Source organism: Delphinus delphis, chromosome 1 (assembly GCF_949987515.2).
Source record: "Delphinus delphis chromosome 1, mDelDel1.2, whole genome shotgun sequence".
In the NCBI taxonomy this organism is placed as follows: domain Eukaryota; kingdom Metazoa; phylum Chordata; class Mammalia; order Artiodactyla; family Delphinidae; genus Delphinus; species Delphinus delphis.
Genome location: NC_082683.1, coordinates 22,599,023 through 22,886,489, shown reverse-complemented (window position 1 = coordinate 22,886,489; position 287,467 = coordinate 22,599,023). Strand labels below are relative to the sequence as shown.

The 287,467-nt window shown below is 49.3% G+C and overlaps 3 protein-coding genes, 1 long non-coding RNA gene and 1 other non-coding gene across 9 annotated transcripts; 4 read left to right on the top strand and 1 right to left on the bottom strand.

Annotated features, from left to right (window-relative positions):
* The first annotated feature begins 61,698 nt into the window (after positions 1 to 61,698).
* Positions 61,699 to 71,969, top strand: LOC132419348 (uncharacterized). Its single transcript, XR_009518178.1, has 3 exons — positions 61,699 to 61,757; positions 63,644 to 63,758; positions 71,622 to 71,969. It is a non-coding gene; the product is annotated as an uncharacterized lncRNA (long non-coding RNA).
* A 62,396-nt stretch (positions 71,970 to 134,365) lies between these two features.
* Positions 134,366 to 218,441, bottom strand: PTPRU (protein tyrosine phosphatase receptor type U). 5 transcript variants are annotated; one of them, XM_060017698.1, is made up of 31 exons: positions 218,254 to 218,441; positions 200,374 to 200,505; positions 197,141 to 197,412; positions 196,558 to 196,639; positions 196,338 to 196,453; positions 195,755 to 195,929; positions 194,861 to 195,154; positions 183,349 to 183,657; positions 178,481 to 178,590; positions 177,932 to 178,133; positions 177,539 to 177,641; positions 174,775 to 175,048; positions 173,967 to 174,003; positions 173,037 to 173,175; positions 168,862 to 168,891; positions 165,838 to 165,995; positions 155,249 to 155,439; positions 154,471 to 154,546; positions 153,903 to 153,979; positions 148,155 to 148,191; positions 147,461 to 147,558; positions 147,263 to 147,379; positions 146,305 to 146,459; positions 144,742 to 144,877; positions 144,077 to 144,226; positions 142,326 to 142,499; positions 139,578 to 139,718; positions 137,326 to 137,451; positions 137,035 to 137,192; positions 135,821 to 135,956; positions 134,366 to 135,567 (listed from the first exon to the last, which is right to left on the bottom strand). In XM_060017698.1, exons 1-31 carry the CDS (start codon positions 218,324 to 218,326, stop codon positions 135,505 to 135,507), a joined length of 4,341 nt encoding a protein of 1,446 aa, XP_059873681.1. In that variant the 5' UTR covers positions 218,327 to 218,441; the 3' UTR covers positions 134,366 to 135,504. The 5 variants fall into 5 exon arrangements, with proteins under 5 accessions (XP_059873681.1, XP_059873663.1, XP_059873690.1 ...); XM_060017680.1 differs by having other exon boundaries at positions 147,263 to 147,558; XM_060017707.1 differs by lacking the exon at positions 168,862 to 168,891.
* Positions 218,442 to 224,232: 5,791 nt separating this feature from the next.
* Positions 224,233 to 260,705, top strand: MECR (mitochondrial trans-2-enoyl-CoA reductase). Its single transcript, XM_060017668.1, has 10 exons — positions 224,233 to 224,441; positions 238,264 to 238,361; positions 238,824 to 238,955; positions 245,502 to 245,645; positions 248,297 to 248,399; positions 249,464 to 249,566; positions 250,545 to 250,618; positions 252,713 to 252,773; positions 252,936 to 253,008; positions 254,448 to 260,705. The coding sequence occupies exons 1-10, from the start codon at positions 224,233 to 224,235 to the stop codon at positions 254,603 to 254,605; spliced, it is 1,155 nt and encodes a 384-aa protein (XP_059873651.1). The 3' UTR covers positions 254,606 to 260,705.
* LOC132416095 (U6 spliceosomal RNA) lies at positions 226,207 to 226,310 on the top strand. The gene has a single exon (XR_009517465.1). It is a non-coding gene; the product is annotated as a U6 spliceosomal RNA (small nuclear RNA).
* Positions 260,706 to 261,503: 798 nt separating the features above from the next.
* SRSF4 (serine and arginine rich splicing factor 4) lies at positions 261,504 to 287,260 on the top strand. Its single transcript, XM_060017656.1, has 6 exons — positions 261,504 to 261,854; positions 277,358 to 277,500; positions 278,394 to 278,506; positions 281,457 to 281,671; positions 285,438 to 285,527; positions 285,788 to 287,260. The coding sequence occupies exons 1-6, from the start codon at positions 261,748 to 261,750 to the stop codon at positions 286,599 to 286,601; spliced, it is 1,482 nt and encodes a 493-aa protein (XP_059873639.1). The 5' UTR covers positions 261,504 to 261,747; the 3' UTR covers positions 286,602 to 287,260.
* Positions 287,261 to 287,467: the final 207 nt, after the last annotated feature.

Here is a 287,467-nt window from a genome sequence, read left to right as displayed (position 1 = left end):
CCAGCCGCCGGTCTCTCCAGACTGCTGGCCCACACTGCAGGGTTTTGACTCACCTGCTCCTATAATTGCATGAGCCAATTCTTTGTCATAAATCACTCTCTGTATACAGATACACCTCTTACCGGTTCTGTTTCTCTGGAAAAGCCTGACAACACACTTGCCCAGACCAAGAGCCCACAGTCCCCAGGGCTGTTCCGATATTGAGCAGGTAACCTCCCAAAGCCAGCTTTCTTGGGTCTGGGGACCACATCTTTGCTTAGCTCCTTACCTTGTCCTAGCCTGCTCACCCCCTCTCCCTGTGAACCACTTTCTCAAGAATCCTCATTTCAGGCTCTGCAGCTAGGGAACCCAACCTCGGCTAATTGGTAGTAGGGATGGTCCTCGGAAGCAGGCTCTGAGATGAATGTGTGGAGATGGCAGTGAGGACCCCATCACTGGTAGTAAGAGAACTGGAGACAGTCCTGACACGTGGTGGTAACGCCATGGTTAAGGCATTCACCCTCAGGGAACAGGGAAGGGATCCAGGTGGAGGGGCTGCACTGGCTGGTGCAAGGCCCTGAGTAATACGGGAGGGAAAGCAATTCTAAGGAAATGGGAATCGGGAGCTCTTGTCAAATGGCTCTGATACGCTGAAGACTGAAAATTATAGACTCAGATGAATAATCTAGCGAGTCGAAGCAAGTGTTCATGCAAGAACTTCCCTGGCGGCACACGGAGAGACACCCATCTCTTGCAGCCAGAGACCGGACACAAGTCGTCACTGTAAGAGTGCAGCACTTCAAAGAAGGATGAACTCTCTGTCTAGGAAAGTTTTCTGTGCCCAAGTCAGGGCCCCGATGGGACAGGAACAAGTGCCTGAGACTCAGGGTGAGGATATCTGGATGGTTGGGACTTGAGAACCCAGATTCTTCAGAAACTTCAGGCCTGCAAAGTGACCCACTCCCCTTGCTGGAGCAGAAAAGCTCCCTTGCCAGAGGATGGTACAGGGACCTCAAATGAGGAGGTCCTTCCACGAGAACACTTGCCCTCTTCAGGATCTGCCCCTACATCCCACTTTGGCCACCAGAGCCACAACCAGGCTTAAATCTAAGCATAAACCAACTGCCAAAGCACTGGGTCAGCGAGGGGAGGAGTGAGATTGATTATACATTCAAGGAGCTGCAGGACCTGGCTGCAAGGGCCCAGGAAAACAGGGCTGGGAATGGATCCCAGAGGTGCCGGACCAAGGAGGGCAGGATACAAAGCTGGATAAAGCCACGTGTTGATATAAGGGGACTGTCTTGTGACACAGGATTTGACACTCTGGGAAGGGCTTGTTCCAAAGCAGCTACGGGGATGAAAGGATCCCGCCGTGGCAGATGGCATAATTATCGTAATGAGCAGTAAGTTTGAAATGGCAGCCTCATTAAATCTAAAACACGTTGAGCTTCAAAAGACACTGGTAAGAGATTGAAAGAGATTGAAAGACAAGCAACAGGCTAAGAGAAAAGATCTGAAAATCATATATCTGATAAAGGACTTGTTTCCAGAATATATAAGGAATTCTCAAAACTCAATAAATAGAAAATAACTGGATTTTTTTTTAATGGAAGTATAGTTGATTTACAAAGTTGTGTTAGTTTCAGGTATACAGCAAAGTGATTCAGTGATAAGTAGATAGATATAGATGATAGATAGATAGATAGATAGATAGATGATAGATAGATGATAGATTCTTTTTCAGATTCTTTTCCATTATAAGTTATTACAAGATATTGAGTATAGTTTCCTGTGCTATACAGTAGGTCCTTGTTGATATTTTATATATAGCAGTGTGTAAATGTTAATACCAAACTCCCAATTTATTCCCCTTCCCCTTCCCCTTTGGTAACCACAAGTTCGTTTTCTGCATCTGTGAGTCTCTTTCTGTTTTGTAAATAAGTTCGAAAATAACCCGATTTTTTAAATGGGCAAAAGACTTGAACAGATATGGATGACAAATAAGTACATGACAAGATGCTCGACTTCTTTAGTTACCAGGAAAATGTAAATTAAACCACAGTGAGATACCACTGCAAACCTATCAGAATGGTGAAACTTAGAGCCTGATGACGCCGAATGTTGAAGCGGATGAGGAACCGCACGGATCCCACACACTGAGCAGGGAAAGCGCTGTGAAGAGTAGTCTGGCAGTTTCTTAAAAAGTTAAGCATGCAACCTGCCATGTGACTCGGCCATTCTACCGCTAGGTATTTACCCAAGAGAAATGGAAACACAAGTTCACTCAAAGACTCATACGCAGGGAGATTGGGATTGACATATATACACTAATAAGTATAAAATGGATAACTAATAAGAACCTGCTGTATAAAAATAAATTAAATAAAATTCTAAAAATAAAAAGCAATTAGAACATAAAAAAAAGACTCATACACAAATGTTTATGGCAGCTTTATTTGTAATGTCAAAAACCTGGAAACAACCCAGATGTCCATCACCAGGTGAATGGATTAACAAATTGTGGTATATCCAGGTAATGGGTTACTACTCAGCAATAAAAAGGAACAAACTGTTTATACACACCACATGGATGAAACTAAAAATAGTTTCTGAGTGAAAGAAACCAGACAAAAATTGCATGTTCTATAATTCTAGTTAGATATAATTCTAGAAAATGTAAACTAATCTATAGTGAGAGAAAGCAGATCACTGATTGCCTAGAAAAACAGGAGGCAGAGAAGAGGCAAAAAAAAAAAAAAAAGGGAAAAGGTAGTACTGGCCACAGAGGCAGATGGCTGTCAACTTGTAGTCCACTACGACCGGGAGCTGTCTCTTGTGCTGAGCAGAGCTCCAGTTTGCCTCAAAGTCTTTCCAGACTGTCCTCTCCTGGAGTGAGTGTCAGAGGGACCAGGCAGGATTTGCTGATGGCAGGGAAGAGAGAACCCTTCTCCACCCAGGTCTCTGGGAAAGTTATTCCAGCTGCCATCCTGGGCTGTGCAGGGTAATGGATGGCCTTTCTTTCATGCTCTCTGGGAGATGGGCTCCTCCTTAATCTGCTGCAGTGTCATTAACTCAGAAAACATTTGCTCCTTGAGGCTCCTGATGGCCTTTAGAAAGTGCAAATTAAACACCAACCAGGAAGGGCTGCTCAAGGCTTAACCCTCCCCTTCCCAGCACAGACCCAGGCCTTGGCCAGATGGATCTACAGATCACTGGCCTTGACTCCCAGGGAGGCCCTGGGTCCCGTCTCCAGCTCTTCTCAGCCCAGTGAGCAAGTGGGTGTGAGGGCAGAGGGAGAGCAAAGGAAGAAGAGGAACCCTTGGCCCCTGAGTTACTCAGTTCAGGGGTTTGTAGACAGAGGGCCCTCTCCCAGGCTAGTTAGAGAGCAGAGCACTGAAGAGCCTTCTTTGGGGGCTGGGTGACTTTGAGTCACTTCCTTAACCTCTCTGTGTTGGCTTCCCACAGGACAGAGGGGCTGGAGGGGTCTCCAAGCTCCGAGGTTCTAGGGTCTGTGTTTCACAGCAAGTAGAGCCTGGTTCCCCCAGGCTCTACGTGTCTACTCTCCCACCCAGGTCCCTGCTCCCTGCTGGGACCACAGGTCACATGTGACCAGGTGGGGAGCCACCTCTGGGGACAGAGAGGAGTAGGTGACCTGGATGAGCTGACAGGGGTGGGAGCCCGTGTTACTGAGACTCCCTGGGGAGCCCAGCACTGTGCCAGGATTCCCCATCCACACACACACACACACACACACACACACACACATACAATACCCTATATGAGCCTCAAAACACGAGAGGTCTCACCTTGACCTCTCCCCTTCCAACCTCCCTGCTTTTGCACGTGCAGTCCCCCCCTCCTAGCACACCTTCCCTCCTCTATGCAAGTCCCACCCAGCCCAAGGTCGGCCTCTTCCAGGAAGTCCTCCCTGATGACTGTCAAGCCCTCAATGGTTCCACTCAGCTGGCTCTTGGGTTGTTCAATTTCCCAACACAAGTTTAGATTTTGGTGCCATGAGGCACGTGGCCCAGACACAGACATTAGCTCATTTCATTATCTCATCAGGTTAATTGATATTTACTGGACACTGACCTGGAGCCAGTTACTGCGGTGTCACAGAGGGGACGGGAACAAACATCCACTGAGCTCCTGCAGATCCCCCCACCCTCGTGGCTGGTGGAGCCCGAGTGGGGTCCCTGCAGGCCCCTCACCCTGTTGGAAAATGAGGAACCTGAGGCCCAGAGACGGAAGAGGGGGGAAGCTGCTCAGGTCTGGCGGTGAGTCAGCGGCTGGGATTCAAAACCAGGCCAGATTCCAAATCCACCCCACCCGCATTACCTGCCCCTGGAACTCTTTAAACCCCCTCAGCTGAGGCAGAATTGGTCCTGGAGCCTGGAGCCTTCTGGTCACCCAAGCAGGGCTCAGGCAGACACAACTGTGCAGAGAGGGGGTGGGACAGGGGGCAGCAAGGCAGGAACCCTAGTCAGGACTAGGTGAGGTGAGTGACACCCTCACCCTTCTGGTGGCTCCCCAGTCTGTGGTCCACCTGGGACTCCTGGCCCCCTGGCTATACACTTGCCCATCCCCTTTCTCCAAACTGTCCCCAGGGCCTGTTTGTAGCCACAGCACATGATGAACCTGCCTTTAGGATTCTGGCTCCAGATCTTCTGTTCTCTTGCCTTCCCAAGCTGGTCTCCCTTGTCAGTGAGATTCTCCGAGAAATATTAAAGGACCAGATGGTGGTCACTGATCCCAGGTGGTGGGAGGACAAGGCCTGGCCCCGGGACTGGTGCTGGATGACGAATCCCATCACTTGGAGCTGGTAACGACTTCTCCTGCAGATGTGTCTCAGCATGAAAGCAGGGTGTGTGTGCATCTCTGTGTGTGTAGTGGGATGGGCTATACATCCCCTCTGCTCCCCCGGGCCCTGGACTCCATCTCTGGCTCCAAACTGAGGCTGCTGGGGTGAGTTCCCAGTTTGTTGATGGAGGCTAAAAATGAATGTCAGCTTGTGACCCCACTTTGGGCTGCCCCCAGATCAACTTCAAGTTGAGAGAGAGAAGAAAGAGAAAATTGAATCCCGAGATGCTACAGTCAGAATGGTCCCCAACAATCTAACTCTTGTTACAGATGGGCAAACTGAGGGTCTGAGAAGGTACCAGAAGTTTACACATCTGGGCAGTGCCGGGACAGGCACGCAGGACTCCTGAGTGTCAGTGCATCCGCGTGAAATGACGTGTGTGTGTGTATGCGTGCCTGTGTGTGCATGGTGTGCACACACGTGCCTGCCTTATGCGTGTGTATACAGGCTTTGTTAGGATGTGTGTGTGTGATTATCTCAGGGCACGCGTGTGAAGGTCGCAAGGACAGGCATGTGCATTAATCTCAGGGTGTGGGCGTGTATGACTGAAAGTGTGAGAGGGGTGTCGAGGTGCCCTGAGGGTGACGATGGTGGTCTCGAGATAGTGCAGCTCTTGAAGAGCATGTGGGTGCCTGTCTCAGCAGGGCCACCCGGGGTGAGGATTCAGTGACTCTTTGCAGAATGCAGGGGGGATCAGTGACCGTGTGTGCAAGGTGCCAGGGTTGAAAATGAAGCTCAGAGGCCAGGACTTGATGCTGAGCCCCAGGGGGGGAAACTGATGCCACCCTCTCCTGCTACAGGTCAAGGCCAATCTAGGACTTGGGCACTGAGCCTGCAAGTGGGCCAGATGACCTCATCCGTGGTCTAGGAGGAGGCCAGCCTGCCCAGGCTCTGCAGGCAGTGGCTGGCATGGCTCGGATGGTGACCTACATCCCTAGATGTAGATCACATGTGCCTGGGATGTCAGGGGAGAGCGGCCAGGTGCCTCCCAAGGTCTCTATCAGTTCCTTGGCTGACAACCTCACAACACCCCTCCAAAGGTCCTGGCATTTTGCCAGCTCTGGTTTCCTAGAGTCACTCCCCTATCCTTGCTTATGGTGAAAGGGACTCCATGATTTAGAACATAGATGGGTTCTGCAGTTAGAGAAGAACACAAGAGATTTTTCCAGGAGGCCAGCTCACTGTCCAGTGGGAGGAGCCACATCCTAACCCCAGCTTCTGAGGCCTCTCTGGGTCCCGTGGCCCTGGGGAAGGTGCAGCCCACTGACCCCATACCAGGTTGAGAGGGGAGGAGAGGTGGCCAAGGTGAGACCAATAGTGTGATGGTTAAGGGTTTGTTTTGGAATCAGACAGATCTGAGTTCAACTTGCTCATGGTGTGACCTTGGGCAAGTCCCTCCACCATTCAGAGGACAGAGGTCTTATCTGGGAAGGTCCCACATTGAGCTCTGGGAAATCAGTGCTGTATCAGAGACCATTCATATTCCCAGAGAAAAGACATTATCTCCATCTAATTAATCTAATTAATGGTAATCAAGTTGTGGAATCTGTGCAGCAGGGTGAGTGATTAGGAAAAATTACCTCCCCCGCAAAGAGTTTAGATTTAACATTTTTGGCTCCACAATCTGAACACTAAAAAAAAGAAGAGTGGGCTCTCTGTCCCCACCCCCACTGGCCAAGAATTCCCTTAAGTGTGGGCACCAGCCCAGAGAGAGGGTCAGTCTACAACCAGAAGGGCAGGGGGGCACAGCAGACCTGCTGAGATGGTCACCCATAGCTCTGGAATATCTGTGCTGTCTCAAGACTGCCACCTGCTCCTTTGGGGACCCGACGGTCCCACCATCAGTGGGAGTCTCTCACACACCCAGTCACATCCATACATACCCGTATCCTGAGACAAATGGCCCTTCTGTCTTTGAGTGTCAAAGTGTTCTTATATTTTATTCCAATAGACCCTCCCTCAAGAGAACCCAGAATTCTTGGGAGCCAGAGGTGGTTATGTCACGTGTGTGTGTGTGTGTGTGTGTGTGTGTGTGTCCTGGAGGAGGAGTTGCACTAACTTCACTGCTTCCTGTCTCTGTTGGGTTTGGCTCAGGTGGAATGGAATAGGTAAGTGTATCTATCAGTAGCCTTCATCAGGAGAAGCTTAGGAAAGCAGCCTGAGGGATGACACCAGGGTAGGGCAATGTTTAACCCAAAGGGATGAATGCCCTGATGGTGTGTATTGCCTATAAGGGTCCTTTATATCACACTCCCTACCTCTCCTCCTTCACTAAAGAGTCGCTCCCTACCTCTCCTCCTTCACTAAAGAGTAAGTCCTAAAAAAAAAAAAAAAAGAGTAAGTCCTTGCATTATTGCAGGACATGGGACCTGCTTATTTAGAGCAGTGCCCTCTGCAGGCCGTCCGTCACTTAGGGATGGGCAGAGTCTGGAGACCGTTATTTTCAGCCCTGCTGAGTCCGGTAGATTGGCCCTTCCAACCACACCCTTTCTCAGCTTGTCCCCCAGTCTGCATGGGGCACCTCATTATAGGCAGAAGAACTGGGAGAAGGAGGACTACAGAAGAAGGTGGGAAGGGATGGAGGGAGGGGCTTCCCTTTAATGGTTGCCTGTTGGTGGGGAGAAGGAGACAACATTCCTCAGAGCAGTTGGGTGTCGGGATCTCCTTCTCTTCCCCAGCATTTGCTTTGGGGTTTCAAGAGGAATAAACTAGACACAGTACTCAGAACCACAAAGTCCAGTACCCACAATTTAGAATTATGCAACTGAGGATCAAGACTGTAGAATCCTAGCCCCCAGAGCTATAGATGATAAAACTTTGAACCACCAAACCTAGAAGTAAAGACCCCAGAATCACAGAATTCTAAACTCAGAAATTCAGAACCCAGAGTCACAGAATCCAGACCCATGGAATCTAGAACAGAGAATAAAAGACCCTGAACCCAGGGATTCCCTGGTGGCGCAGTGGTTGAGAGTCTGCCTGCCGATGCAGGGGACACGGGTTCGTGCCCCGGTCTGGGAAGATCCCACATGCTGCGGAGCGGCTGGGCCCGTGAGCCATGGCTGCTGAGCCTGTGCGCCTGGAGCCTGTGCTCCGCAACGGGAGAGGCCACAACAGTGAGAGGCCTGCGTACCGCAAAAAAAAAAAAAAAAAAAAAAAAAAGACCCTGAACCCAGAATTACAGAACCCAGAACCCTGTAACACTAGAGCCTAGGACTTTTGCTCTCACTGAAATGCACTCTGCCTCCTACTCCATCTTAAATCCTTCAGCGCCCCACTCAAATACTTTTTCCCACGGGAACTTTGGCAGGCCCTTCTTCCTCTGAGCTGTCCAGGCTTCTCCTAGATCCTGGAATGCTATCCACACCTGTCCTCTCCGACTATTCACATTGGATTCCCATCTGCCTCCACACCCCATCTCTGCACTGCGTCTGACCCATTTCCATGCTCATGGTAGACATACAAGGCATGTTTGTGGAAAGAGTGAATTCTTGAATCATTTAGCGTGAAGTCCCTCAAGTTCCCTGGGTGGGGGGACCTGAAACCCAGAAAGAGAGTACATTTTTCCCATGGTCACACAGTGTTTTGAGAAATCTCCGAGAAGACCCTAGTTCTCCTTATTCTAAGCCTAGAGCTCCTTCTCTGCCCCAGATTGTCTCTGAAAAACTAGGATGTTGGCATGGAATGCCACTATATCTCATTGCTTCATAATGTCCCCCGTTGTTGTTAGTTTCACCCTCAAAAACCTCAAAAGTTTAGGAGAAACTACTCAGCCTGGCAGTGGTGGTGATTGTGGTAGGAATGAAAATAGGCTTCCTGGAGGAGGTGGCACCTGAACTCAGTGGGCATGTGGGAGCCTATGCCAGTTAGAGAGCAGTGAAAAGGCCCAGAGGTAGGAGATGCATCCTGTGTTCAGTGACTGCAGGTGGAGGGTAATCACAGAGACAAAAGGTCACATTACAGGAGACGTTACAGGGCTTTGTATGCCATCCTGAGATGTTTAGTCCTTACCTACTGTATATGTTGTATATATTATATCCCTAGATTGCCTATAGCTCCTTGAGGGCAGGAGCTAAACACAGATTTGATCAAGAAAAAAAGCAACGAGGGTTGTGGCCTAGGAACACTGCTGATCCAAGGCTCAACAAACACAGCTCATAAGAAAGGAGTGAACGTCAAGTTAGAGCAGATGGGTGTTTATCAAGAGTAGCCTGAATATGCTGAGAGATAGGGGATGAGTGGAAGAGAGGTAGGAGAAGGTGAGTGGAGGTCAGGAGAGTGGAGAGAAAGTGAAGGATCCGATGTTGTTTAGAGTTTCCTTAGCGTCAGAACCATGGACAGCACCCAGGGCATTTAGATGGTTTTTCTCTTCAGATTCCTGGGATCACTCATTCCCTTCGTCTTCTAGATGGAATTATCTGGTTGGTTGGTTGTTTTTTTTTTTTTCTCTTGCAAATTGTGCATTGTGACCAGGAATGAGGGAAGGGCTCTGAAGCCAGACTGCCTAAATTCAAATCCTGACTCTGCCCCTTACTAGCTACATAATCTTGGGCCAATTTCTTAAACTATCTGTACCATGGCTGCCTTATCTGTCAAATAAGGATAATAATGGCAACCTACCTCATAGGGTTGTGGTGAAGAATAAGTAAAAATAATGCAAGAAAAGAGATAGCGACTGGCACATAGGTGGTGCTAAAAGAATATGTGATACACCTGAAACTAACACAAATATTGTAAATCAACTGTACTTCAATAAGAAAAGAAAAAGAACATGTGAGCTGTTATGGTTGTTGATGTTGTTATCTCAAGATCTTTCTATGCAAGATGGGGATTCTTGAACCCAACTCCTATTCTTTAAAATGAGGCCCTTTTTTTCATCCATATTATTAGACTGTTTTTTACCATGACAATGTATTTTCACATTATTTGGTCAATTATTTAAATAAAACAAAATAAGGATATTGGACTAAGAAGTATTTATGTTCCATAACTCTTCAGCCATAACTGTCCCAATGTCTTTGATTCAGGACTTCTCATGAGTAGAAAAAGAGTTGAGCATGAGGCATAATGAAAAATGAAGACTTTAGAACAGATCATGGGGTACACCAATTATAAAGAATTAGAAGTTCTTATCAACGTTTTTAGCCTCTATATTGTTCCCCTCCACTTTTCCCAATGTATACTCAGGTATTTTGGCACCCTGAGCCCCTATATCCAGACCCTTACCACCCTCCCTTCATATAACTCTATGTACATTGTCTCCCCGCTTCTTGACATGTGGATCATCTTTCAGATCTCAGATTGAGATGCACCTCTTCAGAAAAGACTGTCTTCACTCCTGAGCTTAAACAATGGCCCTCTTTTTTTTTTTTTTTTTTTTTTTTTTTTTGTGGCTGTGCCCTGCAGCATGTGGGATCTTAGTTCCCCAACCAGGGATCAAACCCGGGCCCCCTGCATTGGGATTGTGGAGTCTTAACCACTGGACCGCCAGGGAAGTCCAACTTTTTAGCTCTTTTATATTCAAATTTGGAGTTTATTAAGTACTGTCAAAAAGAAAACACTCCCATTTACCATTGCAACAAAAGAATAAAATATCTAGGAATAAACCTACCTAAGGAGACAAAAGACCTGTATGCAGAAAATTATGAGACACTGATGAAAAAAATTAAAGATGATACAAATAGATGGAGAGATATACCATGTTCTTGGATTGGAAGAATCAACATTGTGAAAATGACTCTACTACCCAAAGCAATCTACAGATTCAATGCAATCCCTATCAAACTACCACTGGCATTTTTCACAGAACTAGAACAAAAAATTTCACAATTTGTATGGAAACACAAAAGACTCTGAATAGCAAAAGCAATCTTGAGAATGAAAAACGGAGCTGGAGGAATCAGGCTCCTTGACTTCAGACTATACTACAAAGCTACAGTAATCAAGACAGTATGGTACTGGCACAAAAACAGAAAGATACATCAGTGGAACAGGATAGAAAGCCCAGAGATAAACCCACGCACTTATGGTCACCTTATCTTTGATAAAGGAGGCAGGAATGTACAGTGGAGAAAGGACAGCCTCTTTAATAAGTGGTGCTGGGAAAACTGGACAGGTACATGTAAAAGTATGAGATTAGATCACTCCCTGACACCATACACAAAAATAAGCTCAAAATGGATTAAAGACCTAAATGTAAGGCCAGAAACTATCAAACTGTTAGAGGAAAACATAGGCAGAACACTCTATGACATAAATGACAGCAAGATCCTTTTTGACCCACCTCCTAGAGAAATGGAAATAAAAACAAAAATAAACAAATGGGACCTAATGAAACTTAAAAGCTTTTCACAGCAAAGGAAACCATAAACAAGACGAAAAGACAACCCTCAGAATGGGAGAAAATATTTGCAAATGAAGCAGCTGACAAAGGATTAATCTCCAAAATTTATAAGCAGCTCATGCAGCTCAATAACAAAAAAACAAACAACCCAATCCAAAAATGGGCAGAAGACCTAAATAGACATTTCTCCAAAGAAGATATACAGACTGCCAACAAACACATGAAAGAATGCTCAAGATCATTAATCATTAGAAAAATGCAAATCAAAACCACAATGAGATATCATCTCACACCAGTCAGAATGGCCATCATCAAAAAATCTAGAAACAATAAATGCTGGAGAGGGTGTGGAGAAAAGGGAACACTCTTGCACTGCTGCTGGGAGTGTGAATTGGTACAGCCACTATGGAGAACAGTATGGAGGTTCCTTAAAAAACTACAAATAGAACTACCATATGACCCAGCAATCCCACTACTGGGCATATACCCTGAGAAAACCATAATTCAAAAAGAGTCATGTACCAAAATGTTCATTGCAGCTCTATTTACAGTAGCCCGGAGATGGAAACAACCTAAGTGCCCATCATCGGATGAATGGATAAAGAAGATGTGGCATATATATACAATGGAATATTACTCAGCCATAAAAAGAAATGAAATTGAGCTATTTGTAATGAGGTAGATAGACCTAGAGTCTGTCATACAGAGGGAAGTAAGTCAGAAAGAGAAAGACAAATACCATATGCTAACACATATATATGGAATTTAAGAAAAGAAAAATGTCATGAAGAACCTAGGGGTAAGAGAGGAATAAAGACACAGACGTACTAGAGAATGGACTTGAGGATATGGGGAGGAGGAAGTGTAAGCTGTGACAAAGTGAGAGAGTGGCATGGACATATATACACTACCAAACGTAAAATAGATAGTTAGTGGGAAGCAGCCGCATAGCACAGGGAGATCAGCTAGGTGCTTTGTGACCACCTAGAAGGGTGGGATAGGGAGGGTGGGAGGGAGGGAGACACAAGAGGGAAGAGATATGGGAACCTATGTATATGTATAATTGATTCACTTTGTTATAAAGCAGAAACTAACACACCATTGTAAAGCAATTATACTCCAATAAAGATGTAAAAAAAAAAAAAAAAAAAAAAGAACCAGACACTAGTTAAAGCAGTAAAGGCAAATTTTACCCAGAAACTATTGCAATAGGGAAAAAAAGACTTCAGTATTAAAAAACTGAGCACAATTCCAAATAAAACAAGGACAAGTGAGTACTTATAGCCGAGGAGCAGAGTGAGGGGGTCGGTGGAGACACCAACAGTAATGGATGCTTGCTAAATTGACCTAGCAGTATTCTTACTGAAGGCAGGTCAGGGCGATCAGATATCAAGAGTGAGAGATTTTCTCTAAGCAGACTTAGCAGGATTCTTGCTAAAATTGGACTTAGCAAGGACAGATATGCTAGCCCAAAATCAAGGTCTAGTCAAGAAGAGGGGCTTAGAGAAACTTGCCTAAAATTCAGTCAAGGAGAGCCTGTGTCATTACTTACTAGGCACCAAACACTATTCTAAGTGATTTACACATATTTAGATTAATCCTCTCAAGTTCCCTATGAGATATGCACTTTTATCTTCACTTTAGAAATGAGGAAACCGCAGCCCAGAGAGGTTAAGTAACTTGCTCAAGTTGCCACAGTCAAAATGTAGCAGGGCTGGAATTCAAATTCAAATCCAGGCAGTCATTCTTCAGAGCCCACTCTCTTAACCACTCTACTCCTCTCCTAAACATAATCATGCAAATAACCACAAACCTACCTTTACTTATGTGTATTCTTTTTTTTTTTTTTTTGCGGTACACGGGCCTCTCACTGACGTGGCCCCTCCCGTTGCGGAGCACAGGCTCCGGACGCTCAGGCCCAGCGGCCATGGTTCACGGGCCCAGCCGCTCCGCGGCATGTGGGATCCTCCCGGACCGGGGCACGAACCCGTGTCCCCTGCATCGGCAGGCGGACTCTCAACCACTGCGCCACCAGGGAAGCCCTACTTATGTGTATTCTTGATGTGATTATTTACAAAATGCCTGGCTTCCCCACCAGTCTCTGAAACCCAAGAAGACAGAGATCTTATCTGTCGTGTCCCTTGTTGGATCCAGTCTGTCTCATCCAGCACCCAACAGTGTGTAGCACGTAGGACTTGAGGTCCTTCCTTTTCCAATGGAAATAACGAGTCGACCCAGCATTGCAAGGGGCATTTAGAGAGTCAAATCCAAACCTGAGTCCTATCTCACCGCTTCCCCCCCTGGCTCACCCCTTTCCTTCCTTCACCCTCTTTCCTCCTTCCCACCCTTCCTCATCCTCTCTGCCCCTCTAGGAACCCCTCTCTCCCTCACCCTCCTGCTCTTCCCTTTCTCTATCTCAGTCACAGACTATCTCCTCCCTCCCCCACCCCTGATAATTAAATGGCACTGTGGAATGCATTTAGTTTGCATTTGGCTCAGGGGCCAAAGAGGGTCAGCAGCCCTGTGTTCATTAAACCGCTCTGTGCAGAAAGATGTAATGAACGTGTTTTATTACAATCTTGGCTCATCCTATGAGACAATTATGTATTCATTGGGGGAAAAAAAGAACCACAAGGCTTAGCCCAAGTCTTGAGACTTGGGGGTGGGTGAGGGGAAGAGCTTGGCTCTGAATCCAGGAAGGGCCTGGGCTGCTAAGTACTCTGCTGGAAGCGGGGAGCGGGGGAGGAGAAGGTAACTCCTGGACCCTTTACTGCAACGCTGTCATCACTGTGCTGTCAGAAATCCCTCTTGGCTTTGACTAGAACAAGGTCAGAGTCAGAGTGTGGTTATTAAACTCCTGGGGGTGATTATTGCAAAGGAGTCCTTAAATCCATCTCTTGTACACCCAGCACCTAATAGCACCAAGCACTTTGTGTACATGGAATTATTGGCTTAGCGCACAAGAGGCCACTATTTTATTATATGTGTGTGCTATAGCAATTATAATGACAGAGAAATTCATTGAAAGCATTTCTGAATTCCTAGCAGCTTTTGCCCATTATGTACAGTAAGTCCCCTACATATGAACCTTCAGATTGCAAACTTTCAAAGATTCGAACGTGCGTTGCATCAACGTCAGGCGTGAGTGAAATTGCAGCTTTCCCTCCATCTCCTATTGCTGATGATCCTTCAGCTCTGCCATCTCCCACCTCCTCTCCCTCCTCCAGTCAGTAACTCTTCTTGCCTGTTCACTCGAAGCCAGTCCCTGTATGCCAGCTGTTGGACTGTACAATGATTCCCCAGTATTTTTCAAGGTACTGTACTATAAGATTTAAAATGTTGGGCTTCCCTGGTGGCGCAGTGGTTGAGAGTCCGCCTGCTGATGCAGGGGACGTGGGTTCGAGCCCCAGTCCGGGAGGATCCCATATGCCGCGGAGCAACTAAGCCCATGTGCCACAACTACTGAGCCTGTGCTCTGGAGTCCCCAAGCCACAACTACTGAAGCCCGTGCGCCTAGAGCCCGTGCTCCGCAACGGGAGAGGCCACCGCAATGAGAAACCCGTGCACCGCACGGAAGAGTAGCCCCCACTGGCTGCAACTAGAGAAAGCCCACGTGCAGCAACAAAGACATGACGTGGCCAAAAATAAATTAATTAATTAAAAAAAAAAGAACAGAACTCGTTCGTATGTAGGGGACTTACTGTACTTCCTCAGTTATTGGTGTTGAATAGTAGTGGTTGTCGTAGTGATGTAATGATAGCAGCCACCATCTAGTGAGCACTTAGTGATTTAGTAGACAACAACTCGGGGTGGGGGAAGGGTAGTTATAGTTATTATTCGTCTTTTGTGGCTAAGGATACTGAGGCTCAGGACTAAAGGGCCAAGACCAAGACACTGAACAATAGACAGTAGAGGTCAGTGATCCCTCAGAGGGAGACAGAAAGGTGAGACCAGTGATTCCCCAGCTTCCATCTTGAGAGAATTCCCAGGCCAGGATGCTGGGAGGAGGAGTCAGCTGGAGCTGAGTTAAAGGGATGGAGCTGAGAAACCAGGAAGAACGAGACAGAGTCCATAGGACCGAGTACCAAGAGCAGAGAGGAAGAAAAAACGGCAGAGGGTCCTTCCCAGGCATTCAGCTGAGTGTGATGAGTGCCCCCATTGGAGGAAACTTGAAACTGTGGACAGAAGCACCCAAAAGGATGAGATTAACAGTGCCAGCACTCACTATTTCCAGGGCTGGGAATAGTGTCTATTCCCATTAGGCAGACTGGAAAACCTCGTGGTTCACAGGGAATTGAGTAAAGTACACAGAAGGGTCTTGTCTCGATAGTGGGAAGTAAATCAGCCTAGGTTAAGCACTACTTCAGTTCCTCTAACCATTCTTAAAAGCAAGACCTGAAAGGATCAAACTATTAACAAGTAACTTAACTACACCCTAGAATATAGCTTAAGAAATTTTATAGAAATACAAAAGTATCCAGCATCCAACAAGGTAGAATTCTTGATGCCTAGGATTCAAATAAAAATTAACAGGCATTCAAAGAAGCAGGAAAATGCAAGCCGTAATGAGGACATTAAATAATCAAAGCGAACTCAGAATTGACACAGATGATAGAATTCACAGACAGGACTTTAATGGCTATTATAACTGTGTTCCTTATGTTCACAAAGTGAAGTAGAGACACGGAAGATATTAAAAAGATCAAATGGAACAAAGAGAGGTGAAAACTACAATGCATGAGATGAAATATACACTGGATGGAATTGACAGCAGATTAGAAATTGCAGAAGAAAAGCTCAATAAACTTGATACCATAGTGACAGAAACTATTCAAACTAAAACAGAGAGAGAAAAAATAATTTTTTTTTAAATGAACAGAGCAGTAGTGAGTTGTGGGACAAATCCAAGCCCTCTGGTGTACATGTGTAATTAGTCCTCAAAGGAGGGAGGGGCAAAATACTTGAAATAATACTAGCAAAAATTCACCAAATTTAATAAAAACTGTCATCCTACAGATCAAAAAAATGCAAAAAACTTAAGGAAAAGAATTATGAAAAAACTATAGGCTTCTTCATAGAAATTGATAAAGTTGATTCTAAAATTTATAAGGAAGCACAAAGGTTCTACAATAGCCAAACCTTGAAAAAGAAGAACAAAGTTAGAGGACTAACATTTCCTGATTTCAAGACTTATTATAAAACTACAGTAATTAAAACAGCATGGTGGGACTTCCCTGGTGGTCCAGTGGTAAAGAATCACCTTCCAATGCAGGGGACGTGGGTTTGACCCCTGGTTGGGGAACTAAGATCCCACATGCAGTGGGGCCCCTAAGCCCACGTGCCACAACTACTGGGTTCGCGCACCTCAGCAAGAGAACCCTTGTGCTGCCAACTACAGAGCCCAAGCACTCTGGATCCCGAGCACCACAACTACAGAGCCCACGTGCCACAACTAGAGAGAAGCCCGCACGCCACAATGAAGAGCTCATGTGCCACAACTAAGACCCAACACAGCCAATAAAAATAAAGAAAATAAAGAAAAAAATAAAATAAATATTTTAAAAAACAGTATGGGGTCAGCATAAAGAGAAATAAATCAATCAGTGGAACAGAATAAAGTCCAGAAATAGACCCACAAACATATAAAGACAATTGATTTTTGGCAAAGGTGCAATGGCAGTCCAGTGGAGAATGGATAGTCTTTTCATCAATATGGTGCTGGAACAACTCAATATCCACATACAAAAAAAAGATAAAAAGAACAGCAATCCGTATATAAAAATTAACTTTCAGTGTATCATAGACCTAAATATAAAACCTAAAACTATAAAACCTCCATGAGAAAACATAGGAGAACACTTTTGTGATCTGCGGTTAGGCAAATATTTCTCACATGTAACATCAAAAGCAGGATTTATGAAAGAACTAATTGATTAAATTGAACTTCATCAAAATTTAAAATTTCTGCTCTTCTACATAGAAAACAAACTCATGATTACCAAAGGTGAGGGTGGGGGGGAGATAAATTAGGGGTACGGGATTAAAAGACACAAACTACTATACATAAAATAGTTAAGCAACAGGATTCACTCTGTAACACGGGGAACTATATTCAATATCTTATAATAACCTATAATGGAAAATAATCTGAATATATATATATATATCTGAATTACTTTGCTGTATACCTGAAACTAACACAATATCGTAAATCAACTATACTTCGATAAAAATAAAAAGCTAAAAAAAAAAAACACTTCTGCTCTTCAACAGACACTAGTAAGAGAATAAAAAGCCACAGATGGAAGTAAATATTTGTGAATCATATCTGAATAAAGGACTTGCAAGCAGAGTATATAAAGAACTCTTACAACTCAATAATAAAAATACAAATAACCCAATTTACAAATGGGCAAAATATATGAATAGATATTTCTCCAGTGATATACAAATGGCCAGTAAATGGGAAATGCAAATCACACCACAATGATATATCAGTACATACCTATTAGAATGCCTAAAACAAAACAAAACAAAACTGACAGTAACAAGTGTTGACAAGAGTGTGGAGAAACTAGAGCTCTCATACACCACTGATGCAAGTGTGAACTTGTTTAAGCACTTGGAAAATGTTTGGCAGTGTCTTAAAATGTTAAACATATGATCCAGCCATTCCACTCCTAGGTGAGAAAACTGAGGCTCAGGAGACAGAGGGGCTGCTAAGAGCCCCTGGTCCCTGGTGGCCCAGCTGGTTTCTGGCTGGTCTGATTCCAGGGCCCCTCTCCTTACAACACTGTACCCTGCTGGCTGCAGTAGCAACTTTGAGAATGGAAGGGGTTGTTTTGGGGTCTCACACTGAGGGGCCCAGAGATCCCTTCAGAGGGAGTGGAGCTGCCTCCCACCCACTCCATCCAGGGGTCTGACCCCAGCCCAGGCAGACCCTGGGTCATCTGCCTGATGAAGCCAGTGCCCACCACTCTCTTCTTCCTTATTAGAACCCAGACAGGTTAAAGAGTTCTGCTGACCCCTTGGATCACAGCACAACTTTGGGCCCCAGAGGCCCCTTACTCTGCCAAGGGCCGTTTATAGACAAGATGTGTTAACTCATCAGCAGGGAAGCAGCTGCACTGCTAACAATCCCTGGGCGTGTGAACCATCTGTGCCCGGCGTCCTGGCACACAGCTGGGCCTGCCCTGCCAGTGGGACCTCGTCCTTCTCTTTCCTGAGCCACAGGGACCTGGAACCTGAGAGACTGACAGGGTCTGCTCTCCCCGAGGACAGAGACGGGTGCAGGAAGGCACTTAGAGGAAAGCTAGTGGGGGAGACCTGGAGGAGGTGATCTGGCAGGGAAAGGGAGACCTCAGATGGGCTAGAGGGGAGAATTCAACTTTCCTGAGCACCTGTGTGCCAGGCATTTATACACAACCCCTCATCTAAGCCTCATCTTCTTGGAGGGCGGATGTTGTCACCAACCCCACTGTGTGATTATACCCATTTTGAAGATGAGGAAATCGAGGCCCCAAGAGATTAAGTGACGCTGCTAAGTTCACACAGCTTGGTCATGGTGGGGCAGGGATTCAAACCCAGGTCACTGGTGACCCCTAAATCCATCTTTTTTTCAACCACACTGTCTCGGTTTGCACTTCACTTCATGGGGGTCCCCATAGCTCCTACACCTCTGTTGCCCCCCCTACCCCAAAGCCACCAGGCAGGAAGTCTCAATAAATCTTAGCCTTCAACCAGGAGGGGCCAAGATGATCCCTCTGGAGGAGCAAGCATTTCCCAGCAGAGTAAATCACCAGGCCTCTTAGTCACTGCAGGCGCAGACACCAATCTCCTTCCTCAGGAAGTCTGTAAATCAAAGCTTCAACCTGGATTTGAGAATCTGCCCAGAGGTAAGTGAGGCAGGAAGCAGGGGGAGGGATGCTGGGAGAAGAACAGTGCCCCAAGTCAGGATCTGGGGGCCTTCATGGAGGAGAGGGTCACAGCGTGGTGCTGAGGGACCACTGCTCCCACGTGAGCCCCCAGGGGTAGACGAGATGCTCCTGGGGCCCCTGCCAGCCCTGACATTCTGTGGGTACCTGATCTGCTATCTGGGTGTCTGGGGGCAGCTGGAGCAAAGGGTCTGGGGCTCAGGGATGGAGGCTGGAGAGGGAGGTTGGGGGTGGGCAGCAGCTCTGAGCTGAGCTCTGGGTGGGGGTATTTGCTGGGAAGAGGGCTCTGATGGTCACAGAGACAGGCCCAGGGTAAGGGTGGCCAGCAGGGCCCTGGGCCACAGCAGCCGGAAGGAGCCCAGAGGTGCAGGACTCAGCACCCTGGGCTGGGAGTCAAGGCCTGGGTCAGTTCTGGTGCTGCTGACTGGCTGTGTGACCTTGGGCAAGTCTCTTGACCTCTCTGGGCCTCAGTTGCCTCATTTGCAAAATGAAGGTGATTGTTCCTGCCCTGGATGCTGGGCTGTTGGGAGAACTCAAGGAGGTCAAGGAGCAAAAAAACAGTCAGGAGGGTCCATCCAGAACACAGGGTGTGGAGCCTGACCACTGACCTGGGTGGGGCCTGGCTCTGTTCCACCTGCCTCTGCTCCCAGCCTCCTGGTGATTGGCCAGGTCCTGGTGTCCCCGCCCCTGAGAGCCCAGCTGATTGGACGAGGTGGGGCTTTTAGGCAAATAAGGCTGCTCCCTCACTCCCTCCCTTCCTCCCTCCTCCCCCTTCTCCCTCAAGGTCACCATCACTGGGGCCTCACACAGGCTGGCTTGAGTTTCCCCAGGAATGTCTGGAGGCTTGTAAAACATGTGATTTGCTGTCTAAATGCAGGACCGCTCTGGCCGTCTCTCCCCAAGATCCATGCTGCTCTCCCAGCCCTACCACTGACCCTCCCCTTCCTAATCCCTGCCCCCTCCCCCAGCTGTGTGATTTGGGGCAAGCATTTAACCTCTCTGAGCCTCAGGCGCCTCCCCTGGTAAATGCGGATGCGAATGCCTACCTCATGGTTGTGTCCTGATTATTTACACGCTCTCGTCGTCCTTAGACAAACATTTCTTGGGAGCTTCCTGTGTGCCAGGCCCTGGTCTGGACACTGAGGACACGGAGATGGACAGTGGAGAGGCCTCTGCTCTCTCGGTGCTTCCATCGCGGTGGGCTGCTGGGCGGCTGCAGCAAGGAGCTGGCGGGGAAGGTGTTTGCAGGTGGCCAAGAGCCGCGGCAATCAGAGTGCGTGGGTGACACACCCAAAGTCACGGCTGGGTCATCAGCAGAGCCCAGGCCAGGCTGGCCGCAGAGCAGGCACGTGACACACCCCTGTAAGGGGACCCACCACGTGGATTTCCAGACCCACATGTGAAGTTACCCCCTAGTGCAAGGATGTCAGGTCCCAGGGCAAGCCTCAGCTCATGGGGGAGGCTGAGACCTGGGTCCCCTTATCTCCTCGAGCCCACCCAAGGGCTCAAGGGCCATGCAGGTGAGGGTCACCTGGTCACAGAAGAGTAGCTCTCCGCTTCCCCTTCCTGAGCTCTGTCACCGTCCATTAGCTCCAGAATGCCCAGCACACTTACCCTGGGATTGGAGGTTTAGAGCTGGAACCTTGTTACCAGAACATCTGCTTCGCTCATCGACCCCCAGCCGGCTGTGCGGGCAGCACTTTCCTTCCCACAGACGATAACCGAATTTTTAATGATTATAATTATCACTTGAAATATTGCTTTACAGCCACTGATAAATAAAATGAGATCTGGCTCCTCTCTACCTACCTCTCCCTTCGGCTTTAAATCTGATGGCAAGTTTTGTGACAGGCCCAGAAACAAGAGTGGGTAAGAGGAAGCCCCTGAGGGGACTTCATGCAGGAAGGAGTTTATAGTAGTGAGTGTGAACGTGGATGTGGAGACACATCTCGGGGTGAGGGCCCCTCGTGCAAGCCTGAGTGTGCGCGAGTGTGTGTGTACATGTGCAATGATGGGGGTGGGCAGGGGGCAGGCAGCGCCTTGTCAGGGGCAGGGCATGGCAGGGGAGTCAGGTGAAGGCACCTGGGGGTGGGTGATGGGGTGCAGGTGCAAGTCTGTCCCCAGGGCTAACAGCCGGGGCCCTGGAGGCAGGTGAGCCCCTGTGCCCGCGTCCTGGTTGTTTATTTCCCCTCTCCAAGCCTCTTTTTCCTCATCTCCAACTGAGCACAGTGGCTGTTCCTCCTCCATAGGACCGTTAGTCGTGAGAATTAAGTGAGATGGGCTGTGACGCATGGGAGCGCTCAGGGAGGGTTAGTTATTAGTATTGGGGGCAGGGTGGACGGACAGGGGGATAACAGGTGACAGGGCATGACTGTGGGTGATGAGTCAGGTCTGAGGGTTCAGGCAGCAGGGCCCAGGCTTTATGCCTGCCTTGGCTGGGGGCGCAGAGGCCCTGCCTAGAGAGACCTGTCCATCCTCCCAAGAGGTAGTTTGGGAGCTGTGGCCAAGCCAGCCTCTTCTCCTGCCCCCGGCACCCCCCAGTGGGAGCTTAGGACCCCACAGAGGGCACCATCAGGCCCCCGTGCTAGAGCCCAGCCTGCAGGAGTCCCAGTCCCAAGGGGGATGAGAAGGCCCAGCCATTCCTGAGCACCTACTATGCTCTAAACACCTGTGCCTGCCTCCGCTCCCAGCCTCCCAACAAGCCGCCACTGCAGCTGAGTGACTAGCCCAGGGCCACAAGCCCGAGTGGCATGAGCCTGGGTCTGTCGGGGAACAGGACCCACTTCTCTCCCACAGTCCCTCCACTGACCACTCACTCGGGGGATCCTGGGGTGAGCCCGCGAGCCCCCCTCTCTCTAAATGTCAGGGTGGTGGAGAGAACACGAGGAGGGCAGGCACCCCTCCCCATCAGGGTGCAGATTCCACCGCAGGACTTTCCAGTGTGACCTTGGAGGGGTCCCTCCCCTCCTCTTAGCCTCGGTCTCCTCACCTGTCAAACAAGGACAAGGACCCCCACCCTGGGGGACAGTGGGGTCCACATGAAGATGGTGCAGCACAGTGATTACACACAGAGTGCTGAGCCCAACAGCCTGGGTTCAGATCCCGTCCTCAGCACCAATGAGCTGCGTGATCTGAAGTAACTTGCTTAACTACACAATTTTCTTATCCATAAACGGGGAGGACCATACTTAAATAATAGGTGTCTTGTAGAGGTGTCATGAAGATTAGGGAAGTCAGGAGCCTTGGAGAAGTTACAGCAGGGCCTGGTGCAAGGTAAACGCTCAATAAATGGGAGCTTGGTTTAATGTGATGATGGGTAGTTATGAAGATTAAGCATAACAGTAATAGCTGACGCTTATATAGCAATTTGAAAAACGGATATGATGTTGGTGAGCATTTTATTCAAGACAAACTCAGTGAATGTCACTGTCCCCATTACTCCCTGCCCACCCTATGCCGACCTCTCCCTGGGTCTTAATGCAACCCACCCACCAACCTCCTTTCACAGGCCCCACCCACACCCGCAGCGCTCAGAGCTCTGCCCACCTCCTCCCAGGACCCGCACTCCGAATCATGGAAATAGCAGTTTCTATCTAATCGTCGATCCAGCCCTACTGCTGATCAGAGCTCACCTCCCTGAGGTTTAATTACCCAGACCTGCAGGGTCCCAGCAGCCTCTGTCTGCACCATCTCTGAGCCCAGCGGCCCAGCAGCTGCAAGGCTGTGCTTCTTCACCTGGGCTGAATTCTCTCCCACTGCAGGAGAGGGAGAGTGGGTAGGAGGTGGAGTGCGGCAGGCACTCCAAGTGGGAATGGGGTAGCAGCTTGGTTCCAAAAGGCAGAATGTTTGTTTGTTTTTTATTTTATTCATTGATTGATCGATTTCTGGCTCCGTTGGGTCCTCGTTGCTGTGCGTGGACTTTCTGTAGTTGCGGCAAGGGCTATTCATCCTTGCGGTGCGCAGGCCTCTCACTGCTGTGGCCTCTCCTGTTGCAGAGCACGGGCTCCAGGCGTGCAGGCCTCAGCAGCTGCAGCACGCGAGCCCAGTAGTTGCGGCTCACGAGCTCCAGAGCGCAGGCTCAGTACCTGTGGCACACAGGCTCAGTTGCTCCGCTCAGTAGCTCTGTGCCATGTGGGATCCTCCCAGACCAGGGATCGAACCTGTGTGCCCTGCATTGGCAGGCGGACTCCCAACCACTGCGCCACCAGGGAAGTCCTTGTTTGTTTTACAAAGGACTTTTTTTTTTTCTTTTGGCCACACCACGCAGCATGCGGGATCTTAGTTCCCTGACCAGGGATCAAACCCATGCCCTCTGCAGTTGAAGCACGGAGCCTAACCACTGGACCTCCAGGGAATTCCCAGAATGTTTGTTTTAGAATGAAGCATTTAGATGATGGAATTCTGCCTCTGCCCTCCCCTCTACTTTTCAGATGGGGAAACTGAGATCTAGAGAGATCAAAAAACTTCCCCAGGGTAACACTATATGTCAGTTAAAAGCAGGGATTAGAACTCAGGTCACCTCTCAAGCCAGGTCTCTTCAGACCACTCTGACTGGGGGATTAAAAGACATTTACAGGAGAACAAATGGATCCGTCTGCTGCTGTGTGTGAGAGGACTAGAAAGGGAGGCCCCTAATGCCAGGATGAGGAGGTTGGACCTTGTTATGTAGGCAATTGGGAGCCAGGGATGGTTCTTCAGCAGGATAGTGACATGGTCAAAGCTGGCTCTAGGGAGCTGTCTATGGAAGCAATATGGAGGCATGATTGGAGATGAGGAGACTGGAGGCAGGGAGACTGGTGAAGAGACTAGAGTGGTGATCCAGGAGGCTAGTGATGAGAGGGACCGTAAAATAGTGATGTAACACTAGTGACCATATTTTGACTACTTATGGATTCCAGGAATTTCACGTGCTTCATTTTCTTCAATCTTCAAAACTATCCCATTAATAGTCCCATTTTTCAGGACACCGAGGCTCAGAGAAGTTAAGTTACTCCCTGAGCATCACATATGAATTAAGTGGCAGACCCTAGGCTTGAACCCAGCACTGCCTGCTCCACACAGGGCTGACATGCCTGGGACTGCTGCAGTAAGGGTGGGGAGGAGGGACATTGCCACAGAGATCTGATCTGAGAGGACAAACTGAAAGGGGAGGGAGGTGGCAGAGTTGGATGAGACTTGGAGAATCAGCCTGGGAGTTTAAGCTTCTGAGGGCATGTTGGGATGGAGCCTGGGTTAGGCAAGGGAGATAGCCCATTGGGCAGATGTGTAATAAGAGGCAGGGAAGGTAAGGGGCATTTATCTCCCTACTCTCATTCCCAGCACCTTGTAATACGAAAAAAAAAAAAAAAGGTTTTAAATCAATCCCTAATGACTCCCAAAATTACAGGAGCACTTTAAGTTCCAGACTCTGAGCTTTGTATCAGTCAGTTTATGCTAGGCTATGCTGTGGTAACAAACATGCCCCAAATCTCAGTGGCTTAAAACTAAAAGGACTTCTTCCTCATTCTTCCTGTCCTTCCTGTCCTTCTTGGTTGGCTGGGCCTTCTGATCCATGTTATCCAATCTCTAAGACCCAGGCTAATGGGCCTGAATGGAGCTCTTCTGGTCATTCCAGCAGAGAGAAAAAGGAGCAAGGGGAATTGTTCACACATTCTTAAACTCCCACCTGCACATGTTACTTTCACTCACATTCCATTGAGGAAAGCAAGTCAATGGCCTCATCCAAGTTCATGTGGGCAGCAGAGTGCAATCCCACGTGTCTGGGAGGAGAACAGGAAAATCTGGTGCACAGTACAAGTGCCCACGGTGTGTTTGATTTCCCCATTTGTGCATCCAGGGGGCAGCTGGAGCCCAGCATATCCAAAAGAGAACTTCCTCTTCCTCAAACTTACCTACCCTAAGCCTTCCACGTGCCTGCAGACAGCACCTCCATCCATCAGTTCATCAATCTGAGAACCTGAGAGTCTCCCCCTTCCCACCACCCACATCAAATTCATCACCCAGTTCTGTTGATTTGACCTCCACAATGTGTCTGAGGCCCATCTTCTTCTCTCCCAAGGAGTCCCCAGTCTTGTGGAGGCATCAGGGCTTGTTCTAAGGAGACGTTAGCTCTCTGGAGGAGATAGCCCTGCCTTTAGAAGCCCGCCGGCAGCTGGGGGAGCCTATCCTCCCTGGTCAGGAGCCCTCTGGGAGAAACCGGGAACTGCTGAGGACACCTGGTCCCTGCAAATTCACTGAGACATGAGCTCACACTGTCCCGACAGAGAGCATCGGTGAGGTGGCCCTTCTCATAGGTGGGTTCCCCCCTCCCTGAGGCAGAGGGGCAGCTCGGGGGAGGTGGAAGCTAGCCTCCTCAGATAAGTGGACCCTGGGTCAGAGCTGCCAAGGGCATCCCTCTCCTGAGAGGCCAGACCCCATCAGTATCCTCCTCTGGTCTGGTGGTGCAAGGAGGGAGCCTGGACCCCAGCCTCACTGTGCCCCCAGCAGCCTGCGTCATCACGGATGTGCCCCTGCCCCTCTCTGGGCTGGGCTGAGTGACACTAGTACTGCATCCGCCTCCAGGCTGGACTCTCCCCTCTCTCGCCTCCCCGTCCCCTTGCCCCCAACCCTCTCCCCCCATCACTCCTGGTTCTTGATCCTGCAATTATGGAAACAGAAACTTGGCTAATTTCTTGGGCCCATAAATCACCCAATGGGGAGGCCAAGTGGGCGGCCCCCGCTTCACTCCATCACCCACCCTAATGCATCGTCTGACACTTTCAATTCATTTTTCAATTCCTTTACCATCAGAAATGATGATTAAATTTCCAGTGTAAATACCACTTTACCAAACTGAATTAATCTCAGGAGAGGAGGGGCAGACAGGCCCCAGCAGCACCATCAGAGCATCTCAGGCTTTAACCCTTCTGCCCAACTGAGGCCCTACTGGGAGGGCAGGGTCTCCTGGTGGGGCGGTGGCGGGGGGGCCTCACTGGGGTCACATGACCCAGACCCCTTTGCCCTCTTGCAGCCATTCTCCTGTCAGGGGTCTGGGAGGAAAGTCTTGCCCAAGGTCGTCTTGCCCAAGTTCACCTTCCCCATCAGGGCAGAGTCAGGGACACCAGCCCCTCATCCCCCGACCTGGCTCCTTCCTGAGCTGCCTCCAGTCCCTCAGGGGGACTCAGTTGGGGAAGGGGCGTTTCATGGCTGAGAGAGGATGAGATGTGGGGAGTACCGGGGTTTGCCATTTTTCAAGTCACTAAGGGGCCAGGGATCCTGCAGGCATGAGGATGGGAGTTCCCTGTGATCCCAGAACCTGGGGCAACAGGAGTCCTGGAGGGATGGGAGTGCGCACGACTTACAGTCCCCTCACGCACAACCAACACCATCGCCCCCGCGCCCGCCATGGCCTCTCATATCAATCCAACCAACAGCTGCATTTGACGTGTCTCCTGCCCCCAACCTCAGCCCAGACCTCCTGCCTGTGTGACCCACCCCCCGGCCTCCCCCCTGGTCTCCCCACTTCCATGCCTGCCCCCATCCATTCCCCATCCATCTGCAGAGTCATGGGCTCAAAATACTGCCCCATCATTTCCTGGCTGGAAACCCTTCAGTGCTTCCCTCTGCTCTCAGATCAGGTCCCTGCCCTTCACTGCCACGAGGACTGAGGGAACCAGCTCCTTCCCCAACAAATCGTTCCTCCACCTGGAGGGCCCTCTCCCTTCCTAACATCAAATTAGAAGTCATCTCCTCAGAGAACCTTCTCTGACCACCATCCTCCATCTAAGTGAGTTTTTACCCCTTACGATTCTATTTCATTTCCTTCAGAGCACATAACACGAATGATAATCTTGTATTTATTTGTGGGCTTATTTGTTTAATAGAACTTCAGTGAAGGGACTTTGGTCTGACTCACTCAGTGCCTCAGCGCAAGCCCCTGGAAGCGGCCCTGGAATACTGCAGGTTCTCAGTGCAGACTTTTAGCCCACAATGACAGATGATCCCCCTGTCTCTGAGCCCCGCCCTGGTTGGGGGGACACACCCAGGTACAAATGGGGAAGCATCAGGCAACGAAGTGCCCTAAGGGAGGGGCAGAGTAGGAGCTTCTGGGGCAAGTTCAGGAGGCTTCTCAAAGGAGGCCTCTCACCCTTCCAACCCTCTTTTTCTGTCCCTCACCGGCCCCCTGCCCTGAGGGGAGGGCCCCCCACTGCGCCCTCCTGAAGGTGGGGGCACATCATCCCCCCACCTTCTTTTCCTCCTCCCCCATCACTCACAGATCTTGGTCTGTTTGTTCCTCATGTGACCCCAAGCTCCTGGACAGTGTCTGGCACATAGTAGGTACTCAAATCAATGAATGCATCCTTTTTTTATTGAAGTAGAGTTGATTTACAATGTTGTGTTAATTTCTGACGTACAGCAAAGTGATTTAGTTATACATATATATACATATTCTTTTTTATACTCTTTTCCACTATGGCTTGTCACAGGATATTGAATATAGTTCCCTGTGCTATACAGTAGAACCTGTTGTTTTTCCATTCTATATACACTAATTTGCACCTGCTAATCCCCAACTCCCAATCCATCCCTCCCTCCCCCTCCATCCCCCTTGGCAACCAAAAGTCTGTTCTCTACATCTGTGAGTCTGTTTCTGTTTTGTAAATAGGTTCATTTGTGTCATACTTTCGATTCCACTCATGATATCATATGGTATTTGTCTTTCTCTTTCTGCCTTACTTTGCTTAATATGATAATCTCTAGGTCCATCCATGTTGCTGTAAACAGCATTATTTCATTCTTTGTTACGGCTGAGTACTATTCCATTGTATCCACATCTTCTTTATCCATTCATCTGCCTACCAACATTTAGGTGGTTTCCATGTCTTGGCTATTGTGAATAGCGCTGCCATGAACATTGGGGTGCATGTATCTTTTTGAATTAGAGTTTTGTCCTGATATAGAGTGCATCTTCTTTTTTTTTTAAACATCTTTACTGTTGTATAATTGCTTTACAAGACTTTGTTAGTTTCTGCTGTGTAACAAAGTGAATCAGTTATACATATACATATACATATATCCCCATATCCCCTCCCTCTTTTATCTCCCTCCCACCCTCCTTATCCCACCCCTCTAGGTGGTCACAAAGCACAGAGCTGATCTCCCTATGCTATGTGGCTGCTTCCCACTAGCTATCTATTTTACATTTAGTAGTGTATATATGTCAATGCCACTCTCTCACTTCATCCCAGCTTACCCTTCCCCCTTCCCATGTCCTCAAGTCCATTCTCTACAACTGTATCTTTATTCCTGTCCTGCCCCTAGGTTCCTCAGAACCTTTTTTTTTCTTTTTCTTTTTTTAGATCCCATATATATGTGTTAGCATACGGTATTTGTTTTTCTCTTTCTGACTTACTTCACTCTGTATGACAAACTCTAGGTCCATCCACCTCACTATAAATAACTCAGTTTCGTTTCTTTTTATAGCTGAGTAATATTCCATTGTATGTATGTGCCACACCTTCTTTATCCATTCATCTGTCGATGGACACTTAGGTTGCTTCCATGTCCTATTGTAAATAGAGCTGCAATGAACATTGTGGTACATGACTCTTTTTGAATTATGGTTTTCTCAGGGTATATACCCAGTAGTGGGATTGCTGGGTCATATGGTAGTTCTATTTTTAGTTTTTTAAGGAACCTCCATACTGTTTCCATAGTGGCCGTATCAACTTACATTCCCACCAACAGTGCAAGAGGGTTCCTTTTCTCCACACCCTCTCCAACATTTATTGTTTGTTGATGGCCATTCTGACCGGTGTGAAGTGACACCTCATTGTAGTTTTGATTTGCATTTCTCTAATGATTAGTGATGTTGAGCATCCTTTCATATGTTTGTTGGCAATCTATATATCTGGTTGGCACCGATCATCTGTGCGGGAATCTCTCCACTTTGCCCTCCGCATCCCTGTTGCTGCGCTCTCCTCAATGGCTCCGAAACATCCCCCCCGCCCCCGCCGTCACCCCCTGTCTCTGCCTGCACAAAGGGGAGTGTGTGGAAACTTTTCCCCCTTCACAGCTCCCTCCCAGAGGTGCAGGTCCCGTCCCTATTCTTTTGTCTCTGTTTTTCCTTTTTCTTTTGCCCTACCCAGGTACGTGGGGAGTTTCTTGCCTTTTGGGAAGTCTGAAGTCTTCTGCCAGCTTTCAGTAGGTGTTCTGTAGCAGGTGTTCCACATGTGGATCTATTTTTGATGTATTTGTGGGGAGGAAGGTGATCTCCACGTCTCACTCCTCCGCCACCTTGAAGGTCCTCTCTAGAGTACACCTTTAATGACAGCAGCACACATACACTGAGTGCTTACTGGGTGCCTGGCCCCCACAAGCTCTCATTTAATGCCCACCACAGGCCTACGTGTGATAACAGGTGACAATCATGGCTGGCGTCTATTAGTCAGAGCTACAGGCCAGCACAGTTCTAAGCACTTCAAATGGATTAACCCCTAATCCCCACAAAGCCCCAGGAGACTCTCGCTATTATTAACTTTCACTTCCGGGTGACTTTCGTCCCTTGACCGAGGCTGCTTGCCTGCTGAGCGGCAGAGCTGAACCTGGAGTGTCCTCTGGAGGCTGACTCTGACCCTGTGCTGTGTTGTTTCCCCATTTTACAGATGGAATCCCAGGCTCCCCCAGGGGTTCTGGTTCTCTGTCGCTGTGAAACAGACCACTCTAAACTCAGTGGCTTAAAATTTTGCTCACAATTTTCAGGGCCAGGAATTCGGCACATGGAGGACAGCTTGTGTGGTTTCAGTGACAGGCCACAGCCGGGTGGTCGGCAGGGCTGTCGATGGCTGCTGGGCTCGATGGGACCATGTATCTGGGCCTCGGTTCTGGTTGTCAGCGGCTTCAGTTCTTCCCCTGACACGCCCGCTGGGGCTGTGATGGCCCAGATGCCTTCTTCCCTCACATGTATGTCACCTGGGATGGGCTCAGCTGCCACAGCTGGGGTCAGCAGGCATCCCTCTCCCCAAGCCATCCCTCCCCTGGTTTCTTGGGCTTCCTCACAGCCCTAACAATGGCCTCCCCCAGAGAAGCAGGGGGTGCTGCCTGGGCCCAGAAACCAGCCCAGCATCACTTCTGCCATATCCTACTGGTCAAAGCAACCAAAGACCACTCCCATCTAGCCTCAAGGGGACAAATCACACAGAACCACAGCTGGTCTGTGAGTTGCGTGTGACAAACATCACCCAGAGGCAGTCCCCACCTGCCCCCAGTCTTGAACACCTATCCTATCCCACCTGCCTTTCCCATAAAGCCTCTTGTCCCACTCCATGAGCTCTGCACCCCCTCTGCACCTTCCCGCGTCACCTGCCGGACCCCTGGCCCACTCAGTCTCCTCCAGTTCCTGCCCAAGCCCCGAGAAGACACCTCAGGGTCCCCAAAGTGTGGTCGGTAGCCTCCCGAATGGAGGAGGGGCTTGCGAACATGCAGATTCCCCGGACCCTCCCCAGACCCAGGCACCAGGACCTCTGGGATGGGGTGGGGTCAGGGAGTCTGTATTTAAACACCTCCGGGGGTGAGTCTGCGCGCTCCAACCTCTGGGAACGGCTGTCCCAGTTAGCGCACCCCTTTCCCACCACCCCCAGGCCCTCCCGGTGGTGCCAGCCCCCCGCTGACCTCTGCGCACGTGACCCAGGCCGCCCCCCAGCAGCCCTGCGGCCCGAACCACCACCGCCCTTCTCCGGGGTGTCAGGCAAGGCTCAGGGGGGAATGACTCATCCAGTCTCTGCCCTCGGCTCCACCCCCGCCCCGCTCCTCCCCCTGGACCCCATCCCTGGGCCGAGGACCCTGATAGGGGCAGCTTCCTGGGTGGGGAGGGCCCTGCTGACTCGCTCACACCGGCCCCCCAGGAGGGACTGAGGGGCCCCGGCCTCAGCTTCAGAGTCCTGTGGCCCCAGGAAAAAATCGGGAAGCGCTCGGACGTTTGTGACTCAGCCGACCCAGCAGTGCTCCACTGCGGCGGCCGCAGCCCCCGCTGGCCAGGCCGGGCCTCGATCCGGCCACGGGAGCCCCGCCGACCCGCGGGAGCCCCGGTCAGTCAGGGCGGAGCCGCATCTCTCCTTTCTCCCGGTGCAGTTCCCGGACCTCACCTCAGGGTCCAGGTTCGCGGTTCAGTGAGAGAGAGACAAAATTACTATCGGCTTCCTCCTAACTTTCCGTCACCAGGCGATTGGGGTCTCATGGAAAGTTCTGGAAGCCAGGCACACGGACCTCATCTGCATCGCCTCACTGAACCCTGGCCACAGCCGCACGGGGTGTGCTTCTGTCCCCTGTCCTGGCTGGGACGTGAGGCCCGAAGCGGTGTGCCTCCCGGCCACAAGGCACGCGGCCACTCAGGGGACAGAGCAGGCGGTGGACCCCGAGCCCCCGCCCGCGGCGCTGCCCCCCGTCCAGCACCTCCGGCTCCGCCCGCGGCCCCCAGCAGCCCCTGCGCGGTGACGGTGCCCCGGGCTCAGCCCGCGCGGGAGAGAGGAATCACAGCCCCGCCCGATGCGGCTGTGTCCGCCGCCGGGGCCGCCGCTGCGGGAGGAGCCGGCAGAGACCGGGTGCGGGGGGAGCCGCCCGTCAGCCCCGCGAGCTCCGTCCTCCGAAGACCGTGTTGCGCTGGCTCCTCGTTCTGTAAATTCTGCAGTGGCCTTTGGCCAAAAGCAAGAAAATCCTGACCTAGAAAAGGTAAAAGGCCTTTGAAATTATGAGCCCGGAGCGCTGGCCTGATGTGTGGCTGGGGACAAGGTGGCTGAGGCGGCAGAAGGAAGAGGAAGAAAGGCGCGGCCGCAGTTCCCTCCCCGCGGCTCCTCCAGGTTTGCGCTGATGGCCGCGGTCCCAGAGCCCCGACCTGACCTGCCGGTGGAGAGGAAACGAGGGGGTGGTGTTGGGGGGCGCCCAGTGTGGGGAGGGGCACGCGCAGGGTCACCTCGCCCTGAGGACCCCCAGGCCCTCCAGCCGGGACGGCCGTGCAGCCATGAGCTCCGCAGTGAAGGGGCGGCTGCCCACCTGCCGAGGCCAGGATGGTTCTCAATATTTGGGGTTCATAGCGCCCTGGAATTGAGGGCAGCCCACTTAAAGGTGTCCCAACAATCCAACCATGATGACAAGGCCACGTTTTGTCATGTCCACAAGTTTCTCTTGCCCTCTGCTCTGGGTCCTTCTGTGCAGGTTGTGCTCTCCCACACCCTATGCCTTTTCTAGATATTTCTAGCTTAGGCTCAAAGCTTAGATGGGTCCTCCTACATTGCTCCTTCGTGAGTTGAGATTGGTTTACATTTGTCTGACCACAAGAGGGAAGGACGTTCAAGAAGGGAAGGGGGGCATAGGGCCAAGCTTGCAGTCTCTGACCTAACTTACTCAGTAGTTTTTTGGACAAAGTGGGAAAGGTGAGGTGAGTCCTGCCTACATCTGCCCACCACATGGCAGTGGCAGAAAGTGGAAGAGAAAGGCTATATGGGCTCCGACCTTGTAGCACAGTAACCCTGTCCCCCAGTAACTGTGGCTCTGATGAATCAACTCCTCCGCCTCTGCAGTGGTGGGGGGGTCAGGAAGGCAGAGGTGGGTGAGATTAGAAAGGAGGGAGAAGACTCCCTCCCCCTCTGTCAATCATACACTCCTCAGATGCTGCCCAGGTCCCAGGCACATCCCCTCGACAATCCCCATCCCAGACCCTACCACTACTAGAATGTTCCATCAGGCACCTGTAAGTCTCCATCTGAGGCTTCCTCTCAGCCTGCGTGCCAGGCAGCCAGCCTTCCACCAGCAATGGGTGAGAACCTGGAGGACCCGTGTGGGATAGCTGGCAGGCATATTCTAGAATGTCTCCTAGCATTCTTCACTGGGACCGAGCCTCAGTTACCCCCAGTGGTAACTGTTCTGAAATGTGCTTGGGCTGCTGACTTTGAACCCTTCCTAGCTGTGCCTTAGGTAGGTCACCTCCCATTCTGACTTCAGTTTCCTCCTCTGTGAGTATGCCCACCTGGCAGCTCGCTAGGGAGGTTTGTGGTCCTGGATGCCAAGTGCTTAGACCGGCATCCGTGGCAGGAGGTACTCCACTGCCGTTGATGTGTACTCCAACAGGCATCAGTTCTTTGCTGCCCCAGTACTCATCTCCTCTCAACAACAGTCCTTGATCTGGGGAGGGATCAAAGGTACCCCCCTCCTTCTACTCTCAGTCGGCGGGTCTGGGTGGCTCCAGCTAGTCAGGGATTTACATTAACTTGGCCACAGTTATTGGCTCAAGGATGGTCACAAGGCTTGATAAGAGCCAACAAAGTGCAATGAAATGCTGGCTGGGAATGCTGGGAGTGAAACACTTGCTCTTTGCCTCTGAAATTGAACCTGAGGGGACAGAAAGGCTGCTGCAGCATCTTGCCAACACAGGGTCTGAGGATGGAGCCAGTGGGGCAGAACCAGAGCAGGGAGAGAGGAAGAGACTCAGACCTTGTTTGAGCTCTTGAGGAAGCCATTCCTGAAACCCTCCTCTTTGACTTTTCAGTTACCTATGCCAATACTTCCCCTTTGTGCTGAAGCCAGTTTGATATGAATTTTCTTCTCATCATCTGTAACTGAAAGCAATGACCCAGATATTTTTTGTTATTACTATTATTATTTACCCTCAGGCCTCAGTTTCACCATCCGCACAGTGAAAGGGTTGAGTCTGATTGAATCTCACAGTCCAGCCCTGAATTGCTGGGATTCTAAGGAACCTGAGGGCCTGACAAGGCTTGGAGCTTCCAGAGGCAGGGATGGGTTTTCCTTGCTCAGGCCACAAGGAGGATGGCAAGCTGTGGGAGGAATATTGATAAGGACAAGTCAATCATGGCTTTCACTTGCTGGCCTGCTGGGGGATTTGGTTTGGAAAAACGGAGCCAGGGAAGGGAAGAAGAGCTTCTTGCTGAGCCCCGGGACACTCAGTGGTGACAGTGATACCCAGGCTCACAATAATCCTTCTCACCTCTCAGGTGTGTAAAATGTATCCTAATCCGCTTGAACCTCCCCATTGCACCACACAAGAAGCAGAGCCCAGGAGGAAAGGGCAGCCCAGAAAGGTTAAGTGGTTTGCCCGAGGTCACACAGCCATTACAGGACTAAGCCTCCACCAACCGGGAAGTGGCTCCAGACAAGTGGCTTCCCCTCCCCAGGCCTCAGTTTCTACATCTGACAAGTGAGCATGACCATCCCTGCCTGACAAACCTCACAGGGTTTGGGTGAACAAATGAATGGGTGGTTGGGTAGGAACCGCTCTGAGATGCCAGGACAAGGCATTGGAATGTGGAAAAGGAAATGGGGAGCCTGGGAAGGCAGCTTTCTGGCACATTCAACCCACACTGCATTCCTGTCTCCCTCTAGGGCAGGGAAGCCCCTGCCGAGGTCAGGGGTTGCACAAATGCCAAAGATTGTCATCAAACCAGCCATCTTGCACCTCTGTGTCTATGCAAACCAGCCATCTTGCACCTCTGTGTCTATGCAAACTAGCCATCTTGCACCTCTGTGTCTATGCAAACATGACATGGCTGTTGAGGAGGTGATCCTGGGGGTCGGGAGGGCTGGGTGGGAATTAGGCTTGTGTTTCTCTAGGGTTCCCCATCTCTGCCTCACTGCACAGCAGCTCCGATTTCCAATTTCTAAAGCCTGGGGTGGAGGAAGGACCAGGACCCGGGGCTGCCTGCCCTGGGCCAGCCAGAAAGCAGAGCGGAAGGCAGGAGGGCGTTAGAAACTGCACGACCGACCGTGGCACCTCATCCCACCTGGTTCCTCTCCCACTTCCTGCCTCCCGCCTCCTCCATGCAGCCTGGGTAACATTCTAAAAAGTAAATCCAATCACATGCCTCCCAGCTTAAAACCTTCCAGTGGCCTCCCACTGAACTTGGAATAAAATCCAGCCTTCTCACCATGGCTTCCATGGCTTCCTGTCTGTCCACAGCCTGGAATGCTCTGCCCCAGCTCTCCATCCCACAAGCTTCCCTCATCTTTGAAGTCTCAGTTGAAATGGAGTCAGCCCCACATGTGCCACCCACTTATTCTCCATCCATGCCCCTATGATCTGTCTCCCTGGCTGACCAGCACCCAGCCAGCACAGGGCCTAGTGGGTGTTTGAAAGAATGGATCAGCTAATTAATGCACTAGAGCAAATCTCTTTGACTTACTGGAGGTCACAAGACTCAAATCCTTAACTCGTCACTCCCAGGCCAGGCTCTTACTACCAACCCATCTTAACTTCACTATGAAAGTTGGGAGTGGGGAAAAGAGGAGAGAAGGGGCCAAAGGACAGATGCCAAATCCATTTCTCTTCCTAAATGAAGGCCCCTCAATCCAGGCTTCTCCAGTGTGAGAGAAGAATTGGGAGCTGTTGAAGAGTTGGGAGCTGTTGAATAGATGGTGGGGGGAGACATGACATGCTCGGGACCTTGACCTTTGCTACTAAGCCCACAGACTCTGGAGCCAGACTGACCAGGTTCAAATCCCTCATCTTCCAGTGACTAACTGTGTGACCTTGGGCAAGTGATCCAACCTCTCTGTTAGGCTGAGCACAAGAGGAACCCAGGGAAGGGTTTCAGCAGGTGGGGACTGAGTGGTACAACTGGGTTTGCAGAGAAATGGGTTGGAAGGAGCCAGTTTGGGTGTGAAGAGTTGTCATCTGTAATTATACTCCAGACCCAAACAGGCTCCTACAAGAGAGGGCTTGTAGTAAATGTCAGCTAAGCTGAAGTCTGTGGGTCCCATCCCTTGTCCCACACTTGGATGACAAATATGGAGGTGTACGCCTCCTTAGTCATGGTGTTCAGGCAGCACTGTGCCCACCGTCCCCAACGTCCCCTCAACACTGACCATCTGCTACTCACCCAGGAGGCCCCCTCTCAGCTCTTCCTCCCTGTGGCCCTCTGATATCATCCTATAGTTTTGGCAAAGATATCCCCTAACACCCCACTTTTGTCAGAACACCAGCTTTGATTTCATTGAGCAAGACACAAGCTGAGATCCGACTGATGCCACCAAAATAATTTTAAAATAGTGAATTTTGATTTTGTAAAAATGGCAAATGTATAGTGTAAAACATTTAAGCAACGCTGATGATTACAAAAAATAAATAAATTCAGCATTTGGATCTCATGCTAGGCACCTCTCTGTGCACATATGTAGCATAGAAGGAAAGATAGGTGAGGAAAAATGAGATTATACACTGTTTAATAAAAAGGTGTTAAATATAATTTTACTTAAATTTAACAGAAGAATTTAAAATCGAGGTTAAACTGAAATAAGTATTAACTTCAGATAAATGTTGCCTCACAAGAGATATCCTGTTCCTAAAAATATTTTTACAGTTGAGAAGAAAGCTTGAAAAAACATAAATTAAGATGTTGTGGTCATGCTTTAAAAGAAAAAGAAAAGCTTTATGTTTTTATTTTAGACTGAATGTACTGCCTCCCTAGTAATAAGAAAAGTTAGGAAATTAGTGCATTTATACTGTCCCTTAAAACGTTATTATTACCTTGTCAGGGTTTATAACATTTTGTGCTGTTATGGAAGCACAATTCTCATGGCAATTTAGAGTGAGCTTTGCATTTAAATAGAATCACTTCTCAGCCCCAACCCTTTCTTCCTTCCTTCCTTCTTTCTTATTTTAACTTTTGACTATACCTTTGCATTTCCTTTTATCTTTTTTACTTTCAATTTTTTGTTAATAAAATATTTTTTTCCAGAAAGACTCATGAATGTTGTTTCCTGAGCTCCAGACAGATGAAAATGTCCCTGTCACCTTTTTACTTGAAACACAACTTGGCTGGGTATAATATTCGGGAGTTGTATTTTCTTTCCCTCAGATTTTGTAGACATTGTTCCAATGTCTTCTAGCATTACTGCGGAGACCTTTGTGCCAATCTGACTTCTGCCTACATTGTGATTTGATTTTTCTACCTAGATGAACAGATGAATCTTTTATTTCTGAAGCTCAGTTATTTCATTCAGATTTGTCTTAGAGCTGATATTTCTTCAGCAGTTATTCCTGGAAGATTGTGTGTACTTTGGACCTGAAGATTCATGACTTTATTTTCAGACTTTTATTTTAGTATAACTTTGAGTATCTTTATACCGTTGTCCCATACAAGGTTTATCTGTTAGCTAACCTTTTTCTGTCTTTTATGCCTCTCATCACTCTAATCTTTTTTTTTAATCTTATTAATTTTATTTTTTGGCTGCGTTGGGTCTTCATTGCTGAGCGTGGGCTTTCTCTAATTGTGGTGAGCGGGGCTACTCTTCGTTGCGGTGTGCAGGCTTCTCATTGTGGTGGCTTCTCTTTTGTAGAGCATTGGCTCTAGGTTCACGGGCTTCAATAGTTGCAGCACACGGGCTCAGTAGTTGCAACACACAGGCCCTAGAGTGCGCAGGTTTCAGTAGGTGTGGCCCATGGGCTCAGTAGTTGTGGCGCACGGGCTCTAGGACACATGGGCGTCAGTAGGTGTGGCATGCAGGCTCAGTAGTTGTGGCACACAGGCTTAGTTACTCCATGGCATGTCATCACTCTAATCTTTGACCCCCCCAAAAAAGTTCTTCTTTTCTGTTTAATGTTGCATGACTTTCCATAGCTTAACCACAATATTTCTTACTGTGGTTTAGTCATGTTCATTTTATTTGCTGGTGTTTCTAATGTGGCTTAATATCTTTTGTTCTTCTTTTCTATTTCATTCCTAAGAACAGCCAGCTTGATTTTCACTATTTTATAATCACTTCTTTCCATCCTTATATTTCTTATTTGAGTCTTTTTTTTTTTTTTTTTTTTTTTTGCGGTACGCGGGCCTCTCACTGTGTGGCCTCTCCCATTGCGGAGCACAGGCTCTGGACGCGCAGGCTCAGTGGCCATGGCTCACGGGCCCAGCCGCTCCGCGGCATGTGAGATCCTCCCGGACCGGGGCACAAACCCGTGTCCCCTGCATCGGCAGGCGGACTCTCAACCGCTGCGCCACCAGGGAAGCCCTTATTTGAGTCTTTTATAGAGACATTGTGTCATTTGAAAATGATGAAGGCTATAAAGAACAACTGTTTTTCCCTGCTTCTTTGGGCAATTCTTCTTGCAGAGTATTTTCTTCATCTGCTTTCGTTTATGTTCCTTTTCTCCCCTTTCACAGCACCTCTGCACAGTTCCTGTGCTGGTTTCTTCTTAACTCATTTTCCAAGGGGCCAGCTCTTTGTGGGAGGGTAGTGTGGGAAAGGCTGGGAGAGATGATCTCAGGGAGACCACAGCTTCCATTTGGGTTTGTCGTCTTAAACTATTTTACCACATCAGTTTTTTCCTTTGCTGTGGGAACACAGCTCAGTGTTTGACACCCAGCGGTCAGTGTGGCCCCTGCAAAGCCTCGAGGGAGGCTGTGACTGGGTCCCAGGGCTCTAAGCCCAAGATTTTTGGATAAAGCTTTCAGGTTTGGGATGTATCCTGCAAAGCCTCAACTTTCCTATCCACAAAACATACTAGAGATGTTTGCATAGATTCTCTCTTTCCTCTGGGCAATGGTCTAGATTTCACAGTATTTGGGCAAAAGGACTTCAGTGTTTGTGGTTTGGGGCTGTGGCAATTTGTGATTTCAATAAAAATTCAGGGGAAAAAATTCCCCTATATTCCAGTTTTGGTTGTTGCTGTCTTTAGCTGATTTTGAGAGAGGAAGGTGATTCAAGTGTCCTTTAGCCATCATTTTTACCTGGAAATTAAATGGTTTTTCATCCATTATCTCTTTTAACTCTAACATCAACCTTAAGAGGTGAACTATGCTATATCACCCTAGGCAGGTTAGTGGTGGCAACAGGGCTAATAACTAGAAGACATAGGGCCTGAGCATAACACAAGAGTGCATGCTCATCTTAGGTAAGAGCACCCTGCTCTGCCTCAGGGACAAGTCCTGATATGTCAGCCAAAATTCTCTCATACTTTGGGTTTGGATATACACAAGACTTAATGGCTAATGCATAGCACTCACACTGCTGCTTTTGTGTTCACCATCCATGGCAGACATCACTAATCAACCACAGTAATCTTTTTCCCCCTCCATGTTTTCGACATTACATTACAGGCAGACATTACCAACTAACTAACACTGGCAAGTGAAATGAAGCCTATTTGCCACCCAAGTATTAGAGACTCTTCAGCTACATCAAAAAATGACAGAGGAGTCAGAAAAACCTGGGTTGAATTTTAGCTCTGGGATTACTAGCAGGATGACTTCAAACAAGCCTTTACTTCTCTGAACCTCAACTTTCCCATCTGTAAAATGGGGATCATTTGTTATTACAAAAAATTATTGAGGGAACCACATTAGATAGTGCATGTTAGTCATGGTTGCATTAAAAAAATAACTCCAAAACATATCTTAAAACAGTAAGCACTTATTTATTTCATGAGTCTGAAACATAGCTGGGGAATTCTTTTGGTCTGGATAAAGTTGGCTGATCTCACCTGGACTTACACATCTGTCTGTGGTCAGCTGGCAGGTCAGCTGGAGCTGGCTAGTCTTAGGTGACATTACTCGAATGAATGACAGTTATCTGGCTGTCATCTGGGGTAATGGGGGTGATTAGGCCCAGGGGGGTCTCTCATCTTCTACTAGGCTAGCCCAGGCTTGTCCCATGGCAGCAGTAGGATTCCAAGAGATTGGGTAGAAGAGCACTGCGTCTCTTGGGGTGACGCTCTGAACTGTCACACTGTCATTTCCATCCCATTCTATTGGGCAAAGGAAGTCACAAGCCAGTCCAAGTACAAGGTGGGGAGAAATAAACTCCCCCACTTGATGAAAGGAGCTGCAAAGTCCTATAGCAAAGGGCTTGATTACAGGGACGGGTGGAGAATTGTGGCCATTCTTGCAGCGAGTCGAGCATAGCCCTTCGCTCACTAACAGCCACAGTTGAAGCTCAATAGTGGGTTTGAGAGAAAAAAATTAAAACTCAGAAATTACCTACTTTTTTTTTTTTTTTTTTGCAATACGCGGGCCTCTCACTGTTGTGGCCTCTCCCGTTGCGGAGCACAGACTCCGAACGCGCAGGCTCAGTGGCCATGGCTCACAGGCCCAGCCGCTCCGCGGCATGTGGGATCTTCCCAGACCAGGGCACGAACCCGTGTCCCCTGTATCGGCAGGCAGACTCTCAACCACTGCGCCACCAGGGAAGCCCAAATTACCTACTTTTTCTTTTGGTTGATGGAGCTCATAAAGACCGGGTATGGGGAGTAGCTCTTACCTCACGAGTTAACTCCCGTATTGGATAAGATTGTGCGATCCACGCTTAGTAGGAACAGTGCTGAAATCCATCAACACCGTCTGCCATCAGTATGCGATGGGAGTTGGTGGTAAGTGTGCCACCGTGTGCTGGGCAGTGAGACTAGAGCTCAGAGGAGCAGGTCCTGCTTCATTAGGCCCTCCCCACGTAGATCACAGGTGCATGAAGAGTCTTCTTACGACAACGTGACATTTTTTGCTAACCTGCTGACAGTGTGTTAGCCCAAAGCTGATAGGGACCAGGGTTAGTGGGTGCAACGGGAAGGTCACTGGCGTAGCATCAGATAGCCTGTGTTCTGGTCCCAATTCCCCTGGACCAGCTGTGTGATGTCGGAATGAGTCTTTTCCTTCCTGGGGATGGAGGTTGGTTGGAAAGGGATGGAGGAGGAATGTTGTCTGACAGGGAAAGTGGGGTGAGCCCAGATGAGCTCTGAGATGTGTAATGAGTCAGTCTATTAAAGACAGCCTGCCACCAATCACCGCATTCCACCCCAACCCCAACTGCGTCCCCCACCCTGCTTCTCCATCTCCTAAACAAACGCTTGAAGGTCACGGTTGGTCCCCATGGAGTTAATGGGCACTAACCTGCCTCCTGGTTTAATGCAAATCTCAGCCCACCTTATTGTGCGGGAGTTTCAGTTCATTTGTACTTTCTTGGTGACACAACTCATCTCTGTCTCCGGTGGAGTCTGTAATCCCTGCAATTTCCATGGTGCTAGTAATTATGGGGGAAAAAAGTCAGAAGCACAGAAATTCTGCACCCTGTCTATGAGATTACACACTTTGTGGAGTTTATTAAATTTATTTCGCAAGTACTGAGGAGATTAAACTCACTGTGTGGCTCCAGAGAGCAAAACGAGGACCAGCTGGCAGAATCTTCCAGTAGGCGGGTAAGAATGCAAAGGAAGAAGCACTTTCTGATAATCAGAGCCAATTGGTACTGAGTGAGCTGTCCCAGGAGGCCAGGGGCGAGGCCAGCAGGGTCCAGAGCCCAGTGTGGTCACTGTGGGGGGCGGAGAAGAGCAAGGGCTGAGGGCCATTCCTGGGTCCACTTCCCAACCCGCACTTCTCAGGAGTTTGGAAGAGTGAGTCAACTCTCCTAAGCCTGTTTTCATAAGAGGATGGCCTCCCTGCTTAGTACAGAGCTATGCCCAGCAAGTGGTCACACTATTATTTCATCATTTAGAGTTGGGGAGAGGCTTCGTCTCCCCTCCAGTTTCCCCACTAACAGTGTGGAAACTGAGGCAGAGAGAGGTTCGGTAAATTACCAAAAGTCACACAGCCGTTAAGTGGAGGAAGAGGGATTTGAACCAGGGCACTCAGGTTCTAGAACCCATGTTCTTAGCCACTACACTGTTCTTCAGCAACAGAGGGGTGGGTCAGTTTTGACTTCAGGAACAGTCCTCTAGCGGCCAGTCTAGGTGGTCGATTCAGGAACACAGAACTTGAGCCTGGTGATAGGTTTAGAAGCACATGACCACTGTCCAGTGAACAGTGGCACTGGTCACATCTACTGGATGGGGGCCAGCTGTGGAGCGCTTGCATGGACCCAGACATCAATGTGTCAGATTCCCATGTTGGTCTTAGACCAGACTATTGGGGAAGCCTGCATGGGAAGCCCCCAAGACAGTGTCAGATATGTCACAGGGGACAATTACACTCCTCCAGACTGCTGTTGACAAAGACTCAGATTTAGAGCAAGAGCTAGAAGGGAAGCGTCACAGGGAAGCGACACCCGGAGACAGATCTGTGTGAGCAGGAACGGCCGGGATTTTCAGACGTGAGGACCCGTAGAACCCAAGGCAGGCAAGAAGGGAGGGAGGAACAGAGACCTTTGTTGGAGCCACACCTGGGTAAAGGGCTTTCACTAGTTGCCTAGTAAAAAGACGTTGGAAACTCAAAAAGAGATTTCGTTCAGTCATTCATTCTTGGAGACTTATTTAGCAGCTTCTACATGCTTGTTATGTACTGGTGTCCACCACAGGGGTGGACGAGACAGACCAGACCCTGCCCACATGGAGTTTGTATTCTCCAGGGCCCCCATCGGTTGGGATACTGAATGCTGGTCGACACCATAGGCACACCCCCAAATCTCAATGGTTTAATAAAAAGGTCTTTCTCATTCACATCAGTCTGATGTGGGTCTGTTGGCTCTTATAGCTTTGCTGTCTGAAACAGGTGGCCCCTAGGTCACTCTGAATGGGAAGAGAGGGAAGGAGGAGTCACATTAGCTGTTTGCCATCTCAGTCTGGAAGTGACAAGTTACTTCTGCTCATGGCCCATTGGTCAGAACGAGTCACGTGGGGAGGACTAAGCTGCAAAGGAGGCTGGGAAATGCGGGCAGCACCGGCACTTCAGCAGATCCAGAGCTAGAAAGACATGGTCGTAATCGGAAGCATTGCTAGGTACTGGAAAAGGGCCATCTGACAGTGAAGATCAGGATTCACATCCTGGTACCCTGTCCACCACGAGCAACACCCCGCACAACCTCTGGAATGTTGCCAGCATTTCGCCATTCTGGCCGAATGGTATTGGTAACATCCGCAACTCGACAACGTCTTGGCCACAGGCTCCATCGAGTACCATTCAAAGTTGCATTTAGTTTTACACATACGGTGAATTGTCAAGTCCTCTTCTTAGAGGCTGACCTGTCTTTCTCAAGGAATCATCCAATCAATGTCCTAAAGCTCTTAAGTCTGGGAGCTCCTGTGGGTCAATGGAGGAACCGGTACCACAGGACCACAGTCAAGTTCTGGAGCCCAGAAAGGGCCACACCAGAAAGACAGCCCCTAGAGAAAGTCACCTCAGCAAGGCTTCCCTTTTCCTCTGGCTGACAGACAACTTGAACACCACTTTTCTCCTGGATATGACAGGAAGAGCAAAGAGAACAAAGATGGGGGTGAGGACTGAGTCTCTGAGAAGCGCCTCATTAGCGGGAAGGACCCAGGTGCTAGCTCTGGAATGTTCCATGACAGTGACTGAGTGGCCAGGCTTGGAGCCTGCATTAAGCGTGACAGCAGGAGAATCAGGAGACACGGCCAATGCATCGCATCTCCTCACCTGAGCGGTGCTAACGTTTCTGAGTGACCAGGGCCCCCTTCTCAGGAGGCTGCAGGAAGCAGGAAATCAAAGAGCACAGAGTCATGGGCCTGGCAGGGACCCCAGAACAGTCGCCAGTCCAGGCTCCTCATCTTATCAGTGGCCCACGATTGTGCTATGCTCTCACATTCATTACCTCAAGAACCTGTGTGTGCGTTGGAGGGTGGAAGGAGGAAGTTCTTGCTATCCCCACATGTCAGAAGAGAAAATTGAGCCACAGAGAGGGTAGTGCCTTGTCTAAGGTCACACAGCTGGTGTGTGGAGGAGTTGGGTGTGGAAACCAGGTCTCTGCTGGCTTCCACGCTGCTATTCCTCTCCAGGAACCAGAGAAGTGACAAGGCCTGAATTCATCCAGCAACAGCAAGCCCTCCTTTATCCTAAAGAGATATTGTTCTGACGTGTGATTGAGGGATAACCTTCCCAGCCCCTGTAACTTTATCAGTCAGGACAAGGAAGGCTCTGCTGCAGTAATAAATAGCCCCCAAATCAACAAAGATCAAAAATCTATCACTCAGGCTTTGTGTCCTTTGAGGCCCAGCTGAGGCTCTGCCCCTTATGGTCTTCACTCAGGGACTTAGGCCAACAGAGTGGCCACCATTTGCTACATTGCCAGTCGCTGTAGCGAACCAACAGAGAACTCTGGGGGGTCTCCCATCAACATCAAATGCTCCAGCTCAGAGTTGGCACACACCACTGTCTCAGTCGGCTCAAGCTGCCATAACAAAATACTAGAATAGTATTGCGTGGCTTAAACAACAGGAATTTATTTCTCACAGTTCTGGAGACTAGAAGTCCAAGATCAAAGTGCTGGCAGGGTTGGCGTCTGGTGAGGGCTCTTTCTCTGTTGCAGACGGCCACCTTCTTGCCATGTCCTCACATGGCCTTTGCTCCATGCATGAGTATGGAGAGAGGGAGAGGAAGCAAGCTCTGGTATCTCTTCTTATAAGGACACTAATCCCGTCACAGGGGTCCCAACCTCAGGACTTCATCTAAACCTAATCACCTCCCAAGTGCCCCATCTCCAAACACCATCATATTGAGGGTTCAGGCTTCAGTATATGAATTCTGCGGGGGCGGGGAGGACACAATTCAGTCCAAAGCAAGAACTTTTGCTCACAATTGGCCAGAATGAGTTGCTCAACTACTCCCCCCACAACCACAGGGGGCCGGGAAGTCAACCCTTCCTTGTGGAGAGCAGGAATACTGGGCAAGAGGTGTTGGTGACCCCCACACCCAGCTTTTCAACAAGGGTGACTGGGTGGCTGCTGCTGCCGTTTAGAAAAGTCACAGGACCCTGGGGCAGGAGCACAACTGAGGGAAAGATCATGATAATGACTTTCATTGAGAAATTGCCCCGAGTCAGGCCAATGAGGCGTTCTATATATACACGATGTAATGTAATCATCGTGACACATGTATAGCAGAGGTGTTGACACCCCCTTTAATAGGTTGATTTGCACACAAATAGTTATTGTCTTTTGTGTGCCAAGCTATGCTCTAGACAGCAGGAAAAATCGGTGAACAAAACCAGCCTAATCTTTGAACTTGCATTTTACTGTAGAACATGGACAATGACAAGAAAAACAAATGTGCATATGATCCCACGATGTCAGAGAGGACACGTGATAGAGAAGAATAAAGCAGAGGGGTGGAGGGAGCCATGGAGAGGCTGCGGTGACGGGCTGTGCAGAGAAGGCCATCTGGGGGCGGTGGGGGGACATCTGAGCAGAGACCTGAGTCAGGTGGGCCGTGTGCATCCAGGTGGATAAGCATCTGGGGCAGAGGGAGGGGCACATGCCCAGACCCTGGTGTGGGACTGTACTGGGTGTGGTCACGGGACGGCCAGGAGACCAGTGAGGCTGGAGCAGAGTGAGGAAGGAATGGAGGGAGAGGAGGTCACATAGGATGGGGACCAGATCAGGCCAAGGCCTCGGAGGCCTTGGACTTCGTCCTGGGTATGGGCTGACCTGGGGGTGATCCAGATGTTTGGGCACGTGGGCAGTGTAATTTTGGCACCAGGAAATTCTGCCTCTGAATCCTGGCTCTGCCACTCCCCAGCTGGGTGAACTTGAGCGAATACGTCTCAGGTTCCTCATGCTCCGGGATGCCACCGCATCTACTTCAGGTGACGTCTAATTGGGGAAGAGCATATAAATGACTCTGCACAGGGCCAGCTGCTGCGGCCGCCTCTCATGACTCCATTTTGTCATCTTAACTGTTCCTGACAATATTTCTCCCCCCTTCCGCCTCCAGAATGCCCACCTGGCCTTGTCACCGTTGGGCGACATTCTCCCCCTGAGGGGCTCCTGGGCAGCCTTCCCAGTTACCCTCCCCCTCTCCGCTCCCCCCTCCCCCACAGTCAGTGGGACCCACAGGCTTTTGTGTATCACCCTGCTCCCAGCACAGCTCCCTTGACCAGGGCTGGGCCTGGCAGGAGTAATGGTAGACCCAGGAGTTATTCTTTCCTTGGCCAGACCTAACGTGTAAACTGTAAACTGCATAAACTCAAGGGGTCTGTTGCGGGGTTCTGTCATGGGCCTGGTCAAGGAGGATGCTGATGGGGGGAAGGGGGGAACCACGATGTGTAAAAGGAGCAGAAACCCAGGACCGTGAGGGAGAACCCCAGCTCTGCCCACTCCCCGCTCTCCGTTCTGGGGTCTGACCACACTCCTGACCTTGGATCTGGGGACCACCCTAGGTCCTGGATCCCCCTCTGGGTGTAAGTTAGCTTGAGTGAGTTTCTGATTCCTGCCACCAAGAGAATTTCATTGCCCATGACTGCACCTTCTTTCAAGGCCCCATTCGTCTGCGGCCCCCTCTGTGGAGCCCATCCTGACCTTCCCCGTGGTGGGCATCTCTCGCCACCTCTGAGCCCAACACCTTGAACCTCCCTGTGATCCTCCCGTTCAACAGTGATGTTTGTCCATGTATCGCGTCATTCCCGCTGGACTGTCTCTTCCCAGGGGGGTGCGAATCCTGTTTCCTGATTCAAACCCCCAAACCCCAGGCCCCGGCGCAGGCCATACATACAGCAGGTGCTCAGTTTACTGAGCCAAGAGCTAATCAGAGTAGAGGTGACTTCACTGGGTGCTGCCCCCGTGCCAGGCGTTTGCACTTCCTGCCTCCATCATCCTGTTTAATCCTCATGAGGAGCCAGACGCCCTAGGTTCAAGTCTCAGCCCTGCCGCTAGCTAGCTGTGTGACCTGAGCAAGTTGTTGAACCTCCGTGTGCTTCGGTTTCTCATCTGTAAAATGGGGGTAATCATGGTTCCTCCCTCATGAGGTTGCTGTGAGGATTCAATGAGTTAACACAGGGACGGTGCCTCGACTTGTACCTGGCACCAACAGGTGCTGCGCAAACATCGGCTATCTTGAGGCTGACGCAGATGAGGCGGCCTGAGGTCTAAGGTTACTGAATACACAACAGCACACACCCTGCTTGGGAGAACGTGGAGACGCTGGGCCCACCGCTCACTGCCACTGGCACCGCGGCGAGGTCCACCTACGAGGCCGGTGGCCTGTGGGGCAGGCTGTTCTGAACAGTGGCCCACGCGTGCTAATGAAGGTCTACGGAGGAACTGTGCACAGATAAGCCTAAGGGTGCTTCTAAAGCCGCGAGCAGAGGTTGACCTGAGAGAACAAGGCGGGGGGTCCGGGCGAAGCTGCGGTCAGCAGGGCATGTTCACCAAGAGGCACTGGGGCAGCCAGAGCAGTTGGTAAAAATGCAGAAATGTGCCTTTATTGGCTGGTATCAGTTGCCACCCTGAGCCCCGTGTGCCCCAGCCCCTCTCCAGGTACCCTCACACCTCCTCACCCTCCAGTAACTAAATAGTTATCATGCAGCCCAGCCGGGGGCCTCTGGGGCCCTGCCCAGCTCTGGCAGCCTCCAACCCTATTGGTCAGTGCCTTGGGTCTAGTGGTTGGTAAGTATTTGCAACCTCTCCCCGATCAAGAGACTATTTTTGCCAGCTGGAAACCTACTCCCTCTTTCTCTAGAGTACCGCCTCCTCCATTTTTCTTTGGGGACCCACTGCCACCACTTCCTAGGTCCTTGGTGGTTTGGGTTACAGGAGATGAGCACATAATGTCAGCCTGGCCAATTAGTAATTAGAGATACTGCACATAACCTCTGGCCATGCAATTAGTTTAGGGATGGTCATATACCTCAGGACTGACCAATGAAATTCTATCCTGAGACTTTTTTGGAATTACTGAGCTAGTGAAGCTCTCCCTTCTGCTGGAACCTCTGGGGGCCTCCAGGAAGAGAGGGGTTGTGTGGTAGGGAAGCAAAAAAGGAGAAAAATAAGAGTCAACTTACAGGGAGAGATGGATTCCCGAAGACCTCATCTGATCACCTGGATCCAGCCATACCTGAAATTCCCCTGGACGTTTCATTTAATACGCTTATAGTTCCTCTTCTGCTTTTCTTTCCCTTATAATCAAAAGGGTCCTGACTGATGCAGTTATTATCCCCATGAAATATTGTCCCTGGGAAGTGACTTATCTACCCTCATGCGCCTGGTCACATACAGAGATTCAAATCCAAAGCCAGCTGTCTCTAGTGGTGATGGTCTTTGAAGAAAGCTTTAATAGTTGGGCTGAGGGAAGCAGAGTAACAGGCCCTGCTCAAGATGCAATTTGCCAAGTCTGAAATCACTCAGCAAGGCAATCTAATTTGAGGAGGCCTATTTTGCCGGCAATCTCCACAATTTCCTGGAATCCTCACCACTCACCTCGCAGGGTCAGACTGTCCACGGGCCATGACAGTTCTGTTATCAGGCTTGGCAGGACACAAGCTGTTGCCATGGCTGCCAGTCCAAATAGGTGGTGAGGTACAGTGGAAGGTAATTTTCCTCTCTCTCACTTCCTGGGGAGCAGCTGCCCTGCTGCCATCAGGACGGCCTGATGCAGGGGGTGGGGAGAACCTCCAGGAAGCCACGGGCTCAAATGAACCTTGACAGGTAATCATTCCCCAGAGCAGCGGGTGAGTAGTGATTAGTGCTCCCAGGGAGAGAGAGGTGGCCATGCCTCCGCCAGTTCCCTAGGACTCCAGCCTGGAAGTTGCTGGAAGCAGTGCAGGTGAGGGGAGGCTCCAGGTGCTATGGGATCATCTTCCTGTGACAGCCCAGGATGTACCACCAAAAGGCCCTTCTAGACTGGTCTCTGTTCGGGGATTCAGGGTTCAAGTCAAGGTGCAGCCGAGACCACGATCCCCGAACAGTCCCACATCTGTGTCTCCTTCTATATGGTGACGCCCTTGAAGGTGGGGAGGCTCTCATCCCACTGTTGGCTCCTGACGGCCCAGCACAGTGCTAGCTCCTAGGAAAGCTTGGTTACGTATTTGTTGACTGATTGAATAAATGGAAAAATAAATGAACTAAGAGGCCCTCATCCCACAGGTGGGGAAACTGAGACCTACAGAGAACTCACAGCTCATCTGAAGCTACCACCAGCTATAACACAAATGCATAGGGGACCTTATGCCCCGCTTGGCCCAGGACAGCCCAGTATATGCCTACTGCCCTGGTGTAATAATTAATAGTGCTTCCTCTCTCGCTCTCAATAGTTTTCTCATTTGGATAATTTTTCAGGGTCACTGACAGGGTGGGGTCGCTAGAGAAGGAAGGGAACCGGCATCACCAAAAACTACCTGAGGCTCAGCTTCCTTCTTTTAATCCTCACAACCACCCCCCCATTCGATGGCTTTCCCACACCTTGAGCTTTCAGATGTTCATAGATGCTCCATGATGGAGGTGTTCCATGGCCAAGTAAGTTTTGGAAAGGCTGAACTAAACAACCGTAAACTGACTTTCTCACCGTAGTGTTTCTCAGCGCCCCTCCTATGCTAATACAAGCATCAGGAAGAAAGAAAAGACACTCCTCCAACACCATAACTCCAGAAAGGAGTTGGTGTGGGACAAATCTTTATGCTAGTTCCCTTTAGTTTATGTCTTCATCCAGACAGGCAGTTTGCTGTGCCTTAGAATGTTATTGAGTTAACAGGAAGGGAAAAAAAAAAAAGGAAAGGCATTTTATGGGGCTAAAGAGAAGCTCAGAATAAATGATTTTTGCTCTGTCAAGCAAAGCAAGGGTTTTTGATTATGCAAACTTGAGCCCTCAGCTGGGGTGCAGGTGGAGGTGGAAAAAGGAGAATAGACATGGGAGGGACATGGATAAAACTGAGAAGAGAAAGGAAACAACGAGAAGCAGTGATGAGGAGACCCTAAGCCCGGGGGAATCTGTAGACCTCTTTGGGAATGCCCTGGACTTTGCAGAAAGCCTGAGCTGTGGTTCAAGCCAGTTTACAAGACATTAAAGGAAAGGTGGCACCAGTAATCTGGAGGACTGTGGGCAACCCAGATGAGCCATCTGAGGCCAGGGTGTCCTGTGATTCTGAGTCTCAGTGTTACAATGGTAGGTTGGACTTCTGTTTCCCATCTTTTACTCCCTGCCTCTGCCATGTGGATTTGTAGAGCCCTAGAACAGGCAAGCTCACGGTCTTGGCTTGGCCGTATGACTTGCTTTGGTCAATGGAATGTGGGTGCAAGTGACCATGGCATTTCCAAACTGAAGCCTTACAAAGTAAGGGGGCCCTTGGGAGTCAGAAAGTGTGGGAGAAAAGCACAGGGAAGTGGGGAGCTTGAGAAAGGCATCCAATAATGCTGTGTATGAAGTCCTGGACACAGGCTGGGCATGTATGTAACTGATCCAAAACAATACACGAAAGGCTTGAAGAACTAAATTACAATGTAGTGTGCCCTTGGGGGAGGGGAAGCACACACTTGGGGAAAAATCAGATAGTATTGCAGTCTTTGAAAACTCAACTGAGATTGAAACTGCCGGCCAAAGAAGATGGGTGAGGATTTGCAGCCTGCACCCTCGTAATCTAACTGCCTTCTTTTAAAGAAAAATCAAAGTTCTCCACAAAATTTTTTTAAAAACACCAAAGTTTCAAAATGTCCAGGATATACTCCAAAATTACTCAATATACAAAGAATCAGAAAATCTCAACAACTTCTAGAGGAAAAGACTATCAATAGGAGCCCATTCTGAAATGACACTCATGTTGAAATTACCAGACAAAGATTTTTAAAGCAGCCATGATAACAATGTTCCATGAAATCAGGGAAAATACTCTTAAAACAAATGGAAAGGTAGAAATTCTCAGCAAAGAAATAGAAACTTAAAAAAGAACCAAATGATACTATTCAGCCTTAAGAAGAGAAGAAAACTCTGACATATACTACAATGCAGAGAAACCTTGAGGACATTATGCTAAGTGAAATAAACCAGCCACAAAAGACAAATTCTGGATGATTCCACTAACACAAGGTGCTTGGCATAGTCGCTAGCATAGAGACAGAAAGTAGAATGGTGGTTGCTGGGCCTGGGGGTCAGAATGAGGAGTTTCTACGTAATGAATACAGAGTTTTACAAGATGAAAAGAGTTATGAAGATGGATGGTAGTGATGGCTGCACAACATTATGAATGTATTTAATACCACTGAACTATACATTTAAAATTGTTACGGTGGTAAATTTTATGTCACGTGTACTTTAACCACAATTTTAAAAGTGGAAAAAAAATAACCAAATGGAATTTTAGATCTGAAAAAAGCAATAACTGAAATTTAAAATTTCATTGGATGTGTTCCATAAAGCAATGGATATAACAGAGGAATGAGTCAGTTAGCCTGAGGACAGATCGATAAAAGTTATCCAATATAAACAATAGATGGGGGGGATAGAAGAATGAGAAAATAATGAACAGAGCCTCAGGAAACTGTGAGGCAATATCAAAAGGTCTAACATTTGTGTCTTTGAGGTCTTTCCAGAAGGAGAGAAGAAAGAGATCAGTGCAGAAAAAGTATTTGAAGAAATAATGGATATAAACGTCTCAAATTTGTAGAAAGACGTTATTTTATGAATTCAAGACGTTCAGCAAACCCAAAATGGATATACTCAAAGAAAATCATGCCTTGTTATATCATAATCAAGTTACTGAAGACCAAAGACAAAGAAAAAAATCTTGAAAGCAACCATAGAAAAACAACATTTTACATACAGGAGAAAAATACATACAAATGACTATGGATTTCTAACTAGAATTCATAGAGCCAGAAGACAGTGGAACATTCTTTTGGTTTTTTTTGAATTTTATTTTATTTATTTTTTTATACAGCAGGTTCTTATTAGTTATCCATTTTATACATATTTGGAACATTCTTAAAGTAGTAAAAGAAAACTACTGTCAACCCAGTATTCTATAGCTACTAAAAAATATCCTTCAGGAATGAAGGCAAAATAAAGACATTCTCAGATGAAAGAAAATTAAGAGAATTTGTCACCAGCAGACCTTCTCTGAAATAAATGCTAAAGGGAGTTCAGATAGAAAGGAAATGGTACCAGCGAAAAACTCGGAACTTCAGAAATGAAGCTAGACTAACAGAATTATCTGGGTAACAATAATAGACTATTTTTCTCCCTTTAGTACTTTAAAATACGTATGATAGTTGAAAACAAAAATTACAACATGGGCTTCCCTGGTGGCGCAGTGGTTGAGAGTCTGCCTGCCGATGCAGGGGACACGGGTTCGTACCCTGGTCCAGGAAGATCCCACATGCCGTGGAGCGGCTGGGCCCGTGAGCCATGGCCTCAGCGCTGAGCCTGCGCATCCAGAGCCTGTGCTCTGCAACGGGAGGGGCCACAACAGTGAGAGGCCCGCGTACCGCAAAAAAAAATTATAACGTTATCTGGTAGTATATACATGTAAAACTTATGACAATTGTAATACAAAGGTTGGAGAGTAAAAGAAATAATGGATTGTAACGTTTCTAAATTTCACTTGAAGTGGTAAAATATTAATTTTAAGTAGCCTGTTCAGTATGTATATTGTATGTTAAGTGTGTATATTGTTATCCCTAGAGAACCACCAAAAAAATCTGTACAAAGAGATGTAATAAAAAGACCAAGATATTAATTTAAACGGAACAATAAAAATATTCAAATAACCCAAAAGAAGTCAGGAAAGGGGAAATCAAGGAAAAAAAGTACAAGGAACAAATAAAATCTCAGTCTTAAATCCAAACATATCAGTAATTACATTAAATGCAAATCATCTAAACACCTCAATTAAAAGAGAGCGATTGCTAGATTGGATTTCTTTTAAAGACCCAACTACACGTTGTCTACAAGAAAACCACTTTTTATGTAAAGATACAGATAGGTCAAAAGAAAAAGCTGGTAAAAAAATGTACTATGCAAATATTAATCAAAAGAAACTTGGCATGGCTATTAATATCAGAAAAATGTAGATTTCAGAAACAGGACAGTTATCAGAGATAAAGCAAGATATTACATAATGACAAAAGAGTCGATTTACCATGAAGACATAGCAATCCTAAATATATATGGAGTTAACAAAAGAGCTTCAAAATACAGCGTAAGGAGAAACTGACAAGTCCACGGTTATATTTGGAGACTTCAACATTCCTCTCTGTAATTGATAGAAAAAGTATACAGAAAATCAGTAAAAGTAGACCTCAACAATATGACCAACTTAGCCTAATTGTCATTTAAAAAATACCACACCCAGGGCTTCCCTGGTGGCGCAGTGGTTGGGGGTCCGCCTACCAATGCGGGGGACGCAGGTTCGTGCCTCGGTCTGGGAGGATCCCACGTGCCGCGGAGCGGCTGGGCCCGTGAGCCATGGCCGCTGAGCCTGCGCGTCCGGAGCCTGTGCTCCGCAACGGGAGAGGCCACAACAGTGAGAGGCCCGTGTACCGCAAAAAAAAAAATAATAATAATAATACCACACCCAACAACAGCAGAAAACATTCTTTTTAAGTGCACATGGAATATTCATGAAGATAGACCATATCTTGGGTCATAAAACAAAGTAACAAATTTAAAAGAATTGAAATCCTATAAAGTATGTTCTCTGGCCAAAACGGGAATAAACTATAAATCAATAACAGAAAGATATCTGGAGATTCCCAAACACTTGGAAGTTTAGCAGCACACTTATGAATAACCTATAGGTCAAAAAAAGTCTAAAGGTAAATCAAAAAATATTTTGAGCTTAATGAAAATTTGTGGGATGTAGCTAAAGCTGTGTTGGTAGGAAATTTTATGTTAAATGCTTATATTAAGGGAAAAAAGAAATATCTCAAGGCCAATAATCTAAGCTTCCATGTTAAGAAAGTAGAAAAAGAAGAGCAAGATAAAAATGCAACCAGGAGGAAGGAAGTAATAAAGACAGAAGCAGAAACCAATGAAATTAAAAACAAAAACAGTAGAGAAAGACAAAATCAAAATTTGGTTAATTTTAAAAAATCAATAAAATTGATAAACCTTGGTCAGACTGATCAAGAAAAAAAGGGAGAAGACACAAATTACCAATACCGTAAATGAAAGCAGGGGCTTCACTACTGGCCTCACAGACATTAATATGAGAACAAGCAAATACTTTGACCAACTCTGCACCTATAAATTTGACAATTTAGATGAAATGGACCAATTCCTTGAAAAATAAAAACTACAAAAGCTCACTCAAGAAGAATCTGATGATCTGAGTAGCCCTCTGTCTATTAAGAAATTAAATTTATAGTTAGAAAACCTTCCAAAAAAGAAAATTCAAAGCACAGATGGTCTCACTGTCAAATTCTATCAACATCTAAGGGACATAATAATACCAACTCTACACAATCTCTTCCAGAACGTAGAAAAGGAGGGAACACTTCCCAACACACTTTATGAGGTCAGTATTACCATGATAACAAAACCAGACAAAGACCATATAGGAAAAGAAAACTAAAGATTAATATTCCTTTGTGAATATAGATGCAAAAATCCTCGATAAAATATTAGCATGTCAAATCTAAGAATATATAATAAGAATAATACATCATGGCCAATTTTGTTTATTCCAGGAATGAAGATGATTGAAATTTAAGAATCGATCCATGTTATCCACCATGTCAACAGACTACAGAAGAAAAAATATACATACACGTACATATATATACACATATACATATATATATGATCATATTAACAGATGCAGAAGACATTTTGACATTTGACAAAATTCAATATACGCTCATGATTTTTTAAAAATCTCTCAACAAACAAGGAATAAAAATGAATTTCCCTAACCTGGTAAAGGGCATCTACAGAAAATTTACAGCTAACATCATACTTCTTTTTTAATTTTTTTTAATTGAGGTACAGTTGATTTACAATGTCACGTTAGTTTCAGGTGTACAGCACAGTGATTCCGATATGTGTGTATATATATATATATATATATATATATATTCTTTTTCAGATTCTTTTCCCTTATACGTTATTACAAAATATTGCATATAGTTCCCTGTGTTGTGCAATAGGTCCTTGCTGGTTATCTATTTTATATATAGTAGTACGTATATGTTAATCCCAACCTCCTAATTTATCCCTGCCCCCTCCTTTCCCCTTTGGTAACCAGAAGTTTGTTTTCTATATCTGTGGGTTAAATGTTTTGATGTCATTAAAATTATTAAAGTAAGAAAACTGGAAAAATATTTATGCATCTCTATTTACATTTGGGGGGAAATGTAAATATTTAGGGGGAAAACACGGAAGAGTAGACTAGAGCAATGGCTGGCAAAGGATGTCCTGAAGGCTAAATCAGGCCTGCCATGTGTCTTTATATGAGCCACAAGCTGTGAATGGTTTTTATATTTTTAAATAGTAAGGGTAAATCAAAAGAAGGATAATATTTCATAATATATAAAATTATATGAAATTCAAATTTCAGTGTCGATAAATAAAGTTTTATTGGAACCCAGCTATGCCCATTTATTATGTATTGTCCACGTCGGCTTTCGCACTATAATGGCAAGGTAGAGCAGTTGACATCATACTTGATAGTGAAACATGGAAGGCATTTCTGCTAAAATAGGGAACAAGACAAGAATGTCAGCTCTCACTATTCTTATTCATCTTTGTACTAAAAGCCCTAGGCAGTTGAATGAGGGGAAAAAGACACACAGATTGAATGATTTCACAACATATGTACACATATATCAAAACTTCAAGTAGCACACTTTAAAATACACACATTTTGTCAGTTATACCTCAATAAAGCTGAAAAAAATAAGTAAATCTGTCCCTATTCACAGGTGACATGACTGTCCATGTAGAAAATCCCAAGGAATCTATTGAAAAAGACTTCCTAGAACTAAGAAGTTCTAGCAAGGCCGTAGTATACAAAGTTAACATATGAAAATCTCTATGTACTACAATGAACAGCTAGAAATCAAAAATTTTAAAACAATACCATTTACAATCGCTCCAAAAAAAAAAAAACTGATGAAAGAAGCCAAAGACCTAAATAAATGGAGAGACATATCACATTCATGGATTGGAAGACTCACTACTGTTAATATGTCAATGCTCCCCAAATTATTCTATAGATTTTACATAACCACAATCAGAAATTTAACAAAATATTTTGTCAGATATAGACAAGCTAATTCCAAAATTTATATGAAAATACAAAGGAACTGAGTCCAAACAATTTTGTAAAATAAGAACAAAATTCTTAAGACTCAACTGTCCCAACTTTAAGACTTACTGTAAAGTTATAGTAATTAAGACAGTGTGATATTAGTGAGAGGATAAACGTATAGATGAGCGGAATGGAACAGAGACCCCAAAAATGACCCACAAGAATATGGCCAATTGATGTTTGGCAAAGGTGCAGAGGCAATTCAATAGATAAGGGATCATCTTTTTTTTTTTTTTTCAGAGGGATCATCTTTTCAACAAGTGATGGTGGAATCTGTGTGCAAAAAAACTGAACCTCAAAACATACTTCACACTTTACACAAAAATTAATTCAAAATGGATCACAGACTTAAATATAAAGTGTAAACCTATAAACTGTAGAAGAAAACATAGGAGAAAATCCTTGTGAACTTGAGTTAGGCAGAGCTCTCAGATGTGACATCAAAAATATGATCCATCGGGCTTCCCTGGTGGTGCAGTTGTTGAGAGTCTGCCTGCTAATGAAGGGGACACGGGTTCGAGCCCTGGACTGGGAAGATCCCACACACCACGGAGCAACTAGGCCCGTGAGCCACAACTATTGAGCCTGCGCGTCTGGAGCCTGTGCTCTGCAACAAGAGAGGCGGCAATTGTGAGAGGCCCGCGCACCGCCATGAAGAGTGGCCCCCACTTGCCACAACTAGAGGAAGCCCTCACACAGAAACGAAGACCCAACACAGCCAAAAATAAATAAATAAATCAATCACATCCTCCCTCCATATTAAAATATATATATATATGATCCATCAAAGAAAAAATGGATAAATTGGACTTCATCAAAATTAAAAACTTACTCTGTGAAAGACACTGGTAATAGAAAGAAAAGACAAGCGACGGATTAGAGGAAAATACTACAAATCACATATCCAGCAAAGAACTTGTGTTCAGAATCTATAAAGAACTCTCAAAACACAATATAAAAATGAACAACCCATTGAAAAAATAGACAAGAGATTTGAAGACAAAAGATTTTTCACCAAAGAAGGCATTTGAATGGAAAATAAGCACATGAAAAGACATTCAACATCACTAGCCATTCGGGAAACATGAAATAAAACCATAATAAGATACCACCACACATCTACTAGAATGACTATTAATTTATTTCAAATTGGCAATACTTAGTGCTGACAAGGATGTCAGCACTTCTCAATGCAGTGCTGGTCAGCATGCAAAATGGTACAGTCCTTTTGGGAAACAGTTTTGCAGTTTCTTATGGTGTTGAGCGTGCACTTACCATATGACCCAGCCATACTGTTACTATGTATTTGCACGAGAGAAATAAAAACTTACCTTCACACAAAAGCCTGTATATGAATGTTTAGAGCAGCGTTATTTACCATTGCCCCAAACTGAGAACAACCCAAATGTTCTTCAACAGGTCAATGAATAAAAACCCCGGTAGAGTTAGCCCTCCAGATCCCCGGGCTCCACATCCATGGAGTCAACACAGATCAAAAATATTAGGGGGCTTCCTTGATGGCACAGTGGTTGAGAGTCCGCCTGCCGATGCAGGGGACACGGGTTTGTGCCCCGGTCCGGGAAGATCCCACATGCCGCGGAGCGGCTGGGCCCGTGAGCCATGGCCGCTGAGCCTGCGCGTCCAGAGCCTGTGCTCCGCAACGGGAGAGGCCATAACAGTGAGAAACCCACGTACCGCAAAAAAAAAAAAAAAAAAATTATATATATATATATATATATATATATAAAATATAAAGAAAAAATTTTTCTAGAACGTTCCAATAAGCAAAACTTGAATTTGCTGCACACCAGCAAGTTTTTACATAGCATTTACGCTGTATTAGGTATTATAAGTAATCTAGAGATGAAAAAGTATATGGGAGGATGTACATAGGTTCTAGGAAAATACTATACCATTTTATGTAAGGGACTTGAGCATCCTCAGATTTTGGTATCCACAGGGATCCTGGACCAATCCTCCTCAGATACCAAGGGAAGCCTTTACATCCATTCAGTGGAACACTACTCGGCAGTAAAGAGGGCCGAACAACTGACACACACAACATGGATAGATGTCAAAATAATTATGCCAAGTGGAAGAAGCCAGATTCAAAAGGCTACATGCTGTGTGTTTCCATTTGTATGACATTCTGGAAAAGGCATAACTATAGGCATGAGGAACAGACCAGGGGTTACCAGGCTTAGAGGTGGGGACATAGTGTGACCACAAGGGAATTTGGAGGTGATGGACTGTCCTGTGTCCTGATAGTGGTGGTTGTGACACTAATCCACGCATGTGTTAAAACTCAGAGACCTGTACACCACCAAAGGGTGGATTTTACTGTTTGTAAATTTTTTTTAATGTTTAAGACAGAATATTTGAAAAAGAGTCGAATGTTCCTGCTCACCCCTTCTTTGCTCTCTTCGTTCGTCACTGAAGAGCCTGCCCAGGGGAGCTGCTGGCTCAAGAAGGACCTGAGGACAGACCGGAGCCCACCTGCGCCCTGAAGAAGAGCCTTCTCACCTACCGTGAGCAAGAAAATACGTTTGCTATTGTAACCCATTGAGATTTCCAGATGACTAATTACGTAGCAAAAAACTGGCTAATACAGTTATACAAACTGATCTGATCCTAGAAAACACCTGCTGGCATCTCTCAGCACTCTGTGTCCCTCCGAACCTGCTGCTCTGGGAAAGGTAGACTATTCTTGTAATCAGAATGTCTCAGGGCAAGAAATAAAGGGGCCACCTTAACATCAGACAACTGCCCTGCACCTACCCGAGGACCATAGAACCTCACTTCCCTCTTGGATCTCCCGTTAGCTCTGAGCATCCACGCTGGGCGGGGACACATGCTTAGGGCTCCGATCACACTCATCGTCCCCTCTGCCCTCCTCCTGGACTGCTGACCCCTGCAAGCCGTCAGCGGGGCCTCCCACCTCTGCCACCAGTGCCGGTGTCTCTGGGAGCCTGCGCCTCTGCTGAGGGCTGAGGTCTCTCCCTGGTCCAACAAGCAGTGACCCCAGAAGGCCCAGGAGGTGCTGGGCGGGTGGCCTGCTCTGGGGAGAATGCCCCATCTCTTCTCTCTGGATGTTACCTGGTCCCTGAGCTGCACTGCTCAGAAGCTGAGGCTCACACAACGTGTCATGAATACAGCCAAGCTCTGGCCTTTACCTGTCTCCCCATGGAATTGGAGAACTGTCCCTGTGGCCAGAAAGAGAAAGAGCACGATGCAGGCAGCTGTTTCTCCCCTCCCCACCCCCACCAACCATCGCTTCCCTCTTTACCCACAGGCACCTGCCTCCAGAAATAAATTCTTCTCTTCTCCTTTAATCTAATGTATTTGAATAATGAATAAAATATATTTATGGAAGGGATGATGCCTAAGTCTACCTGCCAGGAGAACATGGGCCCCAGTTCCGATTCATCCAAAGCATCTCTGCCCATTTAACAGATGAAGAAACTGAGGCCCAGGGAGGCAACACAAGTTGCCCAAGGTTGCACAGCTGCTCAGGGGTAACGATGGGGATAAGCCCACAGCCCTGTGCTTCCAAAGATCTTTTCCATGTAGAAGGTTCAGGGGGTGAGGTTGGGGGTTGGGGGGTCAGAGGCGAATGAGTCAGGGGCGAGTGGAAAGTCCTTTGAACTCATGTTTATCTGTAAAATTCATGTGACTCCAGATAGATGTATCTATCTTGGTTTTAATAAAAAGTGTTTCATGTTTGCCCTGGAGGGTAGTATAGGGTTTTATCTCTTTATTAAGGTCCCTCTGTCAGGGAGCAGATCCCCAGGGCTGAGCCTGCCCTGGGTTGAGAATTCCAGAAGTACACACCCAGCTGTCTCTGGGGATGGGGGGAGAATGTGCCAGGGGTGGGGGTGAGCCTGATGGACCTGCTATTAGAGGCTCAGGAGAATTAGGCTAAGGGGGAAGGGGGAGTGTCTGGGTGTCATCTGCCAGCACCAGGGCCAGAAACCAGGGACTTCAACCTGGAAAACTGATGAACAGTCCTGGACACTGATGTCTCCATTTTAGAGATGGGGAAATTGAGGCCCAGCAAGGGAAGGCGACCTGCACAAAATCACCCAGAGAAGTGGGAGCTGAATCCGGGCCAGAATCGGGTCTCCTCAAGCCCACTCCGTGGAGTCCAGAGTGTGGGGGCCGCCTTCCCGCGTGCCCCAGGCCCTGCAGTGGTCCCTGGTGGCCTCACTGGTGTTGGTGCTGACCGGAGGTGGGAGGTTATGGGCTCTGTCCTCCAGGAGGTCACAGGTCAGGGGTGGGAGGGAGGGGAGTAGGCCACCTCCCCAGGTCCTGCGCAGGCACCTCCCAGCTGTGTGACCTTGGGCAGTGACAGCCTCTCTGAGCCTGGGTCCCCTCAGCTCTGAGACAGGGAAGTGATGGCTGTGTACCGAGTGACGTGAGATAAGGGGCGCTGACGAGGGCCCGGCAGAGTGACCGCTCTGCACAGATCACCTGTTATTTTCCTTATGATTTTGACAGTTGTCATCACGGTCACTCCTACAGGCAGATTCAGGCTGAGGGAGGGTCTGGACAGCGCTTCAGAGCCAGACCAGGCTTTGTCTGGTTGGGGTCCGGGAGGGTTTTAAGGAGACTGCCTTTGAGCCAGGCAGGGAGCACATTGGGTAGGGAATGACGTCTCAGTGCCGAGGGCAGAAGAGCCCAGCAGGCAGGGAAAGCCCTGCTTTGAGCTTGGAAGCGGTGGGAGGGGACACATCCGGGGAACAGATGAAGATACCAGCATGACCTGATGTGGGTTCAGGGCTTGTCACATGCAAACCACGATCTCCACTGCTCAGAGCAGCCGCATGGGGCAAATGTCACGTCGGGGCTCAGGGCAGGCCACCCCCAAATATGCTGAAGTGGCATATTCATTAGTGTGAATTAAAGCTCCTTGAGGAACAGGCAGTGCAAGAAGAACACTCTGAACCTCCTCTTTGTCTCCTGAAGGCAGAAAATAAATCTCCCGTGTGAAGGGTGCCCTCCCAGTACCAGGAGGTAGAGAGGCATCCTATCGCCAGAGATCGGGAATTTGGGGCTGAGAAGGCTGTGTAAACAAACTGTGCTTAGATAATTCACTAATTAGTACCCAAGCCCAAGTTTCTTTGTCTTGTCCGTTCTTCACAAATATATTGTTTCTGTGTCTAAAAGGTATAAAGCTGCCTGCTTTGGTCATTGCTATGCGTCTCACATTTCTATAAACTCCCGTACGCACAAAATTAAAATTTGATTTTCTCCTGTGAATCTGTCTCATGTCAATCTAACGACTAGACCAGCCAGAAGAACCTAGAAGGGTAGAGGAACATTTTTTCCTCCCCAACATTTGGTGTAGTCAGCAGGATAAATTTTCCTGGCTAGATGCTGAGAGATCCTGGGACCTCTGACAAGTATGGGCAGAAGGTTAGAACTCTTACCACGTCAGCCTCCTGGATCTCTCTGCCTACAGGGTCTGTTGCAAGCAGGAGTGGTGAGAGTCCTTTTCTTTTTCTAAATTTTGATTATCAGGAGAAAATATTTGTGGAACTAGTTCCTTGTGACATAGCGACTTGGTAACAAGGACTCTTGATTTTTCTTGATCCTTTTCTTCCCAGAGATGGTTACTGTTTTTCTTTGTCTTTGTTGTGTCATTTGTCATCAGGAGGAAAAACCACAGAGCAGAACACAGGCATAGACCCTACAAGCTACTCACAGACTGGTAAGCTCCCAATTCTCATCAGACCAGAGTTTGTTTAGACAAACTTTTCTGTGTTTCTAAAGCATCCCCGATGTAAAAACTGGATGAGGTTTTTCCTTTCTTCTTGTTTCATTTCCTGAGAACTTGCTCTGTGGCCAATGAGAATATTTTCTCTGGTCTCTGCCATCCAAATAGACTGAGATTTCAAGACAGGAAGTCACAAGCAGCCCTCCATTTGTCCAGCTGTTCCAGCTGGCAGGGGAGTTTGTCATGAGGGGTCCCAGTCCCCCCAGGAGACTTTGTCATCTCAATTTTCATTACTTTGTTAGTGCTGGAAAAATCGCATTCCAGTAGCACTTGCCTGGTGTCACAGATTAGCAAGTTTGTAACTGGAGGTGTCTCATGTGCCCATGAGAGACAAGAGACACCATTTTCACTACACCATCTTCACACCTGTGCAATGAGGACCTTTGATTTCTTAGACTATCTTTGAGAGTGAACTTTCTGGATCTTCTGAGGGCTGCACTCTCTTATGGGACACCCTTTGCATCCTTCCTTAACCTAAAAAGGCTTGTTGGTTTGAGTCGCTAACAAGATTCTATTGGTCAATGGCCAGACGATGGATCCTTTAAATTGAAATTTTAAATTGAAAAAAAAAAAAAATTTAGACAATTGTCTTATCTGTATCTATGGAAAGACAAAATTAAAAAGTATAATGACCAAAATATATACATAGTGCCTAGCCTTAAGGACTCCCTAACAAGATGAAAGAAGAGGAATTAAATTAAAACAAAATTAAAGTCCACATCCAACATAAATTCCCCTTCTCAAACTCCAGCCCCATTTCCTTAGCCCTTAACTCCCAAAACTCCACCTTCCCCAGAAAATCCCTTCAACACCCAGCTGTTTGTTTTAACTTCCCTTTCCCTACAAGATTTACAAAGAGCACTCCAGCCAACTCTCTAGGCCTAGAGTATACAGGTTACCCATGTAAATGCTAAAATCCAAGAAAAAAATTTAACAGAAGCATCTAGAACAGACCAAAATGTTTGTTTTGTTGGCCTCTGTAATCAGGCTTTGCCAGCTTCAGACTTTCCTATGCAATGTTCTTTGCAGGTATAATCCTAGAATCCCACCCAAAAAATTCATGTCCCCTGGGCCACAGAATTTAGAAATCCTTTTATTTCCATCTTAGTTGGAAATTTTCTCCCCGATATAAAAAGGAAAATTCAAATAGTGTGGTGGAATGGGCAAACCAACTTCTAAGCATTATAATGGAAATGGATACCCAATTCTTTGAAGATAACCTAAATGAATGCAAATGAAAATAGAGTTAAAATCAACAACTTTTAATTTACAACTTGACTCTAGAAAAACAAAAGTATAACTCTGAAAACAACTCAAAATCCACTCAGACCTTTTCCTGTTTGCCTTCAGACATTTGCAGATATGGTGAAAATCAGGAGATTGAAAGTACAATTGTCCTGCACCTAAGAAAAAAAAAGGAAATTTTTAATAATAATTACCTTAGGCTAATAATAATAGGCAAATATACTCCAAAACTCCTAGGGAAAAAAACTTGCATTCTTTCTCTGTCCCTTTAAGTTATACATCTTATCCTGTCTTTGAAATGTGAACACAGCCCACAATTGCCTGAGACTAAAGGGAAGAAAAATAAAAAAGAAAGAAATCTTTTTAAAATACAAACTGCTAAAAAGCTCTCTTGCCAAACTCTAGACCACAGCCTCCTTAAGATTACTTCCAGAGACAAATACAATTCTTAAAAGTCTTCTCCACAAATAGTAAAAGCCTTTAGCCATCTGAGCAAGTAAACTTAATTTATTCCAACTTGTTGACTGAAAAGAAATGCGCAACCTAAAAACTGAGAGTTATGTTTTATTCGGCAGACAAAACTGAGGACTTAAGCCTGGGACACAACATCTCAGATAACTCTGAGAGGCTGCTCTGAAGAGGCAAGGCGGGAGAGCCAGGATATACAGGAGATTTTGCAACAAAGACCAGGTAGTGGGAACATCAAAAGATTACGGTTAATTAAAGAAAACCAGATGTCTCAAGTTAAGGAATTTAGCATTTTTCTATGTATGGGAAGATGCAAAGTCTGGGCTCATTGAAATCATTCCTTTGATCTGCACCTCAGCTGTCTGGGGCTGGTATCTGGTGCTTTCCCATCCTGAGTACCCTCAGAGTGCACCACTGTGGGTGGCTGCAGTGGCTGACTGCTAGATGGGGTGCAAATCCCGCCTCCACCCTGAGATCCTTCAGGGCTCACCATTGGGCAGCCGTAATGTGATGGCCTGATGGCTGCAACTCCTTTGTTTACTGATATGGCAGGTGGCATTTTTAGTTTACAAACTGTTATTTATAAACTAGTGAGTTTTATATTGTTTTAGAACAGAAGCTATAAGATCTCTGTTCGTATGTATGTATATACATCATAAATATGGTGTTTTTCTACCTTTAGATGGAATTGCCAACATTAATTTGTAAAATAAGCTCTCATATAAATTCAGTATTTGTAAACTGTCAGAAATATAGAAACTAACCCACATGCTTTCAAGTTCACGTAATCTGAGAAAAACCTTTGGTAAATAAAAACTTGTTTAACTGTGTTGGTTTAATTAATACAGGCATGTTTTTAGAGTTATCAACATTAAATACTCTTATTCTACCTAGATTTACTAAAAGTCAAATAAGCTTATGTTATCTGTTACAAAATTTGTCATCAGGAAAAATAGTTCAGAATAATGGTTGACTTTGTCTAATGTCTCATGACGTTTTCATGAGTAGTCTAAACATAAATTCTAGGAGCAAATAATATATAGAATGATGTATATAATTATATACATATATATATGTAATGTAGATGGGATAAGAGTTTATAGTTGAACTTTTTAATGATAATTTTGTGTTATGGTATGTATATATCTTCCAAAATCTTTTTAAAACTTTAAAGCTTTGCTAAATTAAATGACAGGATTTCACTGAGTGTCTAGATCATTTCCAAATAAGATAAAATACTGAAACATTAATTGCTAAACAAGTTTAAGTTTACCTACTTTTGACACCTTATTACAGAGACTATAGACGTTTGGGGTCTATTAATAAACATGTTTTGTGCCACATTGAAAAAATGTGCTATGAGGAAATATATCTTTCTAGAAATTATTAAATGAATTCATGAATTTGCCAATCTAAAAAATGTTGATGTAACAGTTCACAATTGATTACTTCTTAGTCTTCAATAGAAACTAAAATCTCTAAGGGTTAGGAATTCTAGTTAATATATGTAATTAAAGCTACTAAAGTAATAAGGATAAAAGGAAATGACTGTATATGAAAAGTAGGATGTATATTTTCAGTAAAAGAAGGTACGCAGAAAGGAAATACATTTTTACTGAGGAAAATGAATGTAATTTTGTCCTAAAGTAAAATGATTGTTCCACAACAGAAAAAAAGAAAAAGGTAAGGGCTTCCCTGGTGGCGCAGTGGTTGAGAGTCCGCTTGCCGATGCAGGGGACACGGGTTCGTGCCCCAGTCCGGGAGGATCCCACGTGCCACGGAGCGGCTGGGCCCGTCAGCCATGGTCGCTGAGCCTGCGCGTCCAGAGCCTGTGCTCTGCAAGGGAGAGGCCACAGCAGTGAGAGGCCCGCATACTGCAAAAAAAAAAAAAAAAAAGAACACCTGGATAATCTCCATCATCCCCCACAAGCCTCCTTAAATAAAAGCATTGCCTAGGGTGAATGCAGCTTTAAGGCAAGCGCTCTGCCCACCCCCCAGAGCCCCGCTCCATGTCAGAATCCTGGAGCAGGGGTACCATCTCAGGGGTGCCCTGCTCCAAAACCCAGGTGCTCCCTCCTCTCCAGAAGGTTTTCAGATTCAACCTTCACAGGCAGAGCCCCAGAACCTGGCCATCCAGGGCTCACTCCTGCTTAGGTGAGGCTGGGGAGAGCGGAGGGGACAGCTGGCTGGTCGGTAAGCCTACAGTGTGTCTCCAGCCATGGCCTCTCTGAGTTGTTCCCTCTTTGTGCTTCCAAAGATGCTCTTGGGGGAAAGAAGGCAGCACACCTCAGTCATCTCTCTTGTTTCCATCCTGGAGAGCAGAGCTGGGGTCCTGGCACTTGCAGTGAACTCTATCTCCACCCCCTCTCCACGGCCTGTGATCAGGGAACATGGGAGCACAGACCACCAGACTCCCAGTCTTCAGGGCTGGGGTCAGGCCGAGGGGAGGTGTGGAGCAGAAGGGATGGGTTTCCGCCTTCACTTCACCATGGGACACAGGTTGAAAATGAGACCGAGTGCAGCTCACTCAGGTGCTGGGCCACCATGATCAAATCAGAGGTGCTGTTTCTGTTCAGCTGTGGTTTCTGCCCTGCCTGCACCTGGACGGGTCTTCAGCTCCCCACCCTGCTCTGACCTGGGAGAAAGGAGAGACAAGATCCCATCCTGACTCAATCGAAGCCTCTGCAAAAACTCTTGAGTGAGAGTTGCCTGGGAGTCTTGGCTGTCCCTGGAGATTTTAGAAACTAGGGCAGATAAAATGCATAATAGGGCTTCCCTGGTGGCGCAGTTGTTGGGAGTCCACCTGCCGATGCAGGGGGCACGGGTTCGTGCCCCGGTCCGGGAGGATCCCGCATGCAGCGGAGCGGCTGGGCCCATAAGCCATGGCCGCTGAGCCAGCACGTCCGGAACCTGTGCTCCGCAACGAGAGAGGCCACGACAGTGAGAGGCCCACATAATGCAAAAAAAAAAAAAAAAATGCATAATAATTTCTATGTATGGAGGGACGGGGGATTTATCTTACCTGCACTCTTGTACCTGCTGTCTCATTAAACCTCATCATAACTAGGGTGGAGAAGGGATTATTATCTCACTATCTCCCCTTTAAGGATGAGGAACGGAGGCTCAGAAGGGACAGAACCGTGTCAGGTCACATCAACAGCAGCAGAGCCGGCATTAGACCAGGGTCAGAGTGACTCCAGTGCCTGCCTTGTTACCAAAGGCCATCTGCAGTCACTGTCACCTTCATGCTCTCACGTGTTGCGAGAGGTGGGCAGTGTGGGAACCAGGATACCCATTATACAGAAAGGAAAACTGAGATAAGACCACATGGGTGACCTGTCCAAGGTCCTGCAGTTTGTTTGCTGCTGGGCTTATTCCAGGGCCCAGAACTGCAGCTCTTCAGATGAAGATGCTTGCAATGAAGATGGAATCGACAGTATTCACTCATCGTCCCTGGCTCTCAGTCTTTAGATTGCTGAAGAACCACCCAGGGGTGGGTGTGTCTGTTAAAATGCACGATCCCAGGCCTGCCCCAAAGACTCTGACTTAGTCGAGATGGGGATGGAGCCAGGGAATCTGTATTTTATACACAGCATACCCCCTCACCCAGGTGCTTCTAGCAGGTCAAGTCCATGCAGACCACCCTTGGAGAAACACTGGTTTAGGGTGTTCCAGACCCCATGCTTAGTTCTATATGGACATTTTATAGCCTAGTGTTTAAGATCTAAGATTCTAGGTTCATCCAGTTTGGACTCAAGGACCAGCTCTTCCACTCACCAGCTTGAACCCAGGGAAAGTCTTCTAACTGCTCTATGTCCAGTGTCCCCACCTGAAAGTGGGGATAGTAATAGTACCTCCCTCATAAGGTCCTTGCAAGGAAGGCTGAGCACTTAGAACAGTGCCTGCACAGAGCGAAGCTGGGTGATGGTAATCCTCAAACGGCCCTGCAGTGTAGATATCCTAGGCCCACTCTACAGACGAGGAGCTATGGGCACAGAGATGAAGTAAGTTGTATAAGGACACACAGCCAGTGAGTGACAGAGCTGGGACTCAAGGAACACAGTGCTCCTAACTGCTATGTGACCCTGCCCTGATAGCACAAACTCCCTGGCCCTGCCCTTTGCACCCGCACCCACAGGGCACTGACACACAAGAGGGAGTCAGGAGAGGCCCCCCCAGTGCTAGGCAGGGATTCGCTACAAAGGGCTAGGGATCTGCGCTGTGATTCTCCAATTGGTGCTGGCCAGAGGCTCCAAATTGCATCCCTTTTTGCCACAGATACTTTAACTATTACTGGATCTGTTGTATCTTAAGGCCAAAGGGATAGGACAACATGCACTGTAGCCTAGAATTCCTGCAGAGACTGCTCTTCCCAGGTTCCCACTCAAAAGTGGCAGCTTTATAGGTGATCTTGCTGTTAGATGGAAGCGAATCCGTGTGGTGCTTTGTGGAATGTCAAGACAGCCAACACTACGTTATGAGCCACAGTAGACTGGCCATACCCCTTAGGCAATATTCTGACAGTATACTGTTGGCCCAGCCAGGTCAAAGAAAACTGCTTCCGGTGGACCTTACAAAACTGGTATAGAGAAAAAGCCATCAGCAAAGCCAATAGTTGTATTCTAATTGCCAGGGGCCATGTCGATTTGCTCTAGCAAAAATAATACATCTGGGAAAACAGCTGCAGTTGGAAAAACTACCTGACTACGTTTACAATAATCCACAGTCATTTTCCGAGATCCATCTAACTTCTGAACAAGTTGATCAGATTAGTTAACACGCCTATTTAAAAGCACCCCTGTTTCTTTCAAGTTTTTTTAAGTTCTTATGAGAAGCGTTTTGGGGGTTTGTTTGTTTGCTTGTTTATTTTTTATACAATTTTGAAAAGTTACTTTCCGTTTAGTTATTACAAAATATGGGCTATATTTCCCGTGTTGCACGATACAGCCTTGAGCCTATCTTGCACCCGATAGTTTGTACCTCCCACTCCCCCACCCCTATATTGCCCCTCCCCCCACTGGTAACCACTAGTTTGTTCTCTTTATCTGTGAGCCTGCTTCCTTCTTTGTTATGTTCACTAGTTTGTTGTATTTTTTGATTCCACATATAAGTGATATCATACAGTATTTGTCTTTCTCTGTCGGACTTATTTCACTTAGCATCATGCCCTCCAAGTCCATCCATGTTGCTGTAGATGGCAAAACTTCATTCTCTTTTGAGGCTGACTAGTATTCCATTGTATATATAGTATATACTGCACCTTCTTTACCCATTCATCTGTTGATGGGTACTCAGGCTGTTTACCTATCTTGGCAATTGTAAATAATGCTTCTATGAATGTTGGGGTTCATGTGTCTTTTTGAATTAGTGTTTTGTTTTTGATGGTGGCATTAATCTGCAATCTGCACCACCACCGCCTCCTACAGGGAACATTATCACTTTGGGTTTACTACCTTTCTAGGGAGGGAAAGTTCCAGAACTTCTTCTTAACGCTTCCTGGGCCAGAGAACCAAAGTGGGAATTCTACCAGTTGTTATGTATGTCTATTCCAATTATACTTTTGGAAACTAGGGAAATAACAAACTTGGCCCACTGTGAGATGAACTTGAAATAAGACCCCATCTATCACCTGGAGGTTGTAAATCCCCACTTTGACTAGTGGAGCACAGTGACATGTTGGGTTCCCAGGATTTAGCATCAATTCATAGCCAGTATCTGAAATTCCTAAAAAGGCCTGAGTCTTTCCTTTTCTCCAGTGGACAGTCACTCTAGTACAGGGATTGGCAAGCCATGTCCTGTGTGTCAAGTCTGGCCCATGGCCTATCTTTGTATGGCCCATGAGCTAAAAATAGTTTTACATTTGTAAAGGGTTGTTTAAAACAATAGCATCTTTGCCGGTCCATATCCTGAGACCTGTTCCAGTACCGATTCTATATCAATCAGGACCTAGACAGAAAATAGGATCACAGAATTTTATCAGGAAAATTTAATGTAAAGAATGAATGGCTAGTAATGGAATGAACTGCTAAGAAGTGAAGAGAACTCTAACAGAAATAGCTGATCTATGGAGTTGAGGCAGGGTACTCAAGGAGTAAACTAATTTGAAAGAACCACTCCTCCTGCACCCCCCAGTGCTGTGGTTCAGACTTCATTGGAGAGGGTGTGGCTGGAGCCACTGAAGTTTGGTGAAGAGTTTGCTGAGGCCCCACAGGCTGAGGCTGGCAGAAAACAGCCCACAGCAGGACCAAACCAAGTCTCCAGGCATCTGCTCCCTGCGGCACCAGTGAACCTCGCTGGGAAACCCACACCCTCTGCAAGATGGTGACAATGATGGTGCCAGACACCGTTGTTGTGAGGATTCAGCAATTCAAAACATGTGAAAGGCTTAGAACGAATGGTGTTCCTCTAAGTGTGGGTAAGCCCTCCGTAAATGTTTGCTATCACTATTTTTGTCATCACCCTTATTACCACTCTCCCGAGGGGGAGGAAACTCAGCCTGCTGAAGGCCACGGCAGGACACTGGACTCCAAGCCCCAGCCCATCTGGTGTCAAAGACCATGTTCTTTTCACATGCACCAAGTAAGAAGCTCCTGGTCCAGTCTCAGTATTATATAGATAAATGGGGAATCTGAGGTCCAGAGAGTGGAAGGCACATGCCTGGAGTCACAGAGCGAGAGGGGCCCGATCCGGCCCAGGCCCCCCTCTCAGCCGTCTCTGGGCAGAATCCTGGAGACAACAGCAATCCCAGTCACCTGTGTGAATGTGACCCCACTCTGCTAACTTTCCCCTCCCCCTCCTCGTCTAATATTGATTTAACCTGTGGTTTTATGGTTAATCAGCTCGTAGTAAATCTCTGCTTTAATCTCCCACCGGGCCAGCCAGGCTGTCTTTTTATTAGGAAATAAATAGTGCAGGTACTTTGTGCCACACCGCGGCCAATACAGGGAGCTTGCTGGTGGGAGGAGAGGCCGTGGAGCCTGGAGGAGCCTTGAGGCCCTGTAGACAAAAATAGGTGTGAGAATGATTCCAAGACGATGGGTGTGTGGGCATGGTTTATGCAAGACGCAAAAGCTGAGATAAAATTGGCAAAATGGCTTCTGCTCCAAAGCTCTAGGTAAGATTTTCAATGAAAGGATCAGCTGAGGGATAAGTCCCCACACTGCTGCTTCCATGCTGTGCCTTCTGAGTCCAGCCTGGCCCTCTCTGGGCCCCCGGGAACCCGAGGAGGGGGTTTGGGAACTGTCACTCAGGGGTAATCCACCCACTCGGCGTGGTGAGAGTGAGCCGACGAGGGCCAGCTCAGAAGGGAGCTCCCCCCACAGACCTCTGAGGAGCCCTGGGGTCAGCCCTGCCCCACCCAGCTTCCTGTCTCTCTGACGCTCTGAACAGAAAGAGCACTGGATAGGAAGTCGGAAGCCCGAGGCCTGGCAACCAAAAAAAAGCAGGAGGCTGCAAGTAAGAAAAGAGCTTAGGCATTCCCTGGTGGTGCAGTGGTTAAGAATCTGTCTGCCAAGGCAGGCGAGCCACAACTACTGAAGCCCGTGCGCCACAACTACTGAAGCCCACGTGCCTAGAGCCCGTGCTCCGCAACGAAGGGTAGCCCCTGCTCGCTGCAACTAGAGAAAGTCCACGCACAGCAACGAAGACCCAACGCAGCCAATAATTAATTAATATATATATATATTAACCATCAAAAAAAAAAAAGAAAAGAAAAGAGTTTATTTAGAGTCTTAAGAACTGCAAATTTAGAGACAGAGATTGAGTTAAAACCGAAAGAATGTTCTGGGGAAGAGAGAGTCAAGGGCTTATTAAGGAAAATGCCACAAGGCTGTACTCTGACACAAGAAAAGAAATATTTGTCCTTAAGTGAGGGCTGTCACGAGTTGTTTTAGGGTAAGGGTCCCCTAATTTTCTTGAGTTTCTGGCAGATGTTCTGGATGCCTTCGTTAGGAGGATAAGTGGTCAAAAGGTCAGACTCCCTCCAGACTGAGCCGTGCATAGGTCACACTTCCCCAATGGTCTCCTGGCTTCATTTTAGAGAATTCTCTTAGCAATACTAACTCCATTTTTATTTTTCTTTCGCAGGTCTCAGCCCAGCCTGTATGACGATTTGCTGCGAAACCTCGGACAAGGGTCTTCCTCTTTGGAGCCTGAGATACTGTGATTTATAAGAAATATATATTTAGCCTTCATGCACTGTTTCTGGCACAGAGCTCCTAAAACTCTTGGAATTTCCTAAGCTTTGAGAGCAATAAAGGTGCCTTTTGTTGTATGAAGGAGGTGACTTCTGGAAAGCACCTAGGTTAACCTCAGAATGAGGACTGGTTGCCAGGGGAACCAACCAAGCGACTGGAGGGTTAGAATTTTCAGTCCCTCCCCTCCCCCAGCCCCCACCAACCTCTAGGGAGGGGAAAGGGGCTAGACTTTCAGTTCAATCACCAATGGCCAATGATGTAATCCACCGTTCCTATGTAATGAAGTCTCTTCCCACGCACCTTGCCCTGTGTATCTCTTCTATCTGCCCATTCCTGAGTTATATGTTTACAATAATCGGGTAATCTAGTGAATAAAATGTTTCTCTGGGTCCTGTGAGCTGCTCTAACAAATGAATTAAATCTGAGGGGGTCTTGGCTCCCATCTATAGGCGGTTGGTCAGAAGCACAGGTGACAACCTGGACTTGCAATTGGCATCTGAAGTGAGGTGGGCAGGGAGTCGTAAGCACGAACCCTTCACCTGTGGGATCTGATGCTATTTCCAAGGAGATAGTGTCGGAACTGAGTTAATTGCTTGGTGGTATGGAAAAAAGCACTCACATCGGATATCTTGTCTTTAAAACGAGGGACATGCTGGACCCCAGTGTTCTTTCCAGTGACCCAGCCGCTGGAAAGCCGCTGGGAGCCGCTGCAGGCTGGTCCACTCGATGGGAGGAAGGTGTGCGGACTGGACGGGGCCCCTCTGCCCGGCTACCTGCCGCCTCTTCTCTGTGCCCCTCTGCCTCCCTCCCTCATCCCTGGGGGCCCCATCTGGCACCATCCTCATCCCTGCTCCCCAGATGCGATGGGAACATTTCAGCAAGGCTCAGTAGGATGCAGAGAACTGAGTCTGTCCCTCCAGATGGTGATGTCCTCTCCTGCTCCAAGCCCTAAACTTAGACGTGTTAGAGATGAAAACCAGAAGCTCTAGCTGCTGCTTCCTGTAGCTGTCATCCCACAACCTGTGCTTCAGAAAGCGGTGCCACAGAAGAATTGGAAGCAGGATCTGGAAGAGCTCTCTGCACTCCCACGGCAGCTTTACACACAACAGCCCAAACGCAGCCACTGGCCGGCGAATGGATGAGCAAAACGTGGTCTATCCCTATGGTGGAATATCATTCAGCCTTAAAAAGGAAGGAAAACCTGACACATGCTACAACACGGATGAACCTTGAGGACATTATGCTGAGAAAGATAAGCCAGTCGCAGAAAGACAAACGCTGTATGATTCCACTTAGATGAGATACTTCAAGTAGTCAAATCATAGAGACAGAAAGTAGAACGGGGTCACCAGCGGCTGCGGGGAGGGAGGAATGGGGAGATGTCGTTTAATGGGGATGGAGTTTCAGTTTTACAAGACAGAGTTGTGGGGATGGATGGTGGTAAGGGGTGTACAACATGAAGAATGCATTTAATACCACTGAACTATACACTTAAAATGATTAATATGGTAAATTCTACATTCTGTGTATTTTGCAACAATAAAAAAATTCAAAGATAAAAAAACAGTGCCAAATAATAATAACAACAACTGTTGATTAGTGGGCATTTACCACCTAAGTACTGGGCACTCTTTAAGTAATTCACAAGCAGGAATTTATATACTGCTCCCAACAAGCCTGTGGAAAAGAAACCATTACCCCCATTTTACAGATGAGGAAACTGAGGCAGAAAGGAGCTAGGTAACTTGTCCAAGGTCATAGGGCTAGTAATGGCCAAGCCAGACCTGGACCAGACACTCTGGCTCTTGACTCCTCATGGCGACACATGTGATAGCCCTTATTAGCCCTGATCTGGGTTTTCTGTGCATTTGCCCGGTGAGACCCTAGAAGGAGGCTCAGGGCAAGCTGGGGGGAATCAGCTGTGGATTCCACAGGAGGACGAGGACTGTCCCCCATCAGCCACTTCCCCACAGACCCCAGAGCCACCCAGAGCATCCCTATGGAGAGTGAACCACACTCAGCCCGGCCTCTGGAGCCCCCAGTCCTGCGGCACGTGGAGCAGCAAGCACCTGGCACTGGGGAGTCTGATGACTGCTGGCTCATGCATGGGTGGGGAAGCAGGTTCTGCATCAGGCGGTGCTGTACCAGGAGCAGCTTGAAGACTCCATGAGCCCTGAGAAGGAAAGTCACTGAGGGAGTCAGAGATTTCCTGCCTTTAGTAAAGGGAGTGACCAGGGCTTTCTGGGTGAGAGAAAGTTCCAGAGTTTGGTCACCTTCCAGGAGGCTGGAGGCAGCTCTGGCTGAGCCCAGGGAAGTCAGATGTCAATGCTTCATCTTCTTGTCCTCAGGAAGGTTATCAGCCCCGGAGCTGGTCACCACTGCCTTCAGGAAGTAACCACAGCAGAGACCGGCTTCCTTCCATGTGCTGGCCAGTACCTCCCTGCTTCCCACCCAGACCTTCCCAACGCGCTTTGCAGATTATCACCGTCTTAAAAAATCAAAAAGACAGAGTTTATTTCAGAGCTGTCACGGGACAGAAGGGAAAGAGGAAGGCCTGGGGTCAGGCAAGTCTAGGTCATTCTAGTGGAATGAACCTGTGACCTCAAACAATTCACATCCCACCTCTGAGCCTTCTTTTCTTTGGCTGCAAATGGGAACAAGGACCCGACCTCACTGGCCACGTGAGGATGAAACGCGATCACTGCCGGTGGGGGTTGATACACTCTTCCATCACCTCTTTGCTCTTGACGGAATGTCTTTTCGTGACCCGGGAAGGGAGGAGGTACCAGCCAGTGAAAAGGAAGAAGAAAACATTTAAAATTAAAACCTTCAGCATGCCTGATCTTTGAAAACCAAACCTTTCCGCCAGGTTCAGGCGGGGACCCTCCTGCTGGGTCCTGGCTCTCTGCCCCCTTCTCCCCACACTCAGGGGTTCCAGCTTTGCTTCTGTGCCTGGACCGGAGCCAGATACCGGAGCGCTACCAGCCACTGAGCCGCTGCCCAGAGAAGGGCCAGGCGCCCAGGCAGCGGGAAGGAGCCGGGAGAGAGGCCAGAAGCCAGCGGGGAAGAGTGTGTGTGTGGCAGTGTGTGTGTGCCCGTGTGTGTGCGTGAGACAGAGATAGAAAGATGAAAGAGAGAGTGAGAGAGAAGACAGCACACAGAGACAGAGACAGAATGAGAAAGAGACAAAGAAGGAAAATTAACTGTGAATCCCTGTCTTTGCCTGGCACCCTCCCTCCTCCCCGACCCATTTTCTGCCCCATCGTCACTCCACCACCACCCTGACCGCCCCCCAGCTCTGGTAACTCAGCCCCCCTTCTGTAAGTAGGGGCGATCACAGCACCGCCCCTGCGGTCCCGTGAACCATCGCACGATGGGTGTTCAGTAAATGTGGCTCTTACATTGCCCCTCGTTCAGGGAAAGGTTTATCGGGTGGAATCTGGGCTGTGCTTCCGAGGGAAGCATCCAGAGGAAGCAGGACCCTTCGGATGCAGCCATCGCCTCACCCAGAAAGCCAGGGCTGCTTTCAGTTGTTTATTCCTGTAAACGTGTTGATGTTTCATTCATGAAATATGGTTTTCCCGAGGCCTCTTGAAATACAGAGGCTGGAGTGAAGAATTTAATGAGAACTCTGGGCTGTGCTCCCTAAACAGCACTAAGGACACCACTCCCAGGGAGCTGTGTCTGCTCTCAGAGCACGAGTCCTCATCCTAATTCTGCAGATTAAGTGGGGGGAAGGCTGGGGGACAACCTTCAGCTACAGGATGGAGCAGGGGTCATGGACCCATTGCACAGGGAGGCAGAGTGGAGTCACCTCAGCATACATAAACACACACAGTAGCTGGAATGGGGATGATAGTTCAGACTTTTCAAAGCACCTAGGAGGTGCACAACGAAGATTGACAGAATGAATGAAGGACATCCCATTCGCAGGTTTGACTCGGGTCCCAGAATGCCCCTGCAGATGGGGGAGGGCAACTGTCATTATCTCATCTTTCTTGACAAAGAAGCAAAGGGTCAGAAAGGTCAAGCTACCTGCCCAGGGGCACACAGCAGCAGCTGGTCCTCTTGGCTCCTGGGGAGGACTGAATCCACCTCTCCTTTGACAGACAGGGGAGCTCAGGCTGAAAGAGTGACAGTGGTGAGTGCAAGGGCAGCAGCAAGGGGAGTGCCAGGACTGGTCAGGACTCATACCCAGAATTTCTCTGACCCAGCTCCCACCCAGAGGCTGTGATGGCCCTCGGCCCCGCCCCTCCCCGACCTCAGCCTTGGGAGCCAAATGTCTGGCGCTCACCAGGCCACTGGAGCTATGCACCCCATTCAGCTCTCTACAGCCTCCAGGGGGATGTTCCCCTGTGTCCTCCCTACCAGAAGGTCAGGGGAAAGGGGACCTCCCCATAGATGTTCTGCATCATCCCAGGAAGTGGGCTGTGGTTGCCAAGTCCAGTACTGAAATACCTCTCAGGGCACTGCCACCCGGCCTCATGACCGGGCCTTGCTTACACACCTCCTGTGATGGGACACTCACTCTCTAAGTCACCCACCGCAGGGAGGCAGCCCTGACTGTTAGAAAGCCTTTCCCTAGACTAACCTGAAAGCTGTCCCTGTAGGCTTACTCTTCCATCCCAGGCACAACTGCTGGGCCACCCAGCCTGAATCCCCTTTTCCCATGGCAACGCTCTAAATATTTGAAGGAATGATCATGGTGGTTCCTTCATTCATGAAATATTTACTGGAAGATGGCCATGGTGGCTTTTATCATCCATCCATTCATTCATTCATCCTACCCTGGGCTGGCTTCCAAGGATGCAGCTGTGACACAGCCACGGTCTCTGCCCCCAGCATAGTGGGCGAGGCAGGTGAATGGACCAGCAGTGACACAAAATGTCTAAGTGCTATGATGGGGGTGGTGAGGCAAATGGCTGTGGAGCCCAGAGAAGGCACCTTTGGGAAGGGAAGTGGAGGTGAAGGGAGCAAGTTTCAAGCGGAGGGAGCAGGAAGTTCCGAAGTGGAGAGAGACTGCACAGCACGCTGGGGACTGAAAAGGAGAAGGGAGAAGGCCGGGGGGCAAGGGAGGGGCGGGGTGATCAGCACAGCACCGAAGCCATGCTGCCCACAGCACCCTGCACCCCTGCTCCCTACCTCAGTTACCCCCATGTCCTGGATGGTCCAAGAGGCCAGAGTCCACCTCACCTTGGTGTTCAGGTAAACATGAAACTCAAGGACACAGGAGCCAGGAGCAAAGTAGAGAAAAGGCCACGAGGGTCTCCCTAGTCTGGGCCCAGGGTAGGGACCCAGGCCAGGCAAGAGGACAGAGTGACCCACTTTGCTACCCCGGAGTAAGAGCCAGGCCCTGGCCAGGCTCCCCACGTGCAGCGTGGGATCTGGACCTCACTACAGTCCAGCAGAGCGGAATCACTAACCCACCTGCCGAGGAATTCGGTGAGGCACGTTCATTCACATCCCACAATCCCATGGGGAGGGGCTTACTGGCCCTGCATGGGGGCTCCGTGACTCGTCCAGGCTCACACAGGTCTCTGGCCCCAGTGCTCAGCCTGTGCCCAGCCCCCTCTGGGGCGGTAAACAGGAGGCCAAGATGGGGACGACAGGACAGCACTGTCCAGGTAAAGGTCCCTGTGGTCAGACAGGAGGCAGCCTTGGCTCTGCCCTGGTCTCAGGCTCAGGCCCAGGCCCTGGTCAGGCCTGCCCAAGGCTTGATCTCTGGGGGCTGGGGTCACTGGGGTTAAGGTCTCTGCCCAGGGTCAGACAGACCCAGGTTAGAGTCCTGCCCCAGGGACTCAATGGCTGATCCTCTACTGCCTATGGTCTCCAGGGTGCTGGGAGTTTGGGGGGGGGGGGGGGGGCGGGGGGTGGTGCTTGCTGTGGGATGGTTGATCCCTGGAGGCCTAGAGGGGTAGACGGGCTCTGGAGTCAGATGCACCATTTCACAACTTGGCTCTGACCCTGAGCAGCCATGTCCTGGGCAAGCCACGTAACCTCTTGAGCCTCAATGTCCTCATCTGTAAAATGAGGAGATAACGGTACCCCTCATAGGCTGGTTGTGAGGGGTCAGTTACCCACGGGACGGGCATTCAGCAGAGTCAGAGCCCCATCGATGTCAGATGTGATTCCCTGGCAGCCCTGAGGATGTCATCAACAGAGAAAGCCCTGGGGTGACAAATCTGGGAGTGAAGCTCTGACATTCACTCCCTTCCACACTATGTGATCCTCCCCATGGCTTTGACCCTTTATATGTAAAAGGAAGATTGTGACGCCCATTTCATAGGACTGTGGTGGGGATGAAATGGCAGTGTGAGAGCCCCTCCCCCACCCCGATGCCTGGCACCAGGGAGGGCCCAGGGAATGAGGTTGCCCCCCCTGCCCATGGAGCTTGCCCCAGGCATTGCTGCTTGAGGGGCCTGGAGCTAGGCCAGTTTGGAAGGTATCTGGTGGGTTGGCTGGTTGATAATCCTATAAGCTGACACCCAGCTCACTACCTGTACCAGGTAGAGAGCAAAGTGCTTCGCACAGCTATTATCCCCCTGAACCCTCCTAATACAACTGCTGATGCCCCCATTTTACAGATGAGCAGGTCAGAGGTGAGCAGTGACTTGCCCAAGGCCCCACGTGGCAAATTGTGGAGCCCAATTAGAACCCAGCCAGCCTCCCCGAAGAGCCTGTTCTCTCAGCCACCCACCCTCCCCGCCAGCAGTAGCAGAGATGAACAACCAGAAGGTGACAGTCCTGTCTGTGATGATGGTGCCTGAGGGAACAGAACCCTCTACTTTCCCTGCAGGAGACCCCATGACTCAGCAGGAGGGGGCTCGCCATCTGGCCCCGCACACGGATTCACTGTCTAGGGCAGATCTGCCCGGGACACCGTCTCCCACTGTTTTATTTTATCTATTGAGCTGAGCAGGCCTGCAGAACAGAAGGTGGGCACAGCATTGCTAGCATCCCTACGAGACGGGATGGAGGAGGGACGGAGGAGGGATGCGCTCCGCAGTCAGCGCTGGATGTTGAGGACGCCCACCTGGTATCAACTGAAGAAAACATACAACGTGAGAGCTGTTAGTTTCAGTTTTATTCAGGGATCTTCCTGGGGACTACAGCCTGGGAGACGGCCTCTCAGAGAGCTCTGAGGAACCGCCCCAAAGAGGCAGGGGGAGAGGCCAGTATATATGTGATTTTAGCTAAGGAGTAAGTGCAATCCAGCATACATCTCGGTAGAAGGTCACTGCTAGTCACGAGGAACAGATATCTCAGCTAAGGATTTTAGTGCTTTTCTCAGTATGGGAAGATGCAAGAATCTGGGTTCATAAAAAATTCTTCCTGAAATGTATCTATCTAAGGGCCTGTCTTGACTATTTTTCCAAAGCACAGAGCACCTCATCCTGTTCTTTGTCTTGAATTCCGTTCAGGGTGTCCTGTAGGTCGGCGACGGCAGTGGCTAGTGAGTTGAGCCTTGTAGAACTGGGGGGCGGGTAATTTTGTTTTACACCAGGCCCCCTCCTTTGGTGACTTCCCCCGCCCCTTGGCAGCTCAGTGACCTTGTTCCTTCTCCCACTCATACTCTGCACCCAGGAACAAATCCACTCTCAGTGTGAATGTGGACAGAGGGGAGATGACCATTATTAGGGCTCACAGAGAGTTCTCCCACTTCATGGGAAGGGGCTTGTGGTGACAAAGAGACAAGCTTTGGGGTATATTGGTCTCAAGTCACTCAACCATTTGGGATCAGTGTTCTTGTCTACAAAATGGGACGATATGTATTGATAATTCTTGAAGCTAATTGAGGGATTCATGGGGATTTATTCCACTACTCCTTCCACTTTGTGTATGTTTGAAATTTTCCATAATAAAAAAGTATTTTAAAAATAGGATGATAAATCCCACCTTTGGAAGAGGAAGTAGGATAATACCACATGCAGAGAGCTCAGGGCTGGGCAAGCCTATAGCAAATGCTCAGTGAGTACCAGCTGTTACTGTTATCATTAAAATAAAAACCATCCAGTCCAAGCCCCTGTAACTGTATGGGGAGAGAAACTGAGGCCCAGAGAAAACAAGAGATGGGTTCCAGGTTCCAAAGTTGTGAACGGGGGCGGCCAGAAGGAAGACCCAGGTCCTCAAGGCCTGCATCCCTCACCCTGATATGTCTCAGCCCTGCTGGGGATTTCTGGGTGTCCTCAGAGAAGCCAGCAAACCTCCGGCTTCAAAGGGTAATTTTCAAAGAGAGGAAACACTCCCTGTCTCTGATATTAAACATAGAACCAGGTCAGTGCCCTAAAGGGGCCCCTGGATTGGGAAGAGGCTTTGGGGGAGGGAGCTCAGACACCCATTGAGCACCTACTGCATGCCAGGCATGGTGCCAGGCACTTAAGTCAGACAAGGCTGTGCTCAGATCCCAGCCCTGCTGCTGATTTGCTATGGCCTTGAGCAATTCCTTTACCACTCTGAGCCTCAGTTTTCTCATCTGTGATATGGGAAAATAAGAGCCACTCTCTGGGAGGGTGAGAGGAATAAATGTAATAATTTACATGGGGCACCTGGCACACAGTGGGAGCTCACACACTCTAGCTCTCTTCCCCTCAGCACTGACTAGACTGGTGACCTGGTTGACCCCTGCCCCCCTGGCTCCACCCCCTCCTCTGCTGGAAACAGCCTCAGAGCTTTACACTCTTCCCCTGCACAGCAGCCCAGGGTCCAGAACACCACGTTTTCTCTGTCTGCTCCTTACAGACCAACAAAGGCTCATCCTGAGGGCCAGGCTGGGGGCACAGTGGGTGCGGAGGCAGGAAGGGGGAGGGGGGGTTGCTCTTTGAGAAACAGTCAGAGGAGGGGCCAGTAAGCATGACGGGGAACAAAGAAAATCTACCCTTCACTGATTCAAGACCGGATGATGGTGGTGAGGATGATGATGGTGATGGTGGTGAGGATGATGGTGAGGATGGTGAGGATGATGATGGCGGTGGTGAGGATGGTGATGGTGATGGTAGTGGTGATGGTGGTTGTGGTGAGGGTGATGGTGATGATGATGGTAGTGGCGCTGGTGAGGTGCTGATGGTGATGGTGGTGGTGATGGTGGTTGTGGTGAGGGTGATGGTGATGATGGTAGTGGTGGTGGTGGTGGTGAGGTGATGATGGTGATGGTGGTGAGGATGATGGCAGTGGTGAGGTGCTGATGATGATGGTAGTGGTGATGGTGGTTGTGGTGAGGGTGATGGTGATGGTGGTGGTGGTGGTGGTGCGGAGGTGATGATGGTGATTCTTACGGTGCAGATAATAGTGAGGATGTGACTGTATCAGACAGTTATATGGCACCACTATGTGCCAGGCAGTGTTTTAAGTATTTTACATATATTAATGCATTTACTCTTTCCAACAACTCTAAAAAGTTGATATCAATATTATCCCCATTTTGTAGGTGAGAAAACTGAGACATAGAGAGGTTAAGTAACTTGCCCAAGGTCATGTAGTTGGTAAGTGACAGTATTGGGATTCAAACCAATCTGGCTCCAGAGTCTACATTTTTAACCACAGTGCTATGATAATAATGACAGTAAAACTATGGACACAAATAAAAAGAGCAGCCAAGCATTATTAAATGTTGAGGACGTGCCAGGAGCTGTTCCAAGCACTTTATATTATCTCATTTAATTTTCACTATATTCCTTTGAAGAAGGTAATAATTCCCCTCATTTTACTGATGGGAAACTGAGACTCAGAGTAATTGGTCCAATGGCTCTGTGATGAAGCTAGGATTTGAACTTGGCTCTGTCAGACTCCAGAGCCTGTTCTCTTCACAGCTTTAGATGGTACAGGATGCAGTCTGGAGTCTGGAGACTCAGGGTCAGGCTTGGCTCAGTTCCTCACTCACTGTGTGACCTTCGGCAAGCTGCTCACCCTCTCTGGTCCCTTCTAGTCCTCAGAGTGCATTCCACCCCATCCAGTGTGGCAGCTGCTGCCCTCCCCCGACAGCACCTGCCACCTGTGCCCCGCAGCCTGTCTCGGCACTGCCTCCAGGAAGCCTCCACGGCTCCTTCATAACCACCAGCGGCTCCTCCATCCAGCGTACACCTGTGGGCCTTAGGCCACTCCCGGGCAGCCTTTGAGTCCTGACTCCTCCTCTATTTGTTGTGCCCCTCAGGCACATTTTACTAATAAGGGAACCGAGGATCAGAGAGGCTGAGCGACTTGCCCAAGGTCACACAGGAAGTGGAAGAGGCAGGACTTGAGCTCTGATTCTCTGGCCCTGAGTCCAGTGCGTTTTCCACCGCATCTGGACAAGCTGACTCAGGAGCCCCCTGGGATTTGCAACATGTTCCTTCCCCAAGGATCAGCCGAGAGCTGCCTGCTGCCGAAAACTGATTTCTGCTGCCTCAGAACTTGAGGCCTTCAGGTCCCCGTGTTAATATTAGCAGCAAATATGAGGTGGAAGGAGCGAGCAAGTCAGACAGAGAGAGAGAAATTAAATGGCTCATTGAGAAACAGAGACAGAAATATCGAGCAGCCTTTATGAAACACAGACACCAGGTTCACAAACACATAAACACACACACATAAACACACACACATTCACATGGAAGGAAGGAGAGAAACACACACACAAGGTGAGAGATGGGATGTGTGGAAATGAGATAATAAAGAGACAGAGGAGGGAGAGAAAGAGGAAAAAGCAGACTCAGACAAGGAAGGAAAAACAAAGAATAAGAAGTAGCCCCAAGAAGATCAAGATAGAAACATACAGAAACGGGTTGAAAGGTACAAAAGCCCACAACATATTTACAAAGACACAGTTACAGACACCCTCACATGAAGAGAGAATGTGAAACTCAGAAAGAAACAGAGGCTGGGCGCGAGAGAGACTTAGAGATGCACCGCCAGGCAGAGATGGACAGTCAGACAGACAGCCATATGGAGAGACAGAGGCGAGTTACAATAGACACAGGCAGAGGGAAAGAGGACCGGGTCAGGGAGATAGAAAAGGCCATAGTGAGTGAGAAAGAAGAGAGAATGAGAAGAGGATAATAGAGAGAGAGAGTGATGGGGAGGTCATGAGAGAAGCTGGAGGGGAGGGAGCTGGAAGGAGGCAGGAGCCAGCAGCGCCCAGAGCATCAGATGCTCAGAGCTCACGCCTCTCCTCCACTGCCTGCAGCCCTCTTTCTTCCACCACCTCCTGACTCAGCTCACAGGAGCCTGAACTGTCAGCGGAGTGGAGACAGTCACCCTCCCAGATCCAGCCCTCCCAGACACGCTTGGCCTCCATCCAGGTGTTCTGGGCGCATCTGCATTGAGCAAGGCTTTCTCCTCCAGTCTTCACCCTTTTTTTTTTTTTTTTTTTTTTGACTGCACCACACGGCATGTGAAATCCTAATTCCCTGACCAGGGATCAAACCAGTGCCCCTGCAATGGAAGCTCAGAGTCTTAACCACTGCACCGCCAAGGAAGTCCCTCCTGTCTTCACCTTGAACCAGACTCCCTGATAGAAGGACAGAGACCTGCCCAGCATTTGCACCCCAAGCCCTGGCCTCAGAGCTGCTTGGTTCTACTGCTGGTTTCTGAGTCACAAGGACTAGGGGTGGGTACAACCCGCATCCCCTCAGCAAACCTTTGCAGGCACCCACCATGGGCAAGACACAGTCCCTGCCCCAGGGACCCCCAAGTGGGAGGCAGGCAGCCCCCCTCACTGCTGCATGACGATGGTGTCACCTGGCCTCTCAAAGCCTCAACCTCCACCTCTGTGAAATGGGGATAATGGGGCTTCCCTCTCAGGTTGATGAGAAAATCAGAAGTGGACGCTGATGAAGCGCCTGACACAAAATCTGGCACAGAGCAGGTGCTCACTAAGCACTAACTTTCTCTCATTAAGAAAGTCTGAAAAATACAGCAATAAAGGCAGAAAGTGAAACATGGCCAATAAGAGTGAGGGGGTCCTGGGAAGGGAGAGGTAGGTCATTCTAACTGGGTCAGGAGAGGCGCTGATGACATTTGAACCAGACCTTGGAGTATTTAAAAGTGAGAGACAGGGGCTTCCCTGGTGGCGCAGTGGTTGAGAGTCCGCCTGCCGATGCAGGGGACGCGGGTTCATGCCCCGGTCCGGGAGGATCCCACATGCCGCGGAGCGGCTGGGCCCGTGAGCCATAGCCGCTGGGCCTGCGCATCTGGAGCCTGTGCTCTGCAACAGGAGAGGCCACAAGAGTGAGAGGCCCGCGTACCACAAAAAAATAAAAAAGTGAGAGACAGAGATGGGGGGATGGTGAGCGTTCACCTTCTCAGGAGGGTAGATGCTGATAAAATTCACTCTCCTGGCCACTTGGATAAGTTTGAACCTACATAGGTCGGGTAGGAGCAGAGAGCTGGATGGCTCTGTGTGAGTAAGAGAGAAGAGCTTGGAGTTCCCAAAGGCCATCAATTAAGCAGGGTGGGAAAAGGAGCAGTGAAAGGAGGGGAATGCCACCATTGTCACAAGTCAGGTCACAGAGTATGAAATTGTCAGGGACTTGAGCCAATTATTCCTAGAGCTGAAGGAGACAAAGGGACCCCAAGAAGCTAGCTTAGACGTTATGACTATATACAAATGCATATTTTCCTAGAGAAAAGATCCATAGTTTCTATCAGGTTCTCAAAGGGGTCTGTGTTAGTCAGGACAGGCCAGAATTATGCTTAGTAACAAACAGCCCCAAAGCTCCCTGACTAGGAGTTTATCTCTTTGTCTGTCATGAACTACACTGTAGGGCAGGTGACTCTCCAGGGTCCCACATGGGTTGACTCAGCAATCCAGGCTGCTCTGAGCTTATACCTCAACTGTCTCAACATGCTGCCTCCATGATCTCCAACAAAGAAGAACGAGCTGGCCCACCTCCCAGGGGCCTCTTCCTGCTGCAGCCCACATGACACACATCACTTCCCCTCACTATTCCTTAGTCACAACTAGTCACATGGTGCACCTCACTGCAAGGGAAGCTGGGAAGACTTCCATGTGCCCAGGAAGGGGAGGAGAGCTGGGTATTGATGAGCACCAGTTATGTCAGGGACCCACCCCCCAAAAGTTAGGAGCATTAGCGCTAGAGGAGTGAGTCCCAAACTCTGATTTATAGACCACCTGACTCAGACAGTATCCTGAAAGCTTTGGGGAAATGCAGATCCCAGGCTATGATCTTAGAGAGTTCTGTGCTAAGGTCCAGGAATCTGTATTTTTAACAAGTTCACAGGCGAATGTACAGAAACAGTTTGGCAACCCCTGGAGTGGAAGGTCCTTTGATCACAGCTAGGGGTCGCCTCAGAGGTCATCCCAGGTTAGCATCTTAAACTGCCCCCAACTGGCTTGCTCTCCACTCTCTGTATCTTCATGCTGCTGGGGTGAAATTACAAAGCCCTCTGTCAAGGTTGATGCCTGCCATCACCCAGAATTCCAGAACCCAGGCCTGTGCTTCTCGTGCCAACGCTAAGATCGGGCCCATTTTGCTGATGTGATACCCCTTCCCCAGTAGATATTGTTCTCTGGTATTTTCCAGGGCAAGTGGGCCTTTAAGACACAGGGTGCTCAAGAGTGCTCAAACACCTGCATCATGGTCAGTTCTCTCTTGGCCTCTGTTGTTTGATTCCTCCCAGAGAACAAGATCGGAAAGACAGTGCTAATCTAATTTGTCAGAATGAATAAAGATAAGATAGTAACCGAGGGTGATAAAGTGCTGGGAGCACATAATTCACATCCACAAAAGCTGGGCTCCTCCCATCCCGACAGCCTTCCCCACACCGGAGCTGATTAAGCTGGAATGATGACAGTTAATTATCTGCCGCTGCTGCTGAGGAAGGCCGGCTTCCCCCAGCCAGGCCGTGGGCGTGAGAGGGTTTACAAACGGGCAGATGAGATCAAGGGGAGGAAGGAAGGAGCAGAGGCTTGTGGACCCCTCTGGGGTCAGCATTATTGTGGGCGAGGAGGGCGCTTGGAGAAGGTGTTCATTAGTTAGCGGTTCACCAATCAGCCCCCCGGGCTTGGAGTCCGGTGCTCCTGGAAGCTGTTTCCGGGGCTACCTGAAAGCAGGTTCATCACTGAGCCTAACGACCTGCTGGATCCAGAACATGGGCAGCGACACCCGTTGTGTTCACAGAGGGCATCACTAGTGCTCACGGGACATTCACCTCCCTGTGCACAAGGAGGCTTTTCATCGGTGCACGCAGGGATGTTGCCCATCAGCGGAGGAACAAGTATTTTCCTGGTACACGTTGAGGTGTGCATTGGTGTCAGGGCATGTGGGGATTCCAGGGGGCTGGTTCAGCACTGCCCACATGGTGTGATGTAGAAGCGCCCATATTCAGACAGCCCTGGGGATAATTCCCTGCCCAACTGCTAACTAGTTGCGTGACCTTGGCAAAGATTTTTCTCTAAGCCTCAGTGTCTTCATCTGAGGGATGGGGACAGTCGTAGCACCCACTTTATAGAGTTCCAGGGAGGACCAAGAGATGGTGCCTGGAAAAAACCTGGCTCGGCCCCCAGCCCACAGGAAGGACTCCATGATCACGAGTTACCATCAGTGTCATTACCGTGAGGATCACATGGCTCCTTTCCGGGTGAACATGGGGCACATGTTTATCTGTGAACATGGGGGGAGGGGGCCTGATGCGCTGATTCATGGACCTCGTGGGCAGAGACATTTATGGCCACAGGGAGAGACCTTTCTTTCATCTCCAAGGTGCCATGCCACCCTTCCTCTGTGGCTCAGACAGTGAGGACTCGGTGCCCAGCCGGAAGGGAGGGAAAGCAGGTGGAAAGCCATCCCTGCAAAGTGCGAGACCTACTTTGCTGGAACTGGAAACGATTTGCGGCAACACAAAAGGGGGCATTAGAGAGAGAGGCAGGAGCTGCGAAGAAAGGGAAGAACTGATTGTGGGAGAGCAATTGAACTGCAACCACAGCCTGGAATGAAGGGGTCCGCATGCAGGTGCCCTGCCCTGATGGGGGGAGGGGAGGAGCAAACCCCACACTATTGCAGAGATTCCGTGGCCAAGCTTTAATCTCCTTTTGTGTGGAGCCTAAAATGAAGACAGCTGATCTTGGGGCCTGGGATGGGGAGACCCTTGGACCTGGGTCAGATAAGGCTGGAATTATGGGGGCGGTGAGGGAAAGGGCAGAGTCACAGTCAAAGATGAAAGGGATTTGGAGCTGAGAAGGCTGTACCAGGCACGGGTTCAAAGAGTGACCCTGGCTGTGAGGGGGCGTTCAGGGAGCAGGACCAGGTGGGACTGAGCGGAGCCGGGAGGCTCAGAGGGAAAGGCTCAGATAAGACTGTGAACAGGGGGACGGCAGGAGGCGGTGCCAGGTGTGTGGGGAGCCCAAGGGCTGAGCGAAACAGCAGCCTGGCTCTTAGACCCGCACCCGAGCCCCAGCTCACGACGACGGGGCTCTGCGACCCCTTGGGAGATTGGGCGGCCTGGACTGAGGAAATGTAACAAACCCCACTCTTGTGGGGTGTCAACCAAGAAGACGCAGAAGGCTACAAATAAGAAAAAGCTTATCTGTGGGTCTTAGGAGCCGCAGTTCGGGAGACACACATTCAGGTAAAACCTGAAATGTTCCCGGGGAAGAGAAAGAGTCAGGGGCTTACAGAGGCAATGCCACGAGGTTAAGTTGTCTGGAAAGAATTATGATCGACCCTGACACAAGAAAGGAAATACTTGTCCTCAAGGGATCAGCTGTCATGAGTTATTTTAGGGTAAGTGTCCGATAAGTACCCCGAGTTTCTGGAACCTTGGGCGGATGTTCTGGGTGCCTTCGATAAGACAATAAGTGGTCAAAAGGTCAGATTCCATCCGAACTGGGACGTCCATAAGTCTCACTCCCTCCATGGCCTCCTGGCTCTATTTAGAGAGCTCTCTTAGCAATGCCAGTTCCATTTTGATTTTCCTTTCACAGAGAGTTGGGGATAGAAAAACTTGTGGACATAACCCAACTCCATAACTAGACAGAAGGGATTCCCAGGTCTAGGGGTGGGAAGTGATTGTTCAAAGTGTCTGCAGCCGTTTGGATCTTTTCAGCAAATATTCACGGCCTTCTGCCCTACTGGTGCAGAGCTTGGCCCTGTGACCTGTTTGGGCCGAGAGAGTGTCAGTGGATGTGACAGGTAGCAATTCTGAGCCAAGTCCTTAAGGAGCATCCCGTGTTTCTACTCAGCCTCTTGTGTCTGTGCCATTTTCCATGAGCAGAGCACGCCGTCAGGAGCCACTGATCCACAGGGGTTCGTCCCAGGGCCCAGCAGGAAGGGCACGTGACCATCACAGGACTGGAGATACACGACACAGTAGCCAATATTCTATTCATGAATCACTCGGTTTACTGCACACAATTAGCACGCAACATGGGTGAATCAAAGTAGGGATAAAAGGGGTAACAAACCACTTCCAGGAGAAGTCCTGGATGAAGGTATTTCAGCACGAGCAGCGATCTCAGTCCAGCAATGGGTCTCGCAACAAGTGGGAGTGGGAAGCCTCCTTCTGCTCCGACAGGGCCTCTGGCAGCATCTCTCAGCAGCGTGGAGTCAGGTCCTCCCGCGAAGAGCCTTCCAGTCACTCAGCTTAGCGGTCTCTTTTTAAGGAGGGATGGTCACCCCAGGAGAGGTCTTGATTCTATCAGCTTCTCCTTCTGTTTGAGTGATGTACGTGATCCATCAAACGTCTTGTCTAAAGCAGTACTCTTAGCTCATCACTCGAAGACACTCGCAGTCCCACAGGGAGCATTTAAGACGTCCAATATGGCGTTCACGTTGGCCACTGTGACTCCATTTTGAACTACTTATCGTACCTTAAGTCCTATAAGTTTCACACAAGATGAGTAGGAGTCAAAACAACAGAGGACGAGAGGCTCATGGAGCAAGCCAAAACCCAGCCCAAGGTCTGCAGCCAAGTGCATCCAACTCAGAACCCAGGACAGGCTGCCCAGCCAGGCCACAGACCCATGAGCAAGAAGAGCAAGCGCCCAGTGCTGGAATCTACGCCCTTCAGGGGGTGTTTCACACAGCATTATGATGACAATCTGTGTGATACTGTGATTTATAATGATAAATACCTATTTGGTCTTCATCCCCATTCCTGGCACAGAGCTCCTAAAACCTTTGGAATTTTGTAAGCGATGAGAGTGATAAGGGTGTCTTTATTATGCTAATGAGGCAACTTTTGGACCCCACCTAAAGATGGGGGCTGGTTGCCAGGAGAACCAGCCATGTAATTAGAGGGTTAGAGTCCCATCCAGCCTCCCTGGAGGGGAGAAGGGCTGGAAACTGAGTCAATCATCAGTGGTCAATGATTTAATCAATCATGCCTACATAATGAGGCCTCCATAAAACCCGAAAGGACAGGGTTCAGAGAGTTTCCAGGTTGGTGAACGCGTGGAGGTGCAGGAAGGGTGGTGCGCCTGGAGAGGGCATGGAAGCTCTGCGCCCCTTCCTACCTACCTTGTCCTATGCACCTCATCTATCTGGCTGTTCCTGAGTTATATCCTTTTACAATAAACGAGTAATCTAGTGAGTAAACTGGTTTCTGAGTTCTGTGAACCGCTTTAGCAAATTAATCAAACCCAAGGAGGATGCTGTGGAAACCTCTGATTTATAGCCAGTAGGTCAGAAGCACAGGAGACAGCCTAGACTTTCCACTGAAGTCTGAAGTGTGTGCGGGGTGGCCGGCAAAGGGGACCCAGCCTCGTGGGACTGAGCCTTTACTCTGTAGGATCTGAGACTATCTCTAGGTAGATAGTATCAGAACCGAGTTGAATTGTAGGACACTGAGCTAGTGCTGGGAAATTGCTTGATGTGGGAAAAACTACACCCACGTAGGAATCGGGAGCAGAAGTACAGGCTGACAGAGCGCCACACAGAAAGTCAGGGGCTGAGCTGGACCAAATCCCACAGAGAATAAAGGATTCTTTCTCTACCACCTCTGTACCCACTAGGTCATCACGCCTCTGACATGCTAGCTAAGGTCTCACTCTTAAGAGGCTGTGTTTGGACGCTCCCCCGGGTATGCCGTTTCCCGGGACACCCCTGTGAAAGGCTCAGGCTGCCTGGAAGGGATGTGCCAGTCCCCTTCCCTCTCCCCACAGCAGGGTCCCTCTCAGACCAGGCAGCGACACTGCGGTGACGTGGCGGGGTCAGCAGGCGGCTGTGAGGCAGAGCAAGCCCGGGAGGAGGGCTGGGCAGCAGCATAGGAGGTGGTACCCAGGGCTGGGGGGGGTCACAGGAGGGAGGATGTGCAGGGCGCCGGGTGGGCGCTGCACCTGGGGGACCACTCTCCCTCCAGGATGAGCTCTTGGGTGCAGAGCAGACTGAAGACAGGAACGGGCCCTGCTCCACACACGCTTCTCTGTGACCCTGGGCCACTGGCCTCGCTGCTCTGAGCAGGGCAATGGGGATAATAACAGCCCCCAGGACTGCGGCTCAGAGTAATAGACCCTGAAATATGCAACAGGCCCAGCCCAGAGCCTGACAGGTGGATGGTCCCTGCCAGAGTGGGCTCCCTCCCCACCCAAACCTGTCCAGGACGCCCCAGCTGGGGTCATGGCTGCTGGGACTTGTGTCCTGCTCCCCTGCCTCTTGGCTGTGAGACCCTGGGCAAGCCCCGCCCCTTCCCTGAGTCTCAGTTTCCTCATCTGCAAAATGGAGATAATGATAGCATCTCCCTGCAAGTTGAGCTGAGGACTCAGTGAGACAATCCTCGTAAAGTGCTGGCACAGGGTCTGCACAGAAGGCACCCTCCATCAAAGGCAGCCGGCATCACCCCGAACTGCGGGCTCCGCAGGGGCCTCTTATGAAGCCCTGGACCCACAGGAGGGTTGTTCCCAAAGTTATCATTCACTCCTGGTGTCCCTTCCAGAATCCCACATGAGAGGTTTGTGGCTGTCCCTCTCCTGCCCCTGACACCTCCTCTCTCTGTCCCCATCCAGCTTTGACAAAGTGGGTCTGGCTCTATGTGGAGAAGGATTCCCGGTTCACGTGAAAATTTCACGGAAAACAACAATATCTTCTACCTGACCGATGACAAGAGCAAAAACATACCAGCATCCTTGCATTTTGCCTTTATGAACAAACAAGCTTTCCCCACGTGTGAGGGACTCGTAAAAACTATTCAGGGACTCATGGTTCCTCCTTTCAAGCCACAGTATGTTAAAAGCAGTTTCCTCTCCACTACATGTTACCTTTTCTCCTTTTTCTTTTCTTTTATATGCAGGTAACCCTTGTTCATTACTATGGACTTAATTAACTCCTGCCCAAAATTCGTGTGTTGATGCCCTGACCCCCAGTGTGCTGGTATTAGGAGATGGGGCCTTTGGGAGGTGATTAGGGTCAGATGAGGTCATGAAGGCAGGGCGCCCAGGATGGGATTAGTGTCCCTTTAAGAAGAGACCTCAGATTGCTTGGTCACACTCTCTCTTTCCCCACATCCTGTGAGGACACAGCAAGAAGGCAGGTTTCTACAAGTGCCCTTACCCTGCTGGCACCCCCATCTCAGACCTCCAGCCTCCAGAACTGTGAGAAATAAATTACTGTTGTTTAAGCCCCCTTTTGTTATAGCAGGGGAGCTAAGACGTTCATTCTTTTTTTTTTTTTTGCGGTACACGGGCCTCTCACTATTGTGGACTCTCCCGTTGCAGAGCACAGGCTCCGGATGCACAGGCTCAGCGGCCATGGCTCATGGGCCCAGCCGCTCCACGGCATGTGGGATCTTCCCGGACCGGGGCACGAACCCGTGTCCCCTGCATCGGCAGGCGGACTCTCAACCACTGCGCCACCAGGGAAGCCCCAAGACGTTCATTCTTATGGATGATCTGTTAAGGGAGATGAATCTAGGAAATTCATATACTGTTGGAAAGATATAGCTCTTTAAAAAAGCATTCATTTATGGTGTAAAATACAGCCGAGTGAGAGTGTGTAAACCCAGGCAAGGTCGATGGGCCATTACGGTGCAGGTTGAATAGCTTTGCTGTAGAGCTGTCTGTAATTACCTGCTCCTAACTGGTGCTCAGGGCTTCTGTTCCTGTTCATGACCTGCAGGGAAATGGTAGAGGTCTGGCGGGGTCTGTCACCACCTTAAGGCCCCAGCTACACCCTCAAACCTGTACAGCTCCATAGAGCCCAGGTCCTTTCTCTGGTTGACTCCATCCTTGGGGCTCCAGGCCCAAATGGTCCTGTCTCTGGACCTCTGTCCGTGGCCTTGGCATGGAGTCTGTGAGTTTCCCTCTCCCTAATGACTTGGTCCAGCCTCTTGGTTCCTTCCCACTGTAGAACAAGGCAGACAGTCTGGCAGGTGGAGCAGGGCTTGATTTCATACCATCCTCAGACCGGGGGCAAGACAGGCCCCTACCCTGAACCCCAGACATTAAAGGACCCTGCTCTGTCCCTCCTCTAGCCATGCCTCTTCTCACAGGATGACGCACATGTGTAGCCAAAAGGATGTGCTCATTGGAGGCTAGTCCCTGATTTAGACAACAGTTTGGATACCTACGATCCCAGAAATCCCCATCCAAGTGGCCTGAAGCCCAGTTCCTGACCCAGGTGGGCCTCTTCCCTGGGCCTGTGCTGCTGAAGGTGGACACGCTAGGCTGGGGGTTGAGCACTCCAGGCCTGAAGGGCGCCAAGGGGCAGCTGTTTGTGGGGGTCGTGAAAGGAGTTTGAACACGTGCGCTGGGGCATCCACACCCTGGTGCTGTGGGGCGGACCTGGGGAGAGGAAGAGAAGAGGATGGGCCCGGGGGGGCCAAGGCAGGTTCTCCCTGCACCTCCACATCTGGGCTGGGACCCCAAGAACTTCAAATCAAACCTGGTCTCCCAGGTTGTTATAGAGTTGTCTTTGTCAAGGTAGCAAATAGAATATATACTATTTCCACTTCACTGATTTGATTTATCATTTTAAATATTTAGGAACGAGGGCCTCCATGAGGTGTGGTCTCCGTCCCTCAAATATCAGGGGCAACCTGGAGCACCTACAGCGCACAAACAATATGCTAGGCCCTGGGGTCAGCGGGGAAGAAGCCCACCTCCCGCAGGTAATGCCGACCACCTCGCCCTTAAGTGTAGGAGTCTGATCTGACTGAGGGGCAGACGGAGTCCTCACCGGGTCGCACGCTCCCGCTGTGGGCCCTGCGTGTGGCTCCGCCATCCATGGGGATGGTTTTATCGCGCTGTGTGAGGGGAGCCTTCAGTGCTGTTCCAGAGAATAGCAGGGCCCTGTAACAGGAGGAGAGGCTGAACAAGGTGGCAGCGGCCCCGTAGCTGGGCTTATGGCCCCATCCTCTTCCCGCTCTGTCTAATTATTCCTCACAACCAGCCCGCAAGGGGGTACGATCACCTTCCCATCTGCAGGTGAAGTCACCTGTCCCCAGTGGCGTGCTCAGCGTAAGCACCCCCATCCTCTGACTGTCAGACCAGGGCCCCTTCAGGGGTCAGCTGAGTGTCAAGAGCAAGCGCCCAGAGCAGGGTCAGGGGCTGGAGTGGGCAGAAGCTGGGAGCAGCTGAGAGAGGCCCCAGCCACTCCTGTTTCACCCCCAGGGCCTTTAGTGCCCAGCCCAGTTGTGGCACAGAGACAGCATGCCCTGAGACACGTGGCTGGTGAAGGGACGACAGCTGTGGGACCCGGGCGGGAAGGCTCCCCCAGACGCCCTCAGCCAGGTCTCTCCTGTTTCCCCAGCCTCCTTCTATGTCTGGCTTCCCCACTCTGTTCCCTCTGCCCTCCAGCATTTAGGGCCTCCGCTCAGTCTCCCAGAATACACCAGCTCCCGCCCACCACAGGGCCTTTACAGGTGCCCTTCTCTCTGCCTAGATCACCCTCCTGGTCCCGGTGGCTCTTCCTCCCCTTCCCTGAGCAGGGCAGGTCAAGTCCATATTATCACATCTCTTTCAGAGCAACAGAGCCCTCTGCTCAGGGCTTCCCTGGTGGCGCAGTGGTTGAGAGTCCGCCTGCTGATGCAGGGGACACGGGTTCGTGCCCCGGTCTGGGAGGATCCCACGTGCCGCAGAGCGGCTGGACCCGTGAGCCGTGGCCGCTGAGCCTGCGCATCTGGAGCCTGTGCTCCGCAGCGGGAGAGGCCACAGCAGTGAGAGGCCCACGCACCCACACACACACAAAAAAAGCCCTCTGCTGTCTGGCAGTTGCCCCATGTGTGATGAATTAAAGATGTGGGCAGTGATCCATCCAGTGCAACTCTCCTCCGCTGGCTGCAAACTCCTCGAGAGCAGCCACTGCGTCCTGGTCACCTGTCTCTCCAGCATCATAGTTCATGCACAAGAAATACAGAATGGATGATTGAGGGAATGAGATCTGAGCTGAGCCTGTGACTGCAGCCTGGAACCTCCCCCAGCCCCACCCATCAGACTCAACCTGAGGTCCCATCCCCAGACTCAACCTGAGGTCCTCCTCTGGGTTCCCGTCCCAAGTTCATGCCTCTGGAGTCCTTATCATTCTAGGTGGTCTGTGTAGATGGTCTGTGTCTCCGCCTGCCTCCCCATCCAGACCGGAGACTGTGAAGGTGGGATTCCCTCTAGGTCCCCAGTGTCCACCCCAGGGCAGGACCAGGGGTGGACAGTAAGCGTGTGTTGAATGAATAAAAGAGGGGCTTTTGAGAGAAGGGAGGCATCTGACTCTACTCAGAGGCAATGTCTCTGGCCCTTTGCTCTGCAGGCTGAGCTGTGGTGCCTATTCTCCCCAACACACACACACACACACACACACACACACACACACACACACACGTCTATGGCACAGATTTGGCTACAGCCTTCAGAGGTCCTGGGGGAAGATACAGGAAACAAGGTGGCACCTGGGAGCTGAGGAGCTGGGAGTAGGGCTGTCAGGGTAAGAGCATCAGTGAACTGGGTCCTCCTCTCTCCTCTGAGAAGAAGCAGGCAGTGGCATACCTGAGACTGCCGTCTGGTGGTCTGGCTTCTATCGTGGCTGTGGAGTTGGTAGTATCTTAGAGGCACTGGTGGAGTGATGGCTTCTAACTCATCCCCACCTCCTTGAGGTCTGACATCTTAAAATTCATGGAACCACAGCACCTCGGGGAGGCAGGGACTCTCCTAGGCACTTACTGATAACCTGCTGTGGCAGGAACAGGGTTTATTATTGTGTGCATACGTATTTGCAACCATTTACACACACACACACACACACACACACACACACACACACACGAGAATTTTATCTTTACCCACCCAGCTTCCCCCCTTCTCTGCCCTCTAAAAGAGAATGTTATCCTTGCAAGATGGTTTCTGATGCGTGTGAGCCGCTTACAAAGCAGAGCCAGGAGAACTGACAATAGGGAGAGAACCAAAGGTGAAACCGAGACTGAGGGGATGGTTCTACACGATGCAAGCGGGGAAGCGGGGGAAAGGAGACAGAACAGCTCTGCAAGCTGCGGGCTGGAGAGATCTGCAAGCTTCAGCTTGTGAGAGGCTCTGCCATTCCCCGAAAGCGAGGCATGGGGCCTTGAGAAATTGTGGGAGCACAAACCACCTCCCCGGAGTCTTCTTCAGGAAATGGGAGTAAAGTAGGAATTCCTTTTTAAATGACTGTTGGTCACCAGACTGTTTCTTTGGGTACAACACCGAATTGAGACTGGGCCCCATGGAACTCCAGTTACGATCAGGTCACGGCGTCATGAAGGATGCAGATGTTTCTCAAGGGCAGAGGTGGGGCTCTGGGTGTCATCCCCGGGGCCCAGGACCTGGCCTGTGCGGGGCAGACACTTCATAAATAAGTGCTGAACCAAAGAAGAGTCTTTACTTGTAGGAGTTCATTTTATCGTCAGAGAGTTTACAGAACAAAAGTAATGAACAAAGACTATCTTATTTTTTTTAAGGTTTTCACATTTTTTTAAAATTTTTATTGGAGTATAGTTGCTTTACAATGTTGTGTGAGTTTCTACTGTACAGCAAAATGAATCAGCTATACGTATACATATATCCCCTTTTTTGGATTTCCTTCCCATATAGGTCACCACAGAGCACTGAGTAGAGTTCCCTGTTCTATACAGTAGGTTCTCAGCATTTATCTATTTTATACATAGTATCAGTAGTGTATATATGTCAGTCCCAATCTCCCAATTCATCCCACTCTGCCCTTACCCCCTTGGTATCCATACATTTGTTCTCTACGTCTGTGTCTCTATTTCTGCTTTGTAAGTAAGCATCTGTACCAATTTTTTCAGATTCCACACATATGGATTGATATACAATATTTGTTTTTCTCTTCCTGACTTACTTCACTCTGTATGACAGTCTCTAGGTCCATCCACGTCTCTACAAATGACCCAATTTCATTCCTTTTTGTGGCTGAGTAATATTCCATTGTATGTATACACCACATCTTCTTTATCCATTCCTCTGTTGCTGGACATTTAGGTTGTTTCCATGTCCTGGCTATTGTAAATAGTGCTGCAATGAACACTGGGGTTCATGGAGAGATATACCATGTTCTTGGATTGGAAGAATTAATATTGTGAAAATGACTATACTACCCAAAGCAATCTACAGATTCAATGCAATCCCTATCAAATTACCAATGGGGTTTTTCACAGAACTAGAACAAAAAAATTTACAATTTGTATGGAAACACAAAAGACTTAGAATAGCAAAAGAAATCTTGAGGGGGGAAAAAAAAACGGAGCTGGAGGAATCAGCCTCCCTGACTTCAGACTATACTACAAAGCTACAGTAATCAAGACAGTATGGCACTGGCACAAAAACAGAAATATAGATCAATGGAACAGGATAGAAAGCCCAGAGATAAACCCACCCACCTATGGTCACCTAGTCTATGACAAAGGAAACCAGAATATACAATGGAGCAAAGACAGCCTCTTCAATAAGTGGTGCTGAGGAAACTGGACAGCTACATGTAAAAGAATGAAATTAGAATGCTCCCCAACACCATACACAAAAATAAGCTCAAAATGGATTAAAGACCTAAATGTAAGGCCAGACACTATAAAACTCTTAGAGGAAAACATAGGCAGAACACTCTTTGACATAAATTGCAGGAAGATCTTTTTTGACCCACCTCCTAGAGTAATGAGAATAAAAACAAAAATAAACAAATGGGAACTAATGAAACTTAAACTTTCCTTGCACAACAAAGGAAACCATAAACAAGACGAAAAGACAACCCTTAGAATGGGAGAAAATATTTGCAAATGAAGCAACTGACAAAGGATTAATCTCCAGAATATACAAACAGCTCATGCAGCTCAATATCAAAAAAACAAACAACCCAATCAAAAAATGGGCAGAAGACCTAAATAGACATTTCTCCAAAGAAGACATACAGGTGGACAACAAAAACATGAAAAAATGCTCAACATCACTAATTATTGGAGAAATACAAATCAAAACTACAATGAGATATCACCTCACACCGGTCAGATTGGCCATCATCAAAAAATCTACAAACAACAAATGCTGGAGAGCATGTGGAGAAAAGGGAACCCTCTTGCACTGTTGGTGGGAATGTAAATTGATACAGCCACTATGGAGAACAGTATGGAACTAAAAATAGAATCACCATATGACCCAGCAATTCCACTCCTGGACATTTATCCAGAGAAAACCATAATTGAAAAAGACTATCTTAAGGAGATTGATCAAGTTAGCATTTATTGGGGGCCTCACCGAGAGTCAGGCAACAGTCTGGTCAGTGAGCGTCACCTCCCCCATCCCACAGAGGAGGAAATAGACTCAGAGAGGGGAAGAGACTCACCCAAGGTCACACATCTGGGCTGTGAGGAGCTGGGTGCAAACCCCACCTGCCTGGCTCCCCCTGCATGCTCTTTCCACTCACCCCCCTGAGCAGAGGAGAGGGAGGCAATGTATGGGGGACCTGGGCAAGAGTCGGGGCGGGGCAGGGGGAGGTCACGTGTGAGCTGGAGTTTGAAGGAGGCTAAGCATTCCAACGGACAGAGGGGATAGGACACTGGTGTGGGCGAGGGAGTGATGTTCCAGGTGAAAGAAGCAGCATTAGGAACAACCAGGAAGTGGGGACGCCCAGAGCATCTTTGGAGCATAGAGAAAATTGGGGTTTGGTAGGATCAGTAAGGGGAGATAGAACAGGAAGGGCAGGGTGGTCCTTGGCCAGAAAGTGCCTCCGAGGTCACAGCTTTGCACAAACCTTCCAGCCCCCTGGAGTCAACTGCGTGAACTCAGTCTGGACGTGAATGCTTAGGCCTGTTTTCTTCAGCCCTTCTGACGGGTTATTTCCCTGCCCTATCACTAGCCATCTGCCAGCCCTCCCTTGGAGCCCTGACCTCTCCCATAGGCCCAGCTCTGCGCATCCAGGTTCAGCAGGCCCCGCAGACTCCATCTGCCCGCGCTGAGCCCGTCACCCAGCCTCCTCAGGCTGCGCCCCATGGACGGCTCTGAGCCGAGCCACGGCTGGGGTCAGCGACGAGAGGGGCTATTTGAAGTACCCACCCCTCCTGCCTATTGTCCAGATTAAAGCCACATCTCCCTAAAGCATCAGCAGAACAAGTCACTCCCCTGCTACAGCCCACCAATGGCTTGCCATCCCAACGTCCATGGTCTTTAAAGCCACACATGCTCCCCCGCCTCCCAACATTGCCACTTCAACCCTGTTATTCTCACCGTGGGAGGAAATCATTTTCGGGCTGTGCAGCTGTTGGTTTAGCGCTCACTCCTAAGCCACCCACCAGCCATCGGGCACGGGCCAAGGCTGAAACACTGCTTCCACCTGACCGCACCCCTAGGCTCGCCAACATCTACTGTCCCCCAGACACATCCCCAGTGTCCCTGTGTTTGTCTGTGGCCTGGGCTCTCTCCTAGGAGTCAGGCCTTGTGCTTTCCTTTAGAGCATCTGCCGGGCATAGCTGTCTCTCTCTCTCTGGGAACCCAGCCCAGGGCCCTCCGTCTCTGTCTGCCAACTGGGGAGAGTGTCACCATCAGCTCAGGGGCCACACTCAGCATCTCTGTGAGGGGGAGGGTTTCTGGCTGGCTGGTAGCCACCACCTGCCAGACGCCTGGGTCTCTACCATGAGCGTGGGGAGCCATGGGGGAAGCATTGCTGCTGCCAGAGAAGCCCTTCTGAAATGCAGATTCCCCGTGAAAGGAAGCACATAACACACTCAGCGTTCCCCGGCCTCCCTCCCAATCACCTGGATGCTGAGTCCTGGAGTCAGGACTTGTCACTGGGGTCAGGTGCTCATGTCACCGACAGCACAGGCTCTGGATTCAGCCGGGCCTGAGCTCGAGTCCTGTCTCTACCTCTTGCGCCCTGGGTGACCTGGAACATGTCCCTTGATCGCTCTGGACCTCAGCCTCCCATCTGTTCTTGGGGCAAAAGATGCGAAGGAAAAGGTGGGGTGAAAAATGGCCACCTTGGAGGGTGGAGGAGAGGATTGGATGAGATGAGTCTTTAAGTGCTTGGCCCCGTGCCTGTGTATAGGAGATCTCAGCACGTAGCTGTCACTGTCATAGAAGCAGCAGGGCAGGGTGGTGACAGGCTCGGTGCCAGGAGTCAGCCTGGCTGGGTGTGAATCTGGGCTCTGCCCCTCCCCGGTGTGTGACTGGGAAAGCTTCTTAACTGTGCTGGGCCTCAGTTTCTGCATCTGTAAGATGGGGAGGCTGGTGGTGCCTTCCTCGCAGGGTTGCTGTGAGGATTCAGTGAGTTCCTGTGGGTAAAGCACTTGCTCACAGTGCCTCCATGTGAGCCCTTCCCACCGTGTTCACAGTGGCTGCTTCTGGGTCTGTCAGCTTCACCCCACCCAAGCTCACCAAAGGCAGGGCCAGTGTCTCCATTCGGGTGACCGGCTCATCCCGTTTTACCTGGGACTGTCCCAGTTTCAGCACTGAAAGTTCTGCATCTCAGGAAGCCCTCAGGACCCAGCAAACCAGGACAGTTGGTCACCGTAGTCTCCACCTGTGCATCCCCTGACCCCCAGCTTTGTCCATCGATTTCAGCTCACCTTCACCTCCTCAGAGAGGCTGGGCCTGACCCAAGACATATGTCCCCCACCTGGTCCCTCTGTCACTTGTCACATTAATGTCTCCATTTTTTTCCCAACCTCCCCCCGAGCCTCCGGAGGGGAAGTTCTCTGGAACCAGGGGTCCTGTTCTCCCTCCTCCACAGGATCCCCAGCACCCGGTTAAGGTCTGGCACGTAACTGGTACTCAATACGTAAGTAAATGTCATTCATTTATTAAGCACCTGCTGTATGCTAGGCCCTGTCCTAGGCACTGGGGACACTCCTCTGAGCAGGACAGATTCAACGCCCTGGGAAGGGGGCATGGGCAGTGGGCAGAGCAGGGCAGACAGTCCAGTGTGGGTGCATCAGGGGCCCTCCCAGAGGAAGTGGTGTCTCCGCTGGGGTCAGGAGGACGAGCAGGGGTACGCGGGCCACAGGAGGGGAAGAGGCTCCTGACAGAGCCACCGGCGGAGCAAAGGCTGGGGGGACAGAGGAGGTAAAAGGATCCAGCAGTCAGTGTCCCTGAAAATTCCAGAAACAGAGCCGCCCAAAGGCCGTGCACGGCCAGAGCCATTTCACCCAGGAGGGAGCCAGGCCTGGAGAGGTTAACGGGCCTGCCGGGGTCACCCGGGGGTCAGTGATAACATCGCTGGTCTGGGAGCCCACTGCCCCGGACCCCCGGCCGGCCTCCTCGGCCTTAGGTCTTTCTCTGCATCCCGGTCCACCCAGCCGCTGTCACACTGATCTTTTTTCCTCTTCTCCAGCAATTCCTCTTTCACCTTCCACCTTGGTGACTGAGACAATTTCTCAATATCCAGCCAAAGGGATAATACTTATTGGATTTGATTTCAGTAATAAAACACTTGCTGGCCCAGCCATTCGGGTGGGAGAGCTGGGAAGAGCGGGGCCGGCTGCAGACACACGCATCAGTCTTGCTGCTGTCCCAGCATGAGACCCCAGAGGTGCTGACTGGGGGCTTGGGGCCAGCGGCCCTGCGGGTGGACCCTCTACTTCCAAGCTGCCTAGGGACGTCTCTTCACCCCTGGGAGCTCAGCTTGTTTCCATGTAAAGTGGGGCACCACCAGGTACCCCGCAGGGGTTGTCATGAGGACTGGAGATGCTGAGAAGCCTGAGAATGGTGTGTGAATTGTCATCTTCCCAGAGCCCCTGGGGTTCCGAGGCCTGACAGGCAGGGGCGCTGTGGCCGCAGCTGTCTTGGTCCTGCCCCCTTCACAGACAGGGCCCTCACCACCTCCCGAGCCAAACAGCACACCTCAGGGTGGTTCTGTGTGGAAAGAAACAGATCAACACACCCGTCCAAGTTCTCCAGGCCCCAGGACAGGCCCTGCCCATCCTCTGGGCCCCTGCCCTGCATGTCGGGCACTGGGCGGAGACCGAGCTTCGAAGTCCTGGCCCTGCATCCCCGTCCCACCCCCCAGAGCTGCTTCCCCCTCAGGTCTCACCCTCCTCATTGTACAGTGAGGTCATTGCCCCTGCATCTCGGGCTTGTTGGGGGACTCAGACATAAAGGATGCCCGCTGTGCTGCCCCATATTCTGCGATTGCCGTCATCCTTGTTAGCTTTTTCCCCACCTTCTCCTCTGCAGGTTCTCTCGGAGCCGGGAGCTCATCCTTAGGGAGCAGGTCCCTGTTCTTATTTTCCTCCCGTCTGGACTCTGAGTCCCCCTCAACAGGGTTTAATCCCCTTTTCCAGCCTGAGGTTCATTCTTGTTTGTTATTCAATCTAGAGCACTACCGTAGAGATCATCTGGTCCCATTCCATCATTGGCAGGTGGGGAAACAGAGTCCTAGCAGGTCACTCAGAGACTCCGAGCTGAGATTAGAGCCAGGGAAACCCAGTTGAGCCCAGGGCTGTCCACCTCTCCAGGCGACCCCCTTTGGATGCGCCCTCCTCTGAGACCCACCACTGGGGACTCCACACGCAGCCTCTCCCAGTTCAGGAGAGGGCAGGTCCACTCTGCAGCCTCCGGGTTTCTCCATCTGTGAATCCGTCACAATAATCCCTGCCTCTCAGAGGTGCTGGGAGGCGAGCCTTGCTTGGAATTGTCCCAGTCAAGGAACACTGCCTGGCTAGATACGGAAAATTCAGGAATGGGTTGAGGGGTCAGGCGTGGTGTCTTCGAGGGAGCTAATGAATAAATCACAAGTCATTCAGAGGTGTCTGAAGCTCATCCACCTTCACTGGACTGACTTTCCTCTCTCATGCTCTCCATCCCTCCAGCAGAGTGCAGGTGAGGAATAAATAACAGCAGCTTCCCCACCCCACCACCCAACACACACATCAGCTTCCGTGCAGACCTCACTCACCGGGCTGGCAGGGCCAGAAGCGGGAACCCCAGCCAGCCTCCCCTCTGGGACCGACCACAATCCTAATACCAACAGCTACTGTTTACTGAGCACCTACTATGTTCCGTGCATCATCTTGTTTCTGTCTCACAAGAAGAAGTGAGTTAAGCACTGTAATTAGCCTCAATTTACAGAATTGTAAGAGGGCCAGACCGTGGCACAGAGGAGCAAAGACAGACTCTGAGTCAAACTGGCATGAGTTTGAATTCCAGCTCTAGCCCTTGACCATTGTGAGGCCTTGAGCAAGTTATTTTAGCCTCAGTTTTCCCATCTCTAAGACGGGGAGTAACAATCTCACTGGGCTCTTTTGAGGATCCCATGAACAAGTGGGTCAGGGTCTGGCGTGTAGTAATTATTCAGCACATGATGGCCTTGTTTATTCATATTATCGTTGTTGCATTACTCCTGTGTTCTTTCTTTCCCCTGTGCCACCCTGGCTGCCTGTGCTGGGAGAACTGGGAAGCTGAAACCAACCAGAAAAAGAGCATGAACTTCAAGTGGCTACAGAGAGTTAAGACTTCCCTGCTGGGGGTCAACATACACACGCGCGCGCGCGCGCGCACGCGCACATGCACACCTGCGCTTTTCCTCCGGCAAGAAAAGGTAGGGTGAGGACTCCTTCCTGGTGGCAGCTCCTGGGCACTCTGCAGTTCCCGATGGTTGCAGGCTCCTGGTGTGTTGCCCTGTCTGGGCGGGGTCCCTATTTGCTGGCACTAAGCAGAAGGTAGATGAAGCCTGGGCAGGCAGGACGCTTGAGCGAGGCTCTTCCTCTTGAGATCCTGATTCCACTCCTGCTTTAAGAATCTATTCTCGACCTGCAGAATTGTCTCAGCACCCAGCACAGAGCCTGGCACAATGGGGACATTCAGAAAATATTTATTAAATAAGTGAACAAATTCTAAGATTCTATAGCCCTAGGTACCTGAGACCCTGCTTCTAACACTCTGTTGTTCTGTGGTTCAAGAATCTTAAACTGCCAGTACTTTTCACCAAGGATCCCAGGCTCAAACGCCAAGAAGAGGCAGGCAGAGAATGTGTGTGAGTGAAACGGGCCAGATATGAGTGCCAACACACACACTGTGTGAGGGGCAGCCTGGGAGCGTCTGGGGAGCCCAGTCCCATCATAGCTATGACCAGTAGGAGCCCAGTGTGGCCAGATCTTCCGATTTTTCAGGGCAAGGCAGACAGCTGGATTTTTTTTGCCTTTTCTCTTTCTACCTTTTTGTTGCTGTTGTTGTTGAATAGTCTCATTTTTTTTAACTGCCATGTTGTTAAAGATAATAATAGGAGAAACTGTGTGTGGGGTTTATGGGAACTCTCTGGACCATCTTTGCAACTTTTCTGCAAATTTAAATCTGTTCTAAAAGAAAAAATGTTATTAAAGAGAACGAAAACACCACGAGGGCCAAAAGAAATAGAACCGTGAGCTGAATCAGCCCCCCGGGCAACGGTTTGCAAACTCTGTGCTCGATAGCAGTGAAACTAGGCACTAAGCTTGACGTCAAGGCCCAGGGTCTAAACAGCTTGCACACTTCCACCTCCTGGCCAGGCCAGGGAGGCAAGGCCCACACCTAGAGACGGAGGCTGGAGAAGTGGGGGGAGAGGCAGAGAGGAGCAGGTGAGGGGCAGCGTGGGGCTGCAGCGGGGGATTCTGGGTAGATACATTAAGTTGAGAGGCCTGGAGGATGTGGAGAAAAGGGGACCCTTGTGTGCTGTTACTGGGAATGTCAACTAGTACAGCCATTATAGAAAACGGTACGGAGCTTCCTCAGAAAGTTGAAAATAGCGCTACCGTAGGATCCAGCAATCGTACTTCTGGGCATGGATCCCGGTCCAAATCTGGACTCTGCTCCCTACTCGCTGAGTGGCCTCAGGAGAGTCACTTCCCCTCTTCAGGCCTCAATTTCCTGATCTGTAATGTGGAGATAATGATTGCTTGGCCTCAGCTCATGACCCCAGAAGCTACCTGGTCCACCACGTCAGGGCAGAAGGCACAGTTCCTCAGGCCCAGTGCAGCAGGGCTCCCACAGGCAGGCCTGGCCGGCGCCGCAGCCTGGCACGGCCGAGCCTCTGCGTCCAGCCCTGCTGACAGCTGGCCACTCTCACTGGTGACACGGCCCATCGTTCCTGGCATCTCAGCTCTGAGGCTTCTCTCCTTCTCTGTTCTGGGCCTTGCTTCCCTTTCAGAGTCGGGTTCTGCTCCCTGATTGCAGCTTGTTTTAGGCAGAAACTTTTGTTGCAAGGGGCAGAGCACGAAGAGTTAAAGCAACAGGTATAGGACTTGTTGGCCCACAGAACTGGAACATACAGTGCGTGGAACTGTTTCACAGGGTCGGCTGGGGCAAAAGCTTTACCTGCTTCCTCCCTTCTCTTCGCTCTGCTTCCCTCTGTGTCGACGTCCTTCTCAGACAGGCCTTCTCCCCACTGAGGGGAAAATGACCACCAGCGATTCCAGGCTTAGATGGTCCTTACAGCTTGTGACCCCAGAGGAAGAGGGCCCATCTCGCTCCCAGAGTCCATATCAGAGGATCCTGTTAATAAGAGAGAAGGGAAGGGTCTGGACAAACCCCTCAGAGCTCCTCGCAATGAGCTGATCACCCTTCACTTCACAGGACCCGGGTAGAATGAGGGTCTGTCTCCCTGATAGGACTGTAGCCCCCACTCCCCAGCCCAAGAAGGTGAACTGTGAGGTCCATGGGGTCAGCAGAGGCAGGGGTGGGCTAGATCAAAGGGCTCAGAAGACAGCAGAAATTTAGAAAGGTAGAATCTGCTCCCAGGCTCTCTGATCAAAAACTGGAAGCAGGACTTCCCTGGTGGCGCAGTGGTTGAAAGTCCACCTGCCGATGCAGGGGACACGGGTTCGTGCCCTGGTCTGGGAAGATCCCACATGCCGCGGAGCGGCTGGGCCCATGAGCCGTGGCCGCTGAGCCTGCGCGTCCGGAGCCTGTGCTCCGCAACGGGAGAGGCCACAGCAGTGAGAGGCCCGCATACCGCAAAAAAAAAAAAAAAAAAAAAAAAAACTGGAAGCAAGGGCGTGACTGGAGGGACTGGAGGACTCGACCTCCCATCACAGTCCTCAGGGCCCCTGGAAGAGGTAATGTCCCTGGCCTTCTCCTGGGCTCTGGGCCTGGCCAAGCTGCCTCCTGCATCTGGGGGTGAATGAGTAAACAACAGGAAGGCGGATGCCTTAGAATAACCCAGGATTTGGGGAAGAAAACATCAGCAAGCAAATCACAAGAGGAGCCAATCAGCAGGGACCTCCAGTCAGCTGGACCAATGAATTCACCCAGTCAGATGAATTCATTTGTTCGGGCAATCACGTGTTGAGTGCTGCCATGAGCTACTATTAAGACACAGTGGGGTTGGCATTGGTGCTGCTTCCAGATTCCCAATGACCCTGGGCCTCTAGGAGTCTCCCCACGTCCCCCACCAGGGGGCACGTCCTTCCCAATACGCAAAGGACAAAATGGCCTTGCATTGGATGGGAGTCTTTCAAGGCGTGCAGGGAGCAGGGGACCACGCCTGACATGTCAGTGGTGCATTGAGACACTCGTGTCTCCAGGCCCCTGATGATGTCAAAATGTTATGACTTCCCTGGAAGAAAGGATGAGTGGGACTGAGTGGAATTAAATATCGACCTGACTGGAGAGGCTGCTGCTGAGTGTGTAGCCATGGTGACAGCATCCCTGCTGATTCCTCACTCACCAAAGGGGACAGGGGCAGCCAGGAGAGAAGGAGCCTGTTGGACCCTCCTGGGGACACCCCTGAATTTCTGTCTCATTGAGTTTACTGAAGACCCAACTTTGTTCACTCGTTCCCTCACTCATTCCATATATTTCCCTACCATCTATTTTGTTCTGAACACTACGACGTGTTCCCTGTCCTCAGAGACCCTATCGTCTAGCTGAGGAAGGAGCCGTAAATAGATAAACAAATGCATATAGTCAGAAACTGGGATGCTTATTGTGAAGTGAGAGGATAAAACAACATGACAGAGAAGAAAATGGCGGCTTAATCTAGGGGGTCCAGGGAGGGCCTCCCTGAGGGAATATTTGAACTGAGACCAGAAGGGTCAGGAGTCAGACAAAAAGGGAAGAGGAAGAGCTTTCCTGGTGGCAGGAACTGCCAAGTGAAGGCCCTGAGGCAGGAAGGAGCGTGGGGCTTCCCAGGAACAGGTGCTGCTAGTGTGGTTAGAATGAGGCTGGAAACGGACAAGGACAGGCCAGGAGGGCCTACGTGTTCTAGCAGCGGCTTATCCCAGGGCAGTGGGGGCCGTGGGAGAGCTTTAAGCTGGTGACGCCACCAGGCCGGTGTTCTTACAGCTCTTTTGTCTGCTCTGTGGAGCGTGGACTAGGGGAGGAGAGGGAAGGGAGAAGAGCGTTCCACGAAGAGGGAGCAGCGCGCAGGCAGGTCAGGCCTGAAGCAGCAGGACGTGTTCCAGGAACTGCCGGAGCCAGTGGGAGCATGGAGGGAGGGGAGGTGCTTGAGATGAGGGTGGGGTTGGGTGGGGCCCTGCCACAGAGGGCTTCACAGGTGTCTGTTCAGAGTATGGCTTTTAAATGGGGGGAAGTGACATGATTCAATTTTTTTAAGTTCCCCTTAAACTCAGCCTTACTATGTCCAACAGCCACTGCTGACCAAGGTTTTAGGAGGCTGAGCTCCTATTGGATGGGAAGGGGGCATGGCGGGAATCCTCAGAAAGAGGGGGATGATGGGGCTCTGGCTGTGTCCTTCTCAGCTGTGTGAACTTGGGTGAGCTCGTGAACCTCTCTGAGCCTCATCTCCCTCCTCAGGAAACAGGGTTGAGACCCCTCACTCCACAGGGCTTCCCTGAGGGCCTGACGAGCTCCTGTGTGTGGCTCAGTCCTCAGCGCTGTCACCCGTGGCATCATGAAGCCATCTCCTCCCTGAGGAAAGGGCATCACAATATCGCTGGGAGGCAGAAGGGCCAGGGGTGTCTCTTCCATTTTATAGATGAGAAAAACGAGGTCCAGGGATAGGAAATGACTTGCCCAAGGATGGCGAGTGGCAGGCAGCGCCCAGGATACAGAGGCTGAGGATGGTGGGCGGTTAGCGTTGGCGCCCTCTGGAGCCCCATGGGCGTGGGTTCAAATTCCGTCTCCTAGTCACCAGCTCAGTGCCTTGATCAGGTAGCCCAACCCCTCTGGGTCTCAGTCACGTCATCCCCAGCCTGTCAGAGGCTCAGAGTGACTAAGGTCACCCCATGTGTGGAGCCCGGCACAGGGAAGAAGCTGCTTAAACTGACAAAAAGGAAGATCATCAGGGCGAGACGGAGACACTGCCTGGGAGAATCACTCTCCCCTCCTAGGGAGCAGGTGCCCCAAATCCCCCCACTTCTCTTCACCCACTTGGCTCCTGGCAGGATCCACTGTCATTTCTACACAGAGGTAACAGTAACAATAATTATACTGATCCCAATTTGCAGACCCTTCCTCCCAGCGGTGCTTTGCCAGCACCGGTTGCACTCCACCCACCTCCCCAGTAAGAGGGGCACTAAAGGCAGTCTTAGGGCAGGACATCCAACACCAACATGCTATGTGACCCTGAGCAGGGCCTTTCTCATCCTGGGCCTCAGTTTCCCCATCTGCACAAAGCAGGTATGGAAATAGATACCTTATAGAGGTAAGAAGTGTCAGTCACACTGGGCCACTAACCTCTGAGGCTGTTCAGAGGATGTGTGTGTGTGTTGGCCCCTCTGACCTTATCCCTCTCCCCTCTCCCCAGATCACAAAGCGACAGCCTCCATGACCTCCTGCCATTCCTCAAAGAGGCTTTGCCTTTTCCAGCCTCAGGGCCTTTGCACTTGCTGTTTCTTCTGCTTCTGCTTCCCTCAGGTGTCACCAGATTTGTCCCTTCATTTCATTCAGGTCTCAACTCAGACATCCCTTAGAGTATCACCCACCCCAGCCTATCACTCCTTGACCCCCTGAACTTGTCCCCCACAAACTTCATGTGTTCAAATCCTAAGCCCCAGTACCATAGAATGTGACTGTACTTAGAGATAGCACCTCTAAAGAGGTGATTCAGTTAAAATGAAGCCCTTAGGAGGGGCCCTAATCCAATCCAAGAAGAGATTAGGACACACAGAGAGACACCAGGGATGTGTGTACACAGAGGAAGACACAGCAAGAAGGTGGCTGTCTGCAAGCCAAGGAGAGAGGCCTCAAAGAAACTAGATCTGCCAACACCCTGATTTTAGACTTCTAGCCTCTATAACTGTGAGAAAACAGATTTCTGTTGCTTAAGCCACCCAGTCTGTGGTATTTTGCAAACTAATACAGCCCTCAACCCAATTTTATTTTTCTGTGTAGCACTTATCAGGTCTGACATTATTTATATATACATATTTCTTTATTGTTTGTCCCCTCCTCACCCCATACAATAGGAACTCCACGAGGTCAGACACTTGGCTGGTTCTGTTTCCAGGAGTCGTAGGCACATAGTAGGTCCTCAGTAAATGAAGAAGTTGGAGCCGGACACCCCTGAGTTCAAGCTCTAGCCCCGTCACTCCCTTACACTGTAACCTTGGACTGGATCCTTGACCTCTCTGGATCCTTGACCTCTACTCCTTTACAGAGGAGCCCAAGGTGTCTCCTCTGTAAAATGGACCTAATAATCGTGCCAGACTCAGAAGGGGGTGTGACACTATGGAGGATTGATGCAGGCAAGTTGCCTAGTACAGCGCCTGGTGCGTAATATATGCTCCAGAAATAAGAGATAAGTTGTTGCTGTTCTCTTAACAGTAGTAAGTCCATTCACTCATTCATTCATTCATTCCATAAACACATACTGACACTTCTTCTGCTGCCAGATGCTGGGGACATGGAAAATCAGGCTTGGCTTCTGACTTAGAGGTGCTCCCAGGTTAGTGGGGGAGACAGACCGGGGGATCGGTAATGAGGGTCCATGAGCAGAGACAGAAATAGGCTCCTCAGGGAAGGTTCACAGAGAAGAGGGTGTTGGGATTGGGTCTTGAGGAGTGAGTAAGAGCTCGCCAGGCCAGTAGGGAGGAGAAGGGCATCCAGGCAGAGGAAAGGGCAGGTGCAAGAGCAGGGGCAGGTCCTTGCCTGGTGTGTACCTGTGCCTCTGCGTGGCTGGTGCAGGGCCAAGGAGTTTGGAACGTGATCCAAGGACACCATGGAGCCTGGGAAGGATTGATAGCAGGAGGGAACCAGTCAATTTTGTGCTGTGGAGGACCATTGCAGGGCAGAGTAGAGGGCAGGCTGGAGTGGAGGTACTGGAAGGCAGAGAGGGTGTCAGTGCATAGAGCTGGAGCATGGCGGTGGGGGGTGGGGGCAGTCAGCCAGAAGACCAGAGAGGAGCCCAGTGGTGAAGATGGGCCCCAGGTCAGCTCTGGAGAAGCATCCAGGCCAAGGGGCTTGATGTGGAAGTGCCTGAGCTGCAGGATGGGTCTCCCGGCTAAGCAGAGCTGGACTGACAGGTAGGGCTCCATGGCTTTGGGGTCAGAGAGCTGAGGTGGGTCAATCAGGATGTCACCTTCATAGTTCACAGGGAGTCAGGAAGGAACATTCTGTCAACCAGAACAGGAAACTTGACAGGACTAGAGAAGTTTCTTTCCACAAGAAAGCCAAAGGGAAATTTGTTTCCACGACACATGTTTTCAGGAGCCCATGTGACTGTTTTTGCACTGGAAAGCCATGAATGGAAAATTCCACCTGCTGAGACAGACACTTCCTCCTCCAGGCACTAAACAATGGAGGAAGCTTCTGTCCTGAGTTTACTGGTGCCTGAAACCCTACCATTTGAACTTCATTCCTAAGGCTCGAGGCTTTGTCCTTTGTTAAAACGCAAACAACTTCACAGAAGTCGTGTCTTCCACACAGACTTATTTTCATTAATTCAACAAATATTTATTGACTTCTTGCTCTTAACCAGGCAGTACCTAGAGGCTGGGAACAAAGAGATTAGTTAAGACTTGTCCAGGTCCATACCTTTGTTTTTAAATGATTTAAGAAGACAATGTAGGTGATACAAGCAAACTTGAACACTTCATGAAGCAGGAAGTCTTTGTTCCCAAGGGTCCAGAGAACTGCAAAATTGGGCAGAAGGCAGGAGGCATTTATAAGATAAAGAATAAGGAACAAGGAAGAGAAAACCAGAAAATGAATATAGAACAAGGACGAGAAAAGGAGAAAATAAATAAGGAACAAGGAAAAAGCATAAAGTCCGAAGCTGGCTTGGCCTCTGAGGATTGGCGTAGTAGGTATACTGCATTTCTGGGGACACAAAAGTTATCTGGGTTTCGTTATGCTGATGTGGCACCTTGGGCAGGAGCGGCTCCATCTTGGGCCTAGAGATTTATTTCAACACCTTCAAGGAACTGGAAAGCTCTGTGTGTAAGGAGTGGGAAGGGGACAATAGAAAACTTGATCATAATGGTGCAGCAAATGGTGGTGGGAGCACCCAGCAGAGGTGACTCATTTCGTAGTTGCAAAAGGTGAAGCTTGAGCTGCAATCTAAAGGGTGAAGGGGGGTGGAGTGGGGATGGAGAATCCCAGCTCGGGGCACAGCCAGGGAGATGGATGGAGTCATGAGCCACGATGGTGGGGACTCCATGCCTCTCAGCAGCCTTGGACATGAGGCAGGACATTGGAGATGGGGCTGGAGCAGCAAAGAAGACTTCTCATTGATTGGATGTTATTACCCATCTCAGGTGGTGGCATCTGTCACAACCTTTGCTGGCCCCCACCCCCCAACTTCCATTTCACCTCTGTCCAACGAGCCCACCACACTCTCCCTGAGGGAGCTGCCTCTTCCCACCCTCCGTCATGTGGTATGAATGACTCGCTCTCAGCTCCCGAGGTGGGGTCTGATTGGCTTAAGCCATCAGCCTACCTCATCCTGCTGGTACATGATTGGTTCAGGGCAGGGCACATGACCCAGCTCAGGCCAATGAGAGGCGAGATGTTTGCTGGAGTTTCTGGGGAAAGGATCGCTCGCTCTCCTCTGGGGGAACTCCCAGAAGGGACCCGCGCTTTTCTTCTGGCTCCAGGGAGTGAGGGGCACGAGGGGCCAGGGGTGAAGGCAACACTGGAGGAGAGAATGTCAGAGAGGTGGAGCCTGGCTGGATCTACCTTTGCTGGTTCACTGAGCCAGCAAATTCCCACATTTGTTTAACCCGTTTATTGTTACCTTCAAGTGAAAAGTTCCTAACTGGGGCAGGGCATTTCTGGAGGACAGAATTGGATAGAGCTGGAAAAGAAGCAGACAGGGGTGCTCCGACCAGGGGTGGGGTGGGGGTGGTCTAATCCCCTTTCTTTTTTATTCCATCTCCATGTACAGTACTTATGAGTCAAGATCTTTCCCCAGAAAATATTCCCTGACCCCATCACTGCCCTAGCTCCTCGTTGGAAAGCCAAGGTGTCAGGAATCCTAGGTTCTATCCTAACCCAGCCAGTTGCCTGACTGTAGGGCTCAGGGTGAATCATACCCCCTCTCTGGTCCTCCATTTGTGATTCGCCCACCAGCCCCCAGACTGAGCTCTAGGGCAATGTCCAAGAAGCCCCAGAGCCCAGGGCAGGCCTGGCACAGAGCAGATGTCAGTTGGGTTGTTGACCAATTAATGTGCGAGCTGTACCTTCCTGCTCTAACCTCCTATGTCAGGGACCAGCTGCTGCTCCTCTGTTCACCCAGAATGCCTCCTGGAGACCAGCCCCATGTTAGAGCAGCAGGAAGAGATTTAGCATGCAACCTGCATGGTTCAGCTCACACAGAACCTCTAGTGCTGTTGAAGGCTCACTGAACCACAATTGGAGGAAGAAAAAATTCACCAAAACCTCAACCCTTTAGTTTCCATTTGCAGCTGATCTGGGCAGTCAAGCTCTAAGACTCTCTCCTCAGTCTGCTCACTGCAGGCAATGATGAAGAGCCCATGCCTGGAGACAAGATTCAAAGACTGAAATAAATCAATGGGGGTCAGCCTAGGTTTATTCCTTTAAAACAGCAGAGCCACAGCTCTGCTCTGCTGGGTGGCATGGATTGCATCTCAGAGTGCAGGACATGTGTCTGTATTCACAGGCAGGATCAGAGAAGAAAGGAGTGGAGGGACCCACCTTCTTCCATGAGAAAGGATACAACCCCAAGGGCACTGAAGGGTGAGTCAGGGGTTCAATGGGATCCTATGTATGTGTGACATGTGTGTGTGTGGTATGTAGCTCTTGTGTGAGATGTGAGGGTGCGGCATCAGTGAAAGTGGTAGAGGAAAAGGAGGAAGTAGCGGATGATGATGTGAATTCCAAGGTAAGTATCTTGAACTTCATCCTGTGAGCACTGTACCCCACCACACACACACACACACACACACACACACACACACACACACATGCCAGAGGAATTTTTAAGGTGTGCCCGGCAGTACAAAAAGACATTGCTTAGGCATAGGACATACTCCTTCTGTTCCAGTTTTACTCTAATACACGGAAATATCCATTGCTTTGTATTTTATATTAAAACAATCATGGGTATAATATAGAAAGCAAAATGTGCATATTTTTGAAATATTAAATTGGAGAGTTCAAAGAACGTGTGAGCTTGTGGTTAGGGGTCTAGATGAAGCACTGTCTACATTCAGACCTTTTGGTAATCTGGGTGTTCCCATCTCATGACGCCATTAGCAAGAAACCCCCAGTTTCTCCTCCGGGGTCGGGGGGTGGGGGGGGAGAGGGGACGCGGCGGGTGGGGCTCTGTCCGCGGTGCTGAAGCAGGATTAAATCATTCCAACGGGTGAGTTCAGACCTTAAAGCTTCTGGTCTATTTCTATCTCTTGGAAGGGGATGAAGGGGCAAGGCTCAGAGAAGACTCTCAAGAAGTTGAGCAACCCTGAAGGCTAGGGAGTGAATATTCCTTACTACTTACCCTTCAGTTCAGGGGACAGAATCCTCAGAGCAAGGTAGAGATGGAGGTTAATGAAGAAAGCTGGAGGAACAAGATTAGAGCAATCGTGTGTGGCATTCACAGACTTCACGGAAAATATTTTCTTGAGTTTGGAGATTTTTTTTCACTTCTTAAGAACGATCCAGTGTTCTTGAAGAAGGAAAGATCCCCAATGACCTTCTCTTTGTGTGCGTGTGTGTGTGCGTGTGTGTGTACACATGGGTATGTATCTGACTGCATGTAATAGATTCTCTGTGTGATGATACATCTCTCATATTACACAATCGGCATCTCACAATTCAGTTACTCAGGAAGGAGAATCTAGGACAAATCTTTAGCTTGCATTTTATATCAGTTCAAAAATGTGTGCATTCGGGCTTCCCTGGTGGCGCAGTGGTTGAGAGTCCGCCTGCCGATGCAGGGGACACGGGTTCGTGCCCCGGTCCGGGAAGATCCCACATGCCGCGGAGCGGCTGGGCCCGTGAGCCATGGCCGCTGAGCCTGCGCGTCCGGAGCCTGTGTTCCGCAACGGGAGAGAGTCCACAACAGTGAGAGGCCCGCGGACCGCCAAAAAAAAAAAAAAATGTGTGCATTCCATGATCATTTTGAAATATATAGAAATATCGAATTACTATGCTTATAACAGGAACTAATATAGTGATATAGTGTTGTAGGTCAATTATACTTCAAAAACAAACAAACAAACTCATAGCAAAAGAGATCAGGTTTGTGTTACCAGAGGCAGCGGGTGGGGTGAGGGGAAATTGGATGAAGTCAGTCAAAAGGTAGAAACTTCCAGTTATAAGATGAATAAGTACTAGGGATGTAATGTACAACATGATAAATATAATTAACACGGCTGTATGTTATATACAAAAGTTATTAAGAGACTAAATCCTAAGTTCTTATCACAAGGAAACTTTTTTTTTCTATTTCTTTAATTCTGTATCATATGAGATGATCAATGTTCACTAAACTTATTGTGATAATCATTTCATGATGTATATAAGTCAAGTCATTATGCTGTACACCTTAAACTTATACACTGCTGTATGTTAATTATATCTCAATAAAATTGGAAGAAAAAAATTTAATAAAAAATAAAAATTAATCAATTTTTAAATGTGTGCCTCCTAGGTTTTTTCAACTCCACCCATAGTTTTGTGGTCATAGCAACCACGTAGATCTGCTAAGAAGAGCAAGCTCTGGCATCCCTGAGGGAAGAGTTCCCCTCTTGGTGGGTGCTGAAGGGAAAGCCTAAAAGGATTTCATAATCCCAGGGAGCTGGAAAGCCCACAGCTCAGTTCATCCATCCTTCTGGCAGACAGGGTCCCTGGTTATACTTCATGACCAGCCCATCAAGACTGTAGGGAAGGTCCCCTCACCCCAGCCCCTCAGTCCTCAACTGCTCTGTCCCCCAATCTTGCTGGGCCTGCGAGGCCTGGGAAACTCCAGCCTGAAGATGATGTGGCGCTGGCCAACTCTGATGGGTGGTCAGAGCCTCGGCTTCAGGCATCTGAGTTGGAATCTGGGCTCCACTCACCCACGGTGGGATTTGGGGAGTGTTGTTTCATTTGATGTCGTTGCTGATCCCGGTGAGTGCCCCATCACCCCCTCTCCCATCTCTCTAACATCATACCTATTGTTTATACATGTGACAGTCATTTGATCATGGCTGGCATTGGCATTTCTTCCTGATGGATGGAATGACTTTAAATTTGCCTTCTTGTTATTTTAATCCGTTTAGCTACCATTAGCACAGGTATTGTTGTACTCACTAATAGAATTGCTGTTAGCCAAATAAGAATAATTCCTGCTATAGTCAACACAATAAAAATGTGTTATCTATATTTCTTTGCATGTGTTATCTGGGTTTCTGTCAACTTGGACAAACCCACCTGCTCCTCTACTTGAACAAGCTCTCTTGTCTTCCTGTAGCCAGTCACTGGGATGGATCCTACATCCCCTCCTGAAGAACACACTGATTGGTAGATTTACAGCTACTTACTGTGTTTATGTGGCCACTCTAGGTACTGTGTATTGAGAACTTACTCTGGGCCAGGCATGGCGCTAAGCACTTTGCCAAGATTATCCCTGAGACAGAGGCACCATTCTTATCCCCATTTTACTGATGTGGAAACAGGTTTACAATGGTTGAATGATTAGCCCAAAGGCCCCCATAGGATGACTAGATAAGCTGGCCTTTGATCTTGGGTCTTTCTGATTCTAGAGCCCACACTTCCTGCTTGCATTTTACACCATTGAACAACGATAGTCATCCCCCTCCAGATGTCCCTTCTCTCTTTGCCCTCCTCTTCCCCTCACCCCCTATTCTTCCTCTCCACCCCTTTATAAATCACCACTTTCTCCCTTTCCCTTCCTTCAGCTCTTGCCCACAGCCCAACACTGCCAAGATCCCTTTGGGCAGGCACCCTGAGATTTGACGTTCCATGTCACTTGCTGGGACAGCAAGAGGGAAATGGCTTCAGAGACAACCTCACCTTATGGAGAGAAAATCCAGATTTAAACCCACCCTGAAACCCCTTTGCTGCTCCAGGGCCTCTTGTCTAGGAGATGATACATTGGTTGCCCTTCACTCCTTCTAGCAGCTCAGATGTGGAACTAGCTCTACCCTCAGCATCACCTTGCTGCAGATGTGTGCGTGATGATGACACTGTCCCTGAGGTTACTTTCACACAATTGTGTCAAGGAACTTCTTATGGACATCACGTGATTCTCACATCACCCTAGGAAGTAGAGCATTATACCCCTTAAGTGGGGAAACTGAGGCTCGAAGTGATTTTTTTTTTTTTTTTGGAAGCTGAAGAATTCTAGAGGTCATTAGTCTTCTAGTTCACAGATAAAGAAACTGAAACCCAGAGAGGGGTCTCCAGCAAGAGAGGAAGAACAAGCATCTGATCCCAGGGTCTCTCATTTTCAGGCCAGTGTCTGTAGCAAAATGGCAGGTACAACCTGTGAGTCAGTCCAGGGTGTTGGTTGTTTTTTTGTTTGGGTTTGGTTTTAGTTTCAGCATGACTCCCATTTTGCCTGGTCTTCTGAGAAGTTGGGGACTGTTGGGGGCAGACCTGTTTGGATTTAGACTTGAGTCCCAGGTTTGCCACTGACTCACTGTGCATGACCTTGGGCAGCCTTTCCTTTGCCTCTACACACCTCGGTTTTCTTATGTGTACAGCGATCTTTCACAGGACCAGGTCGCTGAGTTTGAGTTCCCCATCATTCTGGATGTACTCAGAGTGTCCCATTCCCCCAAGTGTTTCAAAACTGGACATGGTCTCCATGACCTCTTGGCTTGGGAACATCTGCTTCACTTCCCCAGCAATGATTTTATATTCTCCTGCTGGAAACTCTGCTCCATGTACTTGGGCTGAATAAGTTGATTTCTAGAAATTACCGTTTCATGGGGCTGCTCACATCAGAAGCAGGTAGTTGTTCTGAGTGCTTCTGCACGAGCCCCAGAGTCCATCTGGACAAATCCAGCCCTCCAAAGCAACATCTGCTGGCTGGTGGCATTGAATTATGTCACACTATAATAGCATCTCCCTGGGCTCCTGTAACCTTTATTTAACTGAAGTTGGAATCTCCCACCAAGAGACCCACTTCCCTGTCTGGGGACTTTTCCTGGCAGGAGGCATCCTGGGAGCCAACTGCGATGGTGTTATAGAGGGCAGAACAGGTATCGATGGCAGAGGGAGGTGCCTCAGGACCTGGCAGGGGGGTCAGGAATAGGTCCCCCAATAGGAGAGGAGGAGGCAGGGGTTCAGAGGGCCACACCGATGGGATAATTCAGTTCACAGGGTCTGTCACCCAGCGTAGGTGCCCTGGAGATTCATGTCATCATTTACCCATTTACTTTCTCACTCCCTCACTCAGCAAACACTTCTTGGCCGGTGATGGGCCGGGTAATGTGCCAGGTGAAGGGGACACAGGGGTGATGAAGAGCTTGCCTTTACCCTCAAAGGGCTCACAGTCTGGAACAGGAGACAGAGGGTCTGCCTCAAGAAGTGCAAGAAGAGACACCAGGAGCAGGTGGAGGGAGCGCGGAACTGCCTCAGGGGCAGGTGGGGCGGGCATGGGCCTTAGGGTGGGGCCCCCAAAGCGGACCCTGAGACAAGGGCTCTGGTGCCGGTAGTTCATCTGGGGGCTGAGCCCAGGGAGCACGAGTGAGGACATGGAGAGACTGAGCAGGGCAGGGAGGAGAGCCAGCGAAGCCTGGGCTCATGAGTGGGTTACAGTGGTGGGCACTGGGGCTCAGTCCTGCTGGGGACGCTCTGAGGAAAGAATAAAATAAATTCAGGCACTTGAGGTGGGAAGATGTCAGCACGCCCAGAACTTTCTGTAGCTGCGGGAGAACTCAGAAAGTCGAGGGGGGATGAGGTGGGGGATCAACAGCACCTGCTATGGCGTCTTAGAGAAGCTGACATTTGAGCTGGGTTTGAAGCGTGACTCGGAGTTTTGCAGCTGGAGCAGGCGTGGGGAGCAGCTCATCCAGGCAGCGTGAAGAGTATATGGATGGGAGGGGAAGAAATAAAAGTGGCTCAGAGGAGTTCAAGAAAATAACTTTTTTTTTTTTTGCGGTACGCAGGCCTCTCACTGCTGTGGCCTCTCCCGTTGCGGAGCACAGGCTCCGGATGCACAGGCTCAGCAGCCATGGCTCACGGGCCCAGCCGCTCCGCGGCATGTGGGATCCTCCCGGACCGGGGCACGAACCTGTGTCCCCTGCATCGGCAGGCAGACTCTCAGCCACTGCGCCACCAGGGAAGCCCTAAGAAAATAACTTATTTTAAAATTAATCATGGGGGAGATTTGAGCAGTCTTTTTGCAGGGAAGCCTTAGGTAGTGGAGTTGGGGGAGTTGACAAATGAGAGAGAGAGACAGAGACAGACAGAGACAGGGAGAGAATACTCAGTAGGGACAGACCTTGGCAAAGTTAGAAAGGAATAGATCCAGAGGACAGAAGAGTTGTCTTCCACCAGAAGAGAAATTTTCTCTTCCTGAGCTGGCTGAGAACAGGCTTAGCCGTAGGAGAGAAGGGAGCTTTCGGGAAAGGCAGTTACCTGTTGGGAGTGAAGGAGTTGATGAGTGGGATGGGGGAGGGCTTGTGAAGGTGGAGGACTTGAATAGCCCTTGAAGGCAGGTAGGGGAGTGGAGCAAATTACAGGAAGGCCGGAAGGATGGGCGATGCTGGCGCCAGCTTACGTTGGCACTGGCTCCCTGGCGGTGTACTCATTGAGGACAGTTTTCCTGATGGCTTCCTGGCAGCTCAGAACAGGAGTTGAGAAAGCAGATGGTTGCATTGGAAAATGGCTGGGGTTTGGCACGGCAGGGTGGCAAGAGGAGAATGCCAGCCCCCTGCAGGCACAGGATTCATGAGGGTAGGCCTTACTGGCTTCCCATCTCCTCTATCCTTGCCCCAGGAAGAAGAATGGGTGATACTGAGGCCCTGGACTGTCATTCAAGTTCTGCTGCCCACTTTCTGTGTGACCCTAGGCAAGTCATTTCCCCTCTCTGGACCTCCATTTCTATATGTTAACTCAGGACTTCTCAACCTCAGCACCGTCGGCATTTGGGGCCAGATAATTCCTTATTGTGGAGAGCTGTCCTGTGCATTATAGGATGTTTAGCAGCATCCCAGGCCTCTGTCCACTAGCTGCCAGTAGCACAAACACACACCCTTTTTACAACCAAATGTCTTCTAAGAAGCAAAACTGCTGCAATTGAGAACCACTGTACTAATTGGAATAAGAAGAGGAAGACCTGTCCAGCCAAACCATGTGAAAATGGTTCTTATGAGGAACACGTAAAATAATGGGAACTGAGACTGGGAGAAAGTCTTTGACAACTGATTAGAGAAGTGTGAGTAGTTATTTATCACAACTTCTGCTCCATTTCCCACCTGTAAAATACATGGTTCAGAGGCTGACTGGGTCTAAAATCCAGGCACCCTGTTTCCAAGGTCCAGGCTTTTTCCATGCTACCAGTTTTGTGAAATTCCACCTTTTCCCAAGGCACCCTTGGAGGATGCCACATCCTTGTCTTTGCACCGTGACAAGAGGGACCTGAAATAGGCAGAGGTGAGGAGAAAGGCAAAGATGTTAAGAACAAAAGAGAGCCCAAGTCTTCCAAGGGTTGACATGGAGAGAGCAAAGGAAACCAGGGTGGAGAGTATTTGAGTCAGGGTCCGTTCAGGAGGCAGAGAAGCACATCAGTAATCCGAACATGGAAAATTTACTGTAAACAAGTGTTAATTAGGAAAAGGGGGTTAAGGACTAAAAGGAGTAAAAAGGATACTAAAGAAGAGATGAATGGCAAATGTAGGGAAATTTTACTACCTCTAGGAATGACTGAGGGCGTGGCTGGAGCTGGTCCCTCCAGGGCCCCCTATTGACAGATATTAGCATTGCACCAGCTGGCCGAGAAGAAATGTTCGCGGAGTCCAGCTCCAGTATCACAAAGCAGGGCAAAGAAGGGTAGACTTGGAGCTGAGAGAAAATAAAGTGACAACAGCCACAATCCTTACCTTGGGCTAATCAGCTTCCACATCACCCTCCATGCACTTTGGAACTTCATTCACAACACAGCAACTCCGTTTCCACCTAACAGGGCACAGTTATCTTTTGTACAAATAAAGAAGTTCTCACACTTGCCTCAAAATAAGGAGATACGTAGTTGAACGTCATTTTACCCATTGCTGGCTGTATGAATGACTCCTCAAATTCAGTACGGCCACCCTGAATATTCTGTTCCCTAAAGACTAAATTCTAAAGTTAACTTCCAAGAACTTATAGAGAGATAATAATGGGAAGAAGGAGAGAGGAGAAGAAAATGGTTAGCATACAGATATAAGTTTATAAACATAGCAAGCAAAGCTACTACAGTCCTCATTTCTGTAATTGGTCAAAGCCATAATTTACATTTATTGCTTCCTTCTTCCAATACCTGTTTCACATTTCCCCCACCCTCAACCAGAACCTCAGCTGGTTGGAATTTTTTACCAGGAAGCGTGAACCACAACTTCATTCCTGAATGGCATGAATCCTCAATTATTCTGCTTTCTGGGGTTGCTGAAGTTTTTCAGTAACATTTACAATTGGACACGGAAGTATTAAGGGGTGCCCCAGAGAATACCCTGAGTTCCATACACAGTCCTCTGTACTCTCATTGTGTCGCAGCAACCCAATTTCCCCTTATTAATCAGGATCAATCCTTCTATGCAGTTAGAGTAAGGCTTTTTTTGGCTTCAGTGTTTGTTCAGTGACATAAGGATCTCAAATGGCTACACAGCAGTCTCACCCTTCTGCTCACTGGAACCACTGTTGCATCCTCTGGTACGCCCCCTCAGGAACAGAGATCTCCAAGCCAGTAGAGCTCAAATTTGCTACGACAAGAAGGAACAATTCTTCAAGTGGGTGATTAAGAATGATAGTGAGAAGTACTAGTTGTCATTTATTGCTTCTTGGCTCCAAATCCACCCTTCAAGACCTGCCTGTGGAACTAGAACATTTTTCCTTACAAGGATGATGTTAATCTTTGTCCATAGGTGGCACCAGCAGGGCACAGGACACGCTACCTGAGGCCAATCACCTCTGCTTCTTGCTCCTGCAGCACCTGGTCGTGTGCAGGACACTCAGCGGAGCACGCCCCTCATGGCATCAGTGGTAAGCCCACAGCTGGCTTCTGAAAGGCAAGGTTGACGGGAGTCCCAGCTCACTTCCAAGAATATCTCCAGTCTTCCCTATGCCCTAACCCTGACCCTAACCCCAACTCTGTGAGGAACTTCTTAGCAGCCAGTTCCCTAGCTGGCTTCTCAGCATGTTCAACAGCAATTCCCATAGCCAATTTCTGAATGGCATCGGCCCCTCAGCAGGCCATTCTCTGCCCACTAAACTTGGCCCACCATTAGACTACCTCTGGCCTGGACAACCCAGTGACATTTTCTGCCATCCAGTGGGCTGTATCCATGCTCTGTCCAATGGCCTGAATTCCACCCATGGGGAGGCTCCTCCCTCCCTCCCAAGTTTTATTCCTTGCATACTCTCCTTCCATCTTAGTGGAATTCTTTAGAGTTCTTTTTGTTCCCCTTTAGTTAATTTAATGTAGTTTCTGTCTCCTGCTTGGACCTTGGCTGACACAGAACACTCCCATTTCCACACCTTGATTAATGGACCCATGTATTCTAATGATGAGGGAGGCAGCCTCATACAATTGTGTCTGATTCAAAGCATGTACTGCATTCTTTCAGGATTTGTCTGCCAACTAGTGCCATACCTGAGCCTTCAGGATGCCATTCCACCTTTCAGTTAGGCCATCCACTTCCGGGGGATGCGTTATATTGTAAAACTAATGAATTCCATGGGGATGAGCCTACTGCTGCACTCCTTTGTTATGAAATGAATTCCTTGAGAAGAGACATTCTGGGTAGAATACCATGATGGTGGCATTCTGTATGTATGCACATGGTGGTGTGGATAAAGGCATTACAGGCAGAGACAGCAAATTTATATCCAGAAAAAGTTCTATTCTAGTAAGGAAGTATCTCTGCCCCATACGTGACGGAAGAGATACAATGAAATCAACCTGCCACCAGGTAAGCGGCTGGTCTCTCCAGGGAATGGTGCCATATCATGGGCACACGTTGGTCTTTTCTGTCGAAAGATTGAGCACCCAGAAGTGGCAGTGTCCTTAGTAAGGGGAAATTCATGTTGTTGAGCCCATGCATATCGTCCATCCCTGCCACTATGGACACTTTATTCACAGTACTATTGGACAAGAACAGGGGCCACTGGATAAACAAGGTAACAAATACCACAAAGCATGACATGTTGTTCATCTGATAATTGAAAGCCCCCAGGGCAGCAGATTCCCATTAGTGAGCATTCACATGGGACACAGATCTTCACAGTCTATGCCCATCCTGAAGAGTCCATCCTCATACCTCTTCCCCAGAATTCCTTGTCGCCAATCTTCCAATCCCATTCTTTCCAAGTCCCTTACCATCCAGCCAAACCATACCATTAACAACCGCTCATGGGGACTTCCACTGGTGGTCCAGTGGTTAAGAATCCGTCTTGCAATGCAGGGGATGCCGGTTCGATCCCTGCTCAGGGAATTAGGACCCCACATGCCATGGGGCAACTAAGCCCGCGTGCCACAGCTAGAGAGAAGCCCACGCACTGCAACTAAGAGCCTGGGCAACACAACGAAATATCCCACATGCCGCAACTAAGACCCAACACAACCAAAAAATAAATTAATTAATTTTAAAAAAACTGCTCATAAATCAGTGTAGATTCATACTTCATATCCAATTCCAAAACGGACGACCAAATACACTGCTTAAAGTTCTACCCACTGAAAAGATTTTCCTTCACCGCTGTCCTTCAGGGTCACCCCCTGATGATGTTATAATGCTGCAGTCTTCTACTCTGGGGTGGTACTCACATATCATGTAGCAGCAGCATCTGTAAACCAGGCTTGAGTTTGTATTCCTCAGCTAACTGGCCATAAGGAACTGCCCACAAAGCCATCGGCATGATATGAGGAAGAAGAGGCAATGAAGCGGGAGTCTGAATCATTGAATCATACAACTTACTCATATCTTCCAGACTTGCCCAAGCGTGGTCTCTCTTTTTTTTTTTTTTTGCAGTACGCGGGCCTCTCACTGTTGTGGCCTCTCCCGTTGTGGACCACAGGCTCCGGACGCGCAGGCTCAGCAGCCATGGCTCACGGGCCCAGCCACTCCGCGGCATGCGGGGTCCTCCCGGACCGGGGCACGAACCCGTGTCCCCTGCATCGGCAGGCGGACCCTCAACCACTGCACCACCAGGGAAGCCCAAGCGTTGTCTCTTTTATACCACTTCCATCTGACTGTAGATTGCTGCTACACAAAGTTACATTTATGGCTAGCTGTGTTAGAGGAATCCTAAATGGGGGTCAGGCTGCATGGTCACCTGCTGTAGTCTCTTACCACAGACCAGTAGAAAGCTAGAAGCTGTTTCTCAGAAGAAGAAGTGTTATCTGCATAAGTGGGAAAGATTTACTCTAAAATCCTGGAAGTCGCCACTGTGATCTGAGACCATACAGCATTCCTATTTACTATAAAATCTTTGACAATCATCAGATCTAATGGATTATAAGAGCCAAGTGGTAGAAGGACGTGTACTAAAGCCTTAACTTGCTCTTTTCCTTTGGTGCACACTCAAAACTGGCAGTCTCGCAGGGATTTTGCCAATGGGTCAAAGAAACACACACAGCTGTGTTTCTCCAAAATCCAAAAAGCCTACCAAGTGCCGTGCCTCCTCTTTTGAGGTAAGTCGTATGAAGTGCAGCAGCTTGACTTTCACCTCAAAGAGGATACCTCAATGTGTTCCATACTATTGAGCCCGCAGAAACCTTACTGAGACAGCGACCTTTGAAATGTTGTGGTATTTATTTCCCACCCTTTCATTCACATATGCTGTTCTTGCTACCTCCTGTTCACCAAAAGCGATAAGCTTATCATCAGTGTGGTGTACCCGTGTGATGCTTTGTGGAATGTCAAGATGATCACGTTATCTGTGGACCATATAATGGCAGAAAAGCAAGAGAGCTGACGTAGGTCTGAAGCAAGACTGTGAAGGTGTATTTTTGGCCTTTCCAGGTAAAGAAAAACTGGCTTGGCGGTCCTCACAAGCTGGTCTGGAGAAAAAGGCAGTATCCAGGTCAATGGCTACATACTAAGTACTATACTGGGTTGCTCCCGTAAACATACTATATCTGGGACAGCAGCTGCAGTTGGAGTCACCACCCGATGAAATAGATGAATAATCTAGTCATTCTCCAAAACTCATCAAATGTCTGCACAGGCCAAACAGGAAAGTTAAATAGGAATGGGATGGGAATCACCACCTCTGTGTATTTCAGCCCTCACCAGTCTTTGAACTTTCCCCAGGAATAGAGAATTGCTTCCAGTTCACTATCGCGGTAAAAAGGAACTTCCGGTGAGCCCTTCCGTCCACAAGTGCCCTCACTTCATGAGTCAGAGACCCAAAGTGGGGATTCTTCCAGTTGCCAAGCATGTCTACTTCAATTATACAATTCAGGAAATGGGGAAGTGACCCACCGGACACACCTGAGCTGAGTATCTATCACCCGACTACCTAAGTTTTCACTTTGACCGGTAGCCTCAGTGGCATTTTGCATTCCCAGGAATTATCATAAATTCAGAGCAGTGTCTAGTAATCTCCAAAGATCTGAGTACCTTCCTTTCCCAAGTGTAGTCATCTAGTAAATGGCCAAAGCTCCCTCTGGTGAAGGCTGGGAGGAAGATTTATGGTACATACTCATAGCACTGCTGCAGGAATCTTCTTCAAGGGGCCTGGCCTCCTCTTCAATAAAGGGGCTCTAACCTGTCTCAAAACGAAGAGAGGCCACCACTCACCAATGTGGTGAGTCAGCGCAGGTTTTGGCTGGTTCGTTGGTTGATTTTTTTTCTGTTATGTAAATCAAACAATACTCTAGTAGGCTGTCCACCTAGTTCCTTCCTCGGGATGCACTGATCCATTAGTCACTACCAAAGATCTCTGTTGGCCAAGGCATTCTGATTACTGGTACATCCCTGCTGCCATTTATGGTAAATGCACTCACCTTGTCTTTGGCTATTAAGTACTGCCACTTAGCCTCTACCACTCCAGGATCCTACCATCCCCATGAAATCAGGGAGCCTGTCTGAACGACAGCATTATAATATCTGGTCTGCAAAGGTGAACATCCACAGAGTATCTTAAGGATGTAGGTTCTCAGCTCACTAATATGTTTTTCAAAGCCTTGTTTGTGAAGGTGTCTTCTTGGAATTTTATGGAACATAGTTTAGGGGTGGCTGTGCAGGTCACACATGATAAATCCAGTCCAAAATCCTCTATCCTTAAGCCTTTGGATCAGAGGAAAACATAGGCAGAGCACCCTTTGACATAAATCGCAGCAATATCTTTTTCAATCAGTCTCCTGGAATAATGGAAATAAAAACAAAAATAAACAAATGGGACCTAATTAAACTCAAAAGCTTTTGCACAGCAAAGGAAACCAAAAACAAAACGAAAAGACAACCCACAGAATGGCAGAAAATATTCACAAACGATGCAACCAACAAGGGATTAGTCTCCAAAATTTACAAACAGCTCATATGGCTCAATATTCAAAAACTAAACAACCCAATCCAAAAATGGGCAGAAGACCTAAATAGACATGTCTTCAAAGAAGACATACAGATGGCCAAGAGGCACATGAAAGGATGCTCAACATCACTAATTATTAGAGAAATGCAAATCAAAATTACAATGAGATATCACCTCACACCAGTCAGAATGGCCATCATCAAAAAATCCACAAACAATAAATACTGGAGAGGGTGTGGAGAAAAGGGAACCCTCCTGCACTGTTGGTGGGAATGTAAATTGGTACAGCCACTGTGGAGAACAGTATGGAGCTTCCTTAAAAGACTAAAAATAGAATTACCATATGATCTAGCAATCCCAGTCCTGGGCATATATCCAGAGAAAAACATGGTTCAAAAGGATACATGCACCCCAACGTTCATCGCAGCACTGTTTACAATAGCCAAGACACAGAAGCAACCTAAATGGCCATCGCCTGATGAATGGATAAAGAAGATGTGGTACATATATACAATGGAATATTACTCAGCCATAAAAAAGAACAAAATAATGCCATTTGCAGTGACATGGATGGACCTAGAGATTGCCGTACTGACTGAAGTAAGTCAGACAGAGAAAGACCAATATCATATGATATCACTTATATGCAGAATCTTTTTTTAAAAATGATACAAATGAACTTATTTACAAAACAAAAACAGACTCACAGACTTAGAGAATAAACTTATGGTTACCAGGGGGAAGGGCAGGGCGTGGATAGATTGGGAGTTTGAGATTGACATATACACACTGCTATATTTAAAACAGATAACCAACAAGGACCTACTGTAAAAATAAAAAATAAAAATAAAATAGATTATCCTTCCAAAAAAGAAGACTTTGGAATCCTTCTTCCACATTATTCCATGGAAACTCTAGCATCTCCACTCATTGAATGTAAGTCATTTTCAAGTCCAAGTTTCAGTCAACCAACTAAAATGTTAGAGCCACCTTCAGCTGTACAAGCTGACACTTTAAATCCTGACTCTACATCTATGAATTCAGAATGATTTAGTATTCTCTTCCACCCTTAGAATCAAGTCCATATATATTCCCCAGGATTATGTCAAAGCTTGCCATTCTTCTACTGTATAAACTATCTCCTCCTGGGTCCCAGTATGTACCTGACCCCTTGGAGCATGTTGAGATTTGACCTTCATTACGGATCTAATGGCAACAAAGGATGCTTGTGCTATGTCTTGAGGAGAATGGCCATCCCTTTTCAGGGTATATGCCCCGTATCACAGGGTTTTCAAACAAAGGAAAACTAGTCTCTTTAGATACAAGAGGGAGAGTTCTTTCTTTCTTATTTATTTATTTTTGGCTGCGTTGGGTCTTCGTTGCTGCACGTGGGCTTCCTCTAGTTGCGGAGAGCGGGAGCTACTCTTCGTTGCAGTGCACGGGCTTCTCATTGCGGTGGCTTCTCTTGTTGCGGAGGACGGGCTCTAGGCATGCGGGCTTCAGTAGTTGTGGCTCGCGGGCTCTAGGGCGCAGGCTCAGTGGTTGTGGTGCACGGGCTTAGTTGCTCCGCGGCATGTGTGATCTTCCCAGACCAGGACTCGAACCCATGTCCCCTGCATTGGCAGGCGGATTCTTAACCACTGGGCCACCAGGGAAGCCAGGGAGAGTTCTTTCCATTGGTAAAGTGAGCCTCAGAGTGGCTTTCCATTTCATCTGAGTCCAACCAGATGTCTCTACCAGACGTTTCAGGATCCCTTTCTTTCCTAACTTATTCCCAAACTCTCATGTGAGAAACTTGGCAATGATGTAAAGTTAACTGACGTTTAAATTCTGTGACCCACACCATTAAATTTTATATTTTCTTTTCAGCAATATCAGCCCTGTAGCTACATGAAATAAGTTTCTTTTAAAGATGCCATGGAAGCTCTGCGGCTCTCAAATCATGGTTTGAGCTGAGAATTAAATGACCTGAACTTATGATTTTCTTTCGAGTGAGTGCTCCAGTACATTCAGGAATCCATGTCACTGGAAGCAACCTAAGTTTTCACCGACAGATGAATGGATAAAGAAGATGTGGCACATACATACAATGGAATGTTACTCAGCCATAAAAGGAAACGAAACTGAGTTATTTGTAGTGAGGTGGATGGACCTAGAGTCTGTCATACAGAGTGAAGTAAGTCAGAAAGAGAAAAACAAATACCGTATGCTAACACATATATATGGAATCTAAAAAAACAAAAGAAAAAAATGGTTCTGAAGAACCTAGGGGCAGGATGGGAATAAAGATGCAGACGTGGGGAATGGACTTGAGGACACGGAGAGGGGGAAGTGTAAGCTGGGACTAAGTGAGAGAATGGCATGGACATATATACACTACCAAATGTAAAATAGATAGCTAGTGGGAAGCAGCCGCATAGCACAGGGAGATCAGCTCGGTGCTTTGTGTCCACCTAGAGGGATGGGGTAGGGAGGGTGGGAGGGTGACGCAAGAGGGAGGGGATATGGGGATATATGTATATGTATAACTGATTCACTTTGTTATGCAGCAGAAACTAACACACCATTGTAAAGCAATTATACTCCAATAAAGATGTTAAAAAAAAAATCCATGTCACACAACAGTCTTTGCAGTCGTAATTACTGACACGATGGTCAAGTGCACTAATCACTTGGGCTCCCCAGACACTTGCTTCAATTAGCACTGCATCAAAATCCATCACAGGTGGCAGCATAATTACGATGCCACTATGCTGTTGATTAGCAGCATCCCATCGGCAAGGAGCACAGCACTGCGCTCAAGCCCAAGGGCACAACGAAACCAATCAAAATCCCACCTTTGAAGGTCTGTTCCAGGGTCCACCCCTGCTCCCCATTCTATATCGATTAGAGTCCAGTCAAGAGACAGAGTTCAGAACCCATAAACTGAGTATGGAAATTTTTAATATAAAGAATTGTTAACTAGCAAAGGTGGTGAATTACTAACAGGGGTTGAAAGAGGATTCTAAGGAACATGGAAGCAGCAAGAAAGAAACACCCAGAAGAAAAAGTGGTCTGCAAAAAAAAAGCAGCTAATAGGGCTTCCCTGGTGGCGCAGTCGTTGAGAGTCCACCTGCCGATGCAGGGGACACGGGTTCGTGCCCCGGTCCGGGAGGATCCCACATGCCGCGGAGCGGCTGGGCCCGTGAGCCATGGCCGCTGAGCCTGCGCGTCCGGAGCCTGTGCTCCGCAACAGGAGGGGCCACGGCAGTGAGAGGCCCGCGTACCGCAAAAAAAAAAAAAAAAAAAAAAGCAGCTAATATGTCTAGGCTGAGGGAGAGCGAATAATGATGGAACTAAAAGACTGAGGAGGAAGTCTTCCCCCAAGACTGAGATTCAGACCTCTTCAGGGAGGGTTTGAGGACCATAAGAACATGCAGCGTCCAGTGGTTAAGAAACATGCAAGGGAATATGAGTTATAGCACTTGTCTGTAGAAAAGGCCCTTTGGAAAGTGAAGCTTGAGGATACATCCAGAGCTGGTCCACAAGGGCCACTGAGGTCATGGCTCCCGTATTGAGAAAAAAAAAAAAAAAAAAAGATGGGTGGAGGATGAGAAGCTGGAATGGCGGTGCACTCCTGCTATCACCTACGGTGTCCCTCTAGTGCCCCCTATTGACAAAGCCTAACATTGCTCCAGCTGGCAAAAGAGAACTGTTTACAGGGTCCAGCTCCAGTATCTCAAAGCAGGGCAAAGAAGGATGTATTTGAATCTCAGAGATAAAAAAAAAATAGATAACTGGTATGTGGGAGAGACAGAAATGGAAGGGAGCAACGAGTTCGTCAGGGGAAGAGGCTAGAGGCGCAAGGGTTTCTCTGCCTTTAGCAGAGGGTGGGGCAGGCAGGGGCTGTAGCCCTAGGGAGTGAACTCTGCCCCCCAGTGCTCTTCAGAAAGAGAATGCAGTCCCATAATAAACACAGCTCAAGAAAGCCACATTGTTCAGCTTTCAAATGAACAGAAAATAAAATTCCTGGACAGGTTCCCTCTCCCCACCCCTGGCAGTAAGTAGGAAGTGAGTTGAGATGCATTTCATTTCTTTTGAAGAGGCTTTCTCAGCTCCCTGGCTCCCGCTGACTCAGGCCAGCCCCACCATCTTCAGATTCAACGGACATTCAAATGTTCATCCAACAGCATTATCAGCAGGCCTACTAGGTGACAAGCACTGAGTCTGGGAGGCTCTTCGACTGTGGGCCTCAGCTAAGCCGATCTACAGCTGTCTGTGGCTGAGCCTGGCTTGAGAAAGTGTTGAGAGGGAAGCTTGATCCATGGACAAGAGAAACTGCAAGTAGTTAATGTGGTTCAGGTTCAGATTCTCCAGAATTCTGTGAGGATTACAAGAGCAAGGACTTTGGAGTCAAGTGACATGGGTTCTAATTCTGACTTGGTTCTTTAGTGGCTGTGTGACCTTAAGCAATTCGCCTCACCTCTCTGAGCCTGTTTCCTCATATATCAAATGGTTTTGGCTGTATCTACCTCAGGGTTGCTGGGAAGATTAGGGATGATGTCTGTATTAAATGTAATCCAAGGACCTGCTAGGGTAGGTACCCAGACCCATCAGACCAAAGCCCAAACCACACCCAAGGTTTCACCAGACTCAGAGAGCAGATGCTCAGGCCAGTGGCCTGGCACCACCACCAAACGATGCCAGCCCCATTGTCACTAATACTGAACCATCGGTGCCCTACCTGATTCCACCTCCTCACTGGACAGATCAGAGCCCCAGAGAGGGCAGGTGATTACCCAAGGCAACACAGCATGGTGGTGGCCAAGCCAGCACTGGAACAAGGCCTCAAATGGCATCAAGCCATCTGACCATCTGGAAGACTAAAATAATGTGTTTCAGAGTATGGGTTCTGGAGCAAGGCAGGCCTGAGTTCGTGTCCTCCCTCTGCAACTTTCATTTATTCAGCAAATATTCATTGAGTGTCTGGCACGTGCCAGGCACCCGTGCTCAGTGTTGGGGACACAGGGGGACTGGATTCACATGGCCCCCGACATCTCACAGTCTGGAGGGCGAGACAGTGAACAAATAACCAATGAATAAATAAGCTCATCACCCACTGCGGGAGAGCAAGGAGGGACATACAAGGGGTGAGGCCCTGAGACAGGACAGTGGGGCAGGGGGTCCCCTCAGGGCAGTAAGGGAGGGCCTCTCTAGGGGGCATCTGAGCTGGGACCTGAACACCAAGAAGGACCAGCCACACAGAGACTGCTGCAGGGCGTCCAGGCCGAGAGCTCAGGGCAGTGAGGAGAAGTGATGCCCGAGTGAGAATAGGAGCAGGAGAGACAAGCAGAGAGAAGGGAGAGCCCGTCAGGCAGGGCCTCGGAGGTCACGGCCAGGAACTCAGCTCCGCCCACCGAGCAGTGGGAGGCCACTGAGGGTCTGAGCCAGGAACTCAGCTCCGCCCACCGAGCAGTGGGCGGTCACTGAGGGTCTGAGCCAGGAACTCAGCTCCGCCCACCGAGCAGTGGGAGGTCACTGAGGGTCTGAGCGGCTGGTGCTGGGACCTGGCGTACTTTTTCAAGTGATCGCTCTGGCCGCTGCTATTTGTCAGTCACTCGATGGCTCTGTGACCTTGGACAGGTCGCTTAAGCTCGTCGAGCCCCGATCTCCTCACCTATAAAGTGGGAGTGACAAAGATTCCTGCCTCACCAGCCTCCTTGGAGGATGACAGGGCAATCCACAAGGAGCACTTGGCAACTCGCCCTGTGCCATCTAAGTGCCGAATGGAGCTTCTTTTTTTTTTTTAATAGATCTTTATTGGCGTATAATTGCTTCACAATACTGTGTTAGTTTCTGTTGTACAACAAAGTGAATCAGCCATATGCATACATATACCCCCATCTCCCCTCCCTCTTGAGCCTCCCCCCCCCCTCCCTTCCCACCCCTCTGGGTCATCGCAAAGCACTGAGCTCATCTCCCTGTGCTATGCTGCTGCTTCCCACTAGCTAACTACTCTACATTTGGGTAGTGTATAAATGTCGATGCTACTCTCACTTCACCCCAGCTTCCCCCTCCCCCCAACCATGTCCTCAAGTCCATTATCTATGTCTACGTCTTTATTCTTGCCCTGCCACTACATTCATCAGTACCATTTTTTTTTGATACCATATATATGTGTTAGCACACGGTATTTGTTTTTCCCTTTCTGACTTACTTCACTCTGTATGACAGACTCTAGGTCCATCCACCTCACTACAAATAACTCAGTTTCGTTTCTCTTTATGGCTGAGTAGTATTCCATTGTATGTATGTGCCACATCTTCTTTATCCATTCATCTGTCGATGGGCACTTAGGTTGTTCATTGCAGCACTATTTACAATAGCCAGGACATGGAGCTTTGCTTTTTCACATCACCACGTCCAAGGTTCTCGTCCTTCACCAGCAGGACGTCGCTCGGCCTGAACCTGTTGAAACCATAGGTTCCTCCAATTCCATCAACACCACCCAGCCTCCCACTGCCCTGGGAGCACCACAGCCTCTGGTTCTTTCTTCTCTCATTTCTTGGATGAGGCCCCCGAGGCTCACTGAAGGCCAGGACCCGTCTCAGTGCCCCTGAGAGTAGGAGGCCCGCGGACCAAGAGCCTTGGACGCCATCGTCCCTGCTCATGTCACCACATCACAAGGTAGGTTCTGCCCACATGAAGACACCGTTATTTCTGCACTGGCCTCAGCCCTGGGGGTGTCTATTAAGCCCCTGTCCAGCAGAGGCCGCTGGGAGAGGCCAGCGGGAGCCCGGTGACAGGGAGCAGCCAGGCCCCGCTCTCAATTAGGGCTTTGCAAATGGCCTTAGCGTCTGTCAAAGTCACGGCTCCATCTCCTGGGTGCCCGGGATATATAACATGTCCCAATCAGGGCCAATAGGCAGCCGGGCCCTCTGTATTTGTGGAAATCCTATTTACTGGAGTGGGGCGGGCGGGGGCTTCTACCCCACATCTGCTCTGCCCGTGACCCTGGGCAGAGTCAGGCTGGACCATTCATCTTCTTGTGCTCCAGGCAGCCTTGTCTGAGAGGCCACTGCCTCTGACACATTTCACAGCACTTGAAAATCAGCACCCAGGCCACAGATCACCCATTTGGTGTTGTATCAAGGGATCGTCTGGCTTTCAACGCCACCCGGACAGGCACAGAGCAGAGCAGTTAAAGGCCCGGGCTTTGGAGTCAGCCCAGCGTGTGTTCAAGTTCAAGTCCGGGCTCTGCCGTGCAATGGCTGTGACTTTAGGTGAGGAAATGCCTCCCTCAGCCTCCGTCTCCTCACCTCTAAAATGAAGGGGTAGTGGCCCCTACTTTGAAAAGCTGTTGTGTGGATTAAGTAAGAGACAAAGCCTGCAGGTGCTCAGCGACAGGCAATGGTGATCACATTTACTATCCAGAGACTTCAGTATTATGGTAAGAGATGGCATTTACTAAGGGCCAGTAATGTCACCAGGGACTCTGCTAGTTTTTTAAACAATTTTATCTCCAGACTTCACAACCAATCCTGCAAGTAGGTAACGCTATGTCCATTCTCCAGATTAAGAAACTGAACCTGGGGTGGTTCGGGAACTTGAGCAAGGTCACCAGCTGGGGGGATGTGGGAGCTTAGCTTGTTGATTCTGGAGCTGGTTCTTCTCCTAATACACAACCCACCCTCCCAGCTCCTCTGAAAGGTCAAGTAAGGCCAGACAAACAGGCAGAACCACACCACCCTCCCTCCCTCCCTCACACCAACATTTCCTGAGCATCAGCTCCAAGTCCAGTGCTTTGTTGAGAAGTGGATACACTCAGATGGACACAGAAACACTTCCTGCCCTTAAGGAACTCAGCACCTGATGAAGGGAGAAGCAGGGCCGCTGACCCACTGCACAGAACACATATGTATCAGTTAGCTTTTGCTGCATAACAAACAATCCACAAACTTACTGGCTTAAAAGAAAGAACAATTATCTCTTCCAGTTCTGGGAGTTGGTTGGGCAGTTTCTGCTACATTTAATCATATAAGTACACTCACCTGACAGGTCAGCCAGGCTGGAGGGCCCAAGATGGCCTCATTCACCACATGCTGGTTCTTCTCCACATGCCCTCAAATCTCCCAGTAGGCAAGACAGGTTTCATTACGTGGCAGAGTGCCAAGAGGGCAAAATCAAAAGCTGCAATGCCCCTTGAGGTCTAGAAGCCAGAGCTCACTTGATGTCAATTCTGCCACATTCTGTTGGTCAAAGCAAGTTATACTCTATTGCTTGGCCAGTATCTATGACATACATTTGCGGCCCATCAGGTAAGGCTTAGTGGTCAGTTCAGAATGAGTGTGAGGGTGTTAGTTTGTGCCTTAGCTAACTGGGATCATAACTGTCTAAAAATTGTTTAATTCAGATTAAAGGATGTTGAATTACAAGGTCATTAGAATGGGTCATATCCTTTAACCAATGCAGAAACTGAGGCAGAGTCAGCCAGTGTGTGAACAGAATCAGTACATCACAGAGCCAGTCTTCATATGAAGAAACTGAGACCCAGAAACAGGAATTGTCTTCACCACGTCCTACAGCAAGTCTGTGACAGAGCCAGGAGTGACTCAGGGCCCTGCCAGCCAGGGCACTCCTCCTCCCACTGCACCCCCTGAGGAAGCCAGAGACTGGGAATGGGCTGGACTCAGGCAGCTGGACAATCATCCCCACGAGATATGTGTCTGCTCTGTCCTATCTCTGTTGTGTTTTAAATGGAGTTCTTTCTGCACACCTGGCACCACACAGGCACTTAACCACTACCTCATCTCATCATGATAGAATTGTCCCCATTTTACAGATGAGAAACCAAGGCCAGGAAAGGCAGCTGATTTGCCCAGGGTCTCACAGATGGTGGGGACCATCTGCCTGACACTGAAGCCTGAGCTTCCCATGCTGGATGCGAAGGAGCTCAACCTAGATCCAGGCCCCCAGGGGCTCTGTGGCCCTCGGAGGTCTCAGGATAAAGCCCCCTGTCTGAGTAAGTGCTCCAGAGGCTTGAGTGGAGACAGCAACAGCCAAGGTCCCTTGGAACCAGCTCTGCAAGTGGAAGGCCCCTGAACGATGCTCTGGTCCATGCCCCTCCCCCTATTTTATGGATGGACAATTCGAGGCCAGACCAGGGCCCTCCCGCCGCACTGGGAGGCTGGGGGCAGGTGAGCAGGCCCCAGTCAGGCTGGCCAGACACACATAAGGCTGCTCTGTGGCATTCAGAGAGCACGTTTATTTACAAAGCGCTTTACAAACATCAGCTTATGCCTCCCCACAGCCCCCTGCGAGGTAGGTCAGTAGTCATATCTACAGTTTACAGATGGGGAAATTGAGGCACGGAATGGGGGTGTGGCTTGCCCCATATTAAAGAGACCTTCCCACCCCCCCATCAAAAAATAAAATAAACAACAAAAGCATAGATCCTCCACCCCAAAATATACCTTCTTTCTCCAAACTCTAGAGGTGCTGAGCACCCCTGATTTAATAGCGTCCCAGTGGCCAGCCTGACCAGAAGCCACAGGGACCTCAACCCCAGGGGCTGTCATTCAGCCTTGCAGATTGTCACTGACCCACGACCCAGCCAGTGAGGCCTGAAAGTTATAGGCAGTGGGGGCTGAGGTGACTTCATTCTGCAGACATTGGGTCAAGCAGGCAAGGGACCCCACACGGGACAGGGTAGGGATGGGCAGATCCCGGTTCGGGGAAGCTCAGAGCACATTCAGGGAAGCAGAAATGGAGGGTGGGTAGGGGTCATGAGCAAAATATCCCCGGGGCTGCAGGGAGGCAGCGGGTGGAGGAGGGAGCTGACGTTCCCCCTGGGAGGACAAGTCTGAAGTGCCCACTGGCAAATCAGGGCAGAGTCCAGTCTCCCCAGGACCCTCAGGGGCTGGGCCAGATGGGATGCTAGAGGCCAAGCCCCAGTGCACTCTCTACGCATGTCCAGCCAAGCTGGGTGGAAACCCTGGCCCAGCACTTGCTCTACAGGGCTTCACTCATCTCTGCCTAGGGCTGGGATGCAATCCAGGGGCCTGAGCCTGGGTCTCCCAGAGCCGGCAGTTCTGAGCCCGTCACTCTGCCGGGCAGCGCCAGGCCTCTCAGAAGGCCTGCAGGACCCCGCGGAGGTGGGCTGGGCTGCAGTCTTGCTAAGCTCCTCCTTGGCCCGCAGCGTACCCACGGAGGTGCTGAAAGACCCTGCCCACAGTGGAAGGGGGCACCAGGATGGCCCAGCGCCCACTCCAGTAATTTCCCTGTGAGGGCTACAGCTGAGCAGAGTTGGGGGTGCAGGTCTTCCATGTCAGTCCGGGATGGTGGGCCTGGCCCTGAGTGCGCAGTGGGTGCCCCAGGCCAGGGGCCCCTGCTATCTTGACTCCAGTCCCTCCAGGTACTCCAGGGCCACATCATAGCAGAAGTGGTACTGATCCTGGGAGAGGGAGAGAAGGAATCACCAGCCTGGTCCCTCCCTAGTACCCTAGTACAGGGGCAAAGGGGCAAGCATGAGCCCTGCCCCATCGATGGGGAGAAGGGGAGAAATGGGGGTAACATTTTGGCACCAGAGGACTAGAACCCAAGGCCCAACTGTGGGGGCCAGATAAGGGAGAGGGGCGCTGAGGGGCCTGGCCGGGAGTGGACCGGGAAGTTGGAAGTGGCTGGACAAGGGGTACATGGCGCCTCACCAGGGTCTCCACCATATTGGGTTTGTAGTTTCTAAGCATTTTGGCAGCAAAGAAAACGTCTACCAGGTTGTGGCAGCGGATCATCTCCAGGACCGTGGCGCAGGCGCAGAAGGTGCCGCTGCGGCCGCCCCCATTTCTAAAGGAGAGACACGAAAGATTTGGGGCTGGGCTTGGTGGGTAGGGCAAACTCAAGGGTGAAGGGCAGGGCAGGGCCAGGGAATCCACAAGGGAGGAGTCAGGGAGCCCAGAGGCAGCAGCAGGAAGAGAAGGTTAAGGGGATAACAGACTAGCATCCCAAGTGGAAGGTATCTAGGAAGGCAGAGCTTCCAAGAGAAACAGAGCAGATTCGAGAGAAAGGAGGCCAGACACACTCCAAGAGAAAGACACTGAGACAAAGCCAGCGACAGAAGAGGACTGCAAGGCAGCAAGCAAAAAACCAGAGAGCTGGAGAGAAAACAAACACTGGGCACACCAACCACCCCTAGTAACACAGATACACTCCCAGTCAGACCCATGGCCTCTCACACGGAGACCCTCCCATTCCCCCAGTCCCCAGCCCTCTCCCTCCACTGTTCCCTGTGACCTGGGGTGTGGGGTTCCTCTTGGGAGATGGGGGACGGACTAGGCCCTCTGTCCCTTTCTCAAGGGGTCTCTCCCACTAGAACCAAAAGCCCTCGAGGGTCACGCCCTGCCTGACTCAGCTCCCTGCCCCTGCCGCCCATGTGCCCAGCCTGACACAGGGAAGGGTAAGTGCTGAAAGCATGAAAACGTGGGAGGCAAAGAAGTGACTGCACCCAGATGTGAGTGAATAAACGAATCTGTGAATGAGGCATGTGAATGAATGAATGAAAAAAGCTACAGACAGACAGACATGAACAAAGACCAGAATTCCGTTGATTTGGAAAGTATGTTACCGTATCATGGGCTAAACTAACTATTCTGACAAGACTCTCTCTAATTAAATTGGCAAAGTCAAACATCACACAGAGGGTACTGGGCGGGCGTTCAGGATTGAGTCCACACCCTGGAAAGTGACTGGGCTCCTCCATGGAAGGCAGGGCCAGCCTTGCCTGGCTGGGCAGAGTCCAGGCCGCGCTGTCTGGGAGCTCAGGGTTTGGGTGCCACAGCCCCGAGGCCCTCTCTCACACTGGCCTCTGCCCCGGTCCCGTGGGGCCCTGACCCCTCCTCCCAGCCGAGGGAGGGCCGGCACTCACAGGCAGTGTACGATGGTGCGCCCGTCCCCGCTCTCTGCCTGCCACTTGTCCAGCTCGGCCAACAGGCGCAGGAAGGCCTTCTTGGAGTCCGGCGTGTCCCGGTACGCAGACCAGCGCAGGAACTGGAAGTGTCGCACCAGCAGGTGCCCCTCCTGCAGCTGGGGGTGCGGGCAATCAGCCAGGGGACATGAGTGCCAAGGGTTGCACGGCCCCCTGGGGACCTCAAGAGGGTCATTCAAAGCCACTCAGCCCCCACCCAGGTTCTCATCCTGGAGCTCCCAGATCACTCACCCGAGAGATGTTCTGCACCCGGAAAACGCGGGTCACCAAGTCCTCGTCCGCTGCGCCTGACACGAACTCCACCTCCATGAGGCCATACTGCTGCCGGCCAGGCTCAGGCCAGTACTGCAGGCATGGCTGGGAGCGTGGGCAGAGGGGGCGGAGCAGAGCTGAGCTGAGCCGGCTGGGCAGCTGCCGCCCACGCCCACCCCCAGACTTGCACGCTTGCCCGGGGCCCACCATTCACTCCAGACTCACCTTCAGTTCCCCCCACATCCCACCGCTCACCCGTCAGACCGCAGTGCATGCCCGCCCCAGTGCGTTTGTACTGACACACTCAGGTTAGCCGAGGCAAACCCTTTATAGTGGTACACGGACACTCACTGCCGCGCCACGAGACAGCTACACCCAACACACTCGCCAGCACACACATCTACACGAAGTTGCCTTCTTCCAGGGACAGGCCTCAGATCACCCCCACCCACGCCAGCAGCCCTGCCCCACGGCCCTCCAGCATCAGCTCACAGCCGTGAGGTGTCCCTGTGCTGCAACACAGCTCAGCACCCCGACTCCTGCCCCAAGATCGCTCTGTGCAGTCAGGGTCCTAAATGTACCCCCTCCAGGCCACAGACTCAAGACAGTGGAGGGACACAGGAGAAGCAGCCCACACACACGTACATACACGGGTCCTCTGGGCAGCTGGTCCAAGGCCCCAGCTTCTAGCAGCCTTCTAGCAAGGCTCTTCCTTTCTCTGGGCCCCAGTTTCTCCATCTGTGAAATGGTCCCTAGGCTCCTCCCAGACAACACCATGTTCCATTTGCCTCCCTCTCTGACCACGAAGAGAGGACACTACCTTCCTCCTTTGCCTGGGGCCTGGCAACTCCTTGCATTCAGGCCTTTACACGTGCTGCTCCCTCTCCATGGATCACTCATCTCCCACCTCTTCACCTAGTTAACTCTACCCTTCCTACACATCTCAGCTCAGATATTACCTCCTCCAGGAAGCCCTCCCTGATCAATCATCCCCCCAGGCTCTTGTGTGTCCCTGTGCCAGGTCCATGATAGCCCTCTCCCTCTGCTGTCATGATCAGTTTTTGTACCTGCTTACCCCTGGACCGTGAGATCTGGGAGGGGCCGTGTGTTCTTCTGTCTCCCCACCGGGCTGACAGGGAGTGGCCCGTGAGGAAAGGTGGTTGAATGAATGAGCAAATGGGTGACCAGTGAATGACATCTGTGTGAGACTCCCTATGGGCCCCTCGCCTCCATCTGAGCAAGGGCAGGTCCTTGCCACATGGGATTCCCTGTCCAGGTGCTGGAGCCCATTACCCTGCAGTTCTAGGTCATTTATACCAAGCGCCTGACTTGCAAAGAACCCAGTTAACCATCTTCCCCAGGCAGCCATTAAGAGGCTGTCATGCTCATTTTACAGCAAATCTTCCTGGGCCTCCTGGGATGGGGACCTGGGGAGAGCGGGGGCCCAGAGATCTAGAGAAGATGGTCATGCAGGGTGGAAGGCTGGGCGTCTGTACCTCCCAGGAGTTCCAGCTTTGGGAGCCCTGAAAGGAAATGAGGGTAGCTGCCCCTAGGCTGAATTCACTGACCAGTGTCTGGACCAACCTCAGAAGCAACTGTCACCCTCATCATCTCCATCCCTGCCATGTACCGAGCACCTGCTATGTGCCGGGCATGACACAGTGCTAAGCATACATCTCACATGGTCCTGACAATAACCCCTGAGAGAGCAGGTGCTGTGATAGCCCCCATTTCACAGAGAAGGAAGCTGAGGCTCAGAGAGGTAGATCAACTTACCCTAGATCAAACAGTCGGAAGGTAAGGAGGCTGGAATTTTACTCTGCCTCAAAGGCCCCCATCATGAGCAGTTTCGCTGAGTGACTGAAAAAGCAGAGGCTCTGGGAGGAGGCAGCCCAGGGTAGGGGGCACAGCTCTGCCACTGCCCAGCTATGTGACCTTGGAGAAGTCACTTCACCTCTCTGGGTCTTAATTTTCTCACCTGAAGCCCATAAGCAGAGTCCCTGGCATACATCAGATGCTCCGTAAAGAACAGCTATTTTTCTCTAGTCTGAGCCTCGTTTTACAGACAAGGAAACTGAGGCTCTGGGAGGAAGTAGGACACATCTAAGGTCCCTACTCAGCAAGTAGGTGGCAGAGCTGGGTTCCAACCACTGACTTTTGAGATGTGCCCTTGAATACACTGAGGTCCTAGGCTGCAGGTAGCCAGCCTGCCCGGCCAGCAGGGCCCTCACCCAGGCGGAGTTGGACTGGTGCAGCTGGTTGAGCATGACGATGGAGGTGCACCCGTAGTCGTAGACCAGCCGCCAGAAGTCAGGCGTGGTGCTCTGCAGCGGGTGCAGGGTCACGATGAAGGCTGCGCTCCGCGTGTAGCTCTGCAGGGAAACCAGAACTCAGTGCCCTGACATTGCCAAGCCTCTGCAACAGACTGTCCTCCTGCCCTGCCCACCACAGCTCTGCCCCCAAAGGACCAGGCTGCCTCCAAGGGCCCAATTTGGAGGCTGGCCAGCAACTGAGGCCTCAGTTGATGGGGTGAGCCCCCAGACCTCTAATGCCCAAGCCCATGGCCCCCAGGAGCTAAAGGGCAAAAGGTTCCCAATGGGTGGCAATGGGAGCTTGGGCATGGTAGGCAGAGGCTGGCCAAGCTTGCTCCCTGCCTCAGTGCCTTTGCACCTGCTATTCTTGTTGCCAGGAACAAATTTCCCAAGTGTATACATGGCTCTCTCCCTCACTTCTTTCTGGTCTTTGCTTAACTTCACCTCTTCAAAGTGGCCCTCCTTACGAACTCATTAAAAATTGCCACACACATACCCCAAGACCCACATTAAATACTTCTTCTGCCTGGTTGTTTTTTGTAGAAATTACCAGCGACTGACATTCCATTGCATATTTGTTTGTTGACTGTCTCAACCCATTCCCCAAATACAAGGTTCAGGAGGGCAGAGATTCCAGGGTGTGGTCTGTGCCCAGAACTTTGTAGGGGTTCAATAAATATTTTTGAATAAATAAATAGCTAGGTCCCTTCCAACTCCACGGATCAAAGGTCTGACACCCCAACCCAGGACCCCAGACCAGTGACCGGTACTGACTCTGTTCCCTGCTCCCAACCTGGCCCCTCCAGGTGGGCTGGCACCAGCCTTCCCCCCTTTCAGTGCCCCAGCCCCAAGTCTCCTCCTGGTGCCCTGCCTTGACCCACCTGTGCCATGTCCCCCTTCCTCTCCTGATGCTCTTCTCTTCCGACCCCCTCCCCAGGGCTCACTGAAGGCTCCCTGACTGCCAGCTCCTGAAGGCCAGGCCCAGCCAGGCTCCAAACCTCAGGCCTGGGCACCCAGTGGAGCTCCCTGCAGAGTTAACCACCCGCAACAGACCCCAGCTGGCCCCAAGATTAGCTCACTCAACCCAAGCATCAGGGCCTCCTGGCTCCTGGGACTCATGGTTCACGAGGCAAAAGGCTTTGCGTGGCTGGGATCAAGTGCGTGAGATATCATGGCCCCAGGGAAGCTTCGCCACCTTACTCGCCCATTCCCATCCAAGGCCAGGGAGCCAGTGTGACCCTCTCCAGCTCAGAGACTCTCAGGACCTCAGAGAGCCTCCTTTCCATCCCCCCATGTGCAGATGGGCACGCTGAGGCCAAAGAGCAAGCTGAGAGGGAGGCCACAGATTCCTACGTCCCCATCCAAAGCTCGCCAGCACCCTCTGCCTCCTCTCCAGGGCCCCGGCCCCCTCTCCCTTCACTCCCTGCAGTGGCTGGGGCCACTCCCCCACTTGCCTTCAGCTCGCTCCAGGAAGCCCCTGGGAAGCAAGTGTGGGAGCTTTCCCTCCTTAGAGAAACCCCACTGTCCCCTGCACCTGCGTGCCAAGGGGCCCTGGCCAGGAACTGGGCCAAGAAAGGCCCATCTCCCTCGTCCCTGCTGTAGGGGAACCTCCCTCCCCTCAGCTCTCATTTCCACGTGGAGGTACGTCCAGTGGTGACACACCTGGCCTTGGCCCACCTTCATGCACTCCTCCCATGGGCAAGTTTGGGATGAGGACGGAGCGCGCTGAGCTTGGCCCCTTCCCTGCTTTTTCCAGACCAGCCCGTCCTGTCCTCAGAAGGTGTGCATTCAACTGCTGCTGCACCCTGCCGCAGGAAAGGCCTATCCCCGATGTAGGGGGCATGTGTGGGGCTGTGGCTGGACAGCTGTGGCCGGGAGGACCAGTCTGCCTGACTGAGGGATGAAGGAGCAGCCAGTCCACTTAGCCACATCGCTAAAGTCACATTCTCCAGTGTCACTGGCTTTCTTAAAACGGTAACATTTTACCTCCACCTGTCTGGCCCCTACACCTCTCTCTCAACTGGGTCCAGTTGGGGAAGGAGTGAGGGGACACTCCCGGACTCACCCCCGTCAGGTAGCAGCACCTGGGAGTTACTCACTGGACCCTAAAGCCCCTGCTCTGCTTGCAATGCCCAGTAAAGGCGGTGGAGCCCCCTGAGCTGGGAGCAAGGGAAGGGGCTCCTAAACAGCTCCTGAGCCCTCAGACCATGGCCAGGCTGGGCCAGGGAACAAGTCACTACTCCAGGCCAGGTCCTGGGCAGGCTCTAGCTCGACCACCGCAAGACAAGCTCCCCTGGCTCCAGATATCAAATCTCAAGTCCCAACCCCAAACCCTCCCAGCCTCCCCAGTCAAAGCCCTCGAATCACTCATCCTACCCCAGGCTCTGCTGGGCCTGACCCTGGAGACAGCCCTGTCTGAACTCCACCACCCAGACCTCTATCCAGGCCAGGGGTAATACCTGAAGGGAGCACTGGCTTATGTGCCCTGAATGGAAGGTCCTTGGGGGAAGGAGGACCACACAATGGGCCTGGTCCCAAGAAAGGCAGAGGGTCCCCCTAATCAGAGCCCTCAGCTCTGTCCCCCTGGCTCCTGGACCTTCCCACATGCTGCTGGGTGGGCGAGTCCCAGAGCCCACCCCACCCCCGTGGGCACCCCCGTGCCCTCACATCTGTCAGGGCTGCGTTGATGTAGTTGTTGGGGTCCCCGTCAGTGGAGATGAGGAAGGGCAGGCAGCGGTCAGGCGGCAGGACGTCCATGCTGCGGTTCTTGTCCCGGTTCCGGGGCAGCAGGGCGATGCTGCACTCCTCCACATCCAGTGGCGGCGTGACCGAGTTCAGCGTCTACAAGGAGTGGGGAGAGGAAAGGGAGGTGACTCCTGTGTTTGTGGGGCCTCCTCCCAGCCCCATGAAGGAGATGGGGCTGGGTTATTAGGCCCATTTAATGGATGGAGAAACTGAGGTCCAGAGGGAAGGGAGAGAGGGAAGGACACAGGCTCCCTGTGTCCAGGATGCCAGGGCCTGGACAGAGCTCTGGGGACTGGAGTCTGCCTGCTCAGCACCTATGTAACTTTAGACAAGCTACTGTATCTCTCAGCCTCATTTTCCCTCAACTGTAAAATGGGATAATAATATGCCAACCTCACGGGGCTGCTGGGAGGATAAGTGAGATAATAGCAAGCCTGGCACAGGCACAGCTTTCAATACACAGATGGCGCCATGAGGGTCATTACCAGGTGCTTGCAAGGAGCTAAGCCCGGAAACCCCATATCTTCCACAAAGCAGACTCCAGGGACTGACACAGGTGGTCACCTTCCTCCATCATGGCCCTGTCAAGGGACACCTGGCACAATAGCAAGCCAGGGACTCTGGGTCACCTCCCCTACCCTCCCGCCTTCATGCCTCATGCATCCTGATTCGCCGGGTCTCCATTTCTTCTCTTATTCTTGGGGCTCCCTACCAGGGAACCCAGTCTCTCATGGTCCTCAGGGCTCAACATCCTTCTCCAGGAATCACAGAGAACATTTCCTGTGACATCACTCTATGCCCGTCCTAGAGCGCCAGGCCCCCGGCATGTACCACCAAACCCTCACGGGAACCTTGGAGTAGAAAGGACATCTGGGGTCTCTCTGTACCCAGTGACCATGCTCAAACTTCTCTGGCGAACCAGCCTTCTCCCACCTCAGTCATGTGACATGGTGAGACTGGCCCTGCCCCGAGAACCAGGCCTAGGCCGATCTGTGTGCTCCATCTCTCTGGTCCCAGTGATCAGCTCAGAAATGGGCACATGAGAGTCTGGTTGGGACTTTTATTGGGGCCGTTGGGAGCATGAACTGCCCTCTTCCAGAGTCTTCTGACGGCAAAGATAACATAAGCCTGACACCGTGAGGGGCCAGAGTGTGGGTCTGAGAATGAAGCCAAAAACAGAAGAAAGCAGAACCAAAAATGGACACAGACTAAATCCTGGCATCATCACTTGAACCCCTGGATCCAGCCATAACTAAAGCTGCACCACCCTCAGACTTTTCAGTTACAAGAGCCACTGAGCTGGACTTTTATCACCTGCAACCAGAAGAATCCTAATGACTACAAGGACTGCAAGGACAATATTAACTATCTTTCTTTTCTGGGTAAGAGAACTGTGGTTTAGAGAGGTCAAGTGATTCGTTCAAGGTTATTCACAGCTCTTAACTAGGTAAGGCAGGATTTGAACCCAGGTTTATCTGACTCCAAAGCCTGGGCTCTTAATTTCTTAGATGCACCACCTCCTCCACTGTCTCTAAGTCCTTCCTAGTAACCCAGCTCTGTGCATCCTGCTTGGCCCTCGGTGACTCCTACAGCACTGAGGACCTCCCAATACTACACACACACACACTCACATACTCATAAACCACACCTATACACATACACTCGTGCCCCACCTGGAACTCCTCCCGCAGCTGGGAGGAATTACTCTGAGGGTCAATGCGGATCATCTCCTTATAGGTGGCCTTGAATTCGCTGACAGGGATGGTGGTCTCCCCACACAGGCAGGCCTCCAGGATTGCATCATGGATAAAGATGTACTGCTCCTGGAGCAGGAGACAAGAATATGAGGAACCAGGAGAGGAGCAGAAGGTAGAGATTTTAAGGTTGAGGGGGGAGGCAAGCTCATGTTTGAGGCTGGGTTGCTCTGAGGTGGAGTCCAACCACCTGTTACTACAGGTTGGACCCACTGTACCTGAAACAACCTTCAGGGATGTTTGCTCACTTATCTCATATTTCATCCCCATAATAACCCGATGAGAAGCTCTGAAGGTGAGGGGACAGCCCAGGGTCACACGTCTAGTGAGGAGACAAACCCAGTAAGCATTATGCCTTGACTGTAGAACCTATGACCTTGGCGCAGTGCCGTCTGACCTCACCCAACTGAACACAGTGGAGCTGAGTTTGGGAAGACCCTAAGAGGCTGGCCGATCAAGTTCAGGGATGGGAAAGAACAAGGGGACATCCTAGGACACCCTTCTGACACACTCCACCGGCTTCAAGCTCCTGAACGAGGGACACTCCTGCTGGAGGGGAAGCGGGGAGAGGGCTGCAACCCCACCTCAGTCTGGATCATGTTGACGCGCCGGGAGCAGAGGGTCTTCACGCAGTTGTAAATGTCCACGACCCCCTCACACTCCGCCATGTCCAGCATCACATCCAGAACGATGTAGCAACCTGTGCGGCCAGTGCCCGCGCTGGGGAGAGAGCGGCCCAGGCCAGGTCAGGACCTTGGGGAGGAAGCCCGGGACCAAGCAGAAGAAGAGAAGAGGGTGCCTGGGGCCCCTGGCCATATCTACACCACACAGGGGGTGGGGGATACAGGAGGAGCCAGACACAAGGCTGCTTGGAAGAGTTCCGGTGAAATGTGATAGAGGACAGAGTGGGGGCTGGGCCTTGGGGAAGGAGAGGAAAGAAAGGGTAGGGAGAATGCAGATGTGAAACCAGCCCAACTTAGCAGCTGTGACTGGGGGAGAGGAACAAAGGCGCTGCTCAGAGAACATTAATCCAAGAATGTTCTGGTCTCCTGGATGCCCCAAAATCTCCTGCACATCCTTCAAAGCCCTACGCACTCAAACCCTCTCACATACTCAGTGGATCCTCCAGCAGATGTCATGCTTTTGAGCTCCCAGAGCAATCTGGGTGGACTTTTATCAAAACCTTCCTTCCTGCTCCGTGGTCACTGTTTAGGTGGCTGTCTCCCTCACCAACTGGGAGCTCCTTGAGAGCTGGGCTGGGTCGGGCCCAATTCTGGGGTCCTCACATTCAGCACCAGGTTGAGCAGAGTTGAGAGGAGGGGGGAGGACAAAGATGACACCAAGATCTCACGCTTGAAAATGGCAGCAGCAAAGTGTCAGCCACAGAGACACACGGCCACCGGGTCTCCCGTACGCCGCTGCGGGGGGCTTGAATTAGTGCAACGACTCTGGAAAACTGTCTGTAGTACCTAGTAAGGCTGAACATTCGCACAGAGCAATTCCACTCCTACGAACATACCTCCCTGGAAGGTGTGTGTGTGTCGGCCAAAAGGCATGTAACAGAATGTCCTTAGTAGCACTATTCATGACAGCTCAAAGCCGGAAATGCCTGTCCATGGCAGAGTGGATAAACACATTGTGGTTTATTCACCCAGTGGAACAGGATACAACATGGATGAACCTTATAAACATACGGTTAAGGGAAAGTCAGATTCCGAAGTGCACCTGATGCATGGTTCCATTTACACAAAGTTCAAGAGCATGCAAAATGAATCTGTGGTTTAGAAGTCAGGACAGTGATTGCCCTGGAAGGGAGGACGGGGATACAGAGCAGAAGGGGGCTCCAGGGGCACACTTGCTCAAAGGAAGCAAATGGATCTCAGTCCTGCCTGGCGCCTCGCCAGCCCCTCACCCCCTCCATGTCTCCAGCGCCCCCTCGGCATCTGAGAGAAGGGCCTCCCCAGGTCTTGGGGAGCACACGAGGGTGCCAACCCCAGAGCCAAAGCTCAAAGGGCAAAGGGCCCCTGGGGGTCATTCTCCCCTGTCCTCTGTCTCTGAGCAGGAAGGACCCAAGTCCAGTCTCGTTTAGGGACCTCCAACAGCCCCATTCCCCGCCCCTCTTCTCCCTGGGCTTCCCGGCACCCCACCTGCAGTGGATGACAATGGGCCCAGCATCAGGGGGCGTGGAGGCCTTCACGCGCCGGATGAAAGCCAGCAGCCCCGTGGCGTGGTAGGGGACGCCGTGCTCCGGCCACGCCGTGAAGTGGAACTGGCGGACCTCGTGGCGAGCAGAGTAGCCTCTCTGGGGAGACAAGAGTAGTAACAGTCAGAGTCCCTGCTGGCGTCTATCAGACACTTGCTGTGTGCCGGGCACTGGGGTGAGCATCTCACCGCAAGAACTCAGTTCACCCCAATGACACTCAAGAGGTGGGTATTAATGATTCATTGTACAGGTGAGAAAACTAAGGCTCTAAAGAGAGAAACCACTTGCCCGAAGTTAGACGAGACAGATGTTATGCAGGAGTTGGGCTGGGATCTTCCTGATGCCACACCTGCGTTAGTAGTCACCCCCCTCTACCGCCTGGATTACACAACAGCCCTAGGAGATCATTTTGACTCTCCGGGTCTTAGTTCAAAGGGGGAAAACTATCTTTCTTCTGAGGATTTTACGGACGATCAAGTGGGACCATGATTAGGACAATCTGGTCATGCCTGACCCTGTGGCTTCTCATGAGTGATGTAACCACTCTGAGCCTCACTTTCCTTAACTATAAAATGGGTCAAAGGGCAAAGGCCTAATCCCACAGAGCTTTCCAGGGCTGAAACCATATGTGCAACGGGCTTAGCACAGAGCCTAGCACAGACCAGGACCGGCACCTGGGCTGCGACCCGCATCATCCTCATCACCTCGGCTTCCTCTCGGAGTCGCCAGCAAAGACGGCCACCTTTCCACCCGTCCGCGGTGCTCTCAGCAGTTACCGAGTAGCTGCCTTGCTGGGCAGGCAGCGGGGTCCTTCCCACCCTCCACTCCTGGGCTGGGGGAGGTGGGCTCTGCCCCACCTCGCAGGCAGCCTGGGAAGGGCCCCGTGACGACAGGAGACTCACCCGCTCCAGGGCAAAGCTGCGCACAACATACTCCGCTAGGATCTCCGTCTTCACCAGCGTGATCTTGATGTCCCCGTACATATCCGAGTCCTCTGGCCAGTACCGCGAGCACTTCACCTGGAGTCCCCACGGGGCAGGTTCAGCGGGCTCTTCACTGCCCCCTGGCCCACCACACCCGTCCCCCACGGCCCCACTTACCCTGCCCACCTCCACCAGCTTGGTGATCATGACGATGCTGGAACAGTGCTCCTGCCACACCATGCGCCAGAAGTCATAGACCATCTCGGGCTTCGGCCCTGGGGGCACAGAGGATGCTTGTCCCTGAGGCCAGGTCTCCACCCAGGCCCAGCACACGGCTGCCCCGCACCACCACCCCAGGCCAGGAGACTCCTGAGCCCCAAATGGGGGCTTCGTGCTCACCCCACACACACCCCACCAATTGCCAACTCATGCCTGTTGGGCCCTGGGGGTGGGCATTATCAGGGAGGGCCTGCCTGGAGACACCCCTCATCCCGGGCGCAACCCAAGAAGCAGAGCTAGAGGGCCACGGCACAAGTCTCCAGGCGGGATGGACAGATGGACAGCTGGGCGGGAAGACGCAGCCAGAGGGACCCAGGCGGCCCCCAGACCAAGAGGCACAAGCCACACCTGTGAGGACCGAGTGTGGCCCTTTTGCATGCAGACAGACAGCTGGACCAGGAGCTACAAACGGATGGTGCCCATCAGGGAAACAAAAACACAAAGAGGGGGCAGAGACGGATGGCCAGATTCCAGACACCCAGTCAGAGAGTGGGGCTCAGACAGACAGAGAGACAGATGGGGGGCAGGCAGATAAGCAGGGAAGGCAGGAAGGCAGGCACACTGAGGGGCACATGGGGGGGGTGCCAGGTACCTTGAGTGGCTATGAAGTGGTTTGACCTGTGGTAACCCTGGAACAGGAGAAGAGGGTGTGGTAAGATCCCAGGGAGCAGCCCCTCACTTGCTCAGGCCCCCTCTGCCCTCCTCTCCCAGAAGCTGCACACACCCCACAGGGAACTGCCCCACCCTCCTGACCAGGGTGACCCTGTCCTCCCAGTCCCCAAGTAAGGAAGGAAGTACAGCTCAGACACCAGTGTCTTAGGTTTAAACCCATCTTTGCTATGTGACCCTAGGGAGGACACAACTCCTTTATGGGCCTAGAGGGTCTCCCCATTCATAAATTGGGGATAATTATCCGCAGTCTGCTTACAACCCGGCTGCTGTTTGAAGACAAATAAATTGCGGGGTGACCCTGCCCTGTTCCTAAAGCCCCAGAGACCCTAAGCAACCCCAGATCCTAGGCTGGGTCTCGTCAGCTATCCCAGGCCCCCTCAGGGCAACCAGAATGGGCAATGCCCCTCCCGACTACCCCAGTCACCCAGAGCTTGGGTGGCCAGATGAAGGCTTCAGGTTAGGAGCAAATGAGCACAGGAGCTGCTCATGGACTTCAGATAAAATGTGTTTTAAAATCTTTGAAATCAATAATAAAAACAATAACAAATAATTAAAATAATTCTTTATTAAAATAATAATACATTTTTGAGGTCCTATTATGGTCACATACTGTGCTAAGCACTTTACCTACATTAGCTCCCACAAAAGGGAGGCCAAGAGCTACTTCGTCCTCCATCCCCAGAGCCCTCAGGCAGAGAAGTGGAACCAGCCAGACTCCATCCCCACCCTGGGGCCTTAGCCACCCATGAGGTCCTGCCCACAGGAGACACCCAGGGAATCAATGTAGGCAACACGGGATAGGTAAGAAGTACTGCAAGGCCGGTGCAAGAGAAACCACCAAGCTCGGCCACTTGCCTCAAGTTCATACCCTCAATACAGCTCCCAGCAAATCCTCTGGCCCCGTGGGCTTCCCAGGCCCAAGGGGCCCTGGAGTCAGACTGCCAGAGTTCAAATCCCTGCTCTGCATAGCTCTTGCTAAGTATGTGCCCTTGGGCGAATCCCTTTACTTCTCTATGCCTGTATTTTCACACCTATAAAATGGGAATATTGGGCTTCCCTGGTGGCGCAGCGGTTGGGAGTCCGCCTGTCGATGCAGGGGACACGGATTCGTGCCCTGGTCTGGGAAGATCCCACATGCCGCGGAGCGGCTAGGCCCGTGAGCCATGGCCGCTGAGCCTGCGTGTCCGGAGCCTGTGCTCCGCAACGGGAGAGGCCACAACAGTGAGAGGCCCGCGTACCGCAAAAAATAAATAAATAAAATGGGAATATTTATAGCATTTACTTCCTTGGACTCTTGTGAGGAGTAAATAAAGTTACATATGCCAAGGGCTTGGCACCACGGCAAGCACTAAGCCAGTACTTAATCAATAACAGCCATTACTATTACTACTGCTTTAAAGGCCAACGAGTACCCCTGAAGATCTAAATAGTGTGAATGTCAAGAATTCCTGGAGATCTAAATGGTGTCAAGAATTCCTGGGCAGACAGTGGTTTACAACAGGGGTTAAGAATCTGAGTCTTGGGTCAGGTTGACCTGGGTCTCTGTTGCAACTCTACCAAGGAGCAGCTGTGTGATTCCAGGCACTAAGTGGGCTCTTCTCAGCCTTTACTGTGCACATGAATCTCCTGGAGATCTTGTTAAAAGGCAGATTCAGGTTCAGAAGGTCTGGGGCAGGGCCCAGGATTGTGCATTTCCAAGCAGATCCCAGGTGGTGCCAAGGCTGGGCTTCAAAGCACACTGTGAGTAGCCAGGCTCTCTAAGCCTCTGTTCTCCTCCGGAATATGAGGATAATAGCAAGACATGCACGTGTTGTGTACCTACACGTTCCCATGAAAATGACCAAAACATAGTCAACGTTACCAATAACGAAAAGCCTCCCAGAGTCATTCAGCCCTCACTACTGGAACCTCTCTGGGTCTAGCCTAATTCCCTCCTGCCATCTCCCCAGCCACTGCCTGTGCTTCAAGTCCTCAGGGGAGCTGCTGGGCATCTGGGGTCAGAGGGGTGCTGCCTCTGTGCTGCCCTCCACCCCCAGCCTTAGTCAAGCTGGGAACAAGCTACTCCACCTAAAACCGGTCTGCCTGAGAATCTCACGTGAGAGAGCCAGGGTCTCTTCTGACTCATCCATCTCTGGCCCTCCAGTGCCCAGCACACTGCCAGCGCCCAATTGCTGGTCAGCATACAGCAAACAACTGAACAAGGTCTTAGACAGATGGCCTTCAATACCCGCATATTAACTTCTGAATTGCATACATGTATTACACAATTATAACACACAGAGGACAGTGAAATGGAAAGTTTTAAATGATCAGATGTTAAAGGAAGTTAAGGAGACACCTTGAGCACACCCACTTTAGAGACCAGGATTCGCGAGCAGAGGTCTTCACACTCCGGGCCATCAGCATGTCCTAGGGGCCTGCTCCCACCCCTCCCTGGCGCCTCTGAGTGGCAGACACCCACCCTTCCCTGGCGTCTCTGAGTGGGTGGAGCTGGGAGACTGACGACTTGCACGGTGGGCAAGACCCCAGGGCACCCCGATGCCCCCGAAGGGAGAGATCCAGGGTCTCGTGTGAGGGTGGAGGGCTCAGGATGGGTTTGAGCTGATCGAGAGCCGTGGGGCCATGAGTCAGCCACTCAACAATTCTAAGCCTCCATTTTCTCGTCTGCCAAATGCAGGTCCCAACCTTGCAGAGTGTGGTAAGGACGGCATGATGTGCCTGGCACAGAGCAGGTGCTCAGCCAATGATACTCTTGTTAATGGACATTTGAAGATTAATTAAGCCAAGTCTCCTCGGCGCATTTCATAACAGTCTGACAATAACTAAATGAGTAGTGTGTTTTGTGGAGATCGAGACGTAAAGTATTGATACAACGACCTATATTCATCACCTCCTAAGGGGGGCGCTAGGGCTGAGTACGTCCACTGCCTTCTGTGGGCCTAATATTCCACTTAAGTTTAGGAACTTTACAAATGAACTGTTTAAACAAACTCAAAACAAGGCAGAGGGTGTCTAGAAGCACATCTGGGACAACTGTCATCTCCAGCAGGTGCGACAGCCGGGACCTTACACTTTATATATTAGGTATCTCCGTGCTGTCTGAAAGTCTAATGATGAATTGTATTTTTGCAATCATAAAAAAAGCAAGAAATATATTTGTAAAAGAAAAAAGGAGATAAAACAGACGAAGTACCCAAAAAAGAAAACAATCCCGTCGGGCATCAACTATTACGAAAATAATATGTATTAAAAGACAAATCAGAGGATTGCTAGATTAATTGGGGTCTTTTTAATTCTTAAAAGGCCCAAACACAGCACAATTTTTGAAAATAAAATACCCATACTGCTCCCCCAAAATAAAACATTCAAATTAGGGCTACATTGAGGGCAAAGTAGCGAGGGTTGAGTTTCAAGCAAACTGATCACAAAGGGATTTGAACACCAGGGAAACTAGCATTAAGGGGACTGCCCAGGGCCATCCTTGCTTCCTGGAAGGCCCTGACCCCCAAGCAGCGGAAACGTGGTACCCAGGGCAGCTCCTCCCATCGCACCCCTCCCAGGCCTGCAAAAGGTACAGCTAGTGAGGATTCATCAGCCATGGGGAGCCCGGGACAAGGGTGACAGAGGTGAGAGCCGGTGAAGAACAGAGCCTGGGGAGGCACCCGGAGGCACCCCAACACTGCTGGCCCATCTCAGGGCAGAGGAGATGAAGGGAATGGTTTAAACAGGGATTGTGTCGAATCTTCAGCCCTGGGCGGTCCCTGAAGTGGACGGTTGGTGTTGGGCGCACGGTGGAGGGGAAGGAGGACAGAGACAGAGAGAGAGACAGCCAGAGACTGTGAGAGAGTCTGAGACATAGCCAGTCGGACAGACAGGAGGAGGAGGAGATGGGGAGAGAGATACTTACTTCACGGTTTATCCGAATCTTAATGATTCCAGTGAGGGAACAGTACAAAGCAAAAGAGACAGATATTAGGCCAGAGGCAGATGGAGGTGGACGGAGCACAGGAGTGGCCAGAATGGGTGATGCCAGCAGGGGCGGCAGAGCAGAGATGCGAGGGCTGGGCAAGAGAGGGGGAGGGGCAGGTCCCTGCCGGGGCCCAAGGTGAAGCCGAGGAGGACCTTGAGGAGACCAAGGCAAGGCCCCTGTCACCAAAACTGCCCAAGTCTGAGAGGCGAGGCCAGGCCCGGCCCCATAGCCCAGCCAGGGGAGAGGATGGGAGGTGGGGGAGAAGGCAAGGACTTCTAGGAAATACGGGGTAGCGCATCTGGCCACCAGGAGGGAATGAAGACAAAGGAAAGGAAAGGTCACCTCCAGAGTCCCTGACTCCCCCGCTCCCAGATACATGCCTCCTCCACCTCCAGTCGGTCATGCCGCTCCTACCCGGGCCACCCTTCCCTTCCCTCTCCAGCCACCCAGGGCCAGCACAAGCCCTCTGCTTCCATGCAGCCGGCCACAGCTAACCCTGGCACTACCACCACCTTGCTGTGTGACGCTGAGGAAGTCATTCCTCTTTTCTGGCCTGTGCTTTTCCATCCAGTCTGAATTTATTTTACTTGCACGCTTATGTGCCTCCCCAACTCGAATCTATATGTTCACGGAAAGCAGAGACTGTGTCTGCTTGCTCACTGCTGTATCCCTGGTGCCCAGCACAATGCCTGGCACACAGTAGGTGCTCAAAACATAGCTAACAAATGAATAAATGACTCTCTGCCAAACCTGGCTCGCTGCAGGTCAGGGAGTCCGATCAGGGTCCGACTCCTGGGCCTGTCCTGTCTCACTCTCATCCACACTTGGGGAGCAGACTCATCACCTCTCCTTCACACTCAAGCTCAGGCCCCCTGGCTGCCTGCCCTGTCTCTGGCCCCTCCCTCTGGTCCAGCCCGAGCAGTTGCTGCTATGGCTGGCAGGACAGTCTCATGGTTAGCAGGCAAAGGCTTTGGAGACCCTGACAGGCTGAGATATGAATCCCTTCTTTACCACTCCCTAGCTGTGTGACCTGGGAAAAGTAGCTTCACCTCTCTGAGCCCCAGTTTCCTCACCTGTTAAGTGAGGCCACACAATGCTAACTACTGCATAGGGTGGTTGTAGGGATTATATAAAGTTAATTATTTGGTATAAAGTGCTTAGCACAGTGCTTGGCACACAGTACATGGTCAATAAACCTGAGTTATTATTCTTACAGTACGGCTCTGATCATGGGTAAACACTTCTAATGACTCCCTGGTGCCCCTAGGGAAAAGGCCAAATTCCTCACCTTGCCATTCGTGGCCTTCAGCGCAGCCCCTGTCCGCCTTCAGCCTCGCTGTGTATCACCAGAATCCCACCCCCAGGCTCTTGGCCCCTCACCAAGAGGGGATCCTTCCTCATATCTAGGCCTAGCTGTCTGCCCTCTTCCCTCCATGCTGCCTCACTGACACTCCCCTCCACCATCCCCATCCCCCGTCTCTCAGGCCAACTCTGGCCTGCAGGAAGCCCTCCCGACAGCTGCCGCCCACCCTCTCCTCCCCTCGGCTGAGCTCCGTGGCACTGACTGCAGGAGGTGGGGGCACTCAGAACCCAGCCACACGAACCCCCATTTGTTCCCCGACAGGTCCTGCCCTGCCTGAACCGTGAGCCTGGGGCGGGCAGGGCCGGTCAGCAGAGGTGACGGGGCGAGGCACTCACGTCTATGTAGTTGGCATTAATGTAGTCGGCATCAGGGTCTCCCAGCATCGGGTGCAGTTTCACTCGGTGCCGATCATCTGGAAACACAGAGCAGGTGGCCATGGGGTGGGCAGGGGCTGAAGTGGGGAGCCCAGAGCTGAGGCAGTGGGGGAAGCTTCCTGGAGGCCAGAGGTGGGGCACAGGCAGGTCAGCCAGGGAACCTAGAGGCTCAGGACCAACGAGCAGGCCCTTGGTACTGCTGGAGGCAGGGCAGGCCAGTGGTTAGTGTCTGCACTGCAGCATCAAGAAGGCCTGAGGTCCTGTGCTGCTCATGCAAGTATATGAGCTGTGTGGCCTTGGGCAGCGGGCTTAACCTCCCAAGCCTCGGTTTCCTTATCTGTAAAGTGGGGGTTCTACCACATCCACTTCACAGGGTTACTGAAAGGACAAAGTGAGGTAACAAGTGTGACGCTCAGCACACAGCTTGGCATGAGACAGGCCCTCACTAAACGGCTCACGCTTCTGTTCTGCTGCTTCCTGTTCCATCCCACCCACGGCCCCAGACCCCACGCCCTCCCCCAGGACTCACAGGCAGGCATGGGCTCCTGCCGGCCACCCTTGACCTTGTCTTTCTTCTTTGTAGCATCCCAGCCTTCAAAAAAGCTCTGCCAGAAGGGAAAGTGGTAGTTAGTGAGGGAGGGAAGCCCCTCTCTCATAAGAGCCCTATCCCCTCAAGAGGATGGGAGTGGGACCACGACAAGGGCCAGGTTCAGGGTTAAACTTGGGGCCTGAAATAAAGTCACTGTAAATTCCTTTGTAAGTGAGGGACTAAGTTCAATACCAAGCTGTGTAGGGGGAAGAGAGAAAAGAGGGGAAAAGAGGGTTAGAGTTCAGAGACATTTTAGAATGAGGGTCAGGTATAGGGCAAATCCAGGTTTGAGCTGGGAAGAAGGTAAAGGTGAGGGTCAAATGAAGTCCAGATGGAGGTAGGATGGGATTCAAGTCAGAGTCCAAATGGAGCTTAGGATGAGAGTCAGGGTCAAAGTCAGACTGGGATTTAGGTTGGAGGTCAGGGTCAGTGTTGGTGGTCAGGTTCATATCAGGAATAGAATAAGGATCCCGGCAGGGTCCAGATGGAGACTGAGATAAGATTCAAGATCAGTTTTCAAGTCAGGGTTAGGATGAGAGTTAGAAACCAGGTCAGTCTGAGGTTAGGATCAAGGTCAAAGTCAAAACATTAGGTTGAATTTGGGGACTGTCAGAGCATGGGTCCATCCAGGGCTGGGCTGAGGGCTGCCAGGGTCCACAGGGAGGAGCAACCAGGCAAGGCCCTGGCGAGGGGTCCTGGCTGGACTGGGGCCGTGCACCTCATACTCCTGCTTGAAGCCATAGCCTTCGGCCGTCTTCATCTGGTTGATGTGCTGCAAGAGGTCGGCCACACGCACCGCGGGATGCAGCTGCCCCGTGTGGTACGGGGAGCCCTTCCGGCCACACGGACGCCGCGGTGAGCCCCCCAGGAGACTGCTGGCCTCAGTGACCCCACCACTGCGCTGGTCTCCTGTAGTCAGAGAAAGGGAAAGGGGTTTCTGATACACACGGGCCCCAGCCTGGGGAACCCCAGATGGACTCAGGGGGCCGAGGGAGGGAAGGGAGCACGGCCAGCGTGGAGGACGCCTGGGCTGTTTGCTGGAGCCAAGCAGCTGGCTGGGCCCACCCTGTGTGACCCTGGGTGGCCCCTTCCCTGCTGCATCTCAGTTTTGCCATCTGTAAACTGAGGGGATTGGTTCATATGAACTCGCAGGGCCCTTCTGGTTCGGCCCTGCCTGCTGTGATCCCGTGGTCCCCTCACCCTCCTGGGCTCCCCTGCAGGGCCCACCCCTCTGTGACTTCACGTGCTGCCTGCAGGGGGAAGTGCTCAGCAGAGCCCATGACATCCCTCCTTCCTTCCCCTCTTCCAGGGAACAATCTGGAACATTGACAACTCCCAGCAATTACCCCCATTCAAAGACAAGAAAGTCCCGAAACTAGCTGCTGCTGCCACCCCTTCTGCAGATTAACGGGAAGCACCTGAATAGAGGCGTTTCTCCTGCGTAAGCATTTCCATTGTCAGCCTGTGCGTAGGCTCAGCCCGTGGGGAAGAGGCGGAGAGGTTCACAGTGCTCCACGTGCCCCAGGAAACTATCCTCTCCCTCCAGACCACCCACTTCCTGGCTCTCCTGGTCAGCATCCCCAAGGACATCCCACCCTGGTCCTTAGATCAGGTCCTGGGATTGAGAAAACAGTCCTGCCCAGCCACACCCACCTTCCAACACTCACTCCCACACACTCATTCCCTTCTCCTGGCCTGGGAGAGGTGCAGGGGCTCATTCTCCGCGTGTCTCACCGCTGATCTCTGCCCAGCGGGGCCTAGATGCCAGCCCTGTCCCTGCCCTGTGCCTTCACACACGCTTTTCCTCTGCTTCAAACACTCCCCCCTTTACGCCTGGTGAACTCATACTCATCATTCAGGTCTCAGCTAAAATGACCCTCCTTGGGGAGCCTTCTCTGGCTGGTGCCTGGCCTCTAATTCCTAGTCATGACTAACAGACAGAATGAATGCAGCACCAGGACGGACACCACCACCACCCTCCTCTGTGCAGCTCCACTTCCCCGAAGTCCAATCTCTGCCTCTTCAAATCAGGGAGACTGCAGGCCCAGCTTGGGTTCCCCTTCCCGTGCTGAGGTTTGAAAACTACCTCCAAGTAGAAAGGTGATGCCAGGCAAGGCTCACCTCGTGTGTTTCTCTTCTCTCGGGAATCACAGTCATGAGGTGCCTGGTACCCGATGTCTGAAAACAACTGTTTCACGTATTTTATCCAGATTTCTAGCTGCTTACAGCTGGAGGGCAAGTCATGTGCCAGTTACACATTTGTGGTCCAATGCGCCAAACCCTTAGTTTTTCAGATAGGGAAACTGAGACCCAAAGAGGAGAGATTTGCCTAATGTAGTGGTTGTCCAGGTGTGTTCCAGAAAATACTGGTTGTGCCAGATGACTCAACGGTATTCCATTAAAAAGAAGAGGAGGAGGATGAGGAGGGGTTCTACGTTTTAAAGGAGTCTGTGAAATTGTTTTAAACAAAAATAAGTAGGTGTTTTTTTCCCTGTTAAACCTCTCAGGGCTTCCAACAAGTTAGTGTGTATTTTAAATCTCCAAGAGATGGAGGAAAACAGCAATGTTTCACCTCCCTCTTTCACCACGGAAAGCTTGTTTCATGAAACATCCTCAGGGGAACACAGTGTAATATGGTGATTAAGAGACACACTCTGAAGTCAGACAGGCTTCAGATCAAATCCCAACTCTGCATGTGACCTTGGGGATATTAATTACTCTCCAGAAATTTCCCTTTTCATATGACAAATGAAGATTAAAACTGTTACTCTCCAAGATGATGATGTAAATATTCAATAAGATAATGTGTATGAAACACCCAGCCCAGTGCCTGGCACATGGGCACCTGCAGATGGTGCTGTTGACATGATCAGGAGCTTCCAGGAAAGGCAGGAACCTCTGGAGTCCCAGAAAGCCAGGGCAGCTGTTTGACAAGAGGTGGTCTTTCTGTCTTGGTCCTTCTCCACCCTAGGATCTTGGTCCAGGACCTGACAATCCTAAAGACCATCTACCACAAACACACAAGACAAGCACAAAGGTTTCAAGAAAAGAAGATTTCTGCTGGCTCAAAGAACTCAGAGACGAAGGGGTCCTAAGTGTTCTTCGTGGAAACCATGCCAACGGCTCCATAGAGAGCTCTCTGGCTGCAGAATCCAACAGCTCATCCCAGAGATCTTGAAGGCTTGGAAGCCCTGATACAGCCTCACAAGTAGGCATGGAACCATCTTGCAATGGGTGAAGACAAGCAAAAAATCCCACTTGCTTGGGGTCCAGACAGGAAGCCAGAAGCAAAGCTGGGCGGCTTCCAGCTGAGCCCGAGAGCAACACAAGATGTTCTACAAATAAGAGCACCCGAAGACAAAGGACGATGAACAATGATGCTGCCAAGAAGACCCTCCATTTCCTGGGGCCCAGAGAAGACAGGTCCTTGCTCTTCTCACCCATGAATTACCATGGGATTTCACTCACACTCACACACACACACACACAAACACACACACACACCACTCCCCCCACCCCACCTCTCCCATACACACACATACCCCGAGAACCAGCTTGCCCACAGCTGGAAGCTCCTGAAAGGGAGGAAGAGAGGAAGGAAGGTAAGAGCCAGTTATCAGCTTCAAGGTCACCACTCAGGGGCTCTCCCAGGCTCTCTCCAGCTCCATTATGATTGTCGGACAATTTGGGGGAGTAACCACTGGACAGTTGATGTTTTGTGGCGAGGGCTGAGGCCCACACTGGGTGTGCAGTCGGAGAAACCTGAATTTGAATTCTGACTCAAGCCGCTTGACCTCTCTGGACCTCAGTTTCCTCATTTGAAAATGGAGATCCTCAGACTTTCCTCAAAGATGGGCACTTTCCCCGATTCCCACCCACCCTCAGATGAAGACAGGCCACCGGTTATACAATCTAGCAGCATATTATATTTTTCCTTCACTATCTGCAATTAGCAAATAACTTTAAAGAAACACAGTCTGTAATAATAGCTAACAATATCTAACATACCGAGTGCTTTCATATGCCTAGCATGATTCTTAAGTCATTCAATCCTTAGAATATCCCTATGAAGTAGGTGCTATTGTTATCCCCCCTATTAAACAAGGAAACTGAGGCCCAGAAGGGTTAAGTTACCTGCTCCTTAAGTGGAAGCATCAGGATTCAAACCCAGGCCCAACTGACTCTGGGATCCTGTTGTCTTTCTCTGTTTTCCTCTCCCTGATAAAGGGGCATTTGTGGTGTCAAATAAGGGGCACTTATTTGACGAACCATTTGGCCGGAACCCACTGGTTCCCACACAGGTCAAGAGCTCCGGATGGACAGGGCCCAGAGGGTTTGAGGGTTTTCATAGGCAAGATCAGAGTCGAAGGGGGCATGTTCCAACATCTTGGGAACATCCCAGCTCAACATTTACTCAGCATGGGAAGTCCCTATTTAAAACTTCCATATTGAGGATACATCAAAATCAATATGGCTTTCTGTTCTAAACCACAAAACTCTGGCCTCCACTGTTTGGAAAGAAAAGAAGGAAGTGGCGGCTAGACCAGCATGGGGCATAAAGAAAGAGAGAGAAGCCTTGAGACTGAGCTCCAGTCTCCTGAATACACCTTGAGCTTCCCAGCCGTCACACCTTCCCCGTGTCCTGCATCCTGCCTTCAGCGGCCCCGCCCTCCTCACCATCAGTCAAATCTCACCCATCTCAGCCGAAACCCTGACCTCCCCTGCCCAAAGGTGTATCTTCTCAAGACTATGGCAGGACTCACTGTCCCCACTAACCCCTGGCAATTAGCCTAGTGTGGACTTCCCTGGGTCAATCTCATCTCCCCAACTAGTCAGTGAGTTCCTTGGGAGCAGAACCCGTGTTTCCTGGCTCACTGCATCTCTCCGTAAGACTCAGCAGCAAGGCATGTGCCCACACCACCTTCACCTCCCACTCCCCCCAGCACCCACTTGAGTTTTCAGCCCAAGCACACCTCTCCATGTCGTCCTCTGTGCCCGCCTCCATGCATTCACACATGCTGTTCTTCATGCACAGTTGCCTTTTCCTTCCCATCTCTGCCGGTCCAAATCCCACCTGGTCCTCTAGTCCCAGCATGATACAGCAGAAACAGCAATTTGCAATTCAGAAAGACCTGAATTTAAATCCTGACTCTGCCACCTTCTGCTTGATCTGGACAAGTGATTCTCCTCTCTGGGTCTCTGTTTCCTCATTTGTAAGATGAAGGGTTGATAACAGCTACTACTGTGTGTGTAAATTTAATGAGGGAGGTCACAAAGAGAACGTGATGCATAAATGCATGTCAATGAATTTGAAAACATAAATGAAATGGACACATTCCTAGACAACTATAACTTACTAAAAGTGTCTTGAAAAAAACAGAAAGCTTGAATAGTCCTTTACCCCTTTAAATAGATTGAATTAAAAGTTTAAAATGTTTCCATAAAGAAAACAACAAAAAAAAAGATTATTTCACAGGTGAATTCCACCAAACTTTCAAGGAGTCAATTACTCCAATCTCCCATGATAAGGAAAAAAGAGAAGAGCCCTCAATGCTTTTTTTTTTTTCTTTCCGGTACGCGGGCCTCCCACCGCTGTGGCCTCTCCCGCTGTGGAGCACAGTCTCCGGATGCGCAGGCCCCAGACGCGCAGGCCCAGCAGCCACGACCCACGGGCCCAGCCACCCCGCGGCATGTGGGATCCTCCCAGATCAGGGCACGAACCCACGTCCCCTGCATCGGCAGGCAGACTCCCAACCACTGCACCACCAGGGAAGCCCTCAATGCATTTTATAAGACAAACAGAATCTTAATACCAGAAACCAGACAAAGACAGTATAAAAAAAGAAAAATTATAGGCCAATCCCATTCAGGAATACAACTTTAGAATCTTGAACAGTATTATAATTATACTGAATCCAATAATTCATTTAAAAAAATTATGCATGATGACCAAGTTGAATTTACCCCAGGAATTGAAGGTTATTTTAACATTAGAAAATCTAAAAATGTCACTCACCTCACTAACAAACTAAAGGAAAAAAATATGGCATCATAGTAAATCCAGAAAAAAAAGCATTTGCTAAGTTTAATGCCCATTTAAAATAAAATCTCTTAGCGAACTAAAAACTGAAAGGAATTTTGTTAATCTGATAAGGCATTTCCTCCAAAAACCTATGGCAAACTTCATTCTCGCTGTTTTAATGTTAGAAGCATTTCTTTTAAAACCAGGAAAACAAGACAATGATTTCTGCTATAACCACTTCCGTTTAAGGTTCCAGCCAGTGCCATGCAGAAAGATAAGGAAAAAAAGGATAAGAAATGAGAAATAAGAAACAGAACTGTCAATATTCACAGATCCTTTGTACTCAGGAAATCTGAATGATTCTACAAATTAGAATTAATCAGAAAGTTTAGACCCTGAATGGCCAAAGCAATTTGAGAAAGAAGAACAAACCTGGAGGTATCAAGCACCCTGACTTCAAACTATACTACAAAGCTACAGTAATCAAAACAGTATGGTACTGGCACAAAAGCAGACATATAGCTCAATGGAACAGAATAGAGAGTCCAGAAATAAACCTACATACATATGGTTTATTAATCTATGACAAAGAGGCAAGAATATACAATGGGGAAAAGACAGTCTCTTCAACAAGTGGTACTGGGAAAACTGGACAACTACAAGTAAAATAATGAAACTAGACCATTTTCTCATACCATATTTAAAAATAAACTCAAAATGCCTTAAAGACTTAGGCATTTTTCCAAAGAAGACATGCAGATGGCCAACAGGCACATGAAAAGATGTTCAACATTACTAATCATCAGGGAAATGCAAATCAAAACCACAGTGAGATATCATCTCACACCCGTCAGGATGGCCATCCTCAAAAAGGCAAGAAATAACAAATGTTGGTGAGGATGTGGAGAAAAGGGAAGCCTCCTGCACTGTTGGTAGGAATGTAAATTGGTGTAGTCACTATAGAAAACAGTGCAGAGGTTCTGCAAAAACTTTAAAATAGAACTACCGTATGACCCAACAATTCCACTTCTGAATATTTACCCAAAGAAAATGAAAACACTAGTTCAAAAAGAGATATGCACCTCAATGTTCTTTGCAGCACTATTTATAATAGTCAAGATATGGAAGCAACTTAAGTGTCCAATGACAGATGAATAGGTAAAGAAGATATTGTGTGTGTGTGTATATATATATATATATATATATATACACACACACACACAATGGAATATTGTATATATATATATATATATATATATACACACACACACACACACACACACACACACACACACACACAATGGAATATTACTCAGCCATAAAAAAGAATGAAATCTTGCCATTTGTGACAACATGGATGGACGTGGAGGGTATTATGCTTAGTGAAATAAATCAGACAGAGAAAGACAAATATTGTATGTTTTCACTTATGTGTAGAATCTAAAAAGCCAAACAAATAGACAAATATAACAAAACAGAAACAGACTCACAGATATGGAGAACAAATTAGTGGCTGCCCGAGGGGAGACGGGGGGGAGGATGGGCAAAACAGATGAAGAGGATTAAGAGGTACAAGCTACCAGTGATAAAATAAAGTAGTCACAGGGATATAATATACAGCACAGGGAATATAGTCAATAATATTGTAATAACTTTGTATGATGTATAATCTATAAAAATATCAAATCACTATATTATATACCTGGAACTAAACCAACTATACTTCAATAAAAAAAAGAGTTTATCAAGGTGTATGGTTATAAGATCAACATCTCTACATATAAAAATCAACTGCATTTCTCTATATGACCAATACTTAGAAATATGATATTCTAAAAATGTATCAATACCATTTATGCTGGGAAAACTGGACATCCATATGCAAAAGAATGAAGTTGGACCCTTATCTAACACCATACACAAAACTTAACTCAAAAAAGACTAAAGACCTAAATGTAAGACCCAAAACTATAAAACTCTTAGAAGAAAACGTAGGGCAAACGTTTCATGACATCAGATTTGGCAAGGATTTCTGGGCTATGACACCAAAGGCATAAGCAACAAAAGAGGAAAAAAGACAAAATGGACTACAAAAAAACGTAAACATTTGTTCATCAAAAGACACTATCTGCAGAGTAAAAAGGCAACCCACACTATGAGATAAAGTATTTGTAAATTGTTCATCTGATAAGGATTAATATCCAGAATATATACAGAACTCCTAAAACTCAACAACAAAAGGACAAACAACCCAATTCAAAAATTCTCCAGATAAAATACACAAATGGCCAATAAACACATGAAAAGATGCGCAACATCACATCATTCAGCATTAGGGAAATGCAAATCAGAACTAGGAGATACCATCTCACATCCATTACGATGGCTGCTATAAAAAAAACTGTCTTGAACAGAAAACAAGTGCTGGCAAGGATGTGGGGAAACCTGGAACCCTTGTACACTATTGGTGGGAATGTAAGATGGTGCATCCACTGTGGAAAACAGTATGGCAGTTCCTCGAAAAATTAAAAATAGAACTACTATATGATCCAGCAATTCCATTTCTGGGTATATACCCAAAAGTATTGAAAGCAGGGCCCCAAAGAGATATTTGTATACATCCATGTTCATAGTAGCATTATTCACAAGACCTAAAACATGGAAGCAACCCAACTGTCCATCAACAGACAAACGGATAAGAAAAGTATGTGTATACATACAATGAAATATTATTCAGCCTTAAAAAGAAAGGGAATTCTGGGAATTCCCCAGCGGTCCAGTGGTTAGGACTCTGTGCTTCCACTGCAGGGGGTACGGATTCGATCCCTGGTTGGGGGACTAAAGATCCCACATGCTGTGCGGCATGGCCCCCAAATTTTTTTTAATAAATAAATAAAATATTTTGTAAAAAGCAATTTTAAAGAACACTTAAGAAAACAAAGTCAATTCTGAAAGATGCTACAACATGGATGAACCTTGAGTACATTATGCTAATGGAAATAAGCCAGTCCCTAAAGACAAGTACCGTATGATTCCACTTAATATGAGATAGAGTAATCAAAGTCATAGAGACAGAAAGTAGAATGGCGGTTGCCAGGGGCTGAGAAGGTAGGGAAAGGGGCGTTTAATGGATACAGAGTTTCAGTTTTACAAAATGAAAACTGATCCAAAGAGTCAAAGCAAATTCATCCAACAAGGTTTTCCAAGGAACTTGCAAAGATGATTCTAAAATCTGTAAGAAAGAGAATGAGCGCAAATAGAGCCAAGACACCCTTGATGAAGAACTAAGTTGGGAGGGCTTGACGTGTCAAAAATCAAGACCTAGATAGCTAGTTTGCTATTGGTACAGGAATCACCAAACGGGCCGATGAAAGAGAATAGGGAGCCAAAACACAACCTACATATGTATGGGAATGTGATATATGATAAGGGTGGCACTGCAAATCAGTGGTGAAAATATGAACCATAATACCTCATTCTGGGACAGTTGGTTTTCCCTATAGAAAAAATAAAATCCTTAATTCATATCACATACAAAAATCAACTACAGATGGATAAAGATTTAAATGTGAAATGCAAAATATTAAAAGTTTTAGAAAAAAGTAAAAAATATCTTACGACCTTACATAAGGAAGAATTCTTTAAGCAAGCACAAAAAATAGAAATCAAAAAGGAAAAGATTGATGAACTTGACTGAATTGAAATAAAAATCTGTTCATCCAAAGATACTATAAATAACCTGCAAAGATGAGCCACAAATTGGGAGAAGATATTTGCAATTCATAAGGGACAAATGAGTCTCATCCCAAATATATAAAGAACTCCTAAAAACCACTAAGATAGCAACAGAAAACCGAACAGAAAATTAGGTAAAAGACATGAACAGGCATTTTATGGAAGAAGAAACCTGAATGGCCAATGATGATTTGCAAATATATTCAACCTCGCTAGTAATCAGAGAAATGTAAATTAAGACTATAGAGAATTACCATCTTATACAAACTAGTTTGACAAAAGTGAAGAAGCCTGGCAAATTTTGATCTTGATGTGGAGCAATGGAAACTTACACCCTGCTGCTAGGAGTGAACACAGGCAAAGACACTTTGGAAAACAATTTGACGCTGTTTTATAAAGCAGCACAAGCACATACTTTATAATCCAGCAGTTCTACTTCCAGAATCTGCTGTGCAGGTGCATCTGGAGATCCATTGAAGAATGTTCACAGCAGCCTCGTTTGTAATAACAAGAAAACTAGGAACAAATCAAATGCCTATGGATGCCAGAATGAAGAAATAAATTGTGATATATTCATACAGTGGAAAGCTATACATCAGAGAAAATAAATGAACTACAGCAAAACTTCCACCTGGGTAAATACTGGAAACATGGTGTTGTGTTGAAAAATAGAGAGCAATTTCATTTCTATCAAGCTCGAAAACGAGCAAAATTATATAATGCACTGTTTGGGGACACATGCACATATGGTAAAATTACTCCCAAAAAGGCAAGAAAGTTATAAACATAAATTTCAGGGGAATATTTACACGTAAGAGGGAGGTAGGGGATATGGAAGGGGCACCCAGATGACGTTCAAATTCACCAGCGGGGTTCACCGGTGTTTGGTGTATTATTATGACTTTATGATTTTCATAAATGTTATTTTTTGTTCAAATCAGCACTAAGTAGAATAAAAAGACATGTGATGAAGCAATTTATGACGAGTTCCTAGCATATACAACTGACTCACTATACTCTCCCTGCAGGCCAGGTACAGCACTAAATGATGTGCACACATTCTCTTATTTAGTCTTCCAGCAGCCCTACCAGCAGAGATTATCTTTACCCTCATTTTATACATGAGGAAGCAGACATCCAGAGAGATTAAGCCACTTGCCCCAGGTCATGCACCTAAGGAGATCTGAGATGCAAAGTGAGGTCTGACTCCCAAGCACTTCCTCTCACACAGCAGGAAAGAGACTGTTCTGATCCCACAGCAGCGCTCCCTCCTCTGAGTCCCCAGAACTCTTCCCACAATTAACTTATGAACTCGCACTCCTCTTGGATGAATCTGTGTCTAAGTCCTCAATTTTCTTAAAGCTCCTCCAGTACAAAGATAATACCTGTGCCTTCTCTGTGTTCCCAGGGCTGGTGCTGGTACCCAGCAGGATGCTTAGTACTGTTGGTTCGGGGTGTTACAGAATCATCTGATGTGGGGCTCTGGGCTGTTGGCTCAGAAGTCTGGGGGAGGAGTGCCTGGGGGCCACGAGGAAGGGCCGGGCACTCACCCCGGGGGCTGTAGCCATGGCCGTCCATGAAGGAGAGGCCCAGCCGCTCATCCTCCTGCAAGGTGCTCTGGTCCGTGAAGCTCCGGTCCACGGCACTCATCATGTGGGTCTTCTCCTGGCGGTAGTTGACCGTGGCCTTGGTCATGTTCACTGGCTTCCTGCAGAGGAAGGTTGATGGGAGACATGGGTGCTCAGCTGGGCAGGACAGCAGCCAGAGGTGGATGGGGAAGTCTGGCAGTCAGGGGGCCTTGAGGCCAGGAGCCAGTCTAGAAGCATCTCTGGATGCTGAGGGGGCTCTGCCTCCATCCTTTGCCCACCAGACCCAGTGAGCTGCTGCCTCCCCCAAGAGGGACTGGGCAGGGTCCCTGTCCTGGGGACCTCTGCTGACAGCAAGGGATGGAACATCAGTGGCCTCAGGCTGGGATCTGCCTCCTAACTCTCACTGGCCCCGAGGGCTCGGGAAAGGGGAGGAAAGTCACTCCGGTGACTATTCTGGTGGCACGGCAGACAGTCACTGCACCCCAAACAAGGGAGACGCCTGCCCCAGCTCCAGCCCCAGCAAGGCCCGTAGGTAACCTTCCTTCCTCCGTCCTCACCACACAGCTGCCCTGGGAAATCTTCCTCCTGCAGTGGGGTTGGACTACACTCCTTCATGGCAGAGTCTGGCTAGTACTCGGTCAGTCTCATAAGTTTTCACTGGGCGCAGAATGACTCCAACCATGACTTCTTCTTAACCCCCAGAACCCCCAGGATGGTTGCACCACAGGCCACACCAGACTTATAAAGAAATCCACGCAGGGTCCCTATTCCCGTCACTGCCCACCAGTCCATCCAGCCACCAGCAGCAGCAGAGAGAGAAGGCGAGAGGCCCCGGCCCCTCCCGAGAGGGCAGAGCTTCTGGAGAGCCCCTGGGCAGGGGCCACACACAGCCCAGGCCTGCAGCCCAGCTTTACAGATGAGGATGGCCATTTGTGACCCCAGGGAACTCGGAGGAAAGTGGGAGGGAGGACGGGGTGGGGAGGCAAGGGCCACAGCTCCAAGACCGAGGGGCTGCGCAGCAGGCAAAGGGAAAGGACTTGGGACCTGCGCTGAGACTGGAGAAGAGCCAGGGCCCAATCACAGGGAAGGCTCGGGACGAGAGAGCCATTCACCTCTAGGCCCTACAGAGTGCAGGGTGTGGGGCAGACCTGAGAGAGGACTTCCGGGTCACGCGGGCTCAGGGACACTCGTCATCCATGGAGATGAAGAGGCCAGTGCAGGGATCCCCCAGACAAACAGGCAAACTCCACTCAGCCCCTCCTGGCTCAAGAGCCGCCTGGGGCCCAAGGGGGACAGGATGACCTCTGGGTGCCCCTCCTGCCAGGACCTCGACGTCCTTCCTGTGCTAAGATGGCTCTGTGTCCACGCTGGGGACCAGTGCTGCCGTGCACTGCGGTGGGTGCGGCCTTCCCAGTCTGGACAAGAGATGGCTCAGCAGGCCCAGGCCTCCAGCTCCCAGCCCCACCCGCGGGCTCTGGGCATCACCCTCACTGTGGCCCAGGGCAGAGCCAAAGACCCCTCTGGGGGCAGGTGAGAAGAAGCCTCTGTGGCTGTGACCTTGACCATCAACATAAGAGAGAAGGTGGAGGAGGAAGGGAGGTGAGGAGGGAGAAGAGGCAAGAGGACTGACAGAGGAGGAGGAGAGTAAAGGGACAATGACAAGGGGAGAGAGAGAGGGAAGGAGACGGAGGGAGGGACAGGTCAGACACCAGCAACCACAGGGAAGACAGAGGACAGCCCGTCAAGCTGGCTGAACAATGGTGCCCAAGGAGGGCCTGTCACCATGGATACCAGCCTAGAAGGTCTGCAGGGGTGTACCCCAGGGCTCTGGTCCCACCCAGACCTCCTGGTCCACTTGGAAGAAGAACCTGAAACACCAACCAACCAGCTCCACAGACACAGCCAGGAGGGACACCTCGCACTGAGGCCTCCAGCCCATCTCAGGGTGAGATCAAGCAGATGCCACGTAACATGGACACTTGGAAAAGTTCTGCATTAGGTTCAAAATTAGCTGCAAAGTAGAGAGGGAGGGCGAGCTGCCTTGTCAGCAGCTCCTGGAAAAGCCGAGCTGGAGGCTCCACGTGAGTTGATGGGGGTGTGGTTGCTGGAAAAGCCAGTGTGATGGTGGGTGACTTCGATGCAAGAAGAGGGTCCAGGGAGGAGGTGAGAGACCACCATCCTCTGGGCTGGCCCTGGGCCACCTGAGCCTGCTGTGCAAGGCAGGGACAAGCACAGGTACAGGGGAATGTTCTGGAAGGCTTGCAGGGTCAGCGATCACAGAGGCAGGAAACAGAGCAGCATGGACAGACCGTGGAGTCCGACGGGGCCTGGGTTGTAACCCCAGCTCTGCCTGTCCTGTGGCCTCTGAGGAGTCCCTTAACCTCCCTGAGCCTCAGTTTCCTCATCAGTAAAATGGGGTGATCACAGTGCCTCTTCTCAGGGTTGTTGTGCGAATTCTGTGTGAAGAACTGAGCCCAGGGGAGGTGCCCAGGAAACGGTGGGTCTGAGGAGCTGGGGTCACCAGCTGGAGAAGGGCTGGTGGCACCCTGGGAGTGGCGTGCACCGTGTGGAGAGCTGCCATCTGTCTGCCCCACACACATGCACAGAGCTGTGGATCCAGAGTGGGACCCAGGTGAGGACCTTCCTGGACGCGGACTGCGGTCTGACGTCAGGAGGTCCCACCCAGCAGGAGTGGCTCAAGACACAAGGGGCTGCCTCGGGGGCGAGAGGACACAGAGGCTCAGGGAGGTCGAGTGACTTGCCTGGGGTGGCTCAGCAGAGGCAGGTCTGAACCTGAGACCCTGACCACAAAGCCAGCTCTCCTGACCTCCACGCAGGAGGACAACAGGGAGAGGAGAGACAGAGCAGAGGAGGGAAGCTCAGAGACAGGGTGGCCGTGGAGCAGGGGCTGATGCCAGGCCAGGCCGGGGTGGGGGCAGGGGCTCCCCAGGAGGGGCGGGGCTCTGAGGCAGGTGCGCTACTTACGGGTAGTAGGAGTAGGCATAGTGGTCTCTCCTGGCAGCGTGCAAAGAGAACAGCACAGGTGGGCCACGGTCCTTCCCCAGGCCGGGCCCAGGGCAGCACCCCCAGCAGGGAGGGGCCTGGTGCTTTCCGTGCCGGGGACGGGGTTGGCCGGGAACCAACAGGTCAGAAGGGCCTTCCTTGACCCAAGGGCTGGCCGGGCTCAGTCTCTGAGGACCAGGACCCAAGGTCCCTTCTAGAACCTTCCCCAAGTCCACTGCTGGAGTGAGAAGGAGGTGGGGAAAGGGCCTGGAGGGAAGCAGAGCTTTCACACACAGTCATACACACATGCGTTCACAAAGAGAAACGCACTGCACGCTCACATATGCAGACACACTCATCTGGATACACACGCTCATACACAGAAACACAATGACACACTCATGCACTTACAAACACAGATATTTACACACATGCAGACACTCGTACACATGTATCCAAACACACACGCTGACACACAGGTACATACACAAACACACGCTCACACACAGACGCCTGCGCTCACACACACGGACACCCCCACTCACACACTCAAGGTAACTGCCGCACTCTCCCCTGCAGACAGTCCCCACTGCGGTCCCTGTGCCGCCCACCCCTGCAGGTCCCTCTGCCCCTGACGGGACAGCCCTCTGCACGCACCTGTGCCTGGGAGGGAACAAGTGGCCAGGGCAGGGGACACTGCGGCCTCGTCACCCACCCAGACTGCCCCTGGGTGTGGGGTCCATGAAAGGAGCCGGGTCACCCCCTCACGGGCACCCAAAGCACAGGGGGCTCAAGAGCCCTGACCTGACCGCCAGGTACCAGCAGCGAGGAGTGGGGGCAGGTCTGATTCCCAGCTCCCAGGTGGGGAAGCCAGTCCTGGAGAGTCACGGTCTGCCTGGGCATCTTGGGGGTCAGCGAGAGTCCAGAGCAGGCCCAGGACCCTGCCCCCAGAGCCAGCTCCCCCTGCGGCCCCGTCCAGGCCCCCTCCAGGGTCCTCCACTCACCCGCCCCACGTCACCCATCATGGGGGAGGGAAGGGAAGGAGAGCGGAGGGGAAGACTGAGGCCCAGCCAGGGCAGGAGATTGGCTCGAGGTCACACAGCATGTCACCCACCCCAGGGACAGAGGAGGGGTCCAGGGCCCTGAGCTGTTCACAGAGGCCCTGAGGGGAGGGGGGAGGGGCTGAAGGAGTGGTGTTCTTCTGGTATCAGCTGAAATATCATGACTTTAAAAGAGCCTTCCCTAAGGAGTCCCCCACAGTCACCAACTACATTACGTCCCCCTTTACCCTCTCTCTGCCCCCCACCCCGACACCCTGGTCTTTTCACAATTTGTAATTACGCATTTGTGCTTTTTCTAGTTTAATGCCAGGCCCCCCGCTTATAACCACAAAGCACAGGACAGCATCTTGGTCGCGTTTGCCACCACTGGATCCCCAGGGCCCAGGACAGTGCCCAGCACATTATATTCCCGAGATATTTTATTGAATTGAGTAATCAGTAAATGAGGAAAAATAAATAAAAGAACTCCACCTTTATGAGCTTCCATTTCCTCCTCTAAACAAGTGAGGTTAATAATAATCTCCCCACGGCAGCACGCGCTCAGCCCTTCCCTGCCCCCTCCTCCTGCTGGGTTGGCGGGGGCGGTTCAGGAGGACCCAAGTCCCCTGGGCCAGACCCTGGGGACACACAGCAACAAGACAGAACTTCCTCCACCCCCATGCAAGCTCTCAGTCCAGCAGGGAAGAGAAATACTGAGCAAAGCGCTGCAAGCCGTGAATGAAGTGCCGGGGGTTGGGGGGGGCGGGGCGGGGAGGGCTGCAAAGGGATGTGGGGAGGGTCTCTGGAAGCGGAACCAAGGGATCCATCCGGCCAGGGGCACCCCCGAGTTCCCCAGGGCAGGTGCATCCAGCCTTACTGTCCGCAGGGCGGACCAGGGTACACGGGGGCTAATTGGGAGCTGCCCTCCCTCCACAACCTCCTAATCTGTCCATTACATCTGAACACCCCCATCCCTGCCAGAGCTGCTCTGTCCCATGGCGCCCCACAATGCAGACTAGGGGAGCCCTCAGGAGCACAGTGGACCCTGAAGGTCGGGCAGGAGTCGGGGGATGCAGCGAGGTGCTACAGAATGGGACCGAATGGCTTTTAGAGGACCTAAGGAGGGGCAGGGGGTGGGGGGTGGGGTGGATCCTAGAGGCTTCCAGTAGCAGCTGCATAAAGTGGAGGGTTTCCTAGTGAGGCTCTGGCAGCATCTCTGACCCATCCTCTCCTGAGCCTGGCGCTCTCTCTGCAGGGGTGGGTAACATCCCCTACATTGCCAATCTTCCCTTGAGGGTAAATTTCTAGAGCCTCAAATACCACCTGCAACCCCCAAGATCTGACCCCTCCCTTACAGCCCTCTCTATCTGCACCACTACCCAGCCCCCAGGGCCTTGCCACTTACAGGAACCTACTGTGTGCCAGTTGTGGTGAGGCCCTTCACGTGCCCAGCCGTGAGGAGGATGGGCTTTGCAGTCAGGCCTGGGTTCAGTCAGGACCTGCCACTTAGCCAAGTGACATGGCCAAGTCGCTGAATGATAGTTTCCTGACCTGTCTAAGGGACTTAGACCTGCTTCGTGGGCCAGGATCCAACAAGGAAAAATTCTCTGATGTATTCTGAGTCCCAGAGGTGTTCGATAACTCCTGTTCTAATGGCTGATGTGTATAGAACTCCTGGCACAGAGTAATATTCATTAAATGATAGTTTAAAATATTTTGTCTCAGGAATCTGTACAGGGACTACGGGAAGGGAAAAATCAGAGCCCAGCATTCTGGACTGGACATCCCCACGCCACCCCATCGGTGGCATGCCCCAACCCCAGACTCTCTAGGAGAGTTTTTCTCCTATCATTGCCTGGCCTCAGGCAAGGGGGCCCTGGCCAGTTCTCCCTCATCTCCCTGGATCCCGCTTATCTGCTCCTGGCATCCCAGAGACCCAGAGCCAACACACCCATGTGTGCCCAGCCTGGCAGCAGCAAGGGCTACAGAAGGCAGAGCCCAGGCGGGGAGAAGGTGGAGCAGGCTCTGCCTCTGGCTCCCTGGGTGACCTTGGGCAGGTCCATGTCCCGTCTGGGCCTCAGCATCTCCATCCCTCAATTAGGGGCTTGAACCACAGTGTCCTGGGGCTGCCTGGCGGGGAATGCGGTGGGGTGGGGAGGGAGGGCAAAGGGGTCTCAGAAGCTCCCACCTGCTCCAACCCGAGGCTCCGCCTTCAGCTGCTCCATATACTGAGCTCCCAGGAGAGGTTTATTTGGTGTTTTGAAGATGGGTTCTGCTGCTTTTGAAAGACTGGAAAACCACTAGACTAGACATCCTTGAGCTACATGGCAGCCCTCAGTTTCTGGGCTCTGAGCCTCTGTAATTCTAAATTCTGAGATTCTCAGAATCTCAAATCCTGGATTTCTAAAACCCCAAAATTGTAAATTCTGGATTCTAAGATATGATGGGATTCACTCTGCCCACTGCAAAATGCACTGGGAAAATGCATCCCTCACAAACACAAGGACTGGACCTTTGAGGCCCAGGAGATGGCACAGGCAGGAAGGAGGTCTCCTCTGAGTCATGGGCCCAGGAGGACTCCTCAAGGATCAACAGTAACAGAGTCCAGGGCAAGCAGAGCCCAAGAGAAGGTGGGGCCTGGGAAGCGCAGAGGGTCCTTGCTTTGAAGTGGAGTGAACCCTGCCCCCACCTCAGGATCGACACCACAACCCCGTGCTTAGGGCAGACAAGAGAGCCGAAGACCTTCGAGGGGCTGAGGATTCCAAGTCAGGTTACCTCCACACCATCCCCATCAGAACAGCCCAGCAGGCACAGGAGGGCAGTGCCCACGCCCAGCACGGCTCCTTGGCAGCCGGCAGTGAGTGCCCTTGCCTGGACAGTGGCACCCGGCACCAGCTAGAACTGGGCTCCAGCCAAGCCACTCTAGGGCAGCTCCATTTGCAGAGTCTCGGACTTCCCCCAACCCGGCTTGGGTCCATCCACAGGCCTGATGCCCAGGCTGGCAGCCCTCCACACACCCGCCAGGCGACTGCCTGACCAGCCCCCAGCCTCCTCTCTGCTCACCAGGCCTCTGACGGAGAGAAGCCTAGGGTGGGCCAGGGCACCGGCCTCACTCACCCCTTTCGGATGATAATAATAATGGCCCCCAGGAGGAGGATGAGGACGGCAAGTCCCCCTGCACAGATGCCCAGGATGAGCCCCATCTCCTCCGACCTCTGGGACACCTCCAGGGGCTGTTTGCTTTCCTTGCAGGCAGCTGGGAAGAACAAAGCAGAACAAAGGATCAGAGGGGAGATCAGGACCACCTTAAGCCCCAAGGAATAAACCCGGACCACCTTAAGCCCCAAGGAATAAACATCTGCCCCTCATCCTCAGCACATGTCCCACCTTTCAATCAAACCCATCTCCTCATCATCCCTCACACCTTCCGCATTCCCGTGGCAGAGGCTTTACGTGCCCTGTGCCCCTATCAGGGATATTAGCTCCCTTCACCTCTCTGCCTCCTCAAATCCTCCCCGTCCTTCAGTGGACGGGAGATGGAGGATGTGTGGGGCCTTCAGACCCCACCTTTTTGCCCTCCTGGGAGGCAATGGGGGGAGAGAACTATGTACCCAGGGCATGGTTAGGGCATCTCAGGATGGGGAACCAACCACATTCCCCATCTGGGAGCAGGGACAATCCCTACACCACAGGGTCCACGCTGTCCCCACTTCTCCCCACCATAGGAAAGGGGGAAGATACAGACCTCAGTGTCCAGTACCCACCACCCCCGTGGCCCGACCATAATGGCTCACCCTCCTCCAGGCCCCTGCCAAGGCCCCTTCTGTGACCATGGCAGGATGAGGGTTTGTCCCTACTGCCCAGTCTGGAAGAAGGAGACCTTGAGGTGGGGCACATAGGGAGCAAGAAAGGGAGATGTTTCCTGACCCCCAAGCCTGCCGGACCACCCTCCTCTGCTCCCACAGGCCTGAGAACCCAGGGTCCACCTCCCCAGAGCCCAGCAAGTAAGAAATCCGCTACTGAAGGACTGAACCCAGGGGGACTTACCTTTCCTGGCAATGCGGATGCAATTCAGCCGGGTCTCCTGGAGGCACAGATGGGGGTCTCAGCACCGCTGAAGTCAAGACCTGACCCTCCCCAGAGGGAATCTTAGACAGCGTGTCTTGGGCCTGGTCAGGGCTTTTCTGGCGTGGACCGTTACTAAAGACACCCGACCTGGCAAGAGGGTCTGGGGGGAATCAGGGAGGGAGGGGCCAAGAGGGAAGGAGCCTGCAATAGGGTAATGCCTTAGGAAAGGGGGATGAGACGGGTGGAAACAGAAAGAAACAGCATGGGAAGAGGGCTGGTTGGGGGAGGCGCTCAGAAATGAGGGTGGGGCCTAGATCCAGGGGTCTCCTTAGGAGGGGGGCGGCCTGGGAAAGAGCGACCCGAGGAGGGAGGAGCCTGGTGAAGGGCGGGGCTTCAGGGAGGAGGCGGGTCCCAGGCCTCCTCAAGCTCTGGTGAAAGTGGGAACCTGAGATGGACCCCCTCTGGAGAGAGAGGAGCCTGAGATAGAAGACCAGGAGCAGGGACCAGGCTGGGAGCTTGGATAGAAAAGAGTCTGGGGAAAAACGGTTCAAGAAGGGGGTACTGCTGGAGAGAAGCTGGCTGGGGTTAGGAGGGAGGGGCTCAGGTGAGTGGGCGGGGCTGGGAGTGGGAGGAGCTATCGGAGGGCAAGGCTCATCAGCGGGGGCAGGATCAGGACGGGGGTAGGGCCTGGTGGGGGTGGGTCTCTGGCCTCTGTGGCAGCCTGCTCCAAGGTGTCACCAATCCTGCCCCCCAGCCGGCCCCGCCACCACCCCGGCCGGCCCCTCACCCCCTTCAGGTGGCTTGTTGCCTGGAAGTAGATGAGGTAGGCCTTCCTGGGTTCAAGCGGTGGGTTCCAGAAGCCACGATAGGTATGGTTGTCACCCACGGTGAAGGGCATGGCCTCAGGCAGACTGCTGGCCGCCAATTCGGCCCCGAAGTAGTGCACCAGGCCTCGGGCCAGCGCCGCATCGAAGGTCAGCGGCACTGGGAAGCAGTCCTGGCCGCCTGGCTCCCGCCGGAGTCTCCGCGGCCGCTCCTCCTCCACAATAACCTGGTACACACTGGCCATGGTGGGGGGGGGGAAGCGCCTTGGTCACGGTTGCCAGAGAACAGGGAGAGCCATCTGGTGGCTAAGGGCGTGGGCTTTGGGGTCAGGCCCAGGAGAGGGCTCATCTCAGCTCTGCCTCTTACTAGCTGGGCAAGTCACTTAAGCTCCCTGGGCCTCAGTTACCTCCTCTGTAAAATGGGAGTGATTACAGGACTGTTACATAAGGTAGAGGTGAGGAAGGAGGCAAGTTTAGCAAGCAGCCAGTGCCTGTCAGCTGTTATTACTGTAACTAAGGCTGAAAGAATGTGAGCCCTGCTTAAGGGAACCAAGCCCTAAAGCCCCACCCTGACTCCTCAATGAGTCCTCCAGGGCCTGGGAACCCCAAGCCTCAGGCTCCAACCAGGTTCCCGACAGGTCCCTCTAGGCCACAATAAATTCGAGTAAGACATGATGCATTCACTCATCCAGAAAGTGTTTACTAAGCTCAGACATGGGCCCTGTGCCGGGCACTTGGGGGATGTAGGCTTCCTGGAACTGCCCTCCAGTGGGGGAGCTGGTCACTTAGCAGGCAAACGAGGTCACACTAACCCTACATCTCGAGTACCCTCCCAACCCGGAGGCAGCCTCGAGACTGCAACTCTGAGCCTGCCATCTCCCGGTCCTGATGGCTGATTTGTGTTCCCTGGTCTGTATTCCCTCTGATTTGTGTCTCCTGATCCCGACTTGTGTGTTTCTATTTATTTTCATCACTTTACTGAATGGCCTTGCTGTGAACTCCTCCAAATCCTCTGTGGAACAGAGCCAAGAGTAAATAAATGAATGCTGACAAATTTAAATATTTCCAGTCCCGGCCTCGGTCACGTCTTGGCACGGGATACCCCATACTGACAGCCTGCACTCTGGCAAAGCAGAAATGCCTTTTCCTTGCTCTCCAGCTATTTCTTTTGAGCTTCCAAGTTGGGAGGGAATCACCCCAGCACCCTGGGTTTTGGGCCAGACAGGTTCATTCCATCACTAACCAGCCCAGGCCCTTCTCAACCCTCCATTTCCCAGGCTGATATGAGGCCTCTCCTGGCCCGAAGTCCCACCATTAGCCATGAACGAAGCACACCTTGATCTGGGATGATCCCCATCATGCACCTAAGGGAGGCTCAGAGGGGTGAAGGGACGTGCCCGAGGTTGCACAGCCATCAGGCCTCTCCCCCGCACATGGTCCACCCCTCGCCCAGACCCAGCCCTGCCAGCATCATCCCTGAGAGACGCTGACCAGGCCTGCTCACAGGATCCCCCAAGGGAAAAGGAAAGGAGAGGGTGATGCTGGTTTCCCAACTCCTCCCAGATTCAGAGGCAACAGGGCCCTGAGCCTCCTGCAAAATGCCAAATGCCCCTGAGATGCCCAGACTTTTTCCTGGGGTCTGGGAATCAGCCCAGGGCAGGCTTTGCAGTGGCAAATACAGGGGAGCCAAAGCAGGAGAAAAGAGTGGAAGGGGGGAAGGAGTGAGGAAATGAGGGGGTGTCAAGGGCACCTGGGAAACCCACTGCCTTCTTGGGGGGCTTAAGAGGACACTCCCATGCCCAAATGCAGGCTGTCACCCTCTCCCAGTGCATGAAACTTTATGGTAGGAGGAGGTGGACCAGAGGGGCAGGGAGGCTCTGTGACTTCAAGGAAAGGTACAGGCTTTGCAGACAAACCTGGCTTCCAAATCCCAGCGCTATCGTTTACCAGCTCTGAGGCCATGGGGGCTCATTATTCAGGCTCTCTGAGCCTGTTTCCTGATATGTAAAATAAGGGTACTAATACCCACTCCACAGGCTGCCACGAGGATAACATGACTCATGCAGGTAAAGTCCCTAACACGATGTCTGGCTGACAGGAAGTATGTGCACACATTTCACAAACACGCTCACTCTCTTTCACATACACACTCACACATCACACACACGTCACGTGTCTTCACTACACGTGCACACACGCACACACACACACACACATCTTGTCTCCAGCACCTTCTCCCCAACAGAAACAGCCACTATGGCATCAGCTTTCTCTGCAAAGAAGTGAGGAGGCCAAGCTCTTGGCCACTCCAGAGAGATGGCCCCATCTGGCTGGCTGCACTAGCCTTCCAGAAAGCCCATCTCTGTGTCTCCCTGGATGGGATCCTCCAGGGAAAATGCTGGGAAAAATAAGGCCCCCAGAGTTCACTTCTCCAAAGTGTCAGAAGGAGGCCCTCTGGAGAGGCCTCAACAGTCCCCTCTCCAGGCTGGATGTTGTCCACAGATCTCATGACAGTCACCACCAGGCACCCTGCGGTCTCAGAGGGGAGTGGCTGCAGGCGTCCTGCCTGCCCGGGATCACAGAATGTCCTCCTCCTGACACTCTGAACCCTTAGTGTGAGACTGAGGAAGGACAAGGGTGAGTTGGCCTGGGTGGGGACTCTGGGTCAGAGGAGGGGCCTCTTCCCTATGGCCCTGACCCCCCGCCCCTCCGTGCAGGCGTCCCCACCTGATGGGCGCCCCGCGGCCCTGCGCCGGCCTCAGCAGCACGGTGATGGTGTTCTCAGACTCCCCCAGCGGCGACGGCATGTCGGCATAATCAAAGCTGGGAGCTGGGGAAGGGGACAGGACATAAGCACAGAGCCCAGCCACTGGACCAGGAAGGTCAGGCCTCCAGCCTCCTTGACCCCTGTCCTCAGATCTCTTCCCCTTCAGCCTTCACCTCCTTATTCTCTCTGACCTGAGCTTCCCTGACCCCTGACCTCAACCTCTAAATGGTACATTTATCTCAGCAGGAGCCCTCCATCACCACCCCCAGGAAGCCTCACCCCCTACCCATGGAACCCTGAGACTCTGCCTCCTCCAAAGGCAAAGGAGCCAGGGCGGGTCGGGCGGGGCTCACCTGAGATATTGGTGGTGATCTCGGTGAGCGCCGCCTGGCCGAAGCCTTTGCCCGTGCGGGCCCGCACGGAGAACAGGTAGGTGGTGCCCGGGTGCAGGTTGGAGAAGACGTGGTAGGTCTCATTGCGGAGCTTGGAGATGGTACGCCGTGGGCCCGGCACATTCACCGCCGGGTCTGACGACTCGATGCTCTGGTAGCTGATCTGGGGGCAGGATGGGCAGGTAGGCGGGCACAGGGATGGGGAAGGGCATCACTAGTCCCATAGCCTCCCACCCATCATGGTTCAGGTGAGCTAGGGATAAGGTTGGACAAAGGGGAGAAGCTTGGTGGGGGGACCGTGGATGCCCCTTAGTCCAGGCCTCTGGGCACCTTCGCCTCTCTCTTCTGCCTTCAGGGCCTCTGTCCCCATAACACATGGGGCACAGACCGCAGCCACAGTGGAAGGAATCCCGATCATCACCTGTGTTCCTCCGCCCCATACACTTCCCTCTCCAACCTGTAGGCCCACCTTCCACCAGGGGCCCCAGCTGTAATAGGGTCCAAACCCACCTCATACTGAGTGATGAGGCCATTGGGCTCCTGGGGCTCCTCCCACTTGAGGAAGATCATGTCCTCCAGCGGAGTGAAGGTCAGGGACTCAGCCGCAATCCCGCCAGGCACTGCAAGGGAAAGGCGACATGGGGCAGGGAAAAGCAAGCTTTGGAACCAGATCCCTGAGTTCAGATTCCAGCTTTGCTATTTCCTAGCTGGAATGCTTGGACCACTCAGCCTCTCTAAGCCTCAGCTTCCTCATCTGTGAAATGGGGATGATAATAACACCTCCCTCACCAGAATTAAATGATGTGATGTACATAAAGCCCCAAGGCAAATAAATATCAGCATCTCGTATGGTTCCGCCTACGCCCGAGCACTCGAAAAGGGCAGCGGGCACTTGGACCACTGTGCAGGATGCATCTGGCAGAGAAGAATGAATGCTCCTATTTTGTTCCAGTTGAGTGGTTTTCAGAAAATATAGACATTTGCCAGAAAAATGAAAACAGCCGCATTAGAGTGGCAGGATTATGGGTGGAGCTGTTTTCTTGTCTAAAAATTACTAATTACACAAACAATATGTTCAATGTAGAAAATCAAAATAGGCATAAAGAAAATTAATGACACCTACAGTTCCATCACCCAGAGATAAATACTGTCAACATTTCAGCAGAAGCCCTTTCAGGTATGGTTTTGTTTTTGTTTTGTTTTGTTTTAAGGTATCATCTTAACAGCAGGCTCAAGGAATTTCTTCTAGGAAGAGAACGGCCTTTGTTTGGGAAAACACCTTGATAAAATGTTGTGGGGAAGCTGAACTCCTAAGATAGGGGAAAGCAGAAACCCAGATAACAATCAGGGACAGCTCAAGTGCCTTGTGTTAAAATGAACAGTTAACAAGGCAACACCACTATCCACCCACCAAAACGATAAACGGAAAAAGACAATTCCAAGTGTTGGTGAGGATGCAGAGCAACCGAAATGTTCACACACTGCTAGTGGGAGTATAAATGGATACAACCACCTGGGAAAACTGGATCTATCTACTTATTATGAACACATATCCTATAACCTAGCCATTCTACTCCTAGGCATAAACCCATCAGAAATGTGTATATCTACCAAAAAAAAAAATCTACAAGAATTTTATTTGCAGCACAATTTAAAATAGTTGAAAACAACCCAAATGCCCAACAATAGTAAATAAGAAAAATAAATGTGGCATATTCACATAATGGACCGTTCAGCATTGAGAATGAATTCTCTAGAACTGTACACACAACATGGCTGAATCGCTCAAGCATAAAGCTGAGAGGAAGAAGCCAGTCATAAAGAGTACACACTGTATGATCCCGCTGATGTAATGTTCAAACCCAAGCAGAAATTAATCCGTGGCATTACAGGTCAGGATAATGCTTACCTTTGGAAGGTTGTGAGGGGGAGGGTGCATAAAGGGGGGCTTCTGGGCTGCTGGTAATGATTTTTCTTGGTCTGGGTGTGGTTATCCTGATGTGTACCATCTTTGAGAATGCTTTGAGCTGACCACTTAAGATAAGCACGCTTCCCGTAAGTATGATACTAATACTTCAGTGAAAAGTAAAAAATATTAAATAATGAGCAGTTATCAGAGGGAGGGGGGAGAAGAGGGACAGAGAAAGAAGAAAGAAAACTAAGTAAACCAAGTGAGGCCTGGCCAGGGTTGAGGGAGGGGGTGTGAAGCAGCCACAACAACGTACCTAGCAGGGGGGAGGGGAAAGGTCAACAGATTTTAAGAATGGAGCAGTGTGATATTGGGTTTGAGGTTACTTAAGAAGCGTATCAGTATATGCTACCCAAAATATGCCACTTGGTATAAGGATGATTTTGAGCTGAATTGAGAAGGCAATGTAGGAGCATACATGAGAAAAAAATTCTCTGCCCTCCCCCTATTTGCCTAAAAGTAGGACATAAATTTGTAAAGGTGCCCCCTTCCCCTCTCTACCAGAAAGGACAGAAGTTAATCACTGAGAAAACTAGACCTTTATCAGCCTGGAGGAATCTACCTAAAAAACTTTAAAGACTACCATTAGTTTCCCCATATATTTGACTTCCCCTAATTTGCTGCCCCTAGAAGCTCAAAGCCCTTTTCCTTTGTCTTGTCACTTCTCTAAAAATTCATTGTTCTTTTGTTAGGACACTATATAAGTCCCAGTTCTCACCACCCCTTTGAGTTACTCATCACTGAGTACTCCCCTGTTATGGGTGATGCATGTGTTCATAAACTACTATTTCCTAGAATGGAAAATAATCCGAAAAAATGTATATATGTATATATATATCTTATATCTGAATCACTTTGCTGTACACCTGAAACTAACACAATATTGTAAATCAATTATACCTCAATTTAAAACTTTTTAATAAGATAAATAAATAAAAATAAACTCCTGTTTGTTTTTCTCTTGTTAATCTGTCTTTTCTCCATCTAATTTACAAGGCCCCAACCAATGAACCTAACATGAGTAGAAGAAAAAAGTTGTTCTTCCTTTCCTACATTTGCAGTGATTCAGGGTAAACTCCTCTAGTCCTCACTCCCATCCCCAGCAAATCCTCAGCACATCAGCGCAGGGCATAGAGGATACACGTTGCCTCAAGTGAGTGGGGTTTTCTGGAAATCAAGGAAGGAGTTGAATTTTATATCTGGGATGCTGCTGTGAAGAACAGAAAACTGCATATGTGAGGAAGCAAAAAACAAAACAAAACAAAAAACTATTAACCAAGGAGCTTGGGGTTACCTGGGATTTTACAGCAATCTGGAGAACGCTTTTGCTGGCATTAGAGTGTAGCTGTTAAGAAAAACAACTCTCAAACAGATGGCCAGGTTTGAAACCCAGCTCTGCTACCCATCTACTAGCTATGTGCCCTCATCTGTAAAATGGGAATGGTAATAGAAAATAACCAAATAGGGTTGTCATGAGGATCATATGCATTAATACGTGAAAAGCATTCAGAATAGTGCTTGACATATAGTAAATGCTTAATAAATACTAGCTTGACATAAGTAGAACATTGCACCCAACAAGGACAGAACACCTACTTTTTTCAAGTAGATATGGAACACTTATCAAAATTTAACCATATGTCAGGCCATAAAGCAAGGATCAAATTTCAAAAGACCAAAACTAGAGTATATACTCTGACCATAGTGGAAGTAAGCTAAAAATCAATAACAAAAAGATAATTAGAAAAATCCCAATTGCTTAGAAATCAAGCAATGTATTCTAAATAACTCTTGGGTCAAAGAAGAAATCATAACAGAAATTAGAAAATATTTTAAACTGAATGATACTGAGGTAGGATATATCAGAACCTGTGGGATGCAGCTAAAGCAGGGCCTAGAGGGAATTTTATAGCTTTACATGTATATATTAGAAATAAAGAAATGCTCAAAATCAATGATCTAATAAGTTTCTATCTCAAAAAGCTAAAAGAGGGCTTCCCTGGTGGCACAGTGGTTGAGAGTCTGCCTGCCGATGCAGGGGACACGGGTTTGTGCCCCGGTCCGGGAAGATCCCACATGCTGCGGAGCGGCTAGGCCCGTGAGCCATGGCCGCTGAGCCTGCGCATCCGGAGCCTGTGCTCCGCAATGGGAGAGGCCACAACAGTGAGAGGCCCGCGTAACGCAAAAAAAAAAAAAAAGGTTAAAGAAAAGCCGATCAAATCCAAAGAAAGTATTTTTTTTTTAAAAAAAGAAATAAAAAAAAAAAGAAATAAAGAATAGAAAATATTCAATAAAGAAAATAAACTAGGGGCTTCTCTGGTGGCGCAGTGGTTAAGAATCCGCCTGCCAATGCAGGGGTCACGGGTTTGAGCCCTGGTCCGGGAATATCCCACATGCCGTGGAAGCAACTGAGCCCGTGTGCCACAACTGCTGAGCCTGCGCTCTAGAGACGGCGAGCCTAGAGCCTGTGCTCCACAAGAGAGGCCACCGCAATGAGAGGCCCATGAACCACAACGAAGAGTAGCCCCTGCTCGCTCCAACTAGAGAAAGCCCGCGCACAGCAATGAAGACCCAACGCAGTCAAAAACACATAAATAAAATAAACAAATTTAAAAAAAAAAAAGAAAGAAAGAAAAGAAACTAGGCCAAAAGTTGGCTCTTCGGGAAGATTAATAAAATTTATACACCCTTACCATGAGAAACATGAGAATAAGAGAGAAGACACAAATTACCAATATCAGGAATGAAAAAGGGAATAGCACTATAGATCCTACCGATGTTCAATAAATATAATAAGATAGTATTATAGGGCTTCCCTGGTGGCGCAGTGGTTGAGAGTCCGCCTGCCAATGCAGGGGACGCGGGTTCGTGCCCGGGTCCGGGAGGATCCCACATGCCGCAGAGCGGCTGGGCCCGTGAGCCATGGCCGCTGAGCCTGCGCGTCCAGAGCCTGTGCTCCGCAACGGGAGAGGCCACAACAGTGAGAGGCCCGCGTACCGCAAAAAAAAAAAAAAAAAATAGTATTATAACCAACTTTGTGGCAAGAAATTTGACAGTTTAGGTGAAATGATCAAACTCCTTAAAAACGCAGTATACCAAAACTGATACAAGAGTAGAAAACCTGAATATTCCAATATCTGTTTTGAAAATTAAAACTACTATTAAAAAACCCTGCCACAAAGAAAACTCCAGGCCCAAATGACTTCACTGCTAAATGTTCCCAAACAATTAAGGAAGAAATATACCATCTTAACCCAAAGTCTTCAGGGGAACAGATATCAGTATCATTACTTTACTGTTATACAGTCGGTTTAATCCTAAGCAAATAATTTCCTATAGCAATTTCAGTCTCAGACATGCAGCATCTGTGGGAGGCACTGAGGACACTGGGAATAAGGAGGCCTCTTACCATCCTCATCCGTCTGGAACGTGACCTCCTTGCCCTCCTTGCGCCCCTCGGGGTTAGTGAGGATGAGCCGCACGTGGACATTCCGGTAGGGCAGTAGGTTCTTGATGGTGTAGTGGCTGACACCCCGCTCTATCTTCACACATTCCCGGATGGTCTGGTTGTGGCTGCTGCCCAGGGTGTAGTGATAGCACAGGGACACAGTGTAGGTGTGGCAACGTGTCACGTTGTAGCCCAGTGGTTCCCACTGCAGGGTCAGCTGGCGGGCCTGTATCTCAGCAAAAGCCAGGCCTTTGGGGGCCCTCATGGGCTCTGGGCAACCCAGGAAGCAGAGAGAAAAGGTAGGAGAAATGGGAAAAGAAGAGTAGATGAGAGAGAAAACATCATTCAGCTGACTGATACCAACCTTCCTTTGCCCCCAAGAGTCCAAGAGACCCCCTAGAAGAGCAAACAGTGAGTAAAAGTGTGTTTGGAGTCAGGCGGGGCCACATCTGAATCCTGGCTCTGCCACTTGCAGCCGGCAGCCACTGGCTAAGCTGCTTCACCTCTCTGAGCTTTGCTTTTCTCAACTGCAAAATGGAATAATAGGCCCTACCTCATAGGATGGCTGTGAGGTTTAAGGTAATACATGCAAAGCATGTGCAATAATGGCTAAGACACAACAGGCCCTCGAAAATTTTAGCTATAATTTTTTTTAATAGTACAGTTCACCTCCTATTTCAAGATCGTGCTGGAGGACGTCAAGACAGTCTGAATCAACCAACTGCTGTATTTTCCTTAATTTATTAATTCCAAACTTGTTCTAAAACAGCTTATAGTAATATATACGATACAATAGTATAGAGAAGTCAGGATGATGGGGGAAATGAGAGGCAAATAGTTAAAGAATGCCAGAGAATGTTAGGAAAATAGAAATGCATGTCATTAGGTTCTATGTGGAGCTAAAGATAAGATTCAAATTAGGTAGTGAGTTTCCTGGCTGCCAAAGCAAAAAGGGAAATACAATCTGTTAGATGATGATAATGATGATGATGATGATAATGGCTGTTAACATGTATTAGAGGCTTTGTATGTGCTAGGCATTGTTCAGAGGCTTTAAAATGCTTTATCTCATTCAATCCTCTCTGTAATCCAATAGACAGGTGCAATTATTAGCCCTGTTACACACATGTAGAAATGGAGGCACACAGGAGAGATAAGTAACTTGCCCACAGTCGCACAGACAGTAAGTGGTAAAGCTGGGATCCAAACCTGGACAGGCTGGCTTCAGAATCCACACTCTTAACCACCACTACCCTGCCTCCCCATGAGGAATTCACTGTCCAAAAAATAAAAATAAATCACACCAATGCCTCTGGAGGGGCAGCTACCCCAACACAAGAGAGGTGTATATTACTCTGCTTTACAGCCTCTTGATGATTCCATAAAACCAGAAAGTTATCCTCATTTTATAAGTAAAGAAATCAAGGCTTCTGAAGCAAAGCCAGGATGGAGCCCCGGGGGCTCAGACCCATCCTGCATCTGCATTGACCAGCTGCGTGATCCTAAGCAAATCTCTGGGCCTCAGTTTCTTCATCTATAAAATGATGGAAGAAGCCAAGATTACTAATGATCCTCTTCTCTCTTGCCCCCTGACTGTGCAGGTTCTGTGACACCTGCAAAGTTTCCCCAGTTAGAGGACCTCAGGACACACCTTAATGAACAGGAAAGAAAGCACTACTGCTTGCCCTCTTAAGATCATTAAGTATGACCCTGTTATCATTTTTACATGATTAATTTGCTCAGGATGCTCTTTACAAAGATGATGCAAAGAGAAACATCAGGCTGCTCTTTACCTGGGAACGCCTGGGCAGGTGGCACAGCTTTAGACACTGGTCCCAAGGACAGCACAATGCAAGTTTGTTTCCGCCCAGGAGCTTTCCTTTCTTCCCTGGACCACAGGCAAGTGGCAGTCTCCAGTCATACATCAGACCACCAAAGAGAGATTTCAGCACATGCTAAGAGCAAGGCCCACCTCTTGACTTCTTACAGAGAGCCTGGCTCTCTTCTCCCCACAAACGAGGCAGACCCGATCCCCACCCGACAAAAACGTTAAAGGGCTGGCTCCCTGCTCACTGCAACCTGAGGGTTGCTGGCTGCAAGCCCACTTACCACACTTGTGTTTTCTCTCCCGTTCCTGGCGCACAGAGATTTTCCTAATGGTTTTCTATATAGTTTTGTTTTAACCCATCGTTCTTATGTGTTTGGACAGGAGTGGGAGGATTTGGTGCGTGCTCACTCTGCCATCTTGTTCAGAGATCCTTGCTTTATTCCTTGACTTTCTGGCTCTGGTCCTGGCTGCCCGATGTGTCCTGTCCCAAAGTGTGTATGTCTATGTCAGTGTCTATGTCTATGTCTATGTCTATGTCTATGTCAGTGTCTATGTCTATGTCTATGTCTATGTCTATGTCAGTGTCTATGTCTATGTCAGTGTCTATGTCAGTGTCTATGTCTATGTCTATGTCAGTGTCTATGTCTATGTCTATGTCTATGTCAGTGTCTATGTCTATGTCTATGTCAGTGTCTATGTCTATGTCAGTGTCTATGTCAGTGTCTATGTCTATGTCTATGTCTATGTCTATGTCAGTGTCTATGTCTATGTCAGTGTCTATGTCAGTGTCTATGTCTATGTCTATGTCAGTGTCTATGTCTATGTCAGTGTCTATGTCAGTGTCTATGTCTATGTCTATGTCTATGTCTATGTCAGTGTCTATGTCTATGTCAGTGTCTATGTCAGTGTCTATGTCTATGTCTATGTCAGTGTCTATGTCTATGTCTATGTCTATGTCAGTGTCTATGTCTATGTCTATGTCTACTAAAGCCAAGGACCATGGCTTTCTTTGCACTAGTGAGAGTGGATCTCGTTTCCCTGCAGCTCTGCTCACACCATCCCCACCCCCGGGAACACCTGCTCCACATTCTTTGCCATCCTTCCAGGTTTGGCCAAAGTGTACTGCTTCCTTCACCATCTGGCATCATTTAGAGAAGGACATGAAACGTTAAATATAAACCGGTAACACAGGCTGGGTTGGGACCAGGACCAACAAGACTGTAAGTGTCCCATCCAAAAGGGGCAGCTGCCACTCAGTTCCAGGAGATATCGCCATGCAGGACTACAGGCTCAGGGTTGCCAGATCCTCCCATTTCTTAAGAGAAGCCAGAAATTCCGATTTGTGTGTGTGAAATCTCTGGATTTTTAAATACTGGCAACCTACTCAGGTTTCTTAAAACCACTTTGCAGGGCACAAAATGATAACCTCTAACTTGGAGGATGAAACTTTCACCCTCGTGCTTGGGTATCTCATTCTCCAACAGCTGTGTTAGCCCCCATCCGCCTCGCTAGAAGAAGGGGTCTTTGAAGAGAAAGCTCACATTTCTTTCTCTCCCCACCCTGAACAAATCTGGGCAGATCCAGGGGCTCAAATAGTTTGTTGACTAAAGGCTGATATGTTGATTGAGGGGTGTGAATTCATGAGTCTCTCTGTGTTTCCAAAAACCATCTGGCACCCAGACACACTCTCTTCAGCTGCCAGCACACACTGGCAAAACAGAACTTGGGGACCTCAAAGCCCCGTCTCTCTAAATTCCATATGGCTGTAGGCTACTCAGAGATCAAAGGTCAAAATGCACATTAAAACAAGAAGGCTAACAGTTAACATCTGTTAAATTAGGCCAAAATGTGTTGATTTTAATGATGTTAAGGAGGATTCAATAACCCTGCAACAGTCTGTTTCTTGAGGAAGGGGCTTTGGAGTGGGGTCGGGTGCTCCAGAGTTCAAATCCTATCATCTCCACCTCTCATTAGTTCTGTGACTTCAGGCAAGTGATTTCACCCCCTTTTGGACGTCAAGTTCCTTGACTAAAAAAATGGAGATACAGTAACACCTACTTTGAAAAGCAAGTGTGAGAGTTACATGAGATGGTCTAACTTATAGTAGTTGATTAATTAATATGTGCACGCTAAGGGTGAAATACACCCTTATATACAGCAGCACCCTTTATAGTAACAGTATAAATTAGTGCGACCATTTTTAAAGCAATATGTCAAAGTCCTTTCTTAAACCACCCCTGACTACTTATCTCAAAGAAATAACTCAAGGAGGAAAGAAAGCACGATAAGCACTAAATTTTTCAATATGGTATTATTCACAATAACAGGAATCTAGAGACAAATAGCCCAGCCATATGGAGACACTCAGTGGGCTCCTACAGCCAATAAACATAATTATAAACAACATAACACATGTAACACCACCAAGAAAAGGAAGCAGAATACAGAATGCTTTCTACATCCCAATGACAAGGGTGTGAATTGTGTACTGTAGGCATGTGGGCAGAGATTTGAAGAAGGCAGGAAAACTAAAACAGCTGTTGGGCTAGGATGGTGAGACTTAGAGTGATTTCTTTTGAATGCCTTCTACTGACGCTATATTATTGTTTTTACATTAAATAATATTGTGGGAGCAGAGTTTCATGGGGACCAGGGAGATGACAACACAGCTGGCCAACAGCAAAACAACTATGGGCCAAGGCGTCTAAGCAAGGAGGGGTGGTGATGGCAACGAAGAGAAGGCAGGGTGAGCTGTCCGGATCCTGTCTGCTTGGTCCCTGCCCCAGGTCCCGTCCCGGCCAGCCTGTGTTGGCCAGCCCCAGGTCCCGTCCCGGCCAGCCTAAAGTGTTTAGCAGTGCTGGCACAAAGTGGGCACTCAGCCCACAATGGCATCTGCTGTTGCTGTTCCTGATGGTGTGGTCGTGACAGTGGTGGTAGTTTCAAACACTAGACTGGAAGGCAGGACATTCCAACTTTGGTTCTGACTCTGCTACAGACTCACTGCGTAGATTTGGGCAAGTGACTACATCTCAGTTTTCTCATCTGTGAAATGGGAACGAACAACAGCTGTCACCATGAAACATGGGTTCTTAACCCACTGTATGATCACAGGCAAGTGCCTTCCTCTCTCTGGGTTTCATCTGTACATTAAGGAGCGTAGAAGAGAGATTCTCTGTGGATCCCCAGCTCTGATTTCTTTTATTCTAAGTACCTGACCAGAACTGGCTTTGAAGAGTTACAAACACCATAGCAACAATAGTTGTCATTTACTGAGTGCTTACTGTGTGTTAGGCACTATACTTCACAGGCATTTAATGCATTTGCATGCCATCACCTGCATTTAACCCAAAACACTGGAGGGTCCCATGGTTCAGGCTTCACTGCTTTTCTCTTTTCCACCTACACTTATTCCCTAAAATCTAAGGACTAAATCAGGGGTTCTCAACCTCAGCATTATTGACGTTTCGGACTAGATAATTCTTTGTTGAAGAGGCTGTTTATACACTGTAGGATGTTTATCAGCTTCTCTGGCTTCCTCTACCCCTTAGACGCCATTAGCACCCCACCCCCCGTTGTTACAACCAGTATGTCTCCAGACCCTGCAGATGTCTCCTGGGAGACAAAATCATCCCCCAATTGAGAACCACCATGATAAGAGATCTCATCCTGTGTCATGGATGTAAATACCATCTATACCATATCTATACTGATGACTTTCAAATTTATATCTGCAGCCCGAACCTCTTCCCTGAACTCCATACTCGTAAATCCATCCACCTGATAGATATCTCCACCTGAACGTCTAATAGGCATCTCAAAGTCAACATTTCCAGCACAGAACTCCTTATCTATGGCACCCCGTCTACTACACCTGCTCCTCCCGCAGTCTGCTCCCTCGCAGTAAATGATAACTCCATCCTTCTTGCTGCTCAAGCAAAACACCTTGGAGCCATCCTTGACTTCTATTTCCTTCTCTCACTGCACATCCAATCCATGAACAAATGCAGTTAGCTCTACCTTCAAAACAAACCCAGAAAATAAACCACTTTTCACCACCACCACCACTACTTCCTCCCAGCTCCCAGCCTCCACCATGTCCCAGCTGAATTGTGGCAGTAGCCTCCTCACTGGTCTCTCCTCTGGTCCCCTTGCCCTCCTGGAATCTATTCTCCACAAAAGGACCAAAGTGATCCTTTTAAACATAGTAAGTGATGTCATTCCTGCTCTCCAAACCCGCAATGGCTCCCCAGCCCACCCAGCGTAAAATGGCTCTGAGTCCCACATCCCCAGCATGACTCTGACCTTCTCTCCTGCCAGCTCCCCCTCAGTCACTAGACCACAGTTCTACTGGTCTCCTTGCTGCTCCTCACACATGCCAAGCACGCTATACAGACTTCCTTGCTATTACGTCTGCCTGGAATGCCCCTTCCCCCAGCAATTCCTCCAGTTTCCTGCGTGGCACTGTCCCTCACCTGCTTCAGGTCTCTGCTCAAATGTCACCTTCTCAGCAAAACGATCCCTGAGCCTTTTTGAAATGACAATTCTCCTGCCCCCACACCCCATCCCCCTTCCTGCTTTAACCTTCACAGCCCTGGTCATCATCTGACCATCCGTATATTTCACTTGTTTACTGTCTCCTCCGCCAGAATGTGAGTTCCATGCAGAGCTCCGGCACGAGAAACCCACTCACTAGTGGCTTTTGTCTGTCTTGGTCGCAGTCTTATATCCCTAGCAACTAAACAGTATGTGACACATAATAGGCACTCAATAAACATGTGTTGAATGAATCTTCACACTTACCCTGTACGGTAAGGATTATTATCATTCCCATGTTATAAAACAAGGGGACTAAAGCTTGGGGAGGTTAAGTAACCTGACTCAGATTCCTCAGCGAGAAAGTAACTTCCACTGGAATACTCTTACCCAACACCCAAGGGTCTCTCTAAATATGGCATTAAACTATTTTAGATGGTTCCCGGATCAGCTTTTTAAAACACTTAAGAATATTGACTGGCAAAAAATAAATAAACCTCGACCTAAGCATGTAGCTTATCCAAAAATTAACTCAAAATGGATCACGGACTTGCATGTAAAACTATAACACTTTTCTTTCTTTTTTTTTTTAAAAGGAGAAAATTTGGGGGATCTAGGGCTAGGCAAGGAGTTCTTAAATTAGACATCAAAAGCACAATTCATAAAAGAAAATTTTGATAAATTGGCCCTCATCAAAATTAAAAATGGTTGCTCTGTGAAAGCTCAGGTGAAGAGGATAAAAAGACAAGCTAAAAGCCAGGGGAAAACATTTACAAACTACATACCCAAAAAAGGACTAGTATCTAGAATGTGTAAAGAGCTCTCAAAGCTCAACAATATAAAGTGAATAATCCAATTAGAAAATGGGCAAGGACAGGGCCTTCCCTGGTGGCACAGTGGTTAAGAATCTGCCTGCCGTATATACAATGGAATGTTACTTAGCCATAAAAAGAAACGAAATTGAGTTATTTGTAGTGAGGTGGAGGGACCTAGAGTCTGTCATACAGAGTGAACTAAGTCAGAAAGAGAAAACAAATACCATATGCTAACACATATATATGGAATCTAAAAATTAAAAAATGGTACTGATGAACCTAGTTGCAGGGCAGGAATAAAGATGTAGACATAGACAATGGACTTGAGGACACGGGGTGGGAGGGGGAAGCTGGGATGAAGTGAGAGTAGCATCGACATATATACACTACTGAATGTAAAATAGTTAGCTAGTGGGAAGCAGCTGCGTAGCACAGGAAGCTCAGCTTGGTGCTTTACGATGACCTACAGGGGTGGGATAGGGAGGATGGGAGGGAGGCTCAAGAGGGAGGGGATATAGGGATATATGTATACATATGGCTGATTGACTCTGGTGTACAACAGAAACTAACACAGTATTGTGAAGCAATTATACTCCAATAAGGATCAATTAAAAAAAGAGAAAAAAAGAAATCCGCTTGCCAAGGCAGGGGACATGGGTTGAAGCCCTGATCCGGGAAGATCCCACATGCCACGGAGTAACTAAGCCTGTGCGTCACAACTACTGAGCCTGTGCTCTAGAGCCCACGAGCCACAACTACTGAGCCCGAGTGCCACAACTACTGAAGCCCGCACGCCTAGAGCCCGTGCCCCACAACAAGAGAAGCCACTGCAATGAGAAGCCTGTGCACCGCAACAAAGAGTAGCCCCTGCTCGCCACAACTAGAGAAAAGCCCACGTGCAGCAACGAAGACCCAATGCCAAAAATTAATTAATTATTTATTTATTTTTAAATGGGCAAGGACATGAATAATTCACCAAAGAGGATATACAGATGGCAAACAGCACATGAAAAGATGTTTAACATCACAAGGCATTAAAGAAATGCAGATTAAGACCAGGATAGGATATTACTACACACCTCTCAGAATGGCTAAAATTTTTTTTAAAAATAATAATAATGACAGCACCAAATGCTGGCAAGGATGTAGAAAACTGGATCACTCATATATTGCTGGTGAGAATGTAGAACAATACAGCCTCTCTGACAGTTCCCAATAAAACCAAATATTCAATTACCATATGATCCATTAATTGTACCCTCAGGCATCTATCCCAGAAAAATATGAAAATTATGTTCATGAAAAACTTACAAATGAATGTTCATAGCGGCTCTACTTGTAATAACCAAAAACTGGGACCAGTTCAAGTGTCCTTCAACAGATAAATGGTTAAACAAACTCTGGTATATCCACACCATGAAATACTACTCAGCATTAAAAAGGAATGAACTATTGATTTACACAACTGGATGAATCTCCAGGAAATTACAATAAGCAAAAAAGCAAATCTCAGTGCCAAGACAATTCAATGGGAAAAGAATAGTCTTTTCAATAAATGGTGCTGGAACAAGTGGACATCTGCAAGCAAAAGAATGAGATTGGACTCCTACCTCACACCATATACAAAAATTCACTCAAAATGGATCAAGGACCTAAATGTAAGAGCCAAAACTATAAAACTCTTAGAAAAAAATAAGGGTAAATCTTCGTGACTTTGGATTAGGCAATGTTTTTTTAGATATGACATTGAAAGCGCAAACAAAAGAAAAAACAGATAAATTGTACTTCATCAAAATGAAAAACCTTTGTGCTTCAAAGGACACCATCAAGAAAACTAAAAGACAACCCACAGAATGGAAGAAAACACTTGCAAATATATCTGATAAGGGTTTAGTATCCAGAACATATAAAGAACTTTTACAGCTCAATAATAAAAAACTGAACTTAAAAATGAGTAAAGGATCTGAATAGACATTTCTACAGAGAAGACATATAAATGGCCAATAAGCACATGAAAAAAGTTCAATATCATTAACCATCAGGGAAATGCAACACCACAATGAGACACCACTTCATACCCACTAGGATGGTTATAATCAGAAGACAGATAATAACAAGTGTTAGTGAGAATGTAGAGAAACTGGAACCCCCATACACTGCTGATGAGAATGTAAAGTGGAGTGGTTGCTTTGGAAAACAGTCCAGCAGTTCCCTAAATGGTTAAACACAGTTACCATACTATATATATATATATACACCCAGGAGAAATGAAAACATATGTCCATACCAAACCCTGTACTTTAATATTCATAAGAATACTGTTCATAATAACCAACAAGTATAAAAAACGCAAATGCCTACCAACCGATGAATGGATAAGTAAATTATGGTATGTCTATGGTATGTCTACAAAACAAAATATTATTCAAAAAATAAATAATAAAAAGTACTGGGACTTCCCTGGTGCCGGGATTTCCCTGGAGGCACAGTGGTTAAGAATACGCCTGCCAATGCAGGGGACGCAGGTTCGAGCCCTGGTCCAGGAAGATCCCACATGCCGCGGAGCAACTAAGCCTGTGCGTCACAACTATTGAGCCTGCGCTCTAGAGCCCACGAGCCACAACTACTGAAGCCCGCGTGGCCTAGAGCCCATGCTCCGCAACAAAAGAAGCCACCACAATGAGAAGCCTGTGCACCACAAGAAGAGTAGCCCTCGTTTGCCGCAACTAGAGAAAGCCCGTGTGCAGCAACAAAGACCCAACGCTGCCAAAAATAAAATAAATAAATTTATTTTTAAAAAATACTAATGCATGCCACAACATGGATAAACCTTGAAAAATTTTGCTAAGTGAAAGAAGCCAATCACTAAAGACTACATATTGTATGATTCCATTTATATGAAATGTCCACAAAGAGGCAAATCTATAGAGACAAAAAGTAAATTAGTGGCTGCCTTGAGCCGAAGGAATTAGGGGGAAATGAGGGGAGGGGTGGACTGCAAAAGAATACAAGGTTTCCTTTGGGGGAGATGAAAAACGTTCTAAAATTGATCGTGGTGATGGTTGCACAACTTTGTGAATATACTAAAAACCACTGAATTGTACACTCTAATGAATGAAATGTATGCGGTGTGAATTATATCTCATAAAACTGCTACCAAATTAAAAAGCCAATTCAAAAGGTTATACACTGTATGATTTCTTTATCTACATAACATTTCTAAAGTGACAAAATTTTAGAAATGAAGGACAAATTAGTGGTAACCAGGGGTTGGGGGTGGAGGAAGGGACAGAAATGATATAAAAGAGCAACGAAGGATCCTTAAGCTGATTGAACTGTTCACTATCTTGACTGTGGTGGTAAATACACAAAGCAACCAACACATGTGATAAACTGTATAGAACTAAATATACGCAGATACACACAAATCAGGACAAATGAAACTGGGGAAGTCTGAATAAGATCTGTGGATTTTAACAATGTCAGTATCTTGAGTGTGATTTATACTACAGTTTTGCAAAATGCAGGAAACAGGGTAAAGTGTATAAGGAAATTTCTCTTATATTTTTTCTTACAACCGCATATGAATCTTTTATATCTCAATAAAAATTCAACAACAACAAAAACGCTGCAATCACAGAGTAAGAAAATTGTTCTGTTGTCAATTTCTCTTCTGATTAAACAATAAAGTCTCCCCTGGTGCAGGTGTGCCACTGCTCGTAACAGCTGCATTACCCTTTGAAACAAGCAAAAGCAAACTTCAGGCTCAATTGCCCAGACAAGAGAATCCAGCTAGAATTTAGTAACACTTTTATTTTATGGTGTTTAGTTGTTTATTTTATCTAGATGATATAATGTAGAATTAAGAACACAGATTCTGAAGACAGCCGGTCAAGGGTTCCAATCCCTTACTGCTCTGCTGCTTACTAGCTGTGTGACTTTGAGCCAGTCACTTAACATCTCTGTTAATAATAATCTGTACAGAGGTTACAGATTTTACACCTCATCTGCACAATGGGTAAGACAAGAGTACCTAGATCATGGTGTTGTTCTGAGTTTTAAATCAATAAATGATACACACACAATATATGTATAAATGTCCATCACAAAGTGAAATGTTAGCTATCATTATTTTCTTTACCATAACTAGGATTGAGGGAAGGTCACGATGTTTTAGAAGGTTTTAGAAGCACAGATCGAGGCCATACTACCGCTCGGAATGTACCCTTCGCCCCTCGGTTGCCCTGAGTCCATACCCGGGTATCTGGAGGAGGGAGTGGAGCCAGGAGGCACCCACCTGCGCACTTGGTGCGGCTGACGAGGGGCGGCCCGGGGCGGCCTGTACCGCCGTCACCGGGGCGCGTGAGCAGGACGCTGATCTCGTACTCCGTGTCGGGGTCGAGGTGCCACAGCTTGTAGGTCTGCAGGCTGACCGCGTGAACCTCCGCCCACGGGCCGCGCGCCATGCGGTACTCAATCTCCTTACGCACGATCGGCCCGTCGCCAATGATGGAGTTGGTGTTGAGCTGGATGATGAGGTAGGTGGGACCAGCGCGCAGTAGCTGCGGGGGCGCAATGGGGGTAGGGGGCTCTGCAAGGAGATGGGAGAGAGACGGAGCCCGCGGATGCCGCTATGAATCCCTGGCCCTCAGCTCCTCACCCCACCACACCCAAAAACCCAAGAACCCACCTGTCCCCCCAGGCTCCTCACGCAGCCCCCAAGCCCTAGACTAGACTGCCTCCCCCCACTAAATCCCCAGGGCCTAGGAAGCTCCCCACTCCAAAAGCTGACCCCGTCCTCACCCCTCAGCCTACACGCTCTCCCTCACTCCCTTCTGAATCCCCAAGTCCTCGCGTCCAAGGACTGATCGCTTGCCCGCTCCGGTCAACCCTAGGGCCCAATAGCCAGATCCCGCCTCGCCGGGCTCACACCTTGACCCAGCCCCCACGCGGGCCCACCTCTCAGTCACATCCCCTCACCTCCAGTCCGACCTGATCGCAGGTGAGATTGTGCCCCTCCGCAAGCCCCGCCCCGCGGTCAGACCACGCCCCTGGCCAAACCCTTCCTTCCCTACCCGTCCATGGGCCACGCCCCCTGACAAGACTCCGCCCCCTGGTAGAATCTGCGCCCCCACCCTCCGCTCGCCCCGCCCCTCGGAGGCCCGCCCTCCGCAAGCGTCCCAGAGCTCACCTTTGACGATTAGCTCTGCGAAGTTGGAGACGCCCACGCCACGCTGGGCCTGGGACACGCAGCGGTACAGGTCCTGCTCCGCGCGGCGCACGGCGGCCAGCGGGAAGGTGGCCAGGAAGCGCCGGTGGCTGATGTGCCTCACGCCGGCCGCGGGCACCAGTGCCCCGCTCTGTCGCTGAGCGGGGAGAGGGGCCAATGGGTCATGGGCGCCGGGGAAGAAAGGTCCAGATCTCGCTGTGACCCGGGCAAGGGAGTAAATGTCCCGGCCCCATTTAGCCATCCCTACTACACAGGGGCATTTGGGGTTCCTGGAACCAGCTCTGCCACAGGAATGTGTGGGTCTGATTAAGGGAATGTGGTCGCTCTGCCTTTGATGGAAGGTGTGGTTGGAGGATCCTGGAGCCGCTCTCTGTCCTCGGGGGATGGGGCACCCAAGAGGGCAGAGCAGAGCCTAGGGAGAGCCAGGACGCATGTGTATGGGTGCTGGAGAATAACGGAAGGACTCAGCATTCCGCAGAGGAGCCAGAACTTTTCATAAGAAGTTGGCCAAGGTCCCCCCACACTCCCACCCCACCCGCCTCACCTGCAGAAGGAAGCGCTCGGCCTCCGCTGCTCTGCCAGCAGCCATGCACTGGAACGAGGCGTTCTGGCCCGCATTGACCTCCACGTCGCCCAGGCGGGAGAAGTGTGGGGCCTTTGCTGCCGGAACAGAGCCTTGGTGTGAGCTGGGCTCGTGCCCCCTGTCAGCAGGAGCCGCAGCCACCCGTACCCCTCACCCTGCACCCCAGTGGGCTGGGACTCACCGCAGGGGTAGCTGAGAAGCAGGATGTCATCTAGGCCCATGTAGCCCCTGCGGTCTGAGGAGATGAGGGCCTCAAACAGCACCTGGGGGAGGTGGGAGGGTCCCTGTCATGCTGACATCCCTCCAGCCCTGCCTGGGGAGATGCCCACAAGAGCCCCCTTTCAGCTGTGCTCCAGCCCCATCCTCCTCAACAAGCAGCCCAGCTCACAGTTACCCTCCATACCAAGCCAGCTTGTTGTGGAAAGGGGTGTCAGCACCCAGAGCTAACAAGGTCAAGGCCAGAGGTTCCATCCCAATCCTGGACTGTTACCTTCAAGCCACAAAACTTCCCAGCCAGACAGGGTTTCCAAGTCAGCACTATTCCAACTCACCTCGACCCCAGCCATAAACTACTCCTAATAACAATCTCTGACACTGAACCAGACTGAACCATCACTGAAGAACCCAATGCTGACCACAGACTGACTCCTGATGCTGACACAAACTAATTCCAACCTAGGCCACTTGCTTACTCTGATCTCATGCTGACACCCCTCTACCCACACCCCCAAGCACAGACTGACCGCAGACTGAACCCAGCCCACCTGATATTCATTGGGCCAGAAGGTGCTGACAGCCAGCTCAGCCTGGTGCCACTGGCGGCCGTGGGATCCAGTCATATTCCAGACGGCACTGCCCAGGGGACCCCCATTGACACGCACATAGATGCCCAAAGTGCCCGGGCTGTGCCCATCCCGACTGTACAGGAAGTAGCTGAACTGCACACAGTGGGTGTCATTCTCACTCAGACTCTGGAAGATGACATGGGCCCTCTGGCCTGGAGCATGCTGGGAAGCATTGACCATCAAGTAGGAGCCTGGAAAGAGAGGAGGAAGAGGCAGGAGCTGAGAACTCAGGGGAGGACCAGGGTCAGGTGGGCACAGAGGAGGAGGCAGAAACAAAGGACTCCAGGCATTTGGACCCATCAGGAGTCAGCGGCCTGAGTTCTGGTCCCAGCTCTGACTCACTGGGTAAGTCCCTTCATTTCCCTGCATCTGTTTCCCAAAGTAAAGACTTGGAGCAGCAAAAAAACACACAAATCTGGCTGTGCCAAAACCCCTTTCTGGCTCCTCACCTCGCCCTTTATGACCCCAGTCCAAGCTTGTGCTAATCCACAGCTTTCCCCACATTCCGAGCTGTCCTGGGAGGCAAGGACTAGGACACTCATCTCAGGAGTCAAGAGTCCAGCACATGACAGGCCCTCAAAGCCCACCTCTTCTGAAGCCCTCCCTCTCCATCCCTCTATGGGTGTCTCTCCTGGCCCCTGGATCATTAATAAAGTATGTATCGCTCTCCCCACCAGCCTGTGATGCCTCAGGGCTCCACTGCGTCCCCAGCACAGGTCTGCAAGCTGAATGAACTTACAGAACAGAGATGGAATGAAAGGGCTCTAACTTCCCTTCCAGCCCTCAGCCCCTCAATCTAAACTCCTGGGATACAACTCTCTTGATTTCAAACCTGGAGAAAGGCAGCCCTGCCCCTGCCCCAGAGATCCAAGCTGTATGCTGGGAGTGGGGGAGAGGGGTGGCGGGGGAAAGGGGGCTGGACTCCTCAGGACCTGGCTGGGGGATTATGGCTTCCCTTCTGTGGGGAGAAGGTCCCAGCAGCTGCTAATGGGGTGCCTGCAGCCACCCAGGGCCACCTCCTCCCAGGCCTCGCTGCCAGCCCACACAAGCCCATTCAGATCCCAAACCACAAGGCTCCCTGCTCCAGGCGGGCTCTCCAGGGGCTCCACTGGAGGGAACGGCATTCATCTCTGGGAGCCAGAAGCCTGTGAAGAAGGCGGCTCCTGCATCAGTCCTGGTGGGGTAGTAAACAAAACTCCAGGTCCCCATTCCCACCCAGGAAGGGGGGCATCCCAGCCCCCGCACAGTCTCTCTCGGCCCACTCCTCCATCCTCTCTCCTCTCCCTGTGAGCAGCTGTGGGCGTGTCTCTCTCCCCCTTTCAAACTGACACTTTGTTCTTGCCTCTTCCTCTTCCCTAGTCTTTTCTCACTCTGCATCCCTCCTCTTCTCTTCCATTTACTCCCTTCATCCCTGTCACCCCTCCTTCTCCTCTCTCCTGCTCTCTGAGTGTGAATCTCCCTCCTTCCTCCTCTCTCCACCTCCAAGTCTCTTCCCCAGAACGTGAGCACCAACACAGCAGAGAGACTGTCCATCTGGCTCACCACTGCATCCCCAGGATCCAGCCCAAGGCCCGCACTACATACAACATTTCTCTCCCCCTTTTGTCACTGGGTATGTCTCTGCTTGTGTGGAGGAGAGAGAGAAGCAGAGCCCACACAGGGTGGTCAGGACTGTAAGAGGTGAATTCAAATCAGCAAGCTGTACCCGAATGCTAACCTGTACCAGGCCAAGGCTGGGCCCTGGGGATATGGCATCCCTGCCACGGTGGGCACCTTGACAGATCACTGTCACACAGGTCAGACTTTGATACCTGCCAGGACAGTGGTCAAACAAGGAGCTGAGAGCCCTGCGAAGGCAGAGAGGAATGCCCCAGGGAGGGCACAGTGTGAGCAAATGCACAGTAGAGGGGAGGCGGGGGGCCTCCGGGAGTCGAGGCGAGGGGCAGGAGCCCAGGCTGCGGAGGCTGCCTGTGCCAGGTCGTGGAGGGCCTCTCTCCTGCTGGCTTCAAGTCCTGCTCCCACACTGAGAACCTTTGCTGCCCCTCCCACGAACTCTTGACAGCAGATGCGATCTTGGCCATGCTGTGAGCTGAGCAGCAAAGGCCCTGGCCCACTACTATGACAGGGCAAAGGGGAGGGGCCACAGGCTGTCCCATTCTGGGTTCCCTCAGCAAGCCCTTTTGGTCCTCGCACTACGCTGTGTCCTCCGACTCAGCCCTCATCAGTAATAAAGGTGATAACTTGGCCTCCACCTGTCTTATCCTTTTCTTAATCCCCAGTTGTTTCTGTACCCAGTGAAGAGGGGTGCTAGTAGTTGGACCCCCTCAAATATCTCCAACAATAGCATCTAAGCATTCATTGAACCCTTACATGCCACCCCCATGTTGCGTACTTTATAGGTATTATCTAATAATCCTATGAAATGGATTATTGTGCTCCCATTTTATAGTTAAGGAAGTGGAAGCTCAGAGAAGTTAGGTGACTTGCCCAAAGTCACACAGATGGTAAAGTGATGAAGCAAAGATCTGAAGCCCAGCCTTCATGACTCTGGAACCAGTGCACTAAAGGCCATCATCAGGGTAGAAGGCCGGGACTAGAATCTACATAATTAGTCTCCTCTCAGCCCAGTGTTCACGCCGCCAAATATTCCCCATCCTGAAACAGGGGCAGGGCAGGGCAGAAGTCGGGAAAGATCCAGGAAGAAAGGGGCAGAGGCAGAAAGGTTTTACACACATGCAGCCCCCAAGGTTACTGCTCTGTCAGCATCTTCAAGCCTGGGAGACCAGGACTCAGAGGCTCACAGGGAGAAGAGAGCCTCCCTGAAGGTGGAGGATTTAGGAAGACCTGGCAGGAGTAAGGTGGATCCTGAACTAAGCTGCCATAGGAGTAATGGGAGGTGGGCTTTATCTTACAGTTTGTAAGGGTCTTTGATTACTTGAACCTGCACCCATTTTACAGGTAAAACTACCTGAGGTACACAATTGGTCAGGGTCCAGAGAGCTCCATATTCACAGTGTCATCTGTGTCATTACAGATGCCAAAGCAGATGGAGGCCCAGAAAGATTAGGCAGTGCACCCAAGGTAACACAGCAGGTGGGTAGCATGCCCCTGGAAGGAGATGAAGGGGGAATGGTGACTGAGAGTAGGCTCACCATGAGGCAGGTCCGCAGGAGCCCGGGTGCCAGGGTGGATCCTCACTTGCTCCCACTGGAAGTCGTCATACTGGGCCTGGCTGTACTCACAGGGCACTGCTGGGTCACTCGCCTCCTCGAAGGTGCAGCCGGCTGTGAGGGAAGGGCCTGCTTAGCCCAGGCTAGAGCCGGGCTGCTGGCCAGAAGGGCTCCTGGGGCTACCCTCTAGGTGCCCCGCACTGTCCCTTCCCACCCAGGCCCACCCTCATCCCCTCCGTCTCCTCAAGCCCTCCCCCCACTGCTCCCTCCCCCACCCTCTCCTTCTTTTCATTGTCTCCTCCCAATGCCAAGACCTCCCCACATTGCCCACCCCCCCCAGTACTCCCCAGGACCGCCCACTGCTCAACCACCAATCAAAGACCCTCCTCAACAAAAGCCAGTTATCATTACTATCCATTAAAGCCTCTCAACAACTCATGAAATCAAAGCTAGAATTATCCCCACTTTACAGATGAGGAAACTGAGGCCCAAAGAGGCTGTGACCTCCTTAAGGTCACACAGCAGGTTAATGACAGAGGTGGGGTTTGGACCAAGATCTGCTGACTGCTGGTCAGTGTTCCATCACCTGCCCCTCCATCTTTGCAGAGAGGACAGACAGTGGGCCCCAGGACTGGCAGGGTCATGAATGCCCTAAGTCAGCCCTGATGGTATCTCCTTAAAAATAAGAACAATGTCCACTGATGACATCAGGCTTCCGACAAGCCCTGCACAGTGCTAAATGCTTTAAGCGTGGATTCCCATTTAGGCCTCGCCTTCTAAGGAGGTACCACTACTGTATTTATTCCTACTTGACAGATAGGCTTAAGCGATGCACATTACCCAAAGTCACCTAACTGAGGTCTCTGCCTGCAGGAATGTGGCAGGCAAAACAGTCATGTGTGGACTGAGGACACATATGCCTAGAGGAAGCAAATTCCCATGATTTGGAACCAATATACATAGTTTAAATATGGCGGGGATTGAAATGGATGTGAGCCCTTTGGTTGGTAATGAGGTTCATATATCTTAGCCGGCTCATCAACGCCCTGAGTTGGACATAATACACCTGAGAACACCACTGGTTCAGAAAGTAACTGCAAACAGGTCCCTGCACTCACTCCTGAACCTTAGTGTTTGGAGCCCCATCAGGGGTAAATGAAGGCATCTGAGACCTGGGAAAATGCATGGACAAGTGGCGAGGAAGCAGGCACAAATCGTGCCAGTTCCTGTCCTGGGTGCCTATCAGCCACTGGTACTTCTCCCCACTTGACAGATGAGGTGACTGAGGCTCTGAGGGGTGAAGGAATTCACCCACAGTATGCGGTGGTAGATAAGCAAGTGGGCTTTGGCATCAGACAGACTCGGGATTGAACCTTGACTCTGCAATTTGCCAGCCCTGTGGTGGTGATCCTTTCTCATCTTCAGCTTCCCCACCCACAAGTGGAGTTGTTGAGGTTTCAGTGTGGGGGTCCACTTAGCACAATGCCTAGCACATGCAAGCACTCAGGAGAGAGCAGCTCTGCACCTGTTCCACCTGAGCCACCTGAGTAACAGAAGCAGGATTTGAATCCATGGCGGTCAGAGGCCAAAGTCCACATTTCTGACCAGAAAAGCCTTCACTATGAGAAGGAGCAAGTTTTAGCTGCTTCCCAGCCTCAAGAAGAGGAGGGGCAAGAAACAGAGAGTAACTGGGGAGTGAGTGCCACGTGCCAGGCACAACGGTGGGCATCTGCACGCACTGCTGGTGGCCTCACTTTCAGGAGGCTCTGCTGTTTCGTCTGCAGCAGGGACTTCTCCAGGTTTTCGCGGATCATGTGAAGCAGCATCTCGAAATGCACAGCCAGGCACAAGGGGCTTGCCACTGTTGGGAGCGGGGGAGTCTCCCTTTCCTCTTTATGGACCCCATCAGAGTGTAAAACAGTAAAAGGTGGGCAAAAGGCTGGCACCAGGTGGATGGGATGAAATAACAGCAGCTCTCTCCAGAGCTGGGGCAGGACGTTGGCTGAGCTTTTTGCCTCATTGTGTGAAGACCCCTGGTCAGCATGTGCCCTATGACCTGTGGAGGTGGGTTTTAACCCCATCTGTGCTGGGGAGGCCTCGGCTCTCCCCTTAGAAAATGATCCATAGCACAGCACGAAGAGAGAACATAGCTAGTAGGGATGATCAGGGAGGGCTTCCTGGAGGAGGGGACAGCTGACTTCATTCAGCCTGAGCTGAGTCTGTGCCTGAGGGTCTTAGCCAAGGCCTCCCTGAGCCTCCAAATTACCAGAAAGGGAACCCCAGGATCTAGAGTCTCGCTGGGGCTCAGGTCCTTCCTGTTCCTTCTCAAGTAACAAGGCAACTGCCCCAGATGTCTCACCCATGGCCCTGCGGCGAGCCTGGGAATGCCAGCTCCTTGGCTTCCTCCCGTCCATTCTGAGCCAGGCCAAGTGAGCTTCCAGGACTCCCAGCCTGACTGACCTGGTCAGAGGGACCCCCAGACCGTCTGACCTTGGCCAGAGTAACCCTGAGACTGCCTGATGCAGGTCAGTTGACCCCCAGACAGATAGACCTGAGCCAGAGTGGCCCCATCATCATTCAGATGACCACCAGACCATCTGACTTTGACCAGAATGACCACCAGACTGACTGACTGAGCCCAGACCAGCTGACCATGTCCAGAGTGACCCCTGACTTCCGTCAAAACGGAAGTCCTGCACCTGTCCCTAGCCAGGGTCATCTCCCCGGCTGACCATTCCCATCCAGAGTACCCCCTTCTGGAGGTAGAATGATTCCCTCTCCCTGATCCATGCCCATCCCCAGCCCTGTGTTTCTGGGCCAGGCCCATTCCAGCCACAGCCTTCAGGGGGTAACATCTCTGGGCCCAGGTTCTCCAAGGTGAGCCCCACCCTCACCTGCTCCCCAGCTCACCCTGGGATGGGAACAATCAGCCCTCCTGGATCCTGGGAAAAGCCCCATCACCTCCAGGCTGGATGGCTCAGGAGCTAGGAGTCCCACCGCCAAGTCCCCACTTCTACTAGAGACTCAACTCCTGCTGGGGGCCGCCAGCCCAGGGGAGAAAAAAATAGACCAGACTTTGTGTTGAGAGCAAAAACGGTCAGAGAATACCTCTCGACTCCATCAACACAGACGTGGGCACAGACATGCACACACACATCAACGCCATCACAAGAGGGCTGCCACTTACCACCATGACCCCCTGTGCCACTGATTCCTCATAATAACTCACAAGCTCAGTACTATTATTATTCCCATTTTACAGATGGACACCGAGGCACAGAGAGATGAGGTGGCTTGCTCAAGGCCACATCTTAAGTCCCAGAAGCTGGGATTTATACCACCTATCTTTTTTTTTTTCATCTTTATTGGAGTATAATTGCTGTACAATGGTGTGTTAGTTTCTGCTTTATAACAAAGTGAATCAGTTATATATATACATATGTTCCCATATCTCTTCCCTTGCGTCTCCTTCCCTCCCACCCTCCCTATCCCACCCCTCTAGGTGGTCACAAAGCACCGAGCTGATCTACCTGTGCTATGCGGCTGCTTCCCACTAGCTATCTATTTTACGTTTAGTAGTGTATATATGTCCATGCCACTCTCTCACTTTGTCACAGTTTACCCTTCCCCCTCCCCATATCCTCAAGTCTATTCTCTAGTAGGTCTGTGTCTTTATTCCCGTCTTACCCCTAGGTTCTTCATGACATTTTTTTTTCTTAGATTCCATATATATGTGTTAGCATACGGTATTTGTCTTTCTCTTTCTGACTTACTTCACTCTGAATGACAGACTCTAGGTCCATTCACCTCACTACAAATAACTCAGTTTCGTTTCTTTTTATGGCTGAGTAATATTGAATTGTATATATGTGCCACATCTTCTTTATCCATTCATCCGATGATGGGCACTTAGGTTGCTTCCATGTCCTGGCTATTGTAAATAGAGCTGCGATGAATATTTTGGTACATGTCTCTTTTTGAATTATGGTTTTCTCAGGGTATATGCCCAGTAGTGGGATTGCTGGGTCATATGGTAGTTCTATTTGTAGTTTTTTAACGAACCTCCATACTGTTCTCCATAGTGGCTGTACCAATTCACATTCCCACCAGTAGTGCAATAGTGTTCCCTTTTCTCCACACCCTCTCCAGCATTTATTGTTTCTAGATTTTTTGATGATGGCCATTCTGACTGGTGTGAGATGATATCTCATTGTAGTTTTGATCTGCATTTCTCTAATGATTAATGATGTTGAGCATTCTTTAATGTGTTTGTTGGCAATCTGTATATCTTCTTTGGAGAACTGTCTATTTAGGTCTTCTGCCCATTTTTGGATTGGGTTGTTTGTTTTTTTGTTATTGAGCTGCATGAGCTGCTTGTAAATTTTGGAGATTAATCCTTTGTCAGTTGCTTCATTTGCAAATATTTTCTCCCATTCTGAGGGTTGTCTTTTCGTCTTGTTTATGGTTTCCTTCTCTGTGCAAAAGCTTTTAAGTTTCATTAGTTCCCATTTGTTTATTTTTGTTTTTATTTCCATTTCTCTAGGAGGTGGGTCAAAAAGGATCTTGCTGTCATTTATGTCATAGAGTGTTCTGCCTATGTTTTCCTTTAACAGTTTGATAGTTTCTGGCCTTACATTTAGGTCTTTAATCCATTTTGAGCTTATTTCTGTGTATGGTGTTAGGGAGTGTTCTAATCACGTACTTTTACATGTACCTGTCCAGTTTTCCCAGCACCACTTATTGAATAGGCTGTCCTTTCTCCACTGTACATTCCTGCCTCCTTTATCAAAGATAAGGTGACCATATGTGCGTGGGTTCATCTCTGGGCTTTCTATCCTGTTCCATTGATCTATATTTCTGCTTTTGTGCCAGTACCATACTGTCTTGATTACTGTAGCTTTGTAGTATAGTCTGAAGTCAGGGAGCCTGATTCCTCCAGCTCCGTTTTTCGTTCTCAAGATTGCTTTGGCTATTCGGGGTCTTTTGTGTTTCCATACAAATTGTGAAATTTTTTGTTCTAGTTCTGTGAAAAATGCCAGTGGTAGTTTGATAGGGATTGCATTGAATCTGTAGATTGCTTTGGGTAGTAGAGTCATTTTCACAATGTTGATTCTTCCAATCCAAGAACATGGTATATCTCTCCACCTATTTGTATCATCTTTAATTTCTTTCATCAGTGTCTTATAATTTTCTGTATACAGGTCTTTTGTCTCCTTGGGTAGGTTTATTCCTAGATATTTTATTCTTTTTGTTGCAATGGTAAATGGGAGTGTTTTCTTAATTTCACTTTCAGATTTTTCATCATTAGTGTATAGGCATGCCAGAGATTTCTGTGCATTAATTTTGTATCCTGCTACTTTACCAAATTCATTGATTAGCTCTAGTAGTTTTCTGGTAGCGTCTTTAGGATTCTCTATGTATAGTATCATGTCATCTGCAAACAGTGACAGCTTTACTTCTTCTTTTCCGATTTGGATTCCTTGTATTTCCTTTTCTTCTCTGATTGTTGTGGCTAAAACTTCCAAAACTATGTTGAATAAGAGTGGTGAGAGTGGGCAACCTTGTCTTGTTCCTGATCTTAGTGGAAATTACACCACCTATCTTTATTCAAGGAGACTAGGCACAAACAAAGCAAGGCCCTGGTATTCTGTTGGCCACATGTACAAATTCGGTTCCACTCATTGGACATTCATTCACTGACAGTACAAAGCAGGCCCCAGGTTGGCACTAGTAGAGGCACAAGAATGGTTAAGACTCTGCTCTGCCCTCAAGGACCTCCTAGTCTGAGTGGAGGTAAGGGAATGAGACAAAGCAGAGAAGGGTCAAGGCCACAAGGGGAGTCCGGGGAGGAGGGTGGGTACAGGGGGAAGGCTTCCTGGAGGTGGGTGCATCTGAGCAGAGGGATGGAAGGATAGGTACCATTCTGGCCAGTAAAGATGGAGAGAGGGGCATCTGAGGTAAAGGGCCCAGCAGGAGTGAAGGAAGGTAGTGAGTAACACAGTTGGTCCAGGGCCCAGAGAGGAGCCCAGACTGGCCAAACAATGGTAGATAAGATGGGAGGGAAGGAGGCTGAGGCCAGATAACGGACAGCCAAGGGCCAGGGTGAGAAGTCCAGCCTCATTTTAAGGGGGGAAACCATCCTAGGTATTTGAGCAGAGAAGCACCTGGATTCAGATGAGACAAGTGACACATCCTATAAGCCATGAGGAGGGCAGGTGGCTTCTCCAGACAGCACTGTAGGATCAGAAGTGGGACAAGTCATCAAGGGGTCTGGAGTCAGATGTCAGGAACTGGTGAGGAAGGGGCCTCAAGTCCCCATCCTGGATGCAAATGGCACGTGCTCCAATCACACCGACAGAGATGCACAACACACACAGACACACACAGAGTGTTCACATACACACACTCTCTCCCCCCAGCCTCGTCTAAGCCTTGGGGACACAGTCAGCTGGGCTGGGGACAGGGAGAAAACCAGACCCCTCCGTGGGTACACCATCTCTCCCAGGGCCTCCCTGAGAGGGTGGGCTGAATCAACCCAGGACCCCCAGCAGCTCCCCCAGACTCGGCTCAAACTGGCCCAGCTACATTCCTCAGCTAATCTTCACAATCTGGCAGGCGGTTGCCTGAGCAACCGTCAGCCACAATTTGGGAAGGCAGGATGATGGTTTATCCACATCCGGCTGGGCTCCGGATGGGGTGATGTAAGGGGCAAAGCAACCTCTGCAGGAGGAGCCAGAGTGCGGGAGGGGGTCTCCCTGGAGTGAGGGTCTCCACCCCTCCATATGCTTGTACTTCCATATGCAGACCTGTGTGCGCGTGTGTGTGTGTGTGTGTGTGTGTGTGTGTGCGCGCGTGCACGCGCGCGCGCGTGTGTACACATGTACATGGCTGTGAGACTGATAGCCTGGTACTGACTTATGAGTACTCGACTGGGAGGCAGAAGGCCTGGATCTAATTCCTGCTGAGCCTCTAACTTCCTGTGTGACCCTGGGCAGGTGGCTTGTCCTCTCCGAAGCCCTGCTTCCTCACCTATGAAATGAGAATGGGGACCTTGGTGACCTCTAAGGCTGTTCCACCTCTAGAATTCTGATTCCATTCGTGTGAGCATGTATGTGGGCAAGAATAACTTGAAGGCAGAGAGAGATACTATAGGGGAGAGGTGAGGGTGAGTGTGGCTCTCACAGTGTAGGTCCCTCAGGCACTGTGCTGTGAAGTTGTGGGCGTGTGGCTGTACGTTTATCTGCAGAGATATATGGGCACATTCAGCAGTAAGCATGTGCCTAAGGGGGAGGTGAGTGTACACGGCAGGTAGAGGGGAGTCGTGCGTGAGTGTGTGCGTGAGCGTGCACGCGTGTGCACGTGGGCACCACAAGCATGGAAGCACCAGACTTCCTCGCCACCAGACAGGGAATGGTGCTCTGTGCCAAGTGTGGCTGCCAGCCACCATCAGTGTTTTCCGAAGACCCTAGGTAAACAGAGGCTGTTTGCAATGAGATTTTTGTTCCCTTTGGTTTGTCAACAGAACATTCAGTTCCCAAGGGACGGCCCCAGGAGAAACAAAACTCCTCCCAACAGATTACAAATTTAGGGGCTGGCATCATACCCAACCCCTGGCATAGCCCCAACCCTTGCCTGGGGAACCCAAATACAACCCCAAGGATAACACTGGTCTATTTCATCATCTGAAGCCACACTCCCTTTCTAGGTAGCCCAACCCAACCGTAGAACCAACACAGGCTCACCCTTGGACATTCCTGCCCAACCCAGCCCCATCCCATGTTCTCCACCACAATAACAGCTCCATCTCAGGCCTGTCTAACCCCTACCTCCTCCCTTCTTGAGATCAGAGACTGTCTCTTAATGCCTTTGAGCCCCATCCCCAAGCCCTGTGTATAGTAGAACGCCAACAGTGGCTGGACTGATCAACCCCATGATCCCAGCTAGTCTGATCCAGGCTCAAGGACCATGACTCCAGCCCAGAGACCTGGCCCAGCCCACTTCACTGCTCTCCTGGCCCAGATCAACACAACCAGACCTTGGCTAGGGCTCCCCCGAGCTGCCCTCCAGAGCCCTGAATAATTGATGCGCAATTAACAAGGGCAGGGCTGGCAGCAGTATGCCCACCTTTTAATCACTCCGCATTCAGCAGAGCTGCAACCACGAACACCCAGGGCCAGGCCACAGGGAGAGAAAGCTGAGCTGATATCCCCTACAGGAGCCAATACAGAACCCAGCGATGCCAACATCCCTCCATCTCTACTGAGAACAGAAGGAAGCCGACTACAGCAGGGGAAACTTCGGCCAGGCTCACTCCCCATCTCCCGGATCAATATGCCCAGCAAATCCCAAAGTTAGCAGCAGGGCTGCCATGTTGTTAGTGTAAGGGGAAGGCCCAGGGCGGGGCCAGACTCCATACACAGGCAAAGGGCTGAACGGAGGGTTGTTCTTTGCAGAGGTACAGCGGGCAAAGGGTACACAGACCCCTGTAGTGCAGACACCGTGTGTCATATAAAAACACAGTGCAGCGTAGAGAGGCAGAGGGCTGTGAACGAACACATACAGTGCAAAGATCTGGACTTCCTAACGGTCCCGTGGCAAGAGAGGGCTACGTGGCTGCGGTGTGGTGTGTTGCGGGTGCAATGCAGCAGCTCCACTGTACAGAGGCGGAACGCAGTTATACAATGCAGGGGAGCAGAGAAGTGTACACAGACCCCCACACAACACCGGCACAGCATGGCAGGACTGGTCGGTGCCATGATGCAGTGGAGAGGTGCCCCATCCATCGTGGCCACGACCCAGAGCTGCACAGAGGCACAGTGCAGCAGTGAGCACTTAGTGGTACATTGGGCTGGCGCTCAGCACCAAGGGATAGGTGTATGCAGGAACACCGAGGGGGTATGTCCAAGCCTCACTAGGCTTGGCACATGGTTGGTGCTCCATGAATTCTCACTGAAAGGATGTCTAGTGGAGGCATGCAGAACATGCAGAGATATAGGGAAGAGAAAGACGTGGTGCAGTGCAGAAGGAATTGCTGGGTGCTCGATACAGTCCCAAGGAGTACAGTAAGTGTAGACTGGAGAGCAGAGGTAGAAAGTGGCACCAAAATGAAATGTAGTAAAGACACCACGTGGAACAGGGAATTCAGTGCAAGAGCTCTGCATCTTGAAATCCAGTAGAACGCACACAACCCAACAGTGAACAGGTATAGTGCAGGGTAGAGGCCCAGGACAGTGACCGTGTGCAGTGCACAGACGCAACGCCGGCTACTTGAAAAGGTAATGCCTGCAAAAACCCACGCCAGTCCCGAGCCCAACAGAATGGCCTCAAGCTGCAGTGTAGCTACCGACTCCTCGGGCAGTGAGCAGTGGGGGCCAGAGGAACACTGCAGTGAGGCCACTTGAAGCAAAGATGCTGCTCAACTGGGGCTGCCAACAGAAACCTGGGGAAGGACACCAGCTGACACCTCAGTGGCCGTACAGGGTGAGATAACCTAGAGGGCGGCGTTACAGCGGCAGTGGTACAGTATGACGGGCTGGGCCAGGAGATGCGCATCTCCAGTGCAGTGCAGTGAAGCAGTGGGACAGAAGTGCTGTGCCGGGCAAAGGGGCACTGTGTTTGTACAGCGCGACGGTGGACTGCAGACAGGCTGTGCCCGGCCATGCCCGATGCAGTGCAGATGCCCACTACAACAATGCAGTGCAGTACAGAGAGGCCGTGTGACGCAGATGCAGTGTCGTGGTAGCACGGCGTCTGTTGGCGCAGTGCAGTGGTGCGTTGCCAGGGACTATGCACAGTCCCAGGAGGGTCCACAAGCCCAACACAACCTCATCATCCAGTAGAGTCACACAGCACAGAAGAGCCGCAAACACACAAATGGCAGCACAACTGCAGAACAGAGGCACAGCACAACGGGACAATGCGGGTGGAGCATACAGACACGCCGGAGAGTCCACACAGCCAATGCAATGCAGAATCTCACACAGCGCAGCCATGCAGCATAGGGCTGAGATGCAGTGCAGTGGCCCAGTCCTGAGGTGATGGGTCCAGGACTCCCCAGAGAGCTCACACCCAGAGCAGGCCGGGGCTTTGATGCAGAGCAGTTCTTAGTGTGAGGTGAAGACGTGGCACACTTCTCCCTATGATGCACTGGAGAGCAGGGGAGCCGGGACCCCCAGAAACCCTTGTGCCTACAGCTCTGCCTGGCTGGGCTGGCTACCCCATGGGCTGGGGGTGAGGCCTCATCTGCCCTGGGGGCTTCCCCCCACCTGACCTCCCACTCCCAGCATCTTCCACCCCAGGGACTCTCCAAGGGCACAGGATGAAGCCACTGCCACCCGTGGGGCAGACAGCCAGAACTGAGCACATTGTCCAGGTATTTCTATCTGAGCAGGGCCCCAGCACGCAGGCAGGGGAACAAAGAATTCAGATTCTGCTGAAAAGCTTTTGGACAATTAAAGCACATCCCCTGGCCCCCAGCCCAGGGACAGGCAGTGTGGGGCAGGACGAGAGAGAGACGCAGAGGGAGACCTATTGGATTAGGCCCTGGCACAGGGTGGGCGGGAAGTGGACTGAACGGAGGGGAGGGGGTGAGAGGCGAGCCAGACCCAATGACCTGGACGGTCACTCCAGCACTCCCAGCCACCGTCACCCCTCCCAGGCCTCGGGTTCATCAGAGCCAAGAGCAAACTTTTCTGAGCACACAGGGTGCTGCACACACACACACCCTCAATAATAGTTTAGCACATACAGTGCTTACTACAGGCCAGAACCTGCTCTAAACGATACACGTATGTATATAAAATATATCCTCATAGCAACCCCATGCAGTGGGTTCGTTCCATGATTATCCCCATCTCACAGATGAGAACACTAAAGGCCCAGAGAGGTCAAGTCACTTGCCCAAGGGTTACATGGCTAGCAGTGGTAGAGTGAGGATTCGAACCCAGATGGTGTGGCTCCCAAGTCCATGCTCTTCACCACCACACTCTAGGTACGAACACACAGGCACACACGCACAACCACACGGGTGTACACGTACACACATGCAGACACACACATAGACACATCCTGAGCAATGTATTTCCCAGTCTCTCAGCTGAGACCCACCTGTCCTGTCCAGATAGGTTTCTGATACCTCCCAGTTGTCACCTCTTATCCCCTGTCAGCTGTCCCATATCCCCCTTCTATCCATCCCTCACCTGTCCCCCAACTCTCAGTTGTTCCCCCAACACCACCTGTCCCCTCATTCCCAGCTGTTCCCACCCCCCAGATATATCTTTATTGCAAGTAATCTCCCATCCCCCCCGTTGTCCCCCACCCCCAAGTTGTCACTCCACCCCAGCTGTGATCCTGCTCATCAAATATCTCCAACACCCCTTCCCAACTTCCTTATCCCAATCCTTCATCCTCTCCACCTATACTCAGCTCCCAAACCTCAGGGACCCCTCTAAGCCCCCCTTTTCTTCATCCCTTCAGATTCACCACCAGGTCCTGGGGTCTGCACCCTGGGACTCCGCTCAAGACCTCCTGAGTCATCCAGTAACAGCTGCCTTCTGGGTTGTCAACCCCAGGGGTCCTCCCCAGCCATTCTTCAGGCAAGGGCAGCCCCACCCAGGGCCAGCCAAGGGGGGACACCGGCCCCCAACCATGACTGCCCTCTGGAGCCCCAGCTCCACTCCCACTCCGAGCCTTCCCTGTGTACCCAGGGGTCCACATCGATGCAAACACTGAGTAGGCACATGCCATGTACAAGGCCCTGGGGAGGGAAGATGACAATGACCCAGCCCAGCCCTTCCTCCCAGCCTAGTGGGGAAGGAGACGGAAAACACTGCAGCCCACTGACACACGTGCGTGGTGGGAGAAACCTGGCCAGCCGTGTCGGCTGGCGTCTGGGAAGGCTTTCCTGGGGAAGTGACATCAGAGCTGGACTTCTGAAGGCTGAGCGAGTAGCCAGGCCTCCAGGAAGCAAGACGGGTGGGAGTGGTGCTCTCGGCAGAAGGCACAGCACGTGCAAAGGCAGAGAGGCGTGAAAGGGCCCGGCAGGTTCTGGGACCAACATTGGCCTGGTGAGCCTGGATCATAAGGTGGACGTGGGGAGTGGGGTCGGGGAGGAGAGGCATAAACATGAAGCTGTCATGGAAAGCAGAGGCGGGGTCATACGGGGCCTCATCTGCCACGTTAGGCTTTGGTCCCAGCGTGCTGGAGAGTCTGCAGCTTAGCACAAGGGAGTGGCAGGATCCTATGCCTGCCTGTGAGGTCATTCAGATCCCAGGGTGGGAGAAGCACTAATGGCAGAATGGAGACCAAGGAGGGGGCTGCTGCAATCGTCCAGGCAAGAAATGATGCGGCTGGAGAGAAGGGGACATGGATTCAGCAAAACCTTCTTCAGTGGCCACTGAGCGACAGGCCATCCACTCCTTGAGGTGTCCGGGCCTCACTAAAGATGCTGTAGGCCTTGCACCTCTAGACCAGCACTGTCTATAGAATTTTTTGCTGTGATGGAAATGCTCTCTACCTTCACAGACTGACCAATTCCACAGCTACTAGCAACAGGCGACTCTCGAGGACTTGAAATCTGGCTGGTGAGACTGAGGGACCGAATGTTTATTTTAATGAACTGTAGCTACCATACTGAAGAGAGCAGGTAGAGAACATTTCCATCATTTTAGAAAGTTCTATTGGATAACACAGCTCCAGAATGACGAACCATAGAGAAGCAGAACCACTGGGGTCTCCTCCAGTGGCAGCACCCTCTGGCAGCTGTAGGGAGGTGAGAAGGCAAGCCCCAGGGAAGACAGTGTCACAGGCTGAGCTGGTACAGCCCCAGTCCCTGGTCCATAGCTGCGCACGGTCACCGGGACACTCCCCACCCAAACATGCATATCCCTTTCCAGGAGACGCAGACACCTAAATATACAAATAGACACACAGACCACAGGGCACCCCACAGCCAAACTCACAAACACCTGGGTACTCCAATGCATGCGCACCCCCATACATAGATACCCCATACCCGGACACTTGGGTACCCACACCCAGACACCCAGGCAGCCTGGGCAGCCCCACAGCTGGACACAACACGGCTACACTCCCACATACCCATTAACCTGAGGACTCCCAGACACCTGGATACACCCACCTCCAGATCCAGAGACACTGGGATATCCTTATGTTGACACACCCAGTTCCTCCCACATCCTGGCACTGGGACACCCACACCCAGAACCTGAGACACCACCCACCCAAATAGCTCCACCCCCAAACTCCTGGAATCTGACACTTGGATACCCAGACACCCCAGCATCAGGCTCCCCAGGCTCAGACCAGCTTGTTGCCTCCTTACTCCAAGTTCAGATCCTGCCACACAGGGTAACCAGATGGCTAGACTCCCTGAGAAGCCACACATGTGTCCTGTGCCCCAGGCTGCAATCATACCATCAGAACCACACACACACACACACACACACACACACACACACACACACACTCTGACTGCCCAGATGTCACAATCACACCTGCACACACCTCAGCCTCCTCCCTGAACCCCACCTGCAGGGGTCAACACAGGGGGCAGCTCTCCTCCCTTCCCAGGCTCACAGGCAGCCAGGACAGAGGCTGAGACAGAGGACAGAGTCTGCCCTCCTGCTGCAGGGCCCTCCCCTCCTCCCCAAACGCTCAGACTGACAGTTGGGACTCGATGCCTCTCACCAACTGCCGAACCTCCAGCACAAAGAGCTCAGACCAGGGGCCGGACAGGTCCTGCCAGCTGCTGGGGGGCAAGGGCAGTGGGGGTGGGGCTCGGAGGACGGTGGCTAGGGGGAGGGGCTGGCAGGCAGAGAGTTGACCTCTCCAACTCACAGCTCCCAGACAACACTCTCTGCATGGCCTTTTCACACACACCATCCCCCAGCAGAATTTTCCAGATTCCTGGAGGGAAACCTATTATCTGTAATCTCTACTTTCAGTGGAGTCAGTGCGCCCCCATCTGGCATCTCCGGCTCAGAACCTGACCCACGGGACATCACTCATTCTTTCATGCTGGGTGTATTTACTCAGCAGGAGTGGGCCAGGCCTTGTACCTGGCACTAAAGATTCAGAAGGAAACTAAATACCCAGTCCCTGTCCCCACAGAGCTCATGTAAGGGAGAAAGGACAAATAAACTGTAATTACAATAATTACGGTGTTATGGAAAACCCTAATCAACCCCCACCCTCCCTTTTTAGGCTAGAAGGGGGAGTAACCAAGGAAGGCTTCCGAGAGGAGGTGATGTCTAACCTAAAATCCTAAGGAGGAGCAGGAGATCACCCAGTGAAGAGGTGGAGTTAGAGAGTTCTGGGGAGAAAATATAGCTTGTGCAAAGGCCCAGAGAGGAGGTGGCAGGAGTGGACATTTAGTGGGTATTAGTAAGTGGGTTAGACTGGCCACAGCATAGGATGCAAGGCAAGTAGTGCAAAGCTGATGGGACTGGACAGGCAGGCAAGGGTTAGAGCAGGCAAGAGGACATAGCGGTAGGGACTTAACCCAGGAGGTAATGGGGAGCCTTCAAAGGGTTTCAAACCAAGGTTTCAAACATGTGTTTTAGGAAGATCCCTTATACTATGGAGGGAGGGGTGGAGGAAGAGGCTGGAGCCTTCCTGCCTGTGAAAGATGGATGAGGATGGAGAGAAGGGGACAGATGAGAGAGATCCTGAGATGGCATAAAGGTAGGATGCATCAGGATGTAGGGAGAGCAGCTTGGAGGAGGGAGGGGGTTAAAAGACGAAGGAGGGCACAAGGTACCCCAGCAACTCTAACTAACCCAGCCCTGCATGAAAAGCCACCACCCACCCCATTCTAGCTTAGCTGATGAAGGCATGGAAGGATGGCAGCATGCCTGGAGCAAGCAGGGTGTCCCCCTGGATCTTCCCTGACACCAGAGCTAGGACGGAGGCCATCCAGGAGCTCAGCACCCACCCCCCACTCTGGCCACTCACACATCTTCCTGCTGTGTCCCTCCCCCACCCCCAGGGAGAAGGGCCAGCTGCCCAGACAAGCCTTTATTGCCCAACCTGAAACCACTGGGCAGCCTCTCCCTCATTCCTGCTGTCCACAACTCCAGCAACCAAAAGGACAAAATGAGCTAGAACGCAGCAGAATAAATTACTGCCAGATTTGCATGGCTCAGAGACATCACCACCCACCCTTTGGGGGGAGGGAGACTCAGGAGGCCTTCAGGGAGCTGGGCTGACTCTAATCAACGTGGGGACAAGGGGAGATCACACCCCTTCTACTAAGGGCTTCTGAATTAAGCTCAACAGTAATAGCTACAGGTGCCAGGAACTGTAGAAGTGAAGTGACTTGCCCAAGGTCACAGGGACAGCATGTGGCAGAGACAGACTTGCACCCAGGTCCCTCTGGCTTCAAATCACAGTCTCTGGCTCTGTAGCAGTCCTCAAAACCATCTTTTGTTCCCTGGCACTCACAAACAGAGCTTTAGTTTACAATCTACCAAGTACCATACACCTTCATTATGAAGCCCATGGGGCAGATGAGGAAACGGTGGCCCCAAGAATGGAAGTAACCCACTCAAGATCTCACTCCCAAACCTCAGTCCTTGACAGTCTCCCCTACTGGCAGGAGCTAGGGCACCTGAGGGTTCTTGGAATCAAGATGATGGTGGCAGGGATGGGGGAGCATGTACCCTTGGTTTGATCTCAGGGTGGGGGAGGGGGACAAAGTTGCTGCAGGACAGGGGGAGGGATTGGGGGAGGATAAGGAGGGAGGCCGCCTTAGGCGTCCTCTCGGGCACCAAGCGGTCAAAGCTAAAGCTGTGCGCGATGGCCTGGGACCGCTGGGCCCGGCAGAGCTCAGAGCCAGTGGCCGGGGCGGCTGCAGGTGCCCAGGGAGCTCCGCCCGAGGGGCCGGAGGGAGCAGCGGGGCAGCGAACGCGATCGGGAGGGGCCAGTTCTCGGAGACCGGCGGCCTGAAGGAGTCTCTGGGGCCGACGTGCTTCTGCCCGTGTCTTGGCTCGGGTACCCGTCTGGGGCGTCTCCCCGTTACTCAGCGCCCCAGGTACCAGGCTGAAGCCGCCCAACTGGAGGGGCTAGGGGTGCCGAGGCCACCACCGGTAAGAGACCGGCCACCCCCGCCCCAGGGGAGGCATCGGGCGCAACTCAGCAGAAGAGGGCCGCAGTCTGGGATCCCAGGCCTCAGGGTAGGATGGGGGGTTGGGAAGGGGGTGGACAGACACACCAACACACACACAGACTACACACGGTCCACAGCACACACGGGTACACAGACACAGCTTTAGATACACACATTCAGAAACGCTATCACACGTACAATTACACACACACACACACACACAACACAGCCCAAAAGACTCCAGACTCCAAAACACACCCAGAGACAGCGCGGTCATACAGCACACAGAAGCCCGGAGACACACGCTCACACACGTACACTCACTCACGGCCGTCCCGGCCGGCGGGGAGGCCGCACAAAGTTGCGGAGTCGACTGAGGGGGTGTCCCGGGAGACCCCTGCGTTCGCGGCGCCCCCAGCGCGCTACGGGAGGGGGCGCCGTCCGGCCGCCCAGAGCCAGGCCCGGCCTGCCCGGACTCACCCCCGCCCAGCTGCCCTGGAGCAGCCACGGCCCGGCCCCCGCAGGAGCGCCCGGGCGCCCGGCCTTACCCTCCCGCCGGCCTCGGCGCGCCCCGCGGCCCCCCGCGTCCGCCACCCCCCCCCGCGCCGGGCCCTCCCCAGTCCCGGGCCGGGCGCCCCGCAGCCCCGGCGCCGCCTCGGATCTGCCGCCAGCCAGCGCCGCGCCGAACTTGCGAAACAACAAACAGCCCGAAATGTCGGAGTCGGCGGCCGCCGGGCCCCCATCCCTCCCTGGCGAGCCTCAGGCCCGGCCCGACCCGGGAGGGGAGGGGAGGAGAAGGGAGGGGGCGCCGCCACGACAACTTGTTCCGGGCCCGCGCGCCCCACACGCACACCCGAGGGACACACACACACACACACACACACCCTGTCACCGCCCCCTCGGGCGGCCCCGGGCCCCGTGCACACACTCAGCCACGGCCCAGGCGCGCACCACACTCGCAACATTCCCGGACACGCAGCCAGCACGCACGAACACACTCACATCCGTTCCAGACACGCTCCTACACACGCATTCCCGGCACATTTGGCATTCACTCGGACCCGCGCAGCCCCCCGGCGGCGCACACCACCAACCCCAGACACTCCCACACGTACACATTGCGCACACGGCGCACGGACACACACGTTCCGGACCCGTTCCCACGCCTTCACACACGTACACGGATCTCACAAGCACACACACCGCACACGCGTTCCCTGCTCCACACGCGGGCAGAATCCACAGAGCACTCTTCGCCACACGCAGAACACAAACACACGAGCCATTCTCGGACACACAGCAAGCAACACTCCGGGCTAGGGCACACAAAATGCCCACAAATGCAGCACATTAACAGACACAACTCCTGCCACACAACCAAACTCAAATGTACAAACAACAGGCACACAGTCCTACTTGGCCCCACACACACTACACAGTGGCAGAGACACAAGACACTCAGCGCACACCCCATGCCTCCTCGATGCACACAACATTCACCTCAACATACTCGTGGACACACAACACACACAGCACCTCTTCTTGCACATAACTCAGGACACACACCATTCGCAGGCACACAACACCCTGAGCACACGATCGCACATCCCACACTCAGACACACAGGGAGCAGGCTCGCAACGTCCGGTCACCCAACACTCCCACTTTCTTTCGAGCTACGCCACGGGCGCCGGGGACTCCGCGGGGCAAGCTGGGTCCGACCGACTCGCGCTTACCTGCCGGAGTCTCGGTCTCGGGCGCGCAAAGCTGGAAGGTGAGCGCCAGGACGAGAGCCTGGGCGCGGGCCATGGTGCGCCGCAGCCTGCTCCGGGGGCCCGGCGCGGGGGGCGCAGCCGCCGGAGCCCGAGCCGGGCCCGAGGAGAGCCAGAGCCGGAGCGAAGCGGCGCGGCGCGGAGCGGGACTGGCGCCGAGTCCAGAGCGGGAGCCCAAGCAAGCGGGGCGCTGACGTCAGGCTCGGCCGCGCGTTCCTCGGTCTCGAGGCGTCCCCTGCTGGCAGCCGCGCGCGCCGCTGCCCGGTTCGGTGGCCCGCGGCCCTGGTGCGCCCCTCCCCCACTCCCGGACCCCCTGGAGATCCCGGGCTGGGCCCGGACGCCCACCAGCCTCTGCACCCACCGGGCACCGACATTCTTAGGTGAGCAGGTCCACGCCTCTGCTCACTGCCCGCGCCTAGCTCCCACACAGCTCTCCAGGACAGAGACCAGGGACACCCGGCCTCTCAGTCCCATCCAACGCTTGAATCCCCTCTACCTAGATCCCGTCAAATGCGCATCCATACATACCTCCAAGGACAGGGAGCTCATCACCTACCAAAAGCGGTGGTGGGGTCTTTGGGAAAGCTAGCTTTAAACGTCGTTCATAGTATTGCTTTACCATCCTTTTAAAGTTCATGAGATCCGTAGTGATGTCCCCCTTTCATTTCTGATATTAGTAATTTGTGTCCTCTCTCTTTTCTTCGTCTGGCTAGAGGCTTATCGATGTATTGATCTTTTCAAAGAACCAGCTTCTGGTTTGGCTGATTTTTCTCTATTGATTTTCCATTTCACTGATTTCAGCTCTAATTTTTGTTGTTTTCCTGCTTCCTTGGCATTCAATTTGCTCTTCCTTTTCTAGTTTCCTAAGGCAGAAGCTAGTTTAGACGATCAATTGCAGATCTTTCTTCTTTTCTCATATATGCATTCAGTGCTATAAATTTCCCTCTGTGCACTGCTTTCCCCACATCCCACAAATTTTGATAAGTCGTGTTTTCATTTTCATTCAGTTTTCATTTAGTTTGAAATTTTAAAATTCCTCTTGAGATTTCTCCTTTGACCCATGTGTTATTTAGAAGTGTGTTAATCTCCAAGTATTTGGGGATTTTTCAACTTTCTTTCTGTTATTGAATTCTAGTTAATTCCACTATGGTCTGAGGGCAATCACTGTATGATTCTTTTCTTTTAAATTTGTTAAGGTGTGTTTTATGGCCCAGTAGGTGGTCTATCTTGGTGAAAACTCCATGTGATCTTGGGAACAATGTGTATTCTGCTGTTGTTGGATGAAGTAGTCTTTAGATGACCTCTATATTTAGTTGATTGATGGTGTTGTGGAGTTCAACTATGTCCTTTCTGATTTTCTGCCTGCTGGATATGTTCATTTCTTTTTATTTAGTTATTTACTTATTTATTTCTGGCTGCGTTGGGCTTCGTTGCTGTTCATGGGCTTCTCTAGTTGTGGCGAGTGGGGGCTACTCTTCGTTGCGGTGCACGGGCTTTGCCTTGCGGTGGCTTCTCTTGTTGCGGAGCATGGGATCTAGGCATGCAGGCTTCAGTAGCTGTGGCATGTGGGCTTCAGTAGTTGTGGCATGAGAGCTTCAGTAGTTGTGGCTCATGGGCTGTAGAGCGCAGGCTCAGTAGTTGTGGCGCATGGGCTTAGTTGCTCCACAGCACGTGGGATCCTCCCAAACCAGGGCTCAAACCCATGTCCCCTGCATCAGCAGGTGGATTCTCAACCACTGCGCCACCAGGGAAATCCTATGTTCATTTCTGACAGAGAGATGTTGAAGTCTCCATCTGTAATAGTGGATTCAGCTATTTCTCCTTGCAATGCTGGCTTTTAAAAAGTTCTTCCTCTTTATGCCATGAAATCTGCCCCCCTCACTGACTCTCATTGATTCTAGTCTATCCCCTGGATACACAGCTTAAGTCCATTTGGGCATCTGCCCAGTATAAGCTCTTGTACAATGACCACAAACTAGTTGTCCATTAGTACATAAGACCAGGCACCTTCTATGTGCTTCACCCACATAGACTCATTTAATCCCCACCACTATTATTCTCATTACACAGTTGAGAAAATTAAGGTACAGAGAAAGAAAGTGACTTTTCCAAGGTTATGCATAGTACGCAGCAGCACCAAGATTTGAATCAAGGCCATCTGGCTTGAATTGAATAGAAGCTGAGACCTGTCTTCCATATGGAACAAATCAACGAACACTGGATACTGATTCATCTGTTCAACACTTACTCTAAGCCGAAGTGGAGACATAAAACAGACAAAAATCCCTACCCTCACGGAGCTTATATTCCAATGGAAAGACAAGAACAATAAACAACCAAAAAAAGCTAATTCTCTGGTATGTGAGACAGTAATATACTAGAGAAATGGGGGAGAGAAACAGTAAGGGGGAAGGGAATTCTTGTAGTTTTAAACAGAGCACCTACTGTATGACATATTCGTTATGTGTCTGCACCTCTACAACATGAGCCCCCTAAGGGCAAGGACTCTCTCTTATATCCCACTGCTTGGTATCTGGCATGTAGTCAGCACTCAATAAATATTGAATGGATGATTAGATAAATGAATGAATGTAGACATGGTTCTTGCCTTCATGAAGCCTACATTTTAGGGGGAGAGACCAATAGCAAACTTGCAGAGAAGAGACAGAAAGGATCATCCAGAAAAGGAAACTCAAGGAGAAACATCTGATGAAAAAAAGAAACAACCAAGGATGCTGCTGTTTCCAGAGGACTCTTGCAGGAGCCTCATGGCAGGAGTTTACCATTGGTCCTATTTGGGGGGATGTGGAAACTGAGGCTCAGAAAGCATAAGGCACTTCCCCAAGGTCACACAGCTAGTAAATGGTGGGCTCAGAGCTCAGACCTAGATCAGACTGATTCCACAGCCCTCTGCTCTTTGTGCAGGGGAAGACTATGGGCAGAGACTGTGATGGAGGGAGAAAAGGAACACAAGTAACAGATGGACAGATGAAAAGAGAACATTCTGCTCCACTTGAAAAAGACCACAAGCTTCTATAATCCTTGAGAGAAGAAGGAAGGGAAACAGAAAGTCTTGGCCTGGAGCCACTGGCCCAAATCTAGGGAAAAGGAGATGGCACCATAGACAGGGCCAGGCCATGAGGAAATTCAATCACTTTCAACTCATGGAATATTCATGACGCCTACCCTGTGCCAGGCCCCATATTGGGTGCTGGTGTCATGGAGATGTGCTAAACATGGCCCCACTCTTGCCTGGAGGGGGAAATGGCACATAAATAAATAAGAGACTATGTCCTAAAGGTCATAACACCAGTCCAAAGAAAACACAAAGGCAGCAGGGGTTAACTCAGGCTGAGGGAGTGGAAAACAACATCAAAGAAGGGATATCTGAACCTGGAGTTCCCTAGACAGGCACGGCAGGGAAGAGCATTTCAGGCAGAAGGAGCAGACTGAATAAAGGCACAAGACATGGAAGTACTGGGAAAGGTGGGTGTCAGGTATGGTTGCATCATAGTCTCTACATGGCCCAATAGCAGGAGATAAAGACAGTATGGAAGTTGGGGTACAAAGGGTCTTAAATGCAAGGCCAGGACAATTGGGCCTGGACCTTTCACTCAGTGGTTCTCAAACTGTGCCCCTGCAGAAACCCTGGTGTTCCTCAAGCCCAGCTGAGGCATCCTACTGTTGAATTAAAACCACAGCCATATTTTTCTAATTTGCAAGAAGGTAGATTAATTACAACGAGTAGAAAAGTTTTTGTTGTCATTTTAAGGTGTTTTTCCTCCATATATTTTTCTGAAGAATTTAGAATGTGTTAGTAGTGTGAGAGAATGTTAGAATTAGCATAGAATCATAGTTTTATTTACAAGTTTAATATATCAACAGTTCACAGTGTTCTACAAAGAACTGTAGTTTATGGTTCTCCCTGAGTATTGAGGAATCATGGAAGGACTTTAAGCAAGGGAAAGACAAAATCTGGTCTTTCTGTTAGGAAAAAAAAAAAGTCATTCTGGAAGCCTGAGAAAGAAGGAAGTGGGGAGGGAAAAATAAGGGAGAGAATCTCAGGAAGAAGGTTGTTGACACAGTTCGACCCGAGAGCTCATGTCCTGGGCCTATCAGGATGGACAGGGGACTAAGTCCAGCCCCCAAAGAGGAAGACCTGCTGGGTAATTCTCCACGCTTCCTGGCTAAGATGCCCAGGAAATTCAGAGGAAACGATTTAGTATAGAAGATAATGTTAACAGCTCAATGTCACCTAGGGAGTCTTCCAACAGAAGTAGAACTGTGGGTCACTGTGAAAACAGAAGATAGGCAAGACTGGGTATTTGTGTGTGTGTGTGTGTGTGTGTGTGTGTGTGTGTGTGTGTGTGTGTGTGTATTGTGGGACCAAGTCTTTCTCCCACCATGGAACACCAACTTTCTCTAATAATAAAAATAAGTACAAACACTTTTTAAGCATGTACTATGAGCCAGTCTAGATGTTTTACATATGATGTTTCTCATTTAATCTTTACAATAACCCCCAGGAACATTTATCAAATGCTTTCATGTGCCAAACATTGAGCTAAATGCTTCAAGTGAATAATATCTCACAACAGCCTTGAATCAGATACTATTATTTCCTTCCTTTTACAGGTAAGGAAGTGGAAACACAGAGAGGCCAGGTGACTTGTCCAAGATCAAATGGACTTGTCCAAGTCCAGTGGCAGAGCCAGGACTCAAAGCCAAGTTGGCTAGAATGCAGCACGTGCACTCTTCATCATGACATTTTCTTTTCTTCCTCAGAGGAAAGGCTGTAAGTTGGCAAGTTTGGGGTCAATAAAATCCAATGAAAGGAATTCTTCCTTGTCCTTTGAAGTCCTGATTCAGTGTTCCTCAAGTTTGTTCCCCAGGCCACCTCCATCAGAATATTCTCGAGAGCTTCTAAGAAATGTAGATTCCTGGACCCTTCCCCAAGATTCTAACTCAGTAGATCTGAGATGAGACCTCAGGTGAGTTTCATGCCTATTGAAGATTTTGAGTCACGGGACCGGCTCCAACAGCACTCCCTCCAAGGGTGCCCACCCCCACCCCAATCCCAAAACACCTCTCTCCTTCAGACTCCAGCAGTGCCCTCTGTCATGTCCTAATATTCAACTGGGGTGTTAGTTACGCTCATGTCTTCCTTCCACTAATAATATGATGTAGCATCTTTCTCGGGCTACACCCTTTTACCCATTGTCCCATTCAATCCTACTGCACCCTGAGCATTCTGAGAGGGGGCTCTCCTTCTTATGATTCCTCCCTTGTAATCTGAGCACACTTGGCATTCTACAATGTGCTATCCGGTCCACGACAACATTATTCTGTTGTTCTATCCAATCCTTACAACAATCTTGAAAGAAGTGTATTAGCCCCAATGAGAAAACTGACTCAGTTTCAGTCACTTGCCCGAGATGGCCAAGGTAAGAAGTGGAGGGTCTAGGATGTGAACCTAAGTCTTCTAACTCCAAATCCAGTACTCTTGCCTCTATATCAGCTTACATCCATCTCCTCTACTTGGTGTAGGGAAGTAAGCTTTGCCACCCTATGCTAGCAGAAGACAGCGGGGATTAAATGAGATAATGCCTTAAAGGGCCTGGCAGAGTGAACGCTCAGATGGTGGGGAGGAGGAGAAACTGAGACCAGAGAAGGTGAAATGTCTTCCCCCCCAAGTCAAACACCAATCGCAGACCACAGACACAGCCTTAGGCCAGTATCAGACGCTCCTTGTTAGGAGTTCAACTCTGGCAGGCTCAGAATCTCCGAGACTCCCTTAAGTCCCTTCACCGACCAGGCCTCGCTCCCCAGTCAGTCTCACCAAGCGCCACCGCGCGGACCGCGGAGGAAGGAGACGAACTTCTAAAAGGAGCAAAGGGCGTGGTCACGCGACGGGGCGGGGCGCAGGCGCGAGGTCGCTGGAAGATGACGTATCTCACAGCGTCCGGCTCTGAGTTAACCGGAGGGAGCATGTGGGTCTGCGGGGCGCGAACCCCGGCTCAGCTGCGGCGGCGGCTGTTCCCCGCGTTCCGCCGCCGGCGACCTGCTGCCGCCGCCTTCTCCGCATCTGCCGAGCCCTCCCGGGTCCGGGCGCTGGTCTATGGGCACCACGGGGACCCAGCCAAGGTCGTCGAGTAAGACACCGCGCCGAAATGGGGCAAGGGAGCTCGGGTTCCTGGAGGGTTTTAAGATGGGCTGTGGAAAATGGGGACTGGAAAGGGAGGGACAAGTCCCGAGGAGGAAGGCAGCGAATAGGACCGAAACTGTAGCCCAGGGCGTGTGTGGTAGCTCAGAAAGTCGTTGCTTGGAAGTTGAAAACCCGAGAGGCACAGTTATAATTGTAGTAATGGCTGACGTTCACTGATCCTGTACTGTGTGTCGGGCAATCCCTGTGTAAATGGATGCTCTCATTTAATCGTCACAACAACCTTTTGGAGGAGGTACTTGATTTAGCCCCGTTTTGCAAATGAGAAAATGGAAGCATGGGAAGTAAAATCACTTGTCCAAGGTCACACAAGCCAGTAAGTGGCAGAGTCGGAATTTTGAACCCAGGTCTGTTTGACTGGCCTACGTGAGTTCCTACGCTCTATTATATTATGGAAGGAATTTTCAGAATACTTTTTCGTCCATTTGGATCTTCACATCTCAGAAAGTAGGTCAGAGATCATTGTTTCCATTTTACAGAAGGCAGGGGACTTGTCCAAAGTGATATAGCTAATAAAGATTGGAACAGAGACAGGGATCCATGGCTTCTGAGTCCTGTCTCGTGTGATTTCCTCTCCACTGCGCATGTGCCTTTAGTTGAAAAGGGATCCTGTTTTGGAGCCATACAGACCTAAGGTCAAATACAGGCTCAGCCTCTTAGTAGCTGTTTGATCTTGGACAAGTCACTCAGCCCTTGTTACTTTTATGATTATGTCCTAAAATTCTGTTGGATCTTAACCCATGATTTTCACATGTGACTCATAAAAACAGTATGTGAATTTTCAACGATTATAAATCTGCACATAAGCGATTATAGTCATTCAAAAGAGCTAGTAGGGGGCTTCCCTGGTGGCGCAGTGGTTGAGAGTCCGCCTGCCGATGCAGGGGACACGGGTTCGTGCCCCAGTCCGGGAAGATCCCACATGCCGCGGAGCGGCTGGGCCCGTGAGCCATGGCCGCTGAGCCTGCGCGTCCGGAGCCTGTGCTCCGCAACGGGAGAGGCCACAACAGTGAGAGGCCTGCGTTCCGCAAAAAAAAAAAAAAAAACAAAAAACAAAAGAGCTAGTAGGGTCACTAGTGGCGCTAGGGCAAAAGTATGGGTCTGGAGTCAGAAGACCTGGGGTCAAATCCTTGCCTCCCTGTCCTGGCTGTGTGTGTTTGGCAAGTTACTGAGATTCTCTAAGCCTCGGTTTCATCACATTTAAAAATGGAGACAATGTAGTCATAGCTCATAGTGCTAATCAGCTGCAATAAAAGGAATGCTCTTCACCAGAAAACACCTGCATACTCTCTTGCAGTCCCTTATTTCCAACTCTTCGATTCCCAGCAAATGGTTTGATTGTTTTCCAAAGGTCAGGCCAACAAGGAGTTATTTTCATGATTAAAATACAGGCTAGAGGGCTTCCCTGGTGGCGCAGTGGTTAAGAATCCGCCTGCCAATGCAGGGGACACGGGTCTGAGCCCTGGTCCGGGAAGATCCCATATGCCAAGGAGCAACTAAGCCCATGCGCCACAACTACTGAGCCTGCGCTCTAGAGCCTGTGCACCACAACTACTGAGCCCACGTGCCACAACTACTGAAGTCCGTGCTTTACAACAAGAGAAGCCACCACAATGAGGAGCCCGCACACAGCAAAGAAGACCCAACACAGCCATAAATAAATAAATTTATTTAAAAAAAAAATACAGGCTAGAGTGCTGGCTTCAGCAGCACATATACTAAAATTGGAACGATACAGAGATTAGCATGGTCCCTGTGCAAGGATGACATGCAAATTTGTGAAGTGTTTCATATTTTTACTTAAAAAAAAAAAGATACAAGCTAGGTGTTTTGACAGCCAAAGGGGTTAAGCCTCAGATAATTTCACAGTCATGCACTCAGCCTAGCCACATCCACCATTAGAGCAATTGAAAAGAATGTTGAGAAGACACGTCAGTCAATAAACCCCAATTTGTATGTTGATCATAGGTAATAAATCACCATGTTGGGAAGACACCTCCCTGAGGATTGCTGTAATGAGTTGGTAAAGTTCTGATGAACACTTTTTCCAAGAGTGCACCCCAAACAGGAACGATGTAGTGCCTCTCTCACAGGCTTGTCATTTATGCGTCTGGTGCAGGACCTGCCACAAAATAGGAGCTGCAAAAACGTTTGTTGAATCTGAATCTAATTTCCGTAATAAGTGCACCTTTTATTGAGTTCTGTGGTGATGAGGAAGGCGTCTCCAATGTGCAGGGACCCTGAGAAAAGGCCTGGGGAGGTTAGGCAGCTGAGTGCAGCTGCCTCCTGATTGATTCCCTCCCCTTGGAGAGTCAGGGAAGCTAGAACAGACCGGTCTGGTTGCAGATGCCACTTAGGGAAGAAAGACAGCTTGTCTCCTTGTGTGGGACCCTGATAATTTCCGGGAAGTTCAAGACATGATACTTCCACGAAGCATTGTATTCAAGCTTGGCCTCACATCTCAGTCACCTGTGGCACTTATGGAAACTATGTATTCCCAGGTGCCACTCCCGAGGTACGTAGCAGGTCTAGAACAGCCCTAAGCATCTGAGTTTTTAAAGCTCTCCAAGTGACTCTGATGCCTAGGCCAGGGTTGAAAACCATTGCCCTGTGGATACGGATTGTCAGGCGCGCAGTAATTCTCTCCGCCCCTGAAGGGCAGCTTTCCCTCCTGACCCAGATTCAGGTGACCTGACTTGATCGTGTGTGGACTGAGGCCAGAGGCTGGGATTCTCTTCTTTGTAGTCATGTCTTAGGTGGTTTAGGGTAACCACGCTGTCACAGAAAGAATCAGGTGTCCTTTAAACATCCTGGTGACTGGATGTGTCAGGTTACACCAGGTGGGGTCATGGTGTCTGAGCGGAGTCCGAGCAGAGTATTCCCCGACCTGCTGTGGTTTGCGATACTTGCACTGTGGGCGGAGCTCTGGGAACAGCAGGGAGGGAAGGAGAAAGAGTCTGCTCAGATCTGAGAGGTTGCAGAACTCCTCAGAATGCGGCCTCCAGGGACCTCCTGTTCTTGTGTCAACATTCTGAATGTCCCTCTCTTCATTCCTCTTGGCCCCAAACATTCCAGCTGTTCTCTACTAAGGCCTTTTCCTTTGGTCTCTTAGAGTTTCTTTCTTTTATGCCCAAAATGAATCCCTTAAATAAGCACTTGGGCCTTTTTCATGTAAAGAATTGAACTGCTGACCTAAATGAAGCAAGACTGCAGGAGAAAATTACAAAGATGGGAGAATTACAAACATTCCAGAACTTTCAGAGGTCCCCATGACCATCAGCCCTCATGCAGAGTTCTGGATTCTCTATGACGTAATTCCAAGAAACTCCAATGTCCTCTTTCCTTTTGTTCCTGGAAGTCCCATTTTAGAACTTGATGTTCTCTGGATCTTATAGTAAAAACAGCTCTCATTTATTGTGTACATACCATGAGGCAGGCATTGGGCTAAGTTCTCCACGTATATTATGGATTTTAAGAATCACAGTAGGGGCTTCCTGGTAGCGCAGTGGTTAAGAATCTGCCTGCCAATGCAGAGGACATGGGTTCAAGCCCTGATCCGGGAAGATCCCACATGTCACAGAGCAACTAAGCCCGTGTGCCACAACTACTGAGCCTGTGAGCCACAACTACTGAAGCCCATGCACCTAGAGCCTGTGCTCCGCAACAAGAGAAGCCCGCGCACCACAACGAAGGGTAGCCCCCACTCACCGCAACTAGAGAAAGCCCACTCACAGCAACGAAGACCCAACGCAGCCAAAAATAAATAAATAGAATAAATAAATTTATTTTTTAAAATTAAATGTTAAAAATAAATAAATAAAAATCACAGTAACCCAGTTTGCTCATTGCTAGCACCATTTTACAGATAAGAGAACCGAGGCTCAAGACACTTGAAAGTCACTCGCCCAGGATCATACAACTAGGATGTCCCTTCTTTACTAAAGGTCCATGATATAGACATAGGCCAGAAGAAACAATGACAGTCATTGCGAATGTTTTTTGAGCATGAGATGGAGTATAATACTGGGAAGAAGATAGGTCAGAAGAGAAGGCGAAATTCTAGGTCATTCAGGTGACCCCAAGTCTCTGCTCTTTATAGGACGCACAGCCCCCTCCCCACCCCCAGGGAAGATGGTAGGAATGCTATCCTCTGTCTCGTCCCCTTTTCAGGATCCTGACACTTTCATAAAACAGCATCCTAGTCATCATGGCTTTCTCACCTGCCTGCTGCTAGCACAGAATGAAATGAAGCTGTGAAACCTCTGGACAAATACCCTTTCTGTCTTAGCCAGATGGAATTTGGGGGAGCATGTGGTGGGGACCCAGGTTGTATAGGTGGTGAGTTCTCACTGTAGGGCACTGTTTACTCTCAGGGGATTTCTTCTTTTTTACAGTTGATGTCAGTGTTTAAAACCAAAACTCTGTGCAAATGACTTGGTTTTTAAACCAGAATTACAGTACTTTGAAAAAAAATTTAGCATTCTGTTTTGGCACCCTAAGAACTGGGATTTGTTTGCTTGTTTGTCTCCTGGAGCTATTTTCTGTGGTCATGAATGGAGGAGAGGACAGAACTCATTGTGCACCTACCATGTGAACCAGCATTTATTCTTCGAGGGCCTACTGAGCGCTAGGTGCTGAAGGCGCAGAGATTGATAATCTGTGGGCTTTTCCCTCAAGGAGCTCACATTCTAGTCCAGGAGATGATCCAGGGGGTAAGTGCTAGGATATCTATGTTCAGAGTCTGTGGACACCCAGAAGATGAGCACCCGACCCTACCCCCTCGGGGTGGTCAGAATGCTTTCTCTGAAGACATGAAATCTAAGTTGAGTCCCCCCAGAAGATCAGGTGAGCCATATACAAGGAGGGAAAGTAGAAGAACCTGCATGGGCAGAAGCCCAGAGGGAAGAGAAAATGTGGTGTGTCTGACTAAGGAATATTTGTTGGGCGCCCTCATATGTGATCTTTGAGGGAGGAATCTGTGGAAACAGGCTCAGAAGGGACGAGCCTGAAGTCGCAGGAGTCAGACTCAAGCTGGATTTCACATCCTGTGACACCGTTACATTACCTTCCCTCTTGACTTAACATGACGCGGCCGGGTTTGGGGCCCAGCCCTTCTACCCTCTTTTCCTCATTCTTTCCTCTGAGGGTGAAACTTGGCAGCACACCTCTGAGGGATTGCACCGTAGACCAGGGCTTTCCAACGTGCAGAGTGTCTGGGAGGAAGTTCTTATCATCCGGCCCTCTCCTAGCAGCTCCTGCAAGCACACTGGTGTGATTCCAGGTCTTTCCCACCCTGGATGGCGTGGGAAGGGTCTTCATTTTAGAGAAGGAAAAGCAAAGATAACATGAGGCTAATCTGTGGCTCAAGGGGTGTCATTGGGGACCACCTGCAAGAGCACTGGCCTGGCTTGTAGTCCCACTCATTGTTAGATTGAGGACATCACTCCAGTCTCCATTCTTTTCAGTTTTTTGTTGTTGTTGTTGTTGTTGTTGTTTTGTTTTGTTTGGGGGGGTTATTGAAGTATAGTTGATTTACAATGTTGTGTTAGTTTCTGGTATACAGCAAAGTGATTCGGTTATATATATATATTCTTTTTCATATTCTTTTTCATTATAGATTATTACAGGATACTGAATATAGTTCCCTGTGCTATTCCATTCTTTTCATTTGTTTTTTGATAAAAGAAAGGGGTTGACCAAGGTCAGCAGCGGGAAACATGGGAATGCGTGCCATCCCCCCGCCCTGTCTTCTGTGCCAGTGACAAATCTTCACAGCTCCCTTTTCTATGTACCTCAGAACCTACACACCTCTTTGCCTCATTCTCCCCAAACAACACTCTTTCCTGCCAAGACAAGATGAGGCCTCAGCACCCTTCTCAACGTTATCCTGCAGCCGTGGAAATGGTTCTGAGGCTTGAGTCCTCTGATCCAACAATCGTCCAGCTCCGGCAAGTCTGTGAAGCTGAAGCAGGTGTTGGACTGCCTGCTCGCCAGTGTTTGCTCCAGGGAGCAACGATGTGACTTGAAATAAGTGGTCCTGGGCACAAGATTTCACCAAGGGCCCCCTTTGCCATTGGTTAGTTACACAATCAGAGGCCCAGCAGGCAGGGGCTGCATGGTCATCGTCCTACCCATCAAAGAGAAAAGCAGCTGCAGGCGGGGCCTCTGCCCCCTGCTGTGGCCCAGTCATGCTCTCTGAGGCAGCAAGGAGAGTTAGGCCTCAGCAGACTAAGCAGCAGACTCTCTGCAGCTCCCTTCACGCAAGTTTCCTGATGTTAGCAGTTGTAGAATATCATGGTGCTCGCAACCTTCCTGGTAATCTTAGCTGAGGGAAGTAGGAGATTGAGAGGGTAGGGAGAGGGTTTCTTTGCCAACCCTGGGTAGAAACTTGCAGAAGTTGCCATCTGTCTCTGATTCCCTTGCATTCAAAGCGATTGTGCTACAGAACAAAAAGTCCTGAATGGTGGGAAGGCAAGATGACTTGGAGACAGAGAACCCGGAAGAGGCGCAGGGAGGAAATCGGGAGTGTCCGCACACCACGAAGAAACACAGAACCCGTGAGCTTTGCCCGGGAGAGGCAGAGAGCCCAGGACTCCATGAGAAGCCCCCCAGCTGTGGCCACCAGCATCCCCTGCTTCCTCCACAGTTGCCCGGTTGTGCCCTACTTATTAACGATTAATCAAATGCCCAGCACTTCACTAAATCACAGAAGGAGGCTTGTTTGTGACCACGGGGACTGCAGACAGACCCGGGAGAGCCACGTAAGACATCAGCTACCTTCCCCCAGTGCTCTGTGATGGAACGCACATTCTTGGCTCTCTGTAATGAGCAGAGGAGAAAGTCTCCGTGGCCCATGACAACTCTTCCTGCGCAAAATGACGAGGGACCACTTTGAGGTGATTGAGTGGAAGATGCAAGATAAGTACAAATGGTTGCTAATTAAATGCGGAAGGCAGGAAAGATACCTTAGCAGAGCTGGCTGATGCCCGCCTTACACGGCCAGCATAACTGAGCCAGGCCCCAGAGTACTGGCCTCTTTTTCCCCCCTCTCAAAAGGCTCTTTCTTCTGCCTGCTTTTGTCTCCCTTGTAGTTCATATGGCATCACAGGTGTACAGCCTTTGCCTCAAAGGAGCCATTGTGACCTTATCCAGTGTGGGATCTGTCGAATGAAGGCAGAGGCATCCCTCCGAGTCGCGTGGCGCCACTACTCACAGGGGAAGGGACTGAACAGTCTTGGGAAAGTGTCTTGAGATCCAGCCAGGCTGTGTTTGGGTGCCTCCTTTGCACTCCATAACACAGCCACCAGTTCCTTTGGTGAGTTTAAAGCAAAAAAAAACAAGGAAGAAATTGCTATCATTACACCCGAGGTCCAACTCTGGAATTCAGACTCGGCCCGGTTTTCCTTCCTGTCTCGGCAGAATGGTATCCTTGACGACGCTGTTAGAACTGTCTGCAGGAACAGCAGTGTCTAGTATTGATGGCATTCCGTGGGGCAGGCTGGGGCTGGTCTTCCTGGTGAGACGCAGCTGGACCAACACACCTCCCCCTGCGCAAGCAGCCTGTGTCAGGCCTGTCCCCGCCCTCACCCACCTCTGTCTGCAGCTTCAACTTTCCGTCTCCTGCCCCACTCCCCTTCCCTCCCACTTCTGTGAATTTCAACTGGTGCAGAGCAGCTAGGCTCCCAGAAGACAAAGAAGAGAACTGGGAGCAGGCTGCAGCCCAGTGCAGCACTTTTCAAACTGCTGTCTGGGGTACTCAGTGTGCTGTGAGGGTAGTGTTCTCAGCTGAGTTAACTCTGGAAACTCTGGGTTACACAAAGCCACGTGGGTTTCTTTACTGGAGGACTTCTCAGAGCCTTTATGACTCTAATGTGCAGTTTGAATCTTATAAAGGGAGTTTAGTAGGCAGCGTTTCCCAAAAGTATTGGACCCCAGGGAATACCTATTAATATCTCCCAGGACAGAGATTCCACACACACAGTGTAGGGGATGCCGGCTTAGTGTTCGACAGTCTGAGCTTTGGAGTCAAGCTTAAGATCAAGTCTTGCCACTTACTAACAGCTTAACCTTGGGCAAGTTACTTAACTTCTCTGAGCTTCAGTTCCCATCTGAAAATTGGGGTGACAACACCCTCCAGACAACTTGAGGACTCAACAGCATCTTGTATATGAACACTAAGCACAGTGTCTGGAGCTTTAATTGTCCAGCCAGATCACCCAGAATAAGTTTATCTACTATCCTAGACTGTACCTACACGCAGCTGACTCACCTCTGTGTGTCCAGTGCAGAGCACCCTCTGCTCCATTCCGTACTGCCGGCCACCTGCTTCAGGCTCCAGATGTAACACCTTCCTCCCCACTCCAAGCCACTCTTCTTTCCTCCTATCTCAACATCCAGTTGCCCAAGCCTGGGAGCCATCAAAGACTCCCCAGCCACCCCCATGGAGTCAGTCACCAAGGGAAATCAATGCCACTTTTTATTTAAGAGATTCCAGGTTATCAGATCCTTCTCTCCATTCCCACAACTCCAACCTCGACTGCACCTGTGCCTGGCCTACCATCAGGTCAGATTCTTTACCATTCCCTCTGGCAGGAAATCCTTCGTTTCTCTCAGTCCACCCCATAAGCTCCTGTTTATCCTTCAAGCTTCAGCTAAGATAGCACACCTTCCGAAGTCCCTTTGGTAACCCTTTGCTATCCCTCTGGCTGGTCACACACTCAGTTGGCTTTAGCACTACAAGCGCCCTCCCAGCGTTTCCACATGTGAGTCCCCACGCCATCAATCTCCTGGGCAGGAGATACTATTTTTTTCAATCTTTAAAGCCCTTGGCACAGTCCCTGGCGCTTAGTAGGACTGTTGATAAATATTTGTTTAATTAAATTTACTTGAATTTTCCAAAAAGTTGCCATCTTCCTTTGAGTGATTCATTGATTTTTTTCAGAGGTATAGCCAGCTGTTTCAAAGGTTTCCTTGGATAGTCCCACCTCTGACAACAGCTAACATTTCTTCAGCATCTACTGTGTATCAGGTACTCTAGCAAGTGCTTTATGTCCATTAACTCACCTAATCCATGAGCTGACTTCTAGTGTTCTCCCATTCCACAGATGAGTACTGTGAGGTTCAGCTAGCTGGTCAATGACTGAGGTAGGATTCACACCCAGGACTACCTGTTTCACTCCAAATCCATGTTCTACCCTTCTTCTATGAACTGAGAGCTACCTGTATTCTTATCCTGACCACAGTCATCTAGATTTTTAAGAATTACAAACGTACTGCAAATTTGATCTGCACTCTCCTGTGAGGAAAAGAGGCATGGGTTTTTGCTTAGATTGAACTCCCTTAAGGATAATCTCCGTTTTTATTTGTACCCATCTTTCAGCGGTATTTTCCTAAACAGCCCAGGACCAGGGAGAGCAAGTACCAGCCTCAGTAGCTAAGTCCTTGGGGTGTGAGCCCCTCCCGTGACTCCCTGACTGTCGCTTTTGCACCACATTTTCTCACTAAAGAGGAAAACGGGACAATTTCTTTAAGAAGCATTCTCCAGCACTGTTGTGGTCCCAGATGCTGTGCTGAACACTGAGTTAAGACTAAAAGTTCTCTGCCCTCCGTGAGCTTACAGCCTAGTAGGGAGACAACACACATTCTGACTTTAAAACTCAGTGATAAGTAAAAAGTGCCCTGAACTGAGTCTGAAAGACCTGGATTCAAATCTGAAGTCATATCTGCACTCCAAAATCCAGAAAGCTCTGAAAACTAGCAGTTTTGTTTTTTCATAACTCATTTGGAGGCAAAACCTAATCTGGAGTGAAGTTTTTATATGGTCACTGTTCAACCCACTTAGTGTGAATATTCCTACTTTTTGCTTCAGGAACAATGTGTCTGATGGGAGTGCTGCCTATCCCCCAGGGAGAGGTGCAGCTAACACACGGGCCTGAACTCTGGAGGACATCCGGCCCCAGGAGTTGGAAAAGGAATGTGAATTTATGCTTTGTGATCAGTTGAAGAAAATGTATGAAAAGACTTCATAAACTAGATGGTCTTAAATGGCATAGTCACCCCCATCTGTGTAATGGGAGCACTGAGGGTGGAGCAAGTGATTTTTCTCAGGGCCAAGAAGAGGGTCAAAAGATGCTTTAGGGGACAAAAAAACAAACAACCCAATCCAAAAATGGGCAGAAGACCTAAACAGACATTTCTCCAAAGAAGATATACAGACTGCCAACAAACACATGAAAGAATGCTCAACATCATTAATCATTAGAGAAATGCAAATCAAAACTACAATGAGATATCATCTCACACCAGTCAGAATGGCCATCATCAAAAAATCTAGAAACAATAAATGCTGGAGAGGGTGTGGAGAAAAGGGAACACTCTTGCACTGCTGGTGGGAATGTGAATTGGTTCAGCCACTATGGAGAACAGTATGGAGGTTCCTTAAAAAACTACAAATAGAACTACCATATGACCCAGCAATCCCACTACTGGGCATATACCCTGAGAAAACCAAAATTCAAAAAGAGTCATGTACCAAAATGTTCATTGCAGCTCTATTTACAATAGCCCGGAGATGGAAACAACCTAAGTGCCCATCATCGGATGAATGGATAAAGAAGATGTGGCACATATATACAATGGAATATTACTCAGCCATAAAAAGAAACGAAATTGAGCTATTTGTAATGAGGTGGATAGACCTAGAGTCTGTCATGCAGAGTGAAGTAAGTCAGAAAGAAAAAGACAAATACCGTATGCTAACACATATATGGAATTTAAGAAGAAAAAAAAATGTCATGAAGAACCTAGGGGTAAGACAGGAATAAAGACGCAGACCTACTGGAGAACGGACTTGAGGACATGGGGAGGGGGAAGGGTGAGCTGTGACAGGGCGAGAGAGAGTCATGGACATGTACACACTAACAAACGTAAGGTAGATAGCTAGTGGGAAGCAGCCGCATGGCACAGGGATATCGGCTCGGTGCTTTGTGACCGCCTGGAGGGATGGGATAGGGAGGGTGGGAGGGAGGGAGACGCAAGAGGGAAGAGATATGGGAACATATGTATATGTATAACTGATCCACTTTGTTATAAAGCAGAAACTAACACACCATTGTAAAGCAATTATACCCCAATGAAGATGTTAAAAAAAAATTAAAAAATAATATGACAAAAAAAAAAAGATGCTTTAGGGGAAGTAAAATTTCAGCCAGGTCCTAAAGGGTGAGTTCAATTTCTCACTTTGCAGAGAAGCTGTGGAAAAGGAATTCTGGGCTGAGGGAAGAGCGTGTAGAAAATGTGCAGGAAAAAAATGTCTTTAAGTAGCTTGAGCACGTGGAGTCTGTCAGCTTACAGAAAAACTCTGTCAAACTGCAAGAGAGAAGCAGTACAGATGATATAAAGGGGCAGCTAGTCCACAATCCATTTGCTCTGGGCAGGATTTTTCTCTGGAGGGCAGACTTACATATGTGTTCACAGAGAAACAGTGGCGTCTGGGCTGACGCCTCCCTCCTTATCCTGGTGGAGAGGCTGCGGAGCCCTCCCCCTGGCCCCAGCTCCCCAAGCAGGCCCAGCAATGGTCAAGGCTGCCCACTACAGGCTTCTCTTGCAGCCCTCTGCGTGGTGTGGGGTCAGCCCTTCACCAGCCGGCTTCTCTAGCGTCAGACTGCCAGGTTCAAACCATATCAGCCACTCACGACTTTTGGTGGCCTGAAACAAGTTAGTTATTGCGCCTTTGTTCCTCCGCTGTAAAATCAGAATAATATGAAAGCTCACACGGAAAGCACTCAGCTGCGTGCCTGACTGGTACATACTCAAACAGTAGTTATTATTATTACGAGGGCTCTCCCTCCTCCAGCTATGTATAAATACATACATTCCGGGCTTCCCTGGTGGCGCAGTGGTTGAGAGTCCACCTGCCGGTGCAGGGGACACGGGTTCGTGCGCCCGCCCAGGAGGATCCCACATGTCGCGGAGCGGCTGGGCCCGTGAGCCATGGCCGCTGAGCCTGCGCGTCCGGAGCCTGTGCTCCGCAACGGAAGAGACCACAACAGTGAGAGGCCCGCGTACCGCAAAAAACAAAAACAAAAACATACATTCCTTAATACTTAACCTAAAAGGGAAAAAAAAGCCCTTTCTGTATTCTCTCTGCCCTGGTCATCAACTCCTTCCTAGTTAACTATTTTCTGTAGAGAGGGTTTTTATTTTGATTTTTTGCAGCTGTTTCTCAATCATGGTAAAGCATGGCCTCCCTTATTTTGGTCATAATCCAGTACAGGGATTCCCAGGTTGGGTCCCCAGGGGTCCTCGTAGGCAGTCAGAGGGATTCCAATGCTCATTTCAGGTACTGGTTTAGAGCAAGGTAAGTAAGAGAGCCAACTCTTAAAGTGGATAAGCCCCACCCTGACCAATTCTCTTACACTGCGTAAGTTTCATCATCTCCAGGAGCCTTCATTTCCTGCTTGATAGAATGGGAATAGTCATACTTTCGTCACAGGGGTGTTACATCTTAGATTATGTGTTTAAAGCCCTTAGCACAGGTGTGTTATACCTGGTGTATAATAAACACCTCACAAATGCCTGCCACAATTACTACTACTTAGTACAAGCGATTTCTTAGAAATCACACTTTTACCCCAAGTGGAGCCTCAGGTATAATTAAAAGATCAGATTTCAGCAGGAAGTGGGTGGAATTACATCAGCTTAGTGCAGTGACACTGTTGCCTAATGCTAAGAACCTCTGGTTGGCTTTTATATCTGCCTTTGGTGAGTAAAAATAAGGAGAATTATTAACAAGTACATTTGGGCAGAGAAAAGCACTGCAAACATGAAGTCTCAGAGGTATGGAGAGAGACAGAAAAGGAATCTGATAATTAAAAGTCATGAGGATCCATTGGTCTAATGCACTGATCAGTCCTTTCTGGTTGGAAGGTCTCCTTTTATTAAAAAAAAAAAAGCAGCACATGGGCATTGCCACTGGGCAGGTTTTACCCATTAACCAACATTCCAGTGGATAAAGACGTTAGTCCCCTGATGTCTACAGCACACCCACTGTGAGTACTCTGAGTTACCACACAGGCTTGAAATGGGAAGAGCTCTTGGAAGTGATCAAATGGAAGTGGGGGTGAGGGTGGCATCACCCCCATTTTACAAATGGAGAAACGAAGGCCTAGAGCAGGGAAGGAACCTGCCTGCGGTGACGCAGCCATCCTGTGATGCAGTTTCACACCTGAGGCCCGCAGCTCTCCATCCAGCATCCTTTCTGACAGACCAGATCCTCATCCAGAAGGGACATCCTTCCAGGGGATGAACCACAGTCACCCAGGGAGTTCTTTCCCAACTCCATGGGCCATCTCTATTTCCCTCACCACTTGGGGTGCCCCTTATCTAGAGATTCTGATTCAGTAGGTCAGCCCTGGGGCCTGAGAAGCCATAATATTAGTATACCAGGTGATTCTTAGCATCGCTAACCACTACTAAACAATGCCCAAAGGAGTTTTAGCTATTTTCTGCGCTAGAGTGGGTGGTGGAGTGGAAAGGTTACTAGGGACTTTCCATTTGCAGTTAATGAGCATTACTCTGTGTCCTGTACAAATTCCTTATAGCTCCTCTCTTTCTTAACAACCCTAATTCCTGGGCACACAATGGCAGCTCAAAAATGTTGCTGCCTGACCTACTTTGGGGAGATGATTTGAGCAAAAGACTCCCTGGCTAGCCTGGCTGACATGAACATCTCTCTCTGGCTTTGTGCTTAGACTGAAGAACCTGGAGCTGGCTGCTGTGGGCGGATCAGACGTCCATGTGAAGATGCTGGCAGCCCCTGTCAATCCATCTGACATTAATATGATCCAAGGTAACCTTGGTTTCTGTGGCTTATGTTAATTGGCTTTTTTGCTTAGCCGCCACCTCGGTTTCATTCCTCCCCAGGTGTGGGTGTGAAATTCCTGTGATTAGCAGCAGCTGTTCTCCAGATGAGCCGTCTACAGGCCGTGTGAGCCCTCTCTGGCCTCCCCTCCCTGGAATGTGAGGCTTTTTGAGTTAGGAAGATTGCAGCGGGGAGCAAACCAACCCTTGTGAAGTGTGCGATATGCTGGGCTCATTTCCTACATTATCTTATCTAATCTTCATAATAGCCATGAAGCTGAGGAGTATTATTCCCTTTTACAGATGAAGAAGCTCGGGCTCAGAGAGGTTGGTTAGTTACACAGCTGGTCAGAGGCAGAGGCCAGAACAGGCTGAGGTCTGTCTGACTCCGAAGTCCATGCTCTTTCACTGCCCAAGCTTCACTGGATGATGCTGTGCTCTTCTCCCTTAGGAAATTATGGCCTCCTTCCCAGGCTGCCTGCTGTTGGAGGGAATGAAGGTGTTGGACAGGTCGTAGCAGTGGGCAGCAGTGTGACCAGGGTGAAGCCAGGAGACTGGGTGATTCCAGCGAATGCTGGTTTGGGTGAGTTTCTCCAGGTGTCTGCAGCTTTTTGTTGTTTCAGATCCTATTTCACCCGCAAGATACACGTCCGTTCGTTGTCTCTGTAAGTAAGCAGCACAGGGTTTATTATTAAGTCCATATACCCACCTCCAGTGGGGATGGAAGCTGGACCAGGAGAGCGGCAGTTCTGTTTCTTTTGCTCAGGAGGTGATACACCTCCTCTCATCACTGTGGGCGCATGTTGATCGGAGCTATGAGTCTCTGAATCCCTACATCCCTAGGGAATGTAGGGCTCAATGGGGAATCAAATAAGACAGCCCCTTCCCTCCAGGAGGTTAAAACCTAATTGAAGACATCTCCAAACCAGCAACCTCCGTAAAGGGAGTGCTGCAAGTTCACAGGAAGCCGAGGACACTTCTGGCGACTCTGTGTGAGAGAGACACGGTCTTAAGGAAGGATCAGGGCTTCGTGGAGGAGGCTTCATTGGAAGGGACCTTTGATGGATGAATTTTGGTAGGTAGAGATGCGCTCCAAATTGTGGCATTTAGAGGAAACGAAATGAGCAAAGACACAAGGGTGAGTTTGGGAAATGGAGGAGAACCCAGTGTAGCCACAGCAGAGGATGAGCATGTGAGAGAGGACTGCAAAAGTGAAGGGGAGGTTACAGAGCAGGTGGGGCCGCCTGGGGAAGGCCCTGCGAAAGCCATGCTGAGAGTTAGGGTTTTCTGTGACATGTGGTCAAGAGTCTTTGGTGAGATTTGTGTTTTCGTACTTGGTCGTTTTTGAGGCACAAACATTATACAGATGGATCCTGACAGGAGCCACAAGAGGGAAGCAGGGCTGACATCCACCCCATTGGACATACGAGGACCTGAAACCTAAGAAGAAGCCCTTGTCCAAATGCAAACAGCTAACTAAAAGGAGAGCCCCTTGGACTCTTGTCTCCTCCGTTTTTCCCGCTACACTCCAATGGGAGGACCCTTTGGGTTATAACTTGCAGAGAGTCAACTCAAACTTGTTTTATCAGAAAAGAAGTTAATTGGTTTGTGGAACTGGGAAGTGCAAGAGATGGAAGGCTTCAGGCACAGCTGGATCCAGAAACACCAATGCTATGAGACCTCTTTCTCTTATTCTCATTAGCTCTCCAATGGGATCTCCCCACACAGTGATATAGGAATAGCAACAAATATTGACCACTCCCTTTGTACCAGGCACTGTTGTAAGCACTTTACCTGTATTTACTCAGTCATTCCCACAACATGATGTAGATACTGTTATCATTCCCATTATGCAGATGAGACTACAGTAAATGTAAAGGATTAAGCAATTTGTCCAAGGTCACCCAGCCAATAAGGGTGGAGGTAAGATTCAGACCCACTCTGATATATACCTTTCATAGATGGCCACCAGCAGCCTGAGGTTTACATCATCCTGAGAGCAAACGAAGAAGCATGTCCTCTACAATGTGTCCAATACAACCATATCCATCCCCCAGAAGGGCTCTGACCAGCCCTGTCTGGATCCTTGCCCATCCATGAACCTATCACTAGCGGGTGGGCTTAGGCCACTCCAATTGCCCTGGTTGAGTCTCTTGCCAACCTCTGTGGTACAGAGAGTGAGGCCTTGTGGTCGACAGCCCCAGAGGTTAGGAAGGAGCAGTTCTAGAAAGAAAAATGTACCAGGCGAGAGAAGACAGCACCAGGAGTCTACTAGAAGTTCTTTCCTTCTCTGAGATGAGGGAAGTGCCAAGAACGGCCCCACCCTCTCCGAAAGTCCCCTGGCAGTGAACGAGCACAGCCAGGTGAGCAAATTGAGATGTGTAAGGATTCACTGGATACTGACTGGTGCTTCGGGCCAGCCCCCGTGCAGAGTGACGGGCACACAACGTGGGTCAGACACAGTCTCTGCCCTCAAAGTGCTCTTGGCTGGGAGTGGGAAAAGAGCACTTAATACAGTGCAGTGTAATGAGTGGTGTAATCACAGGATGAACACAAAGGCAAGAGTTCCCTATCTTGGGAAGCATTAGGAAAGGCTTCTCAGAGAAGTGATGCTTGAACTGGGTCTGGAAGACCGTAGAAGTACAGCAAGGGGAGGAAGGGCTTCCCAGGCAGGGAATGCGGCATGGGCAAAGGTGTGGTGACGGAGAAGGCAGGGCATCATCACACTGCAGGTAGCTCAGTATGGCTGGGTCATGGGTGGATAGGGAGAAGAGGCCGGAGGGGTCGGCTGGGACCTGGTCGTGCAGGGCTCGCATCCACAGTCACTGGGGGCCTGATGAAGAGTGAACGTGAGGAATGATTTGATCAGATCTGTGCAGTGCAGAGAATGCTCTGGAAGGGCAGAGGGTGGAGGCAGGAAGCCAGTGAGAAGGTGGCTGAGCAATCCACGCTTCAGACGATGAGGGCCTGAGCAAGTGGTGCTGTAGGACTGGAGAGACGGGGTGGGCCTAGAAGCTTGGCGAGGTTGGAGAGAATAAAGGACATGTGCCAGGCGTGTGCGTAATTGCACGTGTGTGGGGGGATGATAGCCAGAGCAGGGATTTCTCCCCGGAGGAAAGGTGATTCTTTTAAAGCAGTCGGAGAGGATGGGGGCGAGGATTTTATCATTGTCAGGATGCTAATTAACTCAGTTTGTTCAGTAAACATGTTGTGAGCGTCTGAGGGCGCCAGGCTCTCACACACAGCAGTGAACAGGCATGGTCTTTCTTCCAGTGAAGACTGCCGTCTAGTAGAGCAGCAGTCATTAAAGAGATACGTCCTCAGCTGGCCAGATCTTGGGCATTTTTCATGCACTGAGCTACTCAGCTGTTGCTGCGCCTGTAGCCAGCTTTTTCCCACATGCAACCAATCCCAAGGGAGACAGAGCCAGCTAATGTGTGAACTGGCTTTCTCATTGGAAACACTCAAAGCCCCCTGAGGCAGCTTGGGGCATAGCAAGCACTGGCCTGGGAATGAGATACAGGCCCTCCTTCCACCACCACCACCCCACCACCCCGTGACCTTGTTTAAATCACAACTACTTTGAGCCTCAGTTTCCTCATCTCTAAAATGGAGCTAATAGGCGTTGCCTTGTCTGTGTCAACTGAGGGAATACATACAATGATCTTTGCAGACACTAAATTCGCGGCAAACTTTTTTCTTAAAGGGCGAATTAGTAAATATGTTAGGCTTTGCAGGCCGTTCCACTTCTACTCAACCTTGCCAATGTAAATAGCCATGAATGATACATAAAAAGCGGGCTGTGCTCCAATGAAGCTTTATTTACTAAAGCAGGTGGTGAGCCAAGTTTGGCCCATGGGCCATAGGTTAGGGACCCCTGCGTTAGATGACAGAGATGCTTAAGGGTCAGGTGCACGTGAGTGTGGAATGGGAGTCCTCAGAACTCGGGCCTGGGAATTCAGATCAGAAAAGGAGACCAAGGCATGTTCCACACCTACTGTGTACCCGGCACAATGACAGGCTGTACAATGTCATCACTTAATCTTCACACTACAGTGGGAGTGTTATTCTCTGTATTTCATAGATTAGAAAAACTACAACTCAAAAAGGGTGAAGTGATCATTCAAAGTCAACACAACTAGTGAGTGGCAGAGCCAGGGCTTTTAAGCAGGTCTCTCCAACTCCAAAGTCTAAGCATTTCTACTTTAAAGCCCTGGAGGCTGACGTGGGTGCTGCCCCCATCCCATCCCACCCAGGTCCTCTTAAGAAGAGGATTAGGGACTGCCAAGCCCCAGAAATCCGTGTCAAGGGTTGGATTTCCATTGTCCTGCCACTAAGGGGAAGTAGAAAACACCTTTGATTTCACGCACAGAAAGCCATTCACTAAGCGTCTGGCACAGAGCAGAGTACAGTAAACGTTGACTAAGATGAATGAGGGTGATAGTTATGAAGATGACGCTGAAGATCTGGAAACCAGGCTGCACCAAGCCCAGAGACAGACAAGGCGCCTCCTGGACTCCAAAGCAGTCCTTCAGTTTTTCAACCTCTTATTTTCTCAGCCAGAAATCTACTCTGGGATTGACACAGCCTTTAATGAAGAGTGTTCCTGCCTCCTATCGCCAGTTCCCGGCCCCTAAAGCCCACCTCGGCTCTCCCCTCCTGCAGCACAGCTAGCGGTCTAGGCTGGCCCCTGCTCCCCACACTGGACCACGTAGAGCCAGGGCACCGTCAGAACCCCAGCCGCTGGGTCATGAGTCACAGTTGAGCGCTTTGGAAGGGTAGGCGAGGGCCCCTGAGACGTCGCAGCCACCAGACGCCAAGCTAGCAGGGCTCCGAGTCGTCTCCCTGAGGTGCTTCGCAAGTGCGCGGCAAGCCAGGGCTTGAACCCGCATCTGCCTGACTCTCTGCTTTGTACAGGACCCCGCCTGCACGGGTGAGGACCTGTCACCCAGTGCTCATCAAATCCTGTTGGTGCTATCTTCAAAACATAACTCGAGTCCATCTGCTTTTCCTCATCCCCACTGCCAAAGTCGAGGCAACCATCACCTCACATCTGGGCCCCTCCAGAAGCCCCCTGATCGGCCTCCCTGTTCCTACTCTGCCCACCCCTCCGCTCCCCCGCCACCGTCTTTTTCACGCAGCAACAAAGTGATCTTAAAGCATAAATCCAATCACCTCAGACTTCTCTAAAATTAGAAGCTTCCTGGAAGCTTCCTGGGACTTCCCTGCCAGTCCAGTGGTTAAGACTCTGCGTTTCCACCGCAGGGAGCACAGGTTCGATCCCTGGTCAGGGAATTAAGATCCCGCATGCCGTGCAGTGTGGCCAAAAAATATATAAATAAATAAATAAGAAAATTAAAGCTTCCTATCACTAAAATAAAATCCGTTCTTTATGCCATGACCCTGAGCCCTTATGTTTTTCAGACTGCAGGCTGTGACCCATTAGCGAAATCAATCCAGTGGGTTGCAAACAGAATTTTTCTTTTGTTAAAGTTGGTCAGAATAGAACAGAAAATAACAGTACATCACACAGAGTAGGGTAAGTATTGTTCCGTGAAACTTTGGCTTCTGTTATGAATCTGTGTATGTGTACGTGTATTTACGCATGTACGTGTACAGAGTTAGACTGTAACACACGGTTACTGTGAGTCAAGACCATGAAAGCCTGTGATCAAGATCATGACGTCCGTCCAGCCTGTGCCACGGCCGCCATGTCTCCAGCCACTCTTCCCACCATTCTCTCCCCTCCGGTGTGCATTCTTCCTGCTCCATTCCTATGTCTGTCCTGCCTCAGGGTCTCTGCACACGCTTCTTCCTCCACTGGAATGTTCTTTGTGGATTCTGAGAGGCTGCATCTCTATCCTTCAACTCTTAGCCTGTCGCCTTCTCAGAGAAGCTGTCCCTGACTCCCATCTAAAGTAATTCTCTCCTCTCCCTCCCTCCCTCCCTCCCTCCCTCCCTCCCTCCCTCCCTCCCTCCCTCTCTCCCTCTCTCCCTCTCTCCCTCTCTCCCTCTCTCCCTCTCTCCCTCTCTCTCTCTCTCTCTCTCTCTCTCTCTGTATAACTTAGAATTCTTGTATTTGCTTGTTCGTGTCTCACCTATTCTGCTCCACTGGAGTGAGCACACTGCGAACGTAAGGACTGTGTCGTTGTTGGAGGGGCCTGGCTCACAGCGGGTGCCCGATGAGTATCTGCAGACGGAAGGGGGCAGCCCGGGGAGCTGGGCGACAGGGCAAATCACGGCCTCAGTTCCTGCCCTGTTGAGTGAGGACTTTTTTTTTTTTTTTTTTGCGGTACGCGGGCCTCTCACTGTTGTGGCGCCTCCCGGAGCACAGGCTCCGGACTCTCAGGCTCAGCGGCCATGGCTCACGGGCCCAGCCGCTCCGCGGCATGTGGGATCTTCCCGGACCGGGGCGCGAACCCGTGTCCCCTGCATCGGCAGGCAGACTCTCAACCACTGCGGCACCAGGGAAGCCCGAGTGAGGACTTTAAATTGGACATTTTATTATTCTTTTGTCTAGAACTGGAATGTGGTCTGGGGGTTAATGAGCATTTTTTTCCAGTTTACAGGATTGTTTCACTTCCCATATCTCATTTGATCTGTGCAACAGTTCTTGGGGGAGGCCAGTCAAGGCTCTTCTTGCCAGTGTCATCTACATATTAGAATAACCAAATCTCAGTGACTTAGTGCTGTGCTCAGACTAGCAGAGCAGCAAAGCCAGGTCCCACACCCCGGCCTTTGCCTTTGGCGTTCATGCTTTTTCCCATAATACCACCCGAGTCACCCTGCCTTAGGTGAGAATGAGGGCCGAGTGGGAAGTGGGGCTTTCTCAACTTCTCTTGCCCTGGTAATGATGTTGCTGTCTCACCCTCCGAGTCCAGTAGTTTGAGCTCCTCAGCCACCTGCTGTGTGACACTAGCTAACTCTGCTGGTAACTGGCGTGGGAATAACACAGTGTCCCTAACGTAATTATCACGAGGACTCAGACGTTCAAAAAGGCTTCGGGATTTTCCTTTTTCTCCAAGTATTACTGAAGTCCGCTGTCCTCGATGCCCGTCCACTGAGGAGGGGGAGTGGGGTTGGGCATGGAGGGGGTCCTTCCTTACTCCCCTGGCCTCCCCCCACGTAGGAACCTGGCGAACCGAGGCTGTGTTCAGCGAGGAAGCGCTCATCTCGGTTCCGAGTGACATCCCTCTTCAGAGCGCCGCCACCCTGGGCGTCAATCCCTGTACGGCCTACCGGATGCTGATGGACTTCGAGCAGCTGCAGCCAGGTAGGAACCGCAGTGGGTGGGCAGGCCGGGCACTCCTGACTGGGGTGTGACCCGTGTCCCGACCCCGAGGCCTGGGAACTTACCTGCGAGGAAAATGGCCCCAACCTGGGTGGTGGTGTTGCTTTACATGGAAAGGTGTTAGCTTGGATCCTGGAAAACATGCTGAAACCTCATGAGGAGTACACCCTAGAAAACCGCTGAAGGGTCACATTCCCTAGAGCTTGGGATGGAATTCTGTCATTCAGCAAAATCGTATGGAGCTGTGCTGAGCTCTGGGGCTACAAAGCCAGACAACATAGACACAGTCCCTGTGTTTTCAATAAAATGCTGAACTTAGTGTTAATCTTTCCACTCAGCACTGCCAGAGCACTTTGCAGTCCACATACGTGCCTTTCCATGCATTGCCCCGTCAAACGCACTGGACGTCAGAGCGGTGCAGTGAGGTCCACAGCACGGGTCTGAACCCCAGCTTCGCCTCACTAACTGGGAACTGACCTCTCAAATCATCAGACTTTTCATCCATAAAATGGAGAGTAAGGGGTTCTGAGGGCTCACTGAAACATGCCGTGTGACACTTAGCACAGGGCCTGGCATACAGCACAGTAAAGGTGCACTGCTGTTATCATTCTCCCTTTTTATAAATGAGGAAACTGAGGTCCAGAGAGGTAAGTTATTTGTATGAGATCACTCAGCAAGGAAATGACAAAGCCAGGTGTTTTATTCCAGGTTCCCCTGAAAGCAGAGCCTAAGAAAAGAACTGGGGGCCGACCGTTCGCTGGGGAGGTGACCCCAGGAAGCAAGAGTGAGGGCCTGGGGACAGGGACAGGGAAGGAGGAAGAGCCAGCGAAAGCTGATTCCTGCCGTGGGCAGCCGGGGCCCAGTCCTGCTGGGGACCCTCCACAGACCCTCACAGAACCCTCCTCAGAACTAACCTCCAAGTGACAGGAGGCTGGGCCACTTACCCACCAGCTCCCGTCCCCCGTGGTTGGAGGGTTACCCCACACACCACGCATATCCGGGAGCTGGCAGGGGCCCTAGAGATCACCCAGTCCAGCTCTGTCATGCCGACGAGGAAACTGAGATGGAGAGATACCGGAGTGTGATCACCTTCGGTGGCAGCTCTGCGTAAGTCTGGCTGAAAACCGGTCCCAGCTTCCTGCAGAGACAAATGCCGGTTCTCCCAGCTGTGGCAGAGCAGCCCTAGGTCTCTTGAAGTGCAGAAAGCCAGCAGGTGTGATCAGGGACCTTTGCTGAAGTCCCAGTGCAGCAGATGTTTTGGTCGCCTGCATCCTCTCCCCTCAGACCCCCTCTGATGTGGGCTGCAGCTGTGGTCGTCACATCAGGCTATTGTGACACCACCCACCTTTTGTGGCCTTTTGTGCCCATGGTGTATCTCTCCACCTTCCTGCCCCAGGGCTGGTGTGAAACGTGTGATTTTGACCCAGAGTAAGAATTAACTTTAAATTGTCATCCAGTGTATAGACATGTGAATACATATGTACTGAAAACCAAAGTTTCGTGGAATAATATTTACCCTCACTATGTGTGATGCACTCCACTATTTTTTTATTCTATTTTCCTTGATTTTAACTTTAAAAAAAAAAAGCTTGCAACCCACTAGGTTGGTTTCATAACCCACTGATGGTGACAATCTGTAGGCTGACCCTAAGGAGGATGGGCCTTCTTCCAGAAACTCCTCTGTCTCTAGCACAAGATCCCTGCTGCCTCTCAAAACCCAGATAGCATTTCAGGGGAACAGAGCCCCTTCCCGGACACAACAGCACTGGGCTCTAATGAGGAGCACCCCGGTGGGTGCTTCTAGGACTACTGTTTCATGGGGGAGAAACTGAAGTTCAAAGAGGTCAGGACTCATCCCGCCCCGTTCACTTTCCGTTACAGTCAGTGGAGAAGCTGGGACTCACACCCCAGTATGTCTCGTTCCAGAGCCCATGCTTTTCCCAGCATGGCCCGTGGCCTCCCCCGTTGGCTAAGTCCAAAGTTAGGCCTCGGCTTTGACCACAGACTATCCGGAGGTCCCTGTTTCAGGGGCTGCCAGTTTCTCCAGTGCAGCTCTAATCCCATTTTGAGGCAGTGCATCTACCCCTCAAGAAGCCGCAGCCTGTTGATAGAAATGGACTGAGATAACAACCAAGTATAAGTCAGGGCTGACCGTGACCATTAACAGAGACGGCCGCAGAGCGCTGTGGGAGTGCACGGGGGAAGAATGTGGGAAGGCTTCATGTAGGAAGCCACACTCGATCAGTCCTTCGAAGGATATATAGGATTTGAAAATGAAGGGAGATGGAAAGAGGAAAACATTGCAAGCCAAAGAAATAACCTAAGCAGAGACTTGTGGACATAAAAATTGGGAGGATGATGAAGGATGCAAAATCATTTACACAGCAGGGTCTAAGTTGCATCCAGTGTGAACTCTTGAGTTGCTGAACCCTGGCAGGCTTCATGGGTGTTGTAGAGGTTTGGGGGGCACGGGAGAAGAGTGAGCAACAGTCCAAGGACTGAGAAGGCTCAGCAGCAGGTCCTGGGTACTTTCAGAGTCTGAGGACTCCACCTCCGGCCCTATAATAGGATTCTAGGCTGGAAGCCCTTGACCTATTACAGGTCTCAACTTGAGTCTCTTCCTGGCTCCACAGGGGATTCTGTCATCCAGAATGCATCCAACAGTGGAGTGGGGCAAGCAGTCATCCAGATCGCCGCGGCCCTGGGCCTGAGGACCATCAACGTGGTCCGAGACAGGTGCGTGGGAAGGCCTGATCCCAGCACACCACTTGGGCCTTTCCACCTGGCACCCGCGGGTGCCCATGTTTCCACCAGGTGGCGCCCTTGCGTAAGCGGTCTTCCTTTCCTGCGGGCAGGAGCTGGCTTATAGCTGAGTCAGCCACCAGCACTGAAGTCCAGTGGCTTTTGCCTATAGAATGAATGAATCTGAAATGTAAAGGGAGGGCAGGAAGGAGGAGGCCCTTAGTGAACAGCTAAGAGTTTCTGAGACTCTTGACTTGTGATAAACCTCATGTTTTTAAAACCACAGTTCACATTTGGGAATGTTTTAAGCTGTGTTATTCTTTCTGTTATTCTTTCTGTGTTATTCTTTCTGAACGAACTAACCCAGAGCCCTTGTTTCCCTTGCATTTGTGTCATACTTTGAAGTGCACTAAATACAGATGTAAAGGAGATGGGGCAGGTTTGTCATCAGAAAGAGGAAGCCACTTGCTCAGGAAGACACAGCAAACCAATGACAAACTTAGTTTCCCAATTTGTTCTCTCTCCATCATATCCTCCAACTTCCTTAAGCCTCACCATCCACGCACGTGGTTGTGTCTCTTCAGGGAAGCCCAGCCTTGGCAGGAGAACTGATACTCGCTTCAGTTCCCCATCCCCTCCATTGTGCTGACAAAAAACTTGTTCTGTTTGCCTTGGTAAAGAGGCTCAGAGCCACTCCTGGACCGGAGTGTGTTTGCACAACACTCTGAAAAGCCCCTTGAAAAGAGGGGGAAAGGAAGCAGAGTTTGTCGTTTCAGTAGAAGAAATCAGGAAGTGAAATGACTCCTCCCTGAGCCCAGATGGTTTCTAGCGTCCTTGAGCTGACAGGAGCAGTAGAAACCACCCAGTGCTCTCTCACGCCAGTGAGGAAACTGAGGCCAAGAGATGCTGGCGTGTGATGAGACTGGTGGCCAGGCCCAGCTTAGCTTCCCACAAAGAGAAACTCGGGTTCTCACAGCTGTGGCAGAGGGGTCCTGGGAGCCTTCCGTGGGGAAAGTGAGCAGATATGACGAGGACCTTGGATTGTGTTTGGTTTCCAGACCTGACATCCAGAAGCTGACCGACAGACTGAAGAATCTGGGGGCCCATCATGTTGTCACAGAAGAGGAACTAAGAAAGCATGAGATGAAAAACTTCTTTAAGGTACCAGTGATGAGGGACATTGCACCTCCATTCCAGGCCCAACTCCCTGCAGAAAGAAATTCACTTGAATTAGAAAAGCTGGCACTGGCCCCATGTCTCCAAAATCCTCCCTTTGTCTCTTTTCGTGGAAGGATAAAGCCCATTCCCTCAGCCAGGGGAAAGCATGCATTAAGTGCCCGGGGCTGTGAGGGGGCAGGAGAGACAGACAAGGTTTAGGAAACCCTGTGTGATTGGTAGTTTTGAATGTTGGTGGTGAACTACGTCAGCCCACACAGCCGAAGTAAATCTCGGAGCTGGGAGAGAGCTGAGGAAACTGAGGTACAGGAGGGAAGAGAAAGAAAAGGAGTCACATTTCCAAAGCATCTGCCTTATATTTTATCTGATAATCCCCACAAAAGCTCTACAAAGTAGGTGCTATCTATTTTATAGGTGAGAAAACGAAGACTTGGAAAAAAGAAAAGACTTTACTGAGACCACACAATCATAAGTGGTGGAGTCGGGCTGGTTCCAGGCCTCTCTGAAATCAAAGCCCCTTAACCCTGCCCAGCACACCTAGTAAGTGACCGAACCACATCTCAGCCTCTTATCACTGAACCCTGGAGGGACCGGACACACATTTACTTGAGAACACACGCCTCTTGAGAACATTTCTGAAGCAGTAGGTCAGCACATCTAATATAAACTGAGTTGTAAGTGCTGAGAAGAGGGGGAAATGAAGTCCGTCAAAACAGAACATAGGTGCCCTTTGTCTGTTCTTTCCCAGAGGAGGTGAGTTTTGAACAAAATCCTAAAACAGATAACAGGATTAAGCTGGTAAAGAAAAGGCCCTTCCCAGACGGAGTTGGAAGGCATGACTGTCCCACTTTCTTCGCTCCTTCCTGACACAGCCCTTGGGCCAGGGAAGTGCTGTTTGTTTAGCAAGCTTCAAACCCCACCACAGAGGGGTAGCTCGCTCACTGCAGGTCCCTTCTTTTCCAGGACGTGCCCCAGCCTCAGCTTGCTCTCAACTGTGTCGGCGGGAAAAGCTCCACGGAGCTGCTGCGGCACTTGGCGTAAGTCCCTCGGCCCCGTGGGTCCAGTGCATGAAGGCTCCCTCCTGGGATTTAGCCAGGAGGACCACCGAGTGACCAAGTCCCAGTGGCCAGTGCAGGCCAAGGCCAGGTCAGCACGACCCTGAGTAGGAAGATGGGACCCATGTCACGTCCTAGTTACTCGGGCCCTCCCTCTCTCAGCCTCCTCCTTTACAGATGACCATCCAGCTCTGTTCTCCTAGGGACCCCAGAAGTAGACTCCTGGGCACTCTGTGATAGGGGAACGGGTAAGGATTCATAACCTAGGGGCATCTGAAAAAGTCGCTTAGTCCTAGCTTATTAGCTTTTAAGTTTTTTATTAGCTTTTAAAAATAGATTCTGATTTTAAAGGTAACATCATGCTGTTACAAAACATCTTGAAAGCATGTAAAAGTACAAAGGAAGAGTTAAGCACAGAGCTCACCTATCATCCCACCACAGGGGGATGACGTTGACAGTGTTGACAGCGCATGTCCTTTCCTTCTTTTTTTCCATTAATATAATCTTGTCGAATTGAAGGGCACCTGAAAGGACACTTCCCAACTAGAGCACCAGCATTTGTTAACACATATTTGCTAGCACTCAGTAGCCACAGGGTACCTAGATGGCTGAGACACTGAGGGAACCCTCTAGAACTCAGGCTGGATGGGAATTTGGGTCATGTGACCAGAGAGCTGTAGTCACAATCACAGAGTGTTTACCACACACCAGGCTGTGCAGAGTGCGTGATGTACCCCCTCCGCAATCGCCTAGGTGAGGGGCACTGCTCCCATCCCCGCCCAGACGAGGCCCAGAGAGGGTAGGCAGCTTGCCCGAGTCGCCGTGGCTCCAAGCATACCTCTTCAGCCCTCCTCTGGGCAGCCTCCGAGGCCCGCTGCCACCCCCCGTGGCTCACGCTTACTAGCTGTGGACCTATGAAAAGTTAAGCAATATGTGAAAAACGATCCAGCTCTCAGTCTCTTCATCAGTGAAATGGGGGGACATAAACCCTTTCTGCCTCAGAAGGTGAGTCCAAGGGGCTCTGAGGTCTGTACACAGCGCTCTACAAATGAGAGGTGGGCCCCAGTTTTCTCGTCTCTGAAATAGGAGTCATAAAAGTCCTGCCTTGGGGTTACCGTGAGGATTCACTGGCCAGCACATGTGAAGGGCTCAGACCTGTGCCTGGCACGTAGTAAACACCCAGTATACGGTAGCCATTCTGATTAGATCAAGTGTAATGCGGGTCCACAGAGGGAGGGCTTGCCCCCGCACCATGCAGGAGCTGCTTTCCAGAGGAGGTGGCAGTTGAAGGGAACTTAAGATCTGACTGGCCCCCGACCTCAGGCACAGAGAGTTACCTGCCTCTCTCAGCAGCTTCTTCCACCCTGGAGTTCACAGAGCCTCCCTCGTGTTGTCCCAAAATGTATCTCGGGTCTTCCTTGATCAACCAACTCCTAAAGGAGCCAGGGGAGTGGCGAGGGGAGCACAGGTTAAGTCAGGCATGTGAAGTCCTAGCTTACGTTTTAAAAATTATATGAGCCCCTCTCCTGTTAGACCGCTGGGGCGGGTGTGGGTGTCAGACAGCAGGTCCTGACAATTGCCATTGTCTTCTGCACTGTCCGCACCATTCCTTAGCTGCGTCGTGTCACTGGAGCGTGTACAGGAGAGGCAGTGTGGCCCGCTGTGGACATGTTGCCCAGCGTCATACACCGACAGTGGAGTAGAGCCCGGCCCGATCTGCTTCCGGCTCCACTCCCGACTCGGGTGGTGAGCTTTGCTCAGGGGAGTATTCTTCTCTGCAGCTCTTCCTCAAAGCCTGACTGGGAGCTTAACTCTGGGCTCCCAACCCTGGCTAGACATCGAGGTCATCTGCAAGGGGTGTTTGCTTGCTTGTTTGTTTTCTGTCGTTTTTAATGTAGAGCTTTGCTTCCCAATTCATTAGGTCTGGGTCGGGCCTAGGGACCTGTATTTTTGCACCCTTCCCAGGGATTCTGAGAACGAGGTTTAGGAACCAGGGTTGGAATAGATGCATTGTAACTGGTTCAAGAAGGGCTCTGTCTCTCCCTGCGACCACTCTCTTCTCTCTGGACCCTTCAGGCCTGGAGGAACCATGGTGACCTATGGGGGGATGGCCAAGCAGCCTGTCATCGCCTCTGTGGTAAGCTGGTGGGGTGGGGTGGGGGAGTGCCTGGAGACAGGGGCCTGGACACCACCGTTGTCTAAACTCAGGCAGTGCCCCCCGCCCCTGGGGGAAGCCATACCTTAGGCAGTGCCTGAAGTTCTTGCCCTCAGCCCCAGCGTGTCCCTCCTGTGTCCACAGAGCCTGCTCATTTTTAAGGATCTCAAACTTCGGGGCTTTTGGTTATCCCAGTGGAAGAAGGACCACAGTCCAGGTAAGTGGATGATGGCCCCATTACCAAGGGTCACATGAGGGCAGTGCCTGCTGCAGAAGTGACCAGCCACTCTGAGCCCTGGAGAGGTGATTGGACCCCCAGGCCCACAACGGGATAAAGGAAAACAGTCTCTAAATACAGCTACAGTCAGCAAATAGTTATTGGACTAAAGTGGGCTAGTCCTTGGGGCACCATATTGAACAAGGCACCCCCTGCCGCCCTCCTGAGGAGCTGACAGTGGGGAAGACTGCCATGGAAGACAGCCAAGGAAAGAGAACCGACTCTGGAACCGGCCTGCCCAGGCCCAAATCCTGCCTCCACCATTACTGGCTGTGGGTTCTGCTGAGCGAGCTGTGGGACATTGGGCAAGTTACTTAACCTCTGCCTCAGTTTAAATGTCATAATTGTTTAAACTACTGTCAGCTCTGTTTGACACAGGAGGAAACAGAGGCTCAGAGTAGTGAAGTAGCTTGCCCCAAGTCATCCCCACCTAAGGGGTGTGCAGCCAGGATGTGAACAGCCAGTCTCTCTGACTCCAGAACCTGAGCCAGCACACTATTCTTCCTCTCCTGGAGGACTGGCTCCCCAGACTGGGACCACCACCGGCCCCAGGCTGAGCTGAGGAATGGCGTGCAGTTATCCCAGTGATGGGGAGGGAAGTGGTCGTCTGAGGGGCTGTTCCAAGCAGAGGAAATAGCATGTGTTAAAGCCCAGTAGAGAGTGGGAAGCCGGACAGATGGGTTGTGGCCAGATTATGAAAGGCCTTATAATCCTCTTCAAGGAGCTCAGACTCGATCTTAAAGGGAAATGGGAAGCACTGAAGTGTTTTAAGCAGGGGATACGATTCAATTTGAATGTTGAATGAATTGATGTCTGTGAAAAAGTACTTCTCAGCCAAGGCCTTCCCTTCTCATCTTCCTCTACCTTATGGGGTCCTTAGTGGGAGGCAAGCCCGGGAGGGGACGTTGGTGGCTTCTGCTGGTGCGGTTCTGAGGGAGCCTGGGCTCTCAGGGAAGGCTCTTTTCCCTGAGCAGAGCTCCTCTGTTCCACATCTGTTGGTGTGCCAGGCACCACCCACCCCCTCCCCATGCCTCTTCTGGCTTCTGCCCCTCTGAGTGATTCCGCCCTCCCACCATTCAGGACTCCCCGCTACACCCAGTCAGGTCCTGTGGGTCTGAGCCATCACAGCACCACTCTGCCTGCCCGTCAGCTCCTGGGGCTGCTCCCCGTGCTTCTGTCCCCACCCTGGCCCTCACTGTCCTGGGCACAGGCGGGCCCCAGGCCGCCTCCACAGCGGCCGCCGTGTCCCTGGCTGAGCCCCGGGCTCTCGAGGCTTCCCTGGAGCCCAGCACCAGCTCCTACCAGCAGGGGAAGCCCGCGTGTCCCCTCACCGAGCCCTGCGGTTGCTCCCCCGTCTGACACCCTCCAACCTCCCACAGACCAGTTCAAGGAGCTGATCCTCACGCTGTGTGATCTCACCCACCGAGGCCAGCTCACGGCCCCTGCCTGCTCCGAGGTCCCACTGCAGGACTACCAGCGTGCCTTAGAAGCGTCCATGCAGCCTTTCGTGTCTTCCAAGCAGATCCTCACCATGTGATGTGATAATCCCAGAGGAGCCGGAGCCAAGTGGGAGGGGAGACGGACCAGCAGGACTGGTTTCGGGCCCCCCACTTGGGGCCCCTCCGCCTTACGCAGGCTGCTCCTCTCCCCACTGTCACTTCTGAGGCGGAGAATTGGGAGGCCAGCCAAGGCTTTCCCTGGGGCCAGCCTCCAGGTATCTAATAAAGTCCGAACTTCTTAAAATAACAAAGAAAAAACAATAGAAGTCACCCCTAATAAGAAGGACCATCCCTTGCCAGCTCCCAGCACTAGAAGCCCCTCTTGCCCACCCTCCACCTGTCCTCCAGCCATCACTTCCTGACCGCCCTGAAAGCAAAGCCTTGACGGGGCTGGCAGGTACAAAAGCCAGTAAAACAGATCTCTGCCCTCAAGCCCTCCAAGCCCACAGAGGAGAATCTTCTAAAAAGGAAGGTTTGACTCATTCTCAGGTGGCCTTCGGCTCAAGCTGGGACGGGGAGGATCAGCTCCACAGAGGAGTGAATGCCAGGCTGAGAAACCAAGGAAACGGGGTCTCAGGTGCCTGGACCATCCTCACGGAACTTCCATTCTAACTGGGGAGACAGATGTTACACCAGTGGTTCTCAGCCTGAGCTCATTTTGCTCCCAGGGGACGCTGCGGTTATCATAATCGAGGGGGTGCTACTAGCGCCTAGTGAGCAGAGGTCAGTGACGCTGCTACAGCATCTCACCGTGCACAGCAAGGGCTTATCCAGCCCACATGTCCACAGTGCCGCTGTTGAGAAACCCACATCAAACCACTGGTCCCACGACAGTTACCGTAGTGATGAGTGTGCAAAAGAAGACGTGCGTGAAGTGCTGCGAGCGCCTAACCAAGGTCCTGTCCTAGGCCTCCCTGAGGTGGAGCTTGAAAGTGGGCTCTGAAAAATGAGTAGGTTTATTCAGACAAAGAGAAGAGTTTGACACTATGTGAGTTTTTGGTGTTTGCTTCATGATCCACTCACTCAAAGCAAAGAACCAGAGGCTTTGGGGTGTCTCCCTCATCACCTGGCCCTCTGTCCCTGAGCTCTAGAGCCTCACTGCGGGGGGACATACTGAGAGCCTAGCATGTGCCTGAGGCCAGGGCTGCCCGTGAGTGACGTGGGGCTGGCCCGCAAGTAGCTAAGCCTAGTTAGTGCACAGCATACTCACGAGGCCGCTGATACGGAGGTGTTCGGAGGGCCGTGGGGACACAGCAGCTCTGCCTGAGGGTTTAAGGAAGGCCTCCCAGAGGAAGTATGGTCACAGCCAATCTTAAGGCCCAGCAGGAGAAGGTGTACCAAGCAAAGCCAACAGCACTCGTGAGAGTCTGGCAGACCTAGAGAGCCTAGCAGTCGGGGAACTGCCCACAGGCAAGCAGAGCTGCTGCCTAGGACGTGGGGGGAGTATGAAAGACTGAGATGGGAGCAGTGGGCAGCAGTCAGAGCAGGAAGGCTCAGGACTTGCCCCCAAGACATGGGGGAGGCACTGAGGGATTTTAGGCAGTGGAGTGATGTGGAAAACTGGCTCTGAAGGCTAGTTACATGCCAGCACATACCTGGGCCCCGGCGTCATCCTCTTGTCTTCGGCAGCATCTTGTGTGTCCTCTGGAGAAAAGGACTCAGCTTCATCCTGGGGCTGGGAAAGGTCTACAGGTGCCCTCTGGGTAAGAATTGCCACCTTGAACACCTGGGCTCAGAATCAGCCGCAGCTCACCCAAGTCCCTCCCGTTCTGTATCCTCAAGGTTAGTGGGATGGATGATTTGTGCAGTTGGTCAATGGGGGAAAGTGCACAAAGTCTGAGAGGGAGTGGGAGGCTGCCCAAAGCCTACAGGAGTGCAAGTTAGGATTAGGTTCTGCAGGGGGACTCCACAAGGTTGGGCTTAGGGGATGTGATGAGCCTGCAGCCATGGAGAAGGATCGGGCCCCTGGTAGAGACTCAGAGTGGGCAGACAGGTGGGAGGAAGGTTCATAGCACCACATCACGGTTAGAGACCTCGGGGGTGTGCAGAGTGTCCCGGGAATAGTACCTCTGGGGGTCTGGAGCTGATTTTTTTTTTTCTTTTGTCTGCTCCGTTTGGCATGAGGGATCTTAGTTCCCTGACCAGGGATCGAAATCATGGCGCCTGCATTGGGAGCACGGAGTCTTAACCGCTGGACCGCCAGGGAAGTCCCTGGAGCTGGAGCTGACGTTGGGCTTTAAAGGATGATAATATTTTCTCAGGCAGGGGAGGGAGACAAGCATTACAGACTAAGGGACCAGGCTAAGTTATAGAGACAGAACATTTATGTCAGAAGCTTCTCGTTTTCCCCAAATACCATTCTATTGCTAAGAATTAAAACTGATGGGGCTTCCCTGGTGGCACAGTGGTTGAGAGTCCATCTGCCGATGCAGGGGACACGGGTTCGTGCCCCGGTCCGGGAAGATCCCACATGCCGCGGAGCGGCTGGGCCCGTGAGCCATGGCCGCTGAGCCTGCGCGTCCGGAGCCTGTGCTCTGCAACGGGAGAGGCCACAACAGTGAGAGGCCCGCGTACGGCAAAAAAAAAAAAAGAAAACTGATGACTCTTAGGCGGGCACATGGTGGGCTGGAATAAAGTGTTTTCCTGCCTCCCTTGCAGCTGACAAGATCTGGCCCATGTGATGTAAGCAGAGGTGCTAGGTGTCCATTTCTTAGGAACCTCTTTAAAATATAGTTGGCATCCATCCTGTACCATTTCCTTCCCCTTTCACCTTCCTCCTGGCTGGGATACAAACATGGAATTTGCACAGCCATCTTTGACCATGTTGAGAATGGGACAGCAACAAGATCAAAGGAGCCTGGGTCCCTGAGACCCAGAAACGGTGACTGCCCACCTGAGGACTTGAGAAATAAGCTTCTGTGTTATTTAAGCCCCTAGTGTTTGGCCTTTCTCTGAACCTAATCATAAACGATACATATTCTATGATTTAATTTATATTGAAATCCTATCAATCCATCTGAAGCTGAAAATTTCACAAAATCACAGTCTGAATTGTGGCAGTGTGTGATTCCCAGCTAAGGAATTTGGACTTCACCCTACTGGCGGTAGGGAACAAAAGATTTCTGAGCCAGAAGATCAGAACTGTGGTTCAGAAAAATCCCTCTGGCAGCAATCTGGGGGGACAATTTGGAGAAGGGAGGCGCTAAAGAAAGAGAGAATCAGAAATTCCCAGATAAGTAAAGTCTCCCTAAATTTTGAAGACCACATAGGGATTATCAACATTTAATGAGGCCAGCAGAGGAAAGGAGCCTGAGGCAAAACAATGTCAAAAGGGAATCTGACTTAAGATGGATCATCGCTTCCCTACTTAACAAGTACAGGAGATTGTTTTCAATTTTCAGGCTGAATAATCTCTCTGTGGAGTTGGGACAGCTCTTCGGGCCCACTAAGTAAACAATATACTTTTTAAGTGGCTGAAGGAGGAACCCTGGCTCCAGGAGACCAAAGGAGGACAAACAGGCATGACCTCCTAAACCAAAGCTTGGGTGCACCTGCAGCCCTGAGGCTTCATGACTGGCTCTCCCTGGTGTCTTCTGGAATCATCCACCCTTCAACTGCCTACAGCCACTGTCATAATATTGATGACTGTCTGGTGTCTTGGGACACCAATTAACCCTGCTTTCCTCAGGGAAAAAACCGATGCCCAGAAGAAAGAGGTTCTTACATTAACCTGTGTGTGCCAGGCACCTCTGCCCTGGTACCTGGAAGCTGTCAGCAGCTCCCGCCAGCCCCATGCTTATTGGCAGGTACCATGCCCTGGGTAGGACGCTGGGCCCAGCTTGGGCAGCTGGAGGAAATGGTTGAAGAAGAGAAACTCAGTCCTGGCACAGCATCTGCCTGCATCTGAAGGCAGGAAGATCCTGGGATGACAGAGGGCCCACCCGCAGGTGAGTTAGCACCCTATGAGAGGGAAGAAAGCTTGCCCTATGTCCCTGACCCTTTACAGTGTACGGGCACTTCCACACCTACCTGCATTTGATTTTTACAACTTCCCTGTGTCATTGAGGTTTTAATATGACCACTTTTCAGAAGAGGAAGATGCTGAGAGAGGAAGTGAGCTGCTCAAGGTCACATACCAGGAAGCAAGCTGGCACCAGAAGCCAGGTCCCCTGACCCTGTCTGGTCAGCATGCCAGTCAACCCCAGTTCCTCTGGCCCCACAGCTGGCCTTTGAGCTCCCTCTTTTCTCAGGACTCCTTGATTTTGTTCAGTAATAATTGACATGTCACTCAGAATTTCCCTGAGTCTGTGTCTCACGGGGAAGCATGAAAAAAAGAAGCAGGAGGCCACTGAAGTAATCCAGGTGAGAACTCATTCACTTATTAATTTGGTAAATAGTTTGAACACCCCATATGTGAAAAGCCTGTCAGAAGTGCCAGGGATACAGCAGAAGCCAAAAATCATGGCCCATGATACCAGGAAGCTTACATTCTAGTGGAGGAGAAAGACAGTGAACAAGTGAATAAATGAAGTAATTACAGAGTGTAGCAAGTGCTGTGAAAGAAAAAATAAAGTGATATCATAGTGATGGGGGTACTTGAGAGAAGGTGGGCAAGGAAGGTCTGAGTCCTGAATAAGAAGTCAGCCATGTTCCAGGCAGGGGGAGCAGCATGTTAAAGCCCTGTTGTGTGAACAATATGACAAGGCCTGAACTGGCTTAGTTAAGTGGGAGTGAAGTGAATGGATTCGTGAATCTTTAAGAGGAAGAATCAACAAGACAGAGTGAATGAGGTGTGTGAAGGTGGAACTTTGGCACCTTCGTGGAGGGAGGTGCCACTCCCTGAGTTAGCAAGCTCCGGAAGAGGAGCAGGTTTTGGAGACGGGTATTTCGATGGGTAGGGTTCTTTCCCATCTGTACAATGGGTTGAGCAGGTTATTTAACAGCCAAGTTTAGCACTGGTTCTTCATAATACAGGGACTATGATCCTCACACTTTACAAAATACCAAACGGATCAGGACTGCAGCATAAAAATCAGTTCTTAAAGCAACAGAATAAACCATGGGAGGTTTTGTTTGTTTGGCTACGCCCGGTTTTATTTGCAGCACGAGGGATCATTTTTTAGTTGCAGCATGCGGGATCTTCCTTGCATCGTGGATTTATTTATCTATCTATCTGCACCACATCTTAGCTGCGGCATGCGGAATCTTTAGTTGTGGCATGCAAACTCTTAGTTGTGGCACACATGTGGGATCTAGTTCCCTGACCAGGGATCGAACCTGGGCCCCCTGCATTGGGAGCGCAGAGTCTTAGCCACTGGACCACCGGGAAGTGTCCAGGGGAGGGTTTTTAAAAACAAAAAATTTTTTTAACCTCAGAGTGAGGAAGGCCTTTCAAACTACAACACATAATCCAGAATCAAAGAAAAATAAAGGATAAATTTGATCCCATAAACATACAATGTTTTTGCATGACACACTGGGAAAAAATATTTGCAACTCATTTGACAAAGAGCTAATTTTCCTAATACATAGATAGCTCCTATGAATAAGAAAAATGGGCAAAAAATATAAACAGACAAAGGAAAATATGTGTCTTAAACATACGAGGCTCACTCCACTCAACATAACTGCAAGTTAAATTATCCCAAGATACCATTTTTCAGCTATCAGATTGACAACGATCATAAAGTTTCATAACGTGTTGATGAGGAGATGGAAAAACAGGTGCTTGTGGAAAATTAAGCAATATCTATCAGAACTATGTTTGCCCACACCCTTTGACCCAGCTATTCTACTTCTAGGAATAGATCCTACATATATGTATATATACAAAGTTACTCAGTGAAGCTGTTAAAACAAAAGGTTTCAATCTATCTCAACGTCCTTTCCTAGGGCAATGATTAAAGAAATTACTGTGTATAAAATGGCATATTATGAGCCATAAAATAGTCCTGAGGAAGCTCCTTTTGTACTCTAATGGAATGATTTTCAAATTATACTTAGTGCAGAACTGTATGTATAGTACACCACCACCATTTGCTTTTCATGTGTAAAACCTCTGAAAGGACATTTAAGAAACATTATATTGTGCCTCTAGGCCACCAGAGGACAGAGATGGGAAGACGTTTCACTGTATATCATTTAAACCAGTTAATAAATTATCCGTTCAACATATAATTTTCGAAGTAAAAACAGCAAAGAAACAAAACTCCTTTGTGGTTCCAGGTAAACTGGGTTAGTGAGAAGGGAACCAATATTTATTGAGCTCCTACCATGTTCCAGATACTGTTTCAAACCCTTCCACATATACTTTTAGTTACCCTGTAGTCCATTGAGATGGGATAAATTATTCTAATTTTACAAGTTAGAAAAGAGATTTAAAAGAAAATAGGTTAAGTTGGTCCAGTTAATTTAGCCAGTGCCAAGCCTAATCTAGCTCCAAAGTTCCAGCCTTCTCCACTTTCCACACCGCTTCCACTGAAGCAAGTCATCCTATTTTTAAAGTAATATTGGCGTTACTTTATTGGGCACTTAAGATGTGCTGAGGACAGTACGCCTATAATTCTCAAAACAACGCTGGAAGGCTGGAATTACTATCCCCCTTTTACAGAGAAGATAAACGAGGCTCAAAAGGGAGGCGCATAACGACACCAAGGTCAGATACTTAGACGGTTAGAAGCCAGGTTCAATTCCAAATCTACTCTAAAGCCGAAACCACTCCCGGATCAAAGGACAAAAGCAGAAATATTCGAAGAGCTATGGGAGAGCTGCGGACACTTCCGGGGGGAAGGAGGAAAGCCAACGGGCTACGGAAGGCGGCGCAGGCGCTGCGCGCCAAGCTCGCGAGAGAACGTGCCCGGAGACTGAAGGCCCCCGCACCGCCCGCGCCGCCTGTCGATCACCTGGCCCCGCCCCGCGCCGGCGCGCCCCCCGGCAAGCCCCGGCCGGGCGGGAAGCGAACGCGCGCTCCCTTCCGTTACCCTCCTCTTGCGGGAAGGGCGGGGGAGGCTGGAGGCGCGTGCTCGCGAGCTGCGTGCTCGCGTACGTCGCCGGGTTCGGCTGCGTCCGTCCCGCCGCCCGCCCGTTGCCGCCGCCGCCGTCGCCGCGCTTTCGCTTCGCCGGCCGCCGCCTAGGGGGGCTGGGGCCAGGCCAAGCCGCCGCCGCCGAAGCTGTTGCCGGGATGCCACGGGTGTACATCGGCCGCCTGAGCTACCAGGCCCGGGAGCGCGATGTGGAGCGCTTCTTTAAGGGCTACGGGAAGATCCTGGAGGTGGATCTGAAGAACGGGTGAGGAGGACGGAAGAGGGGCCTGCCGGGTGGGGACGGGGCCCCGGCGGTGGCGGGGAGGCCGCGGGGACGGGAGTGGGACGCCTACCCCGCGCGGAGCTGCCGGCCTGCTCCGGCTCCGCCATAGTCGCGGCGCCTCGGGGGCGCGGGTAGGCCCCAGTTCCCACTGCGCCTGCGCGGGTGGGGGTGTTGGAGGGATAATGGGAGCGATGGTGAGGCTCTGAGTGGGACGGGAAGAAGGAAAACCTGAGTGGGATTGGGGCGCTGGGAGGGAGGGCACAGCTCCAGGGCTCCGGGGAGGCCTGGGTTTTTCCTTCCCAGGCGCTGGAGCCGGAGCCTGGTTCATCTTCAGTAGAGACCGACCTTTCCCGCTCTGAGGGCTGCTGGAAACAAACAGATTTCCTTCTCCCTTTTCACGAACTCTTCCCCAGTCTAATGGATCAGATGGTCACAACGCATCTCTCCCGGGGACTGGAGCTCTGAAGGGACGCCCTTTTTAGACTTGCCATGTGCTACACTTTTTTGGGCGGGAGACTCTAGTTTGAGTAGTCTAGGGACGGTTTCGAAAGTATCGGCTTGCGGTGCTGAAAGCCTTCACCGTTCCCTCTACAAGGGTAAATTAAAGTCTTAGCCTGCTATCTTCAAGACTGCGTACAGAGTTTCCATGCTGGGGTTTCCGTTCTCCAACTTGCCAAAAAATTGTTTTGTCGTTGTAGAATTTGTTAGAGAATAGTGGCCCCCGTGACTAGTCAACTAGTTGATGTAGACGGAGACCTACAGTTTAGGAAATTGCTAACTTACTACCCACCCGGGTATGGTCTGTTACTTGTATTCCTAATCTACTTTGGTAGAGCAGGGCCCGCAGGGGCTACAAGTTTCAGGGGAAGCATGAGGAGTCAGCCCTGGAGAAGATATTCTACGGGGAAAACTGTGAGAACCGGGAAATGTTAGGTAGGACTTCAAAGACATGGATATAAAAAAATAAAAGGAGTGGGGGAAGCATTTTAGGGTACTAAACCTTGGCTGTTAGAAGAACTCTTGGCAGTCTTTTTTTTTTTTAAGATCTACTTTGCAACAGGTCTGATACAGCTAGAGTTTACTCCCCAATGTAATACTAGCAACTAACACTTGAGAAGTTATAAAAGATACCTAAGTTGAGCATTTGAGAAAAATTGGAAGCTACAATGTACTCAAACTCTTGGCTGAGTTTAAAATTTTAACAAGTCATTTCAAATTGATTGTTAGGAAGATCACCTTCTTACTAAGGAAAATGTCCTCCATCAAGTGTTTATTATGAATGCTGATTTCTTTTAGAGTAGAAGGTTTAGGAAGTTACTCATTTTGTTCAATAGAGCTTTCAGTTCTTAAACATACTAGATAAAGTGGGCAGGGGGTTGTTCTTGTGATACATATCATATGTCTGAACAGTCAAGTTCAAACTCCCAGTTTTCTTCAGAGCCCAATTAAGTTGACAGTAAATTTTGTGGGGAAAGCATGGGTTTTGAAAGCAAACAGGCCTGGGTCAAATCGTAGCTTCACCACTTACTACCTATGGGCAAGTTACTTCTCTGATTCTGAGTTTCCTCATCCACCAGGAAAAGGAAGATTAGAGATAATAGTTGTAAAGCATTTGGCTCATAGCTGTAAATGGTAGCTATAATCAAAGGGATTTGACCTTGATCATAAGGAGACATCTTAGCTTAAGTGTTTAGTAACACGAAGCGTATTTGGTGAGGTCTGTTCTCTAAGGTTACTCAAGTGATAGTGAGCAGAAAATGATGTTGATGTTAATAGGAAAGCTAATTAATGGAACAAATATGTTGATAACCGACAAGATGCCTCTACTGTGCTAAATGAAGGGAGGAGGCAGAAAACCAGTTCTGCCCTTGAGTGAATTAAGTGCTTGTGGTTATAACATACACTTTGAGTTAAGCAGTGCTTGCTCTCAATTTAAACTCACGAAGTGAAACTTGGAATGGTTTGTCTGAAATAGGCTTTGAAGTGTGGATTGACTGGGGCTTGAAGTGTCTGGGAATAGTGTATGTCATAACTGGTGATGGTAGAATAAGGAAGAATTTTGAGATATAATAAACAGTCTAGCTTGGATTGAGTCTCATGAATGATCTAGAAGTTTAACAACATAAATCAGAAACAACTGTAAGATTTTACACTAGACATTCAAAATCGTGGATAGTAGTTCAAATGCTCTGGAGGGAATAATTGAGCAGCCTGAGAAATGGTGATCTAAGAGGAAGAATCGATCGATCCTTCCAGGACCCTAAATACGTGGGTCTCTTGGGGAACTATTCATTTTTACAGTTGTGCTGCTAAACCATGGTATGCATGAAATCTGTGATTGAAAGTCAAGGGAATGAAGAATGGGGAGTCATTTTAGGGATTTGAAGGCAGGTGTGACAGTCACCAAACAGGTGCACCTCCTGGTAGCATTCAGGAATCATTGCAGAGGAAAATGACTTCTGAACAAAGGACCAATGGTATATAGATGTATTTCAAGCAATTGACTGGATTAGATGGCATTAGCACAGAGGAGTTTGAAAGGAGGGCATAATTTAGCAACATGTGTAAGCTTATAGTCCTGGAAACATAGGAAGGATAGTAGAGCCCCTTGAGAAGCCTTTTTAACATATCTGGATTGTGATTATTAGTAACTGAAACTCAAAAGATTTTGGATGGTTAGGGCTTTGAAGAATTGCTGAAGAGTTCAAATTTGTAGAAGTGAGATTTATCAGTAGACAGTAGCTATATTGAGCTGAAGGGTTGTAGGTAAGTTCTGAATTAATTAAGTAGGCATAAAGCAGTGGTATAATAGAAAGTTGACCAAATGAGGCAGCAGATGAGCTCTCCAAAGGAGATTTAGTATCCAGGAGAACATTTTATGGACCCTCTTGGGATTAGGAGAAGGGAGATGTATGCAGTAGTGTATTGCCTGCTTTTATTGTACCAGGTAACCCTAATCTAGATTGCTTTAGTTTTAGAGAACTCCTGGAAGGATGGTTTAGTTTGGGACCACGAACATGACATAAATCTCCCACCACAACATAGGCCACTCCAGATCCCCTCTGGTCTCCTCCATTTGTATGTGCCACACTAACGCCAGCAAGAGCCACGGTGGGCCAGGGGTCAAGGAAGCAACGTTATTAGCAGCTGTTTACAGCCTTCCAACTCTGGTAACTTTTGCTGTCTTTGATTATTTGTGAATTCTGTGAGCTTTCTTTTTTATTAGTAAATCACTTTTTTCATGTAAAATGTAGATTTTTTTTTAAGTACAGTAATTTTGCCACAAAATATTGTGGTTTTGGTCTCAGATCTTTATATTTTAATTTTGCCATATTTTAGTCAATGAATGAAACATATCACATCCTAAGATTATTTTTGCCTAGTAGCTGGACAGGTAAACCCCCAAACCATTGAGGGTTTGGGGGGGTTTTGGTTTTTTGTTTTAGTTGGTTAAATGTGTGAATTAAAGCTCTCCAGGGAAACTTGGCTATAAATTTCAGAACCTTTGTTTCATATTACAGACAGTGAAATTGTGAACAGCCAGAATTTTCAGGGATGTCCTGGTTTGTGTAGTTGGATTTTCATGATATCTAAGTATTACCAAGAAGTTTTTTGTTTTCACCCTCTGTTTTAAATTCCTTCAAGTAGAAGCTACCCCTTAGTTAATATTTTAAATATGTTATGGCTTTCAGTGAGTCAAGTCGTTGTTCTTTTTGTCCCTGAGCACTGTAGGGCACTGTTAGGCCTGAGATACTGGGATGAATCTCTGCCAACCCCAGAACTTATAAAGAGATTTTCTCTTTTGACTGAATCCTTGATGAGAGCTTGTTTTTCTTGTCTTTTAAAGAGGCAATAAGGAAAATATAATTGATGTTCCAGGTTATTGGTTTCTGGTTAATTGAACTGGTAGTTTAGTATTAAAAACCCATTCTTGGGAACTCCCTGACAGTCCAGTGATTAGGACTCTGTGCTTTCACCGCTGAGGACCTGGGTTCAATCCCGGGTCAGGGAACTAAGATCCTGCAAGCTGCATGGTGTGGCCAAAAAAAAAAAGGAAAAAAGCCCATACTTAATCTGTGTAACATTTCAAAATAGTATGTATTTATTTCTGATTATAAACATTTTACATATTTATTGTACATTTTTTAAATATAGAGGACAAAAAATGAAAGATGACAGTATCGGCACTTTGAGACTTTGTCTTTTTCCGCACACAGGTGTATGCACTTCTTAAGCCTCCCCGCCTCCCTTTTTCACATTGGATTCGTACTGTACGTTCTGTTTTGTAACCAGCTAACAGCCTGATCCTTTTGTCGTTAAGTGTTCTCCCACAACCTAATTCTTAAGGGCTACATAGTATTCCCACATATAAATACTATTTAATGTACATAAGCAAAACCATGTTGCAAGACATTGCGGTTGTCTTTGGTTTTCCACTATTTTACACGTATATAACGCTGTGGCAAATATCCTTTATGTAAATCTTAGGGCAGATTCCCGAAAATGGACTTTGGAGTCAGAGTGTATATAGCTGTCCCTCAGTATAATCACAGGATTGGTTCCAGGACCCACTGCAGATACCCAAGTCTACGGATGCCCAACTCCCATAGTCGTCCCTCCACACCCACGGGTTCAGCCAACCCAGGATATGGAGAGCTGAGTGTACACATTTTTAACTTTTGCTACCTTTTGGTTTCCATGGTATTTGTTTATATTTTCACCTGCCGTATTTCAGAGTTCCTATTTTTCTGAATTCTCAACTACTCTTGATCATAATTTTTTAATATTATGACTTTTTAATTAGAATGTCTAAAAATATATATTAGGAAGTTGTCTTGCAGCCTTTAAGCCTTATCTGTTTAGCCTACCAAGCATAACAGGTTCAAGAACTTTTTTTAGAAAATAAGTTTTTGACTGATTAGAAAATAAATACAGGTGCATTGTAGATAATTTAGACAATACCAACAGCAGAAAGTAGAAAAGAGGTATCATTAAGAATCCTTTTAACATAGACAAGGTCTTATGTGCAATTTGATGTCCCACTTTTTCTGCTTAATTTTTCTCATATATTTTTTCTGTTACATTAAAATCTTTCTCATAAACATCATTTAGGGCTGCATAAAATCCATTGTATGGCTGTATCATGATTTACCCAACCATTCCTCCTAGGCTGTCTCTCAATTCTTGCTGTTCTGTATAACCTTGTGATGGATATCACGTGCAAAAAACTTTGCATTTTAGTCATTCCTTAGGATGGATTCTATGAAGTAAAATTCATGTGTCACAGTAGGAGTGAACACTTTGAAAGCTCTTGATGCGTATAGCCAAATGTCCTGCCAAGCTGTGCCAGTTACACTTATACCAGCAGTGCGTGAGCACGCCCGTCATGGCAGCCTCGCCACCACTGCGCCGGCCGTACTGTTTAGAGTCTTCGCTAATTTAACAGGTGAAATGGTTTCAGGTGTTTTAACCAAGAGCTTTTTCTTAAACAAACAAGAAATCATGAGAAACAGGGCTGTGGATTAAGTAGCATTCTGTCATTGTTTTATTCATAGTATCGAATGTAACTTACAAATGTGACCAAGTTGTTTTTGTACTGAAGTCTCTTGCTGAGGTCAACATACCTCGCCCCCAAAATATATTAGGTATGTTACTTTTTTTCTTAAGCCATGGGTAATTTTTAAATTTCTGTCATTTTGAAAAGTCATTGCCAAGAAACCATACTGTTCTGCGGTTTGACCAAATGTTACCACCTTAAACTGCCCTGGCTTGAGACTTCCACTCCTTGTTCCTGGTTTCCCAGTCAGTTTGTGATAAGAATAAACATCGTCTGTAATTACTTGGCCATGTCATTTAAAATCCCTATTCCTCAGTTTAATAGCTTGCTCCTCCCTTCCTTATTGATGTATCATGAATAAAAAGGCCATGTGAAGTATTTTTCCCTTCTTAAAAGGTAGGCACAGGATGTAGACTAGATAAAATGTGGTTTGGGTTTACAGTATTTTTGGATACATCGAAGTAACCTAAACAGCAAATTGGTTTTTTGTTGTTGTTTTTTTTGTTGTTGTTGTTTTTGCGGTACACAGGCCTCTCACTGCTGTGGCCTCTCCCGTTGCGGAGCACAGGCTCCGGACGCGCAGGCTCAGCAGCCATGGCTCACGGACCCAGCCGCTCCGTGGCATGTGGGATCTTCCCGGACCGGGGCGCGAACCCGTGTCCCCTGCATTGGCAGGTGGACTCTCAACCACTGCGCCACCAGAGAAGCCCGCAAATTGTATTTTGAGATCCTCGGGAGAAAGGTGCTCCAAGCATCTGAGAGAATACTATTGGGGGTGGTATTTATAAGTTTGTAAGCTAACACTGAAATTTTAAAATAAGTGTTGTCTCTAGTTTGTACTGACGGGGAAACTGAGGCACGGGGGATTAAATGACAGGGCCAAGGTTACAAAATGAGTTATTGACAACTCCGGAAACTGAAGATCTTTCTTATTCACATACCAGATAGAGCATGGGTGGTGTCAGCCAAAGTTGCTCTCGTGCTGTTTCCTTCCAGACGATTCATTCCTGTCCTTTGGGGCTTGCCTCCAAGGGTGAGAAGGTAGTTCAGGTTCCACAGCCTGAAGTCCTTAGTCTCTCTGCAGAGGCTTCCAACAAGCTGCCAAGTTACTGCCAAAAGTGAGGCAGGTGCTATTTTTTTTATGACGTTGGCCCCAGACAGAGACTGCTACTGATTCTCCTCAGGCTACTCTTTGCAGAGCTGAAGGGTGGTATCAGCTTTGTGATAGCTGACCAGGGTAGGATCTATGCAAGTAAATGCAGTGAACAGTCTCTGTCCTGTTGTCATAGCTAGGGCTGTCTGGTCTTGGAGTATCCTGAAGGTGAGGGATCGATTGTGCCCTGGATTTGCACACCTGTATTTTGAGGAAATGCCCTACATGACCTTTCCTGTGTGTTGAGATGAAAGTCTAGAGGTCCTGGAACTGCACATGATGCCTGAAGAGCCACTTAAAGGGCCCTCCGCCAGGGCCCCAACCATGTCTTGTTCCTGGGTGCCAGATGGGGGCCTCCATGAACACAGACCTCCAAGGCCTAGAGAGGGGGAAACTGGAGGAGGGAGGTTTGAATTCAGCCGTCAGGAGTGAAAGAGGTGAGCAGGAGGCTTGGGTGAGGGGTCAGGAACCACAGACCAGATGAACTGACTTTGAGAAAAGTTATTTCATGTGGATGAAATGAAACTATTGATCCATTAATGTTTAAGGAATTTGAAACATCCATTAAAATATAAAGTGAATTAAATGACTGATTTTCAAGGGAAGGGCATCCCCAAGAAATAGCATGGGGAGTGGCATCTTTAACCAAAAAGAAAAAGAAACAGGGACTGTGGGGTGGTTATGAGGGACATGGAAACAGCCAAGATGGTCCCAAGAGGCATAATTTCTAAGAGGCTTTAACACCTGTTACCCTGCCTATAGTGTGGTTTTAGAGGTAAGTACAAACTGGTTTTGTTTGTAGCTTTGGTGTGGAATCAGGTAGTGTTGTCTGCTGAGTGTACACCTTTACTTCATTAACTACAAGTAACAGTGATTCTATCTTACGTTCTAGGAGTTTTATTCTAAATTAGCAATATGACTTTCATCTCTTGAGTTTTTAAATTGTTTTTAATTTGTGATTGAGTCTTCCTGAGCTTTAGTGTGTCATCAGGGAATAGTTGATCTCTTTTCTTGTGAGACCTGTTAATTTCATTTACCCTTAGTGTGGATAAGTGTCAGAAAATTGAAATGTACACGGGTATGATTATGTTTGCTCCCCTTTAAGGAAAGCAGCTCTGTTGACTTTAAAAGGTCACAGTGAAACACTTCATTATGACAGAGGGGTTATGGTTGTGATAGTTTGATCCACAAACTATTTGCAAGTATGTTGCTTCCTGCAGGTAGTCCCATTTTATAGGGTAGAAATATGGTAGCAGCCTAGTAAAAGTGAATTTGCTTAGTTCATTTTTGAAAGGCTTTTGGATAGTTGAAACAAAATGGCAAATATGCCCATAGACCAGTTACAAAGTAAGACTAGATTTGAAATTGGGTACAGATTCCTCTCTTCCTCCTGCTTTCTGAAGGAATTTTGTATTATCACTTAGTTTTTAGAATAATGATTGTTTCTGTTCTCTTTTCCTCACTCCAGTATGTGAATATTCCTTCAGAGATGGGCTGGTATTTTCTTAATGATTTGTTATCTTTCTCTATTTTCCTAGACTGGTGTTAAAATTTTGATAACTGACATACAGGTTTGGTTCCACTATTAGCTTACAGGATGTTCACAACTTATTAATTAGTACACATCAGATGCAGAAATGGTATTTCTTGCCATTTAATATTTCTCATAAGATGCTAATATTCATGTGGGCATTTGTCTTCCACAGCATATAATTTGATGTAACTGATTTTCTGTGCTAAAGCTTGTGTTTCTTAAACTGTTTGCTCTATGGACCACTTCTTTCCACTGGTGTGGAGATAGTAGAACATGGTGATGGAGTGTTGATTTTAGGTTAGGACCGAGGGTTGAAGAATCCCAGGTGTTGGGTAGCCTTTACTTAACTGCTGTAAGCGTTCATTTCTTCATCTATGAGATTATGAGTAAATCTCAGAGTTGTGAACATTATTATAAAGGATTTTGAAAAGGGAAAGAGTCCTGGTGGGCTAGAGTAGTCATGTTAATAGTGGTTTGGAGTTAAATCAGATCATAGATGGCTGTCATCTGCAAAGTACTTTTCTGGTTGCGGCCATAATCTTTGTATAATTGGAAGTCTGTAAACTTTATAGCATTCTTTGATTTCTCATCCATTTTTTTCCCACACCATTCATGCTTATATTTTTTGGTCCCGGTCACCATTCCTTACAAAACTAATTAAATGCATTCTTAAATACATAATACTGTCAATATCCATTCACATCTACCACCTCTAGGCCAAACCTTCCATCATCTCTATGCTGGTCTAATTTTTGCTGAGCCTTAAAACCAAAGACAGATTCCAGGGGTTAATATGGGGCCTCCAGAATGGGGATTGCACAGAATAATCTTATTTTTCCTCTATTCTTCTAGTCTGTTATGTTCTGAACCCACACATGTTTTCGGAAGGACCAGATGGCTGACACTGGCTAATGGGAACCAAAAGACGAGTGAAAGTAACCTGGTTGTCACATACTCCAAGCTTAGGGGTTCTTCACCTGCCCCAAGATCAATTTCTTTTTTCCTCTGGAGAATTGACCCAGCTGTATCAAAAAACGTTAATACAGCCTGGCTTATCTAAGGTTAGATTATCAAGTCAAGCAGCAGCATTTGTTGAATTTCAAAGGATTGTGCTCAGGACTGTGGGAGAAAAGAAACAGCTGCCTTTACAAAGGCACTGTGACCTTGTGGTTAAGAGCTTGGGTTTTGGAGTCAGATGGACCTGGGTTCTAATCCAGCTATACCGCTTAGGAGCGCCTTGACTACAAGCCAGTTGCTTAGCCTCTCCCAGTCTCATTTTTCTCATTGTAAAATGGGAGTAATAGTAGTAGTAGTAGTGCATTCTTCGCATATGATATGAGGAATGAATGAAATATTATAGATGAATTATTTACTGTGTGCCAGGCACTGTTCTAAATATTAGCCTTTGTTAATATTAAAGAGCTCATAATCAAATGAGAGGATAAGCACAAACGAAAAAGAACAAGGCTTGAAAGGTCACCAAAACATTATCATGTAAAACATAAAATTGAATAGAAGTGCTAATGCTAAAGACAGTGCTAAAATGCTTAGAGTCCGGCAAGTTTCTGAGACTTCATGAAAGAGAATTCTCAAGTCTATGGAAGATGGTTGCTGTGATTCACCTTGCGTAATCAAGGCATTCCAGGTTTAGAGAATGGCATCAACAAAGATCTTTAGGAGTCAGTATAGACCTCTGAGCAAAAGAATGATAAAGCAGCTGACTTTCCCCACTACATTTAAAGAGACAAGTTGACTAAGTAAAAATAGCCATATTCTTGAACGAAGGAAGGTGATCACACAGGAAGAGACCGCCCTGGGGGCCCAGCAGAAAGAGCACACTGTAAAACTAGGCAGTGCACTAAGTGGGCAACCAGAGAAGAACAGCCAAAGGCAATGACAGTGTTTGTAGGAGTGAATCAGGTGGTCAGGGGACCGAGAAGAGAGGAATCATGAGGTAGGTTTTCTTCTTTGAAGGTGGGGAAAGATCAAGTGCAGACTGAGCTGTGGCCAACGTTTGCAGACCAGGAGTCCACACTAGCTCTAAGCAGAGAGCCCTTGGTGTGCGGGAACTGCCAGTTTGCCGACGCGAAAAGAGCCCCAGACTGGGTACTGGTCAGCCCTGAAGCCGCACCCCAGCTCTGCCACTCAGTGAGCACGGGTAAGTCATCCACCTTCCACGGGTGGCCGTGATGGCCCTCCCTCCTGAGGCTAAAGAGAGGGAGGCCGGAATGCCCAGAGCAGCCTCCTTCCTGCCTCAGGATAAAAAGGATCTCAGGAACCCACTTCGTGTGGTAGGAGCTCCTAGTGGTGGGTTATAAACAACCCTCGGTTACTGGGATAGTCAAATTGCAACCATAATCCGTGACTCAGAGCAGTGAATGTGACATTGGTTAATTCTACTTTGAGGGCCTGACCACTGCTTCCCTGGAATTTTGCAGACCTTTGGAATTGGGGGCACTTACATGGTTGTCACTCACAAGCTTTCTCTGAGTTGGCCTCACCTGAGCACTAGAGAGTTGGTTGCAGAAGTGTCTTTCTGCAGTTTACCAAGCACTTTATGCAGAGAGCGAGAACTTCCGTTTTTTATTACTATCCTGTTAGTGTGCCCTAACTTTTTTCACCTCATAACACAAGCTGGCTGAAGCCTAGGATCAACACTGAGTGCTTTGAAAGAGAGCTGTTTGATTCCTGTTCACTGAATGCCGTTTCTTTCAGGGTAGATTTAAGGGCTCTGCCCTTAAAGTACATTGCTGTTGACCCTAGTTTCAGGGTTCAAGCCACCCCATGGGTTAACTTCAACAGATGAAAATTTTTCCTTGGCTACAGCAACATCCCTAATCCTGACCAGCCATGGAGAGGTTCGGTTCTTGCAAGGAAAATGAGTGAATGTGGGAATGGCTCACCACATTGGGAAAACAAAACTCACATCCTGCTGATGGTTGGCTGAGGACTGTCATGTCCACATACAAAGAAAAGCATGTGGCACAGTTTTAGGACAAAGGTGAGCAGAGATCCACCGTGGAAAGGGGCAAATTTTTCTTATAGAGAGAACATCCAAGGCGTGCCCCGGCGGTAAGCAGTACTGGCGGGTGACAGCAGGCACACGCATGGAGGCTTGCTTTCCCTCGCTCCTCGTCCCCACGCCCCGTCAGTCAGCTGGTGGTGCGCACCCCCTTAGTCATGCCCTGTTCAGTGAAGATGTTTGGAAGACGGAGATGGCCCTAAGCCGTTTCTGGAGGGGTGAGATAGACTCCCCAGCCTCTTTAGGAGGACATACAGCGTGGTGCAGGTTATTAGATCAGGGGAAGACTGTTCAGCAGCAACACAACCTCAGTGGTCATTTTTCTTGGGTGAAAAAGTGTGATTAACATTTTGAAAATTGAAGTCTTGGAGTACTTTAGTTTTAAAAACATGTCATTCCAGTTCTAGAATTTCAGAGTTCTGACTGATAGTCTGAGCAGTAGTACATCAGCTGTTGAATGAGGAAGACCAGCACATTGGCAGTGGTTTAAGAATGGACTAAGGTTCAGAACAGCCCACGTAATTCAACGTGGCTTTTGTTTGTGGTATCCAGAATACCTATCTGTAGTTGGTAAGAATCATGGTGCCCACTTTTCTTAGCAAATGGCAGTAATTCCTCGGCCATCATTTTTTGACTAAATTTTTGTTGGGATTAAATGTGATCTAGAGGAAAAGAGTGGGAAAAGGCAATAGCAGAGAAACATTGAAGAAAGGAGTTTTTCTTTTAATTGAAAAAATTTACATTTAATAGTTAGGCCATGCTTTTTGTTCTTTCACATAGGTGTAGAGAGAAAGGTCGAAAGATACAACATCTGGGGGTCAAGCCAGAGGAGGCATATTGGTGGGGTTTTGGTTTGGTTTGGTTTTTATCAGCCCCTACCTTAGAGGGATTTATTAATTTGTCGTAGATTCATTCTCCTGAATTCCTTCATCTTCTTCATTCTCATACTAGAATTACTGAAAGATGGTTGTTTTTAATAGAGAAGAGGAGGGGTGTCTGCAGCTAGAATTGAGAGATTTATCTGCTGGGTTATGTTTGTAAGGCTTATCTACAGGTCACACCAGAGATATGTCTACGTAAATACACACATGCCGACACATAGTGTGTGCACACATGAATGCGTGTATTTTATATCCCTCCTTTGACAAATGATTCAAAAGGAGAGTACTTTTTGGGAGAGGAGATTAAAGCACAAAGGGATGTTAAGATCGATTTAGAAAGATTCTCCCATGTTACCAGGAAGAGCTTTGCTTTCTTAAAGGCACTAGAATTTAATTCAGAGACAGTTAAACTATTTAAATAAAACTAAAATTTCATCCCATTGTTAAGCCAGAGGAAGACTAATTTTCATTTGAACTGTCAGACTTTTGATGTTAGGAGAAACCTCAGAGATACATAGTGTAGCTCCCTCATTTCACGGATAAACTAGGATCCAGAGAAATAAAATGATTTAAATGTGCTTTTCAGAGTTGGTTTATTGCAGAACCAGGACTAGAACCCAGGCCAGTTCCTGCTGCTCCAGTCTTAGGTAGAGTTCTGGAGTCATGCCACAGGCTTTGAATGTCAGCTTTGCTGTTTTATTATGCACATTGTTTAATGCGATGTGCCTCAGTTTCCTCATCTGTAAAACAGATAACAGTACCTGGCTCTTGGGTATTGTGATTATTAAATAAGATAACATTGTTTAGTACATAGAGATTACTTAATAAATATTAAGTACCATTTTATTGTTGCTATCTAGTCTTCCTGCCTTAATTGGGGAACCCATTCACTCCACTTACTTACCAATTACTCCAGTTACTTACCGAGTGAAGTGATTCTTGCAGTAAAACTGATCTAAATAAACAGTGATGTGGTAGAAACAACCACACACTGATCTGGTCTTTACTTTGCTCTCAGAACAGGAATCCTATCAGGTATGGTTTATGGTGCAGGAGTATATTTGGTTTAGTCTTCCAGGCCCACCCAGCATGTCAGTGACAGAGAGAAGTGACAGTCAGGTTCCTGATTTAATCCTTGGACTGGACTTTGACACTAAAATGTTCCAAATAGATTTTGTGGCTTTTCACAGAGTAGTAGCCAAGATTTTTCTGTGAAATAAATTTGATCTTAAGTCAGCTGTTTTAATAAGTTACTAGGATATCCCCAAAATGTGGCTAAGTAACTTGCTTGTTGAAGAAAACGGGGTGTTCTGTGACTTCTTTATTTAATCCTCGGGAGTCAGCGTTGTCCTTATGACATCACATCAGATGAGTTAGGGGCATTGAATGGTGCCAAGCCAGTGTGAACTCTTAGAGGGGCATGGAGGCCATTTTATCATGCCCGTGTTGGATGTTTTCTCTCATCCCTCTATACTTGGCATCTGGGCAGGTGGACAAAGCAGACCTGTAACCAATCTTGACAACTAAATTAAGGAAGGTACTCTTGGGGACAGGAGGTATTTTATGATCTATTTAGGAATAAACCAAAGCAGAAAGTAGTTAGATTTGATTTTTTTATTAGCTCTTTTTTATTTATTTTGTCTCTAAAAATGATAGTATAGGCTTCCTGATGACTCACTCTATTTAGGAAAGAAAAAAGTAGCTGCAATATATTTTAATCTATTGAAGATTTTTAATGATCATAAAGCACTTTTTAACATAGGAAGGTATTGATTTGGAGAGGCTTTACTTTGCCAAATATGACAATCATGGTCAGAATCATTCTTATTACGCTGCTCGGCAATTCCAGCTTATGGAAGTGTGAAACCATGTTTTAAAGATTTCATAACCCATAAGTTGAGCCAGGTGTCTTCTGAATTGTGTTATTGCAGAACATTTCCCATTAAACATTGGGTGTTTCTGTGTTACTTTTCTTTAATGGAGTTGAGATTCAGTGCCTCTTAAAGTTTGAATGCCACTCATAGACATTTCAGCATAAAGAACCCTCCAAAGTTTTTAGCTGTACATTGTCACCTTGAGAGACTCTTGTTTGATAGAAACTCTTTAATCTTTAGTAAAGGAGGGATTCCTCAATTCTGAGTTCTCTCACTTAACATGTTGCTGAGTACAGCATTACATGCTAAAGAAACTGGAATAATTTTGGTCAGCCTGGATAAACTTCTGGCAAGTCTTGTAACCTGTTTTTAGTTCCAGTAGGTGTAAACCCGGAGGGAAATGGTAGTCAGTATCTGCCTATATACATAGCTCTGTTAGGGTTTAAAGATGTTGCTTGTAACTTGTATGATTAAGATGGTTTTAGTTTTTAGGTATAGGCAGTGCTCACAAAGCTAGACTTTTCACAGCCACATCAGAGCAAACTAAAAGTTTCTTGATAACAGTTGGTAGGGCATTTGTTTAACCTTGCTTATAAATATCTTGCAAATTTTGCCTTTTAGTTTTATAAGTTGTACTCTTCAGCAGGCATCAATAGGATTGGGGTAGGGGGTTGTTTTCTTTTGGATATATGTTAAACCACCAAACCTGTTTGCTGGGAAATTCCTAGCACTACTGTGTAAAAGAAGTTTGCACAGTTGTTTATAGATTTTAGAGAATTCCAGCCTACTTAAAGCCTCATGGAAATGAATTTGGAATATCATGAGGAAAAGAATAGCTCCAGATTTTTTTCACTGGTAGTTTCTAGAATAGTTAATGCACTTGTGACTTATTTGTTTAGGTAGAGAAATGGGAACTTTAAAAAAATTTTTTTCTTTCACTGAGGAGAGTCAAGGTACTGTGATTTTTTTTTTTTTAAACCTGGTTTGTTATTCCAAACATGATTTAACAGTTAAGACACAGTGCCTAAATGTAGGTCTAATTGTTCTCTAAGATACCACTTTGGGGCTAAAGCTAAAAAAAAAAAAATGAGTTTTTATGTAACTTGAAAGAGCAAATATTCAATCTTGTAGAATTATGTATTTTAATACCTTATACCAAGTATCCCTGTGGAGGTCTTTGCAGTTGCCACCAGCTACCTGGGGAACAGAAGAAGTGGTCTCTGTATATTTAGCCAGCCTCCTATTAGAAAGACAGGAGTCAGCCTTCAAAAGTCTCCCTGCCCTCTTGCAGTGCCTGTGGGCACAAAGCTGAGTGGTTTCTGCTTAAGGGAAGAGAAAGCTGGTCCGTAGTTTGCAAAACCCACCTAACCTTTGCTAAGCATGAACCTCATTGCTTTCTCTTTAATGTTAGTGAAGCTGGGTGTCAGAAGGGTGCCAACCAGGATTTTGTTTGCTTTCTTCTAGATATGGGTTTGTGGAGTTTGATGATCTGCGAGATGCAGATGATGCTGTTTATGAACTGAATGGCAAAGACCTTTGTGGTGAGCGAGTAATTGTTGAGCATGCCCGCGGCCCGCGACGAGATGGCAGTTACGGTTCTGGACGCAGTAAGCATTTAAAGGGCATTTGTATCAGTGACATGCCTCCGTTATTAAATGTTAATTTTTAAAGTAATTAATTAATTAATGTTACATTGAAATGTATTGATATTTAAGCCATTTGTTTTATAAATTTATGTATCTTTTTAAATGTAAAATTGCAAATAAACATCTTTAATAATGTTTAATTGTAATTAAATTAATGACATAAATTTCTTGTTTTAATACTTTATAATTATGTTTAATGATGTGTGTTTGTGTTGTTGTTTTTTTTCTCTGTAATGCAATTGTTTAACATAGATTTAACAAAGACCTCAATGTTTTAATTAAAAGAATCCTTTGAGGCTAAGATGACTGCCTGTTCCATTTGCTGACCTTGGGTTACCTTTCCATGCGTGGCTCTTTGAACCATTGTGGCCCTTGGCTGACCAAAAACAGGAAGCCATGTGACGACCGCAACCTTTCCCCATTAGACCTGGGTGGTGAGGATCCCAAGGGTTAGACACAGATGAGATTAAACTGAAATAGGTGCCTGAAAATCTTTTTTTCGTATAAAATGTTCACAAAAACTTTAATCACTGTGAGTAACACCAGTAACTGATTTAGTAATTTGGTTAGTTATTTCTAAATTGTTAAATTGTTGATAGTTTTTAATTTATGCATGTTAATTTTAAATATAAATATTAATGAATATACATACTTACAACTTTGTAAATTAAATTAAATTTTCATGTTAGCTGATTGCTCCTTTTTAAATCTAGATTAGAATTAAGGGTGGGGGTAGAGTTAAAATATATACTCTTTGGGGTGGGGGTAGATGGTATATTTAAGGGGAATATGTGCTGTATCATTTTTTCTTTTTCCTCCACTGAAGTAATCTCATCTATTTGAACCTTCCAAAGGTGGATATGGTTATAGAAGAAGTGGCCGAGATAAATATGGCCCTCCTACCCGCACAGAATACAGACTTATTGTGGAGAATTTGTCAAGTCGGTGCAGCTGGCAAGACCTAAAGGTTTGGGCCCTGTTAACCTTCTGGGTTACAGTTGGGCAGGAGTTAAAGTTGAGTTAAGGAAAGAGGTTATTTTATGCAGGCCCAGGCACACAGAGAAAACTTTCCCAAAGCATTTGGAGATTTTCCAATTAAAGTTTCCATAGGAACACAAAAGACACTGGAATCTCACTGCTACTGTATGTTATGGGGCCAGCATGCTAAGGAAAACCTATGTTATGTGAAATTTTCCTCTGTAGAGAATGTTACAGAGAGGTAACAATGTAGTTTCTCCCTAATAAAAGAAAAAACTGCAGCCAGCAGTTTGCTGCAGTATTAGTGCAAGTTTGTGTCAGCTTCCATTGTAGAGCCGCATTGGTGAAAATGACTATCTGACCCATGTTCTTTTCTAAGATTTGTTTTTCACTGAATATTTGTCCTGAAAGAGTTTTAATGTCAAAAAGTACAGTCCAGTGGTGTACTGGCCATGCAGTGTACTGATCACAGCTCGTTTTTTGAAAATGGTGTTGGTTTTTAATCTCAAAAGAGAAAAAACCTTATTGAGCGTGCCTTAACCTGGATGGTCTTAGGAGGGCAAATGTAAAGGTTGCTCAGAGTTTCCTATCTCACTTCTCATTTTTAGTCCATCATTAAACAAGTCATCTCTAGCAAAATGAGTGAGTATGTTTAGGTTCAGCAAAAAGTAGTAACTTATCAAAGCACTTTTACATCTTTTTTTTCTTTTTTTTTACATCTTTATTGGAGTACAATTGCTTTACAATGGTGTGTTAGTTTCTGCTTTATAACAAAGTAAATCTTTTTTCTTTTTTTCATGTGCTGTCAACAGTCTTTAGCGAACAAAGATAAGATCCAGAAAACGTTAATTCGCACAGTTGGTCTTAGCAGAAGAGCTGAGACTAAAACATATGCTGGTATTTTTTCTAGTACACTGTGTTGGTTGTCAGTATTACAGCAGGCCCTTACTGAGTGTCTGCCAACAGGACTGTCCTCTCTGAAGGAATGACTCCAGTATTCTGAGAGTTAGGATTGAACATTATGGGTAGGAACTAGAAAGGCTTTCAAACTTGGGGTTAAAATGGAGCCCAGCCAACGCCCTCAGTTGGTTTTATACTTCTGTGTGTTTGGCAGTTTCCCTCTCAGCAAAGGAGAGGAGTCGAGCCAATTTCCCAGGAAGTCAAGGGAGCCTTCAGAGCAGGACTTTGGAGCTCACCTGCCTGGATGGAATCCCAGCTCTGCCACTTATCAGTTATTTTACTCCAGCAACTTACTTTCCTCTTGCACTTCATATTCCTCAACTATAAAATGGGAGAAATATTCATTTCTACTCAGAGTTATTGTGAGAAATGAATGCATTTTTATATAAAAAGCCTAGAATGGTTCCAGGCACAAATGCTAGCTATTAATCACGGAAATGCAAAAATAAAACTAATGTAAGGTGGTATATTGTTAGTTTTTAAAAATGTATAAATTCATAATACCCAGTGGTGGCGTTGAGTTGAAATTTATAGAGTAGTGGCATTGAGAATTGGTCGTTTTACCCACGGTGCGGGTGGTGCTAAGAATTTAGGTCCTGAAGTCTGGCTGCTTATGTTCAGACCCCAGCTCCTTCACTTACTACCTGAACGACCTTGAGCAGTTTGCTTAAATCTCTTGTATTTCACTTCCCTGTAAAATAGGGATAATGATTGTATCTACCTCATGTGGCTGTAAATAGGACTAAGTTAATTAAATCCTACCTGTCATCCAGTGAACACTCAATATGTTAGCAGCTATTATTATTAATTTGGAAGTATGGCAACATCTCAACTTGCCCAGGACAGTCCCAGGTGTGGCATAACTTAATAGCATCTTCCTTTACTCTTAGATGTATCCCAGTTTGGATGATAAATTATATGGGCTCCCTGCCTTTTTCCCAGAGCGCCCATTCCTGCAAATAATTCAGCTGAAGTAAAGAAATTTTTGCATGAAGACGGTCATTGCTAGATTATGAATAATGGCCAAGGACTATATATAAAACCCAGAAGTCCCAGCAATTGGGAAACCCTCAGAAAAAGTATTGGACACACTAATTATGAAGAATGTAATGTATGTTAAGACATGTAAACATTTTATGATGCAGTGAGTAGAGGAATAGTATCAAATGGCATATAGTCAGTGTTTGTAACTTTGCAAAGAGGGAGAGGAAAGCAATAACAAAAATGAACTGCTATTGAATATTCATGTATTCATTCCACAACTGTTTATTATTGAGTATATATTATATATAAACAACATGGGGAAATTGGCCACAAGACCCCAGATTTCATTTTCTTTTTAAACACTAATCACATCTTCTCTTATTTATATATCACTTCAGTATTTATCTGTCATGTTAGTTGTATTCTCTCATTGGGTTATATTAAGTCCTCAAAGAGAATGAGGAAAGAGGCTTACAGTAGTGAAGGGACATGGGTGGTCATTCCACTTCAAAGCCAGAGCTGGAAAATATTGTTCTGTTGTCTTTTTGTCTTTCGTAATCCATTTTTGAATTTGTTTACCTTTTACCTTAGATATTTATCCACAGCTATACATGTTTTCAATAAGGATTTATGATGAAATGCAAAAGACCAGAGTTAAATGTAGTAACTTGAGCTTCTAAAGCTTCTGTAAACAAAGAACTTGCCACTATAAAATTTGGGAAATGATAGTTAACTAAAAAATTTTATATTCAAACAAAACTATTTAAAGAAACAGTTAAATTATTTATTTATTATCTCTACTACCCACCTAATGCCTAACACTTCAGAGAACCTCAGTAAATGGTCGGTGTGTAGTTGGAAATACTTAAGAGTCAACTTCATTCTGAGGAAAGCTAGCATTTCTTCTAAAGGAAAGGGAAAACTTTCATTATGATGATGTTAGATATTTTCACAAAATGTGTCTTAACCTATTGGGGGATTTTGTTTTTCTTCAGGATTATATGCGTCAGGCGGGAGAAGTGACCTATGCAGATGCTCACAAGGGACGCAAAAATGAAGGGGTGATTGAATTTGTGTCTTACTCTGATATGAAAAGAGCTTTGGAAAAGTTAGATGGAACTGAAGTCAATGGCAGAAAAATCAGATTAGTTGAAGACAAGCCTGGTTCTAGACGACGCCGGTCCTACTCCAGGAGCCGGAGTCACTCAAGGTACTACTGATGTGTTGGCGCTTGCTGTAAATTCATTAATGAGCACATAGATAATCCATTTTCATTCTTCTGTTGAAGTCTCAGTACCGTGGTTCCGTCTGGTCCAGTTACTCAGAACTTTGAACTGAACATTTATTTGTAAAACTCTTGAACTCTTTTGTCATGAGTACAAATAGAAGTAAAGTCCTTTCTCTGACGCAGGTATCAGTGACCTTCTCTCACGTTTCTTCTTGGGTCCCCTAAATCATACCATTACTGGGGGTGAACATGACAACTCACCCCTTGTTACTCTCCCAGATACTCCAGCTACTCAGGAGTGGAGACTTTGTCTTATTTGGTGGCTGTTCTGCAGATGGGCGAGGCATTTGTGAACAAGACACACATGCTCTGTGCCCTCATGAAACTCAATCTAGTGGAGAAGATGGGCATTGAGCAAATAATTACCATTGTGATAAGTATGTCCAAGGGAAAGTACGCGGCCCAACTCGTCCAGAGAGCTGGCAGAGGCTTCCCTAAGGACATGTCGTAGAAGCTGAGACCTAAAGGATGAGTTGGACATGGTGGGCAGAGAGGGGGGATAGTGCCTTTTTAGCAGAGAGAGCAGCGTATTTTGAAGGCCCTGTCGTGGGGAAGGAGGAAGCAGAGGAGCGTGGCTTGAGATGAGGCAGAGAAGAGCGAGATCCTGCTGAACAGGCCAGGTTAAGGGTTTAAGAGTAGCGGGAAGTCATTAGTCTAAGCTTTTCAGGTTTTGTTGTTTAACTCTTTATTATGGAAAACAATACATAAAGCATTAGAGAAAATATGAACCTTGAGTCCCCTTACACTTATCACCCATCCAGCTTCAGTATCTTTTACTTTGCCAGTCTTATTTCATCACCCGCTCCTGCTTCATTGTTTGAAGGCAAATCTAGACATCCTGTCATTCTGCCTATAAAGTGGATATCTCTAACCTTTTATTTTATAAATTTATTTATTTATTTATTTTATAAATTGATTGATTGATTTTTGGCTGCATTGGGTCTTCGTTGCTGTGCCTGGGCTTTCTTTAGTTGTATCATACAGGGGTTACTCTTCATTGCGGTGCACGGGCTTCTCATTTCGGTGGCTTCTCCTGTTGTGGAGCACGGGCTCTAGGCGCTTGGCCTTCAGTAGTTGAAGCATGCGGGCTCAGTAGTTGTGGCTCGTGGGCTCTAGAGCACGGGCTCAGCAGTTGTGGTACACAGGCTTAGTTGCTCCGCGGCATGTGGGATCTTCCCAGACCAGGGCTCGAACCCGTGTTCCCTGCATTGGCAGGTGGATTCTTAACCACTGCGCCACCAGGGAAGCCCTAACCTTTTAAATAAAATTATGAGGCCATACCACAGCAACACATCTGTATTCAGCTTTCCCCAATTGCCTCAAATATGTATGTATTTTTGTAGTTTGTTCATATTAGAATCCCAACTAGGTGTACACATTGCAATCAGATGACATGTGTCTTAATTCTCCTTTTAATCATGGCTGCATCCTCCTTCACCCTCTTTTTATTTTCCATCCATTTAGTTGTGGAAGAAACGGTTTTCTGTTTTGAAGATCTTTCCATGGTTGAGATTTTGCAGATTGTGCTCTTCTCGTGATGTTTAACACATCCCTTTATCCTGTCCCTCGTATTTTCCTATAAAGTCATAGTTAGGTCTTGCGGGCATTTAGAGTAAGGCCAGTATTTTAGCAGGTGCTTTGTACTTCCTGTTGCAGCACTTGTGTGGTGTCTGGATGCCCCACTTTGAATGGTGATAACATGCATCCCTGTGAGCCGTCCATTATCCAGTTCTGCACCAGTTTCCACCTAATAGTGGAATTATTAACATCTGCTGATAATCGTTACCTCGAGCCATTCAGCTGTGGTTGTAACATTCTGACTGTCTAGTTTTCTGTTCTTTGTGCATTTAAAGGCTGTAGTTCTATGAAGGATGATTTCCCTCTTCCACCCTTTTGCTACCACCCTAAAATAAATTTTTATAAGAAATGGAAAATAAAAATTGATACCTTTATTTACCAATTTCCAGTATATTGAATGTGCCCAGCAACACCCAAAGGTGGTGGTGAGGTTGCTTGTTTAGTATTATTTTGAATGAGTTCTTGGATCTTTGCATATTTAATGTTTGGTCCATTGCAGTCAGTTTGTTTTTGCTCAAATTGTTCTGTCTTTGGTCATTGGGAGCCCTTCAGGTTGGCTTCTCTGTCTTTTGGTTTTGTTTGATTTTTCTGTGACTGTGCTGTACTAAATATTTCCCCAAATTTTTTATTGCAGCATTTTCAAACATAAAATGTTGAAAGAATAGTTCATAAACACTCATATGCTCTCCTTATAGCTTCAACAGTTACTAAAATTCTGCCTTTCTCTCTGTATATTTATAGACACGCCCTATACATAAATAAATGTAGCATTTGAAGGGAGATTGTGGAGAGTGACACTTCACCCCCAAATACTTCAGCATGTATCTCCAAGAATGCAGATAAGCACAATTCTGTCTTCCAACCTAAGAACATTAACAGTGATCCCGTGAAGTCATCTAGCGTCCAGGCCGTATTCAGATTTCCCCAGTTGTTCATGGCTGTCCTTAGAGCTGTGTTTTCTCCTGGCCAGGATCCATCCAGTCATGTATTGCAAGGGGTTATTGGGTCTCTTCAGTCTGAAGCAGTCCCCCGCCTCATCCCCCCCCACCCCACCCCATGACAATTACTTTTCTTAGCTTTTTTTTTTTTTAAATACTGTCCCACATTCTGAATTTATGTTTCCTCTTTGTATTGTTGTACTTTATCCCCTGAGCTTCTATAAACTGGAAGTTAGGTCTAGAGAGGTGTGGTTGAGACACAGATTAAACATTCTGAGCAAGAGTTCTTTCATAGATGATAGTGCCCAGGAATCTTTGAAAGTCTCTTTCCATCATGATGAGAGGTTCCGTCTTTGCCTTTCCTGCCCTGCACCTGGAATTGGTCGTTTTCCCCAAGGGTTGCTTTTGGAAGGAAACGACAGAGTCCACAGTCTCAGCTTATTAGAGACTCTTTAATCTTGGAGGGTACAGCGGACCCTTGAACAAGCGGGGTTGGGGCGCCAGCCCTTCACATCCGCAGTGCCCACACCTGTGGATTCAGCCAGCCACAGATCGTGAGGTACTGTAGTGCGTATCTGTTGAAAAAACCCTGTGTGTAAGTGGCCCCAGGCAGTTCAGACCCATGTTGTTCAAGAGTCAGCTGTATTTTTAAAACAGCTCTCTGGTCTCAGTTGAATAAATAAGTGAAGGGCAAAGGTGTATGCAGGAAGACTGGCTAGGGGGCTGCTGCGGAACCAGGGAGAGTGGTGGTGGCTTGCTGGGGGGCAGCCGAGGTGGATGAACTGGAGAAGGTTGAGAGGAGATTCAGTAGTGCAGAAGAGGGTGAGGCAGAGAGGGGAGTCGAGGGTGGCTGTGGCTCCTCGTGTGAGGAACTGGTGAATAACAGTGGCAGCGGTGGGAATAAGGAAGGAACCCAGCAAACAGAACAGGTCTGGGGGGCAGTGGGTTCAGGAATGGAGGCACTATGAGTTTCAGGCAGGCCATCCAGGCGGAGTGTTTGCGGGTGACTGGATCTCTGGGCCCAGAGCACAGGAGAGAGTTCTCTTTCAGCTTTGTGCCTGGACACAGCCAGGGCCATGCATATTTTTTGATAGAAAGGATGTCTGAATTGACTCTTTTCAGCCAGCGTTTTGTCAGCAGGTATTAAAAACAAAAAAAACTTTCTCCCCTAGATCTCGCTCTCGAAGCAGACATTCTCGTAAGAGCAGAAGCCGAAGCGGCAGCAGCAAAAGCAGTCATTCTAAGAGTAGATCCCGATCCAGGTAGGTCTTCCTGGTATTCACGCAGGGCCCACGTGTACCGTTTCCCACTTTGGTGTTAATGGTGTTCCCAGTCTTCCCTCACCCCAGGATGCCCAGCTCTGGACTGGAGTCTCGGGGGTTCAGAAAGCAGTCCTTGGCCAGCACAAGCCGGGCTTTGTATTGTGGGGCACAGCTCCACACATAGCTTTAGTCTGTTCTTCTCATGAGCAGCCTGAAAGTACGAAGTCACATGCGGCTTCGCCGTCCCCGTGTCTCCCCAGATCAGGCTCCCGTTCCCGGAGCAAGAGCCGCAGCCGCAGCCAGAGCCGCAGCCGCAGCAAGAAGGACAAGAGCCGGAGCCCCAGCAAGGACCAGAGCCGGAGCCGCAGCCGCAGCGCCGACAAGCGCCGCAGCAAGAGCAAGGACCAGGCCGAGGAGAAGGTCCAGAACAGCGACAGCACCGGCAAGTCCAAGAGCCGCAGCCCCAGCAGGCAGAAGAGCAAGAGCAAAAGCAGAAGCCGCAGTCAGGAGAGGGGCGCGCAGGAGAAGCGGGGCAGCGTGAGCAGGAGCCGGAGCCAGGAGAAGAGCCTGCGCAAGAGCCGCAGCCGCAGCCGCAGCAAAGGAGGCAGCCGCAGCCGCAGCCGCAGCAAAAGCAAGGACAAGAGGAAGGGGAGGAAGAGAAGCAGGGAGGAGAGCCGCAGCCGCAGCCGCAGCCACAGCCGCAGCAAGAGCGAGAGGAGCAGGAAGCGAGGCGGCAAGCGAGACAGCAAGTCGGGCAGCAGCAAGAAGAAGAAGAAGGAGGACGCCGACCGCTCCCAGTCCAGATCGCGATCCCGCTCGGGCTCGAAGGAGCGGGAACACGCCAAGTCTGAGTCTGGCCAGAGGGAAGGCCGAGGGGAGAGTGAGGATGCTGGCGCCAATCAGGAGACCCGGTCCAGGTCGAGGTCCAATTCCAAATCAAAACCAAACCTCCCGTCAGAATCACGCTCCAGATCAAAGTCCGCGTCAAAAACCCGATCCCGGTCCAAGTCTAGATCCAGGTCTGCGTCCAGATCGCGCTCCCGGTCTAGATCCAGGTCGCACTCACGGTCCTAACTGGCTACGACCACAGCTGGAACTACCCGAGAAGTCTTTTGTACATGTTCGGTAGCCGTAGCGCAAGTGATTGAAGTAGAACATATGCCACTGCTGTACATTTTTAACTCCCTAATGGTGTGTCTACAATTGTTAAGTCTAAGCGCTTCCTCTCCGTAAAGCCTCCTGGCGTCAGGCCTTCCTGCTTGACTGAAAGCAGTCTTCTCTTTGAAAACCCCCTTTACTCATGGCCCACAGTAGAATATCCAAAATGCCTTGGCTTTGAGGCCTGGCCTTTCCTACAGGGAGCTCAGTACCTGGATGTCTTTAAGGCTGGAATGATGACATAGGTAGGTATGGTGAGTTCAACCATTTTGCCCTTGAATTGATGCCCTTTGATGTATGCCATTTAGTGAAAGTGCTAAGTCTTAAGTTTCCTACCACTTTGGTTTCATATTTTTGGACTTAACAAAGTTGTGAATAGCACAGTCGAGGAAAATTGATACCTGCAGTAACCCATAGGAAATGAACTGTAGAGTTCCATATTCTGGTATTGTGATTATATTGTTTTATATTAAAAAAGAAAAGAAAAGAATTTTTTTTAATTTTATTTTTCCCCGTCTTGCAAAGTATAGTGACCCCTGTTTCCATTAAATTTGAATAAAGACTATTTTTGCTTGACAAAATTTCATGGTGCTTGAATTGATGTTGCATTTCCTGATCTATCTTGCTGTCTTTTTCTTAGCATAAAAAGTTCATGGTATAATGGCTGTTTTGTTCCTTGAGCTCACCCATGGGTAGGTAGCCAACACTTTTCCTGGAGGATTTTTCTCACCCAACAGAAAAAAGTCGAGTTTCTTAGGGGTTTATAAATCCTTCCTATCAAG

Excerpts from the sequence above, each read along its gene's own strand:
- MECR (XM_060017668.1), top strand. The coding sequence starts at position 224,233 with ATGACGTATCTCACAGCGTCCGGCTCTGAGTTAACCGGAGGGAGCATG. Across the intron at positions 250,619-252,712 it reads GAGCTGCTGCGGCACTTGGC|GCCTGGAGGAACCATGGTGA; the intron begins GTAAGTCCCTCG and ends TGGACCCTTCAG. Across the intron at positions 253,009-254,447 it reads GAAGAAGGACCACAGTCCAG|ACCAGTTCAAGGAGCTGATC; the intron begins GTAAGTGGATGA and ends AACCTCCCACAG.
- SRSF4 (XM_060017656.1), top strand. The coding sequence starts at position 261,748 with ATGCCACGGGTGTACATCGGCCGCCTGAGCTACCAGGCCCGGGAGCGC. Across the intron at positions 278,507-281,456 it reads GCAGCTGGCAAGACCTAAAG|GATTATATGCGTCAGGCGGG; the intron begins GTTTGGGCCCTG and ends GTTTTTCTTCAG. Across the intron at positions 281,672-285,437 it reads AGGAGCCGGAGTCACTCAAG|ATCTCGCTCTCGAAGCAGAC; the intron begins GTACTACTGATG and ends TTTCTCCCCTAG.
- PTPRU (XM_060017680.1), bottom strand. The coding sequence starts at position 218,326 with ATGGCCCGCGCCCAGGCTCTCGTCCTGGCGCTCACCTTCCAGCTTTGC. Across the intron at positions 178,591-183,348 it reads GTTCCAGACGGATGAGGATG|TGCCTGGCGGGATTGCGGCT; the intron begins GTAAGAGGCCTC and ends TTTCCCTTGCAG. Across the intron at positions 142,500-144,076 it reads AGCTGCGGGAGGAGTTCCAG|ACGCTGAACTCGGTCACGCC; the intron begins GTGGGGCACGAG and ends CACTCCTTGTAG.